Source organism: Podarcis tiliguerta, assembly GCF_965153285.1.
Source record: "Podarcis tiliguerta genome assembly, chromosome: 10".
Classification (NCBI taxonomy): Eukaryota; Metazoa; Chordata; class Lepidosauria; order Squamata; family Lacertidae; genus Podarcis; species Podarcis tiliguerta.
The window spans coordinates 15611702-15900059 of NC_139543.1; the positions used below are offsets into that span (position 1 = coordinate 15611702).

The 288358-nt window shown below is 44.3% G+C and overlaps 6 protein-coding genes and 1 long non-coding RNA gene across 18 annotated transcripts in view; 1 reads left to right on the forward strand and 6 right to left on the reverse strand.

Moving 5' to 3' along the window:
- The first annotated feature begins 12222 nt into the window (after positions 1 to 12222).
- LOC310658258 lies at positions 12223 to 22598 on the forward strand. The gene is made up of 3 exons (XR_014502141.1): positions 12223 to 12344; positions 21469 to 21592; positions 22562 to 22598. It is a non-coding gene; the product is annotated as an uncharacterized lncRNA (long non-coding RNA).
- On the reverse strand, positions 17572 to 41229 carry HDAC10 (histone deacetylase 10). Of its 8 annotated transcripts, XM_083399714.1 has the most exons (22): positions 41075 to 41208; positions 38558 to 38600; positions 37646 to 37718; positions 36903 to 37037; positions 35530 to 35626; positions 35223 to 35320; positions 33755 to 33859; positions 33595 to 33663; positions 32229 to 32355; positions 31393 to 31458; positions 29524 to 29583; positions 29288 to 29377; positions 28232 to 28338; positions 26303 to 26370; positions 24448 to 24694; positions 23631 to 23721; positions 22548 to 22633; positions 21752 to 21805; positions 21014 to 21095; positions 19794 to 19979; positions 18525 to 18684; positions 17572 to 17933 (listed from the first exon to the last, which is right to left on the reverse strand). In XM_083399714.1, the coding sequence occupies exons 3-22, from the start codon at positions 37708 to 37710 to the stop codon at positions 17908 to 17910; spliced, it is 2019 nt and encodes a 672-aa protein (XP_083255840.1). In that variant the 5' UTR covers positions 37711 to 37718; positions 38558 to 38600; positions 41075 to 41208; the 3' UTR covers positions 17572 to 17907. The 8 variants fall into 8 exon arrangements, with proteins under 8 accessions (XP_083255840.1, XP_083255843.1, XP_083255842.1 ...); XM_083399717.1 differs by lacking the exon at positions 38558 to 38600 and having other exon boundaries at positions 18513 to 18684; positions 41075 to 41229; XM_083399716.1 differs by lacking the exon at positions 38558 to 38600 and having other exon boundaries at positions 17572 to 17858.
- A 2227-nt stretch (positions 41230 to 43456) lies between these two features.
- LOC310658216 (phospholipase A2 inhibitor and Ly6/PLAUR domain-containing protein-like) lies at positions 43457 to 55232 on the reverse strand. The gene is made up of 5 exons (XM_083400088.1): positions 55102 to 55232; positions 51371 to 51493; positions 50217 to 50372; positions 46066 to 46206; positions 43457 to 44181 (listed from the first exon to the last, which is right to left on the reverse strand). Exons 1-5 carry the CDS (start codon positions 55148 to 55150, stop codon positions 43964 to 43966), a joined length of 687 nt encoding a protein of 228 aa, XP_083256214.1. The 5' UTR covers positions 55151 to 55232; the 3' UTR covers positions 43457 to 43963.
- A 9917-nt stretch (positions 55233 to 65149) lies between these two features.
- On the reverse strand, positions 65150 to 68981 carry LOC310658198 (secreted frizzled-related protein 2-like). Its single transcript, XM_083400058.1, has 4 exons — positions 68683 to 68981; positions 68256 to 68425; positions 65739 to 65831; positions 65150 to 65583 (listed from the first exon to the last, which is right to left on the reverse strand). The coding sequence occupies exons 1-4, from the start codon at positions 68955 to 68957 to the stop codon at positions 65273 to 65275; spliced, it is 849 nt and encodes a 282-aa protein (XP_083256184.1). The 5' UTR covers positions 68958 to 68981; the 3' UTR covers positions 65150 to 65272.
- A 16789-nt stretch (positions 68982 to 85770) lies between these two features.
- On the reverse strand, positions 85771 to 131674 carry MAPK12 (mitogen-activated protein kinase 12). The gene is made up of 12 exons (XM_083400014.1): positions 131375 to 131674; positions 124175 to 124304; positions 118888 to 118946; positions 114561 to 114672; positions 103449 to 103478; positions 101610 to 101657; positions 94010 to 94124; positions 90170 to 90241; positions 89014 to 89093; positions 88670 to 88748; positions 87390 to 87563; positions 85771 to 85961 (listed from the first exon to the last, which is right to left on the reverse strand). Exons 1-12 carry the CDS (start codon positions 131488 to 131490, stop codon positions 85891 to 85893), a joined length of 1086 nt encoding a protein of 361 aa, XP_083256140.1. The 5' UTR covers positions 131491 to 131674; the 3' UTR covers positions 85771 to 85890.
- Positions 131675 to 135871: 4197 nt separating this feature from the next.
- MAPK11 (mitogen-activated protein kinase 11) lies at positions 135872 to 192614 on the reverse strand. 2 transcript variants are annotated; one of them, XM_083400013.1, is made up of 12 exons: positions 192586 to 192614; positions 159635 to 159764; positions 159341 to 159399; positions 157498 to 157609; positions 156778 to 156807; positions 156591 to 156638; positions 150864 to 150978; positions 150647 to 150718; positions 148713 to 148792; positions 142786 to 142864; positions 140705 to 140878; positions 135872 to 136769 (listed from the first exon to the last, which is right to left on the reverse strand). In XM_083400013.1, the coding sequence occupies exons 1-12, from the start codon at positions 192597 to 192599 to the stop codon at positions 136696 to 136698; spliced, it is 987 nt and encodes a 328-aa protein (XP_083256139.1). In that variant the 5' UTR covers positions 192600 to 192614; the 3' UTR covers positions 135872 to 136695. The 2 variants fall into 2 exon arrangements, with proteins under 2 accessions (XP_083256139.1, XP_083256138.1); XM_083400012.1 differs by lacking the exon at positions 192586 to 192614 and adding an exon at positions 184142 to 184387.
- A 59656-nt stretch (positions 192615 to 252270) lies between these two features.
- PLXNB2 (plexin B2) overlaps positions 252271 to 288358 on the reverse strand; it is a 337649-nt gene continuing 301561 nt past the window's right edge. For all 4 annotated transcript variants that reach the window (XM_083399241.1, XM_083399243.1, XM_083399242.1 and 1 more), the window contains 15 exons: positions 288189 to 288289; positions 282830 to 283059; positions 281620 to 281801; positions 280195 to 280261; positions 278621 to 278767; positions 274108 to 274264; positions 273243 to 273343; positions 271591 to 271675; positions 266920 to 267074; positions 265175 to 265335; positions 263346 to 263493; positions 261644 to 261708; positions 259763 to 259838; positions 258463 to 258537; positions 252271 to 254727 (listed from right to left, as the gene is read on the reverse strand). In XM_083399241.1, the coding sequence (XP_083255367.1) occupies positions 254623 to 254727; positions 258463 to 258537; positions 259763 to 259838; positions 261644 to 261708; positions 263346 to 263493; positions 265175 to 265335; positions 266920 to 267074; positions 271591 to 271675; positions 273243 to 273343; positions 274108 to 274264; positions 278621 to 278767; positions 280195 to 280261; positions 281620 to 281801; positions 282830 to 283059; positions 288189 to 288289 (1855 nt within the window). In that variant the 3' untranslated portion in view covers positions 252271 to 254622. The remainder of the gene's footprint in view (positions 254728 to 258462; positions 258538 to 259762; positions 259839 to 261643; positions 261709 to 263345; positions 263494 to 265174; positions 265336 to 266919; positions 267075 to 271590; positions 271676 to 273242; positions 273344 to 274107; positions 274265 to 278620; positions 278768 to 280194; positions 280262 to 281619; positions 281802 to 282829; positions 283060 to 288188; positions 288290 to 288358) is intronic.

Below are 288358 nucleotides of genomic sequence, written 5' to 3' on the forward strand. Positions count from 1 at the left end.
ATTTGCAAGCGTTTGGCACCATTTTGAGTAAATTGGAGAACGTCAGATATTTCATGTTATTGTGACCCTGGGGCTTAGGGATTCTTTCAAAAAAATCTTTTTCTGCCGGTTAAGTTGTCGAGGGCTGATTTCTTGTCCTGTGATAAAAAGCCTTCTGTTTCGACCGCCAAACCTCTCAGGGGAGCATTTCCAACCGTTTGGCACCATTTTTGAATGTATTGCCGAAAGTCAGATTTTTATTGAAATTGTGACCCCGGGGCTTAGGGATTTTTTCAAAAAAATCTTTTTCTGCCGGTTAAGTTGTCGAGGGCAGATTTCTTGTCCCATGATAGAAAGCCTTCTGTTTCGGCCTCCAAACCTCTCAGGGGAGCATTTGCAAGAGTTTCGCACCATTTTTGAGTGAATTGGAGAACGTCAGACTTTTGATGAAATTGTGACCCCGGGGCTTAGGGATTTTTTCAAAAAAATCTTTTTCTGCCGGTTAATTTGTCGAGGGCTGATTTCTTGTCCTGTGATAAAAAGCCTTCTGTTTCGACCGCCAAACCTCTCAGGGGAGCATTTGCAACCATTTGGCACCATTTTTGAGTGAATTGGAAAACATCAGACTTTTGATGAAACTGTGACCCCGGGGCTTAGGGATTTTTTCAAAAAAATCTTTTTCTGCCGGTTAAGTTGTCGAGGGCTGATTTCTTGTCCTTTGATAAAAAGCCTTCTTTTACGACCGCCAAATCTCTCAGGGGAGCATTTGCAACTGTTTGGCACAATTTTTGAGTGAATTGCCGAAAGTCACACTTTTGATGAAATTGTGACCCCGGGGCTTAGGGATTTTTTCAAAAAAATCTTTTTCTGCCGGTTAAGTTGTCGAGGGCTGATTTCTTGTCCTGTGATAAAAAGCCTTCTGTTTCGACCGCCAAACCTCTCAGGGGAGCATTTCCAACCGTTTGGCACCATTTTTTACTGAATTGGAGAACTTCAGACTTTTGATGAAATTGTGACCCCGGGGCTTAGGGATTTTTTCCAAAAAATATTTTTCTGCCTGTTAAGTTGTTGAAGGCTGATTTCTTGTCCTTTGATAAAAAGCCTTCTTTTACGACCGCCAAATCTCTCAGGGGAGCATTTGCAACTGTTTGGCACCATTTTTGAGTGAATTGCTGAAAGTCACACTTTTGATGAAATTGTGACCCCGGGGCTTAGGGATTTTTTCAAAAAAATCTTTTTCTGCCGGTTAAGTTGTCGAGGGCTGATTTCTTGTCCTGTGATAAAAAGCCTTCTGTTTCGACCGCCAAACCTCTCAGGGGAGCATTTGCAACCGTTTGGCACCATTTTTGAGTGAATTGGAGAACTTCAGACTTTTGATGAAATTGTGACCCCGGGGCTTAGGGATTTTTTCAAAAAAATATTTTTCTGCCGGTTAAGTTATTGAAGGCTGAGTTCTTGTCCTGTGATAAAAAGCCTTCTGTTTCGGCCTCCAAACCTCTCAGGGGAGCATTTGCAAGAGTTTGGCACCATTTTTTTTACTGAATTGGAGAACGTCAGACTTTTGATGAAATTGTGACCCCGGGGCTTAGGGATTTTTTCAAAAAAATATTTTTCTGCCGGTTAAGTTATTGAAGGCTGAGTTCTTGTCCTGTGATAAAAAGCCTTCTGTTTCGGCCTCCAAACCTCTCAGGGGAGCATTTGTAACCGTTTGGCACCATTTTTGAGTAAATTGGAGAACGTCAGATTTTTGATGTTATTGTGAGCCCGGGGCTTAGGGATTTTTTCAAAAAAATCTTTTTCTGCCGGTTAAGTTGTCGAGGGCTGATTTCTTGTCCTGTGATAAAAAGCCTTCTGTTTCGACCGCCAAACCTTTCAGGGGAGCATTTGCAACTGTTTGGCACCATTTTTGAGTGAATTGCCGAAAGTCAGGTTATTGAAGAAATTGTGACCCCGGGGCTTAGGGATTTTTTCAAAAAAATCTTTTTCTCCCGGTTAAGTTGTCGAGGGCAGATTTCTTGTCCTGTGATAAAAAGCCTTCTGTTTTGGCCTCCAAACCTCTCAGGTAAGCATTTGCAAGAGTTTGGCACCATTTTTTTTACTGAATTGGAGAACGTCAGACTTTTGATGAAATTGTGACCCCGGGGCTTAGGGATTTTTTCAAAAAAATATTTTTCTGTCGGTAAAGTTGTCGAGGGCAGATTTCTTGTCCCATGATAGAAAGCCTTCTGTTTCGGCCTCCAAACCTCTCAGGGGAGCATTTGCAAGAGTTTGGCACCATTTTTGAGTGAATGGGAGAACGTCAGACTTTTGATGAAATTGTGACCCCGGGGCTTAGGGATTTTTTCAAAAAAACATTTTTCTCCCGGTTAATTTGTCGAGGGCTGATTTCTTGTCCTGTGATAAAAAGCCTTCTGTTTCGACGGCCAAACCTCTCAGGGGAGCATTTGCATCCATTTGGCACCATTTTTGAGTGAATTGGAAAACGTCAGACTTTTGATGAAATTGTGACCCCGGGGCTTAGGGATTTTTTCAAAAAAATCTTTTTCTGCCGGTTAAGTTGTCGAGGGCTGATTTATTGTCCTGTGATAAAAAGCCTTCTTTTTCGACCGCCAAATCTCTCAGGGAAGCATTTGCAACCGTTTGGCACCATTTTGAGTGAATTGCCGAAAGTCACACTTTTGATGAAATTGTGACCCCGGGGCTTAGGGATTTTTTCAAAAAAATCTTTTTCTGCCGGTTAAGTTGTCGAGGGCTGATTTCTTTTCCTGTGATAAAAAGCATTCTGTTTCGACCGCCAAACCTCTCAGGGGAGCATTTCCAACCGTTTGGCACCATTTTTGAATGTATTGCCGAAAGTCAGATTTTTATTGAAATTGTGACCCCGGGGCTTAGGGATTTTTTCAAAAAAATCTTTTTCTGCCGGTTAAGTTGTCGAGGGCAGATTTCTTGTCCCATGATAGAAAGCCTTCTGTTTCGGCCTCCAAACCTCTCAGGGGAGCATTTGCAAGAGTTTGGCACCATTTTTGAGTGAATGGGAGAACGTCAGACTTTTGATGAAATTGTGACCCCGGGGCTTAGGGATTTTTTCAAAAAAACATTTTTCTCCCGGTTAATTTGTCGAGGGCTGATTTCTTGTCCTGTGATAAAAAGCCTTCTGTTTCGACCGCCAAACCTCTCAGGGGAGCATTTGCATCCATTTGGCACCATTTTTGAGTGAATTGGAAAACGTCAGACTTTTGATGAAATTGTGACCCCGGGGCTTAGGGTTTTTTTCAAAAAAATCTTTTTCTGCCGGTTAAGTTGTCGAGGGCTGATTTCTTGTCCTTTGATAAAAAGCCTTCTTTTACGACCGCCAAATCTCTCAGGGGAGCATTTGCAACTGTTTGGCACCATTTTTGAGTGAATTGCCGAAAGTCACACTTTTGATGAAATTGTGACCCCGGAGCTTAGGGATTTTTTCAAAAAAATCTTTTTCTGCCGGTTAAGTTGTCGAGGGCTGATTTCTTGTCCTGTGATAAAAAGCCTTCTGTTTCGACGGCCAAACCTCTCAGGGGAGCATTTGCAACCGTTTGGCACCATTTTTTACTGAATTGGAGAACGTCAGACTTTTGATGAAATTGTGACCCCGGGGCTTAAGGATTTTTTCAAAAAAATATTTTTCTGCCGGTTAAGTTGTTGAGGGCTGAGTTCTTGTCCTGTGATAAAAAGCCTTCTGTTTCGACGGCCAAACCTCTCAGGGGAGCATTTGCAACCGTTTGGCACCATTTTTTACTGAATTGGAGAACGTCAGACTTTTGACGAAATTGTGACCCCGGGGCTTAGGGATTTTTTCAAAAAAATCTTTTTCTGCCGGTTAATTTGTCGAGGGCTGATTTCTTGTCCTGTGATAAAAAGCCTTCTGTTTCGACCGCCAAACCTCTCAGGGGAGCATTTGCAACCGTTTGGCCCCATTTTTTACTGAATTGGAGAACGTCAGACTTTTAATGAAATTGTGACCCCGGGGCTTAGGGATTTTTTCAAAAAAATATTTTTCTGCCGGTTACGTTGTTGAAGGCTGAGTTCTTGTCCTGTGATAAAAAGCCTTCTGTTTCGACCGCCAAACCTCTCAGGGGAGCATTTCCAACCGTTTGGCACAATTTTTGAGTGAATTGCCGAAAGTCAAATTTTTGATGAAATTGTGACCCCGGGGCTTAGGGATTTTTTCAAAAAAAATATTTTTCTGCCGGTAAAGTTGTTGAAGGCTGAGTTGTTTTCCCATGATAAAAAGCCTTCTGTTTCGACCGCCAAATCTCTCAGGGAAGCATTTGCAACCGTTTGGCACCATTTTGAGTGAATTGCCGAAAGTCACACTTTTGATGAAATTGTGACCCCGGGGCTTAGGGATTTTTTCAAAAAAATCTTTTTCTGCCGGTTAAGTTGTCGAGGGCTGATTTCTTTTCCTGTGATAAAAAGCATTCTGTTTCGACCGCCAAACCTCTCAGGGGAGCATTTCCAACCGTTTGGCACCATTTTTGAATGTATTGCCGAAAGTCAGATTTTTATTGAAATTGTGACCCCGGGGCTTAGGGATTTTTTCAAAAAAATCTTTTTCTGCCGGTTAAGTTGTCGAGGGCAGATTTCTTGTCCCATGATAGAAAGCCTTCTGTTTCGGCCTCCAAACCTCTCAGGGGAGCATTTGCAAGAGTTTGGCACCATTTTTGAGTGAATGGGAGAACGTCAGACTTTTGATGAAATTGTGACCCCGTGGCTTAGGGATTTTTTCAAAAAAACATTTTTCTCCCGGTTAATTTGTCGAGGGCTGATTTCTTGTCCTGTGATAAAAAGCCTTCTGTTTCGACCGCCAAACCTCTCAGGGGAGCATTTGCATCCATTTGGCACCATTTTTGAGTGAATTGGAAAACGTCAGACTTTTGATGAAATTGTGACCCCGGGGCTTAGGGTTTTTTTCAAAAAAATCTTTTTCTGCCGGTTAAGTTGTCGAGGGCTGATTTCTTGTCCTTTGATAAAAAGCCTTCTTTTACGACCGCCAAATCTCTCAGGGGAGCATTTGCAACTGTTTGGCACCATTTTTGAGTGAATTGCCGAAAGTCACACTTTTGATGAAATTGTGACCCCGGGGCTTAAGGATTTTTTCAAAAAAATATTTTTCTGCCGGTTAAGTTGTTGAGGGCTGAGTTCTTGTCCTGTGATAAAAAGCCTTCTGTTTCAACCGCCAAACCTCTCAGGGGAGCATTTGCAAGAGTTTGGCACCATTTTTGAGTGAATTGGAGAACGTCAGACTTTTGATGAAATTCTGACCCCGGGGCTTAGGGATTTTTTCAAAAAAATCTTTTTCTGCCGGTTAAGTTGTCGAGGGCTGATTTCTTGTCCTGTGATAAAAAGCCTTCTGTTTCGACCGCCAAACCTCTCAGGGGAGCATTTGCAACCGTTTGGCACCATTTTTGAGTGAATTGCCGAAAGTCAGATTTTTGATGAAATTGTGACCCCGGGGCTTTGGGATTTTTTCAAAAAAATCTTTTTCTGCCGGTTAAGTGTCGAGGGCTGATTTATTGTCCTGTGATAAAAAGCCTTCTTTTTCGACCGCCAAATCTCTCAGGGGCGCATTTGCAACCGTTTGGCACCATTTTTGAGTGAATTGCCAAAAGTCACACTTTTGATGAAATTCTGACCCCGGGGCTTAGGGATTTTTTAAAAAAAATATTTTTCTGCCGGTTAAGTTGTCGAGGGCTGATTTCTTGTCCTGTGATAAAAAGCCTTCTGTTTCAACCGCCAAACCTCTCAGGGGAGCATTTGCAACCGTTTGGCACCATTTTTTAATGAATTGGAGAACGTCAGACTTTTGATGAAATTGTGACCCCGGGGCTTAAGGATTTTTTCAAAAAAATATTTTTCTGCCGGTTAAGTTGTTGAGGGCTGAGTTCTTGTCCTGTGACAAAAAGCCTTCTGTTTCAACCGCCAAACCTCTCAGGGGAGCATTTGCAACCGTTTGGCACCATTTTTTACTGAATTGGAGAACGTCAGACTTTTGATGAAATTCTGACCCCGGGGCTTAGGGATTTTTTCAAAAAAATATTTTTCTGCCGGTTAAGTTGTCGAGGGCTGATTTCTTGTCCTGTGATAAAAAGCCTTCTGTTTCGACCGCCAAACCTCTCAGGGGAGCATTTGCAACCGTTTGGCACCATTTTTGAGTGAATTGCCGAAAGTCAGATTTTTGATGTTATTGTGACTCCGGGGCTTAGGGATTTTTTCAAAAAAATATTTGTCTGCCGGTTAAGTTGTCGAGGGCTAATTTCTTGTCCTGTGATAAAAAGCCTTCTGTTTCGACCGCGAAACCTCTCAGGGGAGCATTTGCAACCGTTTGGCACCATTTTTGAGTGAATTGCCGAAAGTCAGATTTTTGATGAAATTGTGACCCCGGGGCTTAGGGATTTTTTCAAAAAAATCTTTTTCTGCTGGTTAAGTTGTTGAGGGCTGATTTATTGTCCTGTGATAAAAAGCCTTCTGTTTCGACCGCCAAAACTCTCAGGGGAGCATTTGCAACCGTTTGGCACCATTTTTGAGTGAATTGGAGAACGTCAGACTTTTGATGAAATTGTGACCCTGGGGCTTAGGGATTTTTTCAAAAAAATCTTTTTCTGCCGGTTAAGTTGTCGAGGGCTGATTTCTTGTCCTGTGATAAAAAGCCTTCTGTTTCGACCGCCAAACCTCTCAGGGGAGCATTTGCAACTTTTTGGCACCATTTTTGAGTGAATTGGAGAACGTCAGACTTTTGATGAAATTGTGACCCCGGGGCTTAGGGATTTTTTCAAAAAAATCTTTTTCTGCCGGTTAAGTTGTCGAGGGCTGATTTCTTGTCCTGTGATAAAAAGCCTTCTGTTTCGACCGCCAAACCTCTCAGGGGAGCATTTGCAACTTTTTGGCACCATTTTTGAGTGAATTGGAGAACGTCAGACTTTTGATGAAATTGTGACCCCGGGGCTTAGGGATTTTTTCAAAAAAATCTTTTTCTGCCGGTTAAGTTGTTGAGGGCTGATTTATTGTCCTGTGATAAAAAGCCTTCTGTTTCGACCGCCAAAACTCTCAGGGGAGCATTTGCAACCGTTTGGCACCATTTTTGAGTGAATTGGAGAACGTCAGACTTTTGATGAAATTGTGACCCTGGGGCTTAGGGATTTTTTCAAAAAAATCTTTTTCTGCCGGTTAAGTTGTCGAGGGCTGATTTCTGTTCCTGTGATAAAAAGCCTTCTGTTTCGACCGCCAAACCTCTCAGGGGAGCATTTGCAACCGTTTGGCCCCATTTTTGAGTGAATTGCCAAAAGTCAGATTTTTCATGAAATTGTGACCCTGGGGCTTAGGGATTTTTTCAAAAAAATCTTTCTCTGCCGGTTCAGTTTTTGAGGGCTGATTTCTTGTCCTATGATAAAAGGCCTTCTGTTTCGACCGCCAAATCTCTCAGGGGAGCTTTTGCAACCGTTTGGCACCATTTTTGAGTGAATTGGAGAACTTCAGACTTTTGATGAAATTGTGACCCCGGGGCTTAGGGATTTTTTCAAAAAAATCTTTTTCTGCCGGTGAAGTTTTCGAGGGCTGATTTCTTGTCCTGTGATAAAAAGCCTGTTTCGGCCGCCAAACGTCTCAGGGGAGCATTTTCAACCATTTGGCACCATTTTTGAGTGAACTGGAGAACGTCAGACTTTTGATGAAATTGTGACCCCGGGGCTTAGGGATTTTTTCAAAAAAATCTTTTTCTGCCGGTTCAGTTGTTGAGGGCTGATTTCTTGTCCAGTGATAAAAAGCCTTCTGTTTCGAACCGCCTAACCTCTCAGGGGAACATTTGCAACCATTTGGCCCCATTTTTGAATGAATTGGAGAACGTCAGACTTTTGATGAAATTGTGACCCCGGGGCTTAGGGATTTCTTCAAAAAAATCTTTTTCTGGTGGTTAAGTTGTCGAGGGCTGATTTCTGTTCCTGTGATAAAAAGCCTTCTGTTTCGACCGCGTAACCTCTTAGGTGAGCATTTGCAACAGTTTGGCCCCATTTTTGAGGGAATGGCCGAAAGTCAGATTTTTCATGAAATTGTGACCCCGGGGCTTAGGGATTTTTCCAAAAAAATCTTTTTCTGCCGGTTAAGTTGCTGAGGTCTGATTTCATGTCCCGTGATAAAAAGCCTTCTGTTCCGACCGCCAAACCTCTCAGGGCATCATTTGCAACCGTTTGGCACCACTTTTGAATGAATTGGAGAACGGCAGACTTTTCATGAAATTGTGACCCCGGGGCTTAGGGATTTTTTCAAAAAATCTTTTTCTGCCGGTTAAGTTGTCAAGGGCTGATTTATTGTCCTATGATAAAAAGCCTTCTTTTTCGACCGCCAAACCTTTCAGCGGAGCATTTGCAACCGTTTGGCACCATTTTTGAGTGAATTGCCAAAAGTCAGATGCCGGGGCATCGGGATTTTCCCAAAAAATCTTTTTCTGCCGGTAAAGTTGTCGAGGATTGATTTCTTGTCCTGTGATAAAAAGCCTTCTGTTTCGAACGCCAAACCTCTCAGGGGAACATTTGCAACCGTTTGGCCCCATTTTTGAGTGAATTGCCGAAAGTCAGATTTTCCATGAAATTGTGACCCCGGGGCTTAGGGATTTTTTCAAAAAAATCTTTTTCTGCCTGTTAAGTTGTCGAAGGCTGATTTCTTGTCCTGCGATAAAAAGCCTTCTGTTTCGACCACGAAACCTTTCAGGGGAGAATTTGCAACTGTTTCACACCAGTTTAGAGTGAATTGCCGAAAGTCAGATTTTTTATGAAATTGTGATTTTTTTAAAAAAATCATTTTCTGCCGGTTAAGTTGTCGAGGACTGATTTCTTTTCCTCTGATAAAAAGCCTTCTGTTTCGACTGCCAAACCTTTCAGCGAAGCATTTGCAACCGTCTGGCACCATTTTTGAGCGAATTGCCAAAAGTCAGATTTTTGATGTTATTGTGACCCCGGGGCTTAGGGATTTTTTCAAAAAAATCTTTTTCTGCCGGTTAAGTTGTTGAGGTCTGATTTCTTGTCCCGTGATAAAAAGCCTTCTGTTTCGACCGCCAAACATCTCAGGGCATCATTTGCAACCGTTTTGCACCATTTTTGAATGAATTGGAGAACGGCAGACTTTTCATGAAATTGTGACCCCAGGGCTTAGGGATTTTTTCAAAAAAATCTTTTTCTGCCGGTTAAGTTGTCAAGGGCAGATTTCTTGTCCTGTGATAAAATGCCCGGGGCTTAGGGTTTTTTTTAAAAAAAATCGGAACAATGAAATTGAACAACTACCTAAAACTACTTGAAAACTACATGAAACTACCACAAAACTACATAAGACTACATAAAAACTACATAAAACTACATAAAAACTACATAAAACATTTTAAAACCCCTAAAAACTCTTAAACCCCATTTTAAAATACACTATACTTTAGAGACCCCTTATGCTGCGTTTAGAACCAGAATTGCATTTGCATAGAAACTGTTTCTCCGCCATGAGCAGCATTTCTCAGGGGTTCTGGGAATTGTAGATCTGTGAGAGGGAAGCTACAATGCCCAGGATCATTTGGGCAACGTCGTGTGCTTTAAATGCTCATTGGATGCACTTTAAATCGTAGGATCATAGAATTGCAGAGTTGGGCGGGATCCCCTGCAATGCAGGAATCTCAGCTAAAGCATCCATGGCAGATAGCCACCCAAGGAAAACCCTCCAAGGAAGGAGAGTCTACCGCCTTCTGAGGGATTTCCTCCCACTGTCAAACAGCTCTTGCTGTCAGAACCTTCTTCCTGAAGTTGAGTCTGAATCTCCTTTCTTGTAGTTTGAAGCCATGGCTTCAGGTCCTGAGGGCCTCTGGAGCGGGAGAAAACAAGCTTCCTCTCTCCTCCCTGTGACGGAGGACAGGGCTGCATGTCGTGGCTCTCATATCAATGTCCTGAGGGACAGAGAGCAAAACGTTTCTCTCTCCCCTTTCTCCACCCCCATGCAGAATTGCAAGGGGTCAGTGCATCTGGCTGGTAAGAAGATGGTTGGAGTTTGGAACCCAGCCAAGGCTGGCTATGGGCAGGATCCTGGCATTGTCGGGCGTTGAACTAGACAACCCTTGGGTTGCACTCTACCATGCTATGATTCTATCGAGCAGCTAAAGGAACAGGCGGGGGAGCAAGATGCAGAACAAGGGGGGCACAACCACACACCCCAACAGCACCCTTTGGGCTGACCCACAGTGGCCTCATCCCAGCACACTGTGAAACCCCACCCCCCTTTGATTTTCTTTCTATTAATTCAGCTGCCTGGCAACCCAGCAGCCTGGCCCCTGTTTGTGATGTCACAAAGTGCTGCTTTGCAAGCAAGCCTTATAGTGCCCAGCAAGAGGGATGCCTGTCAGATGATGGTGAGATACTTGCTGGACAAGCGATGACAAGAATGAATTCTGAAGGTAGGATGCCCAGAGGAGATGAGTGGTATTATTATTATTATTATTATTATTATTATTAGCGTCACCCATCAAGAGGGATGCCTGCGGCTTGGCTCCTTGGCTTGTCTTGTCCACAGATGTTGTCAGCTTGGCAAGTCCTCAGCTGTGGTCCCCAGATTATATTTTCTGTTGTGAATATTTGGTTGCTTACAAGGTTGAACCATATGCCTTTCCATGCCTCTATTTTCTTAACTCTAAGGCTTGAAGTCACTGGGTATTTCCATTGAAATGTCAACCTACAGACTCATCCTTCCTAAATAAGTCGCAGATCATTTTAAAGAGAATTTCCCAAAGTTTCATGATCTTGTCACTGTGTGGGATGGGTTTTAACAGGAAGGAGAGTATATATTAATTGAAATTTATCCCTCCAGATACCCACAAATGTGAGTTGAACAGAGTTTTAAAATCCCCTCCTTGACAGCAAAACTAAAAGCTTAGGAGCAGCCACGGGACCTAAAGGATCTACGATGGCTTCTAGTACGTTTGCGAGCACCATTCAAAGTGTGGGTCCTGTATACCTGAAGTAGGGTTGCCACCTGGTTCTTAAAAAAGAGTTTTAAAATCCCATCTTTGACAGAAAACGTAAAATGATAGGAATTAGGCTGTGGAACCTTGTTTGGAGTAGGTCGAGCTATGAAGTCAGCTGCCCACTTCAGAAAGAATCAGGCCGCAAGCTGAGAAGTTTAAAAATAAGCCTTCCTTCCTTTATTCTCATGCATTGGTTCATAGCAACAGTAGCAGTAAAAGGTATGCAGGCAAAAACGGTTATGCATTTGCAGGGGACACCCCTAAACCCTAGAGATTAATAAATGGTAGATTTGGAGTACAGTGGTACCACTGGTTACGGACTTAATTCATTCTGGAGGTCCGTTCTTAAGCTGAAACTGTTCTTATCCTTTCGCTAATGGGGTCTCCAGCTGCGCACGCACCAGAGGTGCGCAATTTCCGTTTGCATCCTGGGGCAAAGTTTGCAACAAGGAGCAGTTACTTCTGGGTTATTTGAGCTCGTAACCTGAAGTGTTTGTAACCAGAGGTACTGAAGGAAGAGCCAAATAGAATTTATTCTGAACCACCAAATTGAGTAGAAAAATAACCAAGTTTGCAAACGATCGGCTAGCCTGTAAAACAAAAGGATGTAAAAAGAGAAACTTCCCCTCAGCAGTTCTGCAGTTCACCGGGAAGTAAAAAGTCCACGCTAACCCAGGTTAGAAACTTGTAAGGAATGAACAGTGAGCGACTGAATCCATATGAGCTAGGTCAGAGTTAGGTAAGCATAATGCGGGTGGGTGCTGTGGTCTAAACCACAGAGCCTAGGGCTTGCCGATCGGACAGGGTGAGCTCCCATTGCTCGGTCCCAGCTCCTGCCAACCCAACCTAGCAGTTTGAAAGCACATCAAAGTGCAAGTAGATAAATAGGTATCGCTCCAGTGGGAAGGTAAACAGCGTTTCCGCACGCTGCTCTGGTTCACCAGAAGCGGCTTAGTCATGCTGGCCACATGACCCAGAAGCTGTACGCCGGCTCCCTTGGCCAATAAAGCGAGATGAGTGCTGCAATCCCAGAGTTGGCCACAACTGGACCTAATGGTCAGGGGCCCCTTTACCTTTACCTTATTAGAATTCCCAAGTGAATGTCAAGCAGGGAGGGAGGGTGGAAGAGAGAGTGGAATTCTGATAGAGACGGAAGGTTGCAGGAGGCTTGGAAAGGGAGCGTGAATGTTGGGGGAGGCAGTTGAGAGTCAGTTGAGAGTGGTGGATTCTAGAAGGGGGGCACTTGGTGGGGGACCTGAAGCTGGGCTGGGAAGCTCTTCGGGATCAGTAGTCCAGTAATAGGATCAAGTGTGTCCATCAGTGCCCATGAGAAGGAACTCTGAAGGTAGGAGGAGCTCCAAGGCCCAGAGGAGATGAGTGGCATAGAAATACTGTTGTCGTTAATAATAATAATAATAATAATAATAATAATAATAATAATGTTGTTTAGTTGTTTAGACGTGTCCGACTCTTCGTGAGCCCATGGATCAGAGCATGCCAGGCACTCCCCTGTCCTAATAATAATAATAATAATAATAATAATAATAATAATAATAGCATCACCTGTCACTGGTGCATGTGGCTTGGCTCCCTGTCTTGACTTGTCCATAGATGTTGATAGCTTGGCAGGTCCTCAGCTGTGGTCCCCAGAGTATATTTAGTGTTGTGAATAACTGGTTGGTTACAAGTATCCCCCACCCTACTGCCCCAGACTGGTGCTGTGGCGCCTGGACTGAGAGAAGGAGAAGGTGCCGGACATAAAAATGAAACCTTGGAAGTTGTGGTATGTTAATTCCATGGGGAACCCATTCCCCACATGTGCAGGGAGGTTGTGGCGCCGACCTGAGTGAAACGGGGCTGGGTTGGGGGGGAGCAGGCCCATCTTGTCCCAGCCCCTCGCCCTTCCTCCTTCCAAGCCAGGGGTCGGGGCGTCATGTGCCCAGGCAGGAGCAGAGATTGTTGGCAGTCAGTGGTGATGTGGGCATGGGCAGCATGGCAGGAGTGGGAAGGCTGCCTCTGTTGGCTTGCCTTTCCCTGCGCTGCTGCTGAGCTGCTCTGTGCCACGCAGGAGATGGAGGGATGTTGGCTGTGGGGAGGCAGCAGGCTCAGAAAAAGAGCTGAGAAGGCTGTTGGGGTGGGGGGAGATATTGAGGGCGATCTGCCCCAGAAGAAAATCGTTGAGGAGGGCCCATGGGACCCCTGTCCCCGAGAGTGGATGCCTATGTCAGGAGCATACAATGTCCTTCTTCCTTCGCAGGGCCGTGGTTTAGGAAAGGCTCTGGCCAAGCAGCAGCACAGCGGTGCCATGATACAAACCAAAATGTGCAGGTATGCTGTGACTTTCTGTGGTGGGGAAGTGTTTTCCTGTCATCTTGCCAGCTGGAGGAGAAAGGCCTGATTTAGATATTCCTATAGTTTTATAGAGGGACGCGGGTGGCGCCGTGGGTTAAACCACCGAGCCTAGGACTTGCCGATCAGAAGGTCAGCGGTTCGAATCCCCACTACGGGGTGAGCTCCCGTTGCTCGGTCCCTGCTCCTGCCAACCTAGCAGTTCAAAAGCACATCAAAGTGCAAGTAGATAAAGAGGTAATGCTCCGGTGGGAAGGTAAACAGTGTTTCCATGTGCTGCTCTGGTTCGCCAGAAGCGGCTTAGTCATGCTGGCCACATGACCCGGAAGCTGTACACTGGCTCCCTTAGCCAGTAAAGCGAGATGAGCACCGCAACCCCAGAGTCGGCCACAACTGGACCTAATGGTCAGGGTTCCCTTTACCTTTATAGTTTTATGGAGGTTTCTCTGCAGTCCACCTGGCCAGGACAGGGGGTGTGATTTTTTCCCATGCCAACACCGCATCCCAAGGCTGGGCTGGGGCAGTTTAAGGATGGCACGACTGGTGCACTCACACCGGGCACCACGTTGCAGAGGGGGCTAAAACAATGCAGGTGAACAAGAGGGAAGGCTGCCAAATTGTAGGGTCATACAGGGCTCTGTTGACATTTGAGAGCCCAAAGTTGGCCCTTGGTTGGGCACAGTTCCAGATTAAAACCTGTGAGGGCCCCAGGCAGTCAAATTCTCATTGGGTTCCTCTCAAATGATCTCCTGATACGTTTTTTATTTTGCCAACCAACAATATTAATAAACCAATTTTATTACACAAAACAACAGAATTTAATTTGATCTGTTGTCGCAGAGCCCAATGGCTGGTGTCTGCTCTGCCCATTGGGTAATCCAGCTTTGGTTGGGAATGCTTCTGTGGAGATGAACCCCAGAATTCTCTCCCCCCCCCGGTCATTCCTTCCTTCAGACTGAAGCAGAAATGGTGTGTGGAACGGACCAGGGGAAGAAGTGGCTCTCCTTGCCTTCTTAGCCCATAAGAAAGGTAAAGGACCCCTGACAGTTAAGTCCAGTCGTGAATGACTCTGGGGTTGCGGCGCTCATCTCGCTTTACTGGCTGAGGGAGCCAACGTTTGTCCACAGACAGCTTTTCCGGGTAATATGGCCAGCATGACTAAGTCACTTCTGGCGAAACCAGAGCAGCACACGGAAGCGCCGTTTACCTTCCCGCCAGAGCGGTACCTATTTATCTACTTGCACTTTGGGGTGAGCTTTCGAACTGCTAGGTTGGCAGGAGCTAGGACCGAGCAACGGGAGCTCACCCCATCGCGGGGATTCGAACCACCAACGTTCCGATCAGCAAGCCCTAGGCTCAGTGCTTTAGACCACAGTGCCACCTGCGCCCCATATTTTTCTCTAATTTCTGTATCCCATGAAATGTCCTTCCTGAGATTCTAGCCAACCTCAACCGGTGGCCTCAATTACCATAATGAACCTAGGAATAAAATAGATACATATTATTATCTATCTATTTATCTGGAACTCCTCCAACCAATCAGACTAACTGAGCTTCTTTCTTCCTTGGGAGAAAGGCAGGCCAGAAGAAGGGGGGAAAGGCTTAAACTTCAGGCAAGTGGAAATGCCAATTGAGTGCCCTATATTATAGCAATGCTTCCTTCCCGTGTCTCCCACCCTCATGCGCCAGATTGCTGCTAACATGGCTGGGAGCCAGGCACTTGCGGATTCCTCCGTTTGCTTTGCAGGGAGGCAGCCTTTCCCCAAAGTATACCTTGTTCTGGTCAAATCCCTGGAGAGACGCGATGACCCTCAGGTACTGGGGCAGAGGGAACGAAGGGGTCCTTGTGAAACCTGTTTTGGGAGTCCTAGCAACACTCTTGCCACCTGTGGCTTCCAGGAAGTGCTTTTCAGGAGCATTACTCCCTCCAGCCGGGTTGCCTTGCATAACCCTCTCCACCCTCACCTTCTTTGAAAGTCACCTCATCCAAGATGCTCTTGTGGGGCATCCGATTCTCCTTGGCGTCCTTATTCCCGCAAGGAGGCGGCTCCTGCGAGATTGGCAGGGTGATCTTGTTCACTCACCAAGAACCAAGTTTCCCCTGGTTCACAATTGCATGTGTCCATCATTCCTTGACGTTTACAGAAGGCCTGCAACTTTGGCACATCTAACTTGCGTGCATTTAGCTTTATGTTCTTGGCCCAAAAATCTAAAGAATCAAAAAGGGGACAGAAAACAGGCAGGTGTCCAGGAAAAGAGTCATTGGCAATCCCACCCAGTCCTGATCCCCATGTGTTTTGACCCTATGAGATTCTGGTTTGAGGTGCGATCCCCAGAACCTAACCGCCACAAAAGTGGCAGGCTTCCTGTTGAGAGCATCCACCACACGGGGCATTCATAGGCCTCTTCTACCACTTTCACGGTTTTGGCTTCCAACAAGAAATCATGGGAACAGTCCTTTGTCAAGGACCTACCATTCCCGACAGCTCCCATTCCCAGCACCCTGAACACACTACAGGATTTCCAGGATTTTCCATGACAGTGAAAATGGAGAGAGAAGCCTTTCAATATTTGGTGTGGCCAAGACAGCTGAATGTGCGTCTGAGCTGACGTTCTGTCAGTAGTTTTTTCCAGTCACAGCCCATTCTCATACGATGTCCTGCTTCCTCCAGAGGGCGAAGCCTCCAGAGATGAGACTCCAGCTCCAGCTCCCAGGGTGAAGAACCAGAGGACATCCCAGCGGTTCATAGCTGTCATCCCTCGCACCGCTTCCACGCTGCCCCTTCTCCATGCGGGCATGGCTCCTTCCTGGCCCTATTTGGTGCAGAAGCAGCAGCCAAAGTTTCCTCCAATTAAAACAGCATCTCAACTTTTTTCAGAGAGAGAGGAGACTTTAGCTGCTGCTTCTGAGCTAGGCCGACCGGGACGGAGCCGAGACACCCGTACGGAGGCCAAGTGGGGAAAGCTTGTAAGATCAGGTGAGAGGAAATGCCCCCTTCCCAGGTCTCCCACCCTCCTGCCCCAGACTGGTGTTAGCGTGGCTGGGAGCCAGGCGCCTGCTGTCTCTGTTTGTTTTGCAGCAAGGGAAAGACTCAGCTTAGGAGCCGCGCATCCCGGGAGGGACTGGAGCCCAGACTAAGGACTCTTCCCTCACCTCTGAGGGAAGGGGGAAGGAGAGTGGCCTTAGGAAACACACAAGAAAGGCCTGCAGGATCAGGCCAAGGGCTCACCTCATCCAGCCTCCTCTTCTCCCAGAGGCCACCTAGATGCCAGTAGGAAAGCCACAAACAGGATTTGAGCCCAAGAGCCCTCTGTCCACTTGGGACCTCCTGCAATGGCTTTTCTGAAGCACCGTTGTCTCCATCAGGACTTGTAGCCTTTGCCGGCCTTTTCTTCCATTCAGTCACCTATTCTTTTTTTAAAGCCATGCAGTCAGAGATGCTCTTCTGCTGCATCTCCTGGTCATCTGTTGGTTCCTGCCAAAAGGCGGCTCTTGTGAGCTCAGCAGTGGGATCTGCTTTAAGTCCCTGGGGTGGATGTCACAGCTGGATGGGCGGCCGAGGGGACGTTCTGCCCCCTGTGTTAGGTCTGTGACAGTCCTTCCACATCTTCAGCGATTCTTCCCTCGAAGCAGGGCATAGCGTCGAGTTCTCCCCTGCTTCAAAGATACCTTCTTTCTTGAAGGATCTCCTTTGTGCGCCGCTGGGGCTGCTGCCAAAGTCACCATATAAATAGAACAGGTAAGAGGAAGGATTTGATATCCCGCTTTATCACTACCCGAAGGAGTCTCAAAGCAGCTAACATTCTCCTTTCCCTTCCTCCCCCACAACAAACACTCTGTGAGGTGAGTGAGGCTGAGAGACTTCAGAGAAATGCGACTGGCCCAAGGGCACCCAGCAGCTGCATGTGGAGGAGTGGGGAATCGAACCCGGTTCCCCAGATTACGAATCTACAGCTCTTAACCACTACACCACACTGGCTCTCTCCCTGGACAGAGCAGATAGTGTGGCCACAGCAAGCCATGCTCTAGCAACCTCCAAGTTAGATTACTGCAATGCACTCTGTGTGGAATTGTTCGTGAACATAGTTCAACAGCTGCAACTGTTGCAAATGTTAAATCAAACTATGGTTTGGTTCTGGGTAGTGTGGCAGAACTGAGAGAAGCAGTTATGATTTTTTGCTCCAGGAACATCCTTACTCATTCACATTAAGCCATACAGCAGTTTTGTTTAGTGTTACACGCAAACCAAGCCAGTGTGTTTATTGGCATCCTTAGTGTTGGCAAATTTATTTCTTACAACCTGAAGTTAACACAGTCTTGTTTAATTATAGTTTAATTTAAAAAAAGATAGAAAAGTATTTTGTGAAATACATAAATTCCATTTGGAAAAGATAGAAAAGTAAAATGTGAAATGATTCTTGCAGTATCATTCCTGATGCGTAGCTCACTCGTCATTCTTTTTCTCTGCTGATTTTCTAAATAATCTTCATTTCCCCTTTTATTTTGATTCTGGATATGCAGACCAAAAGGGAGAGCCAAAATGATAGCCAAGTAAATTTCATCTTTCAGCCATGGAAACGTTTGCTATATAAGGGAGTGGAAGGAAGGAATCCATCAGATTTTACAGCATAAAGCAACATGAGCTTTTGTAATGGCAGTTGATTCAGGGCCTTGAAAAAGGACAGAGTAGTTAGAAAAACAGTACTAACAACTCAATCCTATGCACTCAGAAGCAAGCCCCATACAGTAGTGCCCCGCAAGACGAATGCCTTGGAAGACGAAAAACTCGCAAGACGAAAGAGTTTTCCGTTTTCTGAGGTGCTTCGCAAGACGGATTTCCCTATGGGCTTGCTTCGCAAGATGAAACGTCTTGCGCCTTTTTTTTTAAAACCGCCAATGCATTCCTATGGGAAACCGTCAATACGCATTGGTGCTTTGCAATACGAAAAAACTCGTAGAACGAAAAAACTCGCAGAACGAATTAATTTTGTCTTGCGGGGCACCACTGTAGTTAGAAAAACAGTACTAACAACTCAATCCTATGCACTCAGAAGCAAGCCCCATATGTTCAACTTGGTTCCCTTCTAGATAAACATGTTTAGGACTGCAGTCTAAATTCAACGTCCATTTTAATTTTACTTTCCTTCTATACTTGATACATACCTTATTACTTGCCTGAACACTGAAGCAATTTCCATTCTTTTTGAAGTTGCTCTCTTAATTCTATTACCCTTTGCACATTCTCCTTCAGATCTGGTGCATACGTTCCAAAGGAAGGTGTAAACTCACTCGTCAGGGGTTTGATTATATCTTGCAAGAGTGTTACCTCAGTTTCCTTTTTTTAAAAAAAAGCCAATAAAACATATTATTCCAATGAATCCATACTGATTTATGGATTACATCCAGGAACTATAACTGGTTCTTTCATTTTTAAGAACATCTTTTGTTCTGCTTGGTTGTTTGATGATTTTATGCTGGCTTCCATGTTTTAATTGCTTCTATTTTGTTGATTTATTGATCTTGTTTTAATGAGGAAGGGATGTCACTCAGTGGTAGGGCACCTGAGTGTACACAGAAGGTTCCAGAATCAATTCTCAGCATGTTCAGACAGGGCTGGGAATGTTCTCTGTCTGATACCCTGAAAAGTTTCTACCAAGCCAGGGATTTCAAAAGATGTGATTGATAAATCAGCATCAGGGGTCATGTGCCTCAAATACAAGTTTAATAGGAGGGTTATGAGAACCACTCTTGATCACTGGTATGGGGATAATGAAAGCTAGATTGTAATTGCTATGCATATGCACATTTTCCAGGGGACCAGAGAATGTAGAAATGTGGAACAAATACAATAGGTAAAAAAAAAAGAAAAAAGGTAAAGGACCCCTGGATGGTTAAGTCCAGTCGAAGGCAACTATGGAGTTGCAGCGCTCATCTCACTTTCAGGCTGAGAGAGCCGGCGTTTGTCCACAGACTGCTTTCCGGGTCATGAGGCCAGCAGGACTAAACTGCTTCTGGCGCAATGGACCACTGTGACGGAAACCAGAGTGCACGGAAACGCCGTTTACCTCCCGGCCACAGCGGTACCTATTTGTCTACTTGCACTGGTGTGCTTTCAAACTGCTAGGCTGTTGTTTCTGGGACAGAGCAAGAGGAGCTCACCCTGTTGTGGGGATTTGAACCGCTGACCTTCTGATCAGCAAGCCCAAAAGGCTCAGAGCATAGTCCTGAAGGATATCACATGCTGGGGGAATTCTTTGATATGAAAATGTAATTTTGCACTGGAATTAGGCTACAAGACTGTGCAACACTTTACAGAATACATGGATGACACAAAATTTAAATGTGGGGAGGCAGAAAATGCAATGTGTTCTCTCCGGTTCTTTCCTCCTAAAAACCCAATATGATATACTTATTTTGTCATTAAGATTAAGAACAACTTTTTACCTGAATCAGAGCAAGAATGTGAGACTGTGCCAAGCCTTGCAGTAAGCGAATAAGCAAGGAAATCCCATTTTGCCCAACATTCTGGTTTGGTCCAAGAATTATAATGGTTAGGTCAGGCTGATAGCTGTATGCAACCGGAAGAATGAGTCCAAGGGCAGGAGAGAAAAAGTTGTTTGTTTCAACACCCTTCAGTTAAAAAATAAAACAAAATTAATACAGTCGTATAGTCACAAACCCAAAGTCGTTCAGTTGGTTTTTGTTTCAAAAAATCAACATTTCCTAACCACTAGGTGCAGGTTTGCATAGTAAGCTCAGTGCAACACATTTGCAAAGTAGGGTTTTTAAGCAATTTATGCTGGAGTTCATCCACCTTCACACAACAAATGTGTTTACAGGACACATATCGATATTTCCTGCAGTCAACAAGTAAAGTGCAGGCTTCATACATGCGTAAACACACAGCCTTAAGAACATATACCGTATTTTTCGCTCTATAAGACACACCCGACCATAAGACGCACCTAGTTTTTAGAGGAGGAAAACAAGAAAAAAATATCTGAATCTTTTATTTCTGTAGAGCCTCTTTTCAAATGCTTCATTTTGCAAGTGAACAGGAGAAGCATTTTAACAGGCATAAGTGCTTGGATTTCATTCTCTCACAGAAACCCCCAGAAGAAAAAATGGGATCATCTGGAGACACAGAGGCACATGGTTTGGGCAGTGATGGAATCCAAGACTGACTGAAGAGGGAAAACAAGAATAATGTTCTCCTGTCTGTTTGTCAAGTTGCTCAGGGGGCTAAACAAGGGCTATCACACAACAACCTCACAACAACCCAGTGAGGTTAAGGTGGCCTTCTCTGCGCAGCGCCTCTCCAGCGAAGCGGGAGGAGAAATGGAGCCCCTTCCGTTTCTCCTCCCACTTTGCTGAAGAGGCGCTGCGCAGAGAGGGAGAGCTGTGCAGCGCCATTTGCTCCATAAGACGCACACACATTTCCCCTTACCTTTTAGGAGGAAAAAAGTGCGTCTTATGGAGCGAAAAATACGGTACACATATTTGCAATCCCTAACTGGCTCGGGGTTCCCAAACACTTGGGTGTCATCAGCCCTTGAAATCAGGGGATATTGCTCAATGTTTAGCTCAGCTTCAAGCTCAGACTCTTGCACCCTCTATAAATCATACTTAGGGAAGAAAAAGAATCTGAAAAATGTTAAGCCTACCTTTTCCCAGTTCACAGTTATATTGTATTTGGTGTCAGATTTCTTCGGCGGCTTAGCACCGATATTAATCAGGAGAACTTTTCTGTGGAACAAAAAGGAGGAGGTAGATTCTACCAGAGTGATGGGAAACCTGTGACACACACACACATTGGCTGTTGTTGGATTCCCAAGCTATGTCAACTCCAGCCAGAATGGTCAGTGCTAAGGGAGGATGGAAGTTACAGTCCAGCAAAACTTGAAGGGCCACAATTTCCCCATTTGTGTCCTACTAGATGCTAAATAGGAATACTTTATGAATTAAAGCAATAAGTAACTGGGCTCTTGTAGGGCTGGTTGAAATCCACATAACAATCCTCACATTTTAGGAAGGGGTCATCTAGAGTCATAGAAAACATGGGAGAAACTGTCTGTAAATAATCATGATAGCCAACTTGTTTGTTCTTTTTCCATTTTAGCAGATATGTTTTCAAAAGATGCTCTAGAAGCCAGTCTAGCAACAGGAGAACCAATTTACAGTTCAACCATAGGCAAGAACACTAAGGAGGAAGTCCTACTGATTCTCATTAGACTTGCTCCCAGGTAAGAATGTGCAGAACAGTAGACCAAGGAAGGAGTCTCTCTCCATCTCTTCAATGTCATTTTTAAAACTTGCCCAAATTGTCATCAGCAATGTAATAGTATTGTCTGTAGTTTGGGCATTTAAACCCACTTAGCAGGGAGTGGGTTTGAAATCCTTACCCATCATCAAAATCAGTTTTCACATCCACGTCACCAACAGACACACACAGGACTCTGCAGAATGACATTAAAGCATTGGAACACACATTAAAATATATGTGGCATTCAAATTAAATTAAATAGATATCATGCACAAAAATACCATGCCAATAAGCTGTACGTAAAAAGAGTGGCATGGCGAGCAGTGCAAGTAAATTTACAAAATATAGCCAGGTAAGTCACTAACAAACAAACAAGCAGGCAGGCAGAAATGATGACTAAAGACCTAGGGAATAAATTGCAAATGGATGATAAAAGGGAGAAAGAAAGAAATTGTGCCTTGTATTCTACATGCATGTGTCCAAGCTCTCTAGTTTACAAAAGAACCATTTTAGGATTGCAGAATCTGGAACTAAAAATATATGCATACATGGAGTGTCACTCAGAATAGTTAATACTTTGCACCTGCATGTGAGAAGCGATAAACATATTTGCACCAGAGCAACGTAACAAGTGTCTCTTCACTCCCTGTGCAGGAGCAAATATGTGTTTTTCGTCACGTCTAATCCTGGGTCCTTCTACCCAATTACACAAACAAACTGAAAATATGCACACAAAATATATTAAGATTTGTTTTCCTAACTGTCAGGAATTATCCCAGTCCCGAAAAAAGGTAGACATTATTGCTCTGTAGCATTGCTGCACTCATTAACAAGAGGTAGCACTAAGCAGTTATATAACTAAAGCGTCTTAAACGTTTTGTAACAACAACTGAACTGCACAGAAAAGCACAGGATGCAAAAGGCTTCTTACTCACTTTTGTACCTTCAGGTTACGGCAGTGTTTTAGAGCGATGGCGGAAGAAAGGGATACTTCAGATGAGACTGCGAGACCATTGGTCACCTAAAGAACAAGGATACAGTGGTCACCTTGGGTTAAGTACTTAATTCGTTCCGAAGGTCTGTCCTTAACCTGAAACTGTTCTTAACCTGAAGCACCACTTTAGCTAATGGGGCCTCCTGCTGTTGCGCCGTAGGAGCATGATTTCTGTTCTCATCCCGAAGCAAAGTTCTTAACCTGAAGCACTATTTCTGGGTTAGCGGAGTCTGTAACCTGAAGCGTATGTAACCCGAGATACCACTGTACTTTTATTTCTATTCTGAAATGCAATCAAGATGTGTTTAAAAGCACAACTAATAAAAAGGTTCCCCTTAAAACAGTCTGTTGAGTATATCTTTGTGCTGCAAAGTAAATGAGACCACGTTCACCATTCGTAGGAGCCAACTCTTAGGGACAGAGGCCCCTTCACCCCACCCCCATACAATATTTGAGGGGGCCCGGCTCCTCCAAAGTTGATGGCATTGCCATTCAAATGGCATGTGTGCGCCATGTTTTGTGATCAATTACGCAAGGCGGGCTTACCTGGCCTCCCAATATTTTATTCAAATTGGCACCCCTGTCACCATTACTAATTGAATTGGTAGTCGTGAACCCAATTTTCTCTGGATTTTCCCCAATGATCAAAATAAGCAAGAAGCTGGAAAACAAATGTAGCTATTGCCTCCTAATAAACAGGATGCTGCAATTTAATGGGGAATGTCTTTCAACAATGCAGATGTTGTAATCTTTATATCATAGCAAGGGGTGATACCCACCTAAGTCTGAGTCTGAGTAATGTTAGCTATCGCCCAAGGTGTATTGAAACATATATGTCATACCAAGATTCAGATTTGTATGCATAAGCTACATATCCCTGTAAAAGCAACACAAGTTAATATACATAATACCTAAAGAACACATCGGGCTCTAGAGGCTTTTAAGCAAAGCCTGGATAGCAACCACTCCAGACTAAAGAAGAATCAGGAACTACAACATGCACAATTGTAACTGTTGATATTACCTCCTTTTTAATGATTTTGTCAAGGACAGCCAACATGTTCAAAAATGAGTTTAAGTCCTTTCCTTCTTTCACAAGATCAGCATCAAGTCCGCTGCAAAAGACGTGTTTTTTGAAAGAGGTCGCAATCTGGGAAAGCTGGAATAACTGTACAATCTGAATAACATGTGAAATTTTTAAATGTGTATCAAGGTGTATAACATGGGTAGGCAAACTAAGGCCCGGGGGCCAGATCTGGCCCAATCGCCTTCTAAATCCAGTCCGCAGATGGTCAGCGTGTTTTTACATGAGTAGAATGTGTCCTTTTATTAAAAATGTATCTCTGGGTTATTTGTGGGGCATAGGAATTCGTTCATTTCCCCCTCCCCCCCCCCACAAGGTCTGAGGGACAGCGGCCAAGACCCCGCTGAAAAAGTCTGCTGACTCCTGGTGTATAATTAACCATCAAAGGTTATGCTGTTGTTCTTCAACAAGGAGCCGTCTTTTACTAAGCATTAGCATCATTTGGCGCATTTTACAAAAACAGAAAATGAAGGCAGAGAGACATGAGGGTAAATGGGAGAAATCCAATCATTTTGTTAGTGCATGGTCTATAATTGTACATTGTTCCTGTTCTCCTAACTCAGTATTAACTGTTTTGACACACTGCATGCCAATATCAGAGAAACTGATAATGAAGTTAGCTGCAGGTGACGCCCCAAAAAAGGATTAGAAATATTCCAAGTGTAGAAAAAAAATTGCTTTGGAATTTGCGTTAACAGGCTGGTATGTGCACCTCAATCTCTCATAAACATACTCTATTCCTGAGAGTATGTCTAACCTGAGAAGGGCCTTGAGTTCTTTCGTATCCTTTTCCTTCTCAATTTGAACAGATGGCGAAAGCAAGCGTGCATTGCTTTCATCAACGGCGACGGTTGTTTTAACATGAGGTCTTGGAAATGAAATATTTTCCATGTGGAGCTCCAGAAACTTGTCTGTTTTGATGGCCTCTTCACTATTTGGTCTTCCAGCTTCTAGTGGGTTTAGGAGTTGTGCCCTGGTACTGAGGTCTTGCAATGGAGCTATATCTGAAAACAACAGAAGACATCTTTGGGCAACACACTATGAAAAGCTTAACTCTTAACAGAAGACAATTCTATGCCAGTGTTTCTCAACCTGTGGGTCCCCAGATGTTGTTGGACTACAACTCCCATCATTCCTAGCCAGCATGACCAGTGGTCAGGGATGATGGGAGCTGTAGTCCAACAACATCTGGGGACTCACAGGCTGAGAACCACTGATCTATGCTGATAACACTGCATATGTTCCCAACTTCTCCATGACTTCCAGAGGTCTTCAAGAATGAACAAGGTTCTGAAATCCAGCCCACAAATGAGGGATAGCCAAGGTGGTACTTTCCAGATGTTGCTGAACTCATATCCTCCTAGATCATTGGCCACACTCGCTGAGGCTGATGGGAATTGGAGTCCAAAAACATCTGGAAAATGCCACCTTTGCCACAGCTCATACTGTGTGTATGACTCTAAATAAATGGAACGGCTCAGCAGAAATCAACAGAGCATTTTTCTAGGAAGGCAATGTTAAAAGTTAGGTATATTTTATTCAGAATCCTGCTCTAGCCTTACCTTTTGTAAACACCGTATAATGTTTAATCATTCAGGAGGGAAAACCTGGAACCACGTGCTACGCTCTACAAGCCAGATGAATTGTTTCTCCTAAACTTAAACATGTTTAGCCCCAATGACTTCAACCCAAGTATACTGGCCAAACATCCCCCTCATTAGACTATCCAGTGTAAACTTGCCATCATTTCATTTGAGTGTTGGGTTGGAAAGTGAGGGGGGGGGACAGACTAAAAATTATCCATGTTCATTCAATCAGTTATATTCCCCCACATACCGTATTTTTCACCCTATAGGACGCACTTTTCCTCCTCCAAAAATGAAGGGGAGATCTGTGTGCTTCCTATGGGGTGAATGCAGGCTTCAGGAAGCTATCCGCAAGCTTTGGGAGCCCGGCACGACTTCCTGCCGTGCTCCCAAGGCTTGCGGACAGCAGCCTGCAGCCCGAAACCCGGGGAGCGCAGAGGAGCGCACCCCGGGCTTCGGGCAGCTCTCAGCAAGCCTTGGGAGCCCGGCGTGACTTCCCGCTGGGCTCCCAAGGCTTGCGGATGGCAGCCTGCGGGCTTTTCAGGGAGGTGGGGGAATTCCCCCATCTCCTAGAAAAGCCAATAGAAGCCACGCAGCCCCTTTAAAGAGCGCGCGGCTTCTGTGGGCTTTTGCGGGAGGTGGGGGAATTCCACCGCCCACAAAATAGCAGCCTGTTCTGGGGGCTGGGGTCGGGGGGAGCTCGGGCTTCCCCTGCCCCAGCCCCATGCCTGGGGGGGGGGAAATAATTTTTTTCTTTATTTCCCTCCCAAAAAAAACCTAGGTGCGCCCTATGGGCCGGTGCGCCCTATAGGGCAAAAAAATTGGTACACAAAATCCCTATCCAGCTATATCAAAGTCTAGCCAAAGTTCCCCCTAAACTGACAGACTAGAGAACTTAGTTGAACTAGAGGCCTAACTGGAGGATTATCTGAACCTGAAAATATGTGTTGCTTTAATACATTCACCGCGTTCATTTTATCAATTTTTCTGCACTTTAGAACAAATTTTAGACAAGTGTGCCATTACCTTCATGCATCAAACACTTCCAGTATGGTTTGTGTACAGCTCTTACATTGTGGATTGATTCTAATGCACTAACAAAGAGACAAAAGAGTGTAGGAAATGCTATCTACAAAATACACACAAAAATGAGTATCAACCCAGTCCCCATATTATTTAAAAGTAAGAATCTGTAAAGATGTTGCATTAGCAAGTTGCAATGACACAGGACAGAAAACAACTTAAAAATTATCGCAGGTTTTGTGGCATGCTAAGGACTAAAAAATATATTTTTGGCATAGCAGAGTCTGGTCCTTCAACTATATTAGTACTCAATAGACCAGGCATAGGCAAACTTGGCCCTCCAGATGTTTTAGGACTACAACTCCTATCATTCCTAGCTAACAGGACCAGTGCTTAGGGATGATGGGAACTGTAGTCTCAAAATATCTGGAGGGCCGAGTTTGCCTATGCCTGCAATAGACTTTATGTGCTTCTTCAACAAACTGACCAAGCAAAATGTTGTCCAGTCACAAAAATAACAGATTTGAATTTCTCACACCAAAAAGCATATTTTTAAGACCCTTCCCTGAAGAAATTTGTAAAAATTAAGTTCAACCCCTAAAAAGGCATGCCTTATTACATTAACTAAAGGGCCTAGAAACTCCAGTCAGTGAAGTGGAGCCCAGTATACCTGAAGGAGCGTCTCCACCCCCATCGTTCTGCCCGGACATTGAGGTCCAGTTCTGAGGGCTTTCTGGCAGTTCCCTCACTCTGAGAAGTGAGGTTACCGGGAATCATGTAGAGGGCTTTCTTGGTAGTGGCGCCTGCCCTGTGGAACGCCCTCCCATCAGATGTCAATGACCTGACTTTTAGAAGACATCTGAAGGCAGCCCTGTTTAGGAAAGTTTTTAATGTTTGATGTTTTATCGTGTTCTTAATAGTCTGTGGTTTATATTGCAAAACTCTCCGTTGTACAGAGCTGGGGGAATCCTGACCATGGACTAGCAAACAAACAAAAAGAAACTATGTAAGTCAGTCGGTAATCAACACATTTTTACATCATGTGTTAAAGGATGGCAGGCATATCCTTCCTTGCCATGCAAGTGTTTTATTATGGCGCATGGAGCCCAGCCCAGATTCCAACACAGTGACAATATACCCAGCTCAGCGACCAACCTCTCCTCTGTAGGTTTGCTAGTTTTCCGCTGTTGACAATTAGGTTTCACTTTTAAAAGTCTCATTAAGTTTAGCTTCTTCATTAAATAAATAGTAAAAGTAAAGGTAAAGGGACCCCTGACCATTAGGTCCAGTCGTGGCCGACTCTGGGGTTGCGTCACTCATCTCGCTTTATTGGCCGAAGGAGCCGGCGTACAGCTTCCGGGTCATGTGGCCAGCATGACTAAGCCGCTTCTAGCGAACCAGAGCAGCGCACGGAAACACCGTTTACCTTCCCGCCGGAGCGGTACCTATTTATCTACTTGCACTTTGACATGCTTTCGAACTGCTAGGTTGGCAGGAGCAGGGACCAAGGAACGGGAGCTCACCCCGTTGCGGGGATTCGAACTGCCAACCTTCTGATCGGCAAGCCCTAGGCTCTGTGGTTTAACCCACAGCGCCACCTGCGTCCCAAATAAATAGTACATACTTCCAAATATACTACCAATGTCTTCCAAAAACAGCAACCTCATGCATGAAGATGGGATACAAGACTTGCTTATTTCAACAGGGAATGACTGAGCAGGGGATTAAAACTTCCTCAGTTAAATGAACTTAAAATGTGCTCCCCGTTTGGCTGAATTCTGCCCACATATGGAGATAATGTTTACACTGGAGTTCTTTTCATGGGTGACCCCATGTTCAGCAACCCCACCCCACATGTGAGTAACTCCTGAGGGGAGTGGTAGTCTTTGATTCCAGGCATGCAGACACATGTGCACAAACCTATACAAATACCTCAAGCATGGCGCCATTTCTCCGGACAAACGTGGCAATGGATCTCCAAGCAAAGTTTTTAGTGTCATACAAACAGATTCAGACAGCGACCTCAGATGATATCCGCCCTAAAATACATTTGAAAATATATACTGAATTTGCCATAGCTCACCATCGCCATCTTGTGTCACATTCTCATATTGCACTTTACAACACACTTGAAACGTTTCATTTGCAGCTGTATAGCTGAGTTCCAGGTGGGGAAAAGCCAGCAAGGCAGGGAGCAGGTCTTCCAGGACTCATGGCCAATATGGGCACAGCCAAAATACAGAAACAGCCTCCCCTCAGAAGGACGTATCCATAGGTCAAAGTATGTTAAAAAACAAACTTGATCACCCAGGAGTTTCTTGACTGTTAATTTTAATTTGGCATATTCCTGGCTCCTTCATTACACATTTTTAGGCACCAGGCAAAATTGTTTCTCTTCAACCAGGTGTTTGGCTGCTTAACAGCCAAACAGTCTATAATCTTTTATATGTCTCTGTGAGAAGGGGTTATTGGTTTGGTTTGGTTTGGTTTGATTATGTATTTTGTCTTTTCATTTTGTATTTTTATGATGTGAACCACCCTGTGATCTTTGGATGAAGGGCAGTATAATTAATTAATAATAAATTCCTGTACAGTGGAACCTCGGGTTAAGTACTTAATTCGTTCTGGAAGTCTGTTCTTAACCTGAAACTGTACTTAACCTGAAGCACCACTTTAGCTAATGGGGCCTCCCACTGCTGCCGTACCGTTGGAGCACGATTTCTGTTCTCATTCTGAAGCAAAGTTCTTAACCTGAAGCACTATTTTTGGGTTAGCGGAGTCTGTAACCTGAAGCGTATGTCATCTGAAGCATATGTAACCCGAGGTACCACTGTATATTGGTTCATTATTGGTTTATTATTGTTTTCTAATGTGTTTTATTACTTTTGTACAACACTTTGCTTATGATTTGTTTGTTCTTGGTACAGAGTGGCAAGTAAGTGCTTTAAACAAATCACACAAAAAAAGCTTGCCGCATTTAAAGTTTACCTCCAGAACCACACACAATTTTCCTTTCGCCAACTGCATTAGGAGATGAGTGAGATGGGCAAAACATTCCGGCGTAGCGCTCATCTGACCCTAAAAAATGAAAAAGAAAGATACAAGCAGCTCATCAAACCAGAAAACCACTTCTGGGAAATTTGCCTGTTCTCGCTCTTATATGAAAAGAGATTTTAACTCTAAAGTCAGGGGGGTGGAAAATATATACGTAGAAGATTACTTACCTCTGGGTCACCAATTCCGGAATCGTAACCAGCAGAGACCAAAACAAGTTCTGGATCAAACTAAGATTTTTTTTTTTAAAAAAAAAACAAAACTGTCAATACATTATAGTGCACTCTGAATGAAGCTATAGAAATCTGCCAGGAATTCATCAATTCAAGCAGATACATTGGCATGCGAGTATCAATGGTCTACTTAAATGGACTGCAAATACTGCTTTCTCATTCTCTATAAATGGTACACATTAACCTGCCTTACACCAAGTTAGACAGTCGTCCATCTCACCCACTCTTCCCGGACCTGATGACCTCCAGATTTTTTGAACTAAAACTCTCATTTTCTGTAGCCAGCATAGCCAAAGGTCAGAGATGAAGAGAGCTGTAGCCCAGGAACATTTGGAGAGTGGTACCATGTTGAACGGGGGACACGGGTGGTGCTGTGGATTAAACCACAGAGCCTAGGACTTGCCGATCAGAAGGTCGGCGGTTCAAATCCCCATGACGGGGTGAGCTCCCATTGCTCGGTCCCTGCTCCTGCCAACCTAGCAGTTCAAAAGCACGTCAATGTGCAAGTAGATAAATAGGTACCGCTCCGGTAAATGGCATTTCTGTGCGCTTCTCTGGTTCACCAGAAGCGGCTTAGTCATACTGGCCACATGACCCGGAAGCTGTCTGTGGACAAACACCGGCTCCCTCGGCCAGTAAAGCGAGATGAGCGTCGCAACTCCAGAGTCGGCCACGACTGGACCTAATGGTCAGGGGTCCCTTTACCTTTACCTTTACCATGTTGAAGAAGGCTGTTCCGCTTGGGCTCGTAGCCTCTGGAGACCCTAGGGACTGAATCTAGACCCTTAAGCATGCAAAGAATTTACCACATACAAATGGCATCTCCACTAAAAGAACGATCATTGTACTCCAAGATGGGTCGCCAGTGGCCGCATTTGGTATTTTGAGAGTGTGTTGTGGGGTGCCAGTCACAAAACAGCTGCTGGGGTGGGGTACAGCATAAAACAAAATGGCTGCCACGTGGAGTGTAGCATAGCCCAAAATGAGAGAGGCCGACCCTCCCTTACGCTTACCAATTGGAAATCAGATATGTCATGCCGGTCCTGATTGTGTAAAATCAATACTGCGTGATCTCCACATACACAGAGGTGCTGTTGTTATCAAACAGGGAGCATTCCTCAGTACCAGGGTGAAAATACAAGATGGCCACCACACAACCACCCTCATTTCACAGAAATCGCTTAGAAGATACCTGCACGTTTTACCTCATAATTTTTTTTCTAGGAGGGCTGGGGACTTTTTTTAAAAATGAAAGCTCAGAGTCTAGGGCATCTGTCCAGGGGCACTGGTGAAAGCCTTCACGGGCATCACGGTGCCCATGGGTACCAGGTTGGCAACCCTTGCTCTAAGCTTCTCTAAAACCATCACCATCTCAAGGCTTCTATTTACTTTCCTAAAAATAGCTGTATATTTCTTTAATCACTCCCTAGTCAATGCAGTTCTATCTGATAACTGCCTTCACCCCTGCGGACCATTTTTCTAGAAGCAACAACATAAAATACCGTATTTTTCCATGTATAAGACTAGAGGTTTTTCCCCTAAAAAATAATGTCAAAAATTAGGGGGCATCTCATACACGGATACATTTCCCCCCATTTTCTTAAATCTGGGTCTCCAAAAATAGGGGGCGTCTTATACACGAGGGCGTCTTATAGACGGAAAAATACGGCAATCACTATTTCCCTATAGCAAAAGATCATTTCTCAAGATGCCACTACCAAGGAATATGTTGAAATGGCTTTTAGATACAATTTCTAATTCATGCAAACGAGATTTACAACATTCAGAATGGGGGAGGAAAGTTACCTCAAAAGCCAATGGAAGCAAGACGTGAAAAAATACGGCTACGTAATCTGCATTGCCCATTCCAATCTGCAAAGGCATTAAAACAGAATGAACAAATCACTTTTAAAACTGTCAAGGCAGTCTAAGATTTCATTAAGATCTCAGGGAACTGATCCAAGGCTTCAAAGAATGAGGCAGAGCTGTGGCTCCTGCCATTCTCAGAAGGATCAATTCCTAAAATTGTACGCTGAGAGGGAAGAATCTTACGTGCCTGTTTAATGCTGGATTGAGTCACAACTGACAACATGTAAATAGAATACAGATGTGAAATTCAGTTACAGGGTTTGGCTGTGTTTGTTACCACTATGATGGAAGCCATGCCAGTACAAAATCAATTAGCATACCTGGGAAATGCTTTTCTCTGCTAATTAGAGATTTCCGCTAACCAAGGGATGTGTACATGGGAAATGAATCTTTTCCTTATTTGTTAAAAAGTTATCAGAACACATGCAACACAGAAAGATTATCTGTGAAACAGTATCATGCAGATCCAGTTATCTGTACAAACTTTGCTATGTTACATATCAGGTTATAAATCCCCTTTCTAATCTGTTATTCATATAATCATTACAAACTCTTATCACCAGTTCCACAACCTTCAGCTTCGAATCACTTTTAACAAACTGGGTTCTACCCATTTTACACCTCTCTTGATACCTTACTATTGCAGTATAAAACATTTTTAAAAACAAATAATCAAGGTAACAATTGAAAAACATTTTTAAACAGAAATTGCACCAGGTGCATGACTTCTAGAGCTTATCGCAGTTGCATTCTTAAGCTATTTTGTGATTTACCTTATTCCAAGGCACATTTATATTGAATCCTTTCCCTTTCCCCTGACCAACTGCATCATAATCAGACTCTCTAAGTGTAGGCCAGTACTGCTGGTGTTCATACCGATGCCAGGAAAAATAGAGGACACTGGAAGCAAGAACAAAACAAGGTTAATTATGCCATTAATGCTCACCTGAAGGTTTTTTCCAGCATGTGCAATCACCAAATTTTTACCTCAAGAGTGAACGTGAAACATGACAACATTACACATTGGCCTAGTCCACATGTCCACTAAGCCAAAGCATGGCTTGGCAGGAATATGTGATTTACAGGAGAGGAGATAGTGAGCATTTTGCCCCTATTCTAGTCATTCTGCTGCCTGACATGTCATCCAAACCTGGCCTCATTGCTTAGCTCTCTCTCCTGACTAGCCATGAGCTGTAACCAGGGTTTGTCCTGTGGTATACAGTTCATGGTTTGTCCAGGAAACCTAAACCACAAATCTGGATTCAGATGACATGAGAAGCCAAACCATTATTATTACAGCAAACAGCCACACCACTCTCTCTCAACTTTGGAAGTTCACCCAGAAAGCTAACAGGTAAATTGGGTTTTGAAGCCGTTGTCCTGAACACAGGCAAACCTGGAAAAGCTCTGAATTATAATTTTTTAATACTCTCTATGGTGCTGTGGGTTAAACCTAGGACTTGCTGATCAGAAGGTCAGCGGTTCGAATCCCCACAACGGGGTGAGCTTCCGTTGCTCGGTCCCTGCTCCTGCCCACCTAGCGGTTCGAAAGCACCTCAAAGTGTAAGTAGATAAATAGGTACCGCTCCAGCGGGAAGGTAAACGGTGTTTCTGTGCACTGCTCTGGTTTGCCAGAAGCAGCTTAGTCATGCTGGCCACATGACCCGGAAGCTGTACGCCGGCTCCCTCGACCAGTAAAGCAAGATGAGCACCTCAACCCCAGAGTCGGCCACAATTGGACCTAATGGTCAGGGTCCCTTTACCTTTACCTTTATGGCCCAATGCAGCTATCCCCAGAAGAATTACAGGATAAACTGGAAGAATGAACTGACATAATAAAAGATGAGCATGAATAATAAAAAATATAGAACATGATGCAAGACACATAGTGATAAAATAGTTATGTTACAACTGAACATCGTTCTAAGTGTGTGTGTGTGTGTGTGTGTGTGTGTAGATTTTACAATGATCAGTTTTAATGATTTATGCATCTTACGGATATCAAAAAGTGCCAAAATAGGTCAGGAACTAACATGTTCTATTAAATATGCTTGATACCCACTTCCAGACTAATTGCAAGAATTTTGAAAGGCATATACAATGTTGTTCCAAATCAGTAAAGACAAGTAAACAACAAACCTTGGATCTTCATTAAATATATATTGAATTCCTTGTCCATGATGCACGTCCCAGTCAACAATGAGAACTCTGCATGAACCAACAATGACAATATTCACTAGAGAAGCTAGAAAACTCTAGGCCAGAAACTAATAAATGTAGAGACCAATATATACTTAACCTCTGCAGACCATATTTCCTTTGGGCATATTTTGCTGCTATAGCAACATTGTTGAATATACAAAACCCATTGGCTGCATCTCTCTGGCTGTGGTGGCCTGGAGGCCTGCAAGCAAGCAAAGCAGTAAATTAAGCATTAATTAATAGAACCACAGGAACCTAGATTTGGAAGTGGGGCCCATAGGTCACCTAATCCTCTGGTCAACGTAGGAAATCCAGAGCTAGAACACCCTCAGTAGATGGCCATTGAGGTTGAATCCTGACAAGATAGAAGTACTGTTTTGGGGGGACAGGGAAAGGGCAGGTGTGGAGGACTCCCTAGTCCTGAATGGGGTAACTGTGCCCCTGAAGGACCAGGTGTGCAGCCTGGGAGTCATTTTGGACTCATAGCTGTCCATGGAAGCGCAGGTTAATTCTGTGTCCAGGGGGGCTGTCTACCAGCTCCATCTAGTACGCAGGCTGAGACCCTACCTGCCTGCGGACTGTCTCACCAGAGTGGTGCATGCTCTGGTTATCTCTCGCTTGGACTACTGTAATGCGCTCTATGCGGGGCTCCCTTTGAAGGTGACTCGGAAATTGCACCTAATCCAGAATGGTGACTGGGAGTGACCACTGAGACCACATAACACCGGTCCTGAAAGACGTACATTGGCTCCCAGTATGTTTCCAAGCACAATTCAAAGTGTTGGTGCTGACCTCTAAAGCCCTAAATGGCCACAGCCCAGTATACCTGAAGAAGCATCTCCACCCCCATTGTTCAACCTGGACACTGTGGTCCAGCTCCAAGGGCCTTTTGGTGGTTCCCTCCCTGCAAGAAGTGAGGTTACAGGGAACCAGGCAGAGGGCCTTCTCAGTAGTGGCGCCCACCTTGTGGAATGCCCTCCCACCAGATGTCAAGGAAATAAACAACTATCTGACTTTTAGAAGACACCTGAAGTCAGTCCTGTGTAGGGAAGTTTTTAATGTTTAATGCTGTATTGTATTTTTAATATTCGATTGGAAGCAGCCCAGAGTGGCTGGGGAAACCCAGCCAGATGGACTGGGTATAAATAATAAATTATTATTATTATTATTATTATTATTATTATTATTATTATTATTATTATTATATCTAGAGCTAGAACATCCTCAGTGGATGGCTGTCCAGCCTCTGCTTGAAGACCTCTACCAAGGGACCAGCCCTCTAGGCCTAATTTCTTACTGATGATGAGGAAGGAGAAAACCTGGGGAGAAAGTGGGTGGCAGGAGAAAAAGAGGGTGCCCTGCCCCTTTTTGACTGTGGACCCACCTACCACTTCTTCATGCCTTGGCCCACCACCAACATGCCGTATCAACAGATAAGCTTCTGAGGAAGCACGGCCCACAATGGGGAAAAGCTCCCCATCCCTGCTCTAGGTTACTGGTCCCATTGGCAAATAGAACTGAAAAACACACAGGGTTTCCGATAAGAAGAATTATCACCTTGTTACCTTATCAGAGCCATCCCATTCCGTGTTTTCCCTGACATCACAGCATCCACCATGTCCAGAGTTCCTCCCACAGCCAATTTGGCACAGCGATACGTGGTCTGAAGAACAGCAGATGTTGCAATTCAAGTCTTTCACCACAACCTCTGAGAAAGAGCATTTTGGAGTTGTTTTTGGACTACAGCTTCCATCATCCCTAGCTGGCAAGTGGTCAAGGTTGATGGGAATTGTAGTCCACAAACAGCTGGAAACCCAAGTTTGGGAAACCCTGTTCCATATAGAAAGTGATCATTATTGTGTCGGCACATACCGGGTGAAAGAAAACAGCATCGTAACCAGCTGAGGTTTTTCGGAGCTCCTCTTCTGTCATTTTCGGAGTTCTCTTCACAGTTTCCAAATAATCCGAGCTGGGGAAGAAAAAATGCCTCAGACCGATAAGGCGGCGAATTTGCAGCCCTCCAGACATTGTTGGACTACAACTCCCATCATCCATGTCCACTGACCAAGCTGACTGGCACTGATGGGAACTGGAGTGTAGCAACAGCTGGAGGGCCACAGGTTTTCCATGGCTAACCTAGAAGGACAAACAATTCTACCTTTTCTTTTAGGCAAATGGGGCCTAAGAGATTGGGAACAGGCCACAAACTTGTATTCAGGCTTGGAATTGCTTGGCCAGAAGTGCAGGATATATAAATTTAATACATATATATTATATGTATGGGATGCGGGTGGTGCTGTGGGTTAAACCACAGAGTCTAGGACTTCCCAGTCAGAAGGCTGGCAGTTCGAATCCCCGTGACGGGGTGAGCTCCCATTGCTCGGTCCGGTCCCTGCTCCTGCCAACCTAGAAGTTCAAAAGCACGTCAAAGTGCAAGTAGATAAATAGGTACCGCTCCGGCGGGAAGGTAAACGGCATTTCCGTGCGCTGCTCTGGTTTGCCAGAAGTGGCTTAGTCATGTTGGCCACATGACCCGGAGGCTGTACGCCGGCTTCCTCGGCCAATGAAGTGAGATGAGTGCCGCAACCCCAGAGTCGGCCACGATTGGACCTAATGGTCAGGGGTCCCTTTACCTTTTATACATAAATAAATACTCACCCCACTTTCTCCTCACCCCTCCTTTCCCTTTTTTGAGCTAACCATGGTGCGCTGTTATGCCTACACCAATGCTAGGGCTAATCCTGGTTCGCTTTAAGTAGCCTTTGCCACCAGAGTTTTCAAACTCTCATTTTTGACTAAGTATAGTTAGTCAGCAGAGACACAATGCTTCACCATGATTAGGTCCAAAAAAGGGGGGGAGCCATGAGCAGAAAGGAAGACAAGAAGCAAGTATGCTCACAGCTTGCCCTCTTAACCATGGTTAAGGGGAAAAGGAGTATTACATCTCCAATTAAAGAATTTCAAGTTCGGATTTAGACTAACTTGTATTGAGCTTCAGCTACTTCCAATATCTTTCCTATCAACCTGAACAGTACGAAGTATTTCCTGTCTTTCAACCTAGGCCTCATCGACTTTTTGCAAAAGGCCGGGATTTCATTTCCCATTTTACATACAGGTCTTAGGGTTAGGCTATTTCATTATAAGAACAAATTGTGTGAGGAAAGTTTGAGGAAAATATCAAGGGGCGAATGCCTTTTCTATTTCTCGAACATAGCGATGGAAACGCATCATGACAGACGTCGGACCTGTGAACCAACAGGACCTCTTCCTCAGTTCCTTCTCTGACAGGTACAGAGACGCATCTTTCAACCAGGTTATAGCATTTAAGGCGCTCATAGCAGGAAGAAAGCCGCTCAGGGACTTCAATGTCACAGACTGGGCTGAAAAACAAGCAAATGTTTTATTTTTGTACTAAAATCACAAAGGAAGCATTCATACTACTATTGAGAGGAAACAATTTTCATTTGGCAAGAGAAATTAAAAGTGGATATTTTTTTTCCTTTAAACCACAACTTTAACCCCTGAATCTGAAGTCCTAAAGAATGATGATTAACTTTTGAAAAATGTTTTAAAATCATCCATAGGCTAGAACAACAACAAAAAGGAGAACTTTAGAATAGCCTTGTTCACATGTTTCACTGAACACAGGTACAAGCTGTCAGTACACATGTACAAGTGTTTGTGTGAAAGAGCGTACAATTGTTGATCTGCAGTTGTGGGTTGCTTAGCAGAAAACAGGATCGCACATGTTCTCAAGCCACATTTGTAGTTGTTTGTTGTTGTTTTTAAAAATCTAAGATTTAACTTATTCTTAGTAGTAGTAGTAATAGTATTAAATTTATATACCGCCCTATACCCAGGGGTCTCAGGGCGGTTCACGGAATAAAATCAAGATATAAAAACACAAAATACAAAATAAAAATAAAAACAGCAACTCAATAGTGCCCACCCCCAAAAAAAACACATTTTAAAAGGGCATAGAACTTACTCATCCCAAAGGAGCTTATGGCTGGTCATTTCATCATCATAAACCAATGCTGTTCCAGAACCCATGCCTCTAACTGAAACAAACCAAACACAGAACATTTGTACACGTTTTAGGCAGAAACATGAACACAAGTGTTCCCAAAACGGAAGTGACCGGATCCACGATGATGTCCTTCAGTGTTGTGTTTAGCGCACTTTCTAGATGACTTCTAAGCACACTTAAGTGCCAGGAGAATTTCAGAGGCATCTTCACATAGCAGATATGGCCCCTACGTGAATATGTACTAACATGCATTTGGTACAATGGTCAGAGCAGTGGTTTTCAACCAGTGTGCCGTGACATCCTGGGGTGCCTTGAATGATGGTTAGGGGTGCTGCGGGCAACTCTGGCCTTGTCCCTCTATCTTCCCTTCCCTCCCTCCTCTGGTGCCCTCTTGCATTTCTGCCTCCCAAAGACGTACTGTATTTTTTGCCCCATAGGGCGCACCTAGTTTTTTTTTGGGGGGGGGAAAAAGGGGGGAAATTTATTTCCCCCCCCCAGGCATGGGGCTGGGGCAGGGGAAGCCCGAGGCTTCCCCCGACCCCAGCCCCCAGAACAGGCTGCTATCCGCAAGCCTAGGGAGCCCGGCGGGAAGTCGCGCCGGTCTCCCCAGGCTTGTGGATATCTGCCTGAAGCCTGCACTCGCCCCATAGGACGCACAAACATTTCCCCTTCATTTTTGGAGGGGGGAAAGTGCGTCCTATAGGGCGAAAAATACAATATGTGGCTGTTTGTTGTAGCAGCCCTGGCTACAAGCTCCACAGGCGAATGGTGCCTCTGGGAATGGCCAGGGGGTGCTGGATGTTGGGAAATTCCATTCCACCTTTAGTTGCAGACATGGAACTGTTGCATGTCACATGTCTGTTTACATACCAGCACAGCTTGCTGGGAACTTTCATTGTGTGTATAGCTTTTGCTTTTCTCTGTCTCTCTGAGAAGACAAAGAGAGAGATGACATGTTTCTTTGTCCTGATTTATGATGAATAAATCCGTAGTTGTAGTACGCTTCCGCAAGCCTCACGCCTATTCTGTGTGTGCAGTTTGCTTGGCTGATATAGTGTGCCCTAGCTTTGAAGCCTGGGTAGCTGATTTACGTCGGAGCAGAGGCCGATGGGTCTTTGCAGCGGGATGGCTGGAAGGAGATGACCCAACTGAGGCTAGCCAGCTGGCCTTGTGACCCTCTGCATGCCAGGAGCAGAGGTGGCCTCGGAAGAAGCAAGCAAGCGGGCGAGGGAGCCCAGCTAGCCAGTCTGCCAGACCTTGCTGTTGGGAATGGACAGAAAAGTGGGAAGCTGGGCAGGCAGGTGCCGTGCTGGCCTTTCTTGTGCTCGCTGTGTGAAAGGCCTGCCTGGGAGCTGAGTGCCCAGCACTGAAGGGCACACCATGCAGGCCCAGCAAAGCCCACTGCTGCCTCCCAAGGTGAGGAAGGTGCTGGCCTCATGCTCACCTTTGTTCGGTCTCCAGTGGGCTACTAAGGCTGGGGGCATCCTCTTCCCAAGCCCCTCTGTGAAACAGCTCAGAGACCAGGGGCTGCTGCCCGGAGGACTCTCAAGAAGAGGGGAGAAGAGGCTGTGGGAACACTCCACAAGGGAGAGTCAGGGCCAGATTTAGGTTTGATGAGGCCCTAAGCTACTGAAGGTAATGGGGCGCATTATATGTCAACAACAAATTGTCGCTGTTTTTTGTGTTGAATATATGCTATATGGTAATTTATGGACCTAATAGGTATCTAAAGCCATTTGCACATAACAAAATGTTTTTTATATTATATTTTGGAAATGTACATCCAGTGTTTTTCTCCTTTAAATTTTTTGGGGGTCCCCCAAGAGAGTGGGGCCCTAAGCTATAGCTTGTTTAGCTTATGCATAAACCCAGCACTGGGGAGGGTGGTCAAAAAGGGGTGATGGTCTGCCGCCTCTGCAGGTAAGGGATGATATAACTGGGCTCCTGAGGCTCTGAGTGTGTTTCCACACAGGGGAGCTGCAGAAATAATGTTGTTGGCCAAGGGAGCCATGGACTCCGAAAGGTTGAAAACCTCTGGGTTAGAGTGTTCACTTCATCAAATCTGGCCCTCTTTGAAAAAGGTTTGGGCACCCCTAGCCCTGGTGCTGAATTGAGAAAGAATTATTTTATTAAATCTTAAATTGTAAAGTTGGGTCATCTAGTCCAACCCACTGCAATGCCTGGAACCTGGCACTGGGCTGCAAGAATGTACTGTAAACTAACACATTTTCAAAATGTCTGATAGCCAAGTTCCACTACTTTTCACAGGCTGGGAGTAGTGGCTCCCTCATATTGTAACCATTATGGAATTAAGACTTGAAAAGAAAGTACAGTGGTACCTCAGGTTAAGTACTTAATTCGTTCTGGAGGTCTGTTCTTAACCTGAAACTGTTCTTAACCTGAAGCACCACTTTAGCTAATGGGGCCTCCCGCTGCCGCCGCACCGCCGGAGCCCGATTTCTGTTCTTATCCTGAAGCAAAGTTCTTAACCTGAAGCACTATTTCTGGGTAAGTGGAGTCTGTAACCTGAAGCGTATGGAACCTGAAGCGTATGTAACCCGAGGTACCACTGTACTAGCACAGTTTGTCTTGTGGATATGCTACTTCCATAGTTTACTTCACATGGTTCAGACTGACCAATGCATTGCTTTCAGTGACAGTCTGTGGCAGCTGAAGCTGTGAAATGTGCTAGGGGCAAGCATTTTTGTTGTTGTGAATTCTACTCATGTTAACAACGTTATCTGACCAATAGTAAGCAAAACCTCTTAATCTGAGGAAAAAGTATACCATACAATGTACTGTATCAAACTATTTTACACAAATAACGCAGGCATTCTGAAATTAGAAAGAAAGCAACATTGTTAAAAACATGGTGTTACATAATAAGATAATTTGTGTTAAAACTGCCAAAAACAGTGTGGTAATGTCATATGTATAAGTCCATTGTTAACAAACAAGCAACTAAAAAAGTTTGTTTTTGTTCCCTGTCCCGTCCCCCCCAAGCAGAGATAATGTGTAAGCGTGGCGTCAGCTCCCTTTAAAAAAGGTCGAAAACTCTGGGAAAGGGGTGGGGGGGGGCGCCGGAGGGATCTTTGCACCACGGCGCCGGATATGCATAAGACGGCCCTGCAGCTCCCCTTGCAAAAAAAGAAATGCAAAACATTTCATGCGTCTCTTGGGGCACCACTGAGCAGATCCTTGTTGACGGCTTGAAGCTCAAGCAAGGAACCCTTAATGCCCGACGGTTAGCAAAAGGAAGGAGTGCCTCTGAGCATGTGCAGAGTGCAGTTTCTGCCCCTCTCGCCCGCAACTTCGACCAACTGCATCAGGAACGGCAAAGGATCAATGCAGATCCCTGGTTTGATTTAAGACTTACTTTTGACCTACCTAAGGTAAGAAGGGTCGCTGCGTCTGTCTGCTGCACCCAGCATGGAAAACAAAAAAGGTTAAGCAAAGGGTTAATAGTGGAGATCTTCCCTCCTGCTAAACCTCAGGGACTCTCCGTTGTGTGTAGAGGGGAAGACGGATCAAAGGGCTTGAAGGGCGGGGCGAAAATCTGCCGCTCCTGATTAGCCAGGGGAGAAGGCGAAGAATTCTTCGTCGGCCCAATGAGGATCCGCGATGCAAAGGACAGGCGCAGATTTAGGAGCGTCAATCTGCATCGCCGCCTCTCACTGGGCTATCGGGACTACTAGCTAATCCATTCATGCTCTGAGTGGCGCGCGAAAGGCGAGGCGGGCAAAGCATTTGGGGCCGCGCAGTCACGGATAAAACAAGGTTGTGGATGGGAAAGTATCCATTCTTTAGTTACAACGTGTCGGCTGTTTAAAATGACTTTTAGGTGTAAAAAAAGCATTATGAGTTTTCACTGAACTGGCGTTTTCCTCTGGTTTTGTAAATAATAATAATAACAATATTAATATTATAAATAGTACTATTAGCATTATTAATATTAATTAATAATATTAATATTATTAATACCCCGCCCATCTGGCTGGGTTTCCCCAGCCACTCTGGGCGGCTCCCAAGAGAATATAAAAAGCACGATAAAACATCAAACATTAAAAACTTCCCTAAGCAGGGCTGCCTTCAGATGTCTTCTAAAATGTAACACTAATGTCTCAACAAATGAAACTTATCTATAGAAAACACAACTTGAAAAAAGAGAAAATGCATGTATTTTTGTAAACAAAAAAAATCTAAGTGTACAGATGTCTTCTAAAAGTCAGATAGTTGTTTCTTTCCTTGACATCTGATGGGAGGGTGTTTAGTATGGCATACCCTCCAACATTTCTCCAATGAAAATAAGGAGGTCCTTATCAATCAATCAATACCCTGCCCATCTGCCTGGATTGCTCCAGCCATTCTGGGTGGCTTCCAATGTATATAAAAACATAAAACATTTTTTAAAAAACATTCCCTATACAGGGCTGCTTTCAGATTGTCTTCTAAAGGTTGTATAGTTACTTATCTCCTTGGCTCAAGGGGTCGCATAACTCCAGACCCTCCAACATTTCTCCGATGAAAATAGGGACGTCCTAAGGAAAAGCGGGACATTCTGGGATCAAGTCAGAAACCAGGATAGCTTCTCTAAATCCAGAACCATCCCTGGAAAATAGGGACACTTGGAGGGTCTGTAAGATCCAGAAATTTCAAGCCACTAATCAACAAAAGGTTTTGAGTGGTGCTAATAATACAGACGCATACACAAAACCAGTGTGCGGGCGCTTCATACGTAAGTGTACAGACTAAGGGAGCCGCTTCTGGCTTCAGGTTTTAGCTGAGAAGGCTGAGAAACCACAGGTGTAAATCAAATTCAGATGCCAGAAACATCCCTCCCTGTTATCTGCTGTCTTGTGATGTGGTCCAGCTTCCAGGCTACAGGGCAGAAGTTGCTGTACTCTTGCAATACCACCCAAATCTGGCATGTAGCAAAAAGTATAACATAGAGATACAGTGGTACCTCAGGTTACATACGCTTCAGGTTACAGACTCCGCTAACCCAGAAATAGTGCTTCAGGTTAAGAACTTTGCTTCAGGATGAGAACAGAAATCATGCTCCGGAGGCGCGGCAGTAGCAGGAGGCCCCATTTTAGCTAAAGTGGTGCTTCAAGTTAAGAACAATTTCAGGTTAAGTACGGATCTCCCGAATGAATTAAGTACTTAACCCGAGGTACCACTGTATAAAAACAGGGCTGGTTCTGACATGGTCCCAGGCTGCTATCCTGTTGAACCTTTTGGGAACTCAGTGCTGCTTCCTGTGGTCTCCCATCTAAACATCAGTGAGGTTCAAACACAGATATTTTTAACAAGGCTATAGCATCAGACACCACATGAACGGGCCATACCTATTTACTCAGGTGAGCCTAGTTTCATCCTAAACATTTTATACATGGTCCAGGGATGAACCAGGCTGAAGTTTGATTCTGAGAACCCACAACATGTGGAATGATCCAATTTGGGGCCATGAGCAAATAGAAATGGACATGAATTTCATGCCAAGTCCGAACTTACGGGCTCCGTAAAAATACTTTAAAGCAATTGGATCAATTAAGAGCATTTTCCAGCTATTTTACAAGCCCCTTTAGTTAACACAAATCTCTTTCCCTGTGTTTCAGCATGAAGTAACTAAAATGTGAAGTACAACTGATAATTGTTGCAACCTATCAAACAATCATATTGATTGGAAATCCAAAAAGGAGGCTGTAAAACACAGAGAGAAGGTTCATAACCTCCCCAAAGCTTAAACAAACAAGAAACGAATCGATATTCCCGGGTTTCGTTTTTTATTTTACTATTGATTTTGCTATTTAACAGATCGGTCAGACAGAAGAATGGGTAAGGAGCCAAATTGTTAATCAATCAAATGTTTAATCAGTTTGCCATTGTTGTTAAATGTCAATTAGGTGTTGGCACATATTCCTTTAGAACATGCAGGTGAAAGCTGATGTAGACTGAGGACGGACTTGCATTGGCTTTAGTGCTTGGTGTTGATGACATGAATGTTACCTGCTTAGTTCATCTGGCGAAAGTCCAAAGTCTGGGAAACAGGAGAGGAAAGCACTCTACTCAGTCTTTAGTACACCTGCGGCTGCAATTCTCACTTTCATTGATAGGTTGATCGATTAACTGGAATCAACGGTTGCCCCTTAGTCCTGAACATGCAAAAGAGCAAATGCTCAGGTAATCCAGTTATGCTAAGAGAGAGTTGTCAAGCTTTTAACACAAGCCTCAGCTTAGCACCTCCATCCATTTGTTAATGCAACAGATCCTAAGTTAAGAACAGAGCTTCATGAGAAAAAAGCCAACAACGGCGGAAAGGAGGAATCCAGATGGTCCAAGAGGCATATTGGCTGTGCTGCTGGAGGCTGCTCTGCATTCCAGGTTTGTGATGGCCGAACTTATCCCGGTAAATGTTGCTGCCCCTCCCAAAATAGGAGCGCACACGGCAGGTGTAGCACAACCCTTCATAGCAACTTTCCCGGTAGCTTCACCTGGTATTGGAAAGAGAGAATATACGTAATAAGGTGGTTGTCTTTGCAGAACTTGATAGAGTGACAGGAAAGATTCGAAATCGACAAGATCAGAGATTTACAGAAGATTGGGAAAAGTTTACAGAGTATATGCGTAATTTAAGTGAAAAACAAATAACGCTTGTAAGCTTTAGTGAAGCTCTGTAAAAAAGAAATGTTTGAATTTGAGTGAAATAAGATTTAATATACAAATAATGGATGAGACTTCAGAAATGTGTAAGAAATTAAGAAGGGAGGGAGTACCAGTCAAGTTGAGGGAAGTCAAAAAAAGAGAGATTGGATGTAAAAAAGATGTATGAATTGTATTAATTTGTTTTATTTGTAAATTGAATAAAAATATATTTTAAAAAATAAAAAATAAGGTGGTTGTCAGCCACAAGAGGGCGGCAGTTGATCATCTAAAGATCCACCCCCTCACTCTTATATTTCAAGAGCAGAACGCAGATTTTCTGGGAATTTTTATTTTGTTCGGATAGACTGATATCCTGCCTCTTTCCTAAAAGTTGCAAGGCAGCTCACAATCAAATGCAATACTACAACAATGTAGAACAGAATAATATTTATTGTGTTGGTTTATACACGGGTGGCGCTGTGGTGTAAACCACTGAGCCTTGGGCTTGCCGGTTGGAAGGTCGGCCGTTTGAAACCCCACAACAGGGTGAGTTCCCATTGCTCTGCCCCAGCTTCTGCCAACCTAGCAGTTCAAAAGTGCAAGTAGATAAATAGGTACCACTCCAGCAGGAAGGTAAACGGCGTTTCCGTGCGCTGCTCTGATTTCACCAGAAGCGGCTTAGTCATGCTGGCCACATGACCTGGAAAAACTGTCTGCAGACAAATGTCAGCTCCCTTGGCCTGTAAAGCGAGATGAGCGCCACAACCCCAGAGTTGTTTGTGACTGGACTTAACTGTCTGGGGTCCTTTACAGGTAGGTAGCCGTGTTGGTCTGCCATAGTTGAAACAAAATTAAAAAATTCCTTCCAGTAGCACCTTAGAGACCAACTAAGTTAGTTATTGGTATGAGCTTTTGTGTGCAGTACCTTTACCTTTACCTTTTTTATAGTAGGGTTGCCATATTTGAAGAAGTAAAAATCTGGACACAAGTTGCTTTAAAAACAACAGTACAGCAAACAAAAACAACAATGCAGTAGACATCAGAATCAACAGAACAGAACAGCCCATAATCAAAGGAACAACCTTGGTGCCTTGGCTAATTCAGCTGATATCTCATGCTTAATTGGAAGTTAAATAAATTCAGTCCTTTCCCCACTGCTAAGCAAGTGATGAGTCTGGGTAGAGCTTACATGTTTTGGAAGGAAGGTGGGATATAAATGTAATAATTTTAAAAAATAAAATAAAATTAGAATTTCATTTGCAGCGAAACCAAAAGAGAATTTGTTCCCGTGGGCATAAATTGACATGGGAAGCTGACAGCCATCTGTTTCATTCAGCCGCACAGTAAAGAGAATTTACCACTGTTTTGCTCCCCCATATTTCTGATCTGATGAGGTAGGACTAATACAAAAGTTTGAGGGGGCCCTGGCAAGTGCCTGCTGGCACTATTCTTTGTTGGTGGACCCATACTTGGTGAGGTGGTGGTAGAAGGTGGCAGCAGCAATATTCCAAAAAGAATCAGGCAATTGGGTCCAACTGCCATTTTCGTTTCCAACAGCGCTCCCACTATGGCATTGTTCCAAGGCATCGAGGGAAATGTAAAGAGTCTGAACTTCTTGAAGTGCCATGCCAGATATTTTTTTAAGGCATCTGAACTGAGTTTATGATATGAAGATAATGAGCGATGTCCAAAAGAAACCAAACCAGATGCATGCATGGGAATGAATAAATTACCTGTATGTATGAATCCAGCTAAGTCAATGCAATGAGATTCAGATCCAACACAGTCCACTGTTTCATCACTGCATGAATCAGAAAAGGAAGCATAGCAGGCTGGGCAGCGAAGGCCGTTGAGTTTGGTCTCCAAACGCTTCACTGAACCAACAGAGAAAAAGTCAACTTCCTGAGAACATTACTGGGTGCTGCAAATATAACTGTGTTGCGCAGTAGCGTGAGAAAAAGAGTTGTAAAGTACGACTAATAATAATTTAATAATTTATAATAATTTTATTATTCATACCCCGCCCATCTGGCTGGGTTTCCCCAGCCACTTTGAATCATAGAATCATAGAATCATAGAATCATAGAGTTGGAAGAGACCACAAGGGTCATCGAGTCCAACCCCCTGCCAAGCAGGAAACACCATTAGAGCACTCCTGACATATGGTTGTCAAGCCTCTGCTTAAAGACCTCCAAAGAAGGAGACTCCACCACACTCCTTGGCAGCAAATTCCACTGTCGAACAGCTCTTACTGTCAGGAAGTTCTTCCTAAGGTTTAGGTGGAATCTTCTTTCTTGTAGTTTGGATCCATTGCTCCGTGTCCGCTTCTCTGGAGCAGCAGAAAACAACCTTTCTCCCTCCTCTATGTGACATCCTTTTATATATTTGAACATGGCTATCATATCACCCCTTAACCTCCTCTTCTCCAGGCTAAACATGCCCAGCTCCCTTAGCCGTTCCTCATAAGGCATCGTTTCCAGGCCTTTGACCATTTTGGTTGCCCTCCTCTGTACACGTTCCAACCCAATATTAAAAACAATACAGCGTCAGACATTAAAAACTTCCCAAAACAGGGCCACCTTCAGTTGTCTTTTAAAAGTAAAATAGTTGTTTATTGCCTTGATATCTGCTGGGACATGGGTGGCGCTGTGGGTTAAACCACAGAGCCTAGGACTTGCTGATCAGAAGGTTGGCGGTTCGAATCCCTGCAACGGGGTGAGCTCCTGTGGCTTGGTCCCTGCTCCTGCCAACCTAGCAGTTTGAAAGCACGTCAAAGTGCAAGTAGATAAATAGGTACCGCTCAAGCGGAAAGGTAAACAGCGTTTCCGTGCACTGCTCTGCTTCTCCAGAAGCGGCTTAGTCATGCTGGCCACATGACCCGAAAGCTGTACGCCGGCTCCCTCGGCCAATAAAGCGAGATGAGCACAGCAACCCCAGAGTCGGCCACAACTGGACCTAACGGTCAGGGGTCCCTTTACCTTTACCTAATAATTCTGGGCAGCTTCCAACCGAATATTAAAAACAATACAGCATCAGACATTAAAAACTTCCTGAAACAGGGCTGCCTTCAGTTGTCTTTTAAAAGTAAAATAGTTGTTTATTGCCTTGACATCTGCCGGGAGGGCATTCCACAGGGCAGGCACCACTAATAATAATTTCTAGCTTACATTAAGCTAGAAATTCCAAGGAGGAGGAAACTGGCCAAGGGGACCCCATTTTCTGCCACTTCCCCATTGTTATAAGAAAAAACTGCTCCTTTTCCCTTATGGGGTACCCAAGAGCCAGTACAGAGTCCTTATGTAGGTTCTCTATCAGTAGGAGAAAATAACAGAGGCCAACCAGAGAATATTGAGAAGCAAGGTAGCTAGTAAGCCTGATCTTTATTAAACTGTTGCAGCAGGGTGCTCACACACACACACACACACCCCGCCACGCAGGAGGGAGGAGGAACCCAGAACATTGGTGTGCAAGCTCTTATACAGACTTTCGAAATTGCCACCCTGTAGCTCAAGACCACCCCAAAAACATCATACATACATCACTGAAGGGGCGGCCTACAGAATAAAACCTGTCTGCCAGGATACCTGATAATGGTCACTGTTTGCTTTTACCTGGGCATTCTGGCCATTCTTTTGTGATGGTAAATACCCGGTTCGTGAATCCAGGTCACAGGCTCACCCTATTCATACACAGATATGCCCTTAAGACAGGATTTGTGAGCAAAGAGACAATGGGGTGGTTTTCCCATTTCCTTCCTCCTTGCAGAGGTCAATTTGGGAGAGTCAAAATGGATTCAGGATTGTTCTCCTGTACTATTTCAGACACGTGGTTTATATACTTGTGTATGTGTTTGCCTTGTACATTTATGAACATTTACTTTATATATATATATATATATATATATGCTTTCGTAGATTTTCACGGGTACAGGAATGCAGGTTTTGGTGTCCTCGGGTGTCTTCCCGTGTAAAAGTTGGGGTGTCTAGGCGACGTTTCGACGAGGTCTCACTCGTCATCTTCAGGCTGGTGCTTTTCCAGTAACAAGAAGCCGAAAGCACCAGCCTGAAGATGACGAGTGAGACCTCGTCGAAACGTCGCCTAGACACCCCAACTTTTACACGGGAAGACACCCGAGGACACCAAAACCTGCATATATATATATATATATATATATATATATATGACCTCAGAATTCCTATAACACCATGTTGTGCGTAAAATGCACACTGGATACCAAGGCACATGCAGTACAAAGCAATCTCTTGGGATAGCAATGTTTTAGCCTAGCCAATGGAGCAGTGAGTGAACAGTGAGCTCCAGAAAGCCCTTGAGATGTTGTCTGAGGGTTATATATCTGATAAATACTAATAAAGGGAGAGGGGAAATGCCTCAGGCCAGCTTGTCCTGGCAACCGGACTTTAAACAAATTGGGTCCTCCCTTAAAGAGGGTACGTGTTGCAGTGAGACCTGGCAACCAAACCCTGTGTTGTGGGTGGGTATGATTGGATAGCCACAACACCCAATTGGTAGGTCCCTTGATGCTGGGTTTAATCAGGCCAATGGGACGCAAGCTAAACGGATCAAGGGACCTATATATACCCATGCACGTGACCCAGAGCTTCCTCTTTTGGTGCATGCATCAGAACACCTGCCCACCTCTACCTATATTTAGGGCTGCGTGCTTGACCTTGCTATGCCGTCGTGTGTCGTCTGTTGTTGGGACAGGGGCACGGCAGGAATTTCCCCCACTTGGCTGATTGGCTGGTGCCATTTGGGTTTCGCCTGCCGCATAGCAAATCATCACAACTTGTAAGGTTGCGGATAGGATCTGGTTCCGGTGATAGGGATGGAGGAACGCTCTCGCCATCCCTATGTGAAGGGTTTTCCATTAAAGGAATCCAGGGACTCAATGGTTTGGTCAACCCTGTGAGGAGGTTGTGCCCATGCCTGAGTCCAGGGGGATATCTGGGTGGTGGACATATCCTGTTCCCGGCTTTCCACTTATCCAGGTGTTCACCCTAGGCTGACCTATGCTGCTGCCCTGGGTCAGCTCTACCTGCAATGGTGCAGGGAGCTAGTCGAACCAGAGCCTATGCAACCACCCACTTGCTGTAATCAATAAACTTGTGACCAAAATTCTGCCAAAAACCAAACCAAAATTTCAGTCATGTCTGAATTTATTTAAGGGGGAGGTTTAAAGGTCTGAACATGCAAAAGCTCCAAAGGCATGTATACAGTTGGGTGTGCAAAATAATAATTAATTATTATTATTATTATTATTATTATTATTATTATTATTATTATTATTAATTTATTTGTACCCCGCCCATCTGGCTGGGTTTCCCCAGCCACTCTGGGCGGCTTCCATAGAAACCAAAAATACACTAAAATATTACAGATTAAAAACTTCCCTGAACAGGGCTGCCTTAAGATGTCTTCTAAATGTCAGGTAGTTATTTATCACTTTGACATCTGATAGGAGGGCGTTCCACAAGGCGGGCGCCACTACCGAGAAGGCCCTCTGCCTGGTTCCCTGTAGCTTTGCTTCTCGCAATGAGGGAACCGCCAGAAGGCCCTCGGCGCTGGACCTCAGTGTCCCGGCAGAACGAAGGAGGTGGAGATGCTCCTTCAGGTATACTGGGCCGAGGCCGTTTAGGGCTTTAAAGGTCAACACCAGCACTTTGAATTGTGCTCGGAAACGTACTGGGAGCCAATGTAGGTCTTTCAAGACCGGTGTTATGTGGTCTCAGCGTTCGCCCCCAGTCACCAGTCTAGCTGCTGCATTCTGGATTAGTTGTAGTTTCTGGGTCCTCTTCAAAGGTAGAGCGCATTGCAGTAGGGAACAGAAAAGGAACAGAAAAGGAAAATACAAAGTGATACCTACATTTAGCAGGAAAGACTGTATTGCAAGCATCCGTCTTACAGCAGGAAACACTGGTCCTCGATCTTCTCTTTTTACCCAAGTTAATATCAGCGGAACCGACTTCGCAGTAATTGGATGGAACACAGTTCTTAATAATGCCATTAACCTTTACATTTTCTGCAAGATAGTATGGGGAGAAAGATGTGAGACTTTCTATCAGATGATGAGGATAATGCACATAGCACAGAGGCTCAAAAGCCAATCATTTCTATAAAACCATATATTACTGAGAACTGGGAAAACTAAAGACCCCTGCTGTCAGCCCCCTCGCACAATGATACTATGTTTTTACAGATCTTAAAAAATAATTTTATTCTTATGTATTTCTTTACCACAATTACCTCCCAGCTTTTAAAAAAGGAGTTAGAAGCAGCACACATAATTAATCCCCTTTCTATTTCAACTTCACAAGGTAGATTAAGCTGAGAGTTAGCCCAACTCTCTAACCTCTGCGTCATACCGACTCCACCATCCCCTTCCCTGCCAATATTGCACTCTGAAACGCTTAACAAAATTAACCGTGGTGCAATAAAATAGAATGCAGCACAACAAAATACCAAAGTCTAAAACCACAGTCATTCTGCTGCTGTACCAAGCTGAGCTGAGCATGCCTTGGTTTAGTGTGTCGCCAGAGCCTGGACTCATGGTTTAGTTGTCTCCAGGCTAACCATGGTTTGTTGTAACCATGAGCTGTAACCATGGTTTGTCCTTTGTAAAAGTCCATGAGCTGATGGTCACCTAACAGTTCACTCCTCATCCCCAGTTACACCGGTTAGGATGGGATCTATCCCCCTGCCCCAGTGTAAATGGCTTACACTGGTGTAAACCTGGTGAATATTTTCCAGCCATATTTTCCTAGTTAGTATTGCTCTACCCAGTGTGAGTGCTTTTAAGAAGGAAAGTATTACACCCCTAGTTGACTGGTTCTGCTAAGGCAGAGAATTACCATGGAGAGAGGGGGCCACCACAGATGAGGCCCTTTAAAGAGTCATCTGCAGGCCTTCCAGTGGCAGAGGCACCAATAGTAAACCCTCACCAATACGCAGCAACAAATCATGGATGCATCCCACCGCTGACACACCAAAAAAAATCATCAAAAAAAAAATCATGAATACCTTCAAAAAGTTCACTTTCAAACAAAGTGATGCCACAGAAATTGTGGTCTTGGGGGCAAGTCACCACTTCACCAGTGCAGTTTTGGCCTAGGCCTGTGCAAGCTTCACATTGTAAAGCAGTCGCTGGAAAAGGAAAAGGAAAAAGAAAGGAAATATATTATGTCAGCTGGTTTTACTAGTTTCCTATGATTTCTTTGTACCTCCCTCTGTTTTTCCAGGGAAGGAAATGTCCGGACCTAAATAGCTTTAAAGGATGAAGTTTCCTCTCAGACCAGATGCACTTGTCTGACAGGATCAAAACCAGTCCCCATACTTAAGTTATGGGTGTGTGTACACAGTTTCACATGCTTTTGAGAAGGGGGGGGGGGTGGAATGTAGACTGGGTATAATTAATTCCTAGGATTTGCATAAACTTAAAGCTATACAAGCCAAGATACAGAGGACATCTACTAAGCTCACATATATTAGGAAAACACCTTGAGGTGCTTCTTTTGATTTTCATCAGTTTCAGAGACAGGGGATGAGTTCCACCACCGTCTGTCTCTTAAGTTGACTTGACCACATCGCCAATAGCCAAAACCTGCTCACCTGGTTCACATACCTGTTCAGCAACAGCTAAGAAACATTTTTGCTGGCTTTGGGTGAGTCATTGTTTCTAAATTTAGGCTAATCCGCCGGGTTGCTGACAGAACTGTGTATAACTCTTAAGCTTCAAAACAAAGCAAATTACCTTAAGTCTTGCAGGGGGAAAGTCGCATCCTGAGACCGGCGACGTTTTGTAAATAAGGTATGTTTGCATGAATTTGCATAATTTATTCTGCACAGGGCCAGCCCAGAACATGTTTGTGGCCTGAGGCAATGGTGCCTCCACCATTCTATGCGTGGAGGACAATTGGAATGGTAGTTAATTCAATGCTAACCATGGGCCAGTGTTTCCTAATGTGCCTGAAGGCAATAGGTTTTTCCTAGGGGGGTGAAGGTCGGGCTGTATGGCATACACAGCTCTACAAAGCAGTTTAAGAAGCAACAAAGTGATAAACCATTGACTTCAAAACAGATGCAGAGATAACCATGTGGCTGTTCACTCCATGTTTCTTGCTGAAACACACACATATACACATGATGCAATATATAATAACTGGAATGTATTGTCTTTTAGAAAATTAGGAACATAACAACATATGAAGACTGGATTGCACCAGAAGTCTACCTAGTCCCATATACTGCTTCTCAAAGTGCCTGACCAGCACCTGGCTAACTCCACAAACAGAGTGTGAAGGCTATAACCCCACTCCGTAGTACAGTGGTACCTCGGATTACAGACACTTCAGGTTACAGATGCTTCAGGTTACAGACTCCGCTAACCCAGAAACAGTACTGGTTTAAGAACTTTGCTTCAGGATGAGAATAGAAATCACGTGGCGGCAGTGGGAGGCCCCATTAGCTAAAGTGGTACGGTAAAGGTAAAGGGACCCCTGACCATTAGGTCCAGTTGTGGCTGACTCTGGGGTTGCGGCACTCATCTCGCTTTATTGGCCGAGGGAGCCGGCGTACAGCTTCCGGGTCATGTGGCCAGCATGACTAAGCCGCTTCTGGTGAACCAGAGCAGCGCACGGAAATGCAATTTACCTTCCCGCCGGAGTGGTACCTATTTATCTACTTGCACTTTGATGTGCTTTCGAACTGCTAGGTTGGCAGGAGCAGGGACCAAGCAACAGGAGCTCAGCCCGTCGCGGGGATTTGAACCGCCGACCTTCTGATCGGCAAGTCCTAGGCTCTGTGGTTTAACCCACAGTGTCACCTGCGTCCCCAGCTAAAGTGGTACCTCAGGTTAAGAACTGTTTCAGGTTAAGAACGGACCTCCAGAACGAATTAAGTACTTAACCCGAGGTACCACTGTATTCAGCGGCATCCTATTGCAGAATCTGGAAGTTATATTTAGCCAGTAAAATAACAGCGCAATCCTAAGGAGGCGGTGGCAGAGGAACTGCACCAGCAAGGACAGAAGGTAGAGGGATGAATTTTCCATTTTCTCTACCATTTAAACCAGGGGTCAGCAAACGTTTTCAGCAGGGGGCCGGACTATAAGCCGCTCCCCCACGACTCTCCCCTCCCTTCTCCACAGCACCGGACGAGCCCTGGTGGCTGCTTACCTGTGTCTTGTGAGTGGCAGGGGCTGGTGGCGACGGGACGATGAGGAGTGCACGAAAGGGCTCTGGAGAGGGGCTGCTTAAAATGGCGGCCGCTCAAGCGCTGCTGCTACTGGCACCAACAAAGCCCAGCCCCCTTCCTCCTCTAGGCAGGGCAGGGAGCGATTCCCGGACCGTCCGAAGGCCAGATCCAGAAGGCAATTGGACCTGATCCGACCCGAGGGCCTTAGTTTGCCGACCCATGAGTTAAAGTAATGAGAAGCAAAATACACCGGCTCCAAAGCCTCAGGTCCTTTTTTTGACATTTCCAGGGGCATATCAGGGAACTGAGAGGTCTCTCCTGACTGCCCTCCATAAAGCTCATTTTCAGGACCATCACCACCAGTGATACAGTAATGACCCACCATTCTCCGCTGCTAAACTGGGGAGGTCTCCCTCTCTGCCCATTTGACCCCCACCCCTCCGCCCCCCGCCAGTGGAGAGGCAGGTTCCCAACATCCAACAGCTCATTGGTTGCTCCGTTTGGAAGCTTAGAATTAATTTCTAACTGAGTTTGTATACTTTAGGTAAAATTAAGGTATAGAAAAGCTCACAACATGGTGAGTTGCACTGGATATTGGGGGAAGGAACGGGCAGAAGGAAGAGATGGGTCCACTTTCCTTCTATTCACCATTTTTGAAATAAAACATTGTTTCTTATGAGTGATCTTGTCCTGGAGCTGTTCATAATTTCCAGAGTTGGTTTTTTTTTTTTTTTAAACATTAATGAAATAAAACTTAATGGAAGCTGGGGCATAAAATATTCCAGACATTCAGGGGAGGAGGGGAATGTTCTTTGCGACACAATATGTTTCCAATAGGTAGAAATTACACTCACACAAGTATATTATATTATATTATTATATTATATTATATTTATTATATTATATTATATTATATTATAAAATTAGCATTAAATTAGCAGGGGAGGCAGTCAGGTTATCATATCTTCCCAGCTACGATTTTTATGTTGGAAAGCCCTCAAAATAAGTTCAGTTCTCGGAAAAGATTGTGGCAGGGATTTAGGGAGAACAATTGGTTTAGTTCAGCAGTGAAACTGCTGCTGTCTATATCTCACATATCTCTGTCAATGGCTGCATTGTTGGCATAAAAGCCACACAGGACTCGGGAGCTAGCTACATTCCAGGAAAGAGATACATCCAGATTCAGAAATGAGAAACATACAATTATCTCCTGTAAAGCTATAATATTCTAAAGCAAACAGCATTAAGTACGTACAGGGGATATTTAAAGAAAAGGGTGTCAGAAAATCCTTGCTTCTAAAGCAGACACATGCAAACATACATATACATAAGCACAATCGGACGCCCCAGCTGCAACAAAACATGTCTATCCCATATTGTGATACAGCCACATCGAGCGCTGTAGCTCTCAACTGGCTTGACTTTACCACAAAAGGTCCACACTTCCATTGTCTTCCAGAGAGATGGATGCTGCCAATAATATTATGCCCACACCCAGATATAGATATAGATGCTCCAGCTAGAGATGTAACTCTACCCGCATTGGATGGGATACTCACCTCTGGCTATGAGTGCTGAGAGGAAGCAAAGGCCAAGGAAGATCTGCATTGCTGCTGGGTGAGAAGTGGGTTGAGTCTCTGATGAAGCCAACTCTTCAGATGGGAGTTATAGTCATGTCAACAATTACTGCCTAGGAGGGAGGAGCATTTAAAAGCATCCCTCCTCAAGGCCACATTGGAGAGGAAGTTGAGCAAGGAAGGCTCATCAGTTACATTTTTTCTCTCTCTTTCTGTCACCCTCATCCTTCCTCCACGGAGCCCGAGTGGGGTGTGCATTTGCGCCATGTTATCCTGACAACAAGGGACGCGGGTGGCGCTGTGGGTTAAACCACAGAGCCTAGGACTTGCTGATCAGAAGGTTGGCGGTTCGAATCTCCGCAACGGGGTGAGCTCCCGTTGCTCGGTCCCAGCTCCTGCCAAACTAGCAGTTCGAAAGCACATCAAAGTGCAAGTAGATAAATAGGTACCGCTCTAGCGGGAAGGTAAACGGTGTTTCCGTGCGCTGCTCTGGTTCGCCAGAAGCGGCTTAGTCATGCTGGCCACATGACCCAGAAGCTGTACGCCGGCTCCCTCGGCCAATAAAGCGAGATGAGCGCCGCAACCACAGAGTCGGCCATGACATTTTTGTTTAGGCATGTCCAGTGCTTTTTTCGGGGTGGGGGGACAGGGGACGCATACCCCTAAACATTTTGTGCATCTAAATTTGGCCTCATTGAGGGGCAGTATTTCAATATGAGTAGGAAAATGAGAGTACCCCTAAACTTTTTTTTAGGGGGGGGGAAGCACTGGGCATGTCTCTCCAGACACATAGCTGTAGGTGTGTTTTAATTTATTTTACTGTTCATTTTAATTATCTTTAATTGTTTTTAATTGTTTTTATTGATCATTTTAATATTTCTTATAAACTACCGGTACTTTGTGATTTTACTGCAATCAAGCAGTATATCCATTTAGATGATAAAGGTAAAGGTACCCCTGCCCGTACGGGCCAGTCTTGACAGACTCTAGGGTTGTGCGCCCATCTCACTCAAAGAGGCCAAGGGCCAGCGCTGTCCGAAGACACTTCCGGGTCACGTGGCCAGCGTGACATCGCTGCTCTGGCGAGCCAGAGCTGCACACGGAAACGCCGTTTACCTTCCCGCTAGTAAGCGGTCCCTATTTATCTACTTGCACCCGGGGGTGCTTTCGAACTGCTAGGTTGGCAGGTGCTGGGACCAAACAGCGGGAGCGCACCCCGCCGCGGGGATTCGAACCGCCGACCTTTCGATCGGCAAGCCCTAGGCACTGAGGCTTTAACCCACAGCGCCACCCGCGTCCCTGTATTTAGATGATAGCTAGATAGAATTCTTCCTGAGGATTCCAGCTTCCCCCCTACAGCCCTGATGTGTTTGCCATCTGAACGGTGCAAAAAGTGATGGAACAGTGTAACGCTATTACTGAGTTATTCCCATTAAGGCAATAACTGCCCAGAGTCTTCAGCTTGAAAAAATGAATGCGGATAGCCAGAGATCTTCAGGTGATGTCTCTTAATGGGATCCAAGAGTCAGGCAGGCTTGGCTATACTTTTCTTTTGTTAGGGAGATTAGATGCTCTCTCAGTAGCTAGGAAATAGCTGGAGGGTTTTGCATTCTTTTGTTTCATATTTTTTTTATAAATAATTTTTATTAATTTACAACAAAAACAAATCACACAATAATTTCACATCCAATTTTCACAAGATCTTTCTTTTCTGGACTTCCTTCAGCTTTTCCGTAAATCATTCGTAGTCATTATTAATTTACGCATTTCTTAAGCTTGTATTGTCATTATTTAAACCTTTCTTTTTCTATTCCCTTTTAACAATACTTCTTGCGTTTCACAGGGCTTTTTAAAATCCCTCTAGCGTTATTTGACCCTCACTTATATTCTCTAGATATTCCACAATTTTTCCCCAGTCTTCTGTGAACTTTTGGTCTCTTAAGTATCTGATCTTCCCAGTCAATTTATCCAACTCAGCATAGTCTAACAGCTTCCTTCTCCATTCTTCCATTGTCGGTATTTCCTGTTGTTTCAATTTCTGAGCTAGTAACATACTTGCAGCTGCATTCTTTTGTTTCAAACTGGGGCATACTTTTTGCGTGCTGAGATCCCCCAAACACCCATAGCCCAATAACTCACACATCACACATTAATTTTTGTTTAAGGTTTTTGGCATAATTTTGGCCACAACTTTATTCAACATACAAATTGTGAGTGGTTGCTTAGTTAAGACTAGCTGTCCCCCCCGCCTTTGGGGACAGCACTGACTTCCGGATTCCAGCGGAAGACAGTGTGGAGGAACAAGATCAGGGATAACTGGAGCTGCGACACAGACCCTCAGCTTCTCCCCGCATGCTCCTAGGGGCAATACGCAGCCCAAACCCGATTCCAGGGGTTTGGACGAAAGGATGGTAAGCCCCTGAATTCCTTTAACGGAATTCCCGTGCAGCAGCAGCTCTGGAGGGGCAGGCACAGCCAATCCATACCCCTCCACCAACCAATTTAAACCAATGCCTAACCGCCAACCTTACAAGTTGTGACGATTTGCTACGCAGTAGGCGAAAACCAGATGGCACACACTAATCAGCCAAATGGAAAAATTCCTACCAGGCCCTCGCATCAAAGCGAACGACCCCTAGACAGGCATAGCAAGGTCAAGGCGCAAGCCCAAACAAGGGAGGGCGGGCGGGCGATCCGATGCCCACAGCGAAAGAGAAAGCAGCTTGCTGTGGGCCAGACTTAAATATCCTCTGATCCCACCCCCAAATTGGCAACATGCAATTTGCCCCAGCAACAACACAACCAATCCACGCCAGGCCCCTTGCTTCAATTCTGCCTGGCAATTACAGGGTGCTTGTCTGGTCCCAGCCGCAACACGTGCTCTCCCTTAGTGAGAACACGCTTTCTCCCCAATCCCACCAACCCAGCTAAGGGTTAATGCTGTATATACAGGGGGGAAAGGCACTGCAGTTTTTTTAGACATGGGAAAGGACTGACCTGAGTTCTGGATCTCTATAATGGAAGAGTTGACCTGGGAGCAGTGGAATTCGCTGGTTGTATGTGTTAAGTTGTGCTTCTGCCTAGGCCCAACTCCTCTGGAAGCTGTCCTCAGTTTGTACATTTGTGGATAAATTCAAATATTATAGAACTGTTCCCCCCGCTCCCAAAGGAAACAAAATCCAGGTAGGTGTTGTTCCCCTAGAGCCTGGAAGCACATAGAACAAGACTACAGACCATTCACTACCCAATGTTAAGATCAGAATCCTGTTTGCTGTCTTAAAGGCGAGCACATTTAAATTCTCATGGCCGCCAGTCCATTTTGGAAGATGCAATTGCACATTTAATGGACTGCGGTCCATGGAAGCTTGTGTCATAATGAAGTGGTTATCCCTGATGGTTTCACAAGGCCCATTTGTGGTTTTACTGCAACCCCTCCAGACATTGAATTATACTGCTAAGAGGATGGCAACTGGATCCTAGTTAATAATAATAATATGCCACCCATCTGACTGGGTTGCCCCAGCCACTTGAGGCGGCTTCCAGAAACTTACATGACACACAGTTGTGTGTTCCTTTCATAGAATTATAGAGCTGGAAGGGATCATTCCAGCAGGAGATGATAGATTAATAGATGATAGATAGATAGATAGATAGATAGATAGATAGATAGATAGATAGATAGATATAGATAGATCCAGTTTAGGCTGGAAGAGCAACAGCAGGAGAGACTGCTTATCTCTTTACCTTTTCCCAAAACAATCGTTCCCATGCTGATTTTCTCCCCAAGGCAGAAAGATATGGGGACCAGGAGCATCCATCTTAACAATGGTCAAATAGATGTCTCCAATAACTCCATGTGCAAGATATGAGGGCAATAGCGGCCCCCACTCCTTCCTCTGAATTGTGAAACACATTGGCCAGGACAGCAAGCTACGAACCACAAGCCTCCAGGGCATGTGCGTAGCCAGGATTTATGTTGGGTGTTTGTATGTCAGAATTTATATTATGTGGGGGGCACAACCGAGCTATCTGTGACCCAATTGGTCAGTCGGCTAGGTATTTTTATTTATTTACTTGATGGGGGGCAGCTGGCGCCCTTGGCCCCCCCGGGTGGCGCTATGGTCTAAACCACTGAGCCTCTTGTGCTTGTCGATCGGAAGGTCGGTGGTTTGAATCCCCGTGATGGGGTAAGCTCCCGTTGCTCGGTCCCAACTCCTGCCAACCTAGCAGTTTGAAAGTACGCCAGTGCAAGTAGATAAATAGGTACCACTGTGGCGGGAAGCTAAATGGTTTCTGTCACGGTGTTCTGTTGCACCAGAAGCGGTTTACTCGTGCTGGCCGCATGACCCAGAAAGCTGTCTGTGGACAAACGTTGGCTCCCTCGGCATGAAACCGAGATGAGCGCTGCAACCTCATAGTTGCCTTTGACTGGACTTAATCGTCCAGGGGTCCTTTACCTTTACCAGCTACACCCATGCTCCAGGGCTGAATTCACAAGATGGCCTTAGGCCTGAACAAGATGAGATGCCAGAGACCTAGGATCAGATCTTTCATTTTCTTTGTGGAGGGACCTTAGATCAGGGGTGGAGAGCATGCTTTGCCTGCCCAAAGTCTGAGGTGCAGTCCTGGGTTCATTTGAAAGGGTTAGGCAGAGATAATAATAATAATAATAATAATAATAATAATAATAATAATAATACAAAATTATTTATACCCCGCCCATCTGGCTGGGTTTTCCCAGCCACTCTGGGCGGCTTCCAACAAAAGATTAAAAATACATTAAAACATCAGTCATTAAAAACTTCCCTAAACTGTATAAGGCAGCCTTACTGGGGTCCTGGATTTTTGTCCCTAATCGATTCCCTCCAGATGATGTTGATCTTCAATTCCCATCTGCCACAGGTAATGGGAGCTGAATTAAGCAACGTTTGGAGGGCACCAGAGCTGGCAAAGGCTGGACTAGCAAACCTCTCACTTCTTCTCGCTCTGTCTTCCACTACAGTGTTAGGCCAACTAAGTTACACTGGCACTGCTTCAAACCTGTAGTTAAGACGTTCCAGTGTAGCTATTAAGACCTAGGTGTAAAGAGCAATGAGTCACACACAGACTTCCTCTGCAACCAACAAACACAAGTAAACAAACTTCCCAACACAACATACAGCTACCTGCCTGTCTGCCTCCCACATAGAAAATTTGTCCCTGCGTTGAACAGGACCTTGTCATAAACATCTGGAAGGCCACACGTTCCCATCCCTGATTTTGAGCAATACTTTTTTATTGTTTATGTTAATCTTTCCCTTTTCTTTTCCCACCTGGCTTTCCTCCTTTCTCTTACGAAAGCCATTAAAGGGGGGGGGGGATAAATTAAATTAAAAATTGGCATTACATTGGCTACTTTCCAGTCCTCTGGTATGGAAGATGATCTGAGGGAAAAGTTAGAGGACATCAGCAACGTCATATTTGAGCTCTTGGGTGGATGCCATCAAGACCCAAAAATTTCTCTCGTTTTTATTTTATCTATTCTGAGGCCCCCGGTTGTAGGGCAGTCTATAAATTCAATAAAGAAAAACAAGCAAATAAATATTAGGCCTAGAACGTAGTCTCTCGTCATTTATTTATTTTATATATTCCAACCTATACCTGAGGGGGTATCAGGACAGTTCATGGAATAAAACCAAGATATAAAACCACAAAATTCATAATAAAAACTGTCTGCCTTAGTTCCACCAAACTCGTCTCTTTGTTGGGATGTTGGGATCTGTTGTGAAGACAGACACAAATAATTAATCTTGCTTCTTCACAATCTCCATATCCGAAATAAAGAAATAAATACCGACAAACTAAGCTTGCAAAAAAAGAGAGAGAACAGTTTTTGACATGACAGCCCTCTTCTGCTTTAGGCAGCAAAATCCCTTTTGTAAGCAGGAACACCCTTTGCTTGTTTCCAGATGCACGTAGAAGATGTTTGCAGCAGAGAGTCATTGCCTATCTACGGCTATTTCTCGTTTCCGGGGTTAATTTGGACTGTAATTGGAGCTGTGGTAAATTCCAAAGACAAATTCCACAAGGAAAAACTTCCGTTGTTGATATCTCCATGGATTCTTAACTAGCAAATATTTCATACATGCACAGGCAATTATTTGCCTGTCATAGATGTTGAATCTAGGAGTGTCAGGTGGGGCCTGGCTATAACAAAATATTGCAGTGTGAAATACGCTATAGACTGTTCAGGTTTCCAGTCAAGCCCTCTTCTAGAATATTCCATTTCTCAGTTCCAAGTTAGTTGGCATTCTGTGGTCAGAGAGACATTGCACACTTTTGTAAACCAACAAAATCTTATACACACACACACACACACACACACACACAATGTGCCCATTCTTCACTGGGATTAGTTTTTTTGTGGTACCTCTGAAGACTGTTTAACATTCTAAATATTTGCATACTTCTGCAAACCTTGGGGTCCCCTCAAGCTGGCTGGTATCTCCCTCTTGTATGTGGATTGTACTGTTTTGGCTACATAAAAACTGGCAACTGGAGAATGGAGTTTGGTATTATGTCTATTTATGCAAGTGGTGTCCGAACTGTTTCGTTGCGTTCCTAGTTGAAATGTGTTACCTGAAAACTTTGACTGAGGGGAGTGGGCCTCACAAATAAGAATCATTGCTTGATGTGCGTTAAAAAAAATAAAAATCCTACAGTAACTAATAGCTTTTGGGTCATTCTATCATTCTACAGAGCCTAGGGCTTGCCGATCAGAAGGTTGGCGGTTCGAATCCCCGTGACGGGGTGAGCTCCCGTTGCTCGGTCCCTGCTCCTGCCAACCTAGCAGTTCAAAAGCACATCAAGGTACAAATAGATAAATAGGTACCACTCTGGCAGGAAGGTAAACAGCGTTTCTGTGTGCTGCTCTAGTTCGCCAGAAGTGCCTTAGTCATGCTGGCCACATGACCCGGAAGCTGTTCGCCAGCTCCCTTGGCCAGTAAAGCGAGATGAGCACCGCAATCCCAGAGTCCTCCACGACTGGACCTAATGGTCAGGGGTCCCTTTACCTTTACTTTTACCATTCTGTAAATACAGAATCTACTTTTAATGTGGTAGTATGTGGTACAGTGGTACCTTGATTCTCAAATGCCTTGGTACTCAAACGCTTTGGTTCTCAAACACCAAAAACCTGGAAGTAAGTGTTCCGGTTTTGGAACGTTTTTCGGAAGCCGAACGTCTGATGTGGCTGCCGGCTATTGTTTACAGGGTGCCTGCACCAATCAGAAGCTGTGCCTTGGTTTTTGAACATTTTGGAAGTCAAATGGACTTCTGGAACAGATTTAAGTTTGGTGCTTTTGTTTTTGCTATTTATTTTGCGTTTTTGTTTTTGAGGCTTTTTCAGTTAATTAGTTTTTGTGACAAATTGTGTGACTGCAGAAATTGATAAAAGCCCCCCATCCAAAAAAGGACTATCATCAGTGCATGTAAGTTTTTTTAAAAAATTATTAAAAAATCATCTGCAGTACTGTCTTATTTATTTTATAGTACAGTATATTGATTATTATATTGATTATTTTGGGACGTGGGTGGCGCTGTGGGTTAAAGCCTCAGCGCCTAGGGCTTGCCGTTCGAAAGGTCGGCGGTTCAAATCCCCGCGGCGGGGTGCGCTCCCGTTGTTCGGTCCCAGCGCCTGCCAACCTAGCAGTTCGAAAGCACTCTTGGGTGCAAGTAGATAAATAGGGACCGCTTATTAGCGGGAAAGTAAACGGCGTTTCCGTGTGCGGCTCTGGCTTGCCAGAGCAGTGTTGTCACGCTGGCCACGTGACCCGGAAGTGTCTTCGGACAGCGCTGGCCCCTGGCCTCTTTGAGTGAGATGGGCGCACAACCCTAGAGTCTGTCAAGACTGGCCTGTACGGGCAGGGGTACCTTTACCTTTTATATTGATTATTGCTTTCATTTTATGGATCAATGGTCTCATTAGATACTAAAATTCAAGTTAAATTGCTGTTTTAGGGGTTGTTAAGTCTGGAACGGATTAGTCCATTTTGCTTTACTTTCTATGGGAAAGCGCACCTTGGTTTTAGAACGCTTTGGTTTTGGAACGGACTTCCAGAACGGATTAAGTTTGAGAACCAAGGTACCACTGTATATAGTTTTAAAGTCCAGCCCTGTACATCACTTTTATACTTGTGGAACGATATTGCTATTTCCTTTCCCCTCAAACTTCATATAAGCAGACGTAGTCAACATGGTTGACTTTGTGGCCAAGGACCACATACCTCAGAGGAAGGGTTTGCATAAAAATAGTGCGCTGGGCCCAGAAGACCTGAGCATTGCTCCTAAAAGCAGCAGAGCATTAATGCCATAAATGCCAACCACAAAGCAATGTAAGGGATGGCATTCTGAATCCCTTCCAGCCCCTGAACCCTTTTCATCCATATGATCCTCCCTCCCCCACCCCCCAAAAGGGGGAAAGGTTTAGGGAGACACATGTTGCATTAAGCCGATGGTAAAGGTATGCATAAATTGTAAATGCCAGCAAAACCACACATGTGATTAAACCCAAAGAAATCTAAATGCAGACACCTAAATCTAAAGAAGACCTCTTTAGGCTTGATGCATTTTATTAGCAATTTTATTATAGTTTTCTAAATATTATACAATATGATACAACCAAATGTTCTGAAGGCTTGCCGGCTTACCACAAGCAACTGCAACTAAAGTCACACCAGATACTTGTAGCACTTTAAGCATCACAGCTTCCCCCCACCCCCCAAAAAAGAATCCCGAGAACCATAGCTGAACCCCAGCAGAGCTAAAATTCCCAGCACCCTTAGGAAACTACAGTTCCCAGAATCCTTTGGCGGAAGTGTTGTGCTTTAAATATATAACGTGGATGTGATCCCACGGAAAATATTCAGAGTCCACAGCACAAGTAGACATTTATAACTGTTCTATCGCACTTCAGAAAGAGGTAAGGCTTGATGTTTGGTTTATGATACACTTGGATTTTACAAGACACCTTTTGACCTGACCCATTGCATCTATTATTCTGGGAATGGGAGCTCCAAATATGTGCACAGCCTAAGTCGTCCCAATGCAACTTCTCCATACATTTCAAAAAGGAACATACCTCAGTTACCTCAGGTTACATACGCTTCAGGTTACAGACTCCGCTAACCCAGAAATAGTACCTCGGGTTAAGAACTTTGCTTCAGGATGAGAACAGAAATCACGCGGTGGCGATGTGGCAGCAGCAGGAGGCCCCATTAGCTAAAGTGGTGCTTCAGGTTAAGAACAGTTTCAGGTTAAGAACGTACCTCTAGAGCAATTTAAGTTCTTAACCCAAGGTACCACTGTATTCATATGCCTTCCGTTCTATATTAGCTCCAGTGCCGGATTTACGTATAAGCTAAACAAGCTATAGCTTAGGGCTCCACTCTCTTGGGGGCGCCCAAAAAAATTAAAGGGGAAAAAAACTGGATGTGCATTTCCAAAATATAAGATAAAAATAAATAAAAATAAAACCTACATACAGCAACAGTGTTTTGTGTTGTGTAGGCTCCTATGATGTAAGTAATGGGCCCCGCCTGCTAGCCTGCTCCCTAAAATATCACTGGTTTGCTCATTTCTATATACAGTGGTACCTCGAGTTAAGTACTTAATTCATTCCGGAGATCCGTACTTAACCTGAAACTGTTCTTAACCTGAAGCACCACTTTAGCTAATGGGGCCTCCTGCTGCTGCCGCGCTGCCGGAGCCCAATTTCTGTTCTCATCCTGAAGCAAAGTTCTTAACCCAAGGTACTATTTCTGGATTAGCGGAGTCTGTAACCTGAAGCGTATGTAACCCGAGGTACCACTGTATAGGGTGCCTACATTCTGCATGGACTGGTTGCATGGCAACACATGCAAATGGCTTTAGATACCTATTAGGTCCATAAACTACCATATAGCATATATTCAACACAAAAAACAGCGACCATTTGTTGTTGACAAAGGACAGCTGGACATAGAAAGGGCCCCATTACCTTCTGTAGCTTATCAAACCTAAATCTGGCGCTGATTAGCTCCCTCCATTGAAGTGAATGGGCCTACTGAGAATATGCTGGGCCTTTGCTTGTGCTCTTGGATCAGCGGAGAATTCACGAATGCTGGAAAATGAAGAGTTACGCACATTTGCGATGCTTCAGTTTCTGCGTTGCCAGGGTCAGCCTGTAATCCCACTTCTGCCAGTGATACACTTGGTTGACAACAATGTTCATTTCCTCGGTGGTCCCCACAATGAGATACACCTTGGGACGGTGGGCATGGACCAGCTGCCGAGTACAGTTTTCGTTGATCAGAAACCACTGCTTAATCACACTGCGAGCATCGAAAGGCAAGAGCGAACCCTGGTTAATGAATTCCACCTGGCAGTCAAGGTCATATTCTTGAGCGCCGAAGGCCGGTCGTTTCCTGGACAGTTTCACCTTTGCGGCTGCAGAGAGAGAGAAAGAAAAATAATGTGTGTGTGTGTGTTGTGTGTGCAGCTTCTCTTGTATTAATATAGAAATTAAGAGAGAAGATGTTGTAGAATCTAGCAAGCCCCATCGCAGGGATGCCTCGATCCCAACTGTGCCAATAATAACTTACCAAAATTGCCGATACAAAAAATGTCCAGCACTTTCCTGCGCGTCAAGAGCTCATCAATGGCCGGGCAAGTCTGGCAGATAGGCTTTGGAAAGGCTGGCGGTAAGAGGAGAAAAATCCAATTTGTCACGGGGGCATGCACTTGATTCCCACAGAAAATAAACCTGTCATGTCTGGAGATCTCCTGAAGAATTCTCAGACATTTTTTGACAACTTGGAAGATAAAGCTGAGCTCGGGGCTCTGTATATTATAGGATAAGCCCTTAGAATCATAGAATTGTAGAGTTGGAAGGGACCAGGAGGGTCAGACTAGTCCGACCCCTTGCAGTGCAGGAATTTTTGGTCCAACGTGGGGCTCGAATCCATTGCCCTGAGATTAAGAAGCTCATGTTCTGCAGACAAAGCTATTCCAGTCAAATAGAACGCTTCAGCAGGACTCCATATGTGCCGATTGTTATATCTTAGGAATTATATCCAACAGCACAATATTTTTTTTTTAGATTAAAAGGCATTTTATTTATTTTTATTATTTCGAAAAAGTAACAATCATAAATAAATAAGAATAAAAAATGTGCACCCCACTACCAAGACCATTCCATTGTAACTATCCAACCTCCCAAAATTTCAACACCTCCTGCAATGGTTTGATCCCTTTTCGTTTTAACAGTACAGTGGTACCTCGGGTTAAGTACTTAATTCGTTCCGGAGGTCCATACTTAACCTGAAACTGTTCTTAACCTGAAGCACCACTTTAGCTAATGGGGCCTCCTGCTGCTGCCACGCGATTTCTGTTCTCATCCTGAAGCAAAGTTCTTAACCTGAAGCACTATTTCTGGGTTAGCGGAGTCTATAACCTGAAGCGTATGTATCCTGAAGTGTATGTAACCCGAGCTACCACTGGCAGCTAGACTGGTGACTGGGAGCAGCCGCCGAGACCATATAACACCAGTCTTGAAAGACCTTCATTGGCTCCCAGTACGTTTCCGAGCACAATTCGAAGTGTTGGTGCTGACCTTTAAAGCCCTAAACGGCCTCGGTCCAGTATATCTGAAGGAGCGTCTCCACCCCCATCATTCAGCCCGGACACTGAGGTCCAGCTCTGAGGGCCTTCTGGTGGTTCCCTCACTGCGAGAAGTGAGGTTACAGGGAACCAGGCAGAGGGCATTCTCGGTGGTGGCGCCAGCCCTGTGGAACGCCCTCCCAGCCGATGTCAAGGCAATAAGCAACTATTTTACTTTGAAAACACAACTGAAGGCGGCCGTGTTTAGCGAAGTTTTTAATGTTTGATGCCAGATGGGCAGGGTATAAATAATAAATTTATTATTATTATTATTATTATTATTATTGGAATTAGGGTTTGGTAGAGGAATTAGCTCAGAGGTAGAGCATCTGCTTTCCTGCTGCCAGTTCAGAGCAGACAATATTGAACTAGATGGTTCAATGGTCTGCAGCTTCTTTTGTTCTTTGTGATGGATTTAAGGCAGCCATTGCATTTAGGTTCATGGACTTAACTTAAATTCTTCACAATTCAATGTGTGATCCAAAATCAAGGTTTCCAGAGATAAATGGCAGTTTTCCGGTAAGCTCAGACATAGGCAAACTCTGGCCCTCCAGCTGTTTGGGACTACAATTCCCATGATCCCTAGCTAACAGGACTATTAGCAGGGATGATGGCAGTTGTAGTCCAGCAACATCTGGGGACCCAAGGTTGAGAAACCCTTAAACCCTTAAGCAAAATTCAAACACCAACAATATGGCAAAGGATATGATAAGCAATTGTGTCATTGTGCCACACACATGAGCAATCTGCCTACTGGGCAGCAAATTTTGCCCAGGAATTAGTGTTTGCTGGGCTGGTAATGAAATTTCAGGTCCTCACTGACAGAGGCACCAAAGGCACATTCAGAAAGACTCGCAAGAAAACAAACCACCCACAAGAGAGAAACCTTGCTGGGCAGTTGGGAGCGGGGGAAATAGTGAGCAAGGGAATCCCTTTCCAGCCATTTTCTCTCCATCACACCTTCCCAAAGCTTCTTTTCTAGAGCGGGAAAACATGCTTTCAGGGATGTAAAATATTAGCCCCTGAGAACTAAGCAGCACATTCAGCAAAGTCACTTCGAAGCAACCTTCCTGGGGGATGACAAGTGGGAGAGCACATTAAATATATATATATATAAAAATAAAATTTAAAAACGCAACAGAAAGCTAGCAAGCAAGAACAGAGAGGATGAGATTAGACCCAGCACAGGTGATGCTGCCAGCCTGCTGTGGGTCTGGGAACCTCAAGAGGAGAATGGTAGGATAGGAATGTACCAGTGTGTGAAACAATGGTATCTGGTGCCCAATAAAACTGGCAGCACAGAAGGCAGGGAGGCCATCAGTAAGCAGAGCCAGAGCAAGAGAAAACCAATTCTACTTTTGATCCCCTTATGAGTTCTGCAAGACAACAATGAGGAGAAGCATCACCCCACTAGACCCGTCGCAAGGACACGCAACCCAAACCCCCATATAAAGCTGTACCTCCGAGACCACGCTTAGCATCTTTGCCGAGGGATGCAAGACACGTGTCCTCATCTGCGGGGAACCGATCGCAGTCCAAACTGCCGGGCCAGGGGCGTCCTTGGCATTGCAAGACGGGAGCGCAGCTGTCGCGGACCGCAACGCACATGCTTCTGCAAGGCTGGATGAAGCTGTCGGGGAAGCAGGGCAGCTCTTAGGAGCAAAACACGCAGGCACGCCGCGCACGTCTGAAAGGGCACCGAGGGAGGCCGCCCGCCGGAGAGAAGGCTTCGAGGAAGAAGACGAGGCCTTCCTTCCCCATTTCCTCCCCAAGTCGAGGGCAGCCACCAGCTGTGCTGTCGGCGCCCTTCTCTCCCCCCCCCCCCGACTCGCATCTCCCGAGTTGAACGTGTGAACAGCCCACGCGGGTCCGGCCGCGGGTACTCACGTGTCCAAGCACACGGGTGCGAAGAGCGAGCAGAGGAAGATCCCCGCGTGCGGGTGGCAGCCGGTGCTGACGAGGCGCTGCCACGCGGCGGCTTTCCCCACGACCTCGGGCAAACCGACGTGACCCAGCAGGTTGGGCAGCCTCATCTCCGAGTAGCCGATGTCGTGGCACATGGCCATGTCCGTGGGGATGGCGACGCACTTGGTGGATAAGCCCAGGTCCAGCCCCGCCGCCCGGCGCAGGGCCAAGGCCAGCAGGACGGCCGCGGGGAGCATCGCTGGCGCCTCCGTAACGTGAGGATGCCTCGTAGAGTCAAAGGTCTCTTTGCAGATCTGAGCAAAGGTCAGGGTGTGGGGCGCTTTATATCTGCACGACCCCCACCCGCCAACCCCCAGGGCTCTGCTCCTTTTATCTGATGGAAACCCCCAAGGAAAAAAACAAACGTGTTTGCTTATAGCCCATTTAAATGATTTGATGGGATTAAGCCCGTGGTTCCCAAAGGGTGTGAATGGCAAAGAAACATTTAAACATTTCAGTGCGTCAAGAACAGAAAAGAGAAGCTGCTCAACCTCTCAACCTGAAGACCTCTTGGCCAAAGCGCCTTTATAATTCTTGATTCTTTTACAGTGAGATGTTTCCAATGACTGACCTGAATGTCTTATGTATTCTAAAGAGGAAAGCCTCCAAATTTTAAAAAATGGTGGAATAAACCTGCATTGTTTTTTATTGGATACTTTGGTTTTTAAATGAACTGATGGAGTACGAAGGCCACCCAAAAACAACAGACGTTTGCTTGGATTGCTGCTAAGGAGGGTGAGATTTGAAGAGGGGGTGGGAAGGAAAAAAAGGGGTTCTGTCTTCTGCACTTCTGGGGTCTCTGGTTCTAGCTAGCTGTGAATGGCAAGCTGCTTCTCAGACCTTCCTAGTTTGCAACCTGGTCCATTTTTAACAAAACACTTTGTATAAATGCTCTTACATGTCTTTATTTTTAAATAAATTGCTGTCAGCTGCAGGGGGAAAAGGAGAGAGAAAGGCTTCTTTGTGTTGAAGAGAGTTTGTCTCAAATTAGACCAAATCTTCTTCTTTGGCAATTACTCATAACTGTGCAAGATTGTCTTCCATAAACATGGTTTTAACAGTGGGTCCATAAGTGAGGCCAATTCTGGATTCACACGTCCTCCACAGTGGGGACATAGCTTTCCGGGTGGGAGTTGATCGTGGTGAGGGTTTGCCAAGCATGCCTTCCTCTTAGCACATTTCTCCCTTGCGTCCTGAGTTCGAGTATCTTCAAAGCCCACGACACTTTTGGTAAAGGCTGTTCTCCAATTGGAGTGTTCGCAGGCCAGATCCGGTGAGGACATAGGTTTCCTGGTGGAAGTTGATCACGGTGAGGGTTTGCCAAGCGTGCCTTCCTTTTTATTAGACCTAATACAAATGAAGAAGACAGGAGGGCCTGGCGAGCTCTGGTCCATGGGGTCACGAATAGTCGAACATGACTAAATGACTAAACAACAACAATACAAATGAGATCACACAGCAAAAGCAAGCTCATACCTCTCACTGAGTTTATATACATGCTTAAGCTACAAATGTAAGAGGCTCGTTTATCAATATATTTCGGGCAGGGCACGTCAAAGTGCAAGTAGATAAATAGGTACTGCTCTGGCGGGAAGGTAAACGGTGTTTCCGTGTGCTGCTCTGGTTTGCCACATGATGCGGAAAAACTGTCTACGGGCAAACGCCGGCTCCCTCGGCCAGTAAAGCGAGATAAGTGCTGTAAAGCCAGAGTTGTTCATGAGTGGACTTAACTGTCAGGGGTCCTTTACCTTTACCTTTAAGCTAGTGAAGCTATTGGGGCCCTTTATATGTCCAGCTGTCCTTTGTCAACAACAAATTGTCACTGTTTTTTGTGTTGATTCTATTTTATATGGTAATTATGGACCTAATAGGTATCTAAAGCCATTTGCACATGTTACCATGTAACCAGTCCATGCAGAATGTAGGCACCCTATATATAGAAATGAGCAAAGCAGTCATATTTTAGGGAGCAGGCTAGCAGGCAGGGCCCATTACTTACATCATAGGAGCCTACACAACACAAAACACTGTTGCTGTATGTAGGTTATATTTTGTTTGTTTTTTATCTTATGTTTTGGAAATGTACATTCAGTTTTTTTCCTTTAATTTTTTTTGGGGCCCCCAAGAGAGCGGGGCCCTAAGCTATAGCTTGTTTGGCTTATACATAAATCTGGCACTGATTTTGGGAATAATTCATGTTCTTATATGGCTGCATAGTTTTGTTTTGTTTTTTAGTTTCTGGATTTCCCATGATCATATTATAAAGCAGTTGTGTCCTATGTTATAAATTAAGCACTGCTAGGAGTTGTTCCTTTTTGTTTTCCAATGCATTTCTTAACAATAAAAAATGGGTGTGGCGCCAGCAAATTTCTATTCCGAAAAAAGTTTGAGAGCCACCGGATTGTGTCCATGTGGTGGACACAAGGTGCCTGGGTGGGTGTTTAATGAACATTTTGGGGGTTTTTTTGCAGGTTAGACTTGCAAAGGTGTGAGGAGGGGATTCTGCCAGCGGATTCTGCAAATGAAGTGTGAAGCTGAGTTAAGACAGACTCTTGGAAAAAGGGTGTGAGGAGCAGACAGCTTGTCTCCTTGGAGCCTGGGTTTGTCGGCTTGGCTTCAGACATGGCTGGTGTAGCCGAAAAGACAGACGAGATGGATCCCCAAGAGAAAATGTTTTGCTTTTGTCAATTGCCTCCTGGTGCTTGCTGGCCTCAGAAGTGTGTAGGAAGACTTTTCTCAGTGAGATAAAGTGCTAGAAATCAGATTAGCTTGTCTGTCAAAAGGGCTGCCTAATTTCTAAAGAAATTGGGCCCCAGAAGCCACCTAGAATCGTAGGATTTTATTGATAATTGAAATGTGTCAACTCTGCAGAAGTTGGAGTGGATGAAAGCAGACAGGTTCATTTTCCTCATTTCCCATATGCGAGTTCGGATGTTTAACCTGAATTCAGGACCGTAAGCATCACATCAAAGCCCACTTTGCACCAGGCGGAAAAACAGGCAGTTATCAAGTCCTTCTGTACAGACTGACAGTTCTGTAAATTAGAATTTTAAAAGGGCAAGTTAAAATTACAAGACTTTTACTGCACAAGGAGTTACAAGGTTTTAATGATGCCACACTCGAAAAAAGTGGCATTTGAATTGTGGTTAAATCTATAGAAACACGGATGTATATTCAGCTAGTCAGGAAACATAAAACATATACAGTACTTCTCCAGTCATGTAACCATTAAATGGAGTAGCCTTACTCGGATTAGGCGTTGGCGATGCTATACAAGGTAGATATCTGATCTGGCTTGGGGTGCCTGCTATTTCAGTTGCAATTCACAGCAATTTCTTTCTTTTATTACAAAGGTGTGCTTTTGATGGGCAATAAATGAGAAAGCCTAAAGAATACACATATAACTCAGAGTTAGGTTTAAAAAAGGGGGGGAAAAGCACCTTTCATCGATCGTTTCTTTCCATCATATAAATAATGTAACTCAAATGATGGACTTTTTTTTTGTGTGTGAAACATTCAATAATTTCTACTGCAGTATTTGGTGTGAAAATTGATCCGCAGCAGTGATCTCATCAGTTTCGTGATCCAGAGGACAAAAGTTTGGTGCTGCGAAAAGAGCTGAAATTGGATTTAGGAGCGCCTTCCCCTGCAAAGCATTGATCAGCAATCTTCACATCAGCTTGTGATAAGGCCACGAGACAAGGCGACGTGTGCTCTGGGCAAAGACTAAAACTTCACATTCTTCATCAAGGTACACTCATTACAAAATGGCTCAGAATTTAAATAAATATAGAAAGATAGAACATTTCCCATTACAAGTCTTCAGACAACCATGCTAGTGATGTTAATGGCTTACAATAATCATTCAGATATCGTATAAATTTACTCCAGTCCTTTTGGAATACTTGATCATGCTAGTTTCAGATTTTTCCTGTCAGCTTCGCCAGTTCTGCAAAGTCCATCATCTTCGTCTACCATTCTTCTTTCGTTGGTACTTCGTCTTGTTTCCATTTTTTGGGCTAAGAGAATTCTTGCCACAGTTGTTGCTTACATAAACAGTCTTTTATCTTCCATTGGTATCTCTACACCCACAATACTAATTAAAAAGGCTTCTGGGGTTTTTAACAAAAGTATTTTTAAACATTTTCTTTAACTCATTATATACCATTTCCCAGAAAGCCTTTACAAGGAAAGTATTTAGATTCAGGTACGTAGCCGTGTTGGTCTGATGCAGTCGAAATAAATAAATAAAATTGTCCAGGAGGTTTACCCTACCCATTGAGTCAATCACCCATCTCCTACTACCCTTCTGAGACAAACCACACCCCACCCTCCCACTATATATAAGGGCCTGGTGATTTCTGTTTCAGTGTATCTGAAGAAGTGTGCATGCACACGAAAGCTTATACCCAGAACAAACTTAGTTGGTCTCTAAGGTGCAACTCTAAGGGACGCAGGTGGCGCTGTGGGTTAAACCACAGAGCCTAGGACTTGCCGATCAGAAGGTCGGCGGTTCGAATCCCCGTGACGGGGTGAGCTCCCGTTGCTCGGTCCCTGCTCCTGCCAACCTAGCAGTTCGAAAGCACGTCAAAGTGCAAGTAGATAAATAGGTACCAATCCAGCGGGAAGGTAAACAGCGTTTCCGTGCGCTGCTCTGGTTCGCCAGAAGCGGCTTAGTCATGCTGGCCACATGACCTGGAAGCTGTACACCGGCTCCCTCGGCCAGTAAAGCGAGATGAGAGCCACAACCCCAGAGTCAGTCACGACTGGACTTAATGGTCAGGAGTCCCTTTACCTTTACCTTTAAGGTGCAACTTAACAATTATTTATTTATTTATTTTAAGGTAAGTATTTCTATGTGTGGAAAGCTCATGCAAATGACTCAAATTAAATCAAATGTAATGGTTTCTCTTAATTGGCAAGTGTCGATTCTACAGGTGTTTTCAATTTCCTACCCCAAAGTTTTTGATCAGAGCGATGGGGTTGTGGGGGAATTGCGTGCCCTCTGCCCCACGACTTAAATCTTTCCCTGTCATTAGCCTACAGGTAGGATTCAATTGTTGTCCTTTAGAAATACTTGAATGATTGTATCTCAGAAGGAAGTCCAGCTTGCTCCATTAGTCCATGGCTCTATTTTTATTGCTCATAAATATGAGAGCCAGTTGCCTGCTAGATGCAGATAACTTGATTAGATCTTGGGGCCTAGTCTTTCCTTATCCACACCCCCCCCCCTTCCTTTGACTGCTGTTTAAGAGACTGGCAGAGATTAACCAGGAGCCACAAATTACCATCTCATTGTAACCAAGGGACTGGGATTTTCTTCAAAGAAATTCAGGAATTTGCTTCAGCAATGGAACCTTACAATGCCTTACATTTTAAATAGAATGTTAGACAGCTGGGTTTATTTATTGGACAACGAAAAAACCATTTAGGCAATTCTTAAAACAGGTGTAGGAAGGTAGCTCCTTCAACGTGTGTCTGCCTGTAAAAACCCTATGGAGAAAAGTAAGGGAATTCAAATCAGATATACTATATAACCCCTTTCCCTGCAATTCCTGAAATCCAAGCAGAAGTGAATATAACAATATATTCCAGGCCAATCAATCAAGTTCATTATAGAAAATTATAATACAAATGAAGAAAATAACATAGCAATTTCAATTGTCAATTCAACAATTTGTTATGCTAAATTCAGTTAAGAGATCAGTAGAGAAAATGTTTTCCAATACTTCTAGCAAAACAAGCAGTTTCTTCAGTGCTTCTCATTCTTGACCAGATCATTAGCAAGCTTTTTTCTTGCCTAGCAACTGAAATCAAGGAAACCTGGAGTGCTTTTTAAAGGTTGGATAGTGCCCCTAAGCGTGATCATCTTAATTAATATTACTATCATTGCATCCTCGCACATTTCATTATCTGTCATAAATAAATCTTTGAGTATTTGGAGCACGCCAAAAAATACGTAGGAACTGTTTTCCGAGTAAACAAGATAGGATCCTGCTACCTGTCAGGTGAGCAGGTGAGCACAAGTATTGAGTACAGATCAACAACCAGTATGTACGTGAAAAAACAGGCACTAAAATGGGCTGCCCTGGACTCCTTTAGGAATATAAATCTAAATAAAATTGGTGTCTGTTCAATAAAGGGGATTCACTCTCGTAACCAGATTGCGAAAAATACTGGACAGGAATTAAGAGATGTGACTTTATCGGATAGCAAACGTTTCTAAAGTTTGATATTTGTATAGAATTGGATTCCGTGATATTTTTGCTATCATAAACAAATGGTGTGAGCTGTTCAACCACGTAGCAGGTTGCCTTGGAAAGTGGTACTCTCTCCTTTATTGGACGTTGTTTAAGATGGATTGGTGGTTAGATGGCCATCATTGATGCTGTAGTAGTACACTTCTTGCGTGGGCTAGGTGATATTTAGGGATACTTCCGACATTGGAGTAATATCCAATATGAGGCAGACTCATTGAAATCAATAGACACGAGTCCCTTGACTTCAGTGGTCTACTCTGAGTACAACTTAGCTGGATATCACTGAGATTGCACTGAATACTTGCTTTGTTCATATGTACAGCATATATAAGCTATAAGTTATGGGGCAGCATACAGATACTGAAAATAAATACAAAATACTGCACTGAAGAAGAGAGGCTATCCCTACCATGAGAGGACGGTGGGAAACAAGGCTGCTATTTCTGTTAAATTGACTAATTACAGATGGATGATAACTTTTTACCTCCTTTTTTGTTAGTCCTAATATCTAATGACATAAAAGAAATGTATTCCTCTACGCAACTGCAGCGGCCAGAATATTGATCGCAAAGAACTGGAAGGGGGAGAAAATCCTATCATTATTAGAATGGCAAAACAAACTGCGAATTGGTAGAAATGGCAAAAATGACGGCAATTATTAGAGGCCACTCAAATCAGAGATTAATCAAAGAGTGGGATGGAGTGAAGGAATACATGAAAAAATATCGTTCCGTAATTGAAATATTAATAGATAATGCGAAAAACGTTCAGGGGTAAGCAAGAAAATAACAATAGAAACAACTGAATAATTATTAAATTATAACAACACAACAAGATGGAAGAAATAAAATATTGAGATCACATATGGGTGAAGGGGAGTGGGGGGGGGCATGTGGGAATCTATAATATTATTTATAATAGAAATTTCCTAACTGCGATGTAATTACATACAGCAAAGGGAAGCCTAGAGTAATCATGTATATTTTAATTCAGGTAATCTATGTAAAAGGCTTATGTTAGAAAATGAATATGGATTTTGAATTTGATGCTTGTACTTTGTTTCTTTTTGGTTTTGAAATAAAATTTTAAAAAGCAAAAACTTTTGACCTCCCTTACAGAAAACAAGAGTCCCTTGTGCCTGTGTTTGCTTGTGTTTGTCATATCTTTGATGTGCTTTGAAAAATAATGCAAACAGTGCGTAGTTTGCGCAGAACAATAACAGCAATTAAAAGTGAAAACCTGTATATTCACAGCTGGAGTGTTATCCTCTCTAAGGCACCTTCTGTAGTCAGCCAGATGATTCGGAGAGATGTCAATTAGGGTTGAAGGGAGAAGTGGCTGGGCCTGCCAGAATACAGTCTGTGTTCACTGGGGAGTTTGACTTTCATACTGATTGAGTTTGCTCTCATATCAGCCGGAGGCCAGACAGGATTGTCAGCTCTTGATGTGTGCTGTGCCCTTCCTTATCGCAATCATCAGAAGCTGGCCTCAAACGGGCAGACAAAGAAAGCGCTGGGAGGCAGACAAGATGACCCTGTTGACTTTCTCAATGGACCACAAAGAGCCTGCATGCCTTTCTTGTTTACTTTCATCCAAATAAGTTGTTCCTTGGCCTTGGCACTTGTGAAGCAACTCAAGGCATTTGTAATTCGCCACGGACTTCACAAAGCACACAAATTCAGTACGATGGGACTGTCTGGTTCTCAGCCAGATTATGGTTCAGCAAGACCCTAGGAACGTGCAGATTCCCCGAAAGGGGCTTGCAAACACTTTGCTCCTTTCCCAGTTCTTTTTCACTTTTCACTATGTTCACAAGGGGGCATGTTTGTTGTTGTTGTTTAGACGTTTAGTCGTGTCCGACTCTTCGTGCCCCCATGGACCAGAGCACGCCAGGCACTCCTGTCTTCCATTGCCTCCCGCAATTTTGTCAAACTCATGCTAGTAGCTTCGAGAACACTGTCCAACCATCTCATCCTCTGTCGCCCCCTTCTCCTTGTGCCCTCCATCTTTCCCAACATCAGGGGCTTTTCCAGGGAGTCTTCTCTTCTCATGAGGTGGCCAAAGAATTGGAGCCTCAGTTTCACGATCTGTCCTTCCAGTGAGCACTCAGGGCTGATTTCCTTCAGAATGGAGAGGTTTGATTTTCTTGCAGTCCATGGGACTCTCAAGAGTCTCCTCCAGCACCATAATTAAAAAACAAGGGGGCATAGGACTTGTATTTCTAAACACGCCCCCCCCCCCCGCGCGCAATGCAGTGTGACAGATCACTTTTGAAACTGAGAAGAATCTCCAAAGTGGTTTGCAATAGCCTGAGGTGGGGGCTTGGGAGGGCAAATGGAAATTCAAAGGAAGAAGTCAAAAGTCCCATTAGTTGTGCAGGATTTTTGTTAGGGGAGGCAGGCCTTTTGTTAAGGGAGGAGAAGAACCGCCGTTAGCTATGTATTTTTTATTGATTTTTTTTTGGGGGGGGGGAGCTGCCCTTCCCTGCGCCCCCTGGCTACGCCCATGACCACTGGATGTATTTAAAACAGACAAAAAGCGGACACTCACTGTCTAATTTGAATTATAATCATAACTTTGCCACCTCTTTCCTTTTCTACTGTTCTTAAGTCTCCCATTTCGCTGCCCCTGGGGACTCAGGCCAAGCGGGCAATTTTCTCTTGTTTGTTCTTCCTTTGGTTGAAGAATACAAGATGGAAGACTTTTATTCCAGTCTTCTGGAGGTTGGCTCTGTGAGAAAGCAGAGGTTCTCCCCCAAGGAGTCTAACACAATCAGGTCATAGAGGAGATTTTATTAGCGGCACAGCATTCCACGGGTTATTGTATGGCGATAACCTGGAAAGGGGCATTTTCCGCTTCCGCCTTCCCATTTTGGAACCCTGTTCCGCCTGCCTTTATCAAGAGAATTACAGTGGTACCTTGGGTTACATACGCTTCAGGTTACGTATGCTTCAGGATACAGACTCCGCTAACCCAGAAATAGTACCTCGGGTTAAGAACTTTACCTCAGGATGAGAACAGAAATTGTGTGGCGGCGGCGCGGCAGCAGCGGGAGACCCCATTAGCTAAAGTGGTGCTTCAGGTTAAGAACAGTTTCAGGTTAAGAACAGACCTCTGGAACAAATTAAGTACGTAACCAGAGGTACCACTGTAATATCAAGTTTATGCAGGATAAAATAGGGGAGGAGTGTTGGTAAACAATAAAAGATGTTCTAGTTGTGAGTATCAACAGAAAGAGACTGGCATAGAAGCAGTATAGTTCAAAAATATGTCCTAAATTTCCAAAATACGACTTTCTTCAGGTAGCACTCACTAATTTGCATCTACACAAAACTGTGCACGGTCACACACTCTTTACATATGGAGAGAGACAGATGAGAGCATTGCATGAGTTAATTCTTCCAAAGCAGTCTAATTTCAGAAATCTGTGGTAGAAAATCCCCCCAGACCCAACCAGAAATAAAGGACTTGAGTTGAGCACTGCCAGTCTAAACCAGAGGTTTGCAACCTTTTTTTGAGTCCATGACTCCCTTGACCAACTGCGTTCTTTCTGCGGCACCCCTGTGGGGCTCAGGAGCCCAGTTATGTCACCCCTTGCTTGTAGAGCTGGCAGCCTCTCACCCTTTTACAAACACCCTCCCTTGTGGAGTGTTCCCTCAGCCTCCTCTCTCCTCTCTTTGGGAGTCCTCTGGGCTGCTGCCCTGGTCTCTGAGCTGCCCCCTCTGCCCCAAAGAGAGGTGCCTCCTCACACTGCCCCACAGGGGCCTGGGACTTGTCTGTCCATTCCCAACAGCAAGGGCTGGTGGACTGGCTGGCTGGGCTCCCTTGCCCGCTCTCTTGCGTACTCCGAGGCCGCCTTGTCTCCTGGTAACCAGCACCCCCTGGCCAGCCCCAGAGGCACCATTTGCCTGGCGAGCTTGCAACAAACAGCCATGTAAGCCTTTGAGAGGCAGAGACACGAGAGGGCATCAGAGGAGGGAGAGAAGGAAAGAAAGAGGGATGAAGGACCGTGTTGTCCGTGGCACCCCTGACCATCATTCAAGGCACCCCAGGGTGCCATGGCACACTGGTTGAAAACCACCAGCCTAAACAAATGTATTTGGCATATTTACTTAATTTTTAAAACTGGACAAGAATACATAGGTTACATACAGGTTACATACGCTTCAGGTTACAGACTCCGCTAACCCAGAAATATTACCTCGGGTTAAGAACTTTGCTTCAGGATGAGAACAGAAATCATGTTGTGACGGTGGGAGGCCCCATTAGCCAAAGTGGTGGTTCAGGTTAAGAACAGTTTCAGGTTAACAACAGACCTCCAGAACGAATTAAGTTCTTAACCTGAGGTACCACTGTATTATTATTATATCACAATACAATACTATATTATACAGTGGAACCTCGGTTGTCGAACGTCATGGCCGTTTGACTTCCGAAACATTTGACAACCGAGGCGCAATTTTGCCGGTCGGCAAATTTCTTTTTTAAAAATGGAGAAACATGCCTCGGAAGCCGTTCGACTTCCAAAAAACGTTCAAAAATGGAAGGTTGTAGGCGCTTGGGTTTCGAATTGTTCAGCTTCTGAAGCGTTTGACAACCAAGGTTCTACTGTATATGCTACATGACTACTATGGTTATTATTACCATGGCTATTATTACTATTCCTGCCATGGCTGCAAATATTTAACATTCATCAGCCATGAATGAAGTACTATACAGAAGATAGCAGGCACTGCAATTTACAATAGAGGGACAAGAAAATGATAGGGGACAGTCCAAGAATTGATACAGGAAGAATATATATTCGGTAGGGTAATTATCAGGTGCCAGCAGAGGTATAGAGAAGATGAGGCATCAGTGATTCAGGAAATACTTTAATAACTAGCTACATTCCTCCTTTTTTTTTGCTTTCTTTAACGACGAGTCTTCACGACTTGAAAGCTGACTCATGTAATTTGTGTTTGCTCCCATTAAACCTATGATGATGTCGTTCCTGTTTGGGTTTTAAGGAGCGACTTAGAAGATATTAAATTTATCTCTATAATTAGATAAGATAGATAAATACAGATTTCTAACACTGACACATTGATCAGGATGTCTTAGAACACTTAACATATTATCAGCCGAAAATGCAGGCGCAGTAGGTAAAAACATTGGGTTGTATTCAATTAACTTTTATTCAGAGCAGGCCAGCTGAAATCAATATTTATAGCAAATATTATGGGCAGTATGGAGAGATACAAAATATGGATTATGAAATAATATGCAGTTGAGAAGGTGGAAAATAGGAAGAATGGAGGGGAAGGTGGGAAGTCCAGAGATTCGGGAAAATCTCTAAATCTGGATATGTAATTTGTATTGTTATAATCCTATATTTGTAAAATCAAATAAAAATTATTTCAAAAAACCCCCAAAATGCACAAAAATGGTACTTTTACGGAGATCCTTTTTTACATCAGCCCTGCCCTGCTGACCTCAGTTTCCACTTTGATAGATTAAAGTCAATGGGCATTCCTCCCTCTTCTCAAGAAACGAAAATAACTATATACAGTATATATAAAGTATTTTTGGTTTTACGTTAATGATGTTCATCTCCGAAGATTAGTCTTATTTTCTCTAACCACTAGATGGCACCTGTCACCCAGTGTTTCTCAACCTTGGGTCCCCAGATGTTGTTGGACTACAACTCCCATAATCCCTGAGCTCTGGCCCTGCTAGCTAGGGATGATGGGAGTTGTAGTTCAACAACATCTGGGGACCCAAGGTTGAGAAAGGCTGCGAGGTTTTATTCATTGGAATAGTATAAGCACAAAGGCAGCTGTTGCTACATCCCTTGCTTGAGTTGAAACTCTTCCGCCTCAGTCATCCTAATCCATTGGTAGGCAAACTAAGGCCCGGGGACCGGATCCGGCCCAATCGCTTTCTCAATCCGGCCCGTGGACAGTCCGGGAATCAGCATGTTTTTACATGAGGAGAATGTGTACTTTTATTTCAAATGCATCTCTGGGTTATTTGTGGGGCATAGGAATTCATTCATCCGCACCCCCCCAAAAAAATATAGTTTGGCCCACTACATGGTCTGAGGGACAGTGGACCGGCCCCCTGCTGAAAAAGTTTGCTGACCCCTGTCTCATCCGACTAACCAAACAACTCGGTTGTTTCTTACAATTGTGCATGGATACAGGCAAGTTATAGCTGGTGATACCTAAACGTCAATAAAAGACCTTCCACAATTTTTCTTTTCTTTTATGAAGCTGATGGAATTATCCCAGTTTATTAAACACAATCCATGCTTTCCAAATCCTAAGAGGAGGAACTGCTTGCAAGCAGAATGAGCTTTGCTCTCAAATCAGAAAAATGCAGAATGGTAACAGAGTATTCGGAATAAAGTGTAAGTTAAATGGATCTCTGTACAGTGTTGCGTAACTATTATCAGAATTTCTAACTCAGTGGTGGTGGTGGAGAGCGGACCATGTCTAATACAAAGATGGTCTTCAATTAGGAAACTGCAAAGAGCTGTATTTAAATTGAATTTGGGTGAGGGGAGCAAATCATGAGGAAGAGTAAACAGGAATCCATAACGACAGCGGTTTTGGAGAAGCTGCAAAATGTCCTGTTTAAAAACAAGCTATTTATGTCACAGATTTGATGGCGCATTTGGCAATTAAAAAGAGAAATCCAAGTCAAGGGGAAATGGTTGTTTTAGTTATCAATGAATTTAGGCGAGAATAAAGCTCAGAGGCTGAAAGGAGCCAGTGTCAACATTGTTTCCTGGTTTAAGAGATTAGGAACTGTCTGTCTCTAGGTGGAAATGCTAGCTTTATGTGCTGATATAACAACAGCCATAGGTAGAGAACAGGAAAATCAGGTTTGTGTGCATGAAAGTGTCTTTCATGGAGGGTCCTTCATATCTAATCATACAGCTTATTCAATAAGTATGTCACAGCTCTAAGGAAACTTTCCGAGAGAAAACCAACAAATTAATAATAATAATAATAATAATAATAATAATAATAATAATAATAATTTATTATTTCTACCCCGCCCATCTGGCTGAGTTTCCCCAGCCACGCTGGGAGACTTCCAATCAAGTGTTAAAAACAATACAGCATTAAATATTAAAAACTTCCCTAAACAGGGCTGCCTTCAGATGTCTTTTAAAGAGAAGATAGCTGCTTATTTCCTTCACATCTGAAGGGAGGGTGTTCCACAGGGTGGGCGCCACTACCGAGAAGGCCCTCTGTCTGGTTCCCTGTAACCTCACTTCTCGCAATGAGGGAACCACCAGAAGGCCCTTGGTGCTGGATCTCAGTGACCAGGCTGAACGATGGGGGTGGAGATGCTCCTTCAGGGATACAGGACCGAGGCCGTTTAGGGCTTTAAAGGTCAGCACCAACACTTTGAATTGTGCTCAGAAACGTACTGGGAGCCAATGCAGATCTCTCAGGACGGGTGTTATGTGGTCCCGGCGGCCACTCCCAGTCACCAGTCTAGCTGCTGCATTCTGGATTAATTGCAGTTTCTGGGTCACCTTCAAAGGGAGCCCCACGTAGAACGCATTGTAGTAGTCCAAGCGGGAGATAATTAGAACATGCACCACTCTGGCAAAACAGTCCGCAGGCAGGTAGGGTCTCAGCCTGTGTACCAGATGGAGCTGATAGACAGCCGCCCTAGACACAGAATTAACCTGCGCCTCCGTGGACAGCTGTGCGTCCAAAATGACTCCCAGGCTGCGCGCCTGGTCCTTCAGGGGCACAGTTACCCCATTCAGGACCAGGGAGTCCCCCACACCCGCCCGCCCCATCCCCCAAAACAGTACTTCTGTCTTGTCAGGATTCAACCTCAATCTGTTAGCTGCCATCCATCCTCCAACCGCCTCCAGGCACTCACACAGGACCTTCACTGCCTTCACTGGTTCTGATTTAAAATACTTTGAAATACTTGCCAGAGTACAGTGGAATGTTGGTTCTCGTATGGCTTAGCTGACGAACAAATGGGATCCCAAATACCGAAAACCAGAAGTGAGTGTTCCGGTTTTCAAAAGTTTTTTGGAAGTCGAACATCCGATGCGGCTGTTGGCTATTGTTTCCGGGTCGCCAGCACCAATCGAAAGTCGCGCCATGGTTTTCGAACGTTCTGGGAATCGAACGGACTTCCGGAACGAATTAAGTTCAAGAACCAAGGTTTCACTGTATGGCGAAACATGAGCAGGTTGCGTCTGAGCCAATGGAACTGGCAGGTTTCCCTGCAAAACCCTTCACACCACCTCTCACACTTTCGAGAACTCTGTAGGAACAATAGTGCTGTTAACACGCAGCTGCCAATTTTACAAGGCAGTATAACGTACTGTATTTTTCGCTCTATAGGGCGCACCGGACCATAGGGCGCACCTAGGTTTTTTTTGGGGGGGGGGAATAAAGAAACGGGATCCATCCCGCTGGCTGTCTTGGCTTCCTTTTTAGCCACATACAACCTCTCCAGCCAGGAGAGGCTATGCGTGGCTTTGGCTGTGCGTTGCTTTTGGCTTCCTTTTTAGCCACGGGGCTGGGGCGGAGGAAGCCAGAGCTCCCGGAGCTTGCTGCTATCCACAAGCATTGGGAACTCCCGCCGGGCTCCAAAGGCTTGCGGATAGCTGCCCAAAGCCCGGGGTGCGCAGCGCAGGGTGCAGATAGCTTCCTGAAGCCTGGAGAGCGAGAGGGGTCAGTGCGCACCGACCCCTCTCGCTCTCCAGGCTTCAGCAAAAGCCTGCATTCACTCCATAGGATGCACACACATTTCCCCTTCATTTTTGGAGGGGGGAAAGTGCATCCTATAGAGTGAAAAATACGGTAGCTTTCTGTCTTTCAGTCGGGATGCTTGAGGATTTCATTTGCTCCAGAGTTTAGCACAAACATAGGTGATTCATGCCTGCCAGAAAACGTCCAGATCAGAATGTAGATCTGTGGATTAATTCACAGTTATATGAAGCTTTCCTCTGCATGGCCCAGTTAACTTAAGTTTTATGATGTGGTCCCAAGCGCTGCCTTTAAAAAAGAAAGAAATTTGTGTGAAGATGTTTGAGGAAGCATCCATGCTGTCACGTCCTGAGTAATTGTGCAGAAAAACAAGATGACTGCTTCTATGTACCAGTGGGGGCGATTATTGCCTTTCCTGTACAATGTCCTTGCTAGGCTTGAAATTGAGGAGAGGAGAGAAGAAATAGGGCAGCCTTCAAGCTTCCTAGTAAAGAGTTACTTTAAAAAACCCTAAGATTTTTATTTAAAGTGAGTTTTTAAAAGGATTTCCCCATAAAATCCACCGAAATGGGATGGACTTCATGCACAACAGACATGAACCAACTTAGGTCCATCCTTACCCCTCAACCCTCCAGAGTAGGTTTTAGGGGCAGACATGAGGACACAAAAGTAGAGACATCACCTTGCCAACAAAGGTCCGTATAGTTAAAGCTATGGTTTTCCCAGTTGTGATATATGGAAGTGAGAGGTGGACCATAAAGAAGGCTGATCGCTGAAGAATTGATGCTTTTGAATTATGGTGCTGGAGGAGACTCTTGAGAGTCCCATGGACTGCAAGAAGATCAAACCTATCCATTCTTAAGGAAATCAGCCCTGAGTGCTCACTGGAAGGACAGATCCTGAAGCTGAGGCCTCAATACTTTGGCCACCTCATGAGAAGAGAAGACTCCCTGGAAAAGACCCTGATGTTGGGAAAGATGGAGGGCACAAGGAGAAGGGGACGACAGAGGACAAGATGGTTGGACAGTGCTCTCGAAGCTACCAGCATGAGTCTGACCAAACTGCGGGAGGCAGTGGAGGACAGGGGTGCCTGGCATGCTCTGGTCCATGGGGTCACGAAGAGTCGGACATGACTAAACGACTAAACAACATGAGGACACAGTGGGGGAATATTGGTGAAAATGGATCTCCCTCCTCTGCCAGAGGCCTCCATGGGATCCAACAGATCTGTGCGAGGGACACCACTGGATACAAGGCCCAGATTTATTCCATGGCATAATCTCTTATCAGCTGCAGGGCTAGGAAGTATCTTGATCGAAGTATTTGGAGAGCTGCTTCTGGCTAGGGCAGGATTAGAGAGGCTGGTGAATTTGACCTGGCACAAGTCGACCTATTGGGAGTTTTAAGAGCGCATATTCTGCTATAGCAAATTGCTCCCCTGATCTTTCAAAACGAGAATATTGATTATGTTTCTGTGACTTTCTTTCCCTCTCCCAAAGAACTGTTTGTCAAGCAAACTGATGCCCTGCATTGGCCTCTCTCTCTTCGAAACAAACCTCTCTGCGAATGCTTAAAGTAGGCTGTTTGGCAATGAGAACATAACATACTTTCTTTTTTTTACACCATCTAAGTTTGAAAAGTGGTTGAGGAACTTCATTTCACACAATTCATTTCTTGTCCATGCCAGCAAGTCCTGGTCTTGCTGCTACGGCATGAATTGACGTAAACCGCTTAACGGTAGAAAAAGGGTTCGGGTATCCATGTGAACACATTCCAGCAATGTTTCCTAAATGAAAAACGTAGCGTGTGGAGCAGCCCACCAGAAATGGTAGCAATACAGAGAACCTGTAACATGTTGTGAGAGCTTTGGGGTTGTGAGAGAAGGAAATACATACTCTAAGGTATAAGCAATGTGCGGCAGAAACAAAATATTCACCCAGTCGTGGTGTGTTGCTTATGATGGCATTAGGTTCCTAGCAGAAGTCCGGAATGCAAATATTCCCTCAGAACACAGGTTAGACAGATTACATCCAGTTTATTTATAAAAAGGTTTGTACAATTAAATTATATATATATTTAAAATTTTACACCCTCCTTCCTTCATTTGATTTCTAAGGAAATTGGTCCCTGTGGTTTTACACTGCTGTCTCTTTTGACTCGGGCAACTGCGGAGGCTTAAAGTCCGTCACTTCTTTGAATGTGATGCCTGGGGAAACAAGAAAGAAAAAGAATTGCTTTCGCATTCAGGGAAATAATGACTCACATCCCTATTTCTTATTGTGAAGTACCACCAGACAGGGAAAATATCCCACCCCCATCATTGACAGTGTGAGGGCCTCTGATTTAGCTATAATTAATTATATGTTAATAACATCTATATCAGGCATAGGCAAACTCGGCCTTCCAGATGTTTTGAGACTAGAATTCCCATCATCCCCGACCACTGGGCCTGTTAGCTAGGGACCATGGGAGTTGTAGTCCCAAACATCTGGAGGGCTGAGTTTGCCTATGCCTGATCTATATCTTCATTATTAGCTATAATATTATATATATTATAATACCTATTATAGGTGTTATGTACTGAAGTTCTCACCCTGGGCCAGCAGGGGGATACTGTAGATAGTTATGCAAATAAGGGATAGAAAGTGACGTTCAGTGATTGGATAGTTTTAGAAAATTGTTACAGTTAGATTGTACTGGAGCTCTATATAAGCAGGCTGACTGAACTCTTCAGTTCAGTTCTGTCCTGGCCTGTGAATAAACAAGAGCTGTTTGAAGAATCGCTGTGTCGTCTGATATGTTCACCCACAACTTAACAATAGGTATTACAACAGGTCAGACTGGCTTGATGAATCAACAGCAGCAAAACCAAAACCATGAAAGAGGAAACATGACAATTGAGTGGAGAGCCATAACTCAAGCTGTCAAGCACAGACTTTGCAAACAGAAGATGCCAGATCCTATCTCAGGCATATCTTCCTAAAATTGCAGGAATTAGGGCTCAGAATGTCCTCTGCTTAAAACAGGAAGCTGTCCTAATGGAAACTGTCTACAATGGTTTTCTACATTACGTCTGCCATTCTTAGACCAGCGATGGAGAACCTGTGTCTCTCCAGATGTTACTGGATATAGCTGCCATCATCCTAACAATTGGTCATGCTGGCTAGGGCTGATGGGGGTCAGAGTCCAATTGCACCTGATGTCCATAGATTCCCCATCCCTGGCCTAAGACCTGTTTCCCAAACGTGAGTCTCCAGCTGTTTTTGGACTACAGTTCCCATCATCCCTGACCACTGGTCCTGATAGCTAGGGATGATGGGAATTGTAGTCCAAAAAAACGGCTGGAGCCCCAAGTTTGGGAAACAGTGAAGTAGGCAATATGTGGATTAGTAGTCTGATTTGTTGCACAATACAAATGTTGCTAAATACGTGATAAACATGGGGGAACGGGAGTAGAATGGAAAGGAAAACTATACAGAACCAATGAGGGCTGGAGGGAGGACACATATAGAAATTCACTGCATCGGATTTCTAAATTCACCTGAAGTATATTTTAATTATAAGACTATTTGCACAAGAGCCCATAGATGTTTTCTGTCCTAGCCTGGAAATTGCCAAAATGTACCAAACATACATTTCCACTCATCCAGGGGCAGATCCATGTTGTCAAAACTGTCGTCGTATTTCTCTGCTTCGGTTTCCTCTTCTGGATCGTGAATGGCTTCAAAGTAAGGATGCGCTAAAGCTTCTGCAGCCGTCACTCTCTTCTCTGCGTCTAACACCAGCATTTTCTCCAAAAGGTTCACAGCTGGATCAACAAAGGAGAGGGCAAGCACTAAGACCCAGCATGAAACGTAATGATTTTAATTTTCCAGCAGCAAGTCAGGTTTAAGGAAATAAGACTGAGCTTAACTATGCTAACGGACGATCATATAGATCAGCAGTGGCTTTTGCATTTTCAGAGGCTACTCAGTTCCTTGGGATAGAAGCAAATTCATCCAGTGCTATACCAGCTGCACTGGTTCCTGGTGGAGTACAGGGTCAGGTTTAAGGTGCTGGTTTTAACCTTTAAAGCCCTATATGGTCTAGGACCCTCATATTTACAGTACCACCTCTCCTGGTTCGCCCTACGGAGGACCTTACGGTCCACAAACAATCATACTTTTGAGGTCCTGTGCCTCAAGGAGCTTAGACTGGCCTCGACCAGGGCCAGAGCCTTTTTCTGGTGCAATATTACAATAAAACCAGATGAAGTATGGGAACTGTCACACAGCTTTTGAGAATATTTATTTCTGCCTTACTAATGAAACCGGGACACGGGTGGCGCTGTGGTCTAAACCACTGAGCCTAGGGCTTGCTGGAAGGTCGCGGTTCGAATTCCTGCGAGGGGTGAGCTCCCGTTCTTCGGTCCCAGCTCCTGCCAACATAGCAGTTTGAAAGCACGTCAAAGTGCAAGAAGATAAATAGGGACCACTCCGGCGGGAAGATAAACAGCGTTTCCGCGTGCTGCTCTGCTTTGCCAGAAGTGGCTTAGTCATGCTGGCCACATGACCCAGAAAAACTGTCTGCGGACAAACATCAGCTCCCTTGGCCAGTAAAGTGAGATGAGCGCCGCAACCCCAGAGTCATTTGCGACTGGACTTAACTGTCGGGGTCCTTTAACTTTTAATGAAACAGTAACTTTCTCTTACACCACACCTTGTTTAAATTTGGCCGTTCTAATGGGAGATCGATTAATTCAGATGGGGATAAATATCCTGCACAGAGCAATGTTCAGATAGCAGCAAAATTCTTGGAAAAGCTTGTTAGAAAAGGACAGAAAGTATCTGCCCAACTTCAATTACACTTAATTGTTCACTGCCATGTTATACCGCACAGCTTCATTATTCGTTACGTGCATCTATATTTACTTACCTAAAGGATTTGCATACTTCAAGATAGCAGCAAAGTCTTTTTTCTGCACTTTTGGAAGGCTTTTGATATAGTTTTTTGCCTTGAAAGAAGCCAAAACAGGATGTTAACATTTACAATAAAGAAATGACATTGAATTTAGTCTCAGTGCTATCCATGGAGTACAAATTTAGTTGTGTCTCAAACTACTACATAATAATAAAAACGATCCCGCAAAACAAAGGTAAAATGAAAATTACTATGAAAAAGCATATACGCCATCTCTCACCTGAACTGGTGCAATGCACATGGCGTTTCTGAATTTGCACTTTGTCCTTAAGAAATCAGAGAAAGCAAGAGCTACTTACATCTTGACTTTGCAGTTTCTGAACAAAATCTTGAGTTGGCGTGCCTGTTACTTTCATTATTTCTGTGAGCTGGTCCAGGTCTGAATGCCAAAGTCAAGAGTCAAATCTTCAGTATGTATGTCAAAATAAAAAGCATGTTGTAACAGATCCGGTTTTTCTTGCTATTAATACTGGAACATACAACACGTGTAAAAAGGAGAGGTGTTTTAGATGGTCTTGGCTTCTACATGCCAAAGTCTACTGGTCTTTTATACCTTCTCAAAACCACAGCTGGCTAAGGATGACTTCTGAATACCATTCAGAGATAGCAATGGGGAGGACACTTCATAGTTCAGATTTGGACCTGACAGTATCACAGAAAAACATGTTTGCACAAAGACTTGAATGAGATGATCACCCCTCTTTTATTGTCCATTCCAGGTCGTCTAACCACTGCCCCAGTGTCCTTTCTCTTGACAGATCAAGATGAGCAGGTGACAGCAAAGGTTGAAAGGTTTTTAGCTGGGGCAATCAGAATAAGCTCCACTATTTGACTATTAATTCAAAACCCTAAAATGTATTTTATAGAATTGACTTTTTATTTCTATTCTTTGTATATCGTATTGCTGTTTTATTGCTATGGCCAATGGCTGATGCAAATAAAGATTCATTCATTCATTCATTCATGTTTCCACAAGCTTTTATAAGCCACATTAGAGCTCAGATAGTTTTATACTTCTCTTTCAAAACTGGTTATAAGGACTTTCTGCAAGCTTTTGAGGGCAGCCTTCCTTAGCTTTAGCTGTCCCTGACTTTCAGTAATACTTGCTGAGCTTCTATGTAGTCCCACAGCAGGGAAGGAAGGGACAGATACGAAGTTGTAAAGCATAGCTGGCAACCAAGTATATATGATTAACTAAAAAACCAGCCCTGTGTGCCAGGGAGTCTTACAAATGTGAATTTCTACTTGCAATTAGTAATGCAAAGCAGCCGTGATATACTATTAAGTTTCCCTCTTTGCAAATTTTGGCCAAAACACAAACGTAAAAACATTTGGAAGCAAGAAGCTAAAGGGATAATTATTTGTTTAAAGTGTTTCTGAACTCGCACACTTTTGACACCCAGATTCTTACATACTTCTACATCTTAATGCCAAGTGTTCGCCGTGAAAGGATACGATCGTTGCCTTTGAAGAGAGGCCTTCCCGTGATCATCTCAGCCATGATGCAGCCCACTGACCAGATGTCAACTGAAATACAGAAAATGGTTACGTTGAATTGCTGTGCGAGACCTTTTAAGTTCAGCTTATACCTGTGCTTTATGCAGAAAAACAAATCCTTTACGAGGCAAGTAACATAAAGTATTTTGGTTTGCAATTGCAAAATGTGCATTTGGTTTCTGCAAGAGGAGTAGCGCCTTGACGCAACCCAATGTGTGCTTTTGGGGGAGCTGTGGAGGACTGGATTACAAATGTTCCTTTTCTACTTTCAAGAGTGAGCAACTATGGACAAACGCAGCAAGTTGTGATTCTCAGTTGGGGCCTGTGGCGTTTGCCTCCTAGGTGGGTCATAAGGAAAGGGTTAAATGAGTGTGATGTAATTGGCCAGTGGGAACCCAAGGGGAGGAGTTAGAGTTGGAGTTGTGCGGAAGTCAGTTGAGAGTTGGGAATTGGAGAAGGAAGAGGGAGGTTAAGTCTGTGGGTTAGTCGAGTTGTGTTGTGAGAGAGTGAGAGGAACTGTTAGGTGGAGTCAGATAGATAGTTGGGATAATCAGTTTGAAGTTGTTAGGAACGTATAGGTCAGTAAAGAAACTAAGATTAAGAAACTGACAAGAAAAATTAACTGAAACCTTAAACTTGTTCATGCTTATAAAAATAAACTTGATTATTTGTTAATGTTAACAACTGTCTGGACTCCGTGTGTACCCGAGAGAAACGGGTTGGTGGCAGCGAAGAGGCAATCACAGTGGTGGCACAGGGATCAATAGACCGTCAAATGTCCGGGGACCCTGTGTGATCGCCACAGGGCCATCCACTGTTGTCATTAGCTTTTCATTTATTTAATACACCTCATCATTTCTCTATGGAGCTCAAGGTCAGGGGTCAGCAAACTTTTTCAGAGGGGGCCGGTCCACTGTCCCTCAGACCTTGTGGGGGGCCGGACTATATTTTGAAAAAAATATATGAATTCCTATGCATCACAAATAACCCAGAGATGCATTTTAAATAAAAGGTCACATTCTACTCATGTAAAAACACGCTGATTCCCGGACTGTCCCCGGGCCGGATTTAGAAGCCGATTAGGCCAGATCCAGTCCCCGGACCTTAGTTTGCCTACCCTTGCTCTAGGTCAGCGGTTCTCAACCTGTGGGTTCCCAGATGTTGTTGGACTACAACTCCCATCATCCCTGAGCTCTGGACTTACTAGCTAGGGGTGATGGGAGTTGTAGTTCAATAACATCTGGGGAGCCACAGGTTGAGAAAGACTGCTCTAGGTGGTGTGGTTAGTTCTCTCCCTGCCCCATTTTACCCAAGGGATCCTGTGAGGTGTGCTAGGTTGAGAGATGGTGACTGCCCAGGTCACCCAGTGAGCTTCATGGCTGAATGACTACTTGAGAACTCAGTTCCCCAGATTACGAGACTACCACACTTAACTACTACACCACACTAGCTCTCTGGGTAGAGACAATGTTGAGTTAAGACGTTCAAGCAATCTGACTTGGTATAAGTTCTTAACTGTTCTGATAAATAGTGCTTTAGGCAGTTCTGCACATGATGAAGTGCAGTTCTGCAGTGATGTCCAAACTTTTTTCAAAGAGGGCCAGATTTGATGAAGTGAACATGCATGAGGGCCGGTCAAAGTTGTTGAACTTACATTTACCTTACGTTAGGCCATGCCCCCTGGCCAACCAGATTGGTTGACCCAAGGAGAGACACAGGGGGGAGCTCCGTGATGAGCCCGCAACACCATTTCCCTGGTGAAGAGAAATGGCTTTGGCAGAGCGTTGGCTCCTGGGCAGCGCAAGCCAAGCAGCAGGCGCTCAGGGGCCGTAACAGATTCATTTCTCAGAACTGCTTGTGGGGGGTGAATTAAATTGACCAGTGGGCCACATTTGGCCCCTGGGCCGGACTTTGGGCATGCCTGCTGTAGAGGGACTCGTCAACCTGGGAAGCTAGCCCATCTAGGAGAAGGACAACACTGATCGTAAACCTCTGTTGCCTTGTGGGATATCTTCAGGAGAAGAAAAGGCTAACAAGTAAATCCTACACAAATCTGGAGTGCCGGCCCTAAAACGGTTGGATGGTGCCTTTGTACGCCTCTTTCCGGCAGCTCCTGCAGCCAGGTAGAGGTAAAGGTAAAGGGACCCCTGACCATTAGGTCCAGTCATGGCCAACTCTGGGGTTGCGGCGCTCATCTCGCTTTATTGGCCAAGGGAGCCGACGTACAGCTTCCGGGTCATGTGGCCAGCATGACTAAGCCGCTTCTGGCGAACAAGAGCAGCGCACGGAAATGCCGTTTACCTTCCCTCTTGAGTGGTACCTATTTATCTACTTGCACTTTGACGTGCTTTCTATCTGCTAGGTGCGCAGGAGCAGGGACTGAGCAACGGGAACTCACCCCGTCGCAGGGATTCGAACCGCCGACCTTTTGATCACTGTGTTTCTCTGCTCTCCTTTGGACCACATCAGCGAGGCCAAGAAGGGGCCTTGTTGTTTAGGCAGCCCAGGACCTCCATACAAACTGCCCGGGCTTGCGCCCGGGGAAGTAACTTCAGTGTTGCTTTCGCAGTGGTTTGACTTCACCCCTGGAGGCACACTCCATTGTTTCTCAACACAAATCATAGAACTGTACAGTTGGAAGGGACCATTTGGGGAGGGGTCATCTAGCTTAACCCTCTGCAATGCAGGAATCTTTTGCCCATGACCTTGAGATGAAGAGTCTCATGGTCTATTGATTGAGCTATCCCAGATGCAGATGCCAACGGCTGATTTATTGTGGAACGAGCATTCAAAGGCATCAACTGACTTCAACAGAAGTGCGGTTGAGTAGGCAACCAATGGTTAGCACTCAAGAGAAAGGAAAAGGACTACAGCAGCAGTTCTCAACCTGTGGGTCCCCAGATGTTGTTGGACTACAACTCCCATCATCCCTAGCTAGCAAGGCCAGAGCTCAGGGATGATGGGAGTTGTAGTCCAACAACATCTGGGGACCCACAGGTTGAGAACCGCTGGACTACAGGAAAGGGTGGACCAGTACTGGAGGCAGGACAGCTTAATAATACAGTGGTATCTTGGGTTACATACCCTTCAGGTTACATACACTTCAGGTTACAGACTCTGCCAACCCAGAAATAATACTTTGGGTTAAGAACTTTGCTTCAGGATGAGAACAGAAATCGTGCTCTGGCGGCGTGGCGGCAGCAGGAGGCCCCATTAGCTAAAGTGGTGCTTCAGGTTAAGAACAGTTTCAGGTTAAGAACGGACCTCCGGAACGAATTAAATACTTAACCCGAGGTACCACTGTAATAACAATGATGATGATGTTGATGGTTTGGTCAAGCAGATGGATATAGGAACAGGAGTATCTGCCAGTATTTGCAAGACTATCTATTGCCTGGGACTGAAGTTGTTCTAGGAAGTTAATAAGGACACTGAGACAATGAGAAGGCAGGCTGAAAGCCAGGCATACCCTGAGGTAGCTAGATTGCCATATGGCAATACCTTGGAACCCATGAATGGTAGAAAACGTTCCTTGATTTCCCGAGGGGAAGCTGGAATTGTTTCTCAAGACACCTGGAAGGCCTCCGCGGAAGTTAACAGCTGCCCTCATTTTTGTTCCAGATATAAACAGACTGAGAATTGCAATTAGCACAACAGAGATCAGGGAATTATGTACAAAGCAATACCCCTTGGTTGGTATTCCGAGAGACAAATATAAGCACAGGGTAGCTTTGTGTAATGATGCCACTAGAAGAGCTCAAGTTACAGTGTTAATCTGAGCACAAACACAACAATTACCTGTTTGTGTATAATGCATCCAGTTAAGTATAACTTCTGGGGCTCTGTACCATCTGGTAACCACGTAGCCAGTCATCTCGCTATCTGTATGCCTTGCTAGCCCAAAATCCAGAATCTGTTACAGAGGAACCAAAGACGCATTCAATTTGCAGTTCCAAATTAGTCATAAACACATCGAAAACAGGGGTGGCAGAGAAGCAGAACGCGTTAAACCGATGTTCTACCACTGCAATTGAAAAAATCACATTGGTAATAAACATGCAAAATTACACTCCTGATTGCCATTATAATGCTGGGGAGGAAACGGTGCTGTTGCGCTCTGTTAAGCGAGAAGAAAAATACTTTTCTTCTTCGCTAAGAGGTCTGGATTGAGGGCTCTGTCCCAGCATCTGTTTTCAAAGCTAGAATATATGAAGCGAAAGGAAAATTAATCACTTTGAATGATGGTTTAAAGACCTATGGGGCTAAGATTCATGCTATGATAATTAGGTTGAGAAATAAGGGGCAAAATTTCACCCTTTTCCTGCTGCAGCCCTAGTACCACCATTTCAGAGGGGAGAAAACAGCAAAGACCTGATGAAGAGAGCACAGCAGAGGTTATATTTTCTGAGAATCCTCCGGAAAAAAAATCTCTCAAAGGACCTGTTGATGGCATTTTACCATTGTACTGTTGAGAGTGTATTAACTTATGGTCTGCGTGTGTGGTTTGGGAGCTGCACGGTCAGGGGAAAAACAATGCTGTCCAAGGTTGTAAAGACTGCAGAGAGAATAACTGGGTGCACTCTTCCCACCTTGGATCAAATCTACGCTTCCAGATGTCATAAGAAAGCTGCAGAGATAGCGCAGGATAGTGCACACCCCGGAAATGATCTCTTTCAGCTTCTGCCTTCTGGAAGAAGGTACAGGGTTATAAAGACTAGCCGCCTGAGAAACAGTTTCTATCCAAATGTGATTTTGGTTTTAAACGCAGTGTAAGGAGTCTCAATGGGAGTGTATTGTATTTTTAAAATGGGGTATCAGAGTTTTTAGGGGGCTAACCAGGTTGGGATAGCAGGCTTGTTGGTTTTGAATGTCTTATGTAGATCCCCCCCCCCCAATTTCGTTGTTCTGTATGGGACAATGACAATAAAGAGTATCGTATCGTATTGTGGGATCCTGTGGAAAAGCCAGAATGTGGAAGGAAGGTGGTGCAGGCAGAATTAGTGGAGATCACCTCTCTTCCTCTCGCATTAAAAGATGTTGCCGATAGATCGCCATTGCTTACTTAGCACCAACTAGGCAAAGAAATGTTAGTCATGGGTCCCAGAAGTGGTGGCAAGGTGCATTCTATACTTCTACTCTTAAGTCTCTTATTTTAAAAACACCATACTCTGGGTGATGGGAACCATACGTATCCACCAATATCTATGAGGTTGTGTGTAGGGATGATCGCGGAGTGGGGAGTGGGGTCTGGAGGGAGCACACTCCCCACCCGCAGGCAGCCTCAGTCTGCCTGCACGCGTGACCTTGGGGTGCGGAGCACACACACCCCTCACAGGCAAAGCCATGCCTGTCTGAACACTGTTGCCTCTGTCTAACCTTTTGTGGTCTCAGTAGTCTGCGGTGCCCTGTCTGTAACCTTTGTCTCTGAGACCTTTTGTCTCCTTTGTCATACACTGTGCAAGGGGAAAATGACGCAGTGGAAACAGGTGCCAAAATAATTTTGTACCACCCCACGATCTCGGGACCGGAAGATGTGTAAAGGTCACAGCCCAAAATGTATCTGCCTGGTTTGCATATTTGTCTCAATAAAAGGAGACTCCACAGGGCTGGCCGGCAGCTTGCATGCAGCTCACCTGTGCGCAGCTCACCTGCATTATCAACTCCTGCCTCATGTCCATCACTTCAGTTGTGTGTACATGCTTTCCCACTGCACGCAGTTCAATACTTATTTATGGAGGTTTGTGCTCACAGACACTATGGGATGGTCACCAGTGGTTGACAGCATCAGGCCATTAAGCATGCAAAGGAATCTTAAACACTGTTGTGCTCTCTGTTGCAAGAAGTCCCAGGGCAGGATCCTTTCATAACTTGCAGAGGCTACTTTAAAATAAAAGGATAGCAGTCTGAGGCTGTATATGCAATAAGCATCATTTTGCCTGGTGCACAGGCTGCAGTTAGTTGCAAGGATTTAAAACGCAGTTACACCAGGTCTGTGTAATATGATTACAAAGGCTGGCTGCAGTCACAAGGCCTTCAACCCTTCAGTTAAGAGACGGTAATTTTTCCACAGGGCTTACGCTTCACTCTTAAAATGTTTCAGGGTTAATAAGGTCTGCTTGTTTTGACAGCGGTGTTTTACACTACAATTCTGTCACAGATAATAGGTCTGTGGAGCATTGCTGATTTCTTAGAAGATGGATGTGTGACAAAGCAAAGTCTCCTCTTGGGAACTGAACAGTGTTTTTAAAGCATGAACCGTCAATTACTCAAACTTCCTTGCATTAAAAAAATAAAATAAATCAATTTTGTAAATCTTAAGTTTCCTATCTGTCTGTCAGCTGTAGTCTATTTTTAGGTCAAAATCTGATGTTTTAACCTTGGGTGTCAAGCAGGAAGGTTCCTGCTGAAACAATTAATTTCATTATTTATTATTTTATTTCATATTTTGCTAAGGTCTGATTTCATAGGATGGGGAACCACTTAACTGCTAAATCTACATAATGTCTTCTTCTTCTTTGGTGATCACTCATAGCTGAGTAAGATTGTCTTCCATAAACACAGTTTTAACAGTGGTTCCACAAGTGACTGTGGAGGTCAATTCTGGATCCACAAATCCTTCCATAGTGGGGACATTGGTTTCCGGGTGGGAGTTGATCATGGTGAGGGTTTGCCAAGCATGCCTTCCTCTTAGCACGTTTCTCCCTTTCATCCTGAGTTCGAGTGTCTTCAAAACCCATGACACCTTTGGTAAAGGCTGTTCTCCAATTGGAGCGTTTGCAGGCCAGTATTTCCCAGTTGTTTATACCACATTTATTTTAGATTTGCCTTGGGAGAGTGTTTGAACCTCTTTCGTTCACCACCAGCATTACGCTTTCCATTTTTAAGTTCGGAAGAGAATAGTTGCTTTGGAAGACGATAATCGGGCATCCACACAACATGACCAGTCCAATGACGTTGAAGTTGAAGAATCACTGCTTCGCCACTTGGGATCTCTGCTTCTTCCAGTACACTGGCATTAGTTCGCCTGTCTTCCCAAGTTTACAGGCAACTCCCCAATGACACAGGTATATGTTCTGGTTCCCCCACTTGCTAAGTGAAAACCACCTAAGTGGAGAGCACCCGCTAAACACTCTTTAAATGCCATTCCTGCCAGTCTCTCTCCAATCCAAAAATAAATACAGTGGTACCTCGGGTTACATACGCTTCAGGTTACAGACTCCACTAACCCAGAAATAGTCCTTCAGGTTAAGAACTTTGCTTCAGGATGAGAACAGAAATTGTGCTCCGGCAGCGCAGCAACAGCAGGAGGCCCCATTAGCTAAAGTGGTGCTTCAGGTTAAGAACAGTTTCAGGTTAAGTACGGACCTCCACAACGAATTAAGTACTTAACCCGAGGTACCACTGTAAATACTTGTTCTTTTGCAGAGGAATGAGCTGCATTGGCCACGGCCACGCAAGTCGCCAGGGTCAAACTGCCTCAGCTCCCTCAGCAGGAGTCGCGACAATTTCACCCCGATGCCTGAGCAGGGCTGGGGCTGATGCATTTTGTTCTTCTCTCCATTTGCCGGGTACTGGTGGCGGAGGGACTCAAGAGCGGCAGTGATTTCATTCGCGATATACAGCTGGGTGAAGGCGACATTGTGGTCTGGCCGTCAAACCGGTCCCGGGCGATGTATCGATATGTCACCCAGGTCTACTTATTTCCATCAAGAAACAGCAACCACAGACTTAAGCACACATTCTTCGACGACAAATGCAAATTGAAAACAATCTCTCCCTCGCTGAATCTGACATCATTGCTAACCCTTCCCAAGTTTCGGTGCTGGCGACAGAGCCACTTGCAGTGAAACAACTGCTTTGTTTCAGAGAAATGCAGATGTCTACTTGGTTTTGATATCCTTGTTCACACTGAAAAGCACTTTCCCAAGGAATGGCATTTATCTAAAAGAGACTATTCATTATATGAAGGGGACCAGGGACGTTGTCTCTGCATATTAGATTTTTTTTCTGGCAACAGTAAGTGGTAATTCTAGTTCACAGAAGTGGTTTTGTGGTTGTTGTTTTTTTGAACTGCACAATTTAATAATAAGAGGCAGCCATACTTAACACATCAGTCGGATCAAATCACTCTTTTCCCACTTCCCTTTTAACTTAAACCTATTATTTTATCGAGAAAGTTGCAATTACATAGTCAATGCCATTCTATTAATGCCACAACTCAGCAGTGTGCTTGGAAGGGTTTGATCGTCTTCAGGTTATGGGCTTGGTTTTTTTGCTGCTGCTGCAGCTTCCCAGCGTTCAAATGCAAATATTTTTATACCCAACACTCCCTTTAGCTCTAATAGAATATAAAATGTAGCTTGGCAGTTCAAAGATCCAGGAACCAAGTGACTGCTGTTTGGGGCAAGGAGACAAGCAGGAGAGAGTAAGAGGAGAGACTTCCAATCCCATCACCATCTACAGCAGGAGTCGGCAACGTGCAGCCCGTGGGCCGGATGCGGCACACAAGCACACAAAAACCATTTTACCAGCCCCCGAGCCGCCCACATGGCAAGTCCCCCGAGCACTGCGCTAAACCGGCGCAGTGCAGTGTGGGGACTCGTCAAGCGGTGCCGAAAATTGTACCTGCGCATATACCAGAAATTGTGTCTGCGCATGTCCAGATGCTGAAAATCACTTCTGCGCAGGTGTGATTTTTGGTGTCACGCTGCGCCAGTCCGGCCCATGGATGATCTCTGTGGGAGTGATTCGGCCCATGGCCGGTAAACCTTGCCGATCCCTGATCTACAGCTACCCACTCCCTGCTAGTCTTGCACCAGCTGAGCTTTTCACCGTTAGGCAAGCCAGTGCTAGCAGCTGAGAGCAGCTTTGACCTCTTTGACCTCTGCACCTGCAGCCAGTCTACATCTCCTGGCTGCAGCATCAGCTACAAAGCAGAGACAGGGCCAATGCTACAATTGTTTTAACTGTTTTAAATTTACATGGGGTTTGCATGTGTCCGGGAGGAGCTGGGGAGAGCAGTGGGGGCCCCAGTTGCAGTGATTCAGGAAGATTTGGTGTGAGAGGTGAGGCAGGCCGGGTAAGGGGCACATGGGACAAGCTGTTAGTGATTGTGCTGTGTGCCAGACCCTCTTCCAACCTGGGGAACTGCGCCTGTCCTATCAGCCAGCCCTCAGGGGTGCGGGTGGCGCTGTGGTCTAAACCACTGAGCCTCTTGGGCTTGTCGATTAGAAGGTCAGCGGTTTGAATCCCCACGACAGGGTGAGCTCCCATTGCTCTGTCCCAGCTCCTGCCAACCTAGCAGTTCGAAAGCACGCCAGTGCAAGTAGATAAATAGGTACCGCTGCGGCAGGAAGGTAAACAGCGTTTCTGAACACTCTGTTTTCCATCACGTGTTCCGTTGCACCAGAAACGGTTTAGTCATGCTGGCCACATGACCCAGAAAGTTGTCTGAGGACAAAACCAGCTCCCTCAGCCTGAAAGCGAGATGAGCGCTGCAACCCCATAGTTGCCTTTGACTGGACTTAACTGTCTAGGAGTCCTTTACCGTTTATCAACCAGCCCTCAGGTCTGTGGCTGCCGTAGCTGAATGCCAAGTTGGCTCTGAGTAAGACTTGCCTTATCCATTATCTGATTATGATTGAGGAAGCCAGTCTGGTCTGCATCACTGAGACCTGGGTAGGTGAGCAGGAGGAAGTTGGTCTCACCCAGCTGTGCCCACTCAGTGCAGCATCAACATAGGAAGTGAAGTTGCTTTGGTCTCTCTTTCTCTCCCTCCAGGCTCTCTGTCCAGTTGGGAACATGTGTTCCTGGCCCTGGGCAACTGGGATGGATTAGCGATTCTGTTGGTTTACCGCCCATCTTGCTGCCCAGAAGTCTTCCTGCCTGAGCTGACACAGCCAGTCTCAGAGGCGATATTGAGGACTCCCCGACTGCTGGTTTTGGGAGGGCTTCAACAGCCACGCTGAGGTGATTGGCTCAAGAGCTTTTATTGCAGGGGAAATAACCCTACTGCATGCATAGAACGAGCAATTTTAGTTTTGGAAAGACAGTAAGAATGTTGAAGTAAGAGCGTTTCCAGTTGGTTCAAAAAAATATAGATTTTCTTCTTGGCACTTTAATGACACTACCTCAACCCAGTAGCAATGCAATTCCTGCTTATTATTTCATGCAGCTTAGTAAAGTACCTCTGGCAAAGTTTATTCCACGCAAGCAAATGCTCAGCTCTGCATTCCTCTTATAAACAATGAACCTCGCAGCATCTTGGGTGAAGTCCAATAATTACCAATGAAACCCGTCGTGCATGGCCCTCTAAAAAAATGCAGCTAATTGCCTATGGTGCAAGCAACCTTACCTTAGCCAGTAATTATGAATTATGTTATTTCAGGCTTCAAGACACACTGGGCTAGTTTGGACAATCGTATCTCGATTTAATAAGCCAAGATATGAACAGGCCTTGTGGGCGCACACAGAGCCCTTCATGTGAGGAGGCAAAGCTGTAAAGTTCTCAGTTAATTATAATTTCTGATCTGGGAAGCTATGGTTAATAGCTTCGGAACACACCATGGTACAGTGGGACCTTTGTTTTTGAGCGTCTCAGAAGCTGAATGCTTTGGAACTCGGACACTGAAAACCTGGAAGTAATTGCTTCCGTTTTTGAACGTGCCTCAGAAGTTGAACGGCTTCCAAGGCATGTTTCTCAATTTTCGCCATTGAAATTGCTTACAGCCCTTTGCGCCTTGGTTGTCCAACGTTTTGGAAGTCAAATAGTCTTCCGGAACTGATTACGTTCAACAACCGAGGTTCCGCTGTATTAAACTTCAAACGGTGGCTCAATACACTGGCTATATCAAACCTGTCAACTAGTTTCCTGGATGGGATGAAATGGGTAACCAGAGTTAAGCAACCTGTTTCCTGGCTTGCTTAACTCATTTCTGCCAACCCTTGTGAACTTATGACCCAAACACTGCCATTATTCTATAACTTCAGAAGAGATTCAAAGGAACTACCACAAAATAATTATATACAGTGGTACCTCGGGTTACAGACGCTTCAGGTTACCGACGCTTCGGGCTTCAGACTCCACTAACCCAGAAATAGTGCTTCAGGTTAAGAACTTTGCTTCAGGATGAGAACAGAAATTGTGCTCCGGCAGCGCGGCAGCAGCAGGAGGCCCCATTAGCTAAAGTGGTGCTTCAGGTTAAGAACAGTTTCAGGTTAAGAGCGTACCTCTAGAGCAATTTAAGTTCTTAACCCGAGGTACCACTGTACTACCCTGCACCACCCTCCTTTTGAAAGGCTCCTATCACATTAGTTCCGAGGTCCTACTACCAAATCCCCCCACATCTATTTCTATATCTTCAAACTTCTGTAAGCCCAAAGTGTTCAAATTTCTTACCTTCAGTTCACAGTCTTCGTTTACTGCTAGATTTCCAGGTTTTAAGTCCTACAAATATATTTAAAAACAAAGAAATCTGAGATGAAATTCTCTTCAGGAAGAACGCATTTAAAATAAAAATAAAAACCAGTACTTCTTTCAAGGGAGGGCATTGTTTAGGGCAGGGTGGGGAATGGGTGATTGACCCGATAGGTGTGGTAGACCTGTTGACGACTGTTAACGACTGCAGTTGGTCTTACAGGAAAAAGCAAGGGATGAGATGGCCAAAGATAGCTTTATCATGTATAATGAGATAAGAATCCAATGTCTCTATTCAGTTGCTGAATTACAACTTATTACCAAACTTAAAACCATGGAGATCTGGTCTGAATCACCCACTCCCACCACCCTTCTGAGTACCGTATTTTTCACCCTATAGGACGCACCGTCCCATAAGGCACACCTAGTTTTTTGGGGGGGAAATAAAGGGGAAAAAATTATTCCCCCCCCCAGCCCCCAACAGGCAGCTCTCTGCAAGCCGTGGGAGCCCAGCGCTGGCTCCCGCTGCTTGCTGAGAGGTCCGCGAAGCCTGGACGCGCTGAGCTCAGTGCGCGCAGGCTTCAGCATGCAGGCAACTCTCCGCAAGCAGCGGGAGCCCAGCGCTGGGCTCCTGCTGCTTGCGGAGAGGTGCGCGAAGCCTGCATTCGCCCCATAGGACGCACACACATTTCCCCTTCATTTTTGGAGGGGGAAAAGTGTGTCCTATAGGACGAAAAATGCGGTAATACCCCTCCCCACCCTCTCACTATATATAAGGTTCTGGTGACTTCTGTTTCAGTGTATCTGAAGAAGTTTGCATGCACAAGAAAGCTCATAGCGAAAACAAACTTAGTTGGTCTCTAAGGTGCTACAGGACATTATTTATTTTTATTGATTTCTTGATTTCTGATAGTGTCAGAACTTGAAGTGGAAATTGTCACATATCCGGAAAACAGCCTTATCCTGTATCTAAGGTCAGGGCACATCAAACCTAGATCTAATCTAGGACTAATGCTATTCTAGGCCTGAAATGCCTAGGTTAATGACACAGGTTCAACTTAGGCACCTTTTATTTTATAATACAAGGCTGCACACTTATAATTTATTACAACACTTCCACCGAGCAAACAGTGAGCTTTCCTGGTACTTAACAACAGGAATATCACTCCCCACATTGTGATACTTACTCTAAAATGGCAATAATTTCTGATTTAGCTACAAAAGCTTGGCATTTTAAATAGTATTTTAAGAACATACAGAAGAAGCCAAAACATATCAGATATCTACGGAACAAGCAATGCGTATTTTCCTAGTCATAGCAGATACCTGTTCCTAGGTCCTAATTATTAAAACCACGTAATAAAACAGTTACTCTTCTTTGTAGTTCTTTTTCTTCTTACCATCGATAGGATGAAAAATAGCATGTGAATATGTGTGAACCTTCCCCCCTCTAATGGATGTAACTGTCAAGGGGTTGGTTCTGGAATTAGCCATGCTTAGAGTAGACCCACTGAAAGCAGTGGAACTTAAGTTGCTCATGATTAGCTTAAGTCCCATGGATTTCAGTGGCTGTACTCTAAAGGCTGACTTGGGATGCAACCCATTAATTGTATTTTGTTCATCGGAAACAATCCTTTCATTTTAGCAGCTGCGGAACAGATTTTGTAATCAGGATCAAGGCAAACGTTGTTAATATTGCGCTGACCCACTAGGTGTTTGTTTCTTAAATCATTCTCATGCCTTTGGCTTGCTTCTGTGAGAGAGCCATCTAAAACTACAGGACAGAAAAACAGCAACCCAGAAATGAGATTCTTTACTTACCCGATGAATTATGCCTGACGAGTGGATATACTGCAAAAAACAAAATTGCACTTTATTTATCGGACATTGATAAACATAGATCACACGGAAAAGGTTTGTGAAGCTATATGACTTTAAATTCTGATCAACAGAAACCAGAAACTACGACTGATTTCGCCTGCCAGTAAAGTTGACTTTATTAACCACATTTATATTTCATGACTCCTACAAGGAGCTCCAACATGATCTCTGCCCCTGCCAACCACGGTCTTCTCAAAGCTGTGAGTTGTTCAGTTTTACAAATACATAAAAAAGTGTGAGTGAGCTACTTTATATAAACATGTTAAGTCATTTTATGAAACTGTAAGAATGTCATTGGCTGAGTTCACATGTAACACTCAGCCAAACCATGGCTTAGCATGAATGTGTGGTCTCCCGGGAAGAGACTCCAACTGCTCTGGTCCTGCTACACTAAACCAAGTTTGACTTACCATGCTGTCCAAATAGAACAAGGACTATCATAAGAGAAAATGTTTTCAACATATATAATTGTTATTGTGACTTTTTATATTGGATCAAATTGTTACTATTAATGTTTGGTGTTTTATTATTATTTTTATATGTGTTGGAAGCTGCCCAGAGTGGCTGGGGCAACCCAGCCAGATGTGTGAGTATAAATATATTATTATTATTATTAATCTCAAAGATCAATCTGAAGGTGCATATAGTGCATCAACCTAAGTATGCCTGCATCTGTTCAGTGGCTAAACTTGCTGGAGGACGTGATGTCATTGCCCTGAACTTTACAGAAAAAAAGCAGGATTTGCTAATTTATTGCATAAATTTAAGCCGTGTCAAGATCTAAGAAAAAGAGAGGGCTCAGGTTGATTTCTTCGTTTAATTATGTTTTCTTTTTCTACTTTTAATCACCCAAGGTTGCACAGCCTAATGCTACAAAATCACCCTTCCTACTTAATTACTATATAAATAATCTCATCCCTGATATGGCACCCCCCTCCTTTTTCGCCCCCACCCCTGGGAATCATCAATTCTGCTCTGCGCTGATGATTTAGTTTTGTTATCTCAGAATAAAATCTCAGGAGGATACAGGTTAAATTTTGCCAACTGTGTAAAAAAAAAAAGCATCTAAAAAATAAAAATTAACTACGATAAAACCAAGGTCATTGTTTTTGGCAAGAGGACTACCAAGTCCAGTTGAACTCTAGACAGTCACACCCTAGAGCAAGTACCCAGATTTAAATATCTAGGATTATTTATTGATGGGAAGTCATTGTGGAAACCCCACCTGGAAGCAATTCAGCTAATATCTGGCCGTTCTACTGGACAGTTATATAGGTTCTTCCATTCAAATAATGGGCAGCTAATCAACCCAGCTATTAAGAGCTTTGCCTCTAAAATCATCATCCAAGTGCCCTATGGGGCTGAGATATGGGGAACTGGTGTTAAATCTGAAATAGAGGTCCCACAAAATAAATTTATGAGGCAGATTTGGGGACTTCCCTGTGGGACACTGGAAGAGTGGAGTTGGACCTCCCCTTGCTTGCAGCCAGAATTGATCAAGCCCAGGGGTGCCCAAACTTTTTTCAAAGAGGGCTAAATTTGATGAAGTGAACGTGCGTGAGGGCCAACCAAAGTTGTGGAGCTTTCTTTAGGATTTGACACCAATAAATAAACTGCCACAGGGGCTGGGTAAAACCGGCCAGGGGGACAAATTAGGCCCCTAAAATGGACTTTGGGCATGCCTGATTCTGATCTAGCCTATCTGAGATACTAGCGCAGGCTATATGCCTTCAATCATCATGCTCTTACTGAGCTCTGCTGGTTAGAGCAACTAAGACTGGGCACAAAAATGCCAAGAGAAGTTTAGGGCTTATAATCTTCAAATGGAGAACTACTTGTATAGTCAGTGTGCTGTAGTGGTCAAGAGCAGTAGACTCATAATCTGGTGAACTGGGTTCGCGTCTCCGCTCCTCCACATGCAGCTGCTGGGTGACCTTGGGCTAGTCACACTTCTCTGAAGTCTCTCAGCCTCACTCACCTCACAGAGTGTTTGTTGTGGGGGAGGAAGGGAAAGGAGATTGTTAGCTGCTTTGAGACTCCTTCAGGTAGTGATAAAGCCGGATATCAAATCCAAAACTCTTCTTCTTAGCCCTTAGCCCATGTGACCTTAGAAACTGGATTTTTGACCAGGATGCCAACCAAGCCAGAGCATCCATCATTGCCACCCATTACTCTACTTGGTACCCCCAAATTAAGACCAATCACTCAAGGCCCCGTTGCCTTGAGACTCTGACCTTCCCACAGCTACACAGGGCCGTTGTAGAACTAAGCTTCCAACAGGATGCCCTCAGCATATTTAGAAGGGAGATAGCAGGGATTCCCCCATATGGATCGTATATATGGATGCAATCAGGTAGGAGACATTATATACTGTCTGCTGATTTGCCCCCTGTATACAACGCCCAGAGGGGTTTTTTGTATCGCCAATTCTTAATTGGCTTCCAAGTCGATCCACACAGGAAGTGACAGTCGAACCCCTAGCAGATAAACATCTATATATTACACACCCGGGAGCCAAATTTCGCTGGCAGCCAAGAAGTTCCGTTCCAGCCATGTGAATGCACTCCAATCTCAATTTTTAATGCTGTAAATTTCTTTTTATGTTGTAAACTGATACAGGTTACGTTGTATGATTGTAGAGGAAAGCTTTCCTTTTATTCTCTGTCGCCTTCGGCTATATACAATAAAACTGATGGATGACTGAATGCTACAAAATCCGTCATCCTAGCTGTATGAAGCTCTAGAGAATACCTTTTGCGTGTCTTCTTTACTTTTTCTCAGGCTGCCAGATTTACCATAGAGCAGAGCTTTTGTGGCTAAGACAGATGCTCCGAAGACAGAATTGAAGGAAGGGCCAGTCTTCCACTCCCAGTGCTGTGAGAACACATGCCTTGCCCTCCACAAAGCCTTGCACAGCTAACTCCAAGTATGATATCTATTTGCCACAAACAGACGCTCTTCTTCTATATCAACACAGACAGGAAACCACAGCCTTCCAAATTAGCACTGTTTAAGAAGCCAATGGCTTCCTGGGACTATGCAAATAGGTTTGCTCCAAGAGAGGAGCTCAAACCAGCTTTGGTCCTCTCTTGGCTTTTTAAGCTCAAGCGTGTCATCCAAATTCTGGATCACGGTTAAGGTCTCTCCTCCTTCAGCACAAGCGTTCATCACAGGACAAACCACGGCTACAAACCATGGCTGAGGAGATACCTTAACAAAGATCCCAAGTTCAGGTAACATGCTAAGCCAAACTTTACAAGTGAAGGCAACCACTGTTTCTCTCTCAGTGTAAAACTAGGGTTGGGGACTGAATCTGGCTGGTGGATTTTACTCCTGTAAAATTGGCAAAGCTATATCATAATAGTGATGATTTATGTTGGAAATGTAAAGAAAAAGAAGGTACTTTTTATCATATGTGGTGGACCTGCCCCAAGGTGGGAGAAGATTTATAATGAATTGGAAAAAAATGTTGAAATATACATTTATTAAGAAACCAGAGGCCTTTCTTCTTGGAATAACAGGTTTGGAATTGCCCAAGAAAGATGTTAGACTGTTTTTGTATGCCACAACTGCAGCTAGAATTTCGTTAGCTAAGAACTGGAAAACACAAAAAGTCCTAACAGTGGAGGAATGGCAGATGAAGATGATGGACTTTTCAGAGGTAACCAACCTGACTGGAAGAGTCCATGACCAGAAAGAGGAGGACTACCAGGAGGAATAGATGAAATTCAAAGATTATTTAGTTAAATATGTTAAGATAATTTAACTGGAAAATTTTGCAAATACCAGATAGGCTTAGGATTTAAATATGTACTGTTAGAGAATAACATGTTTAAAGTTAAAATGAAAAGAAAGAAAGATGTTAAGTGATTAAGTTAATTTTATGAGAAAACTGGTTTTGGAAAACTGTTACAATGATATACACTGATATTCAGCCAGGGGGATTTGAGGAAGTCACTTAATAATGTTACTAAGATTGGATTAAGTACAATTAAGATGTATGTTTGTTTGTTTGTTTAAATTTTAGAAAATCAATAAAAAAATTTGAAAAAGAAAAAGAAAGAATCTGGCTGGCGGACTGGTGCTTTACCATCCCCACCCCCATGGGCCAAGTTTTGCAGGTGGTGGTGGGGAAACGGGCCTTTTTTGCAGTGGCTCCCCGATTGTGGAATACTCTCCCCAAAGAGGCTCGCCTGGCACCATCATTACATGTCTTTGGGTGCCAGGCAAAAACATTCCTCTTTAGCTAGCCCTATGGCTATTAAATAATCTATGGCCTCAGAAAGTGTGGGAGAAGAGGACTGTTATTGTAATGACTATTTTATTATTAGGCTGTCTGTCAGTATGCTTTTTATTATGTTTGTATCATTGATGTTCTGTAATGTGTTTTTAATGTTGTACACCGCCCTGGGATCTCTTGATAAAGGGTGGGATATTAATTGAAATAATAGTAATAATAATAATAGTTATTATTATTATTATTATTATTATTATTATTATTATTATTATTTATACCCCACCCATCTGGCTGGGTTTCCCCAGCCACTCTGGGTGGCTCCCAACTGAATATTAACAAGGATAATAAAAAAGTGATAAAACATCAAACATTAAAAACTTCCCTAAAGAGGGCTGCCTTCAGATGGCTTCTAAAAGTCAGATAGCTGCTTATTTCCTTAACATCTGATGGGAGGGCATTCCACAGGGCAGGTGCCACTACCGAGAAGGCCCTCTGCCTGGTTCCCTGTAACCTCACTTTTTGCAGTGAGGGAACCACCAGAAGCCCTCGGAGCTGGACGTCAGTATACTGGCTGAACGATGGGGGTGGAGACGCTCCTTCAGGTATACTTCAGGTAAATAACAACAGCAACAACAAACAACAGCAATAACAATAACAATAGTGCAGGCAATGACACAGGTCTTTGCAGGTGATGTTGATCAGCTGGTTGTCAAGTACTAGCAAAGCCCTTTGCCTTTGTAAATCCTACAGTGATTGTCAGCACAAGCACACCATATATCACCTGAAAAGTGGCACCTGCATCTTTACCTGCGCCATACCTGACCTCATATACAATGGAAAGACTAAGCAGACCAGAGAAAAATACAATAAATGAGAGAGACTATCAGTGAGATTTTCTGTAACATACTTCTCTACCTGGATTATTTTTCTGGTTTTGCCTTACAGGTGGCTGTCGATGCAGCTTGCAATTACTGCTCAGTCTCCCCCCCCCCCCCCACATTCAGCCATGTCTATCTTAATCTTTATTTCTTCGAGGCTCTTGTCCGGGGCCTAGGCAAACCTCTAAGGTTCTATTAAGGGTGTATGTCCCTAACATATCAAAGAGACCTTTTGTAGTGACAGCAGCAGAAGAAAAATCTTATCACGGGCTCATGGAGTCATATAGCAGGAGAGAGTTGCAAAGGAAATACTTCCAAGTAATTGGAGAATCCTAATGGCCTAAGAAGAAACAGGAAAAAATAAGAATTTCCTGCCAGCAGCCAACTCCCTCTTCTGAGAAACAAATGCATTCCAATTAGGGTACGCTTTCTCCTAAATATCTCTGTTATGCAGAACTAATAAAACACATCTGCACTCAGTGAATATACCCAGAGAAAGTTCTGTCTATAATCCTAAATGCATTTATTTGCAAGGAAGTTAATTCTACCTAAGCCCAGAAGCACTTATTTTTGAATAAACGTTTAGCTTGGACTTTTAAGCATTAGACCTCGAAATCAAAAAAATGCAAGCCAACTTGAAACGAGTGAGGACTGCTTAGGCACCAATCCACAACTCTCTCATTGATTTGAACGTGAATATTCTTAAGGAATCCAAGCTCTGTTTGCTTTACAGCCATGTTCAAACCAAGAACGGCACTTCGGAGCGAGAGTTGCGGGTTACTGCCGAAGCAAGCCTCACTCATTTCATTTCAAAGTACAGTGGTGCCCCGCAAGACGAATGCCTTGCAAGACGGAAAACCCACAAGACGAAAGGGTTTTCCGTTTGCAGAGGCGCTTCGCAGGACAAATTTCCTTATGGGCTTGCTTCGCAAGACGAAAAATGACGAAAAAAAATTGAATTTTTTTTTTGCTCCAAAACCCCTTATTTTGAATCGCTAAGCTGCTAAAAGCATTTTAGCAGCAAAACCGCTAATCCCCCACCCCTTAAAAAGCCGTTTTTAGCCCTTAAATCGCCAATAGCACTAATAGCGCTACTCCGTCAATGGGCTTGCTTCGCAAGACGAAAAAACCGCAAGACGAAAAGACCCACGGAACGGATTCTTTTCGTCTTGCGAGGCACCACTGTAGTAGAGTCTCCTCAACTTCCCCAGAATTTTGCACAGTTAAGAAAGTTCACGTGAGAAAAAGATTCCTATTCCTCCCTTCCTCATTGACACCAAAACCTGAACAACATGGTACAGTGGTACCTCGGGTTAAGTACTTAATTCGTTCCGGAGGTCCGTTCTTAACCTGAAACTGTTCTTAACCTGAAGCACCACTTTAGCTAATGGGGCCTCCTGCTGCCGCTGCGCCGCCGCCACACGATTTCTGTTCTCATCCTGAAGCAAAGTTCTTAACCCGAGGTACTATTTCTGGGTTAGCGGAGTCTGTAACCTGAAGCTTATATAACCTGAAGCGTATGCAACCCGAGGTACCACTGTATGCGGCGTATTAATGAGGACTGCTGGGGAAGGGGGAAATTGTTCAAAAATGGGCTTGGATCCTAAGGTAACTTAAATTGAAGGATGTACATGGAAGGAAAGTTTCTTGGGGGTTCCTCCCCACTGCAAACCATTCCACATTGTTCAGGCAAGGTCCCCAGCATCTCCAGGCCTTGTAGAAGGATTCACTGGTAAAAACAAAAAGGTAAAGGACCCCTGGACGGTTAAGTCCAGTCAAAGGTGACTATGGGGTTGCGGTGCTCATCTTGCTTTCAGGCCGAGAGAGACAGCGTTTGTCCACAGACAGCTTTCCAGGTCCTGTGGCCAGCAGGACTAAACCGTTTCTGGCACAACGTGACAGAAACCAGAGCGCACGGAAACGCTGCTTACCTTCCTGTCGCAGTGGTACCTATTTATCTACTTGCACTGGTGTGCTTTCAAACTGCTAGGTTGGCAAGAGCTGGGACAGAGCAACAGGAGCTCACCCTGTCACGGGGATTTGAACTGCCAACTTTGTGATTGGCAAGCCCAAGAGGCTCAGTGGCTTAGACCACAGCGCCACCTGCAAATGGGAAGGAGGCAATAGGGAACTTTCCTTCCATGCGCTTCCTTATCATAGGCTACAAGCCAATATGCATGAGATAAAAGTGCAGAGGAAACAATTCGACAGAGAGAGGCTATATTGCTTTGCTATTCTTACCAAAAACACAGGACCCACATTTGGGACTCATTCACACAGAGAAGCAGCGATGTAAATTGCCGCTTTAAATGCTCTTGTTTTGTGCATGGTGGTTTGGACTGTTTCCAGGAGGGGTATGCAAACTAGGCCTGAGATAAGAAGCAACTGCACGCAATCAAAAGCAGCATGCGAGTTGATAAGCCTCCCGCAAAATCATGTCAAAACCGAAATGCACACACAGCATTTTGAGCTAAACAATAGCTCAAAGGTGAATCAAGGACAGTGTTAAGTGGGCTTTGTGTGATTGCTGCTCAGGCACAGAAATGTCCCTCAAGGTAGATAATCTCCTTACTGATTTCCCCCCAAGATAACTATGTTTGTTTAGGTTGAACACAAAACCAGACAACAGTTTGGACATTTAATGATGTGTGTGGAAAGCAAGGAACCAATGGCTACATTATAAGCTCACTGTGCCTCCATGTGAAGTGGATTTAATAAGTCACTGACATGTAAGTCTATACAGAAAACATCTGGATCAGCAAGAGTGGAATTGGAAGTAGTGTTTGTACAGGTCACGTTCACTGCTCTGATGTGGTGCAAATATTCCCAATAAAACTAAACGCAGTACAAAAGTGTTTAAAGCTAGATGTTAAGAGTTAACGTCTCTTAGTTGGGAATTGCGTCCTGAGGACTTTTGTCTATTCTGTTAGTCACGAAAAGTAGAGGACCTTTCTTTTCCTTTTCATTTGCAAGGTTGTTTGACATGTTTTGCACAACTGCACAATTATGTGCTTCTTCTACTCAATTTAGCACATTCTGCATAGATCCAAGATACATTTAGAATTCAAATGGAGATAGCAACTAGACTTGTACTCGTAATCTACACCAAACAAGGAAACAAATATTTTGGTAAGAGACAGGCCACTATAGGGTTTTCATCAGAGGATGAATAACTTGCCCTATGAACAATGAAGGCAATCATTTCTATTGCAGGTAACTGAAGACGTGTGCATGCACATGAAAGGTCATACCAATAACAAACTTAGTTGGTCTCTAAGGTGCTACTGGAAGGAATTTTTTTCGAGTACGGCAGACCAACACGGCTACCTACCTGTAACTATTTCTATTGCAGGGTATAGAAGAATTGTGGCAACCAGACAAACTATTTATTTCCCCCTTCCTTATAGTGATTCCTTCGTCTCTGATGCCTCACTGAAACTGAAATGCTTAAAAAATATATATTATAGGCTGCCTGAATAACTTTATCTTCTTGCTATGTGCTGCTTTTCTGCCTTCATTTCTTGCTGAGATGATGGGCCAGTTCAGACAAACGTGAGAGACTCTGTGAGCCAGGGAAGCTCTCTGTCCAGTTGGGAACATGTGTTCCTGGCCCTGGGCAACTGGGATGGGCAGCAAGATGGTTTACCACCCATCTTGCTGCCCAGCAGTCTTCCTGCCTGAGCTGACACAGCCGGTCTCAGAGGCAGTATTGAGGACTCCCCGACTGCTGGTTTTGGGAGGGCTTCAACAGTCACGCTGAGGTCTGAAAGCGAGATGAGCGCCACAACCCCATAGTCTCCTTTGACTGGACTTAACCATCGAGGGGCCCTTTACCCTTTTAAATTAAATACAGGACTGCAGCCTAAATCTGGACTCAGAAGTACTAAGTTGGATTCAAGGTATTGAATATGCCAACAGTCCAACAAAACTAAGGGGTATATCTGTTCACAAGACACACTTTATTCTTAATCCCTCACTCTTGTCATTTCCTGCTAGCATTTCTCTTTGTTGTCTTTTTTACATGGTTTTTTTTTTTTTTTAAAAAAGGAATCCATTTGCCATTAATATTAACATCCCATTTCCTCTCTTTTGGCATGTCCTTTTCACTCAATTGTTCAAACTTTGTAGGCCAGCTCTCATGCTCTCAGGATGGATACAAATACAGCAGTAAGAACCCTGGGTTTTAGCCAATAAATCTAGGTCAAGATGCAGTCTGCAATCACATTTCACTTATGACGAGACCTTTTTTTTCTGAAGCATGAAATGGTAATAAGATCAGACAGCATGCATTTTAAAGTGGGCCCTGCCCTTTCACAATGGAATCAAAAGTCAGTAATAATATAATGTTTCTGTCAAGCGGGGAGGAGCAAGCCAAGTGATCCAATAGTGCCCATGACCAACCTCTAAAAGAAACAGTTGAGGAAGAATAAAGACTAAATTCAGAGACGTGGGTGGTGCTGTGGGTTAAACCACAGAGCCTAGGACTTGCCGATCAGAAGGTTGGTGGTTCGAATCCCCGCGATGGGGTGAGCTCCCGTTGCTCGGTCGCTGCTCCTGCCAACCTAGCAGTTCGAAAGCACGAAGTGCAAGTAGATAAATAGGTACCACTCCGGTGGGAAGGTAAACGGCGTTGCCGTGCGCTGCTCTGGTTTGCCAGAAACGGCTTAGTCATGCTGGCCACATGACCCAGAAGCTGTACGCTGGCTCCCTCAGGCAATAAAGCGAGATGAGCGTCGCAAACCCCAGAGTCATCCACGACTGGACCTAATGGTCAGGGGTCCCTTTACCTTTAAGGACTAAATTCATTCCTGTCCTATGTCTTCCAAACAGCTGGTGGGTGAACATGGAATTTATTTTATGGGGCTACACTCATACAGCTCTAGGTACCCATCTGTTAGGGGTCCATATTCAGAAGCCTGTCTCCACAGCCGAGCTGCAGTAACTGTAATTCTAAGGAAAGAAGTACAGTTTAAATTTGATGCTCCAAACCTGCATGTCAAATCAGTAGGTTGGCATGAGAGACAGGGTCCCTTCTGTGGTGCCCCTCCAGATTGTGGAACTCTTTCCCTATTGGGCTGTGAAAGGCCCAACATTATAAGCCTTTAAAAAAAATGCATTTGTTTCAGGTTGCCTTAAGATCTTATAGCGATGCTGGCTTAAGTTACTGAGCCATTTAAAAAATGTTTTTAGTGCTATGTCTTAATTACTGGAGTGTAAGCTGCTGTTTTAGTCATGTTGCTGTTTTAAAATGGCCTGCTTTTAAGAGCATTTCATGCCTTACTACCGTTCTGTCAGCTGGGAAGACTACGCTCTAAAAGAGGACCTATAAATATGTCTAGAAATAAATATGAGGGAAACTTGCTCACCAATTCAAATGTAACGCTATCCCATGAACATTAGGCAGATTCCCGCTCAACTAGGGCTTGCAGACCACTTCAAACCTTGAATTTCCCCCCAATTTGCAATCCTGGCTAGTTAGTACCAGTTCAGATGTGACACTATACCAGCCTCTCCTCGCCTCCTGACCAGAGTCCCATCAGCTAGTCAACATAGCCGATGCTCACAGCTGATGGTAGCTATTAGTCTAGTGCAGGCATCTCCAAACTCAGCCCTCCAGCTGTTTTGGGACTACAATTCCCATCATCCCTGACCACTGGTCCTGTTAGCTAGGGATGATGGGAGTTGTAGTCCCAAAACAGTTGGAGGGCTGAGTTTCGGGATGCCTGGTCTAGTGATTTCTGAAGGGAAATAGATTGGGAAGAATGCGCTACACCATAGCTAAAGAGAAAGGCATTGGAAATTTGTGTGTGAAGGAGCTTGCAGCACAATCCCAATTTCCTAACCACAAGATCTTAGGAAAAGTCTAGTGAATAAAACAAACAAAAACGGAGAGGGAGAGAGAGAGAGAGAGGGATGGGGGGGGGCGAGAGATCTTACCTTTAGGCCCTTTAACATTTGATAGACCAGGAACTGAATTCTGTCTTCAGTTAGTTTCTCATGCTTCATTATTTTACTCAAGTCTGTTCCCATAAACGGCATGACAAGGTAGCTAAAAAAAAAGAAATCATTTTACTTGACAAAACAACACACCAATTCAAATAAAAACATTAATATTACAAAACAATCATTTCTGAGAATTACTGTAGGCACTATTTTGCAAGCTTGTGTTTAAGGCAAGATTTATTTACCAAACACCGCAATCAGTTTATGCTTTCAAAAAACGACTGTAAACATGCCACTTGCAGTCAAGCAAGAAATACTGACTGGTAGTTAATGCCATTAGTTGCCAGACACAATTTTATATTAGACATTAAATGATAAAATTGGATTGGTTCAATACAATTATAAGGGCTTCCATAATGCTTTGGATCAAAATCTCTCTTAGCTTTAGATCTCACACTGACTTGCGACCCACTACTATAGCTGTTTACTAAATTTCACTGAATTTAATGGCACTTACTCAATAATAAACATGTATAAAATGATGCGATGGCAGTGCCTTAGGCCGTGATGGAAATTCCACCCTATACTCTTCAATTATTCAAGTTTCAAAGTGGGAGCAATGCAATTCATACGAAGTGACTAAATAGGCAGAATGGGAGGTGGAGAAGCCGGAACATTTCGTCTATATTTAGTGCAAAGGAAGCAAACAGAGCTCCCTCATCAATAACTCGGATATGCAAGGAACCAAGGGTAATAATCTTCAGAGTGTGTGGGTAATCTTGAATAATGAAAACATAGATGTGTGCTCACCCCGCGATTTTATTATAGCTAATTTGCTGAAAGCTCATGAATATTTCAAAGCCAATTGGAGATAGCTCGCTAATTGCTCCTAGAACATACAGGTAGTTAATGAGAGTAGCTTGCTGGAGTTGCATTCTGTGTGCAGGCTTTTAAATAAAAGCTTGCGGTTTGCACTGCTGTGTACACATTAAGAAGAAAATGGGAGAAACCTGTAGACCAGCTCATCTATGTATACCAAAAGACGAACCAGGTGTAGCCCCCACGCCACCCTGTTCTCTCTATCTGCATTATACGTAGGGCTGCCTCTGAAAATGGTTCGGAAACTTCAGCTGGCAAAGAATTCAGCGGCCAGGTTGCTCACCAGAGCAAAACGGTTTGAGCATATTATACGGATCCTGGTCCGACTGCGCTGGCTACCAATTAGTTTCCGGGCCCAATTCAAAGTGCTGGTTTTGACCTATATAATGGTACCTCGGGTTACATACACTTCAGGTTACAGACTCCGCTAACCCAGAAATAATACCTCAGATTAAAAACTTTGCTTCAGGATGAGAACAGAAATCACGCGGTGGCGGCGCGGCAGCAGCGGGAGGCCCCATTACCTAAAGTCCTCGTACCTACGGGACCACCTCTCCCGGTGTGCCCCACGGAGGACCTTAAGGTCCATAAATAGCAACACCCTAGAGGTCCCGGACCCTAAGGAAGTTAGATTAGCCTCAACCAGAGTCAGGGCCTTTTCAACTCTGGCTCCGGCCTGGTGGAACGCTCTGTCTCATGAGACCAGGGCCCTGCGGGATCTGAATTCTTTCCGCAGGGCCTGCAAGACAAGAGTTGTTCCACCTGGCCTTTGGCTTAGAATCAGTTTAATTCCCTCCCCCTCTTTCTTTTTCCTTTCTCCTCCTGTGAAGAGCCTGCATCCTAATGTTTTAATGTTGTATTTTAATCTTGTTTTTTAAATTGTATTTTAATCAACTTGTTTTTATTATTGGTTGTTAGCTGCTCTGAGCCCGGTCTTGGCTGGGGAGGGCGGGGTATAAATAAAATTATTTATTATTAAAGTGGAGCTTCAGGTTAAGAACAGTTTCAGGTTAAGAACGGACCTCTGGAACAAATTAAGTACGTAACCAGAGGTACCACTGTAAAGCCTTAAATGGCTCAGTATCGCAAGACCTCAAGGACCATCTCTTTCCATATGAACCTACCTGGACCCTGAGATGACCTTCTACGGCCCTCCTACGTGTGCCTCCTCCTCAAGAGGTCTGGAGGGTGGCAACATGAGAACGGGGCCTTCTCTGCAGTGGCTCCCCGTCTGTGGAATGCTCTCCCCAGGGATGTTCGCCTGGTGCCTTCATTGTACACCTTTAGGTGCCAGGCAAAAATGTTCCTTTTTAACCAGGTCTTTGTTTGATTTGTTTGACATCCTATACCCCTTTAAAATGTTTTTTTTTGGGGGGGGCTACAGGGTTGGTGTTTTTATTTTTATTATGACTTTTGTGGTTTTATATCTTGATTTTAGTGGGATGCGGGTGGCGCTGTGGGTTAAACCACAGAGCCTAGGACTTGCCGATCAGAAGGTCAGCAGTTCGAATCCCCGCGATGGGGTGAGCTCCTGTTGCTTGGTCCCTGCTCCTGCCAACCTAGCCGTTCGAAAGCACGTCAAAGTGCAAGTAGATAAATAGGTACTGCTCCGTTGGGAAGGTAAATGGTATTTCTGTGCGCTGCTCTGGTTTGCCAGAAGCAGCTTAGTCATGCTGGCCACATGACCCGGAAGCTGTAAGCCGGCTCCCTCGGCCAATAAAGGGAGATGAGCACCGCAACCCCAGAGTCGGTCACGACTGGACTTAATGATCAGGGGTCCCTTTACCTTTACCTTATCTTGATTTTATTCTGTGAACCGCCCTGAGACTTCTGGGTATAGGGCGGTATGTAAATTCAATCAATCAAATTTGGCTCTTAGGACTCTTCCCCAGGCAACACCCTTCATTCGCCCAGTTTTCTGCCCGGCTGCAATATATCTTGAAGTGCAATAAGGCATTTTGCTTGCGGGGATGTTAGGATGCATATGCCTGCTGCACAAAGGTACGAGTTGTATCTCTTGCTCTGGCTTCTTTTGGCCTCTGCCCCTCCATTGGCATGTAACCCCTCTGAAAGGTCATCTGTGATGTAAAGGTTCGATGCTAATTTGCAGTTGGGAGAAAACCAAAAGCAAAGCCTGAGTCTGGAGGGAACTGTTATCAAAACAGTGAGATAAGCAGTGCTTTTTTCTTTAAAAAAATGTTTAGGGGTACTCTCATTTTGACTCAAGAAAATCACCCTTTTATAGTTCAAATTGGGAAAAATAACTATAGTAAATGGACAAAAGTACAAAGATTCACAAAATGTTTAGGGGTATGCCTATCCCTGCATCCCCCCAGAAAAAATGCAATGGAGATAAGAAAGTAAATTGTATAGTTAAGGAGCACAGGGAGGAAATATATACTAAGCTACGATGGTCAGCAATAATTTGCTATGTCACTCCCCTTTTTTATTTCAGGGTATCTTTATTTGTAGGGATGCGGGTGGCGCTGTGGGTTAAACCACAGAGCCTAGGACTTGCCGATCAGAAGGTCGGTGGTTCGAATCCCCATGACGGGGTGAGCTCCCGTTGCTCGGTCCCTGCTCCTGCCAACCTAGCAGTTCAAAGCACGTCAAAGTGCATGTAGATAAATAGGAACCGCTCCGGCGGGAAGGTAAACGGCGTTTCCGTGCACTGCTCTGGTTCACCAGAAGCGGCTTAGTCATGCTGACCACATGACCCGGAAGCTGTACACCGGGTCCCTCGGCCAGTAAAGTGATATGAGCACCGCAACCCCAGAGTCGTCTGCGACTGGACCTAATGGTCAGAGGTCCCTTTACCTCTATCTCTATTTGAAAGGTCATTTTCTCTAATACAGTCGTACCTGCACTTACATAACCCTCTGGTTACGTAAACTTCGGGATACGTAAGCAACAAACCCAGAAGTATTTTACTGGGTTTTGGTGCGCGCGCATGCGTAGAAGTAGTCCTCCGGTTGCGAAAACCTCGGGATCCGGCCGGAACTCCGGAATGGATCCCGTCTGCAACCGGAGGCACCGCTGTAATGCAGTGGACCTGAAATTCCTCTACCAGCTGGAATAGCAGACAGAAGTAACATACTTCCACTTATTCAAAGTAAGCTTTACTCTTGACTCGTGAGAAACACCAATATACTTTTTAATGTAAAAATTAGGTCAGCTAACACACCTTACGAGTCCTTAACATGACAAATGTTAGTACAAACTTGCGTGGAAAGGTAGTTGCCATGGTGCTCCTGCTAATGCATAAATCAGGCCTAGCTGTTTTTACAGTAATTCTACAGATACACTTTAATGCAAATTAAATATGAATGTAGCTTTTATATCACAGTGACTGCCAAAGGGCCACAAAGCAACCAGTCCTCTTGGAACCTAAATACAAATATTTATACATCATTCAAACTTTTCAAGAGAATTGTAAACTTACAAGTCATTAAATTTATCCAGTGACACATCTGGTGTGAAGACATCTAGTAGTCCAATTACCTATGAAAGGGGGAGGGAAGTCATTAAAAACCCTGGAATTTAACAGCCACAAAAAGGGATGGATGAGAAGGTACAACAACAACAACAATATAACCTATGCAAGTTATTATTCGCAAGAGAAACGCTGAAATAAATGGTGGCACAGTGGTACCTTGGTTCTCAAACACCTTGGTACTCAAACAACTTGGAACCCAAACACTGCAAACCCAGAATTACGTTTTCCAGTTTGCGAGCTCTTTTCGGAAGCCGAACGTGCTCCGTTTTGAGTGTTACACTTCCAATTTGAGAGCCACACTTTCGTTTTGAGTGTTATGCTTCCGATTTGAGTGTGACACTTCCAATTTGAGTGCGACACTTCCAATTTGAGTGTTACACTGAGGTCTGTCTGTTTTTGCTATTTATTTTGTGTTCTTGTTTTTGCAGCTCTTTTTTGTGTGTGGCTATGTGGAACCCAGTTCAGCGACTGACTGATTGATTGTGTGACTGCAGTACATTTTTTTTTTTTTTTTTGGCTTTCATTTTATGGATCAGTGGTCTCGTTAGATAGTAAAAATCATGTTAAATTGCAGTTTTAGGGGTTGTTTTTAAAAGTCTGGAACGGATTAATCCACTTTACATTGCTTTCTATGGGAAAGTGCACCTTGGTTTTGGAACGCTTTGGTTTTGGAACGGACTTCCAGAACGGATTAAGTTTGAGAACCAAGGTACCACTGCATACCAGTAATTCTATATGTAACAGATATAGAGGGCTGGATCCCAACAACCCAGAACAAGTTGTGATTGCAGAATGGAGGTTTCTACCTCCTTACCGTAGTTCCCCAACAACCTGTGGTTTGGGGGCTCTCAAGACTAGTGTGGTAGAAGCATAGGATGTGTTTGGTTTAGTATTATGTGAGCAAGTCTCATTCTTTTCAGTTGCTGCTTCCCTTCTCCTCTCTGATGTAGTTATGAGACTGATAGGAGACTTTCAATTTGTTCCAACGCAGATAAGCCGCAGTTATTGTTAACTATAGTTTACTGAAACAAATAAACTTCAAATTGTGATTTATGAAGCTGGCTTGTTTCAAGAAACTGTAATTAAGATGAACCACAATTCAGGGTTTGAGTATAACACTAAAATTGTGGTTAATTGAAAACTAAAGCAAAAACCGCCAGTCTCCCCCTTGCAGAATCACTGCTGGAGGAGATGGGAACGAACAACTGCAAGGCTCATTCATGTAGTACTAAATGGTTTGGCACTTTAGCCAAACCAGGACACTATAACCCACGATCTCTGATTATTTTGATCCATTACATAGCTGGTGAAGGTGGGAAAAGAAAGAAGACCGCACTTCACTGAAGAGGCAAAGTAAAAACACCCGCTTTTCCTAAAATGAAACTGCTGCATTTGAGAGCTATATATATATGTTGTTTACTATTGCTTGACAAGCTTATCTGAAAACCAACGCACTATATTTTTATACAGCAAATGTATTTTGAAGCAAGATGTGCTATGTCAACTGCACTCTCAGATTCTGAATGAACTGAAACATAATGAGGGCATCTCTCTGGTGTTTTACAGATCTCATCTTTTGATGTTATGCATCAAAAACCACAGATCAGTGAAGCCAAGTTGCCTTGGCAGACATGGAATATCATCAATAGTTTTTGCCTTACCAAAACCACTCCAACATTTTAAATTTCACAACATGTTGCATTTCTACAGTGCTGCTTACAAAAACATTTAGAGACGGGCATACACAAAATGTTATCTGTATTGCCTTCAATTGTATGGCACAGTATGCATCACTACAACCACTTATTTCAAATTATCTTGACCTCAGCAATCCAATTATAGTCACTCCCAAATAGCTCTTTCATTGGCTGCAATTTTCATTCCGTTAGTCAGCAGAATGATCATAAATTTTCTTGCCACGTCCCCATTTCCTGTTGACTCTGTCTACAGGAATCCTAGAAAACCTATTGCATGTTGATATCAAGAGCAAATAGGATTATAATGATGGGTCTCAGTATCCCCATTCATGTGGTTCAGCCTGCTCAATCACAGACACTGTTTGCTAGCAACAATCCCTAAGGGTCATTATTTTTGCTGTGGTTCTTTTCCCCCCTCAGCTAGTATCTCTTTTTTCCTAGATCTGCCCAGGTTGCTACTTTTCCAGTGCATAATCCTGACAAGATACAATTCATTTCTTTACAGGAAACAGTGTCTTGATTATTGATTATTAACATTTTTAACAGAGTTTGGGGTTTTTTTTTGTAACAATGTGGTATTCTCATTGTTGTTTTGAGCACAAACATTTCCATTATACATTTAAATAATCCTGGGAAATGTAGCTTCTAAAAGTTGTTAGGAGACCCTTATTTCCCTCACAGAGCTCCGATTTCCAAATTCATTTGACAATCAATTCCTCTTCCCAGGAAACTCCAATAATAATAATAATAATAATAATAATAATAATAATAATAATAATAATATTTTCTTGTGCCCTGCCCATCTGACTGGGTTGCCCCAGACACTCTGGGTGGCTTCCAACGAACATAAAAGCATAATAAAACTAACATTTTTTTAAAAAAAAACCTTCCCTATGTAGAGATGCCTTCAGATGTCTTCTAAAAACTGTATTTATCTCCTTGAAATCTGGTGGGAGGGTGCTCTACAGGGCGGGCGCCACTACCGAGAAGGCCTTCTGCCTGGTTCCCTGTAACTCAGGCATAGGCAAACTCGGTCCTCCAGATGTTTTGGGACTACAACTCCCATCATCCTTAGCTAACAGGACCAGTGGTCAGGGATGATGGGAATGGTAGTCCCAAAACATCTGGAGGGCCGAGTTTGCCCATGCCTACTGTAACCTCACTTGTCGCAGTGAGGGAACCGCCAGAAGGCCCTCGGAGCTGGACCTCAGTGTCTGGACTGAATGATGGGGTGGAGACGCTGCTTCAGGTATACTGGGCCGAGGCCGTTTAGGGAGAATTCCCTCAGGAGAATTGTAGCTCCGTGAGGGGAATAGGAGTCACCTAACAACTCTCAACACCCTTTACAATTTACACTTTCCAGGACAGTTTGGGGGGAAACCATGCATGTTTAAAGTGGCATGAAACTGCTTTAAATGCAGATGGGGTCATTCTCCCCGTTGTACAATGCTGTACTCCACAGAGTAATCTACTTGTTAATCAGTACCTGATGAGATCCCAAACCTAAACAACTTGAAGATACAGTATTTATCAGTAACATGATCAATCAAAAGCCCCGTTAAACATTATATGACAGAAAGTTAATTGAATAACTTTCAAATAAAAGTTGAAACAAAGTTGACCTAAGTATGTTTAAAGCCTAGATGGGAAGTCCTACTGAAATGTGGACATAATTTCCTAGTAAACGTCCAAAGCTCTTGACGGTAATACTTCTGACTTTTAATTATATCAACCCTTTTCCAATATTTAGGATAAGAAATCAGGTACCAATCCTATGCATGCTTAGCTTGGGATAAGTCCCTTTGCGTATCCCAAGCAAATCTGCCAAGAAATGAGCTGCAAAGGCACAGAATTTTAGTGATACAGAAGTATATTCAGTATACTTCTGGACTGAGACCACTGTTTTAACTGAGTTTGTATTTTAAATCCTAACAAAAATTGTGGCATTAATTTACTTTACTCCATTCTCTCTTTACATTAATTCTATGTTATCTTTAACATTTCATCTCTATCCCTTTCAAAACACAGTGTCTGTTCACATATGATATTTCCCCCACCTAAACGTAATCTCCAGATGGGGCAAAAAAACATGTGCGTAGACTAATATACTCATACATCTTCTGTCAGCATTTGCGCTGACCTCCTCCTCCTAATGTGCTCTTACGATACCACTTATCTCTCTTGAGATTTCAAGACTGTCGAAATATCAACTTAAATTTAACTCACAATCCTTCTGCTAAAGCTCTTACCTTCTTCTTTTGCTCTCGAAGGTGGACCACAAATTACATTTTTATCCTTATCTTGACGCTTCCACGCATGCTCTCACATTGATAAATATAAAGAGCACCATGGTCACAGGCTGCCAGTCCCATGCGTAAGATTTCAGCCTTTAGGAAGTTCAAGAAAGAAATGTTTCCCATCTCGCCCTCCACCTCCGGCATCCATCCTGCCCATATTTTTAGGTGGCCCCCACTCAACTTCCCAGAGAGGATCTTCAGGGAGTGCTTTGGGGTCCAGGGGTGAGGAGGAGATTGGACACATTACTATTGTGAACTTTTTGGATTGAACTTATCAGGGCTACATGGGAGTAAGCTTGACTGAACTCAATGGGCCTTCCTAGGTAAACTTGTTTAGGATCACACTTTCACAGACATCTGAAGGCTTAGAAGACATCTGAAGGCAGCCCTGTTTAGGGAAGCTTTTAATGGTTAATAGACTATTGTATATTAATATTTTGTTGGAAGCTGCCCAGAGTGGCTGGGGAAACCCAGCCAGATGGGCGGGGTATAAATAAATAAATTATCATTATCATCATCATCATCATCATCATCATCCTCATCATCCAAGCTACTGCATATAGAAAGCAATTTATTGTGTGAACTGCCCTTAATATTACTGTGATGATATATTCACATATATTACACTCACTTGTAACAGTTAAGTATATTTTGCATTATGATAATTGCACAACATGGAAGACTGTTGCAAACAGCTGCTAATAAGAGTTTAATTAAAGTTGCAAACAATAACAATAGTCAAGACTGAAACGAAACAGAGAACACATTCACTGATATAATGGCAGGATTATATGAAGAAACATTATGCATATGCGCTCATATGCATAAACTAAGAGGCATGAGGATGGCAGGGATAGGAACAGCAATTTCTGGACATATAATATTGGCATCTTGGCATTATTATTATTATTACTTGCATACTTGCAAATGTGTTTTAATCCTTTGTTTACCATGGATTTTAATTATCTTTTGAATGTTTTAACTTCAATGTTCTTTTTGTTTTTTTGAAAGCCACTCATAGGTTTTATTACAATCATGCGGCAGGCCGAGAAATAAAATTACAAACATACATCAGATTTCATATGACAGCCATTCGGGTTTTTCCTTATAGAAAAATCCAGGTGCGTATGAACACATTTGAAATAATTTGAATTTAAAGCCATGCAACTCTGTCACAGTGCGCAACAGCTAACTTCCTAAAATGTGGGAAGAGAGGTTTGTTAGTGCCTCTATACTCACATTTTCATGCTTCATGTGTTTCAGGAGGCGCAATTCCCGATAGGCTCGCTTGGCAAAAAGTTCCGATTGAAATGGACGGTACAACTTCTTAATAGCCACTTTTGTTCCATTTTTCCTGTCAATAGCTGAGCTTAAAGGAAACGAGAACAGAAATTCCATGAATCAGAAGCTAGGCGAAAGGGTATAGCTGCATCCTGGGAAAGAGACAAAGCGCGTTTATTGACGCAGATAAGGAATATGCCGTATAACAGCACCCAAGCAAGGGCGACAAAATTCAGTTTCTGTGTGTCCCCAATGCCTGCCATGCCGTGTGTGCATTTCAACAGGAGGGTGGGTATGTGAGAGTGGAAAAGGATGGATATGTGTGCATGTGGCTCCCTTCAAACTTGCTTTCAGAACTCAGCAAATTTAACTGAGAGCCAGTGTGGTGTAGTGGTTAAGAGTGGTAGTCTCGTAATCTGGGGAACTGGGTTCGCGTCTCCGCTCCTCCACATGCAGCTGCTGGGTGACCTTGGGCTAGTCATACTTCTTTGAAGTCTCTCAGCCCCACTCACCTCACAGAGTGTTTGTTGTGGGGGAGGAAGGGAAAGGAGAATGTTAGCCGCTTTGAGACTCCTTAAAGGGAGTGATAAAGTGGGATATCAAATCCAAATCCAAACTGTGGCATGGTAGTTAGCTTGGCATGGTAGTTAGCTTGTTCATAAGTTAAGAGCATGGGCAGGCAGTTTCAGAAATGTATTGTAATACTGAAAACTGCCTCATTCCTGGACATAATATTTTTTATATCTAGCCAAGTATCATGTCTGGCTCGTGGGGTTTGTTTTCTTTTGCCAAATAATATTTATTAGTTTTCCAAATTTTACACAAATCAATGCCAAGTTACATAAAATTTAATACAATTTCCCCCCAAAGTTGACTTCCTGTTCTTTGTCCTAGATGCATCCCTACGTTCCCCCGATGCTGCTTGATATTACATATTTATTTGTACAGTGGTACCTTGGGTTACATATGCTTCAGGTTACAGACTCCGCTAACCCAGAAATAGTACCTCGGGTTAAGAACTTTGCTTCAGGATGAGAACAGAAATCTCGCGGCAGCAGCAGGAGGCCCCATTAGATAAAGTGGTGCTTCAGGTTAAGAACAGTTTCAGGTTAAGAATAGACCTCCAGAACGAATTAAGTTCTTAACCCGAGGTACCACTGTAATTCATATTTCATTCCTTATATACAATTAACAATTAATATTATTATTTAATTATTACTTTTCCCTTTTTCATTATCCATCAGCTGCCAATTTATAAATTCCTGCTCGTATATTTACATAATAACAACCCATTCCCTTAAAGAACAGAGGTTATACATCCCCTTGTGGGCTTTCCATAGGTGGCGCTGTGGTCTGAACCACTGAGCCTCTTGGGCTTGCCTGATCAGAAGGTCGGCAGTTCGAATCCTCGCAACAGAGTGAGCTCCTGTTGCTCGGTCCCTGCTCCTGCCAACCTAGCAGTTTGAAAGCATGCCAGTGCAAATAGATAAATAGTCACCGCTGCTGCGGGAAGGTAAATGGAGTTTTTGCGTGCTCTGTTTCCATCATGGTGCTCTGTTGTGTCAGAAGCAGTCTAGTCATGCTGGCCACATGACCCGGACCCACATGTGGACAAATGCCGGCTCCCTCGGCCTGAAAGCAGGATGAGCTCCGCAAGCCCATACAGTGGTACCTCGGGTTACAGACACTTCAGTTACAGACTCCGCTAACCCAGAATTAGTACCTCGGGGTAAATAACTTTGCTTCAGGATGAGAACAGAAATCGTGCTCCGGCGGCGTGGCAGCAGCGGGAGGCCCCATTAGCTAAAGTGGTGCTTCAGGTTAAGAACAGTTTCAGGTTAAGAACGGACCTCCGGAACGAAGTTCTTAATCCGAGGTACCACTGTAGTTGCCTTTGACTGGACTCAACTGTCCAGGGGTCCTTTACCTTTACCTTAGGTAGTTGGGAGAGGAGAATTCTGAATAGACAGGACTTGTCTGTTCCAGTAGAACTCTTTCTGTGTTCTTATTACTACTCTCATGGGAACAGGCTCTCTGGATCTCCAACAGAAATATTCCCCAATACCTGCCACCTGAATCTTTTCAACTGGAAAACCTGGGACCTGCTGCACACAAAGGATGAATTCCATTGCTATGTGTTCTACCCAGAAAGGCACAGCAGTTTGATCTCCCTGCCCCCAGTCAAGGTTGGGGAACATGTGGCCATCCAGCTGTTGTTGGATTCCAACTCCCATCACCTCTAGCAAGCATAGCCAATGGTCAGGGATGATGGGAGTTGTAGTCTGCAGGTCCTTGGGTTCTTCACTCTTGCACCAGGCTAAATCGCAGTTGAATTACAGTTGTGAGGATAAGGCAGGAACAGCTTAAATCACTATGGCAGTTTTACTATGATGTTTCAGATGATAAAACACATGAGGCTAGATGTAAGTTTATATCCCTCTAAGAACCACATTTCCCACCTCAGGACTGCTGTGTTGCGGGGCCAGAAGATGAGAAAAACAGCTGTGGTGGTAGGCAGGAGACAACATTGTCACTGAAGGTCATCCCAGCTTGTAAATTAAGGTGCGACACAAAACAGACATAAAAATAGCGAACAACGTTAACACCCGGTATGTGAAAAATTGACCCAGGGGCACTCCTAGAAAATGTCAACATATGGAAAGTACTACCTCAGGTTACAGATGCTTCAGGTTACAGACTCCGCTAATCCAGAAATAGTACCTCGGGTTAAGCACTTTGCTTCAGGATGAGAACAGAAATCGTGCTCCAGGGGTGTGGCAGCAGCGGGAGGCCCCATTAGCTAAAGTGGTACCTCAGGTTAAGAACAGTTTCAGGTTAAGAACGGACCTCCAGAACGAATTAAGTTCTTAACCTGAGGTACCACAGTAGTACATATTCAAGACAGGTAAAGCTTAACTCAGGGGTCAGCAAACTTACCGCACCTCGGGCCTGTGTCTCCAGCGCTGATCACGCAGCGGGCTGGAGGCGGGGGAGCGCGTGCCCATATGCGTGCAAACACGTTATTTCTAGTGCACTTCCGGGTCGGAGGAGCACCGGAAATAGCTTGTGCAAATGTGCACGGGCCTCCTCCAACCCGGATGTGCACCGGAAATAACGCATGCACATGCGCACAAGGTATTTCCGGTGCTCCTCTGACCTGGAAGTGCGTTGCGGCAGCAGCGGGCGGTGGGGGTTGCCGCTGGCCGGATAAACGAGTTCCCTTGGGTCTTATCCGGCCTGCGGGCCTTAGTTTGGGGACCCCTGGCTTAAATGAACATTTTTTTAAAGGACTAATTCAGATGCCTGTTTTGAACACAGGAAGTTGTCTTTTACGGAGTCAGATCTTTGGTGCATTAAACCCAATATATAGTGGTTGGTGGCAGTCCTACCAACTGGTGCCAGGGACTAAACTTGGGAGCTTCTGACTTAGAGACAGAACCAATAACCAAAACGGTCCTGCAAATACATCAATGTAAAAATATTACACTGCAACAGAAAACCCCATTGTTATTTAGGACCCTGATGACGGATTTGTCTCTGGGAATGTTATATGCAATAATAATAATAATAACAACAACAACAATAATAATAATAATAATAATAACAACAACAACAACAAAAACAAATCATAGATCATCAAATTGAGGAATTGGAAGGGTCATCTAGTCCAACCCCCTGCAATGCCAGAATCTTTTTCCCAACTTGCGGCTTGAACCAAAGACCCTGAGAATATAAACGCCTCCTTCTCTACAGAGTGAGATAGCCCAGAATAATAATAATATGCATAAATAGATGCTTATAGTCTTATTGTTGTTAGCCGCTCTGAGCCCGGCTTCAGCTGGGGAGGGCGGGATATAAATATTATTATTATTATTATTATTATTATTATTATTATTATTATTATTATTATTATTATATTAATGCTTCCGTAATACTGACTCAACTGCTCACGAGTGTCCTTCAAAAGTGATCCTGCGAGTGCCAAGCACCGTCATCAAACAGACCTCGAAACACAACCAGAGGTACAGTGGTGCCCCGCAAGACGAAATTAATTCGTTCTGCGAGTTTTTTCGTTCTACGAGTTTTTTCGTCTTGCGAAGCACCAATGCGTACTGACGGTTTCCCATAGGAATGCATTGGCGGTTTAAAAAAAAAAAGCGCAAGACGTTTTGTCTTGCGAAGCAAGCCCATAGGGAAATCGGTCTTGCGAAGCACCTCAGAAAACGGAAAACTCTTTCGTCTTGCGAGTTTTTCGTCTTCCGAGGCATTCGTCTTGCGGGGCATCACTGTATTCTGTTCCTTACCATTAGTTTCTCTGTTCCTATTCCTTGCCCCACCCCCAAGTGCAGGCTTAGGCAAACTCGGCCCTCCAGATATTTTGGAACTACAATTCCCAACACCCCTGACCACTGGTCCTGTGAGCTAGGGATGGTGGGAGTTGTAGTCCCAAAACTTCTGGAGGGCCGAGTTTGCCTATGCCTGCCCAAGTGGATATATCTGGCAGACTGAAAATAGTCTTGGCTCCACTCGTTTCTCCCATTCTTCCTCCTCTCCACAAAATGGAAATGGCAAGAGCAGAGTGAAAAGGAAGAGTGTGAGCATTGGCAATACAGTGCCCAAGACCCAAAGGAGGTGCATCATTCACATGCAACTGCGTAATTCTCCTGGACCCCCATGCAGTTGCTATGGGGTTCGTGGGGATTGCCATATAAACCACATAAAGGAAGGGTTGCAGCTCAGAGGCGGAGCCCATGCAGAGAGTCCCAGGTTATAATAACCTGGGTTATAATAACCCTAATAATAACCCTAATAATAACCCTAATAATAATAATAATAACCCTAATAATAATAATAATAATAATAATAATAATAATAATTTATTTATACCCCGCCCATCTGGCTGGGCTTCCCCAGCCACTCTGGGTGGCTTTCAACAGGATATTAAAATACAATAGTCTATTAAACATTAAAAGCTTTCCTAAACAGGGCTGCCTTCAGATGTCTTCTTAAAGTCTGGTAGTTGTTTTTTTCTTTGACATCTGGTGGGAGGGCGTTCCACAGGACGGGGGCCACTACCGAGAAGGCCCTCTGCCTGGTTCCCTGTAACTTGGCTTCTCGCAGCGAGGGAACCACCAGAAGGCTGTCGGCACTGGACCTCAGACCAATGGGGGTGGAGAAAACGCTCCCATCTCCAAATCTGCAGACAGTACTGAGTTGGGTGGGCCTGACTCAGAAATATGGCACTTTCCTGTGCTCCTGACATTCTGGGGGTGGCTTAAATCTGCATTATTTAAGATATTTATGTTGTTTCTGGGAGAACTTTCTGACAGGAAGAGCTGTTCGGCAGTGGAAGCGTTTCCCTCAGGAGGTTGTGGACTCTCCTTACTTGGAGAATTTTTAAGCAGAGATTGGATGGCCATCTGCCATGGATGCTTCAGTTGAGATTCCTTCATTCCAACCCTACACTTCTATTCCACATTTTGGGGCAAGTCCGCACAAGGATTCTAACAACAGGAGAGAGGAAAAACGCCTGTCTTACATGTTAAATACCCTCTACCTCACCACAGATTACTTCACCGCTGTTTCTGTAGGGATGGCCAAGCCTGACAGCCGTTCTCAGCGGAATATGAGGAACAGAAGGAGCCGCAAAGACCAGACGCTTGAATAGCACTCAACAAAAGGGCGCTTATCTGTGTCAAACAGTTCTTCCCTGTGCGCATCGTTCTGTATCTGACAGCTGTCAGCCTCCTCTATTTTACTCTCAACACCTTCCTGTGTCAGAAACACAACTGATGCTAGAGGTGGTTTCTTTGCACTCGTAGGGAGATCAGCCCTCACACAGCCTGTTGCAGGCAAAAAAATACCAGCCTCCTTCCCTGTCCGCCTGAGGTTATTGGCATTTTAACACCAGCAGAGAATCGGCTGGTGAAGCCTAGAAAGGCAAATGGGGCAGAAAGTCCACAAATTCTGTCATGCAGTCTTTTAAACGAAAGAATCCTGTGAGGGTACCCATATCAATGTCTGGGAACCCATTTGCCAAGAGTAAAATTTTGCTTCCTATCGCCCCCCCCTTCAAACAGGAAGTTTCTAACACCACAGGAAGCAAGGCAATAAAAGTGAAAAAAAGAAGGCGGAGGAGAAGAAACATTTCTCCACACACATTTCCACATTGCATAGACGTGGGCTTCAAGATGTGCAGGGAACCAGGCAAGAGGGGCTTTTCGGTAGTTGCGCCCACAGCAGATGTCAATCAGGTAAACAGCTTGGTCGTTTTTCAAAAACATCTGAAGGCAGCCCTGTCCAGGGAGGTTTTTAGTGTGTGATGTTGTACTGTGCTTTTACTAGTCAGATGGGTGGCAAATAAAATTATTATTATCATTATTATTATTATTGGGGTTCCATCAATCACATGACACGGCACATGCACACCATTTGAATGGCAATGCCCTTGCACTTCCCCCCTCAAATATTTTAGGGGGAGAGGGCGGCAAAGGGACCTCGGCCCCCTAGGATTATGCTTTTATATGTGTTTATTATTATTATTATTATTATTATTATTATTATTGTTTTTATATGTTTGGAAGCTGCCCAGAGTGGCTGGGGCAGCCCAGTCAGATGGACAGGGTATTAAATAAGCATATTATGATTATGATTAAACAGGACGTCCCTATTTTCATTTGTGAAATATTGGAGGGTAGTAGATGTGCATTTTCCCCCCAAACAAGCTTATCTGACCACAGACCCCTGCACCTTCCCAGCCCTTAACCTCGGGCAGGGTGTCCTTCAGACGGGCGAGCAGAAGAAGTACGGAGCTCTGGGTTCGAATTCGGCGCCCGCTCGCCTCCGCCGAACCGGGTGCGCGGCGAATTGGCGAGGCGCAGCTGAGAGCGCAGACGGGAAGGCTGTGTGTGGAGCGCGCAAGCAGCACCAGCAGCGCGCAAGCAGCACCAGCCCCCTTTTTCCAGAGTCTGCGGGGATGCAGAAGTTGCGAGGCGCCCATTGTTCCCCCTCCGGCGACTCCGGGATCGCTGGGGAACTTGGATAGAGTCTCTCCCCACCCCCTCGCCCCGCTTTCCTCCGGGGCTGCTTCGCCTGCTCCTCGCCCTCGCCCTGCACCCCGGGGTCCTCCTTCCTCCCCTCGCCCCGCTCCAGACTCACCAGACGGCGCCGTAGGCTCCGGATCCCACCGCTTGCAGCTCCCGGTAGCGCTCCCTCACCTCCCACGCGGTCTTGGTGATCTCCTGCCGGTAGAAGCCTTTCTTGGGGGAGGACATGGCAGCTTCCCGCCTCCCCCGCGCCGCCAGCTCCCGGCGACAGAGAGCAGCAACCGCGGCGGGAGGCGGAACCGTGCGCGGAGAGGGCGCGCCTCGCCTTTGCGCGCGCCCGTCCGCCTTCTGTCTCTCTCTCTCTCTCTCCGCCTGGGCGTGCGTTTCTCTTTCTCTTTCCCAGCCTCTGTGGAGGAGGGCGGCTCTCGCTCCTTCTCTCCCCCTTTCTTTTCCACCATTCACCCCCTTTGGTGGGAGGGGACCGCGCTGCAGGCAGCGTGGATGGATGGATGAAGGTCTCGCAACATGCGCCCTCTTCCTCCAGGCCGTTTCCTTTCCCATTTTTTATTTTGGAGAGGTCGATTGACAACGCCGCTGGCTAGCTGGGAAAGAAATCTCTCTCCCCCCCTCCCCCCGCACCCGAGGTTATATTTTATTACATTTCAAAAGTTTCACCTTGCCGGATTTGGGTATAAACTAAGCAAACTATTAGCTTAGGGTCCCACTCTCTTGGGGGCCCCCCAAAAAAAAAAATTAAAGGGAAAACAAAAACTGGATGTACATTTCCAAAATATAACCTACTTCTTCTTAATTGTATTTCAGTTCAACAATTACTTTGATACATATTTTGTTATGTGCAAATGGATTAGATCCATAAATTACCATATAGCATATATTTGACACAAAAAACACATAGCTGTCAACTTTTCCCTTTTCTTGCAAGGAATCCTATTCGGAATAAGGGAATTTCCCTTAAAAAGGGGGAAATGTTGACAGCTATGAAAAAACAGCGACAATTTGTTGTTGACAAAGGACAGCTGGACATATAAAGGGCTCCATTACCTTTAGTAGCTGAGGGCCTCATCAAACCTAAATCTGGCCCTGTATATACACTCCAACACATAAATGTCTCTTTTGTTTTGTCAACTTCCCAACCCGTTTCCCATGGTGGTATTTTATACCATAACAATAATCTCTAATTCCTTCTGTTGCTCATAGTTCAAATCCTGCTCGTGAATTCGTCATACTATAGCATTTCTTTCAGTAATCCGAATAAGGCTTCCATTCTTCCACAAAACGATCACCATTAAGTTCTCTTATTTTGGCTGTTAACTTTGCTGATTCCACATAGTCCATCACCTTACTTACCCTTTCTTCTTTGGAGGGAACTTCTTCCTTCCGTTTTTGTACATAAAGAATGGAAATGGCGGGAAAGAGAAATCGTTTTTTATCTCCTCCTAAATAAGCACTGTGGTTTCCACGTTGTTGTTTGGGTGTGAGGGTTGCACTTTTGATTATCAGGTGTCACCTTTGAGATGGTTGGCTAGAAAGTGGATTTTGTAATTGAACTCCCTGGTGATTCAAACTAAATACACATCTTGCAGTTTTAAGAGTCTCTTCCACAGTGCTCAGTCAAGGCATGAAAGCAACATCTGGTATACAGACATAATGCATCTGGACTTGGAAGCTCTACTCAGTCACGAACTTCCAAACCCAGTAGCAATGTACCATATTTGTCTTTATACTGTTGTTATTTTTCATTCATGCACAGCACACACCCATTAGTGAATCTGGCAATTCTTCTCCAGATACATTTTATCCATGGTATCTTTTCATGTGCCTGATTTTTCATCCCCATCTATGTCAACAAACAATGAAGTTCCTGAGTGAAAATAGTGGATTAGGTACAAGAGACTGACTTGTGGAACCTTGAATACGAATAAATTTAATTAGGGTATATAATTCAAATTATTTACAGTTTGCCAATTCTGGAACAGTCCAGTAAATTACACCACACTATTTTTCTATAAGCATCAAGAACCATGAATGTAAGTAGCTGCTGCGACTTGCAAAATTAATTCAATTGCAACCCTTTCATCTCTTTCATAAGCAGGGCAGCTAAAAAATGGGAAAGGGTGCATTCCCCACATTTTTCCTTATATGTGTTTGTGATTGGAGTCTGCAGCTGGTTTACTTGCAATTGCAGGATTTGTGGCAGACTCGTTACTTCCTTCGCAGAACTGTATGACTCATTCACCTCTAGCAATAACTGTCTGTTTTGCATATCATGGTTAATCCACCTTAACCTTGCCTGTAAGTGGGAGGTAAAAATTGTGGCCATCACAAATAACTCACCAAAAGGGACATTTGCCACAGGCTGAACTAAAGAGTGTCTGCGGTGACCCAGTATTTACAAGATTTGGCATTGTTTCCAAATGGTTCCAGGAGAGAACCTGTTTTTAGGGTTGACTGAGACCGTCTCTTTCGACATTATGCTTTGGGCAGAGAGGCAGTCATGAAAAACATGACAAACATGCCTTGTTTTCTGTCACACCTCTGGGCTTATAGGCCAGAACAATTTTTGAAGTGGAAGCATCATAGGAAATGAGCTTTGGTACCATGATTGTCTCTCTGCATGGTAGCAAACAGCACACAGTGGAAGGAATCCATTTCAGTGGAATTGGACCTTGGTTCCTAAAAGCAGGGCCACCAAACCTAACAATAGCAAATTGGAAAATAAATGGTTTGTTATGAGCTATCCTTGCCAGCAGCTTCATCAAACAGATTTTTAAAAAACTGCGTTACCGTAGGATCAATCAGGTTAACAAGGTGAGAAGGAACGATAACAGAAATACAAAATCAGTCCTGTGTGTAGGAGTATATTCCAGCTGGTGGTCTGTATTTATTTGGGCACGCTAGTGTCGTTTTGGAACAAGAATATATTCTATAACCTGCACATTTGCTGGAACATTACACACAAATAACCAACAGTTGTTGGGAGCACAAAATACAAAAGGGTTGCATAATCAACATGCGAGACAGTTCCCTTCTGCATTTGGGAAGACTGCCAATATTCATAGCTTGGACTCTTGAAGAAGCCAAACATTTTTTTTTTAATGACTTCCCGTTTTTGCAGCTCCTTGCTTCCAGCTGGCTTTTGACAGAAGTTGTAGCAGTGGGATTTCCTGCTTCGGCACGGAGGGTGGACGAGATGGACTTTGGAGGCCCTTTGCATACTCTTGAGTGTGTGACCAACTGTTTACATTTCACTGCTCTATGCTAGTGTGAACAGATCTGCCATGGCAGGCACATCATACTTCTGGTGATGGGCTCTAGTCTACAAAAGCTTACGCCACAGTACACCTGTTAAGTCTTTTAGGGTGCCACAAAACTGTTGTGTATGAGGGTAACCCCAGGATCAAAGATGGTACACTGAGAGATTCTGAAATATTAAACCTTGCCAAATTTTCCATGTTAAGATTTTAATATACAATTTTATCAGCCATTCACTCCCTTTCTGAGGACGTTCAAAACAGCAAGTACCTAGAAGGTCGAACTGCCACTACATATTGGTGTGGAAGTGGTTTTCTCTGTATTAGCTGGCTTCCAGTATTTCAGGGAACTTGCAGCCTTCCAAATATTGGACTCCCAACTTCCATCAGAAGACACCTGAAGGCAGCGCTGTTTAGGGAGGTGTTTAATGTTTAACAGACTATTGTATTTTAATATTTTGTTGGAAGCCACCCAGAGTTGCTGGGGAAACCCAGCCAGATGGGCGGGGTATAAATAAATCATCATCATCATCATCATCCTTAGCTATGCTGACTTGAGATGATGGAAGTTGGAATCCAACAACATCTGGAGGACCACAGGTTCACCACTCCCGTATTATACCAACAATATTCAGGTGGCTCTTGCATGGGATAGTTCAAACTGGCTCACTTGTGTGGACAACTTCTTTACAAAAACAGTTTCCATATGGTTCCCTGTTCCAAGTAGCTACTGTGTCATTATCTATTAGTTTATCCCAAGAGATGCTCAAGACGCTGCTCCCCAATTTTGGAACCTTCCAGCAATGAGACCAAGTGTATCTATCTCCCTAGGGAAGGGGTCACCACTGAGAAAGCCCTGTCCCAGATACCTCCAGCAAGATGGCTCTTGGCTGGAGGACTAGAGAACAGGGCCTCAGAAACTACTCTTAATGGCTAGCCCGGCTTACATAGCAGAACGGAGCCTCAGGGGTGTGTGTGTGTGCACAAACATACAAAGACTCTCTAACTCCAAGGCTACTTTTTCCAGAGGAAGTTCCTAAGTGACAGTATGAAAGAGGAAGTGTCCCATTTATGAGTCTGCCTTTTAGAGGCAAGCAGAGACCTACCAGTCTCAGATCTGAACTAGATGTATTTAATGGAGATATTGATATACACATTACCATACGCCGGCCAGAGTTGTCCACCCACTTCTTTATACGTTCTATAGTATGCTGAAGATTTTATTTTATTTTTAATCCAAAGACATTCTAGTTTCAGCTCATGCACAGCACATACATTTTTACCCAGATTAAAATTAATTGCCATCATAAAAAATTTTAAAGCACAGGAAACATGTATTGTTTTCAAAACAGTTTATTGACAGGGGAGGAACAGGCACTCCAAAATTACAGAGAAAGTGCTCTAGTGGGGAGCTAGATCTTCAAAGAACTCAAATGTGTGCGATAAATTCCACTCATTAGAACTTGACACAGTGGACCATTTTAGGGCTAGATCACTAGTAAAACTGTGCTCTGCAGTTTTCTACAACTATAGGAAAAATGACGGCAAACTCTAATGACAAAACAATGATCTGACTCTCTGACTTCCAACTGTCGGTCAATCACTCCAGAAACTCTTAGCATGGTCATGAAAACCACTACAGGTATCTATTATGACTAACTTACTACAGTGGCCCCTTCTCCTAAAGGCACTATCTATAAATTAAAAAATAAAGTAAACATAACACAACATAGAATTAAGGTAACTCTTAAAAATAATAAATTGCTTGTATGGGCTTCTATTTTTGTTTCAACATACATTCATGCTTTAACTGTACAACCTCAAAATAATATTAAAATCACCGTTTTTGGCATCACAACCAATAGAATGAGACATGCAGAGAAGACACAGTTTTTTTTTGTAAAAAAACAAACCCTCAGTGCATCATTTGTCATAATGAAGCAGTTCTTAATGTTCTGTAATTATTACATTCGTAGTACAAGGCAAAACACACCCCGGATACATTTTCCTTCAGTGCTATTTATCTGCTTTCCCATAGCTTTTCCAAGATCTTTGGATAGTAAAATCTACGCTTGTGGTATATGAAATTAAATTGCAATGCAATCCGTTTAATAGTCTTCATAGTACAGCATGGCAAAAAAAAAGAGATAAGGTTCTGGATTTATTGTTCAATTTCAAGGCTATCCATCTTTAAATCGGGTGGTTTGAAGCTGATCACTTCTTCATATGTAAGTTCTTGAATGAGATAGAGAGAAAAAAACAAAGTGAATATGAAATATTAGTAATTTAGATATGCATCAGGGCATTGAAGGCAGAAGGAACACACATATTCCAGGAAATGTCTGTGGTTGTTCGCTTTCTCAACACACACACACACACACACACACACACACACACACATTTAATATACCAAGAACCTGAACCTCAGATTTGCTGTGCCAGTAACTATATACTGAAGGATAGGCTGTGCTGACTACTGTACTGTAACAAACCATGGCTATAAAATCCCTAAAAAGACATTTTTCTCTAGCACTGAGGATGAATGACCCAACTCTGCAGGAAAACAATCAGCTCCAGTAGACAGATTTCTGGATGTCTTGCCGATGACCGTTTAAATACATTTCCCCATCTGTGTAAGGATCCTAACTCCTAATGAACTGAAGTCACACTTTTTAAAATAAAGAAATTGGAATGCACAGTCCATATCAGGAACACACAGTGTCATCTGACTAGTTTGCCCAGGATACAAAACAACACAATTTCCCCACACTGACATGGACATATCAACTACAGAAACTTTCCTTAAATTTGAATGAAAGTACCTACCTGTCTGGCTATTTAGTTTGAATGATCTCATGGATGCAAAACTTTAACGTTCTGCTTGCACACAGACTGACACTGCTTAAATTAAAATAGAACAGCCGAGCGTAGAAAAATGGTCTCTCTCACACTCAGACATGGTGGAGGTGATGGAGCTGAGATGTAGTATTAAAAGAACAACAACTGGTTTCTGGGTCAAAATCAAGGTACTTGCAGTAGTGTTTAAAGTCCTAAATAATGTAGCCCCACCCCACAAAACTGAGCAATAATCTCTCCCCCCCCTCACCCACTTAGGTGTTAAGATCAGTAGATCTTATGTTAGTGACATTACTATACTTACAAATTAAATTAAAAGCCCACCCAGTTCTTCTGAAAGAACCAGATAAGGCAGCTCTAGGGGGAAATCTTAGCATCTGGATGCTGATGAGAACTAATGCTAACATAGTTTGAAACACTTTAAATTTCAAAACATTGCTACTACAACTTTAAGATGGTTTTTGGTGGAATACAGTACAAAACCTCTAAAACATGGAGGGGAAACTTTTATGAAACTAAAACAGACATTTTTAAAACCAAAACTTAAGAGAGAAAGAATCAAAAAGGGTTATGATTAATGATGGTTGGCCACATCGCAGCAACAATCTCTGGGAAAACAACGTATCTTTCTAAAATCGAAAGCCCAGTGTATGTAAGGATTTCACTTCTGCTTTTCTTTGTGAGTTTTGCTAGAAGGCATTTCACTGAAACATTCCTTATATAATACCCGTCTTTGGGTGAAGTGCATGCGAATAATAATAAAACCAGCTTGCCTCAACATTTCAAGTGGTAGGGGGGGAAATACAACTGTGTCCTCTGCCTCTTTAAACCAAGGGTTGTCTATTATTTAAAGAAAGGGAGGTTACTGCATTTTACAGAAATAAATGTTGATAGGCAGTATGTGTGTGGGGGGGTGAATTAGTGTGTAACAAAGAACTTCTTTCTCACGGTGTGAATACACATTCCCACCCCCCACCCCCACCCAGTGAATGGTAATTTGTTATGAGATTATTTTGTAAAGACTAGCATAGGCCCTCCAGATGTTTTTGGCCTACAACTCCCATGATGCCTAGCTAGAAGGACCAGTGGTCAGGGATGATGGGAATTGTAGTCTCAAAACATCTGGAGGGCCGAGGTTGAGGAAGTCTGGTCTAGCAGAAGGTGGACTCCCTAGCTATGCAAATGGGCAGGCTATCTTATCCCAGATTGGTGGATAAGGACCACCATCACCATCAAGTTGTGGAAAATACGCCACAAAAATCTCTCAGCTAAAGTATTTCCATAGCAGACATGTGTGCATTGACTTAGAATCATAGAATCATAGAGTTGGAAGAGACCACAAGGGCCATCGAGTCCAACCCCCTGCCAAGCAGGAAACACCATCAGAGCACTCCTGACATATGGCTGTCAAGCCTCTGCTTAAAGACCTCCAAAGAAGGAGACTCCACCACACTCCTTGGCAGCAAATTCCACTGTCGAACAGCTCTTACTGTCAGGAAGTTCTTCCTAATGTTTAGGTGGAATCTTCTTTCTTGTAGTTTGGATCCATTGCTCCGTGTCCGCTTCTCTGGAGCAGCAGAAAACAACCTTTCTCCCTCCTCTATGTGACATCCTTTTATATATTTGAACATGGCTATCATATCACCCCTTAACCTCCTCTTCTCCAGGCTATACATGCCCAGCTCCCTTAGCCGTTCCTCATAAGGCATCGTTTCCAGGCCTTTGACCATTTTGGTTGCCCTCTTCTGGACACGTTCCAGTTTGTCAGTGTCCTTCTTGAACTGTGGTGCCCAGAACTGGACACAGTACTCCAGGTGAGGTCTGACCAGAGCAGAATACAGTGGCACTATTACTTCCCTTGATCTAGATGCTATACTCCTATTGATGCAGCCCAGAATTGCATTGGCTTTTTTAGCTGACTTAAAATTCTTTTAATTGGGCCACAGGGTACATTGAGAGATTTGTTATGCACACTTACTTGGGAGCAAGCAGTATTGAACTCAGTGGGACTCACTTCCAAATAAACATGCATAAGTTCAGGCTGCTAAATGAAAGGGTGTAAGTGTTTAAACTCCACCAAGTAAGAAGAAAGTGTCTGAATACACTGGTAGCAAGCAGCAAGTCAACGTTCAGATCCCTACACCTAACTAGAGTGCAGGTGGAATTGTCTCTTGACTCAGCAGTCAAAAGAGGAAAAATCAAATTGGAATGTGTGTGTATCAGTGTTTCCCAGACTTGGGTCACCAGCTGTTTTTGGACTACAACTCCCATCATCCCTAGCTGGAAAGACCAGTGGTCAAGGATGATGGGAACTGTAGTCCAAAAGCAGCTGGAGACCCAAGTTTGGGAAACACTGGGGGAGATGAAGGTGATGCCCTATGTGTTGAGCACGCAACACAATAAAAGAACACAGGCTAGAACCCGAACGTAAGGCGGAAGTTCATGGAAAGAAATTTTACTGCATCCCCTGAAAATGCTCTCTGGAGATAGGGTGCGGAAGGCTCATCAGAAAGGAACAAAGGTGGAACAGGAAGCTTATGTGAACTTGAATGTTGTATTAGGGCTCATGTCAAATTTCAGACAATAAATCCTGTCCTCCATTTTCCGACTCACCATCCCACATTGTTGAGGGGTTCTTTCAACCCTTCAGAGAGGCTTCTGAATGCTGTTAGCATAGGATCCAAGCCATAGGATATTTTGCACAAAGCGAGTTGTGTGTTTATGTAATTTTCAGGTGCCCATCTTCATTCACTTCTTAAACCTGAAATAATATCCCTTGTTAGCAAAAGAAATGTTGCCCGTGGCATTATTTAAAACTTCAAGGTGCCATTGAAAGCCTTACTCTGTTTAAATAATGTCACAGGCAACATGTTTTGCTAGCAAGGGATATTCTTTGTCACCTTAGCCTTGAGCAGAAATGAGACTATATATCTTAAGATGCTGTTAACATCCAGCGGCTGAGGTTAAAGCAAACATCTGAAGTAATTCTAGCAAGAAGCTACAGGTCCCATAGTTCACAATGTACATGCCGGGGCCAGTTCCTATCAAATGTTTGCAAGTTCTGAACAAATGGCTTTTCCTTCTTTACATTTCAAAATAAAGCTTAACCAAAATAAACAAAAAAATAGAAATCCCCTCAAGTCACTGATAACTGAGCAAAACCAGGCAAAGAGATTTCATTTCCTCATGCAGTCCTAAAAATGGAATCAAAGAGTTCTGTAAAAACTGTCTAAAAACCCAATTTTCTTTGGTCTTCTAGAATTTGGGGTGGGGGTTCCTCTGCATGTCAACTGCAGAACGACAGACTTCTTTACCTTTCCATTCATCTATAATCCGTTCTTTATTCTCTATTGATTCATCATACAGTTCTGCCTCAGGTTCGTCATCAGGATCGTGGTATTGTACAAAATAAGGATGTGCAAGTGCTTCTGATGCTGTTATTCTTTTATCGCTATCCAGTATAAGCATTTTCTCAAGAAGATCTACAGCTAGGATTAAAAGAAAATAAAATCCAAAATTCACTTAACCACCATCATCAGGAAAACTGAAATATCTTGAGTAAAATGCTGCATGCCTTCCACAACCTAATCTCAAGGTTGCAAAATATTTATTTTAAAAAAAATTAACCAAAGGAAAATATAGCATTATAAACATGTTTATTTGGTACCACTTTGCACAAAGCATTTTGTATCTGGGAATCAGTTCCCAGGCACAAAATGCAAACAGTCAAGCATGAAATTACAGATGAACCATGATGAAAAGAAAATAACAGATCCCTGTTTGTGTATATTTTAAAGAAAGAAAATAACGATATATTTACACAGGCATGCTAGATAATTGATGCTTAGCTGAGTTAAGTTTCTACATACAAAACGTATAAAACATCATTTAATTACCAGCACGCTCACAGCTTATTAATTACTAATTAATAACTAGCATGATCACAGCCAATATTAAGTGCTGTCTAGTGGCAAGCACCTTATTTGCTGTGGTAATCTCAGGTGGCTTGTGACATCTGGTTGCCATTAGCTTAGCAATTCTGAATGCTACAGGATTTGAGAGAGCCTTGAACCAGACTGCTATGTGCTAAGGGTAAACAGGGAGACCTTAGACTTTGAATTAAGAGATCCATGAGTAACCTTGGGCAACGATTCTGCTGAAAAGCAGGAAGTCAGACCGACAGCTTATGCAATACACAATCTGATCCCCAAACCAAGGCTGCATTTAAGTCCCGCACGATCAATTCTGCTCCCTTCGCAACTGCTGATCTGTGCAAGTGCTGTAAAGGCAAGGAAGGGTGTTGGGCAAGAGGGTGGAGATACTCAAGGAGGGGGTGGAATATGTAGCACAACTTACTACTATAGTAAGTACACACACATTCACCATCCAGGGCTTTTGTGCTGGTGTATGTTGAAAAAGAGAGGGGCTAGGGGAGGAGGAGGGGGGAAAGATTTGCTAACCCAGTCCACTCTACAAGGCCTTCAGGCAAACAAAAAACAATAAATATTGAACCATAGACTGATGATATCTATACTGCCATTCTGGTAACAAGCAGAAGGATAGAGTCAGATAACCAGGAGCTACATAGTAGTTGCTTACAAGCTAACTTACAGTTCCTGAAAATGCATTTTTAGGTAGTTACATGCAGTTAAGCTTCCGGGCAACCACAGAAAGGCTGTGATGTTGTGTTAAAAAGGCAGGCATTGGATGGAAAATTCATTTTTTAAAAAAGAATTATTCAGTGCCTTGTGCAGTACTTCTGTTTCTAGTCCTAGTAGTCATACCTCATGTTGCGTCCGCTTCAGGTTGAGTTTTTTCGGGTTGCGGACTGCCGAAACCCAGAATTACTGGAATGGGTTCCGGGTTTCGGCAGTCGCACATGCGCAGACGTGCTGAATCGCAACCCGTGCGTGCACAGACTTGGGGTGCGAACGCTGTGGGTTGAGAATGTGCATCCCACATGGATCACATTCACAACCCGAGTGTCCACTGTATTAGACTAGGGATACGGTCCAAGGATCCTTCATGGAGAACCTTCCGGAGGCAGGTGAGGCAAGAGGCAAAAGGGGACAGAACAAGGGAGGCATGTATTACCTTTGTACAGCAGGCTACATTTCAGCCATGCAAAACTCAGGTGTCACCATTCTGGTAAGCAAAAGGCATTATCACATTCACATTCTAGCCAGGCAAAAGCTCTCAAGAAGGATGCAGGGCAGAGCACGGCTTAGAAGAGACACGATGGCTAGTTAAGAGATAGCCTCTTGGGTTGAGGTTCTCCACCCTTATACGAGACTGAAGACGTTTGAAAAATTGACAACACCATACATTTTCTACTTGAGCGGACTGTACCTGTGCAAAACAAGAATAGTAAATACCAAAACCTTCAAGTTCATACCTAATGGGTTGGCTCCACGAAATACTGCTTTCAGATCTTGTTGAGGCATGTGTGGTAGAGATTCTATGTACTTTCTGGCCTGCAATAAAGGAAGGTGGATGCATGTATTTAGGTTTTTGGTAAAAAAATATATATATTCACCCTTGGGGAATCAATACACACAACTCCTTTGGTGCCTAGGCATAAAAAACAATGGCATTTCAACACAACCAGCCATCCCTGAATATTTGCAAGGTTTATAGATATCAATCTGTAAGATAGAGAGTTAATAAAATGCAACTCGAAGATGAGAGGCAAAGCCCTTTTTTTGGTTAGCTCTCTTCATCCATCTCACCTCTGCTAAACATGGGTGTAAATCAGATGCTATTGAAGCCCTGGTCTAACCCTGTGACAGAAGAATTAAGTGGAAGGATGGTTGTTATTAGGGGGTAACTGGTAGTGTTGCTGAGAAATGATAGTGTATCTGGGTGTGTGTGGGGAGGGGAATAAGATGAGAGAGATAATGAAAGCATATGTCGAAGTATCAGACCCCTGTTATGAAACTTAAACTAGTGAGTTAGGAAATTAGAACTCTGCCTATAATGACTACTTGTTTTGAATGTTACCTTAATTACATATATGTTTGCGTTCTCACATATATTCTGAAGTTCTAACTGTCTGTGTTCTGGCCTGGGTGGGCTCACACCTGAGCCCACATACCTAATGTAAATGCACAAATATAAAGGTATAGTCCTAATGCTCTCTATAAGACAGCAGGTGGACACGGCAGGTATTTTGAGTGAAGTTTGGACTCAGCAGTGTACCTGAGGGACTGCCCTGAGTGACCCTCAAGGAATATAAAAAAACCACTTTGTTAAATACATGACTGCAGAATCTCCACAGGTCTATAAGGTGAACTAGAAAAGCAGCGATCAGCAAAGAGGTGTCATATCCTCTATTCCCAGTGGCAACCATATGAATCATGCAGTCATCATCGCTTTAACAGGCATCAGAAATGTCAAAATGTACTGTCACAGCAATAAAAAGGGCAGAAGTGACATTCTTGCTCATACACACTTTGAAACCTAAACTGTATTTTTTGGCCAATTATATTCATTATCGTCTATTCCATGTTTTCCTGCTCACTTCCGTTTTTCATATGAAAAATCATTCAGGTCAGACATTACCACACCCATGCCACTCTCATGAGCTGAAAATTACAGCCTCCTGAAGCTGCTTTCATTAAAAGCAAATAACTACATTCGTTAGGTGCATTTGAAAAGAGAGTTTGCCTTGTAATAGGACTTTGGGATTTACTACACAGCAAGTGTTTGACGTGGGTGGAACTGTGGTCTAAACCGCAGAGCTTAGGGCTTGCGGTTCGAATCCTGGCGACGGGGTGAGCTCCCGTTGCTCGGTCCCAGCCTCTGCCCACCTAGCACTTTGAAAGCACATCAAAGTGCAAATAGATAAATAGGTACCGCTCCTGCGGGAAAGTAAACGGCGTTTCCGTGCGCTGCTCTGGTTTGCCAGAAGTGGCTTAGTCATGCTGGCCACACGACCCGGAAAAACTGTCTGCGGACAAATGCTGGCTCCCTCAGCTAGTAAAGCGAGATGAGCGCTGTGACCCCAGAGTTGTCTGCGACTGGACTTAACGGTCAGGGATCCCTTTACCTTAAGTGTTTGACTAACTTACTTGCAAGTCTCCACATGCACCCTTCTTCAGAACCCAGAACACTTATAACTGGCATTCTGGGAACATCACCAGAAACACCTCAGGAAATGGTCAGAGACTGCTATGATTGGGGAAGGATAAGGCCAAGCAACCAAGAGCAGCTCAGAGTACAACAGAGAAACAGGAAGAACAGAAAACCTAAAGTAATAACTTTTGTAATTCCCTATCGAGGAATAGGGAAATCTGGGCGGCTCCCAACAGAATATTAAAAACACGATAAAAGAACAAATATTAAAAGCTTCTCTAAACAGGGCTGCTTTCAGATGTCTTCTAAAAGCCAGATAGTTGTGTATTTCCTGGACATCTGATGGGAGGGTGTTCCACAGGGTGGGCCCCACTACTGAGAAGGTCCTCTGCCTGGTTCCCTGTAACCTCACTTCTTGCAGTGAGGGAACCACCAGAAGGCCCTCAGAACTAGACTTCAGTGTTTGGGCAAAACGATGGGGGTGGAGACACACTCCTTCAGGTATACTGAGCCGAGGCCGTTTAGGGTTTTAAAGGTCAGCGCCAAAACTTTGAATTGTGCTCGGAAACGTACTGGGAGCCAATGAAGGTCTTTCAGGACCGGTGTTATATGGTCTCGGCAGCTACTCCCAGTCACCAGTCTAGTTGCCACATTCTGGATTAGTTGTAGTTTCCAGGTCACCGTCAAAGGTAGCCCCACATAGAGCACATTGCAGTGGTCCAAGCGAGAGATAACTAGAGCATGCACCACTCTGGCGAGACAGTCTGTGGGCAGGTAGGATCTCAGCCCGTGTACCAGATGGAGCTGGTAGACAGCTGCCCTGGACACAGAATTGACCTGTGCCTCCATGGACAGCTGTGAGTCCAGAATGACTCCCAGGCTGTGCACCTGGTCCTTCAGGGGCACATTTATCCCATTCAGGACCAGGGAGTTCCCCACACTCGCCCGTCCCCTGTCCCCCCAAAACAGTACTTCTGTCTTGTCAGGATTCAACCTGAAGATGGGGGTAGTTCTTCATCAGGAATTAATGACATACATTTGAGTTAAAAACATGCAAGCAGACAACAATACTCTCATGTTATTGGCTTGGGCATTTTTCTAAGTACCTGCAAGTTTTAATTTCTCTCCTTAACGTTTTTTATGCTTTTTATAACAAAGCCACTATCACGGCATCCTAATTAACAGCCATACTTTTCATTGCTTGCCATCATTATTTGTTCACAAAATGGGTAGATAATGAATCCCTCAACTGCCCCCTTTAATCTCACTACTATTATAATCTTTCAATTATCCATTTAATCTCACCCAATATGTTTAATGGCATTTAAGTGTGTAATTTGCAAAACAGGCATTTATTCCAAAAATGCTACCGGCAAGTCTTTAACTAAACACAGAGACATATTTGACTTAGACTGTTCTCGTGTGCCCTCTTGTAATTCTGCTGAATATTTCAAAGATGCCATTTCCAGTTGCTGTGTATTAAATAGATTCAGCTTTGTAGAGGCATGGAGTGGGATGAGAATCATCCAAAAGTATCGTTTGATCAATCACCCAGGGAGCAGTAGTTGGGGAAGGAGAGTGAATTCAACGCCCCCGCGTTCTGTGTCAAAACAGAGTACGGTATTTTCCCGTCTGTAAGACACCCCCATCTATAAGACACCCGCAAATTTTTGACATTATTTTAAAGGAAAAAACCCTAGTCTTATACACGGAAAAATACGGTATATTAAATAGCACAAGTTCCCCAGGATTCCCATTGAAAACACATAGAACAGAGACAGTGATAAAGTTAGTGGCTTGCTTTGCATGTCATAGAATCATAGAATAGAATCATAGAATCATAGAGTTGGAATAGACTACAAGGGCCATCGAGTCCAACCCCCTGCCAAGCAGGAAACACCATCAGAGCACTCCTGACATATGGTTGTCAAGCCTCTGCTTAAAGATCTCCAAAGAAGGAGACTCCACCACACTCCTTGGCAGCAAATTCCACTGTTGAACAGCTCTTACTGTCAGGAAGTTCTTCCTAATGTTTAGGTGGAATCTTCTTTCTTGTAGTTTGGATCCATTGCTCCATGTCCGCTTCTCTGGAGCAGCAGAAAACAACCTTTCTCCCTCCTCTATGTGACATCCTTTTATATATTTGAACATGGCTATCATATCACCCCTTAACCTCCTCTTCTCCAGGCTAAACATGCCCAGCTCCCTTAGCCATTCCTCATAAGGCATCGTTTCCACATTAAGTCAAACCTTGGTTACAACTAGAAGGCGCTATATGATGATTCCAGGTTTCAGCCATAGTTTAGATCAATGCATGGTGTCAACAGCAAAAATGCCTGTGACAATGCGACCATAACCTCTTGTGGGAGCCTGCATGTGGTTGCACTAACTAAACCATGGTTTGGCTTAGTGTGACGTGCAAACCAGTGTTTCTACAGTTGTGGCATAAATTACTAAAATAATCTACAGCTAATTGTGGACAATGATCCTTTTTTCTGAGAGTGTGCTGTGGTCTAAACCACTGAGCCTCTTGGGCTTGCCGATCAGAAGGTCAGTGGTTTGAATCCCTACGACGGGGTGAACTCCCGTTGCTCTGTCCCAGCTCCTGCCAACCTAGCAGTTTGAAAGCATGCCAAAAAGTGCTAGTAGATAAATAGGTACCACTCCAGTAGGAAGGTAAACAGCATTTCCGTGTGCTGCTCTGGTTTTGACGTTCTATTGCGCCAGAAGCGGCTTAGTCATGCTGGCCACATGACCCGGAAAAACTGTGGACAAACACCAGCTCTCTCGGCTTGTAAAGTGAGATGAGCGCCACAACTCCAGAGTCGTCTGCGAGTGGACTTAACTATCAGGGGTCCTTTACCTTTACCTTGTCTGATAGGTCTGTTGTCATTTAGAGACTCACAACCAACAATGGACCACCCAACAATGATACAAACCAGGGTCATGCCTGCAGCAAGCCACACTTTCCTGACAATCTGCTCCTAACAAAACTACCTGTAGGACCCAAAAACATTAACCATACCACCAGGGATTCATTACACATACATTCTCCAACATTATATACGCTACACCTTTCAGCCTCATATCAATTTCTATGCAAGAGAATAAATGGACACAGCTATGGCATCAATAATATCCCACTAATTTCTGAATGTTGCCAATGTTTCAATCTCCTGGGACATGCTAACCTCAAAATCACCATACTTCACCATAAAAGGCTTCAAAAGGAGACTATAGCATAACATTTATAAACTAGAATTTATCAGCAAATTCAGTCTTATTCGAATTGGACTTCATCAGGACTGTGTGCTTCTTTCCCACTACAGGTGTTAAATTAACACAGCATAGCAAGAAAGTATTATCTCCGGCGACTGCATTTGTCAGTGGTTTACGTTGTATGTAATCTGCCTATTGAATGCAATGTCATGGGTTCAAGTCCACAAAGTCTTATGCCATGATAATATTTTTAGTTCTTAAAAATATGCTTTTCTCTCTGTTTTTTTGCCCCTAATCTAGATACCCCCCTGGAATAAGCAACCATGCATACATTCTAACCATGCTTAGAAAATGGCATCTATATTATGTGTTTGCTATGGCTTCCCCATTTACGTGTCTTTCATAGGTTGCTTAGATTACGTTGCCTACAAACCAAAAGCTGTGGATCTCCTTTTCTTCACAAACCCACAATAAAAGGTAAAGGGGACCCCTGACCATTAGGTCCAGTCGTGGCCGACTGGGGTTGCGGCGCTCATCTCGCTTTATTGGCCGAGGGAGCTGGCGTTTGTCTGCAGACAGCTTCTGGGTCATATGGCCAGCATGACTAAGATGCTTCTGGCGAACCAGAGCAGTGAACGGAAACACCGTTTACCTTCCCGCTGGAGCGGTACCTATTTATCTACTTGCACTTTGACGTGCTTTCGAACTGCTAGGTTGGCAGGAGCAGGGACCAAGCAATGGGAGCTCAGTCCGTCGTGGGGATTTGAACCGCCGACCTTCTTATCGGCAAGTCCTAGGCTCTGTGGTTTAACCCACAGCGCCACCCGCATCCCAAATCCACAATGGGATTGTATTAAAAGCACCTAGCATCTTTTAACATTCTAAAATTCACCGCTCACACATGATTACCATTAACTGCTTTAAAAAGCTTCGTAAATTGAAAACATTTTGTTCCTGAACAACTCAGGAAGCCAACATGAGACAGCAAATAGATCTCAAAGATTATTCTTGGTGAAACATTGCACTTACATGCTCTGATGAGATTTTCTTGAGAAGTTCAGAACTGGGTGTACCAACCACTTCCATTATTCGTTTCAGCTGGTCAATATCTGTACAAATTTAAGAAAGCTACAGGAAACGTGGGGAAATAGCAGATGAGCCACTTGCTTACATAAATTGCCAAACCCGTGTCCAACCTCTGCTTAATCTACTCCGTTATCTAACGGTGGAAGTTTAGAGAAGTAGACTTTCCTTATGCCATAAAGCTCTTTGCAGACAAAGTGCAGTCTTATTCTTCACCAGACAATGGAAACTGAAACAGAGTTATACAGTATATGTCTTTAAGTCCTCGGCTATATTAGCTGAATGATCCATTGGTCTTTTTAGGAAATGATAAAAGAGTTTAGTAGAAATCTCAGATTTGGTTGTTATGAGAGTGTGATCCATCATCAAATACCAAACAAAGCTTATCATTGTATGGGTAGGCCGTAATTGATATATTTCAGCATATATCACAGCCTACCCATACAGTTGTACCTTGGCTCCCAAACGCCCTGGAACTCGGAACGCCGCAAACCTGGAAGTGATTGTTCTGGTTTCCAAACACTCTTTTGGAATCTGAATGTCCGACAGGGCTTTCGCGACTTCTGATTGGTTGCAGGAGCTTCCTGCAGCCAACAAAAGCCATGATTTGGTTTTCGAATGTTTTGGAAGTCGAACAGATTTCCGGAACGGATTCCGTTTGACTTCCAAGGTACAACTCTCCTTCTCTCTCTCTCTCTCTCTCTGTTATATATATTAGAAACTCTCTAGAACAGCGGTTCTCAACTACAACTCCCATCACCCCTGAGCTCTGGCCTTGCTAGCTAGGGGTGATGGGAGTTGTAGTTCAACAACATCTGGGGACCCACAGGTTGAGAAAGGCAGCTCTAGAAGATAAAAGGAATCACCCAACTATCCATTCTGCCAAAGCTGAAAGCCCTCACACTGCTAAGCCTACAGAGCGTGGTTTATTATGACAGTAGTCCAAGCACTAGGAGTGTGCACAGTTCCTAGTGTTGGCTTTGAAAGGCAAAGCCCTTGTTTTCAGTGAGTACATACTGTCCCTTTCCTCTTCACAAATGAATAAGGAGCGCCCTTATCCACCCATGGTCTTTGGGAAACAAAGCCATCATCTCTTGTATCACTCCTTCTCTAACAGTGCCATTAATAATTGCAGTGGGGAAGGTTTCCCCAGGGTCTTGTTGTTTGCAAATCCATCTCCTTATAAAGGTACCTGCCTGTCCAGTTCCTATGGTTACCTTGCTGGAACTCATGCTTCCAACATGAGTCATCAAACAATGATGGACACAGAATGTAAGCCTATGGGATCTGTATTCAAAAGTGAACTCAGCACCTGGGATGCATCATCCCACCTATGTTGGTTGGTACCAGTGTTGAAATCCCCAAACGGGTTGCTTTCAATATGCTCCAAAACGGGAAAAGAACAGATCGTCTTCAGATAGTCCTGGGTGCTGCTAAATTAGAGAGGGATAATAATTTATATATATATAAAATTGTATTATTTCCCCCAGCCATTCTGGGCCGATACCCTGTGTTTTCCAAGGGAGCTATGAATCTTTTCAGCATCTCTGTTCTCCAGCCCAGCAACCACCGTCTTTTTCAAGCTGTTTTTGTATCTGGGTCATTATTTAAATGAAGCGTAGAAAAGCAAAGATTTTAGGCAGCCTACTGTGGCTTAAGGACACAATGTTTGTTACTCTTTATGACCATTATCGCGTCCAGCTGTGGGGGGGGGGAAAACAGTCACTTTAATGATTACTAATATGTTTGTTGTACCATTTTGTGTGTGTGTGTGTGTGTGTGTGTGTGTGTTAAACGGCTAACACTGCTTTAAAAGCATATCCGTGGAACCAGCAGTGCGAGACCCGGAGTATATTTGCACTTGTAGGGAGAAAGGATACAGTCGTTTCCAGGGAAAAGGGCCTTCCCTTTTAGCAGCTCTGCCATGATGCATCCAACTGACCAAATGTCAACTGCCAAAACACAAAGCAACCAATCAGAAGGGGCTCTTTTGCCGGGTTGCGGAGAATCTGCATGACAAAGGTATTCCCATCCAAGCCCTTAAGGTACATATTTCATAGCACAACACAAGGAGATTCCCTCCCCGCTCCATCTTACCTGTTTGATTATAATGCATCCAATTCAACATGATTTCCGGGGCTCTGTACCACCGTGTTGCTACATAACCTGTCATTTCATCATCCGTTTGCCGGGCTAAGCCAAAGTCTAAAATCTACAGAATAATAATAATAATGAAATTCCCATTATTTTTATTATATAAATGGTCAAACCTATCTTTATTCTGGCTCTCATGACTCATCTAAGCCAACAACAGAAACATCGGGTCCATAGCTAACCCACAGTTCCAACAATCAGAGATTTCCTGCTTTCTCTCTACTACCCAAACAGATTCTCCTACAACCAACTTGAGGTGTATCATAGAAAACAGCAGGATCATTTGGAGGGAAAAAAATAATGTGTGATGTTGCTAGATATAATCATGCAACCCTGCCACTTCTTACTGGAACCCAGATGTGAGGAGGAACACCTAGGCTCTTTCTAGGTTGTTGACTCCTTTGGCTAGTTTCTCTTTCCTTCGCTGGTCAGAAGAGGCCTAAAGTCAGTATGAACCAACTACGAGGTCACCTAGAAAACTGAGGATTTATATTGACACACGGAGCTTGGCAGATCAGTGACAGTGGTGAAGGGGAATTTTTGGTATATTTTGGGAAGGTGCTAGAGGCAGCAGCTGGTTCAGGATTCACACATCAGTCAATCAAAACTGCAGAGTCCATAGGGAAACACCGCCCCCCCCCAGATGATTTGGAATTACAATTCCCATCATCCCTGACCACTGGTCCTGTTAGCTAGGGATGATGGGAGTTGTAGTCCCAAAACATCTGGAGGGCCGGAGTTTGCCTATGCCTGTGCTAACCTAAAGCATAAAGGGAGGTGTCCCAGGATTTAGGTATATAGGAAATTGCCTCATATCTGCTCAGACTATTGATCCATCTATCTCAGTCTAGTCTACTCTGATGGGCAGTAGCTCTCTGGGTCCCCTTTACATACAGAGCATGTACCGTACTCAGTCACTGAGCTATGGTCCGTCCTGAGGGCAACCTTTTTCTCCCAGGGTGTGACGGCCAGTGACACAAAGCATGCACATAAAATCAGGCAGCACAAACCAGAAGGTGATGCTCTCTATCCATTATTTTGATTATAATTTCTCATAAACTGCTATTTCTCAGACTAACCCAGTATTAGTAAGGTGTGCCGGTCTCTACCCATTATTAACTTTTAGGAGGAATCTGAAAACATTCCTGTTCACCCAGGCATTTGGTGGCTGAAGAATGCTGCTCCTGGCAGCCCCAAGATCACAGAATGGAAGAATGTTTTTAACTGTAACTAGAGGCTTTTAATTGTAACTGCTTTTACAATGCTTTAGAATGCTTCCCCCCCACCCCTTCCTAAATTGTGTATCTGTTTGCCGCCCTGGGCTTCTTGGGGAGGAAGGGCAGGATATAAAATCAATGATCAATAAAATCTTTGTAAGATTTCTCTTTTCCTACTGTTTGTCTATTATATATAGCCACTCTGGGCGGCTTCCAGCAAAATATTAAAATACAATAGTCCTTCAGATATTAAAAGCTTCTCTAAAACCGGGCTGCCTTCAAATGTCTCCTAAAAGTCAGATAGTTGTTTATTTCCTTGACATCTGGTGGGAGGGCGTTCTACAGGGCGGGTGCCACTACTGAGAAGGCCCTCTGCCTTGTTCCCTGTAACTTCGCTTCTCAGAGTGAGGGAACTGCCAGAAGGCCCTCGGAGCTGGACCTCAGTGTCCGGGCTGAATGATGGGGGTGGAGACGCTCCTTCAGGTATACTGGACTGAGGCTGTTTAGGGCTTTAAAGGTCATTACTAGGGTCATTCATGGATTATTTCCTTTCTTTGACTATGAAACGAGGACAAAAGTGCACCAGGTAAAAACATCTGTTTTGTATGTCTTAGTTATAGATGCAGAGGCCTGAATCATTGTTTCTTTGACTCAGAATCTTTTGAGCATACTTGATCCAGAAAGCTAATCAGTAATGAATTCACTGTGCCAGGCTTCATTTAGCTTTTTATCTGCCTCATTAAAATATTCCATGAATATTAAGGGGATAATTCAGAAGCCCTGTGACTTAAGCGTGTCGTGACTTAGAGACCGACGTCTTTAAGACAATGGCTTGATGTAAAAAATTTTCATCCTAAATATCTTCCTGCCACAGCGATTTACATTCACTGGAAAACTGTGTTGTCCAAGGTATAGGTATCAACCTAATCATTTTAATGCATTGCAGCAGCAAGATCAGATCGTAAGGCCCTCCCTCATATTATAGTATAGTCCCATCAAGCCTTATGCTCACGGAAGGTCATAATTCTCTGGACTGCTGTTGCAGATCTGGGATGAAAATAAAAGCATTTTCTATTAATTCAAAGCTTCTTCTATTTTTTTTTTTAACCCACACACAATACAAAATTAACCATTACACGGAGAGATTGGGTCATACTTTCAAGAGCACTTGGATAATCCACAAAGTCAATTACCATTCAATTAGACTTCAGCGTTCAGGAAGTGTACTCTGACTGAAAGGATTCGGGAACATCTAAATACTTTGAAAAGTGCATCCCATAAACCAACTGATGCCAATTCAAATGTTTTCAAGTAGGTTCCCAGCTGACGTCATGACTCATGATGGTTGAGCTCCACTGGACTCCGGGGCAGTGCAGCTGTTTGGGCAGGGGAAAGCCAGGATGTATCAGGTAAAATTCCTGGAAATGCCCCTTAGGTGGTTCTGGGGAGTTCACTGCATCCCACGGTGTCGCTTAAACCCATATCTGCCAACTTGAAAGGCAGATCTGGTGTGACCTGGGAAGTATGTGCCTGCCACGGACGAACCTCCGTCTCCAGAATGATTTGTGAGCAGTTCCTCACTAATTTGGAATATTGGCGTTAATTATGAGGCGCTCCTGAAACGGCATATGATAAAGGGCTGCAATCCATCAGCTGACGAAAGGACTGGATTTGGATCTCTGAAGGTATTTGAGTGATTTTTAAGAAGTGTGGAAACCCTTACAACAGCCAGGAAAGAAGGGGGAGGACAAGATGCTGCCTGCTTTCATACAGTTTCCAAATGGTTTCTTTCCTTCATGACCTCCCCTGCAAAATGAGTGAGCCATGTGTAGCCGTAGCTATTTTCAAGCCACAGAATTCAATAGGATCACTCCCATTCATATGTTTCTAGAAAAAGAGGTGCTGGAACTCACAATGGAACTCTTGTTCAATGGCACCCACCTGAGAGGTGCCGGAACTGAGATCCAGCTGAAAAAAAGGCCTGGTTACGCCCATGTTTATAAACTGCCTGAGGCAGTGCTCATCTGCACAGGGTTGAGCAGCAGGCACAATCCATCCCATTCATCACAAGATGGCCTTATACATATTCTCTGTGCTCTGATTATTGGTGGAAAAATTGGGCGTCAGAAGCAGAACATATGAAGACGGGGTTTTTTGGGGGGTGTAGGCAACAGGCATATAAAGATATACTGAGCTTACCTCACAAATAAGAATAAGGGATACAGCAGAACAATTACTAATTAGGTAAAATTTTGTCTGCATCTCTAAAACAGATCGGCATGCTTTCATTCCCCCTCCCCATGAGCTAATAATTTATTTTTGAGATAAAATAAATTTACATTTTATACACACAAATGAATAGCCAGCAAATGAAATGAAATTTGGGCCAAATGAGACTCAACTGGCTCGTATGTTAGAAAACATCACCTTTTCTTATATCTCACTGATATCCCAAAGATTCATAAAAAGCAATTATTACCAAGTAAGGATGTGTTTGGTAGATGCTCCACAGTTAAGAGAGCTTTCTTCCGAAGTCACTAAATCCAGAACTTTAATATTTGTATTTCTTTGGACATTTATATCCCGCCCTTCAACAAATCAGGATGAATTATTAAGAACAGCTTCTGAAAACAGTATAGCAGAGGTTTTTTTTAAAAAAAATTTTGCTGGTGTTTCCTTTGGCTTTGTCAGGGGGAGTTTTTGTATATTTCAGTTTAATTGGAAGGGGATTCATCTATTGTTTTGATCATTGTGATTTCTCAGCAGTGGTCTGCAGGTTGCTTCATAATATACAGTGGTGCCCCGCAAGACGAATGCCTCGCAAGACGGAAAACCCGCTAGACGAAAGGGTTTTCTGTTTTGGAGGTGCTTCGCAGAACGAATTTCCTATGGGCTTGCTTCGCAAGACGAAAATGTCTTGCGAGATCCTGAGATTTTTTTCCGCTCCAAACCCCCTTTTTCTAAGGCACTAAGCTGCTAATAGCCTTTTAGCAGCTAATCCGCTAATCCCTTAAGCCTTTAATAGCCGCTAATAGCCGCTAAACCGCTAATAGCACTAATCCGCTAATGGGGTTGCTTCGCAAGACGGAAAAACCGCTAGACGAAGAGACTCGCGGAACGGATTCTTTTCGTCTTGCGAGGCACCACTGTAGATTCGATCCAGGATAAGGTCCCCATAGCAGGAGGGTATTGCAAGGATAGCATCCCTTGCCACAGGCTCTGCATGCAATTCTGGTGGCTGTGAGACCATTTCTCATGTTGCGTTGTAACAGTAGGTGGAGTAACAACCACTCAATGGGCATTGTCAGCTGCTGCTTTGAATACTACATGAACAATTTTGTGTTTGCATTTCTTCTTAAAACTGATTGGGATAGAGCAAGTTACAAAAATCTACAATGTATAAATAAGTAGAAGATGTCTTCTCTTGCTTTACAGAACGAAAAGTAGGATATAAATATAATTAACCAGGATTTCTCAATGTAGGATGATATGTTAACTTGAAAAAAATCAGAAATAGGAGCATCTAAAAAGGTAAAAGGTAAAGGACCCCTGGATGGTTCAGTCCAGTCAAAGGCGACAATGGGGTTGCGGCACTCATCTCGCTTACAGGCCAAGGGAGCCGGCGTTTGTCCACAGACAGCTTTCCGGGTCATGTGGCCAGCATGACTAAACCATTTCTGGCACAACGGAACACTGTGACAGAAACCAGAGCGCACAGGAATGCTCTTTACCTTCCCGCCACAGCGGTACCTATTTATCTACTTGCACTGGTGTGCTTTCGAACTGCTAGGCTGGCAGGAGCTGGGATAGAGAAACGGGAGCTCACCCCGTTGTGCAGGTTCGAACCGCCAACCTTCTGATCAGCAAGCCCAAGAGGCTCAGTGGTTTAGACCACAGCGCCACCTGCAGCCCTAATAGGGCAACACCAGTACAAACAATAAGGTCTTATAAACTGTCAAGTGAGACTCAGAGATGGCTCCACTCTGTTGGTGTGTCCATTACTATGTAACAGTCTAGCCTGTAATCCTAAATTCAAATTATCTGGGAGTAAACCCCATTGAACAGGACTTATTTCAGAGCAGAATAAGGATTGCACTGTTAGCTAATACACATCTTCCTTTTTAAAAGGCTAGTTCCGAACTCCAAGTAGTTCCTTGATATCTGCAGCACCTACTATTTCATCTAGTTATCCAGGGCCTGAAATGGACACAACACTTCTTGTGAGTAGTTACTGTAGAATTATTGCCCTAAAGACAGGACCAAAACTTCCATAGTTGCTCATTTATTCAGAGAGCTTCCTGATCAGTTTTGAATCGGTCGGGTTTACAATTTAGTTTTTTACTCGGTACCAGAACAACCATTAATAACAGATGCTGGCATGACAACAGGCACCACTCTTGTTTCAGTCTTGGTTCAAAACGTACCGAAATAATCAAAATAGCATGAATCCTACCCTTAATTCACAGTCTTCATTGACAGCTAGGTTACTAGGCTTCAGGTCCTGCATCAGAACAAAAAAGTTAAGAGCATTAAAAGGGGGCTAAAATGAAATGAGGTAAAAACAGTCTTGCAACTATATCAGAGCAGCAAGCCCAACCAATGACATGCTCACAGTGCATTATATTCCCAGTGCAACGTACCCGGTGAATGATTCCAGCCGAATGAATATACTGTTAAATAAAAAGAAAAGAGGTGAGGTCAGACAACAAAGTCAAACGCAAGTGATTAATGACAGCTATTAGCTGTCATCCACTCAGACAGGTGTTTTTATTCTACAGTACAAAGAGATAAAGGTTAGCCTGTGTTCCCACCTATGTGGCAATTGTTCAGTGATGTACGTAAGGAGCAAACACACCAATAAGAAAGGCTGCTGATGTTTTGCAATTCAATCTGTAATTTTTGTGAGTTTAAAGGCCCTTCCAGACACACTGTTTGTAACATAGTTCGCCTCTGACACCAGGGCTCCTCTACTATCATTTCTCCTGTCGCTAAAGCAGCAAAACTTAAACATATGTGCCAATTATAGAGGAACTTACAAATCCCATTAATCCACGAATTATGATTTCAGCACTGCTGACATCTGTGTGGCACACTGAGCGGCAATGTTTAACCAATATTTTGAATAACTGAACAGGTTGATCAAATCAATTAACTAGGGGTTAAAATGTTGTTTGAAACACAAGCAGTTATGGGAAAACCTATGAGTGCTTACCCAATAAGTATTTTCTGTTGGGCAAGGCTTTTGTAGAATACGTAATAAGAACATACAAATAACATGAGCAGCAGGCATTATCTTAAGAGATGCTTCATCCTGGGTTTCAGCTCAAGTATGCTTCCCCCCCTTCCTCCATAGGTTTTACCTTAAGCCCTCGAAGTAACTGATATATAAGAAACTGTATATGGTCGTCTGTCAGTTTCTGGCACTTCACAATGTTATTCAGGTCAGCACCCATTAAATTTGTGACAAGGTACCTGTAAATACAAAGCATTCAGATGACATCCAATTGCTTCTAAAGTCTTTTTTTTACTGTATCAGTGCTTTTCTTTGAACCCTGGCACACAGGGTTTCCTGGTGAGGCTCTACAAGCCGTGCTTCCAGACACAAGTAAGAATGTGACTTCCATGCATTATACACGGTCACAAAACTGAGGAATGGGAAAAATATGAAGACTCGGTTGTCACAAACCATGGCTAAGGGAAACTGAACTCAGCGTAAGGTTTCTGGAATCGCAGGAGCGCACCCAACATTTCCTTCCACTGACACTTCCCATGGGAGGAAGCAAAACTTTGGCTCCTACCAACAGAGTCCAGTGCAGGATTAAGCCAAGTGTACAAAAGTTGAGCAACGAAGGCCAAGGAGGTTACAGATACTGTGAGTACAGTAGCATGGGGGAACATACTCCCCCAAAATAAACAAAATAAATACACAAGCACTAGATAACGTACAGGCAAGAGATCAATATCCTATGTTTATTCACTTAAAGCAGTTACACTCCATGCTTTAGAGGAGGCGGCATCTTACAAAGATCAATAGTCCTTGCCCCCTCAGGCTTACAATCTAAAAGATACAACACAAAAAGAAAAAGACTGGGAGGGAGCTCAGGCGCCAGTTCTTAGTCACCATTGTTATGACACAGTAAATAGTTCTGTCTATATGGAGTATGGGAAGCCTGATGCCCTGAAGATGCTGTTGAAAAACAACTGCCATCATCCCTGGCAACTGGCCACGCTGAATGGACTGGTGGGACTTGAGGTCCCAAGATCCGAAGGTTCCCCATTCTTGTCCCATACAAAGCACACACACACACCACACACTGCAGGTACTTGCTGTACATTTTAAACAGCAGCTTCTCCAGCCCTGGTTCAGATGAAGTGAACGACAGCTGCATCAGAGCGGCTGTGTTGCTCACCTGACTTCCCACAGGCCAGGTTCCTGAAGAATCATGGGATGGGAAGAGGTGAGGTGACGGCAAGGTTGGTGCTGTGCAAATGCCTTAGCGGCAGCATCCCAGCTACACTGCACTGACCTCGCTGCCACCTCGCCCTTCCCCTTTCCATCCCGTATACAGTCATACTTCGGGTTAAATATGCTTCAGGTTGAGCGTTTTCAGGTTACGCTCCGCGACGACCTGGAAGTAACGGAACGCGTTACTTCTGGGTTTTGCCGCTCATGCAGACGCTCAAACTGACGTCACGCGCATGCGCAGAAGCGCCGAATCACGATCTGCGTACACGCAGGTTGCGTTCTACTCAGGATGTGAACGGGGCTCTGGAACGGATCCTGTTCGCATCCAGAGGTACCACTGTACAGTTATACCTTCGCTTACATAGCCCTCTGGATACGTAAACTTCAGGATATGAATGCAGCAAACCCGGAAGTATTTTTCCGGGTTTCGCCGTGCGCGCATGTGAAGAACCTCTTGTTGCAAATTCCTCGGGATGCGGCCGGACCTCCGGAACAGATCCTTTTCGCAACCGGAGGTACCACTGTACTGAAACAATCCGGCTGCGGGAAGGTTGGGCGAACAACGCAGCCCCACAATGCCAACACTGCCCGCTACTGCTTTCAGGGTCTATAGATGTCAGCGGAACACAGGTGAGCGCATACTTTCTATAGAAATAAACAAGACTTAGGCATGCATAACTTGGGCTGGCCGTTTATCTTAGCAGCTTGCCAACAAGTTTAGGTCAAACTTTACTTACACTTCATTAAAATTTTCTATTGACGCCGCAGGTGTGAAAACATCTAGTAATCCTATAACCTGAAACAGAAGAAGAGGGGTTTTTATTTTACCTGGAGAAATGCGTGTGGCACCGCTATCTCTACTTACCAGTTTCGAATCTAAAATGAAGGATAATGGCAGCCTGGCACGGGATAAGGTATGCCAAAACCTAATGAAGTTAGTTGTGTTTAACCGATGAACATTTTAATAAAACTAAATGATTAGATGGATTACAAGCTCGTTATTCACAATTCGCACAGCCTTTTCCACTCACGTTTTCGTGTTTCATGTGCTTCAGTAATCTAAGCTCCCGGTAGGTTCTTCTGGCGTGAATAAGGGACTGAAAAGGTCTCGAAAGCTTCTTGACTGCCACCTTCTGCCTTGTTTTGGTATCATATGCTGAACTGAAACAAATGCAAATGCAAAAGAAAAGAAAAGGAATTTTACTATATTTTATTTCATAAAATTTATACATTGTTTGATTGTAAACAAACAAACAAACCCTCAAAGCGGCTTGCAAAAGAGAGTAAAATCAAGAAGAAAAAAAACCACTACTTTAAAACATTCAAAAGATCAAAGTTACCTCAATTTTCTAAGCACCGGCTTGTCTAAACAGGAATGTTTTAGCGGGTGCCAAAAAGAGTAGAGTTAAGGCATCTGCTTAAGCTCAAAGGCAAGGAGTTCCAAAGTGCAGGTGCTGCCACACTAAATGATCAAGTTCCTACAAATGCCGTATAGGTATGATGTGGCACCTGTAAAGGTAAAGGGACCCCTGACCATTAAGTCCAGTCGTGGCTGACTCTGGGGTTGCGCCGCTCATCTTGCTTTACTGGCTGAGCGTACAGCTTCCGGGTCACGTGGCCAGCATGACTAAGCCGCTTCTAGCAAAACCAGAGCAGTGCATGGAAATGCCGTTTACCTTCCCGCCGGAGCGGTACCTATTTATCTACTTGCACTTTGTGCTTTTGAACTGCTAGGTTGGCAGGAGCAGGGACCGAGCAACGGGAGCTCACCCCGTTGCGGGGATTCAAACTGACGACCTTCTGATCGGCAAGTCCTAGGCTCTGTGGTTTAACCCACAGCGCCACCCGCGTCCCTTATGATGTGGCACCTGAGGTAATGCCAATTCCACCAATCAAAGTGGTTGAGTGGGCATCTGTAGGGTAAGGTGATATCGTAGGTAACTGGCCCCAAGTTGTTAAGAGCTTTATATACTAATAGGAACACCTTGAACCTGGGTGGTAGCAAATCAGCAAGTTGTCCATACTTTAGTCCAGTGCTTTTTTTTTTCAAAAAAAATATATGTTTAGGTACTCTCATTTTGACTCATTTTATAGTTCAAATCGCGGAAAATAAATACAGTAAATGGAGAAAAGAAAAAGATTCACAAAATGCTTAGGGGTATTTCTTTTTGAACTTAACTGTTATTATAATCCTTCATTCCTTTCATATGGGGGAAAACAAATCTCAAATATTATTCAGGGTTCCCCACACTGTACACACATTTATCATTAAAGATCCATTAACAAATATGCTGCTGAAGTAAAAGCAAACATTCAAACAACAAACTATTTTGAACTCCTTTTAATCGGCTGCTGCTAAGGTAAATAAAGCAAGTGAACTGGGTGCTTGCTCCAGTTCAGTGTTTGTTATGGCATCACACCAAAACGATGGCCTGGAGAATCGACCCAGACCTGCACATCTGTACCCAAGTCTTGCATTGGGTCAAGTAAAAACTGAGACGAGAATGCTGCGACAGAAACAGGGAACGACATTGCTAAATATAACCCTACTGGCATCAACAGGACCAAGGACACTTCTGTACTTCTAAAACAGAAAACAGCAATAATAAACTTAACCAAACTGAGTAACAGACTTCAACATCAATAACCTCACCACACCAGTGGATAAAAACCCGGAAACAAGCAGCTGTTATTAGGACAATAGCAGGCCTTTGCAGATGCTGACAGGATCAACCTTGGAGAAACAGAACAGATAAAGAGATAGCTACCAATTCTACTAAGGTCTGCTGAGCAGCTTACAGTTTCTCTTTCATTCACCGGACCCGAATATCTTGTTTGATGGCTATATATTTCCAAAATAAGCAAATGTCATTTGTGGGGGGAAGGTTCTTACTTACTTATTTCTTTCATTATCTTAACATAGCAACCTTTTACAGAAAACTCCTCAAATAAGTATTTATTGTGATGACCTACCACAAGCATTCTCTCTAGGTGATATCTGTCGCTCCCATCTGCCATGACAAATACCCAGAGAATTAGCATCATTAATTTGGCTTCCTATCTCCCAGGTCCCCAAATCAAGACTCCATAGGGAGCACTTAGATCTGGCTTCTGGGCCCCTGGTGAACAGACAGGAGCCTCTATTAATTACGGAGTCTGCCACCCTGTCTAGGTGTATCGAGTGTTAATTACGCCTGCCAAACATTGGCATGCTGCATGTAGCCTTCTCATGTGCATTGTTAATTAAAGCCAACCAGCTTACAAGGCTATAAAAGGTTGCCTTAGGCGCCACTGACAATAAACAAACCTTCAATATAAATGCTCGAGGCTTTGATAATGTAGGCCTTGATGATTCAAAACCTTAACATTTTCTTGTCAACCCCTTCTCCTATCAGCAGGTAGCTGCACAACTCCTCTCCTTATGATGCAGATGTTGTGTTTGCTGTAATGATTCCCACAGCCTTACCTACGCAAAAGACAAATAATAATAATAATAATAATAATACCTTTACAGTGGTACCTCGGGTTACATATGCTTCAGGTTACATACGCTTCAGGTTACAGAATCCGCTAACCCAGAAATAGTACCTCAGGTTAAGAACTTTGCTTCAGGGTGAGAACGGAAATCGTGCTTTGGCGGTGCAGCAGCAGGAGGAGACCCCATTAGCTAAAGTGGTGCTTCAGGTTAAGAACAGTTTCAGGTTAAGAACGGACCTCCGGAACGAATTAAGTACTTAACCCGAGGTACAACTATACTGAGTACCCTGTATTGTCAATGTACAACCTATGCACAATGAAATTAACCGAGCCTCCCTCTCCCCACACAAACACTCAATCTCATTGCACTCTGTGTGCTTGTTGCACAACACACCAACCCAGAAAGTCATTTGCACTATACAGTCATACCTCGGGTTACGGACGCTTCAGGTTGCATTTTTTTTGGGTTACGGACCCGCCGAAACCTGGAAGTACAGGAATGGGTTACTTCCGGGTTTCAGGAGTTGCACATGCACGGAAGCGCTAAATCGCGCTTTTCGCATGTGCAGAAGACCAAATCACAACCCGCGCTTGCGCAGAAGCGCTGCTGCGGGTTGCAAATGTGCATCCCACACAGATCACATTTGCAACCCGAGCATCCACTGTATTATTTTCTGTTCAGCAGCCTAACAGCCCACAGCCTAAATACCAAAAGGTTTTTGTCCTATTGTGGTGGTGACCTAAAATCCACAATAAATAGGATAATGTGAACCCCTATAAATCCTTGAGTGTGCTTCTAACAGAGATGTTATGGTAACCCGTTGCTTTATGAAACTGATGATTTTCGCAAGTTGCCTCCCCCATTGGGGCAGAAGTACAGCTAATATATGAATCACAAAGATACTGCTCATAAGCTAGAACATAAGTTGATACATGGTGCAAATGGATACACGTAACACAGGTTCCCAACATGCATACTAACACAATGTAACAGAAGTTAGTATTTTAACAGAGAGCGCTGGGAATCAAAGCTGAATCAACAGAAATTGCTAACGCTTATTGCGCATGTGTATTAAACATGAAATGAGGTAATGATGTACATGATTGGTGAAAATTGAAATCCTTTTTTTGAAATGTTATAAATACCACCGCCCCGACCCTTGCGAAACAATTCGACTGTAACCAATTGCCTAGCAATAAACAATGAACTCCTAACTCCTCTTGTCTCTGAGTCTTATTGGCGTAAACTCAGAAGATAAGCCATTTTTGGCCCACAACACTATGTATCTAGCTGACTCTATCTAGCTGGCCTATTGTGTGCACAGAATGCCTTCAAATTAAGGTTACCCGTTTCCCAGGGACAGTCCCCAGATTTAGAAATCAGTCCCCTGACAAAATCCATCTATTTAGTAGGAAGTTAAAAAAGTCCCCGGATTCATTGAAAAAAATCTGGTAACCTTAACCTAATAGGTATCTAAAGCCATTTGCACATGCAGAATGTAGGCACCCTATACATAGAAATGAGTAAACCAGTGATATTTTAGGGAGCAGTCTAGCAGGCGGGGCCCATTACTTACATCATAGGAGCCTACACAACACAAAACACTGTTGCTGTATGCAGGGTTTATTTTATTTGCTTTTTAACTTATATTTTGGAAATGTATATCCAGCGTTTTTTTTCTTTTAGTTTTTTGGGGCCCCCAAGAGAGTGGGGCCCTAAGCTATAGCTTGTTTAGCTTATACGTAAACCTGGCACTGCTTCCTTCCAAAGAAGCCCAGGGTGGCATCCGCATAAGTGATAAAACAGCTAAACACAGTTCCAACGCAGATACACACTGGATAGACAAAGCCTGCCTAATACTTAAGGAGAGGGAATTCCAAAGTGTAGGTGCCAGAACATGAAAAGGTTCTGTGCAGAACAGAACTCCTGATAAAGTGAGTAATCTGCGGGAGGCCCTCACCTGCAGAGAGGAGTGATTGACTGGGCATATAAGGGATAAGATGATCTTAAATGAAATGTGAATGCATAAATGGCTTTTCTGGCTAGAGAGCACAAAAGAGAACAAAGGCCTAGCGTGGAGCTTAAACTCTGCCAATCTATCTGTACTGCAAGATTTCCCCCTTGGCTTGCCTTAACCATGTTAATTTTGACCATGTAATGGCGGCATCTGAATGCATGCTAAGCCATAAATCATAGTTAAGCAAATATGCATATCAGCTGCATGCTGGTGTGCACAAAGGCAGAGCACTCCTACTCTGCTCCTTTATTAGTTGAGCAAGGAAATGAGCCACGGAGCAGCCGGCGTTGGCATTACACCTCCAGCCTGTGCTTGTGGTTCCTCTCTCGCCAAACAAACCACAACAGGGTAACCAGAAACAAGAGTATTTCATCCATGGTCCATTGTATGTCGAGGTCCCCAAGCCACCCCAAATAACTCACACATCACACAGAAATTTTGTTTAAGGTTTTTGGCATAATTTTTGGCCACAGCTTTATTAAAATACAAAAATGTGAGTGGTTGCTTAGGCATTGGTTGCGACTATCTGCCCCCCAGTGGGGGACAGACTGACATTTCGCAAGCCTGCGAAAGTCAGAAAAGGGGAATACATTTGGGGGTAGCGACGGAGCAGGGAACCTGCCCTCAGCCCTCCCCAAATGCAACCAGGGGCTCTTGTATGGCCCTTGCCCCTTGACAGGGTTCGGACAAAAGCATAGGTGAGCCCCTGTATTCCTTTAATGGAATCCCTTGCAGCAGCAGCATTGGAGGGGCAGGCACAGCCAACCCATGCCCCTCAACCAACCAAACCCTAAACCAATGCCTAACCGCAACCTTACAAGTTGTGACGATTTGCTACACAGTAGGCAAAAACCAAATGGCACCAGCCAATCAGCCAGATGGACAAAATTCCTACTGGGCCCCTGCCCCAAAAGCAGGCGACTCCATGACAGGCATAGCAAGGTCAATGCGAACAACCCTAAATATAGGGATGGGGGATGGGCAATCCGATGCACGGAGCGAAAAGAGGAAGCTCTACGCTTCGTGCAGGGAGTTTTAACATTTCTGGCTGTCAATCACAGAATGGCAACATTAACTTCATCCCAACAACAAGGGAAGCTCAATCACAACAGTGGCCAAGGATCAATTAGCCCGCCCCACAACTTTGGAGTGTCTTGTCAGCCCCCACCGCAACAAGTGCTCTCCATGAAGGAGAACACGCTTTGGTGATGGGAAGTCAGGCAAGCACTGCTGCCATACTAACCACTACTGTCTTGAAGGAATCCCACTCATTTCCCTCCTCCAGCCCACTAGGTGCCAGGGGGAATCATTCTGCACCCATCCCACTGCCACAGAGGTAACCTGGAGTTGAAAAATAATTGTTTTGTCCCATTCCGCTTCCTCTCCCTCATAGTTGGGTCAAACAACATTATCCTTAGTCATATTTACTTGGAAGTAATGGGACACGGGTGGCGCTGTGGTCTAAACCACTGAGACTCTTGGGCCTGCCGATTGGAAGGTCGGCGGTTCGAATTCCCATGAAGGGTTAAGCGCCCGTTGTTCGGTCCCTGCTCCTGCCAACCTAGCAGTTTGAAAGCATGCCAAAAAGTGCAAGTAGATAAGTAGGTACCACTCTGGTGGGAAGGTAAACGGCGTTTCCGTGCATGCTCTGGTTTCACCAGAAGTGGCTTAGTCATGCTGGCCACATGACTCGGAAAAACTGTCTGTGGACAAACACCGGCTCCCTCGGCCTGAAAAGCAAGATGAGTGCCGCAACCCCAGAGTCGTCTGTGACTGGACTTTACTGTCAGGGGTCCTTTACCTTTTTAAAATGGGAATTAATTTCAGGCAGGGTGCCCACTTATACGTAACTAAAAGTGAATAAATACCGGTACCTCATCACCCATTACCCGAAGAAGAAGAATAAGAATTGAAGGCAAAACATGCAGAGTTGCATAGGTTTGTGTATGCTAATTGATATGTACAGAGGAAAATTGAGAAATACAGTTAAGAACTTAATTCGTTCTGGACCTGAAACTGTTCTTAACCTGAGGTACCACTTTAGCTAATGGGGCCTTCCGCTGCCGCAGCGCCATGATTTCTGTTCTCATCCTGAAACAAAGTTCTTAACCCAATGTACTATTTCTGGGTTAGCGGAGTCTGTAACCTGAAGCGTTTGTAACCTGAAGCGTCTGTAACCCGAGGTACCAGTGTAGAATGGGAAGACTAATGTGTATTGTCCTGCGTGCCTGTCCTGATACTAAATGTTGGCCAATTTCAAGGTTCCTGAGGTTGCCTTCAAACTGAGGTTGCCTTCAAACTGAGGTTGCCTTCAAAGAGAGGACTGTCCTTTGACAGCTTTTCTAGTAGAAGGCTGCCCTCTGTTACGTAGGACACATAGCCACTCTGGTTGCAAGTAAATCTGCACTGGACTGCAGGTGGAGCACTAAGCAGTACATCCTGGGTTTTTTAAGGGCTGGAAATAGAGAAAAGGGTTGGGTGTTTTACCTGCTCATGCCGTCTTGCAATGTCATTGTTGATACTTGTATGGTAGCTCCTAGCAACAGCAACCCGCATAAATACAAGAACCCTTTCATTTTTTGCAATGAATTTCACAAAGATCAGGACACACTTAATGAGAAGCAAATGAAAGCTCTCACACGCAGCCTGATCATATGCATATTTACATGCAGACAAATCCTACTGAGTGTAATAGGGGTTACTCCAATTAAAGTAGTTCTAATGTGCATGAGATTGCAGCTTTAAATATTCCGCTCCTTACTATGGCCGTCATTGTAGCTGTTTCTGATGCCTTGCTGTCTAAATAAGTAGCTACGGCAATGCACAGTTGAAGGAAGATCCATAAAATAAAGAAGGAAGAAAATCGAATTTAAACATCTCATTTAAGTTTCAAGAAGAGTGATGAGCAACACTGAACGGCAGACCTAAAACACTTATTTGTCCCTGGAGTATATAGTATGGGACTATTAATTGACTGGTTCAAGTGTTAAAAGTCAGATAAAAATGGTAAAGGTAAAGGTACCCCGGACCGTTAGGTCCAGTCGTGGACGACTCTGGGGTTGCGCGCTCATCTCGCTCTATAGGCCGAGGGAGCCGGCGTTTGTCTGCAGACAGCTTCCAGATCATGTGGCCAGCATGACTAAGCCACTTCTGGCAAACCAGAGCAGTGCACAGAAACACTGTTTACCTTCCTACCAGAGCGTTCCTATTTATCTACTTGCACTTTGACGTGCTTTTGAACTGCTAGGTGGGCAGGAGCTGGGACCGAACAATGGGAGCTCACCTTGTCACGGGGATGCGAACCGCCAGCCTTCTGATCAGCAAGCCCTAGGCTCTGTGGTTTAGACCACAGCACCACCCACGTCCCTAAAAGTCAGATAATCAGATTTAAAACATCCTTAATGGTTTGGCAGTCCTAGTAACAAAGCCAATTGTTTGTGCAGAGTCTCAAACTTGTAATATTTGCAGATGTTTTAGTCCACAGTGATCCACTGCAGGCAAATCGTCTCTTTCTACTCAGAGAGGAAAGCGGAAGTCAGCAAATAAAGAATGCAAACTCATCTAAAAAAACAGTTTTGAAGGCAGACGTTCTGGTCAGAATAAGACCATTAACTCTGGCTTTTCTCCTAGAAATTGCAAAGGCTTATTTCTAAAGAGCCTAAGGGTTAAAAGCTGGTATTGCTATTTCTTTTAACATTAATTATCCCTTTCACAACTGCTTCTTTATCTGATGTGACACAAAGAGGAAGTGGTATTTGCCTACTATATCATGCAACACACCAGCTACACTCAGAGAAATGTGAAACGGATACTGAATATGTGCAATTTCATATTGTTTTACTGGTTTCAGTATACAGCACTCTGGTCTCCTTAGAGAGGAAGAGAAGAATAAATATTTATTAATTCCTGTGTTGGGTGGTGGTGGAATGAAGCAACTTACAAAGTTACTACACTTTTCATCATTGCTTTAAGGGATGTTGACGCAAATGCTAAAACGACAAACAGATTGTCAGCATAAGACAGTTTATGAAACTAATGTTGCACTGAACCCAATGCATAGGATTGCTTGCGATGCTTTTATCAGTAAGGTAACGGCAATGGGCTCAAATAGCCAAAGAAACCCAAAGCTAAGATAATGTGGTAGTCCAGGAAAAGGGAACCTGTGGTCCTCCAGAGATACTTTTGGACTCCCATCAGTCCCAGCCAGCAGGTTGTTTCCAACTAAATTTTGGATTGAACCCATTAAAATTAATGGACCAAAATTAGCCAAATTTCAGCAGATCTTCAAGTCTTCTCCAAGCAGAATTGGCTACAACCCAGTATGGCCAAGGTTCAGGGATTATGGGTATTGTAATCCAGTAACCTTTGGAGAGCCACAGGTTCCCCATCCTTGAAGTATCCAAACAAGATTGAGATAGAACAAGACCACTGTCATGGTAACACACTATTCCCCCCCTTCCCAGCTCGAAACCTCCCAACTCTGTAAATTTGCATTATGTAACTGAGCAAAGTGTAATGCAAGCATCTAACTGGGGTTATCTGGTAAGTTTTGTCCTGAAGGAAAACTAGGCAGTTGCAAACAATACGGAAAATGTGACACAAACCCTCATGGCAGTAACCTTCCTAATCAAAAAGAAGACAAGGAAAGGGAGCCAAAGAACACCACAGCCTTCACACACCAAAGTTATGCATATAATCCTGGACACAATGTGTTCCTCAAGCAGAAAAGAAGCTGCTCTTAGCTTCTCCAAAGCAGTCATGTGAACATGACTGCTTGTTATTGTTGTTGTTTATTAGATTTCTTATCCACCCTTCACTATAAGGTCCCAGGATGGGTTGCAACCATTTAAAAACCACAGCATTAAAAACAATTAAAACAGATCACAATGAAGAGAACTGAGTGGGTGCTAAAATAGCTCTCTCAGGTGTCAAAGGCAAAGTACAGAGGTGTGCATCATTAGCACACAGTGAAAACCTCACAATGAAGGTCCCAGACACACTGCTGTGGGGAGCGAATCCCAGAGCTTAGGGGCTACCACAGAGAAGCCCCCTCTCTCAGGCAGTTGCACACACCCCAAACCTCTGAGGGCAGTGGGACTACCGAGAAATGACCTCATTGCCAATCTTAACAGCCAAGGAAATATGCAGGGAAGGAAGAAATCTTTCTGATGTTTGGGGCCAAACATTTGATACGTCTTTAATCAAAGCCAGAGCGTTGGTCCATTTAGCTCAGTGCTGAATACTCTGATGGAGAGCATCTGTCTGGGTTCTCAGACAGAAGCCTTCCTCAGCCCTCTTGCTCAAGCTCAATCTTGAGATAACTCAAAATACCTCAGTGATTCAAAGCTGGGGCTTTCAACACACAGAGCATGTGAGCTACCACCAAGCCATAGTTCCCCTGCCTTCCAAAAGTGCCCACAGGCCCCAAAAGGTGGCCAACCCCTGATGTAAAGCAAACTGCCCCTTAAGGTAAAGGTAAAGGGACCCCTGACCATTAGGTCCAGTCGTGACCAACTCTGGGGTTGCGGCGCTCATCTCGCTTTATTGGCCGAGGGAGCCGGCGTACAGTTTCCGGGTCATGTGGCCAGCATGACTAAGCCGCTTCTGGCGAACCAGAGCAGCGCACGAAAACGCCGTTTACCTTCCCACCAGAGCAGTACCTATTTATCTACTTGCACTTTGACATGCTTTCAAACTGCTAGGTTGAAACTGCCCCTTAGCTGCCTTTAAAGTGACAGTGCAAGCTCCCGGTTTAATTGTTGCTGATCTGTTACACCCGTATCAGACAATTCCTCCAAATAACACAAATAAACAGAGAGTAGGTTGTTTTTCAGTTAGCTAATGGTGAGGCCAAAATCACAGAGGCTCAAACATCTGTTTCCCAGATATTCCAAGCTCTGAGAGCATGTAACAACAACAACACCACAATCAAATTGTTTTACAAGGAAATGCTATTATCAGAGCCGGCCCACCCATGAGGCAGGGTGATGCACTCGCCTCAGGCGGCAGAAGTACAAGATATGGCCCGATCGCTTCTGCCGCTAGCAGCGACAGGGAGGTGTTCTGGCAATGCTTTACAGAACACCCTGGGTCTTGCTGCAAATTCTCACATGCCACATTGCCACTCAAGTTTACCTTGCCCTCAGGGGGCGAAGCTGAACAACAACACTTTGAAGCACACCCCAGCTCCCCCAGGGTTTGGCAAGAGCCAGGGCATTCCTGCGGTGTGTTGGAGGGCGGGCATGGTGGCGGTGGAAGGGGAGACTGGGACATGGCTGTGAAGGCGGCAGAAGGAAGCAATTCCCATTTTGCCTCAGGTGGAGGGGGGGGGCTGCCCCTGTCTATTATACAAGCTGGCTGCTGTGGCAGTCATAATGCTGGGTAACATAAGCCCCCTTTGCCTGTTTTCCATGTGAAGATTTTCAAACAATCATAATAATTATTAATAATAATTTGATTATTTGTATGCTGCCCATCTGACTGGGTGGCCCCAGCCACTCTGGGAAGCTCCCAACAGAATACTAAAAACACAATAAAGCATCAAATGTTAACATCCTTCTACAGGGCTGCCTTCAGATGTCTCCTAAATGTCAGATAGTGGTTTATTTCCAGATATATTTCCTTACTGGCCCTGCCCCCAATGTAGGACACAGTATATTTGAAGGAGCGTCTCCACCCCATCGTTCTACCCGGACACTGAGGTCCAGTGCTGAGGGCCTTCTGGCGGTTCCCTCACTGCGAGAAGCCAAGTTACAGGGAACCAGGCAGAGGGCCTTCTCGGTAGTGGCACCCGCCCTGTGGAACACCCTCGCACCCAATGTCAAAGAGAACAACAACCACCAGACTTTTAGAAGGCATCTGAAGGCAGCCCTATTTAGGGAAGCTTTTAATGTATTACTGTATTTTAATATTTTGTTGGAAGCCACCCAGAGTGGCTGGAGAAGCCCAGCCAGATGAGCGAGGTATAAATAATAAATTATTATTATTATTATTATTATTATTAGCCCCACTCCCTGCATATCCATGCCAGTGTGGCAGGGCCAGTGATAGGGACCAACACATGAAACTCCCTTCACATGATTAGCTATCGTCATGATTTTACACACCGCAAGCAGTTTTGGAAAGACAAGCATTATGTTTCTGACATTTATTTATCTGTTGGCTCTGGAGATTGAATTTTTGTTGTATGCAAGCTTTGCGCAAGATGCTCCACCATGCGCTCCTAGATTTCTAGACTTGGAGTCAAGAGTGAGGGACCCATTGATAGAAGAGACCTGCATTTCCTAGGGGAAGCCTGTATATTCCGGGTTGTGCGTCATGACTGGCTGCACACTTAGTTGGGACCCTATGTGTCTTCAGGCAACACCAGTGTGTTTAGGATCAATGACAGCCAGCGGGCACAAACCGAAGAAATTGCAACCCTATTATAGATCGTAGGCAAAATCAATCAAGTTTATAGAGCAAGCAATTCTAAGGCTCCCAACACCGTCTTGTTTGCCTATTATTTTCCTCCACGCCATTGCCTTCTTGCAGTGAATTCTGAATGCCACACACCTCTGTATAACGAAGATAATGAACAAGTTATTGAGTGGATATGAAAAAGGTGCAACTCCAAAGTCTTCCATTATTGAGCAGCTCTTTGCTTTCTTTTCAGTTCACTCCTACCTTGGAAGCAAGTAACTGATTACAAAAAGAAGACACAAAAATATATAAATTTGAAGCACCACCCTTTTTCAAAATAATCTGCCCCTTAATGTTCTCTCTTTCCCCCCTCGCATTAGGCACAAGAATTCCTTTATACATAAAGCAATGGGACACCTGCAAACCTGCTGAGCAGTGTGTGTGAGGCACCGCACATTTTCTACTTCCATCATTATGCTCAGAAAAAAATAATTGGCACTCTCACTACACAAATGGTTTTCATAGCTACATGGGCATTAGAAAACAACAACCAGGTGCAATTAGGAAAACACAAATCCTTAATGGGTAACAAGGGATAAATCTCAGTCTCACAGACTGAGAATTATTTGAAAGAGGAAGATTTATGAAAAAGAAGATAAGCTTCAGATAACAAGAGTAGAATAAATACCCCCCCCCCCAGAATGTTAAATTGGAGGCTGAATGATAAATTGGGAGGTTGACCAACTGAGATTTACACACACGTGCACCCCACAGCTACAAGACACAAACTTGATATAAGGGCAAAGGCGGCTAATTTGTGCTCCATGAAATGTTGCAACTCCCATTTGTCTGACTGCTGGACATGGTGCTGATGGGAGCTGGGAGCCCAAAAACATTTTGAAGGCCAGAAGTCCCTCACCCACACCTGCTGAAAGAACAAGAAACAGTCTATGCAAGCAAAACATTGCAACAAATATAAGGCAGAGCACCAAGTAAGCCAAAGTTAAACTATGCTGGGCACAGAGTCTTCCCTTTTCCCCAGCCACTCTACTGGGGAAAAGGGAAGACTGTGTGCCCAGCATAGATTAACTTTGGCTTACTTGGTGTTCAACCAAAGACACAAGCAAAGAAAAAGCCTTGGCCTCATATGTCTTCGGCTGACCTACATAGCGGAAACATGTCATTATGTTGTTGTGCAACTGAGCCCAATGCCTCAGCCCTAAACTTGCCACTTAGGGCCACTTAAAAGCATACCAGATTTCCAAGTAGGATAACATTTCCACACAGCATAGTGGGATAGCCATGTGCGGAACATCATGAGTGGCAAATGAGCACACATCTGCGTGACTGCGGAGAGTATTCTGAGCTACGTGCATCTTGAGTTTCAGTAGTTTGAGTAGATGCGTGGCAAATCTATGATCTTTTTGACACATAGATGCAGAACTGCTATTGACGTAGGTAGGACATATCTGAAGGTATTTTTAGAAGCAATTCAATAGCTTCTTGGATACCGGCTTGGATCATAAGCTATTCCTCCTTTCAGAAAGTGGGAGATGGCCACCAAGCCCCCACCCAACATTGAAGCCCATGTCCCACACTGTTCCCAAGAGTCCTCCAGACACAGATTTTCAGGTGAGCACAGGCTACAGAAGGGAGGGGCAGATGGGAGAGCCCCACTCTGCGAATGTAAACTGTTGTATTCATGGAAGGAAACGACAGCTGTTGGGTTGCATCCAATACAGCACCAGCAGTGTTCCCTCTCCCTCTCCCTACACACTCCAATAGCTGCTCTGGAGCCCCCCAAATCTCTGGAAAACATTTTGAGGAGCACAGGGGCCTGCACAGAAGAGGAGAAGAAATGGAAGTTCTGTTGCACCAGTGGAAGTCCATTAGCAATAAGAGCAGCATTTGGTAACAACCCTTAGAATTCTGCAGCAAGGATTTATTTTATTTTATTACATCAGTGTAAAAAATGCTTTCCCAACCTAACCATTTCATTTGCAATGAAATTTCATTCACCTTAAAGAAACAGAATCCCGTGAAAGTGGACATAGGGTTGCATCATTAGTTATTTCATAAAATGATTCAAATCACTTGGGGGGTGGCAGGAATAGAGCCGGGTTAAGTCCCAGACAAAAAGAGAGTTCGACTAGTACAAATGCTGTAAATCTGTTTTTTTATGTACTTCTAACGTCACACAGTGTGTCTTAATTTAAACTTTGGTTATAGCAGTGAGCAATATGTATCTGACACAGTGCTTCTGACATCAGACGGCAGCTACTTAACTGAGACTGCTCTTTCAAAGGTTGCATGAATTCGTTTTAAAAAATGATGATGACGCAAAAACAACTTGTCACTCACGGGCAAACATTTCTACCAGAAAAGCCAGTCCCTCCATGATGTGTCCTAAAATTAAACTTTTAAGAGATGTGACACAGTTTATGACGTTACTAATTGCAAAACAGGAAGTTTGGTTTATTTATTTATTTATTTATTTATTGTTTCATTACCTTTTCACCCTGCCTCTCTCCCAAACAGCTAGGGACTTCATATCAATTTTGTCCTTTCAACGAAACGAAGCTGAGAGACAGCCCAGTGAGCTTCATGGCACAGGGAGGATTTGAACCCAGGTCTTAATGGTCCAGTCCAACACTCACCAGGAAGGAAATAATTCTCAGCCGAAAGGCTGCATTCACTTTCAGGGTCTGCATGCCAAGGTGGGCCAGAGCAAATGTGGGTGACAACTGAGCAAGTTGGAGTTATAACAACAACAACAACAATTTATTATTTGTACCCCACCCATCTGGCTGGGTTTCCCCAGCCACTCTAGGCAGCTTCCACAAAGACCAAAAATAAACTAAGATGCCGCACATTAAAAACTTCAGGTAGTTGTTTATCTCTTTAACATCTGAAGGGAGGGCGTTCCACAGGGCAGGCGCCACTACCGAGAAGGCCCTCTGCCTGGTTCCTTGTAGCTTTGCTTCTTGCACTGAGGGAACCGCCAGAAGGCCCTCGGCACTGGACCTCAGTGTCTGGGCAGAACAATGGGGGTGGAGATGCTCCTTCAGGTTTACTGGGCCAAGGCCGTTTAGGGCTTTAAAGGTCAGCACCAACATTTGGAATTGTGCTCGGAAATGTACTGGGAGCAAATGTAGGTCTTTCAAGACCGGTGTTATGTGGTCTCAGCGTTCGCCCCCAGTCACCAGTCTAGCTGCTGCATTCTGGATTAGTTGTAGTTTCTGGGTCCCCTTCAAAGGTAGCCCCACGTAGAGCGCATTGCAGTAGTCCAAGCGGGAGATAACTAGAGCATGCACCACTCTGGCGAGACAGTCCGTGGGCAGGTAGGGTCTCAGCCTGCGTACCAGATGTAGCTGGTAGACAGCCGCCCTGGACACAGAATTGACCTGCGCCTCCATGGACAGCTGTGAGTCCAAAATGACTCTCAGGCTGTGCATCTGGTCCTTCAGGGGCACAGTTACCCCATTCAGGACCAGGGAGTCCCCCACACCAGCCTGCCCCCTGTCCCCCAAAAACAGTACTTCTGTCTTGTCAGGATTCAACCTCAATCCATTAGCTGCCATCCATCCTCCAACCGCCTCCAGGCACTCACTCTTTATATATATAGCAAAAACAGGATCTGCACCGGAGTGTCAGGCCTAATGAGCACAGCATCTCTTCTCTGGCAGGTCTTGCCAGTAGCGTAGCGTGGGGGGGTGCAGGGGGGCCGGCTGCACCGGGCGCAACATCTGGGGGCGCGCGCTCGCACTCGCAGCTCTCTGCCCCTACCTGGCTCACTCACTCTCTCTCACTGCAGTGCTGGCTGTGCGAATCCAATCCGAGCCGCCGGGTGGCCGCCCACTGTGGAGGGTAGGGTGCCAGGCGTGCGGTGCGGTGCGGAGAGAGAGCGAGGGACTATCTGGGGGAGGGACAGTGCAGCGGGGGGGGGGCGCAAATTACTTGCCTTGCCCCGGGTTAGGGGGCGCAAATTACTTGCCTTGCCCCGGGTGCTGACAACCCACGCTACGCCACTGGGTCTTGCTCCCATGAAGCAGTTGCCGAGAATGAAGGCCGAAGTCCCTTCCTCTCCAAGGTTTTCCCCAAACAATCTGAGACTGCACCTGTGTGATGCCAACTTCTCCTCTGCCCTTTCTATGCCTCTTCTGGTTCTGGGGATGAGTTTGTCACAGCAGGAAGGGGAAGACACCCATGCCTCTTCACCAGCCTGAATCATCCCTGCCTCTTGGTCTCCTCCCCTTCCTTCTTTAGCTTCTTCCTCTGATTCTTGACTTCTGCCACAGACTCACCCACTCACTAAGCCTCTTCAGCTTCCTACACCTCCTTTCCCCAGTCTTCTCCCTCTGACCACTCCTTGTTGTCCCACCACCACTCCCCTGGTTCTGAGTCTTCTTCCTTGGGGGGGGGGGGGGGTTCCCAACTGGTTCCTTGCACCATTCTACTGCATCCAACCAGTCCATGATATGACAGTAAGTAATATTTGGCAAAAGTCAGTGGCTTCTACTCACATTTCTCAATCCAGGAAAGCAAGAGGAATTAGCCCATTTCAAAGATCCATTCCAGGCAGAGAGAAGCACTCAAAGGAGGACACAGAGAAGGGCCAGTGAGGAGGGTGGTCTGGAAAGTCCCACAGGCTGGTTCCCAACACAGAAATCATAGAATTGTATAGCTGGAATGAACTCTGAGGATCATCTAGTCCAGCCTTTCTCAGCCTGTGGGTCCCCAGATGTTGTTTAACTACAAACCCCATCACCTCTAGCTAGCAAGGCCAGAGCTCAGGGATGATGGGAGTTGTAGTCCAACAACATCTGGGGACCCACAGGTTGAGAACTGCTGATCTAGTCCAACCTGCAATTCTGGTGTTATCAGCTACCCAAGAACCATAGATAGATAGATAGATAGATGATAGATAGATAGATAGATAGATGATAGATAGACAGACAGACAGATGATAGATAGACATTTACAAGAGTCTTCTTCTATTATTATTATTATTATTATTATTATTATTATTATTATTATTAAAATTTTGAAGTTTTACTTTCCACTTAGTATTCTAAGCAATATGTACCATGCATAACATAATAAAATAATCACGATAATAAGAAGAACCCAACAATAAGGCAACAATCTAGAAAAAAATACGAAGCACCTATTTATTGCCTCTCCAAACAAAAACCTGCGAAGCTGAACCTTGGCTGAATGATACCTGACTCAAATGATTTTTCACCCCTGAGCTACTTTTCTGTTATGCCCAATTAAGAGTTACCTGTAAGCTGAAAGTCTGGATGTTCTTTTATTAGCATATATCCGTCCAATTAATTGATAGCCCTGTGCCAACATTTACGGAAGCAGTGGGAAATCTCTGGCCCATTGGGCACAAATTAAACCTGCCGCAGGGCCAAAGTTGGTCCATGAACCAGTTTGCCCCACACCACACCCACAAGCCCCACACCTGACATCAGGAAAAGATGGAGTTTAAAGTTGGCTGCCAATTGTTCCTTGTTGCCTGTCAAAGGTCTTTAGAATTGAACATTTCTCTTTCAGGCAACGGTAACAATTCTGGAAAACTCAATCAACACAGGGCTAAAATAATAATCGAGCCAAGATTTATCATTCATTTCTGTAGTTTTGTATGGCAGAATATAACTCAGAGGCTGGTAGCAGGGGTAAGTATTGCTATGAAAAAGGATGGTGAGCCCCCTGAGAATCACAGACTGTTTCTCACCCCCAAATCAGCATTGTTTCCAATGAGATCATTGTTCTCCTGCCTTAAGTCAACACTCGCGTTACCCTGTTTGCCAACAGCCTTACACAAACACAAAGGGGAAATCATGGGAGCAAGTGAGAGGGAAGCAAGCCAGGGAACCAAATAACCTGCAGCAGACAGCGAGCAGCAGATTTCTGCAGCTTTTCTCAGAAAGATGTTATCAATAAGCTCTTAAAACAGTCCTGCAAATAATTCGCAGTATCGACACAAGGCTACATTGGCTTCTCAGAAACTAAATTTCATTTCTGATTCACACAATGACTCTGCAAAATCACTGGCATTGCTACAGGGAAGAAGTCAGTGTGTTGACAAGAGAGGCCGGCTGTAAACACACACACACACACACACACACACACAGAGGGAGGGAGTTCTTTCCCATTACTAAGTGTGCAAACCACTTCTCCCATGGTATTGTCCAACTGATGTATCCCTGTGACTTATCAAATATTGCAAATCATGCAAGCTTTTACCTCCACAATAATCTTGAGGCTAAGCAGATATGATAAGGAAATTCTGTGGTCACCATGAGATCACTTTTTCTTCTAAGGAATTGGCATGTAAGCAATGTAAGGGGTCAGGCTGCAGAGCTTTGCATGCAGAAGGTCTCAGGTTCAGCCCCCATAATTCCTAGAGCTGGGGAACGCTCCTGTCTGAAACCCTAGTGAGCCACAGCCAGTGCACAGACAGACATTACCAAGGAAGACGAGCCAATGGACCGACTCAGCATAAGGCAGCTATTCTTAACATGTGGTCAGGAGGAACATGAGGCCACCAAGTCTGTTGGAAGCTAAGCAGGTCTGTGTCCAGTCAGTGCCTGGATGGGAGACCTCCTGAGACCCACATGTTGGGTTCCATGGCAATACTTCAAGGAATGCTGCTCCCGACCAAGACCCTTCAACCATCATATGAGGCCCTTCTTCCTCCTCCACGAGAGTCCAGAGGGCAGCAACATGAGATCAGGCCTTTTCTGTGGTGGCTCCCTGTCTGTGGAATGCTCTCCCCAGGGAAGCTCGCCTGGTGCCTTCATTACATATCTTTAGGCTCCAGGCAAAACTATTTCTCTATAAAACCAGGCCTTTGGCTGATTAACCTTCTGTGGCATATGGGAGCGGGGACGTATTGGTTTGTTCCTGTTTTATTACGCATTTTGTGTTCTCATTTTGTATTTTTTGTTGTTGTGAGGCTCCCTGTGAGGGATGGAGGGCAATATACAAATTTAATAAATAAAATAAGTAAATAAGCAAATAAGTAAATAATGAAGACAAGTATGAGATAGAAGATATATAAATAAACAAATAGATGGCCACTTCCTTCAAGCATACAAAACTGCCTTATCAGTATATCCTACCTTTTTTTCATTATTTACTTATTTTATACAGTAGTACCTCGGGTTAAGTACTTAATTCGTTCCGGAGGTCCATACTTAACCTGAAACTGTTCTTAACCTGAAGCACCACTTTAGCTAATGGGGCCTCCTGCTGCTGCCACGCCGCCGGAGCACGATTTCTGTTCTCATCCTGAAGCAAAGTTCTTAACCCGAGGTACTATTTCTGGGTTAGCGGAGTCTGTAACCTGAAGCGTATGTAACCTGAAGCGTATGTAACCCGAGGTACCACTGTAGTCGGTCTGTCGGTTCCTAGTCTAGACCAGTCTATTCCCTTCATTAACAGGATGTTGCACAAAAGTCTTTTCCCCAAATGCAGCTATGTGGCGTTCCCTTTTTATTTGGGGATGCTCAGGGCTGAACCGGGAAGCTTCTGAGGCATGTATATGAAAAGACACCCAACATTTCTAGGCCAGGCCTTCTCAAGTGCAAGATTATTATTAGCCTTCTTTGGTCACCATCATGAGCTTTCATGGTTCCAACCATCTGAAGAAACATCTCTCTGGTCCTATCAGCAGTCACTGTTTAGACAGCTGAGGCACAATATGTTCCCTGCCGTAGCACTGACACACCAAGCGTGTGAAAACAGAGACACCAAAATACTGCTTTTGTCTGCAACACACAAGAAACTGAATGCATGCACATGCCAACACAATGAATTCTGGGCTTTTCCACCACGTCATATCTCACAGCCAGGGCTTTCAGCCTCCTGCACCCTCTAAACCACATGACCAAATTATACCTTTGCTTGAAGCACGCTGAGTGGATTCAGATGGTCTTGTTTTTACCCATCACACAGCAGCAATCTCATGCAAATGAGTTCTGTAACACGTCCTGGACACCTGTGGCACCATAGTTTGAGGAAGCCTCGTGCTTCAAGGCAGACAAAAGAGGCTAACTGAGACCTTCTCAGTTCCACCAGCATCACACCATGAGGTCCCAGCAAAAATCGCCACTCAATGACTGTGTTCACTCGAGTAGCAGCCCCAGTCATCGAAAACATTTGGCATTTACATAATACATTTTGAGTACTCAAATCACTGCTCGGTAATCCTTACAAAAGCCAAATAAGAACTTAAGAACATAAGAAGAGGCCTGTTCGATCAGACCATCTGGTTCATCTAGCTTGCACCTTACTTTCAGCAGGGACTAGCAAATGCCTCAGGGAAACTCGCAAGCAGGGCTTGAAGGCAACACTTGTCCTCCTTGTGAGCCCAGCTTCTAGTATACGGCCATGGACATTCCCAATTAGCTATTCAGGACACAAAACTGCTGATAGAACTATCCTCTTGAATTTCTCTGTTCTCCTTTCAAAGCCGTTTTAGCTAGCAGCCAGTACCATCCTGTGGCACCCTGAGTTCCATAAATTGATACTGCATTTTCTGAAACAGCACTTCATTTTTGGCTGTTCTGAGCCTATTGCTGCTCAACGTGTAAGAGGGAAAAGTTAGTCTTTAACCACTTTCTCCATATTGTCCTTAATAGTTATAAAAAAAATCCTGTATTTTGTAGACTAAAAAGCTTCAGATCCTTTCAACTCTCCTCACAGGGAAAAGATCTCCAAACTCCAGACAGAAGCATTTGTTCTTTCCTGTAGGTTTCCCATTGCTGCAAGATGCTGCACTGTTCCTCACCAGGGGAGCCATCTCACCCTCAGGTAACATGGTACCCACCCGCTGTAACATGGAGATGTGATGTCACATGCACACTCCTGTAGGTGTGTGTGTGTGATGTCGCACATCCAAGTTGCGGCGATGGCTCCTCTTCCTCCTCCTTTCCACATCCAGTGAGACACCCTTCTATTCTTTGTTTATTATTTTTACTTTTCAAATGTATACATTTTCGCTAGTTTTACAATCAATTTAACATTTAAAAATTTGACTTCCTTCCCCCTCATTATTTTTTACTATCTTCTGCATATCCAAATTCATTCAGCTTGCTCATTTAATTATCTCTTGTAAATATATATTCTTGTTAAACTGCAGGTTGTTACAAGAATCCTGCTAAATGTTTTTTATCTGTTTGCAATTTATCTGTAAATATCCAATAAACCAGTTCCATTCTTTTATAAAAAGTTTGTTATCTTGATTTCTTATTCTTCCAGCAAGTTTTGCCATTTCTGCATATTCCATATGGTTTTGTATCCATTCTTCTTTGCTGGGCTTCTGCTTCTTTCCACTTTTGGGGCAGGGAGGGGCTTAAACTCTGAGGCAGAGAGACCCTGTTTCCTGCCTGCCTTTCTTTGACTTTGTGTGTGCCCCCCCCCCCAATGATATTATTGTGGGTGCCCAAGCACCTACGCCCCCTGGAGTTGTCTCCTACGCAGAGCCGTCTTTCCCATTGGGTTTAGTGGTGTGTTGCGCCAGGGCGCCGGCCTCTTGGGGTGCCCCAGTGAATGGGGGAGCTGTGTGGCTTCGCTGACGGCCTCCCCTTTCCGTGCAGGCCTCCCAGCTGCGCCCCGTCAACCATATGGCTGGCGGGCATGCAGCTTGCCTCCCAAGCCTCCGCGGGAGGAGAGTGATCCCCTCAGAGGCTTGGGAAAAGGTTGACAACTCTGGGAAACAGGGTGTGTGTGTGTGTGTGGTGGAGGGATCTTTGCACCATGGCGCCAGATATGCTTAAGATGGCCCTGCTCCTACGCTGCTCACATATTCCTAATGTGGCCGCAGCAAAGACTTACATAAAAGCATTATGAGGCCGGCACTTAACTTTCAGTGCCTTTCCAAGAAATTTGAAACGCAAGAGTATTTCCTATCACTGCACGCTGAGTTGATGCCTCCGGCAAGGTGTTTACCACGACCTCAAGGCACATTTCCTGTACACTCACAGGACCCCGTCAGGGTGCACAGGTAACGCTGCAAATTGTTTATGACTCAGTGTTTTGGGCCCTTTGTTACCTGACTATCCTCTTTGCCGTTTTTGCTGTCAAACCGCAAAGTTTGGACAGATCCTTTGGCCGTTTCCCCCATAGACAGCTTCGGGTTTCACCCTTATGAATGAACTGGCATCATCCACACACTTCCCTGCTCCAAATGGTTCATGAAGAAGCAAAACAGCAGCAGTCCCAATGCATCTTTGGGGAAACACCAGTGCTTATTTCCCTCCATTATGGAAACGGTCAATTCACTCCCATTCTCTGCTTTCTACTGACCACACAAAAGCAGGAGCTTGCGATGAAAACCTTACAGTATTTAAAGAGGTTTAAAGACTGTCTCAAGGGAAATCCAAAAAAATGTAGTATAAACACTGACAACTGGGAAACACTGGCCTGCGAGTGCTCCAGTTGGAGAACAGCCTTCACCAAAGGTATCATGGGCTTTGAAGACACTTGAACTCAGGACGCAAGGAAGAAACATGCTAGGAGGAAGACACGCTTGGCAAATCCACACCGTGATCAACTCCCGCCCGGAAACCAATGTCCCCACTGTGGAAGGATGTGTGGATCCAGAATTGGCCTCCACAGTCACTTATGGACTCATTGATAAAACCGTGTTTATGGAAGACAATCTTACTCGGCTACGAGTGATTGCTAAGGAAGACAGTATTTATATATTCTTGTCCTCCGCATTTCTGTCCTCCACACATCCTTTTCCTCCGTGGACTATACATAGGATTCTTTTTTTAGGGAAGGGCCATAGCTTAGTGGTAGAGCTTGGCTGCAGAAGTTCACAGCTTCAATTCCCAGCATCTCCACATAAAATTGGGAGAGAACCGTGCCTGAAACCTGGATAACTGTTGCCAGTCAGTGAAGACAATACTGAGATAGATGGACTCATGGTGAGTACCGATCACTTACCCAGGCACTCACCAGGCCCAGAGATGCTGCCTAGTTTCCACAACTTTGGTTGCTTCCGACCATGCCCTAAACAAGTGACAGCTAACATGATAACTATTGCTAAATCAATGCTTCTGGCTTGCACAACAGAGCCAACACAAGGCCAGCCCCCACCCCCAATGTTGCATGCAATGTCATGAGTGACTGAAAAAAGGATAAAAATATTTCAGAGTTTCTCAAACTGTTTTCAGACTACAACACCCATCATCCATAGCTAGCAGGGCCAGTACTCAGGGATGATGGGAACTGTTGTCTGAAAGCAGCTTGAGACTCAAGTTTGGGAAACACCGTTTCAGAGGAAGGTTATCTTAAGCTGCCATGCAATGCTTTTAAAGCTACTCAAAGGTGGTGGCAGAGAACCGGGTCTAATATTTCGCTCATCCGGAGGGGAAATCAGTCTGTATTTTCATGAGCTGCTCCTAGTTCCTAAAAGCACACTTAGGACTTGACCACAATGGCTGTGAGAATAAAAGCACTGCCCTGCCACAGTCCCATTCAGCAGTGCAGTTCGGTGGTGAGGAGGTGGAGGAGGAGGTCTTAAAAATAGTCTGGGGAAACCTCTTTCAATGGCTGGCATGGCCCAGGGTTACCCTTAGCAACCCTCGAGGAATTCCAGGCTGAATGGCATTGTGAGAGCGCAGCTCAGCTTTGCTTCTCTCTGTGTGTTCTCCGAACTCCCGGTGGGGGCAGGGAAAAGGCAGGAAAATGAGCACAGCCCACCCCCACCCGTGACACACAGCACAGGGCTATAGGTCAATGCACACATGCACTCCATGGGGAGGGGTCCTACCTATTGTTATACTATGCACCTTGCACGCAGCTGACCGCAAATACACACTCAGGCTCTGCACACACAAAACGCAAGACAAAAAAGAAGCATTTTCTTACTATTCTTTATAGGTGTTTGTGTTTGTGTGTGTGTGTGTGTGTACACCTATGGACGCGCTCCTGTTCAGAGCACCTAACCCACCTTGAATCTCTTGTTCTCTACCCCAAAATTATTATCCTGGGTGAAATATGATCGGTTTGTACATTGCATATGCACATTTCCCTGTATGCACACCCAACGTCCACCCCCTTCGCCTGGCCTACTAAGGCACACATGTCAATCCATCACCTGTGCACCTGCTTTCGAACCAAGCAGCTACCAGGGGCGGGATCGCACCTGCCTCCCAGCGTACCTTCCCGTACGTGTACCTAACATCCCAGGTGGTCTCTGCACCCACCTACCCGGTGGGTATACAAGCCTAGGGTGGCTGGCTTTCGCCCATACATCCGGGGGGGGGGGCTTAACTAGGGCAGCTGCGTAGAACCTGCCTGTGCGTACAATCCGCGCAGGTGTCGCCCCCCCCGCAAAAAAAGCAAAACACAAAACCCTGGACGCATGCAGATCCCGGGGACGCCTTGTCTATGGGCGCACCCATTGTGCGCGCTGGCTCTCCATGCACCAGGCAGGCCTAGCGGCTCCAGCGCCCAGCTGCTCGCTGGCATTGTTTGCTTCCCGCAGCTCCGGCGAGGGAAAAAACCTTTTGCACGGCTGGAGCGGAGCCTTTTTGCCCGGGGCTCACCGCACACCTTCTGCTGCTGCTGCTTATGCGCAGCAAAGCAGCCCCCCTTTCCGGAGCAGCCTCCACCTACCATACGGAGCCGTACGCCCCCGAGCCCACCGGGGTCAGGTGCTGGTAGCGCTGGGGCACCTCCCACACCGTCTTGTTCAGCTCCTGCTTGTAGAAGCCGCCTCGCTCGGACATTTTCCCCCCAGCCGGCAGTAGCGCCGGCAGCAGCGGCAGAGGCAGAGGCGGAGACCCAGCCAGGCAGCTCCAGCTGGAAGTTGCAGAGCCAGCTAGCCAGCCAGCCAGGAAGCCACCGCCGGCAGGGAGGAGGCGGTTAGGGGGAGGGGAAAAGGGAGGAGGAGGAGGGACAGGATGAATGAAGTCGAGGGAAAGGGAGAACGAGCCGAGGGGCGGGATCTCCCCTCGAAAAGGGGGCTCCCGGCTGATCAGAACGAGCTGCGGCCCCTAGCATTGTAACTAAAGGTTGGTGGAAGGGAACTCCGGCCATTAAAGTAGATGTGCTGGCGCGCCTTAGGCCAGGAAGCCCCAGGTGGACCGCCAGGTAGTGCTGCGACTGGAACCTCTTGGAAGGGACCCCAGGGTCATATACAGTGCCGAATTTACGCGTAAGCTAAACAAGCTATAGCTTAGGGACCCACTCTCTTGGCCCCCCCCCCCAAAAAAAAATTAAAGGGAAAAAAATGGATGTACATTTCCAAAATAGAAGATGAAAAGCAAATAAAATAAAACCTACATACAGCAACAGTGTTTTGTGTTGCGTAGGCTCCTATGAGGCAAGTAATGGGCCCCGCTTGCTAGCCTGCTCCCTAAAATACCACTGGTTTGCTTATTTTTATATACAGTGGTACCTCAGGTTAAGTACTTAATTCATTCCGGAGGTCCGTTCTTAACCTGAAACTGTTCTTAACCTGAAGACCACTTTAGCTAATGGAGCCTCCTAATGCCGCCGCGCCGCCGGAGCCTGATTTCTGTTCTTAACCTGAAGCCAAATTCTTAATCTGAAGCACTATTTCTGGGTTAGCGGAATCTGTAAACTGAAGCGTATGTAACCTGAGGTACTACTGTATAGGGTGCCTACATTCTGCATGGACTTTGCATTCTGCATGGACTTTTCAACAATTACTTTGATAAAATACATATTTTGTTATGTGCAAATGGCTTTAGATACCTATTAGGTCCATAAGTTACCACATAACATATATTCAACACAAAAAACAGCAACAATTTGTTGTTGACAAAGGCATAGCTGTCAACATTTCCCTTTTTTAAGGGAAATTCCCTTATTTTGAATAGGATTCTTTGCAAGAAAAGGGAAAAGTTGACAGCTATGGACAAAGGACAGCTGGACATATAAAGGGCCCATTACCTTCAGTAGCTTAGGGCCTCATCAAACCTAAATCTGGCCCTGCAGCCAGGTCATATAGTTCCTTCTTCTTCTTTGGTGATCCCTCGTAGCCAAGTAAGATTGTCTTCCATAAACACTGTTTTAACAGTGAGTCTGTAAGTGACTGTGGAGGCCAGTTCTGGATCCACACGTCCTTCCACAGTGGGGACATTGGTTTCCGGGAGTTGATCACGGTGAGGATTTGCCAAGCGTGCCTTCCTCTTAGCGCATTTCTCTCTTTTGTCCTGAGTTCGAGCGTCTTCAAAGCCCATGGCACCTTTGGTGAAGGCTGTTCTCCAATTGGAGCACTTGCAGGTCAGTGTTTCCCAGTACATTTTTTTTAAGATTTGCCTTGAGAGAGTCTTTAAACCTCTTTTGTTGACCACCAGCATTACACTTTCCATTTTTAAGTTTGGAATAGAGTAGTTGCTTTGGAAGATGATAATCAGGGATCTGAACAACATGACCAGTTCAACTAAGTTGATGTTGAAGAATCATTGCTTCTACACTGATGATCTTTGCTTTTTCTAGAACACTGGCATTAGTTCGCCTGTCTTCCCAAGTGAGTGTAAAATTTTCCGGAGACACCGTGGATGGAATCTTTCGAGGAGTTGGAGATGCCATTTATAAGTGGTCCATGTTTCATAAGCATACAGTAAGGTTGGTAGTACAATAGCTTTGTAAACAAGCATTTTGGTTTCCCTGCGGTGCAGGAATCTTTGCCCAACGTAGCGCTCAAACTCACAATGCTGAGAGTTTCATACTATCCTGTAACACCCATCATCTGTTACCATTGGCCCCACTGGCTGGGGCTGATGGGAGCTGGAGTCTTTGACAACATCTGGAGGTCCCCCAGCCCTGTTCTGCAAATTGAATTGTCCTTCAGGAAAATCGGGATGGGGATGATGACACACATAGCACCAGCCCCCTAACCTGTTCTTAATTCCATAATCATGAAGACATATAGTCTATGAGCTAGCACCCATCATTGCCTTTGGCTAATTAATTAAATCTATGGCCTTTAACTGGGAGAGGGTAATGTTTTTGTTTCTTACTATGTCATGCATTTTTATGTTTTTTATTGTAAACCGCCCTGTGATCCTTGGATGAAGGGAGGTATAGAAATTTAAATAATAATACTAGAATTAAATAATATACCAGGAAAAAAAAGCACCCCCTAGCTGTTCGGATTGTCAATGCCACGTAAAAGCAGAGTTGAGGCCCATCAATTCTGGTTTCCTAGTGACTTCCCTAAAGTCATAACCTTTTTTGCAGGCACCTTGGTTTTCAGCAGCAACTATTGCTGTTTACATATTTTCCTCTAGAGGGGATTAAAATGGCTTGGAATACTAATGAACACAACACCCCAGAGAACATTTCCAAATTAATTATGCCAATATTTTCCACTGTCTTGTTTTATGGTGCCTTGCCATAATTGTGGATAACAAAGCCAGTGCTGTCAATGCGAGGTTCAAAGTTTCTCCCCCAGGTAGAACTGTGTTTTGTCTAGAATAGCTTCAAGCAAAACCTGAACAGCCACCTTTAATTTATGCGAGTCTGAGGTCAAATTGTAGTCTGTAGAAACAAATGAATTATAAATATGGGAGACCAAAGGCCACCAGTGTTTCCTCCTTGGCAGTGATTGAGTGGAGAAGGACACATCATATTGCTATGCCCCTCTTCTGAACATTCTGAATTTACCCAGCTGGGTGGTTTTCGTCTCCATGTTCTGTGCATCAAATAGCCAAATATTTTGAATCTGATAATGCCTGTGTGAACAAAGTTTCTGCTGAAAGAGTATTGGATAGTAGTTTTCCAGGGAAGCCAATGAATCCTCAGTGACTTATTTGAATGAGTGTGTGCAGTCCCAATTATAGAAGATCAGCACGACTGCGTCAACAATATACCTATAAAGTGCATTCTGTCATTCTAAGAATTCTGGGCAATGTAGTTACAATTCCCAGAAACCCTTAACAAACTAGTGCCCACAATTCTGTTCCTTATGATTAGTCGGAATCTCCTTGCAACTTGAATCCATTGGTTCTGGTCCTAGTTTCTGGAGCTGGAGAAAACAAGGCTCCTCCATCTTCCATTGGACAGCCTTTCAGATGTTAGAAGATGGCCATCACATTTTCTTTCAGTCTACCAGGCTAAACTTACCCAGCTCCTTCAACCATTCTTCATAAGGCTTGATTTCCAGACCCTCCTCTACACATGTTTCAACTTGTCTATATACTCCTCATTGTGGTGCCCAGGACTGGACACAGTACTCTAGGTGTGGTCATACCAAGGCAGAATAGAACAGGATTATTACTTCTCTTGATCCGGAAACTATACTTGTCACTTTTTTCCAGGGTGATGAGGAACCATTGGTGAACAGACAGTTGATATTCATGTTGAAGGCAGCTGAAGTGAAGATGTACCCAGGGTTTGTATCCCTTGCTTAACAGCCAAAGGTTAGCTGCTTCTAACTCGTCTTCTACAAAGGAAGATGCATATGAATCTAAGAAGCTAGTTGTGCTCTCTCCCCAGCCCTTGTAAGTAGCAATTTTCAGTGTTGCTTGGTGCATGGTGAAGACAAATGCTTTTGGAACTGAAAGAAGCAAGCAAATCGTAACCCGGGTACTTGAAAGATTGTTTGCAAGCACATGTGTTGCACATTTGGTGGTTTCCTGTTTTAGGAGGCGACCCATTTCGCTTTCGTGAAGAAAGTTGTGCATTGTTATACACCACAAGATAGTCTTTTCCTGGGAAACAAATTCACAGTACTGCAGTTCATGTGTTTATTGCATCAACGTATTATATCCGTTCCAGATACAGAGTTTTTCAGCCTTGCTTCTGTACGTGGATGGTTTCCACTGGATAATTTTTCAGGTGTCAAGTGCACAGACTTGTTGCACTGAGACCTGAACTTAACCTTGGCTGGATGGTGCTCAGACAAAACAGTTGGCCATCTTGCAGGACTATGTTACGTGAATGTAGTTTGCATGTTGAGGAAATGCTGTAACGTGCACAGATGTTCTTTGATTAATCATTCTCTTTAACGTGGCAAGTCATTGTAGTCCCCATTTAACAGATCATTAAGTTGTAGTGTTCTGATGAGAACAGTGTTCCTTTGCATTTATTTAGTTATCAACCTAATTTATGTTCACACACGACAGATACTGTTGGTAGGTAATGGTGGCGTTCCATCTGTTCCGGATATAACTGCACTTTCTTCTAATGCATCAAGATTGTAGCCTGGGGATTCTGTTATAGATTTGGCCATTATTGTTGAGGCCCAAGCGGCTTCCATGGCACAAAGTGCCGTTCAACAGCTTAGCTTGGTGTGCCAGATGCAACTTCTCCTAAGCAAAGACAGACGTGCAAAAGTTATGCATGTCTTGGTAAAAGCCGGTCTTGATTGCTGTGATCCATTACATATAACACCAGTCCTGAAATACCTACATTGGCTCCCAACACGTTTCTGAGCACAATTCAAAATGTTGGTTCTGACCTTTAAAGCCCTAAACGGCCTTGGCCCAGTATACCTGAAGGAGCGTCTCCACCCCCATTGTTCAGCCCCGACACTGAGGTCCAGCTCCGAGGGCTTTCTGGCAGTTCCCTCACTGTGAGAAGTGATGGTTACAGGGAACCAGGCAGAGGGCCTTCTCAGTAGTGGTGCCCACCCTGTGGAAAGCCCTCCCATCAGATGTCAAGGAAATAAACAACTATCTGACCCTTAGAAGACATCTGAAATATTTAAATATTCTGTCAGGAGCCACCCAGAGTGGTTGGGGAAACCCAGCCAGATGGGCGGGTGTAAATCATAAATTATTATTATTATTATTTGCTACCCCTGTTTCAGAACCGTCTTGCTTCCGAGGTGAGGTAAATGGCAACCAGGTGGAGGAGGTGATGATATGGGGTGTCTGCCAGGGACTATCAGTGGGTGCACATTCTTCTAAATATTAGGTGGCAGATTAAAAGTATATTCTCCACAGTATTTAATTAGATGCCATTGCCTCCACTCCGGAACTCCCGGCCCATTGACATTAGGTAGACACCTTCGCTGTGCTGTTTTCAATAACTGCTTAAAACCTTCATGTTTAGGCAAGCATACCCAGATATGTAAAGCTGACATGCATTTTAATATTCTTTTATATAATGTATATTTTTAATTGCTGATACTATTTATATTTTGATGTATTTTTTTTTTTTAGGTCTACTTGTTTTTCATGTCTGACTTTTTACGGATAATTTTAATGCATGTTTTATATTTTTTCTGTAAACCGCTTAAGCCATTTTCCCCCTTTTAAACAATTAAGTGGTATTCAAATTATGCTAAATAAATGTTAAAAAGAGGATGCTGGTGGCACTGTGGTCTAAACCACTGAGCCTCTTGGGCTTGCCGATCGGAAGGTTGGCAGTTCAAAGCCCCGCAATGGAGTGAGCTCCCGTTGCTCTGTTCCAGCCCCTGCCAACCTAGCAGTTCAAAAGCATACCAGTGCAAGTAGATAAATAGGTACGGCTCCGGTGGGAAGGTAAACGGTGTTTCCGTGGGCTGCTCTGGTTTTGCCAGAAGCGGCTTAGTCATGCTGCCACATGACCCGGAAAAACTGTCTGCAGACAAACATCTGCTCCCTCGGCCAGTAAAGCGAGATGAGCGCCGCAACCCCAGAGTCATTCGCGACTGGACTTAACTGTCAGGGGTCCTTTACCTTTACAAATGTTAAAAATATATATCACACCTTCTTCTCTTCCACCATCCAAACAGACAATGAACCTTGTTGGCTCTAATAGCACTCATCACCTTCCTAAGTAATGCTCAGGTGGTGCAGAGAGACCCTACTGCTCATGCCCAGTGCTGGATGACTGTAGGTAACACATAACCATCCCAAGCATTAGCCATTTGCATTGGCAGTAGAGTTCTCTTGATCAGAGCTATGGGCTTGTTGAGGCATCACAGACCCTAAACTAAGGTTACCAGATTTTTTTCAAAGAATCCGGGGAAACTTCTTTTTTTTTGAAAAGAGAAAAAAAGTTACTAAAAAATGTTATTTTTTCTTTCTTTAAAGGAGTAATATCTTCTCTTCTGTGGTCTCCTCTGTCACGCAGCCTTCCTCTGGGCCCTGGCCTGCTCTCTTGGAACACTAGCCACCATGGAGTAGGCTTGGGTTGGGCCTGGGCTCGGCCACATGTCCTTGCCCGCCCGATGCTCTCCTACCTCTCCTCCTCAGTGGCGGCAGTGGCACGGCCAGGGCTCCCCTCTTTTTTCTCCTTCCTCTTTCTCTCTCTTCCTTCTCCTTCTCCTCTCTTCCTTCTCCCTGTGTTGGCTCCGGGGTTTTCCTGGCCCCGGAGCGCCGATGGGCAGTTGGCCGGCTGGTCCCCATATGATGTGTCTTGTGCCGTTGAACCAATCATGCAACATTCAACCCCTACTAATAAATCTACAACACTTAAAATATAAATCTGGGGACATTAAATGAAATCCGGGGACATTCCAGGGACGGATTTTGTCAGGGGACAGATTTGTAAATCCGGGGTCTGTCCCCAGGAAACGGGGACATCTGGTAACCATACCCTAAACCGGTTTAAGAGGACCTGTGCTTTCGTAATCAATGACCTACTGCGCAAGGCACAAAGTGATCTGAGATCATTCAACTGATAAAGCAAAACAGGTCTGCGCAAAAGCATCATCATCGCCCTTATTGCAGACACACTTTCCAATACACTGTCTTGCGTCATTATGACATTTCAATATACTTCTGACGTGTGCCCTCAGATTTGTTTACATAGCCGGTCGGTATTTTGATTCCAACAGCACCATGCTGACCTCGCCTTTCCTTACAGATGTCTACTTGGAAACCTCAACGCCGCCCCAAGGTCCACTTGTATTGTTCTCATATGAAAATTAGCTCAATTATTACAAGGTTGTCACTTCTTAGATACATAAGGAATGTTTTAAACATGGATTCCAGAGATGCACTCTGTATCTGACCTGAAAGTTTTATCAGGCAGTGAATGATACCGCACAGTTTTACTGCATCATCCTCAACAGATTTCCTCAGAATTAAGTCCCACTATGTTCAATGGCTCTCCCTCCTTCACGTATTTAGGTTTCGTGCCCCATTCATGTTTTGGAGGATTCAAAACATCAACGTCACAGGGCAGAGGAGAAGAAATGAGAAACTGATAATGAATATACCACGTCATAAATGAGAAGGTGAATTGTCTCCAGCCATGAGGATGGCTGAGGATATCTTTCAGGCATTTGGTTTTAGCTAATTCTTTGTTAAATTATTCAGCAGCGGCCAACTTGTCTGAAAATACACTCAGCTATAAATACCATTGGCAGGTTTCTGTAAGGAAATTGAATTGGCATGTTTGTCAATGCTTTGGAATAGCTGGGGAAATGTTGGAGCCATTCTAGCAAACGTTGCTTTGGGAATCAAATACGTACACCCAGACACGAGGAGAGTTTGGCCAACATTAATGACATACTTGGCAAACCATGACATTAACCGACGGATAACTTTTTCCATTTTATCTACCTGCTTTTACAAAATTAGCAATATGAAGAGAACATAAAGCAAAGAGCACGCAATGATATCCTTCAAATTATTTCCTCGATGTATTTGCCAACTGGCACACAGAGAAACTTACTGACTGCAGAATGCTGCCCATCAGCAGATTTGCTATGTCTATTAGATGCTGACTATTTGGTTTTCCCCAAATATCCACCCTCAATTTATGCCAGAGCTCATTAAGTCTGAGTACCAGAATGTATCTTTAGTAAATGCCTTGAGTGGGCTTTGAAGGTAATGGCATTTGCAGGTGAAGGAAGAACATCTCCAGAAGTTGTCTCCATTTTACAGGGCTATCTTGGAAATATAGATTAAATTGGATAATAATAATAATAATAATAATAATGGACGACAGTGGAAGACAGTAGTGCCTGGCGTGCTCTGGTCCATGGGGTCACAAGGAGTCAGACACGAGTAAACGACTAAACAACAACAGCAAAATAATAATAATAATAATTTGTACCCAACCCGTCTGACTGTGTTGCCTCAGCCACTCTGGGTGGCTTCCAACATAATATACAGAAACACAATAACAACAACAATAACAACACATCATACATTAAAATCTGCATCAACTGATAGCCAGCAGTTCACAAAGTGGCTAAGAGAAGTTCCTGGTTTGAACCTTGCTTCTACCATGAAACCAGGCAAGAGAAAACAATGAAGATTCTTGTGGCACCGCAAATGCTACCAAATTTATTAACCATTTTCTCTCAGCCTCAGCCTCCACATCTGCAAAATGGAGAACAGAAATTCTGAACTTATATTACGGAGTTGATGTAACGGTTACAAGTACATAATGCATATGATCTTTTGAACGCTCGAAATCACTATGCAAATGTTTAGGATTAAGATAGGATCACCATATTATGCGTTTGCTGGGCCTCTTTTTCCTCTGACTGAAGGAGCATATGCAAAAGGCCTACTGTTTTCAAAAGACAGCAGCCCAAGCCACACCCTCGCTGGATAAAGAATGGTGCTCTGGCGTGTACTGTATCTCGTATTGTTTTGTGGGTGTGTTAGCCTAGGAGCCATTTCCTATCTACACACCTGGATTTGGAATCCATGGCTTCTAGTACAGTTGTGTTTACAGATCAAGCAATAGCAGAAGCCCAGAGTTTGGGGGGGACATACACACACTACATTCTCTCTTGCACTTACAGACATTGTGGGTTTGCTACAATGAACTTTGAACTAATCCGCCTGCTTATTTTTGCAAAAGAACCGTTGATTTGCTTTTAATGAGCTCCCGTAAACTGGTATATACTTATCAATGGTGGGCATGGAGAGACCTGTCCCCTCCACTTTTGGTGAATATAATATTCACATCCAAGGTCCAAAAAGCAACAACCAAATAGCTTCCCATCTGTCTCAGTTTCCTTTTTTGTTCTTAAAAAATACGTACAACATAGGCATAGATTGTGCAGTCTCGAGCCAGCTCCAGCCTGTTTCCAAAGCAGCAGCAACACCCACCCACTTTTCTGGGAAACATTAGCAGTGCCAGGGACTCTGTGGAGGAATGCCAAGTCAGACTTCCTTTCCACAGATGGGAAAGCAAATGGGCCCCTTTTGATTCGCCCTCCTCCTCTAGGAACGGGACACTCCTCCAGGAGGAGAACATATCCCCAGCCCTCCAACGAGAAGGGAGAGTTCCTCAAGTCACAATTTCCTGAACTCACAAGTCCCATGGCCGTTTTGGATCTATAATCTAATCTCAAAGGGAAAGCTTTTTACAACCCAGACATCAATGGGAAGGAAGAAAACAAAACAGATAAAAGAGCTGACAGGCCGAGGGAGTGAAAAGGAATGCTGGGGGAAAATACAAGACTACTGTTCCGCCATCTCTCCGCTATGGCTTCTTGAGGCGCTAACCAGATTTCCACAGAGATAAATATATTTTGCCTTGTGATCCCACATCAGCCATTAGCCTAGCTGCACAATAAAGAGATGAAAAACGTATACAGAGAGTATCTATGATGCTATAGATTTGAAATGAATAAATGGTAGGATTTTGATTATTTGGGACGTGAAGGGAGAAATTCAAGCTGCAGAGGAATTCCTGAAGAGGAATGACCTGGCCAAGCTAGGGCCATTAAGAGACAATACAGAGCCACTGAGAGCCATTGGCAATGCAAGAGAACTATCACCCCCTTTGCCCTCGGGTGTGAACAGAAACTAGGGGTTTGGAAGGTTGCCAGGGTAACTAGGTGTGTGGTGACAGGAAGAGAGTGTTTTTAACAGGGTGTTCTGGGAAGGAGGGGGAAGAAGAAAGATTGGGCTCCATCTTGGGCAGGCTGGCTGCAGGCTGGCTGGGAGACTCCAGGGCTGCACTACTGTGGGGTACAAGCCCCTCTTGAAATGATTATGCTGTAAGATCTGGGCTCCCTCCATGCAGACTGAAGGTATAAATAGGTGAATAAACTGTTATGGAAAAATCTAGGTGTGAGGCTGCTAAGTCACCCAACTCGTCGGGCAGAGCCCGCGGGTCCCTTTGGAATAAATAAGGAGTCCAGCCACCAACCGGAGCAAATAGCTGTAGACCAAAGTTTATTGCACAACAGGTTCAAAGAAAAATTTTGAACCCAGAGGATGGGGTGACAAAAACTTTTAAAACTTTCCCACCATATCCCAGAATACAGTTTGTACAGCATCATTGCTACATCATTGCTACATCACTGACATGTCACAAAAGGGGAGGGGTAGACAGGGGTTACACTAGTTTACACTAGTACAAGATTAGCATAAGCAGACATGGCAGGGCAAGACTCAGGTATGAGATTAACATAGCCAAACACCTCTGAAGTCCCACCACCCAAAGTACAATAGAACTTCCTTTGCATGTCTGGCCCCTTGGCAAGTTTGGTGATGGGATTAGGCTTTCCTTGGCCAACAATCAGCTCGGCAATTGTCAGCTCTGGGAACTTCCTGGAGTCCCTTGCAAGGGGAAAATAGCTTTGGAATGGAGGAAACTGGCAAAGGAGTTGATTTTATATTGTTTTTAAAGCTAGGTAACTTCCCTGAGCTGTCAAGTTGAAAGGATACATTCAGGCCTAATATTTGTAACATTTAACTTTAAAGATGTGCCCCCTCCGTAATTTCCATAACAAAACCATATTTCTTAAAGCTATGACAGTCTCCGCTGCGTCTCAATTCTCCAAAGGAAATGAGACCTTGTGTGAGTATGTGGAACCCCACTGGAAGTTGGTGGCACCCAACTTTTGTAACAATACAGTGGTGCCTCGCAAGACGAAAAGAATCCGTTCCGCGAGTCTCTTCGTCTTGCGGTTTTTTTCGTCTTGCAAAGCAAGCCCATTAGCGGATTAGCGCTATTAGCGGTTTAGCGGCTATTAGCGGCTATTAAAGGCTTAAGGGATTAGCGGATTAGCTGCTAAAAGGCTATTAGCGGCTATTAAAGGCTTAAGGGATTAGCGGATTAGCTGCTAAAAGGCTATTAGCGGCTTAGATCAGCTGATAAACAGCTTAGATCAGCTGTTAAGCGGCTTAGCGATCAGCTGTTAAGCGGCTTAGCGAACAGCTGTTAAGCAGTTTAGGGGCTTGGGAAAAAGGGGGGGAGGGGGAAAAAAACCCAGGAATCGCAAGACATTTTCGTCTTGCGAAGCAAGCCCATAGCAAATTCGTTTTGCGAAGCACCTCCAAAACGGAAAACCCTTTCGTCTAGCGGGTTTTCCATCTTGCGAGGCATTCGTATTGCGGGGCACCACTGTATTATCCTCGCATAAAAGATCAACAACACGACTGTTTTTTAAACACATACAAAATCCCAGTACTAATATGATGCACCATTTACAGATCAGCGGTAAAAAGTCTGTTTCAACTGTCAAGTTCATGTAACTCTGTTCTGATATTTCAAAATTCTAATGTTGTTGTCTGTCTCAAGAGACAATGGAGTGCACTTGCAGGGATGAAATCAAACTACATAGTGATCTCTCCGGGGCGCAAGCCTGGGCAGTGTATATGGAGGTCCTGGGCTGCCCACATGACAAGACCCCCCTCTCATTATATAGCATATTATCAGGGTGAGAATTATATTTTTGTAAGGAAACAGTTTATTATAAATAATAATACAGCAAGTTTGAAGAATCGCACCTATTTGGGGGAGGCATCATCGTCTTACTGATGTGAACTGGAATCTGATAAAGAACTTTCTCGAAGTACAGTGTTTTTCTTTTTTTATATAATATTTATTATTATTAATTTTTTAAAATATTTTTTATTACATACACTGTTTTTCTTATCCCTCATTTTGCTGGACCCTGTCTTTCCTCTTTTTTAACATTGTCATAATGCAATCATCTTTAGTTCTTTCTGATTCTCATAGTGTGAAACCTGCTCATGGATTCTTCATGCTATTGTATTTCTTAAAATAAACAAAAAAGGCTTCCATTCCTCAAAAACAAAAAAACAAAAAAATCCCCAGTGCTTTTCTTCTAGAAAAAAGGTGCTGGTACGGCATACGCCTGAGTACCCCCAGAAAAAAGCACTGGTTAAAATGTATACTAAAAGCAAATAAAAATTATATGTACTTAATATATACTAATTGCATCCATAAAATTAACATCTTGCCCTGTTCGGCCCTTGGTGCCTCATCTAGATCATTCCCCAGCACTATAATAATAAAATTTAAGGTCTTGTATATAATAAATGTTCGTAAATGTACCAACCAAGCACGTACATAGATCAGCACAGGAAGACCGACCTGAAACCATTTTGACTCCCAAACTGACCAAATGTTTTCTCTGCAAGGAGGGAGGGGGTGAGGGAGCCTTCCCATTGTCTCAGGAATTGGAAAATCACCACCTCAAAGGAATGGCCAGACTACCAGGAAAGGCAATCAGATAAGGCATTATCAGATAACCTGGCAGACAGGGGGAAAACAACATTCAAATTTCTGTTGTAGACCACCTTTTCTGTGATGTAGGTATGATGTTTATGGGGGGTGGTCTTGGGTTACACTTCTTCTGTGATGTATGTATGATGTATGGAGGGGTGGTCATGAGCTCCAGGGCAGTGAATTTAAAATGTCTATATAAGGGTAGGTGAACCTTTGCTCTGGGTCCTCCTCTTCTGTGTGAGAGGGGAGCACCCTGTTGCGACAGCTTTAATAAAGATCAGGCTTACTAGCTGCTTTGCTTCTCAATATTCTCTGGTTGGCCTCTGCTATTTTCTCCTACCAATAGGGAACCCAAGTAAAGACTCTATACGGGCTCTTGGATACCCCAAAAGGGGGGGGAAAGGGCAGACTTTGTTTACAACATCACCACTCTTCCCCAATAAGTAAGTACTGCTTGTTTTCAGGACTGCAGTCGGAGATTGAATTTTAAGGACAAGCTTAATTGTATTATTGGCATCTAGAAGAGAAATCTTCAGCTCTATGGGATTGCTTGTGTGGTCAGGAGTTGACCAGCTTATCTAGACCAGCTTTACCACCAGTCATGCCTTCATGACACACTGACTCTTCCCGCCATGCTTGTTCCAGTAAACAGTGCAAAGTCAACAAAGGGATTAACTGTATCCAACCAGCTTCTGTCGGTGGATGTGCATACACAGTCTTTCAAGCTGCATAAACTCTAAATCAAGCCGCTAATTGTTAAGAGGACAAGAGGCTTTGCTAATGCACATGCTTTGGCTATCACACACAAGGGACCTGCTTGTAAAGTTGTTTGTCTTCCCGGTCAGTTGCCAGAACAGGAAACTGAAAAGTTGGGGGGGGGGGGAGTTGCATGTGCTGTTTTCGTTTTGTTTTGACTTGCTTTAGGTTGTACCCACTGCTCATGCTCGGATACACTCTGTCTTTACATTAAACCGATTGTGCAAAGAAGTTGCTTGCCCGTCAGAGTGGAGGAACCTTCCACACATGAAGGGAGAAGATATCCCATGTACCGAAATGATGCCCCTGAAGAACTGGGGCGGGAGAGGCAAAGAAGAGAAGACCCATTGGAGAAAAGTTAATAATAAGCAGCTTTCTAGTTAAAAATCAACTCGTTATTATGGAGGGAGGATTGATTATTGATCTCTGTCCACTTCCTTCATGTTTGCATTGGCAGAGCTCGATACCTTACACTGGGCGGCTGGTGGAGCATGGTAGAATTAATTCATTAATTAATACCCCCACCCTTCCTCCCAAAGGAGCCCAGTGTGGCCAACATCAAAGTGATAAAACAAGAATAGAATAAAAGCATTTTAAAAAACAATTTTAAACATCTAAAATCATATTTAAAACAAAAGTTCAAACATCTTTCAAACAACTTAAAATATCTTTCAAACACAGATCCTCACAGCTAATAATTTCAAGGTTACCAGGAACAGTATCTTTCCACCATTCAATGCCTGGGCAAACAATATCCCCCCCCCCCCAATTCTTCCTGCAAGTTTATAATGAGAGAGAGGGGCAGATGCAAGTCACCAGATAAGAGTTTTGGACTTGGATCAGAGAGAGCTGGATTCACATCTCCACTCAGGGTCAAACTACATGTTACATCGCATCTGTCTACTCTTACTAAAAAAGTAGCTTAACCCCTTCCTCCCTGTGCCATTTTTTGGGGGAAATGAAGGGTACTCAGTATAGTTGTACCTCAGGTTAAGTACTTAATTCGTTCCGGAGGTCCGTTCTTAACCTGAAACTGTTCTTAACCTGAAGCACCACTTTAGCTAATGGGGACTCCTGCTGCTGCCGCACCGCCAGAGCACGATTTCTGTTCTCATCCTGAAGCAAAGTTCTTAACCTGAAGTACTGTTTCTGGATTAGCGGAGTCTGTAACCTGAAGCGTATGTAATCTGAAGCGTATGTAACCCGAGGTACCACTGTATACGGAGTGGGTGGTTGTGTGTGTGTGTGATTACAAGCGTGGCACTTGCTGTAACAATTTCATGGTGAGTGCTGGCACCCTTTTTCTCAAAGAAAAGCACTGGTTTTGACATCAAAAATAGCCATGGGGGATGAATCAGTAATGCAAAGCTGTGATCCCAATCAAAATCATTCCTTGCTCATCATTCTAGAAGGGAAGCTTCCATGTGCATTAGGATGATCACCCACACATTACCAAAAAAAGAGGACACCGATTTGTATAAAGTTTGCATAATGATTTATGTGCGGATTTAGAAATAATTACTTTATAATTTGAATAGAAATACAATACATCTCAGTATAGTGGGGAAGACTGTGTTGCAGTGAACCTATCTGCTGTTCAGGTGCTGAATGTTGACGGGCAACTTCAAGGCCTCTGCTCTCTGTTATTATGGTACTTGAAGAGCCCTTCAAACAGAGGGTTGTTGTTCATGAAACAGCGTACATGACCACTCAATAAGTGGCAGCCAAGCTTTCATGGAACCTTGGTCAGTCTCCACACCCTGCCCTGCTCTCTAAACGTTAAAAACTGTGCACATCAATTGCATTTACACAATTCATGTTTCGTCTAGGTTAGCTCTTGGTCTTATATATGCAGTTGTAGGTGGCAGAGCTAAACACAGTTTGGCTGTTTATTTGATAAAACTAATACACTATTTAAATCCAATTGGAATCAATGGAGTCTGTGTGCAAGATGCCAGCCTTATGTCTCAGACGAAGTAAGATCTTCCTTACACATATGTCTGGATCAGTGGTAGCCAACACAGTTCTCTCTAGATGGTACATTCCAGTGCCCATTATCCCTTGATAATTAGCCATACCGGCTGGAGCTGACAGAAGTTGGAGTCCAACAGCATTTGAAGGGCATTGATGGTGTGTTGACTACCCCTGGGCCTAGATGGACGAGGAATTGTGCATGCCAAAAAGGTGCTACGCATACAGTTTCTGACACTGCCTGGAGTTTGGCCCTGAAGAAGCGTTGCCACCTCCATCGCTCAACCCAGACACTGAGTTCCAGCTCCGAGGGCCTTCTGGTCGTTCCCTCACTACGAGAAGTGAAGTTACAGGGAACCAGGCAGAGGGGCCTTCTCGGTAGTGGCAACCACTCTGTGGAACACCCTCCCATCACATGTCAAAGAGATGAGTAACTATATAACCTTTAGAAGACATCTGAAGGCAGCCCTGTATATGGAAGTTTTTAATGTTTGGTGTCTTACTGTGTTTTGATTTGCTGGAAGCCACCCAGAGTGGATTCACCACGAACATCTCCCTTGTTATATTATAATGGCAATGGCACCTACCTGAGAGGTGCTGGAACTGAGTTTCAGTGAGTTCTGGCTGAAAAAAAGCTATTATTATTGTTGTTGTTGTTGTTGTTGTTGTTGTTAGGCATAGTGGTGAGGAGAATAGGAAGACTGGCTGAGGCCTTCATGCTTATCCAGCCATTATGGCGCTCCAGCATCGAATAAAGACCAACATATTTCTTGACTGCTATCAGTATATTTTCTTGCTACTTGATGTTACCACAACATCAAGCAATCCCCTTATTCAGGCTTCTGCTTTTGCTCCTGTGTGCAACACTGAAACAAATCTTTGGAATTGTCAAAGATTTCTTCTTTGTAACATCTACCATGACAATTAAGACTTCTGTATGCTCATGGCTCATCTTTAACAAAGTAGCGCATCAGGATCAGTATGAGATTTGAGTGTACCCAATTAAATACAAAATGAGATGATTGTGCAGAATATGGTTTAGAAGCATAGTTTGCCAAATTCAGTACAGTAAACTATATGGCGGGGAAAACATCCGTTAGCAAAGGTTTGCAGCAGTTAAAGTCACAGAAATCATGCCAGGAAAAATAATAATTGGTTCCCTTAAGGCAAAATGGCATACTGCTAACTTGAACAGAAGAACATGTTACAGTACAAGCCAAAAGAACTCATGAGACCAAATTAGTGGCTGGGCAGGTTGGCTGGAGTGGATCATAAATCTGAGGGTTTTTCAAACTGATCTGATCACGTGTTGTTGATTACCATGAAGTTTGACTGGGAAAGACCACGATGATTGTTCAACAAGTCTAGAAGTTAACCTGAACTAGCTTCTAATGAAGGTCAATGCAGATTGCAATCAACTTCAATGCTGCCGGGTAAAATAGCAACATGCTTATATTCTTCCTCTACTCATTAAGTGCATGTTGAATGTGGGGATCTGCCACAGTGTAATGTAGGCCGCATTCAGATATCATAATAATCCATGGTTTAGTGTGACATAAACAGGCCTAAAGGAGCTTGGAGTTTCATAGCTTCAAGTTGGGCTTCTTTCGAAGAAACCACAATTTAGATCCCCCCTTTGTATATTCTTTTATTTATTTCCCCTATTATTATTATTATTATTATTTTATTTTGACAAAGTAATAATAATAAATAAATAAGAATAAAAACATGCACCCCACCACCGAGACCATTCCACTGTAACTATACAAAATTCCCAAAATTAAACACCTCCTGCGATGGTTTGACCCCTTTCCATTTTGACAGTACAAATTCTACAAACACCCTCCATAGCTCCTCAAAATAATTTCTCCTGTGTATTCCCTGTCTTACCTCGCTATATCCCACACCTCTTTATACCATGCTTCCATTTCATATTCTGCTTGCCCCTTCCACTTCCTTGCTATTATAATTCATGCAGCTGTCAATAAATTTGTGAGCAAGTCCTTCATAGCCTGAGAACTTTCCACCCCACTGTAAATGGATAATAACGCTGCCTCAGGATTTCCGGTCAGCTTTAACTCAGTGATTTCTGTTATCTCCTTAGACACACCTTGCCCCAAAAGATTGTACACATTTACACCTCCACCACGTGTGAACACGATTCCCTGTTTCCTGGCATCCCCTCCAACATAACACCAAATACTCATTGTTTAGAAACCACAATTTAGATTTTACATGGTTGTTTAGTTCAGGTGAGGGACGCGGGTGGCGCTGTGGGTTAAAGCCTCAGCGCCTAGGACTTGCCGATCGCATGGTCGGCGGTTCGAATCCCCGCAGTGGGGTGCGCTCCTGTCGTTCGGTCCCAGCACCTGCCAACCTAGCAGTTCGAAAGCACCTCCGGGGGCAAGTAGATAAATAGGGACCGCTTACCAGTGGGAAGGTAAACGGCGTTCCGTGTGCTGCGCTGGCTCGCCAGATGCAGCTTGTCACGCTGGCCACGTGACCCAGAAGTGTCTGCGGACAGCGCTGGCTCCCGGCCTATAGAGTGAGATGAGCGCACAACCCTAGAGTCTGGCAAGACTGGCCCGAACGGGCAGGGGTACCTTTACCTTTACTTTAGTTCAGGTGACATGACACAAGAAGATGCAGCTAAGTAAGGGATGAGATGGGGGCATGAGAGCATGAAGCTCACCAAGGCTTGCTTGTTTGTTACATTTCTATACCACCTTTATCTTCCAATGATTTCAAAGTGGTGTCTATGGTTCTCCTCCTCCACATTTTATGCCTACAACAACCCTGTCAGATAGGTTAGGCTGAGAAGTAGTGACTGGGCCAAGGTCACCCAGGGAGCTGCATGGCTGAGTGGGGATTTGAACCCTGGTCTCCTAGGTCCTAGTCCAACGCTCTAACCATTACGCCACACTAGTTGAGTGTTAATCATGGTTTAGTGCAGAAGTGTGCCCAAACAGCCTTTCAGATTCTCCGTCTTATTTGTGGGCAGAGGAAACTGAGGAACCGTTTAACAAACTTCATTCAGAGAAAGGAGAAATTCTCCATTTGCTTCTCAAATGTTGTTGTTGTTGTTGTTGTTGTTGTTTAGTTGTTCAGTCGTGTCCGACTCTTCGTGACCCCATCGACCAGAGCACGCCAGGCACTCCTGTCTCAAATGTTGGGACACACTATTAGCAGCAGCAGTAACACAGTTTTTTCCACATGCTGCAAGTAGCAGCAGCATCAAGAGTGTTGGTAGTCTGGCCCTCATTTTGCATTTCCCCCTCGAATTAGCACTGTTCCCAGAGCGTTGTGAGGGGAAAATGTCAGCTACCGCACAACCAAGTAACAACAACAACAGAGACATTTCTGAGAGAATTCTGCAAATGGGGAGTGAGGGAGAAAAAGAAACACCTCATACATTTTCTCCAAATAATGTCTTCTGAAAAAATGTCAGCTAACTAATTCCGTATGACCAAACATGTTTCTCACACACTTCTGTATGGTCCAAACATGACCAAACATGTTTCTCAGACACTTTACTTCCTTGCAATCTGCTCCCAACATTAACCCCTCTGAAGGGCTCTCATACCAACGAGTCTTATGGTTTGAAAAACAACCATCACATTTAGGGATAGTGTTCCAGGGAGGAGAAGGAAGTCTTCAGGAGAGGATTCCACCTAACTCAGGAATGAAAAAAACAAAACAAAACTGGGGCCCGCCAAGCATTGCTGAATTGCAACTCCCATCATGCCTGATCATTGGCCGTGGTGTCTGGGGTTGATGGGAGCTGGAGTCTGGGGGGCCAATATCTGGAGGGGCCAAAGTTCCCACATTTCTGATTTTCTGTATGTATCTCCCTATATCACACCTTGAATATGTCCCACACTGAACTTGCATATATCCCACAATGCCTCAAATTCAACGCCAATGGAAATCTGTCCATGTATTCAAGAGAATCCCTAAGTTGCAATACTAAGAAAGTAGGTGCTGTACATGTATGTGTGACTTGGCCTTGTATATGTCATAACATTTTTTTTAATCCTTCACCATGACTCAACGATGTTGGCATAAACCTAATTGGCCTTCTACTTAGGAGGGTGTAGGAATGCTCCTTTTGCCTCGTGCAGGATGTTGCTTTAATGCTTTATCTGTACTGGGAGAACGTGACACACACAAAGCCAATGCATATTTTTAGGCTGCAGTTGGCAGGGAGCTAACAAGCTGACCGATTAAATGTATTGTGAAATGTATCATTGATAGTTTCTGTGTTGTTTGGAAAACGATTTGCTGAAGTGAGATTACAATCCCAGACTTCCTCCTTGGCATCTCATCTTCAGGTTTCACCTGACAACTTTTCACATGATGAGACTGAGCGTATTATTATGAAGTCCACATGAAAGAGACCTTGGACTAAAGCCGTTGGATGTGGCTCATGGAGGCTTACCACGAAGCAGAATCTAGGTTGCATCATCCATTAGCCAAAAGTGATTTCATTGACGTCCTCCCATGCTTCTTTCTTTATTGAGAGAACATGACTGGTCATAATATCTTTTGGCTTTTGCTATGACAAGCTAGATGTCACAAGGCGAAACATTGGACCACATTGGACTAGTCACACTAAACTACATTTGCAGACACATTGTTGACATTAAGTTGACATTTTAGTGGCTTACTGGCGAGTAGGCTAGCAGAGAGCAAGGGAAACGAATCATCTATCTATATTCATAGAAGGGCAGCCGGACAGGTAGGATTCAAACTGGTGTTGTGACTAGGGATGGATGAACCTGTTAAGTTTGGCCCATCCCAGTTCTTAGAGGGCACAGCACTAAGTTTATCCTATTCCATTTCCAGGCATATTTTTAGTGGGAAACCCTTTAAAATCCACAAACACACATTTAAAAATACTTAGAAGTTACAAGGTGGTTGGAGGGTTGTGTGTTGCCTCTCCCCCGTTCCATCCTCCCCACTACAAAACTTCAGAAACTATATATCCAGACACTCAAAGTTTGTGACTTCTCCTGCCCAGGAGTGCTCTAAACCAATTATGTTCCATTGCTCACAGTGGGAACTGTACAGAGAGGCAGCCATCTTTTGGCAAGAAGCCCTGCAGGCTAGTTGCTTAGGCTGGATGAAACTTACTTCAGTATCACAAATCCACAAATATTCCCTGTCTTACCTTAATGGCACATGTCAATTTATCATTAATAGCTATATCACACACCTCTTTATACCATGATTCCATTTTATATTTTGCTTGCCCCTTCCACTTCCTTGCTATTATAATTTGTGCAGCTGTCAATAAATTTGTGAGCAAGTCCTTCCTAGCCTGCAAACTTCCCACCCCAGAACAGATCTGGACCCCCCAGAACAGATTTGGAGAGACCATGAGGGACTGCAGGGGGAAGAGAGAAAGGGGAAGCTCCATCATCTTATATTGGCTCTGTGGTAACGTAACCCTCCACCTGCCCTCTGCCACTCGGCCACGCTACCCTGTTCTGCTCTCCGGCCAGACAGGATCCCTGAGTGACTCAGGCAAGCGGGGGCCACTTCTTTGCAAGACAGGACAAAATATGCTGGTAGCTGCCACCACCCCTTTAACCTGCGGAACTCCAAGCCACAGCCTCAAGGGGAAGGCTGCGCCTCAATTAGTCCGGTTCCCCTTAACCCTGCAGTTGGTATCTGCAGGCAGAAATACACACGGTAGGCGTAACCCAGCGGAAGGCAAGGATTAGCTAATTCCCAGAAAGGCACACAACTAAAACAGTTTCTTTGCTTAAAAAATTTATTAAAGAAAAAGAAGAACATAAGAACACATGCAAACTTGCAGGCACATCACTTGAAGATTACAGAAGCAAAAAATAAAAAACATTGTAAAGTATAACTAACTCTCTACTTACATCACCCTACTGGCAGGTTAGGATAGAGAAGTCTTTAAGTCCGTGAAAGAAACAAGCAGCAATTCTCCAGAACAATAGGCGGTGATTGTCGGCTAATTAGATGTAGCTTCCAGCCGGGCTCAATGCGGAATTGCAAAGCGCGCTTGACCATTCATTTCTCAAGTCTCTTATCCCCAATACACACGTGGGAACGGAACCCCAAGACCAATCATGACTTTAGATTATTTTCAAATTCACCAATGACTGACTAGCTAATTAATCCATCTAACACTTGGCAGCTGGAGCAATTAAGAACCCAGAGCCAGATCAAGGGGTGTCCTCCCTTCCTTGATGGTATGCAGTTGTAACCACTTAGGGAGATAACATCAGTGAGAAAATGGGAACAGCATAGGACCCAGGTGTTAGGTCCTTCAGTAAATCAGTTTATTCCTCTCCCCCATAAACTGCTCATCCTGGAGCCTGTTAGTCTCGGGTTAAAGCAACAGAATTCCTTTCCCAGGGTCCTTGTGGCTTGTTGGTTTCCCACAAGGCTTCACTCCCTCCTTTAACCAAGGAATGGCTTTCAGAAATATACTAACTTTACTACAGGCTCAATGATCCATTCTGTTTCAGAGAGTTTGCAACACAAGGACATCACTACATGTCTTTAGGCACCAGATGAAAACCTTCCTCTTTACCCAGGCCTTTGGCCATATGGCCTGCTATTCTTATGTTGTGTGTTCTTATGCTGTGTATTATGTTATTATTATTATGCTGCATAATTCTTAATGTTGTACACAGCCCTTGGATCTTTGGATAATGGGTGGTATATAAATTGAATGAATCAATCAATCAATCAATCAATCAATATCAATTAGTACCTGACATTCATAATTTTAGTATTCCTGTTAGGGAAACTTGTGAAAGGAATGTCAGTTTCAATGTCACACAGCATCACTTCATACCTAGAAAGGGTGGTAGCAGCAGCAAAGTGTGATACCACACACTACAGTTTCTGACAAGGTGTGTGTATTCTGACACTACTCTTGAGTAAGTTTTTTCCTACCCACACCCATTCCTCTTCAGTCACAGCAGTGTCACAGATGACTCATTCTTTTTTTGCGCAGAACAATTCCAACTACGTAATTTTGGAATTCACATAATTGCATCCAAGGGAGGATCCTGTAAACAGAATTCCCTACGGAGTTCCTCTGAATCAAAGATGGGGATTATCTGTGGATGAGAATATTGCTTCACATCTGGAGCTTGGAAGAAAGAAATCATAGGAAGCATTACACTGTGATAGTCCAAAGCCTTTTCCACCAGAGAACGACAGTATATTCTGTTTCTATGGAAAATATATCTGGGCTTAGTGTAAACCAAGTAAATCCACAGTTGACTGAAGCAATATGCTTACCTTGGACCGCTATTATTCCCTAACCTGTCCCCAGAATCCCAAACAAAATGGTCATCCAGGTTTTTCATGCTTTTAGGTAATTTCCAATTAAAACACCTTGGGCTGAGGTAGGTAGTCTAAGACCACAACCCTAGTCATGCTTGCTCAGTAGTAAGTCCTATTGAATTCTGTGGAGCTTACTCTCAGGTAACTGGTGTCACCTGATTGGAACCTAAGTTTGTGGATTAACCCCGTGCGATCTGCCTTTTCTAATGAGAGTTCTGGTGGTACAGCTTAAAAAAAAAGAAAACCTTAGAGAAATCAAAATTATCTTAAGATATTTGCACTGTGGTTAAGATAATATACTATGATAAAATGTCCTTCCTTGAACCAATATTAATGGTTGATTCTTCTTGCACTGTATTGTTTTTAACTTTTATTGTAAGCCACCCAGACACCTTTAACTATTGGGTGTCATATGACACTAAATAAATAAGTATTAACATTTAACATCTGTACAGTGCTTTCAAGTGTTCAAGGTGCATTATCTAGTTGCAATCCTTATAACAAGCCCTGTAATTTGGGTCAGTATTATTCTCCGCTATATTTCATATTGCTGGGGGGGGGGGGGACACCTGAATTCAAGGATGAAACTGGAACCAGAGACCTGCTAATGCAGACCTCAGCTGATCCACTGTGTCCATAACTTGTTTCCATGCAACCAGGTTCCAAGTTCACAATAAGATCTGGGCATGAAGAATAAATTTTTATCTGCAGAATGCCCATTTGTCCATGAAACTTGCTGAGTAACCATGGAACAGTCTCTTGTGTTTCAGCTAACTGAACTCAAAGGGTTCTTGAGAGGGCAAAACCTTTGTAACAGCTTTTGGCAGGTTGTCATTTATGCATTATGGTGTGCAGAATCTCGGTTTTAGACAGAGATTTGGTCAAGGTTTAATCTAGAAATCTGTTATATAGTTTTCACAAATGTGAGAGACCATAATTGCACAGTCCAAAACTAGTTCTTGCTTTTTTTGTCTTAATCTACACAGACTTCCCAAAAAGGAAAAAAAGGCCCCTTCTTTTTTATCTTATTGTGCCTTATTACATCATCATCAGCCTTTTGTCAGGGCTGCCAGCTTTTGATCTAGGCAATTTTCCTTTACAGATATTTCCACACTGTATCCAGCTCCACCCTGGAAGCCCTTGTCCAAACACGTCCATAATAGTTAAGGAAAACTGGATTTTATTTTTCATTAAAAATGTACTGTAGAGCCTGACATCATGCAGAAACATGTGGAAATTATTCTGATTCCCCCCCTCTAATCTACACTTCCTAGTACTGTGGAAGGGCAGAAAGAGGCATTATGCTATGTTCTAAAAAAGCAGTCTATGGGAATCTGTCTTTTCGTGTGGCTGTCAGTGATCACACACACACACACCAAGCCTCAGTTGCACTGCATATGTATTTTAATTATTTTTGTATTTTCATTTTATGAAGACCACCCGTTAAGGGTGGTATAGAAATTTATATAAACATAAAATATATATTATAACAATAAATAGAATAAATAGGCATGTTAATACAGTGGTACCTCGGGTTATAGATGCTTCAGGTTACAGACGCTTCAGGTTACAGACTCCGCTAACCCAGAAATAGTGCCTCAGGTTAAGATCTTTGCTTCAGGATGAGAACAGAAATTGTTCTCCGGCGGCATGGTGGCAGTGGGAGGCCCCATTAGCTAAAGTGGTACCTCGGGTTAAGAACAGTTTCAGGCTCAGAATGGACCTCCAGAACAAATTAAGTTCTTAACCCGAGGTATCACTGTATGTAAATTCATGAATACTACCAAGAGCTGTGGTTTGGGTTTCTTCTTCTGCTTTAAACCAAACAAATACATTCTTGTAATAAGGCTATCCTATCTGAATCCCAGTTTAACATAAGCTTTTAGAGTGACGTTTGTCTGTTCTGGAATCAGCACAATAGTCGCAAATGCCTCATTTAGGCTGCCTAAAAGCTTCACCAAGTGGTCATCAGTACTGGCATCACAGCTGACCACAGCATGCCACACGTCCACACCTCAAATGACAGTCATCTCTTCCAACAAAAACCCATCAGCCTATGACAGGCGCCTCCACTGCTCACCAAACATAAAGCTGCATCATCACCATCCCATACAAAAGCTGAAGTCAAAGAGTTAAACAACGATAGAAAAGGTGAATTGCTGGCTCACTGACCCAGCATCTTCTCCCCAGAAAGGATGCAAGCAAGAGGAAGGAGTGCTCACTGATGCTCTACCTAGCTATGTCATTCTGGCTGTGAAGACCATAGAGCAGGGTTAATGGGATACAGCCTGGAAGAGGAGATGAGGTCCAAAAGCCAGAGAGAAAAGCATGGAGGGTTGCATTTTGCTTCAGACCTGAGGCTCCACACCACTGAACTAAACACTTAATAAATGCTGCTGCCAACAATGTGTGTTCGTGTGTGGGGTTCACAGGATTCTTGTGGGTTCTGCTTTAAAGGTTTACACAAGCCTCAGAAACCACAAATCGGGTTTGACTCCCAATTAGGGAGTCAAGGAAAACCCTCCTCTTGCTCTCCCTTCAGCTGTTCAGCATGATGAACTGATCTGGGTCTCATCCACACCAGACATTTAAAGCCCTCTTATACCACTTTAACAGTCATGGCTTTCCCCCAAAGAATCATGGGAACTGCAGTTTCTTAAAAATGCTCAGCAATGTTAGAGGTTTCCCGAATTCTTGTGTGTGAGGGGGAGAGTCGTGACTTTGAAACTCGCATAAGAGTGCTTTGAATGGATGGTGCGATTCTGCACCAGAATGAGGATAAAGTGCTGTGCCAAACATATAAAGCGCTGGAAACCATCTGCGATGGGTGAAGTGCTACGAGGGCGTGAGTGATGGAAGCACCAGAAATTATGGCCAAAACATGGCCTTGGAATGGCCTGCCATTTTAATGGCCTCCCATCCCTCACAGCCTCTTTTGTCACCCTGTGATCATGCCAATTGATCCGGAATGGCTGGCTGCTTTTAACACGCCAACACTTGTAACTCATTTTCTAAAGCGCTTTCTGGAGGTTGGCAGGCATACTAAGGAGTTTGTGCTTCCTGATTTACTGATTATAATTCCGCTGAACGTACAGATATATTTGTGGCATTTCCTCTGTGGGCCCTGGAGAAATGAGGAACACACAACGCCCAAGTTGCTTACTAAGGGAACCGAAAGCTGAAAAATCCACTAATGAAAACATTCTAAAGAATAAATCTTACTTGTTTTGTACTCCATCAAGCGACTGAAATTAGGCTGTGCGAAGAGAGACCAAGGACTGTGCTACATACAGGCTTTGGACGACTGATTGTCAATAGAGAGAACTCTGGGACAAATACTGCCTTCAAATACATTATTGTTTCTTCAGCCCCTCGCAGTGCAAAACCAACGTGTCTTGTATAGATGAACAAATCTGTCAATTTGGATTTCTCTTAGGTTGTAATTTTTTTCAGTCTTAGGTTTGGTTCAACCAATTTCCAAGTAAGTTTTCATTATTGTAAAAAGTAAAAGAAAATAGTTTGCATGAAATCCATACACGTTTTCAATATACACATTTACTCCCAATAGACATATTTTTGTACACAATTTTGCCTAGCATTTTGCAAGTGATTTTCCTTAGATTCTTGTAATGGTTCTAGGGGTTGCTCGTGCGTAAGTTGCCGCCAATCCTGGCTAGGTTACCTGGTTGAACCCTTTCTGTCTGGACAGCCTCCAGCTTCGTGGCTGCCTCAGTCGCTGGCAGAATCCGTCAGTGGGCGTTTCTTGAACCTTTTCCAGCATAAAAGCTGTTTGACACCCAGTCTTCTCCTACTCTCCCTGCGCGGAAGTCTTCTGCGCAGGGAGGGTGTGGGCAGCGGAGTACCCGTACTCTCTCCGCTGGTCTCCGGCGAGGAGTCCTGGAGCCACCTCTCCGATTCCCCCATCTGCCCCCCTTCTCCACTGGTGTTACGCTGATTTTCTTCCCCAGCAGATGGGCTGCCTCTCTCCCTACTGGGACCCTCTCCGGCATCCCTCTGGAGCCTTCTCTCTGCCTCCAGCTCCGATGGCAGTTCCCTGACAATTCTGCTGGAACATAAAGCCTGAACTCACTTGTGGGAAAAGTCCTCTCCAGCATGGGACCTACTCCATTGAGGATGGGAAAAATGAAGCACCAGCTCTTTAAACTAGGCTGGGAAACAAATTGGGCTGTTTTTGGACTACAACTCCCATCATCCCTAGCTAGCAGGACCAGTTGTCAGGAAAACCCTGCTCTAGGATATAAGTGGGAAACCTATGGCCTGCCAGATGTTGTTGGCCTACAGCTCCCATCATCTCTGACTATTGGATTTGCTGGATGGTACTGATGGTGGGACACGGGTGGCGCTGTGGGTTAAACCTCAGTGCCTAGGACGTGCCGATCATATGGTCGGCGGTTCAAATCCCCACGACGGGGTGAGCTCCCGTCGTTCGGTCCCAGCTCCTGCCCACCTAGCAGTTCAAAAGCACTCTTAAGTGCAAGTAGATAAATAGGGACCGCTTTATAGCGGGAAGGTAAACGGCATTTCCGTGTGCTGCGCTGGTGCTGGCTTGCCAGCTGCAGCTTTGTCATGCTGGCCACATGACCCGGAAGTGTCTTCGGACGGCGCCGGCTCACGGCCTCTAGAGAGAGATGAGTGTGCAACCCCAGAGTCGGACACGACTGGCTCATATGGGCAGAGGTACCTTTACCTTTACTGATGGAAGTTGGAGTCCAACAACATCTGGAATCACAGGTTTTCTACCCCTTATCTAGGAAAAGTGCCAAGTCCAAGAGCACCACCCAAAGTAGTTGAATGATGGCACTTTGCAAATGGTAAACCTAGATCAATCGGCTCACCTGTACACCAACAGTACACCTACCACATCTGGATTAAGCCTCACTTTGTGTGCCCACATCTGGCCTTTCACTGGCCCCAATCATCATCATGGAACCTTTACTGCCTACTTTGGATTGGATAATAAGGAGATAAAGTGTTGAGAGTACCCAAAATATATGCATAGTCTTAATAATATCTTAATATGTAGATATTAAGTAATGTGGGAAATAAGACTGAAACTTGTGGATTCCAATAAATAATTAATAATAATAATAATAATAATAATAATAATAATAATAATAAATACCCCACCCATCTGGCTGGGTTTCCCCAGCCACTCTGGGCGGCTCCCAACAGAATACTAAAAACACGATAAAACATCAAACATTAAAAACTTCCCTAAACTGGGCTGCCTTCAGATGTCTTCTAAAAGTCAGGTAGTTGTTTATTTCCTTGACATCTGGTGGGAGGGCATTCCACAGGGCGGGCGCCACTACTGAGAAGAACCTCTGCCTGGTTCCCTATAACCTCACTTCTCAGAGTGAGGGAACCGCCAGAAGGCCCTCGGAGCTGGACCTCAGTGTCCGGGCTGAATGATTGGGGTGGAGGCGCTCCTTCAGGTATACTGGACCGAGGCCGTTTAGGGCTTTAAAGGTCAGCGCCAACACTTTGAATTGTGCTCGGAAATGTACTGGGAGCCAATGTAGGTCTTTCAGGACTGGTGTTATATGGTCTCGGCGGCTGCCCCCAGTCACCAGTCTAGCTGCTGTATTCTGAATTAGTTGTAGTTTCCGGGTCACCTTTAAAAGTAGCCTTGTGTAATGCACATTGCAGTAATCCAAGCGGGAGATAAATAGAGCATGCACCACTCTGGCGAGACAGTCTGCAGGCAGGTAGGGTCTCAGCCTGCCTACCAGATGGAGCTCATAGACAGCTGCCCTGGACACAGAATATTTGCCACTGATGCTATCAAAATTTGCTGATAGATACAGGATGATGCATTCCCCTATCTTTCTCCTTGTGTAAGCATTGACCAGGGTTGACCAAGGCTGTTTCAGCTGCAAGGCTAGGCTGCAACCAGATGAGAAAGGATTCAGATAATCAATTTTGTCAAGAAATATGGATGTAGTAGTGCATCAGGAGGAAAATACTTGAAAGGTGAAGGAAGGCATGGGCCTTAAGGTGGTGCTAGAAATCATTCATTTATTTAATGCAGAATACCCAGTTTTCCATTCTTTATATGAAGGTCAGGTTTTTTATTATTACTATTCATTTTTAAATGGAATTTTAATATGTAATTTGTTTTAGTGCCCTGCTGTCAAAGCACCTTGGATGTTTTTCATAAAATTAATTGCTGCCTTTGAGCACCAATTTGAGGTCCAAGTTTTCCTTAGCTGTTCTGCATTAATAGAATACAGATACGGCTTCTGCTTCAGAGCATTATAGCCATTGCACTATTGGTTTATTCAGCCAATGGTCCAGCCTGAGACGATCAAACAACAACCACCATCAAGGATGGACCAAGGTTACAACTCAGCCACTCATAGCTCAGCTCTTGCTGTTCACTTTCCACAGTGCTGCTGCTAGAGGAGGACTTCAGGGCAGATGTCCTGAGACCCACTCAGCAGAAGGAGCAGGAGGACCCCCGAAATGCAGCCAGGCTGACCTACCACATTTTATGAGTTACATGTTTCTGTAGCCACTGCAGGTGCTGTGATTCTCCAGCGGTTTGACCCCCAATGACACACTCCATTGTCTTTTGAGACAACATGGATACCAACAGAATACCCTTCATTGGCTAATGATCCCAGGTCAGGTCACAGCATAAAATGATAAAACAATACAACCATAGTCCAACAAACAACACTAGCAACAACAGCAAAAAGTCACAATTGAAACCAGTATAAAGCACCTCTTGACTGGTTGGTTTTTGTGGGTGTCAATATGTCACTGACACAATAATAGTGCCTAGGACCCTGGCCTTTGGCCAGGGCACAGCCTGACTCCCTCCCTTGGCAATCTTCGCGGAGCTCTGGCCCAATGGTTGCCAGTGGCTTGATTTGAATTAATTTTATAATGAATGATTTTAGAGTGTTGTGTTGTGTTGTACTGTTTTATTGTTGTTAGCCGCCCTGAGCCCGGCTTCAGCTGGGGAGGGCGGGATATAAATAAAATTTATTATTATTTATTATTATTATTATTACCTACGGGACCGCCTCTCCTGGTGTGTCCCACGGAGGACCTTACGGTCTTCAAACAAAAACATCTTGGAGGTCCCTAGCCACAGGGAGGTTAGGCTGGCCTCAACCAGAGCCAGGGCTTTTTCGGCTGTGGTCCCGATCTGGTGGAACGGTCTGTCACAAGAGACTAGGGCCCTGCAGGACTTGACATCTTTCCACAGGGCCTGCAAGACAGAGCTGTTCCACCAGGCCTTTGGCTAAGGCACAGTCTGACCCCCTCCTTTGGTAATCCTCACAGAACTCTAGCCCAATGGCTGCCATTAATTCGATTTTGAATTGATTTTAAAATGAATTGATTTTAGAATGCTGTGTTATGTTTACTGTTGTTAGCCACTCTAAGCCCGGCTTTGGCTGGGGAGGGCGGGATATAAATAAAATTTTATTTTTTAAATTATTATTAGTGTGGTTTTTATTAAGTAGTGGGCAGACATAACAGACAACACAGAGATTTCTCCAAGTAGTTCTTTATAAGTAAGCTGGAACTGAACTGCAAACAGCTCAGCCGGCCTGCTTTTATAGGTAGCTGGCTGTCTGTAACAACAACAACAACCCAGGGTTTCCCACCTAAATTAATTTACAGTGGTACCTCGCAAGACGAATGCCTCGCAAGACGAAAAACTCGCAAGACGAAAGAGTTTTTTTTTTTTAAGTTGCTTCGCAAGACGGATTTCCCTATGGGCTTGCTTCGCAAGATGAAAACGTCTTGCGCCTTTTTCTTAAAACCGTCAATGCATTCTTATGGGAAACCGTCAATGCATTTCCTATGGGAAACCGTGCTTCACAAGACGAAAAATTCACAAGCTGAAAAAACTCACAGAACGAATTAATTTCGTCTTGCGAGGCACCACTGTACATGGACCTGAGTGAAAACTATATACACAATACCCCTGGTGGCCAGGGTGAGAACTTCAATACATAACAGTTTTATACTGGAATGTACAGTGGTACCTCAGGTTAAGTACTTAATTCATTCTGGAGGTCTGTTCTTAACCTGAAACTGTTCTTAACCTGAAGCACCACTTTAGCTAATGGGGCTTCCCGCTGCCGCTGCACGATTTCTGTTCTCATCCTGAAGCAAAGTTCTTAACCTGAAGCACTATTTCTGGGTTAGCAGAGTCTGTAACCTGAAGCGTATGTAACCTGAGGTACCACTGTATACACAACATTTGTTGCTTTATTGCTTAGAAATGCTTCCCCAATGGTTATGTCCCCAGGAGCTAGGAGTACAGACAGCTGCAGAGCAGCCTGGGTAGCGTGTTTACCTCCTCCTCCTGATGTTCTCAAGATGTTGCCTCAGATAGAACGTACCAAGTTTCCAGTGTTACCTCATTATTGCTGTCTGGAGGGGCACCCAACAGAGGCAGAAGCACTTTCTCGCTCCCTAAACATCTGAGGTATGAAAAGTTATGGTGTTTCGGCAGGAAGCTACAGGACATTCACAGTTTGGAAATGAAGCAGTGTGTCCGAGCTGAAACGTTTGTAGGCAGAAGCAGCATTGCAAGAGGGGCTCTGTATAACTGTCCTGATACCATATTGAGCACAAACCACCATGAATGCAGAATAAAAAGGACACAAACAAATCCCATTATTTAACAATCAGACTCAATTCCACCTAACTCCCACAAAGGTCTGAGTGAAAAAGTTTTTTTTTTTTAACATGGCACAAAAAGGTCCCAAGACTGAAATGTAATGAGAGACAATAAAGCTGTAATGCGCATTGGTGCCTTTGAACGAAGAGGCTAACACTGGATGGAAAAAATATAGCAAGTTCCTACCCCCTTTAAAAATGATCAAGAATGGAAGACTGCCACTAGAGGGCTCTCAGTACTAGCCAAATAATAAAAAAGACGTTTTTGTGCAATGGGAATCTGTGTTTTGCTGTGGGGGGAAAATGTTGCAAAAAGTTCAGCAAGCTGCAGGTTCAAGCTGGAGATGCACTAAATTATATATTGCACGCTACATAATGAATGCGCTGTGTGTGCCATCAGCCCTGTTTACACCCTCAAAAGACATGTAGGGTTAATACACGGAAAAGGTGTTACCAGAAAAATCTGAGGGCTCCCTTGGACAAAAACAAAGACACCAACCAGGATAACTTGGCGCAAAACAGCAGCCTGTAGGCTTGGCCTTTATTGAACTGTTGCAACAGGGTGTTCCCCTCACTTGCAGGAGAGAGGAAACACACAGAAAAATGGTGTGCAAGACCTTATAAAAACTTTTGAAATTCCCATCGTCTAGGTCAAGCCCACCCCCAGAAACATCATGCATACATTACGGAAAGGAGGGGTTGAGGGAGGAGTTGTGGTGGTAACCTGAGTGTCCTGTCACCTGGCTGGTTCCCTTCTCCCCCTCCCCATGAGTCATTTTCTGAGGGCAAAAGGTAGTCGCAGTTTCCTGCCCCCTGAGGGAAGATCTGATCATTGTCCTTTGTTCCAGTCCATGCTGAATCCACTCCCATATGCAAGTTCTTTGTGATCTTGATTGTCTTCTGTCTAGGACCATCAGGGTTGGCATAGCAACTGGGCAGGGCTCCTGTGGATGTGCTGGGCTGGCCTGTATCAAACCTTCCCCATTTTGTAGTCCTTCCTTCATGGAGTAAAATAAAAGTGGAACAGTGCAAATCCGATGTATGGTTGATTTTCTATGAATTTATAACAGAAGTGTAGCGTAGGTAGTGTGTGAGTGAAGTTTGTACAAACTGAATGATGGGGGGGAGGGTTCCTGCTACAAGGGAAACAGGATCGCGTCCACTATCTCCACCTTTAATCCAAATGATATACGAAAAGAGCATAAGCACTGGCAACCTAGCAAGCTATTAAGAGGCACCCTGAAAAATATAGGATACTTCAGCATGCATACATGTAAAACTACACAATACGAGCTGAAGGCAGAGCAATTTTGCCCTGCAGTGCAAACTGAGCTGGCATGCTTTCGGAAGATCTGAAGAAGGCTGCTACGTTGGACCATCCAGCACTGTCTGACCTGCCTTCTAAACACTGGAAAAGGTCAAGGCAGAACAAATAATAAACAAAAGATGCCAGAAGAGCTCTTTAAAAAGCCCTGAAACTCTTGGAATGTTAAGTAGAGAAGAGGAATGTGTTAACTTCGGCTCCACTCTCTTATTTGAAGACCCTTGAGAAGTATGGGATTGGGGGAGATGGACTGAGTTTGATTTTTTAATCCTTCGGCGTCTAACTCGTTTCTTCATGCGGAGAGAAAGCAAAGTTGCAGCACGACGCCGAATGAAACCAGTCTAACAGAAACCAGTCTAACAGTTCTTGTTGGCCGGTCACATCAAATAATGAATGAATTTACTAGGATATATGCATTCGTCAGAAACAGTTATACATGGCCTATGTGTTTGTGTGTGTGGCAACTAGCATTGCTGGGCATCTACTGAGGCCCTTACTCTGGTGTAGGAATGGGAGATAAATCCAATTCAGTTTGTATTTAAACGAAAACTTGCCTGATTCACACTTTCAGAAACAATACACGAAGCCAAACACAGATATCCTTCGAAACCTCCATGTCTCTAAACTCTGCAGTGTTGTTCTCCAGTCAAGTAATAGGTACAAAATGCATATACTAAGGTAAAGCATGCATTGAAATGCATATATGAATGAAAACAATATGCAAAAATGCTTTGCAGAAATGTATATATCAGGGGAAATGGCACAGAAACAGGTGTAATTTTTATTTCAGATCTCATTCTCAACATCCTCTCCAGAAAGTGGAGGCATTATTCTTAAACATTTGTGACAACCTTAAAGGTATCAGATACCATTTTTGAATAAATTTGAGGGAAGTCTCCCTGAGCTTTGCTGACATAGCCATATATGGACATTTATCCCATATACATTCCCACTGATTCTTTTTATACCCCAATCTTTTTCTCATATGCTTTTCAATCCATTTGTGTCCCCCTTGTCCTCTTTTGTTAAATGCTTATACAGCCTAGATAGTCATCCTTTTTCATTTTCTTCTCAGTCTAATAATAAAATATATATTTCAAAATCTTGTTGGGTTTCTAGTTGTTTATTCCTTAATATGTTTTGCCTTACAAAGTTCCCAATCTGATACTGAAATATCCATGTGATACCACACAGGGAGAAATTAAAATGCTGGTGAATATTCCTGAGGATGTTTTAAAATAATATCTCAAACTGAAGTGAGAACTGAATTTAAGACTGGAAATGGATAGATTGGCCCATTTGCTCGTCTAGTGAAGGCCCTGTTGAATAGTGGGTAGACATGGCAGACGACACAGCGATTTCTTCAAAGCAGCTCTTTATTTTGTAAGCTGGAACAGAACTGAACAGCAAACAGCTCAGCCAGCCTGCTTTTATAGGCAGCCGGCTGTCAACATTGTAGCAACAACAACCCAGGGTTTCCCGCCTAAAATAACTGACGTGGACCTGAGTGAAAACTATCTACAGTATCCCCCTGCTGGGCCAGGGTGAGAACTTCAGTACATAACAGGCCCCACCACCAATCTCTGGGGATCCTCCTTATACATTGGCTTTTTTTTCTTGCCGCTGCTGCTTGTTAACCAACCTGGTGCGAGCGAATGAGCAGTGAGGAAAATGAGCAGCAACCCCAGTACATGTTGACTTTGATGTCTGAGAGGTGGCGCATTGGTTCCTACTTAATAGAGCCAAGAGAGAGAAGCAAGTGAATGGGTGGTGGAAAGATTGAGGGAGATGGACCATTCAATGGAGAGGGGGACACCGAGAACATCACACCAAGGGCTCTCCAACACCTGGAGCCAACACTGTGTAGGGCAGGGATAGTGCCCTCCAAATATTAGTAGACTACAACTCTTATCAGCAGTGAGCCATGTGGCCTTGGACTCATGGGGGTGGTAGTCCAATAACATGCTTTAGTTATCTCCAGCTTGGACTACTGCAATGCGCTCTACGTGGGGCTACCTTTGAAGGTGACTCAGAAACTACAACTAATCCAGAATGCGGCAGCTAGACTGGTGACTGGGAGTGGCTGCTGGGACCATATAACACCGGTCCTGAAAGACCTACATTGGCTCCCAGTATGTTTCTGTGCACAATTCAAAGTGTTGGCGCTGACCTTTGAAGCCCTTCAGCCCAGGATACCTGAAGGAGCATCTCCATTCCCATCATTCAGCCCAGACACTGAGGTCCAGCTCCAAGGACTTTCTGCGAGAAGTGAGCTTATAGGGAACCAGGCAGAGGGCCTTCTCGGTAGTGGTGCCCTCACTGTGGAATGCCCTCCCATCAGATGTCAAGGAAGTAAACAACAATCCGACTTTTAGAAGACATCTGAAGGCAGCTCTGTTTAAGGAAGTTTTTAATGTTTGATATTTTACCATGTTTTTAATATTCTGCTGGGAGCCTCCCAGAGTGGTTGGGGAAACCCAGCCAGATGGGCAGAGTATAAATAATAAATAATCATTATTATATTATTAGCTGAGATCATCACTGTACATGTTAGAGGCTGGAGTTAGACTTTTTACCTAGCTCCTCTGAAGAAATTGGTTCAGGTGCCCCCGAGGAAGAGTCTCCTAGCTCCAAACATGTTGGGTCTTAATAAGCTACCCGATTCCTATGTTCCTCCAAGGTTCCTTTCCTCTTTTTCTCTTCATTTCCTTCTGGCGAATGAGTGCTCTTTGGAGAAAGCAAGAATCTTTGCAGGAAATGAGCAAGGCCGCCCTGTAACCCTGCGAGTGGATGGTTTCTCCATTACTGAAACTGTCAAAAAAGCTTGAAATCTCCCCTCAGGCAGTTTTAAATATTAACTCGCTGGCAAGAGTCCAGTTTGAAAATTTCAAGCTATGGATAGCTTGCACCGTGAGGGAAACCTCAGCTAAGGTAGACGGGAGCATTCTGGAATGAAATTGCATATTTTGTCCTTGGGTAAACAGTCCTTTCCTCTCCTCTTTAACTGTCAAAAACTTTCCCTGTGAAAACCACCGATTCTTTAAATAAACATACTCGGAAACGAGACATGGGAAAGATTATTCCCCTCAACTTCCCTGTAGGGACTTCAGGCCTCGCTAACAAGGTGAATTAACTAACTGGCACAAGCAGATACCATGTGATACAGTTACAGCTGCTAATATGCACATGGAAATTGCTGCTGTAGGCCCTTTAATGCCAATTTGAATGTTGAGTTTGCAACAGAGTAAAGCTATCTCAACTAAAGATGCATGCATTTTCACCCTTTAGCCACTAGCAGGTGCTGTGGCACAGCTGTAAGCTAACCAATGTTTTGTTGTTGTGGGTTGCTTCATACAAGCATTTTATTGAGAATTCATACTGATTTATTTGCACAAAGTTGGCAGGGAATTACACAACCTCTGCCGTTTACGAAGCATTTGTTCTGATGTGTTCGCAGGGAGGTTCTATGATGTCATGTCAAGTGACTGTTAATTTCCCAATGCATTTTCCCATCACTTTTTTTTAAAGTAACACGCCCCAAAGCACAATAACTCCAAATCCAGCCTAACCTAACCAGAATTTGCCGACTTGTGGTTTGTTCAGGAGAGCTAAACCACAAGCGGATGACATGCTAAGCCAAACCAGAGCTTAACGCAGTACAGCACAGCAGCAGAACTACCAGTGGGAAGCAAAGTAGCCATGGAAAATGTCTACTGCTATAGGCAAAAAGGATGGCTGGCTACCTGCAGCTTGCATGTAGATGGCAAAGTCTTGCTTAAGTCTTTTCCAGGATTTGACACAGAGCTGCAACTTCCTCGGGGCCTGATTCATCTTTCGATCTCCATTTCTTCTGCTAGGCCATTTCTTCTGCAGCGTCAAGGCACTGTGCTGGCTGGTGCTGGCTCACGCAACATTATGCCGGGCCCCCTCAATATAGGGTTGGGGGGCTGGGCCCCCTTTAAACAAATATTGAAGGGCCAGGAGATGCCTCCGCTCCCTAGATTTGGCATGCCAGATCCTGCTTTTCTTCTGCCATTGACCCCAACAGCATTATAAATTTAAAGCAGTGTCATGCTGCTTTAAACAATCGTGGCTCCCCGCCCTCAAATCCTGGAAACTGTAGCTCATTAAAAGGTGCCGAAGTAAGGTTACCAGATTTTTTTCAATGAATCTGGGGGCACTTTACAACTTCAATTGATTTTGTATGGGGAGTGATTTGTAAATCTGGGGACTGTCCCCGGGAAACGGGGACGTTTGGTAACCTTATGCTGAAGCCCTCTTCCCATGAAATGCTTCCAAGTGAGAGACGGGAGGGAGGGTGTATCCTGGATAAATAATTAGGATATATATCAGTGAGAGAGGCTTCTTTTAGCTCTTTTCTCTCTTCCTCTCTTTCAAAAATAATTCTTTGTCCAGATTAGATTTATTTAATTTATTATTATTTTTTATTATTATTATTATTATTATTATTATTATTATTATTATTATTACATTGTGAAAAGTCTGAATAAAACTTCTCCTTCATGGAGCTACAGTTCCCAGAGTCAATCCCTATTCAAATGGAGCTCTAGGAATTGCAGCTCCATGAGGAGAATAGGGGTCTCCTATCAACTCTCAGCACCCTTAATAAACTACAGATCACAGATTCTTTGGGGGAAGCCATGACAATTTAAAGTGGTATGATACTGCTTTAAATGCATAGTGTAGATGGTGGCATGGAACCCTAAGCAGTATCCAGTGGTACCTCGGGTTATAGACGCTTCAGGTTACAGACACTTCAGGTTAGAGACTACACTAACTCAGAAATAGTACCTCGGGTTAAGAACTTTGCTTCAGGATGAGAACAGAAATTGTGCGGCAGCAATGCAGCAGCAGGCCCCATTAGCTAAAGTGGTGTTTCAGGTTAAGAACGGACCTCCAGAACGAATTAAGTTCTTAACCCGAGGTACCACTGTACATGTGGTTTTCCCCTGTCAGCCACCCATGCAGATATGGTTTAGCTTCAGGAAGGTAGCAACCTCATGAGCTTACAGGCCAGATCTATGCCCTGGGAGTTAAGCCTTCATAAGGATGCTTAGGATTGAATGAGGGAGAGAGGCTGGGAATATAGAATTTCTCTCTTTCCATCAGTTAACTGGAGCCCCTTTATCATTGTTATGTACTAAGCTTGGATCCTAGAACAATAGGCAAGTAGGATCCTAGAATGCAACAACTGATTGGCTTGCAGGAAAAGACCAATCAGGCCCCAGGAGGGCAAAATCAGCCAATCAGACGGGACTCATTGTGTAAATAATGTATATAAAAGCCTGAGGTTTGAGGGGCAATTCAATCACTGTTTTACAAGCTGCAATATAGAGCATGAAATTACTACAGGACTCTGAGTATATTTCAATCATCTATGGAAATGGACAGCTTGCTTTATAAACTATACTAGTAGCAGTAGTTATTTATAAAGTGCTTAAAATTTCCAGGTACCAATCTAGGCCTCACCTATACGTTTATAATCTAATGGGCATGCATGGGCAAAAGGAAAAAAGAACAGGACAGGAAGAGGAAAACCAGAAAATTTAAGTACTAGTTCTGACTATATATATTTATTCTGACCAAAAGAAAAAATCATTGTTTTGATGACCATGTAGAAAGTGGGGACACTTGTGGGAGGGCAAGAGCCAAATTGCAGTTGAGACAGATGTAGCCAAGAAGTATGGCTGTTAACAGAGACAGTAAAGGTAAAGGTAACCCTGCCCGTACGGGCCAGTCTTGACAGACTCTAGGGTTGTGCGCCCATCTCACTCAAGAGGCCGGGGGCCAGCGCTGTCCGGAGACACTTCCGGGCCACGTGGCCAGCGTGACATCGCTGCTCTGGCGAGCCAGAGCCGCACACAGAAACGCCGTTTACCTTCCCGCTAGTAAGCAGTCCCTATTTATCTACTTGCACCCGGGAGTGCTTTCGAACTGCTAGGTTGGCAGGCGCTGGGACCGAGCAACGGGAGCGCACCCCGCCGCAGGGATTCGAACCGTCGACCTTTCGATCGGCAAGCCCTAGGCGCTGAGGCTTTTACCCACAGTGCCACCCGCGCCCCAACAGACAGTACTGGGAGCTAAATAACAGGGCCATTGTCACGCTGATACCCATTATCAAGTACAACTTTCCATTTCCCTCAGACTCCTGGCAGAAGATTGAGAGAGCATTTCAGAACGAAATTGGGCATCCTACTCAGACCAGAATGGTTTGCATGTGCTTCAAGTTGTGCGACACATTTAGGTCTCCATTAAGACACATTTAGCAGGGCGGGAGTCATTTTCATTTGAAAACCAAGCCCTAAAGCTTTTTAGCACAGTTTCCATCTATATTATGCTGGAAGAGAACGATTCTCCTTGTCTTCCCTCCCTCCCTTTCTTCTCCCACATAATCCAGAACCCTTCTTCATCCCTTCTGTTTCCAAAGCTCTTTCCCACAAGAGAGAGACGTCAGGAAACTCTGAGGAAGTCCATGATCTACTGAAGTAGAAAGAAATGTTTTTCTTAGGAGGGGGCAAAAAACCCCTATGTGTGGGGAGAACTCTGAAATAGCCCACTGAGGAACTCGGCACTCTCAGTAGCCGTGGACTGTTAAGAAAAGCTGGAATGGAAAACAGGTGGGAGGGAGACCGCAATGGAGTGTCATGGAAGAGGGCACCATGCTGCAAAATTTTGTGGCGGGTTCCACCTGCTTCCTTACCCCTCTGAAATGCCTATCAAAGAAATGGAACTGACAGTAAAGCAGCTTCTATTGATTTTGCTATGGCAACACTCGGATAACACACAGAAAGTTTAAAGCTTCTGCTTGGCTAACCTAGGCAGCTATTTTCTGATGTGCTTCTCACAGGCAATAGAGCCGTTTTCATAACCTCATGGAAAATGACAGCTCGCTAAGACAATATATATCCTTAGGATTGACTGCACTGGATTCAAGAGAACGGTATTGAGCCCAGGCAGGAACGGTTGGGATTGAAATGCAAATTAGCTTAGAAAGATAACCTCCGGGTGAGTTGTGATGCCCTCACAGGCAATGATGACCACCAATCCTACACAATTACCTAAGAGTAATTGCTATTGAACTCAGTGGGACTTACTTCTGAGGAGACATACATAGGTTTGTGCTCTACGTGGACATTGCACATGTTGTACAGCGAAACATCTTCGTGGATTTAGGTCTTTTAATATTCTTTTGGAAGCCGCCCAGAGTGGCTGGGGAAACCCAGCCAGATGGGTGGGGTATAAATAATAAATTATTATTATTATTATTATTATTATTATTATTATTATTATTATTAATTTCATAGAATCAGAGGCATAGAACTGTAGAGTTGGAAGGGAGCCCGATGATCATCTAGCCCAACCCCCTGCAATCTGAAGTAGGTCACTGTTTATTTTATTAGCTTTAAAAATAAATAAATGTATTATAATTATTTATTTCCCACTTTTCAGAATATAGTTCCTTTGAAGGAAGGTTACAAGTACCATTAAACATAGCTCAATGAGTAAAGCATGAGACTCTAAATCTGAGGGTTGTGGGTTCGAGTCCTATGTTGGGCAACAGGGTCTTGTATTGCAGGGGGTTGGGCTAGATAATCCTTGCAGTCCCTTCCAACTCTACAGTTCTATGACTCTATGATATACTAACTAAACAATATCATAATAATTACGAACCTTTCCACAAGGCACATTTGTAATGTTGAAAACACGCTAAGGGCATTGGTCACAAAATGGCTGCCAGGGAGCGGTGTAGCACAAAATGGCTGCCACAGCAGAAAGGCATGGCCACAAAATGGTGAGGGCATGCCATCCACTATAAACTGCTTCAGCAGTGAGGTGGGGAAAGCAGCGACTGCCACACACTCTCACAGAAAGAAGCTCTTTGCACCCTTCTCTTTTGACTGGAAAGGAGGATGGGAGTCTCATCCTGTGGAAATATGGACCTGCACAAAAAGTGCAAACGGTTGTTATAAGGAAAAACCCCTGCTCCTTTCCCCTTATCCAAGAGCCCATATAGAGTTCTCAAGGGGGTACCCTATCAGTAGGAGAAAATAACAGAGGCCAACCAGAGAATATTGAGGAAGCAAAGCGGCTAGTAAACCTGATCTTTATTAAACTTATTATGTAGTGGGTGGACATAGCAGACGACACAGAGATTTCTCCAAGTAGTTCTTTATAAGTAAGCTGGAACTGAACTGAACGGAACAGCTCAGCCGGCCTGCTTTTATAGGCAGCCAGCTGTCAACATTGTAACAACAACCACCCAGGGTTTCCCGCCTAAATTAACTGACGTGGACCTGAGTGAAAACTATATACACAATACTCCTGGTGGCCAGAGTGAGTACTTCAATACATAACAAAACCGTTGCAACAGGGTGCTCACTGCCACACGCAGGAGGGACCCAGAACAATGGGGTGCAAGCCCTTATATAGATTTTTGAAATTGCCCATCCTATAGCCCAAGACCACCTCCCAAAACATCATGCATGCATCACACAAGGGGTGCGGTCTACAGCAGAAATCCTGATTGCCAGGATACCTATTAACGGTCACTGATTGCTTTGCCTGGGCAGCCTGGCCATTCTTTTGTGATGGTAAATACTTTGAAACCAGGTCAAAGGCTTACCCTATTCATACACAAATATGCCCTTAAGGCAAAAGGCTTTCCCATTCCCTCCCTTCTTGCAGAGAAATATTTGAGATCAATTTGGGAGTCAAAATGGCCTCAGGGTTGCTCTCCTGTATTATTTCAGACATGTGGATTATATACATATGTGTTTGCCTTGTACATTTATGAAAATTTACAGTCATACCTTGGGTTGAAGTAGCTTTGGGTTAAGCATTTTCGGGTTGTGCTCTGCGGCGACCCGGAAGTAACAGATCCCGTTACTTCCGGGTTTCGCCACCTGCGCATGTGCAGACGCTCAAAATGACGCCACGCACATGTGCTGAAATGGCGAATTGCGACCCGCGCAGACGTGGGTTGCGTTCGCTTCAGGATGTGAACGGGGCTCTGGAACAGATCCCGTTCGCATTCAGAGGTACCACTGTATTTTATATTTGAGACCTTAGAATTCTTACAACACCATCTATCTTGCGAATTTTCAAGAGGATATTTTCCTGAGGCTTTTTGCAGGTGCTGTAGGAAATAGTGGCAGGCACAGTATCACCACAGCGACCCCTGCAAGTCTCACTGGGCATCCTGAACTCCTGGCCTACTGGGGAGCCCCCAGTCCAGGGCCAATGCACATGTTTAAAGTCCAAACTAAAGCCCAGTCCCACTGAGATCCTGGTGCATCGACATGGGCAGCTGAGCAGACCCAGCTACCCCAGCTCTGCTGCCCTTTTACACTTTGCATGCTGATTGCAGCACCTGGACTTGACGAGGCAGGTGAGCCTCAACTGCTGCAAGCTGAGGAGTCACACCTTTCCTCTCAGAGATAGCAAGCTCCATCTGGCAAACTTGGGAGCTGGGCTAAGGGCCCTTGACTGCTTCTGCCTCTTTGAACACCACTCCCAAATGCCTCTGAAATATACTCAGAGTCGCAAGGTGATTTCATGCTCTTTATTCAGCTCATAGTGGTGAGGAGGAATGAATGAAAGTCCCCTCAAAGTATCTGCTTTATATACATTATTTACACAATGGGCTGCACATGATTGGCTAATTCTGGAATTCTACTGTAAGCCAATCAGGTTGTGGATTCACTTATATCTGGAGCATGATTGGGTGGTTCCTGCCAACCAATCAGACTGCTGCATTGTTCTACGACCAATCAGACTGATACATTCTGAATCCTATTGTTCTAGGACCAATCAGACTGCTGCGATTTGGATCCTATTGTTCTAGGACCAATCAGACTGCTGCAGTTTGGATCCTATTCAACTCAGTACATAACACCCCTCCCCTCTAAGTTCCAGTCCTGCCCGGGAGGTCACATTCATAGTCCTCGAGGTACGCCGGTGGCCTACGTGTGCGTTGCGGCCTGTGGTGTTCCCTGGTCCGGGGTTCAGGTTCTGGCTCGTGTTCCAAGGATGCTGGCTGTGATGGGCCTGTTTGGTCTGGCGCAACCGGCTCGCTCAGTCGTGGTTCTGGTTCCGGTGTCCTTTCGGCCTCGCGGGTCCTCTCTGTATTTACTGATTCTGCCTCTCCTGCTGGCCCCTCCTGCTCTATGGGCCTCACTGCCGCTCTGTTCCCTTGGGACTCCTCTGACCTTTCCTCCTCCTGGTTTTCTCCCGGGAATCGTCGCCGTATCTGGTCGCAGTGGCGGCGCCAGCATTGCCCCCCATCCGTTAGCACCTCGTATGACACGGGGCCAGTGACCCTGGTGACTGTGGCGGGTACCCATGCTGGGCCTGCCCCAAAATTCTTTGCGTACACTGGGTCCTGGGCCTCAAAGGTCCGGGGTTTCCTGCCTTCCCCCACCACTACCTCATCCTGAGCTCTATCGGGGTGAAGGCGGTCCAATCTGATTGCAAGGCGCCGGCCCATTAGTAGTTCAGCGGGGCTCCGGCCAGTCGTTGAGCTGGGGGTGCTGTGCTGTGCTAGGAGGAATGTGGCAAGGCGGTACTCCCAATCCCCTTGCGTCATGCGGCGAAGGGTGTCCTTGGTGGTCCGCACCATGCGTTCTGCTTGGCCATTGGTGGCAGGGTGGAATGGCGCCGAACGGATGTGGCGGATGGCGTTCTGCGCTGTGAAGGTTTGGAATTCTCCTGACGTGAATGCAGTCCCGTTGTCTGAGACGAGAGTGTCAGGGAGCCCGTGGGTTGCAAACAGCCTGCGTAGTACCCGGATGGCTGCGGATGTAGAAGTGGACGGTACCAGTGCGACTTCCAGCCATTTGGTGTAGGAGTCCACCACTATGAAGAATGTTTTCCCCTGAAAGGGGCCAGCGAAGTCCACATGCAGGCGTGACCATGGTGCTCGGGCGGACTCCCAGGACTGGACTGGGGCCCTTGGGGGATCTGGGCGGGATTCTTGGCAGGCCTGGCAGTGTTTGACCCAGGCCTCTATCTCTCCGTCGATCCCTGGCCACCACACATAACTCCTGGCCAGGGCCTTCATTCTTACTACCCCTGGGTGTGTCTCGTGTAGGGCTGTGAGGACCCTTTTGCGGAGGGGCTGGGGAACAACGACCCTGCTTCCCCATAACAGGCACCCCTTGTGGGCCGACAGTTCATGTTTGCGGGTTGTGTAGCCAGCGAATTCTGGCCCAGGGCTGTTGCTGGGCCATCCCCTCCACACCCAGTCCAGGACCCGGGAGATGACTCTGTCTTTCTTGGAATGGTGTGCAACTTCTTGTGCCTGAATGGGGCGGTCGGGAAGCAGCTCCAGGCTCATAACCTCTTGTGCAGGTGCTGGGTCGGGGCCTGTTTCTGGTAGTGGTAGCCTGCTGAGGGCGTCCGCATGGCCCATTGCCTTCCCAGGTCGGTGAATCAGTGCATACTGGTAGCTGGCAAGGAAAATTGACCACCTGAGGACGCGAGGAGACAGCACTTGGGGGGTCTGCTTTTCGGGGGCAAACAAGCCAAGCAACGGCTTGTGGTCAGTCACCACGGTGAAGGGCCGCCCGTACAAGAAATCATGGAATTTTTTTACTCCCTTCACAATTGCCAGCCCCTCCTTGTCTATTTGTGAGTAGTTCCGTTCGGTTGCGCTGAGTGTCTGGGAAAAGTATGCTACTGGTACCTCTCTTCCATCCGGGAGTTGGTGTCCCAGGACAGCGCCAATGCCATAGGGTGAGGCGTCGCATGCTAGCACCACCGGCAGCCTCTCGTCGAAGTGTGCCAAGACCGAGTTTGAGACAAGCAAGTCCTTGACTGCCTGGAATGCAGCCTCCTGGCGCTGGCCCCACACCCAAGGGGCTCGCTTGTCCAGAAGTCTGTGTAGGGGCTCTGCTACCGCCGCTTTGTGGGGCAGGAAGGAATGGTAAAAGTTCAATAGTCCCAAGAAGGCCTGAAGTTCAGTCTTGTTCTTGGGCGCTGGGGCATCACAAATGGCCCGTACCTTGTCCCCAGTCGGGTGGACCCCTTCTGCGTCCACCATAAATCCCAGAAAGTCCACCTGAGGCACTCCTAGTAGACATTTTTCCCGCTTCACCTTGAGACCCGCCGTCTGGAAACGGTGCAGAACGGTGCGGAGGCGGTCCTCAAACTCCTCTGGTGTGGGCCCGGCAATCAACACATCATCGAAGAAGGGGGTGACGCCAGGAATTCCTTTAAGAAGAGAGTCCATTAGGTTCTGGAATATGCCTGGTGCCACGCTGACGCCGAATTGCAGCCGCTTTACCCTGAACGCTCCTCTGTGCGTCACAATCGTCTGTGCCTCTGCTGTGGCCTCATCTACTGGTAGCTGTTGATATGCTTGGGCCAAGTCCAGCTTGCCAAAAATTTTCGACCCAGCCAGGGTGGCAAGGACATGGCTGACCACTGGCACTGGGTATGCATGGGCCGTGAGGGCCTTGTTTATGGTACATTTGTAGTCTGCGCAGATGCGGACCGAACCATTAGGCTTGACGGGTGTGACGATTGGGGTTTCCCAGGGGGCATTAGGCACCGGCTCCAGCACTCCTTGCTCCACAAGCCGGTCCAATTCCTCGTCTATACGGGGTTTCAGGGCGAACGGGACCCGGCGGGCCTTGAGCCTGACTGGTCGTACTGCGGGGTCAAGCTGTAGAGCAATGGGGGGGCCCGTATACTGTCCCAATTTCCCATCAAAAACCCCCGGAAATTCCTTGCATATGGCGTCCACGTCCATTTGTAAGCTAGTGTTGTTCACCCCGGTGACGGCTAGCCCCAGTGGTCCAAACCATGCCAATCCCAGTAAGCTAATGTAGGGGCCCTTGACCACAAGCAAGTCCAGTTGCCGCGTCCGCCCTCGGTATTGCACCCTGAAGGTCCCCACCCCCATTGTGGGGACCTTACGTTTCTGGAAGTCCCGGAGGGTGAATGGGGCCGGCCTGAGTTTGGGACCCCCAGTAGGACACAGTTTCCTTAAGGTCCTTGCCGAGATTATGGATAGATTTGAACCCGTGTCAAGCTCCATGCGGCATGGGGCCCCCTCTATCTGTACCTCTACATAAATTTTCTCTACGTTGGGGTGGGGCAACTGGTATACCTGGAAGTCCGTGAGCTCCGTTGAGTTGCCTTGGTGCGTTGGGCCCCGGGACCTGGGGCTCTTGGATTGGTCATCTGATGCCTGGCGTCGGGTGGGCCGAGCCCGACACACCCGGGCGATGTGTCCCGATTTTCTGCACTGCCTGCACTCTGCGTTGCGGAAACGGCAGGTCCTCCTCTCGTGACTTTCTCCACAGCTTGCGCAGTTCCCTCCTTCTCGTCGAGGCAGCTGTGGTATGTGGGCTGCTTGAGTGCGCTGCTGTACTCGGTGCACTTCCTCCCTGTTGGATCCTGAGTCGTCGGTGAGGTCTTCGTGGTGGACCCTCAGTTGGGACGGCTGGCTCGGCCGTGCCTCTTGCGTCGACTTCTCAGCAGCTTCCGTTGCCAGGGCCTCCTCCAGAGCGACCTGGAACGTTAGGTTCTTCTTAGCGTAGAGGCGTCGTTGCAGCTTCTCATCCCTCAGGCCACCGACGAGGCGGTCCCGAAGCATGTTCTCCAGCTCTGAGAAGTTGCAGAACCGGGCGGCTTGGCGGAGAGAGGTCACAAACCCAGTTATGGTTTCCCCAGGGGCTTGCCGCTTTGCGTAGAAGGCATTTCGACGAGCCACCACTGAGGGCTGTGGCGAAAAGTGCCCCTTCAGCTGTTCCATTATTGTTTTGTATGGAACTGTAGCGACGTCTTCAGGCGCAAGGAGAGCCCGGGCGATTTCAAACGTCTCCTCTCCGCAGACGCTGAAGAATATTGCCCTCTTCTTGGCGTCTTCTTCATCGGTGACCCCTTTGGCTTCTAGGAGGAAGGTGAAACGGGAGGTGTACGCTTCCCAGTCTCCAGATGCTGGGTTGAACGGCGAGAAGCTGCTGTTGGTTGCCATTCTGAGTTCCTTGTGTCCCGGAGCTGAAGCCTGGATACACGGTGCGAGGCAGCGGTGCGGCAGATGGCGGTGCTGCGGTGCGGTGTGTGGCAGTCAGCTCAGCGGGATCCCATCCTCGTCGCCAGTGAAATATACTCAGAGTCGCAAGGTGATTTCATGCTCTTTATTCAGCTCATAGTGGTGAGGAGGAATGAATGAAAGTCCCCTCAAAGTATCTGCTTTATATACATTATTTACACAATGGGCTGCACATGATTGGCTAATTCTGGAATTCTACTGTAAGCCAATCAGGTTGTGGATTCACTTATATCTGGAGCATGATTGGGTGGTTCCTGCCAACCAATCATACTGCTGCATTGTTCTACGACCAATCAGACTGATGCATTCTGAATCCTATTGTTCTAGGACCAATCAGACTGCTGCGATTTGGATCCTATTGTTCTAGGACCAATCAGACTGCTGCAGTTTGGATCCTATTCAACTCAGTACATAACAGCCTCAGAGCCCACTGTGTTTGTGGAGACAGAGGTCCTGCTGCTCTGGTTCCTGTGCAGAGACCCCCATTCCCTCGTCATCCTCTGTGGCCCCGTGAGTATTTTCCACACCAACCTCTCCTTCCCCAAGTGTGTCCCAGTGCTGACACTGGGATTTCCCCCCGCAGAATAGCAGGAAAACCCTGTGGGGTGGGGTGAGGGAATAATATTCCAGGCTCTGAAGAACTGTATTTGTGATCATAAAGTGGGGATATTAGGCGATGCTAAAAAGATAAATGCAGGAGAGAGAGAGATGGAGAAATATTTTGCTTTTTTATATTCCATACCCCCAAAGATCATATATCATAACAAATGAGGTGAGTTCAATCTCCTGCGGGGTCGCTCAAGCTCTTTCCATGTGAGCACATTTTAGGGTGAAATTGGCTGTGTTTGGAATTGGCTCCTAACACAAACAAACAAACAAAAACCCTTTTTGTTGGGATGTTTATTCAATTTATCTTCTGAAAACTCTTCTTGCATGACTAGCAGCACGTGATTAAAAAGTGATATAAGGCAGGAAACTGCATTTTCAGGGTGCGTGTATGTTTGAGCTGCTTTGCCAGTCGTTCCCTTTGCCAGAAAAGGCTAGGAATTTCACCTTTGTAACTTAGAATTGCCAGCACCCTTATCAAACTACAATTCCCAGGATTCTTGGGGTTGTTGAGCTATGTTTGTTGAGATTGTGGGTGCCTTCAGACTGTTACTATTTTGCAAGAAGGGTTTGAATGCATATTGGAGCTTCATGTTGAGACAACTGAAGTGCTCTGTTAACCTGCTCAACAAAATTACATTTGTAAGTAAAAAAATCTATTACTTTTAATGGTTTGGAAAGTGACAAGGAACTACATTTATGGGAAGGCAGGTAAAATACCCTGCAAATGAACTAGGATGAATGAAGAACAAATGTTCATTGTCATCTAACTGCCCCATAAATAAACCAGAATGAATGTTCAATAAAGACCAGCCATAGTCTAACCACCTTGTAAATTTTGTGCAACGAAATCAGAATAAATGCTAAATAAACAAGTTGTCTGGAGAAGCCCTATAACCTGTGGTGGTGTAAAACCAATATATGTTTGCATTATCAGACATTATTGCTTATCAGACAGACACCCCCGGGCTTATGTGAAGATCTATATGCAGGGCTGGAATAGACAAGCAGATGTAGTACCCATTACTATCCTTTCCCCTCCTGTTCTTCCCTTCTTATGAATAATGCAGTATTAAATATACAGTACAAAACAGTAAGAGCAGCACAGAAATGTGTTCCTTCTGGAAAAGAAGGGGCGAAACTAGGCCTTCTGTCACCTGCAGTGCTGGATTTACGTATAAGCTAAACAAGCTATAGCTTCGGGCTCCACTCTTTGTTGTTGTTGTTGTTTAGTCCATTAGTCATGTCAGACTTTTTGTGACCCCACGGACCAGAGCACTCCTGTCTTCCACTGCCTCCCGCAGTTTCGTCAAATTCATGTTGATCGCTTCTATAACACTGTCCAACCATCTCGTCCTCTGTCATCCCCTTCTCCTTGTGCCCTCAATCTTTCCCAACATCAGAGTTTCTTCCAGAGAGTCTTCTCTTCTCATGAGGTGGCCAAAATATTGGAGCCTCAGCTTCAGGATCTGTCCTTCCAGTGAGCACTCAGGGAATGACTCGGAACTAAGCCCCACTGAGTTTAATAGGATTTACTCTCTCATATGTTCCTGATCATTTTCACAGTTTCTATTATTGCCACCATCACTTGCCTTTTTCCTTGACAGGGACTCAAGGCAGCTTCCCTCTAAACTCTTATTTCATTCCATTTATCTGTGGAAGGTGTTGTACACAATCCCTCCCCTCGCACCTTTTTTCCCTTTACAACAGTCCTGCAAGGTAGGTTCGACAGAGAGTGAAATGTAGCAAAATAAACGTCTGGGCTGAAAGGAAAAACTCCAGGAGCTTAAACTTCCCCCAATCTAAAGTTACAACGCAATACTAATCACACCATGTATGGTCTTTGCTTCATTACCTATTCAGTAGGCAAGGAAACAAAGGACTCTCTCTTGTCAAATGTAGACACTTAAGAATGTTGTTTACAACCTTCTTAAGATGCTCCTAGCACAAGATAAGGCATAAGGCCTCTAGCCTGGCTACTTAGCTGAGCTTATAGGTCTCTATGTGTATCAAGGTTATAGTTGACTCAAGGTGATGGATGTAGAATATGACATCCATGTGTGCAGCGAGATCAAACACGGGAGAATCTTCTTGATGTAGAAAGCGTGTTCTCCTTCATGGAGAGCATGTGTTGCCGTGGGGTCTAACAGGACCCCCCCCCTCCCTTGGTTACTGGGCTGGACCATTTGGATGGCCATGACTGTGATTGGGCCAATTTGGGTTGTTGGGGAGATTTTGATGTTACCATTTAGAGGGTTGGCCCGAAGGTTATATATTCTTGGCACACAGCTTTTATCAGTCTCTTTTGCTGCACACATCGGATCGCCCGCCCACCCTCCCTAATTTAGGGCTGTTGTGCTTGACCTTGCTGTGCCTGTCATGGGGTCGTCTGCTCTTGGGGCAGGGGCCTGGTAGGAATTTTGTCCATTTGGCAGATTGGCTGGTGCCATTTGGCTTTTGCCTACTGCGTAGCAAATCATCACAACTTGTAAGGTTGTGGTTAGGCATTGGTTAAAATTTGGTTGGTGGAGGGGTAAGGGTTGGCTGTGCCTGCCCCTCCAATGCTGCTGCTGCAAGGGAATTCCGTTAAAGGAATCCAGGGGTTTGCCATGCTTTTGTCCGTATCCCCGGCAAGGGGCTAGGGCTGTGCAAACCCCTGGGAGCATGCGGGGAGGGGTGACGGTATGGTGCCCAGCCCCATTCTTTCCCCAATATTGTTTTCCCATACTGGCTTTCGCTGGAATCCGGAAGTCAGTTCTGTCCCGGGGCGGGGACAGATAGCCGTAACCAATGCCTAAGCATTATAAAATACATTAGGTATTTTAATAAAGTTGTGGTCAAAATTATGCCAAAAACCTTAAACAAAAATTTCTGTGTGAATTGTGATTTATTTAGGGGGTGGCTTGGGGATCTCGTCATGCAATAGGTTGTCCCTACTTTCATCTGAGAGTAGGCATGTTTAAAGCACATTTAAAGCGCATTGCCCCCCCCCAATGAATCCTAAGAATTTTAGTTCATTAAGGGTGCTTGGAATTAGAGCTCTGCGAGGTGTAAACGACATTTCCCAGGCAGCATTCGAAACTCCCATTGTTCTAGGCGCGTTTTGCAACAAGGAATTTCAGTAGCGTGAGCAGTTTCTGGGTTCTGGGCGCAGTCCTGCACCTACAATTTCAGATTAAAACTGCAAAGTGGAAGGAAAGGAGGACCTTTTTCTGCCTCCCCGCTTCCAGCCACTCTCTGAAGACTAGAGAATAGACCCTCTTAAGAATATTAGGGGGGCAGGCAGCGGAAGCATGGCTTTGGTGTTGTTGCTGTTTTTGCAGTCTTCAGATGAGGACTAGACCATGCAAAAAATGAATATAAGATTTTAGCTGCAGTTCATTCATTTTCAGCTTTGTATTCTTGTTATGCAAAAAGTGTGCCTAGACATTCCATTGTTGCGCCCGTAACCTAGGTTAAAGGTACCATTTAGCTCCTAGCTTTCGTATCTCAGCTTCTAACCCAGTTCCCAGGTTATTTGAGGAAGCAATGTGCTTTAAATGCATGTTATTTATGCAGAGCAAGGTTTCCTTTTTTTCAAATGAGTCAAGTAAGGCTCACATGAATTTGGTAAAAAGCAGCTTTGCTGCTGAAAAGTGTTTTGCTGCTGCCTGTATGAAATATACCGGATGCCTCCCCCAGCCCACCCTTGAAATGGGTGCCATTTTCAGAGAACATAAAGGAGCTTCATGGGATATATCCAAAATAGTAAGAATGTCTATCAAGGAAAATGGAAGGAATGAGGATATCAACCCTATTTAGGCAGCATCTGTTTTCAAACACATATTCATTATATTACTCCATGGGTAAAGCACTGTGGCTACATTCCTGGGTACTTCCTTACACCGGCAATTCATATGTCGCCTGCTAAGTTAATGTAATAACTGGCTAAAGCTGTTTGTTTCAGGTCCTAGAGTGGATTGAATTCATTTAAGTTCCACAGAAATCTAATTCCCTCCCTCCCATAATAAAATCCATCTATGGCACTTAGGCGGTTTTGGAAATCTCTAGCAGGTGACTGCCGACTTAATATGGTTACTTCGCATTTTGCGCGTGAATTTAATGCTCAGCAAAAGCACCAGACTGATGGCTTGGAAAGCATTTTCACTTTTATTAAAATAAATGGGGCTGAAAGAGCAGCTGTAACCAGCTCCGGCGTGTTTCAGGCTCGCAAATCCGTCAGCTCGGCGGATAAGACAACCGCCCAACAGCCCAACACAACAATTTGGAGCTTTCAGCGATGATTGTCCAAAATGCCAATGGTGATATTTGGAAATGATCCACTTTGGGGTTTTTACATGCGGCCGGCTTAAACTGGCCTATAATGCAAATGTAAAGTGCACACCGGTGAAAACGCAACATCAGATTCTCTTCAGACTTGTGGCCAGAAACTTATTTCGATTTCTATTTATTGCATTTATATATCACCCTTTTTCTTCCGAAGAACTCAGGGTGGTGTACAGTGGTACCTCAGGTTAAGTGCTTAATTCGTTCCGGAGGTCCGTACTTAACCTGAAACTGTTCTTAACCTGAAGCACCACTTTAGCTAATGGGGTCTCCTGCTGCTGCCGCGCCGCCGGAGCCCGATTTCTGTTCTCATCCTGAAGCAAAGTTCTTAACTATTTCTGGGTTAATGGAGTCTGTAACCTGAAGCGTATGTAACCTGAGGTACCACTGTACGTGGTTCTGCTCCCCTTCCTCATTTCATCCTCACGAAAACCCTATGAGGCATGGACATAGCCAGGATTTAGGCAGGATTTAGGACCAAACTACCTGTAATGTGATAGGTCAGTTTGCGGAAGCCACGCCTATCGCTCAGTCAGGTTGTGTTGCTAGAATGCGCCACGTCATCCAAGTGACCTCAGCAAGCATTTAAATTCCAAATATTCTGATTATTTACTTGATTTGGGGGGTGGCAGCTGCCCTCCTGCCCCCTCCCCCAGCTATGTGGTAGGTTAGGCTGAGAGGCAATGACTGGCCCAAGCTCACCCAATGAGCTTCACGGCAGGGAAAGCATTCGAACCAGCTCGATTTCCCAGGAAATTCTGCATTGCAAGATGCCCTGTGCTGCTGAAATATACTCAGAGTCGCAAAGTGATTTCATGCTCTTTATTCAGCTCATAGTGGTGAGGAGGAATGAATGAAAGTCCCCTCAAAGTATCTGCTTTATATACATTATTTACACAATGGGCTGCACATGATTGGCTAATTCCGGAATTCTACTGTAAGCCAATCAGGTTGTGGATTCACTTCTATCTGGAGCATGATTGGGTGATTCCTGCCAACCAATCATACTGCTGCATTGTTCTAGGACCAATCAGACTGCTGCATTCTGAATCCTATTGTTCTAGGACCAATCAGACTGCTGCATTTTGGATCCTATTGTTCTAGGACCAATCAGACTGCTGCAGTTTGGATCCTATTCAACTCAGTACACAACAGCTGCAAATTAACAGAGCACTGAAAAAAAACTAAATACAGGCAGTCTTTTAAAAGTGATTCTTTTATATGCACAGGATCAGAAAGGGGAAGGAGGTACTGGAACCTCAGCAGAAAGAACAGCTTCCTGGAAGAGGAGGAAGAACAGCTGTAGTGGCAGGCACAGCTGGAAGAGCTGTTGTGTAACATCTTCTTGCTATGGGTCATCCTTCTGCCACAGACAAGGAGCTGGCCAGAAAACATACCATCATCCAGGAGGTTGCTTCACAAGGCAAGTCAATTTGCTGCTTGCAGTATTACTTCTGGGTTTGCATAACGCCTGGGAGGTTTCCACAATTAGTGGGAAAAATACATAGACATTCTGCTACAGTGGTACCTCGGGTTACATACGCTTCAGGTTACATACGCTTCAGGTTACAGACTCAGCTAACCCAGAAATAGTGCTTCAGGTTAAGAACTTTGCTTCAGGATGAGAACAGAAATTGTGCTTTGGCAGTGCGGCAGCAGCGGGAGGCCCCATTAGCTAAAGTGGTGCTTCAGGTTAAGAACAGTCTCAGGTTAAGAATGGACCTCCGGAACAAATTAAGTACTTAACCCGAGGTACCACTGTAGTAGGAAGGAAGCTAAAGCCCTTTTACGTAACATCATCCCATCATGCTTCCTGTTGCCACTATGGGTGAAGAGCCAGCGAGAAACACACTCTCTCCAACACTTCTCTGATAAAAATAGGGACATCCTATTCCATATTATTATTAATAATAATTTTGTTATTTGTACCCTGCCCATCTGACTGGGCACTCGGCTGCATTAGTAAAGAAACAACTATTTGAATGCACTATGAACATGCAACACCAGAGGGCGCCAGAGAGCAGGAAAATTTTATATGCTTTTGTTGTTGGTGATCTAATTCAGCCTTCATCAACTCTCCAGTTGTTTTTGGCCTACAACTCCCATGATCCCTAGCTAGCAGGGCCAGTGGTCAGGGATGATGGGAATTGTAGTCTCAAAACATCTGGAGGGCTGAGATTGAGGAAACCTGATCTAATTTCTGTCATATTTATAGTGTTTCCCCCCCTGTGTGTAGATCCACCCTAGGCTGCCATTCCGGGCTGCTTTCAGCACATACACAAACATAATAAAACATTAGGCACTGATGTATTCTAAAGGTTGAATAGTTACAGTGGTGCCCCGCAAGACGAATGCCTCGCAAGACGGAAAACCCGCTAGACGAAAGGGTTTTCCGTTTTTCAATGCGCTTCGCAGGACGAATTTCTCTATGGGCTTGCTTCGCAAGACGAAAATGTCTTGCGATTCTTGAGATTTTTTTTCGCTCCCCACCCCCTTTTTCTAAGGCGCTAAACTGCTAATAGCCTTTTAGCAGCTAATCCGCTAATCCCTTAAGACTTTAATATCCGCTAATAGCCTCTAAACCGCTAATAGCGCTAATCCGCTAATAGGGTTGCTTCGCAAGACGAAAAAACCGCTGGATGAAGAGACTCGCGGAACGGATTAATTTCGTCTTGCGAGGCACCACTGTACTTATCTCCTTGGCTCGGGTGTCACATAACTTCATACCTCCCAACATTTCCTAACCACACCATCCAATATCTCTCCAATGAAAATAGGGACACCCTGAGGAAAAGTGGGATGTTGTAGGATCCAGTAAAAAACCAGGACAGCTTCTGTAATTCTAGGACTGTTCCTGGAAAACAGGGACAATTGGAGGGTCTGGAACACCACGGCACACCACTCACCCCGAGTGTCACTGGAAGGAAGTCCATCCATAGGTTGAAATGCTATTTCCAGGGTTGGGGTGCTTTGGGGGGGTTGACTGGTGCAGGCAGTGAACACGAAAAGGGCCACGGATTCCTTTGAGGTTCTCACTTCAGCAAGGGCCAGATTCATTTTTGTTGGGAGGTTCTCTGGTAGGATAGGAGGAATAGTTGGATTCTTGACCCTTCGTATACAGTTCAGCAGCTCTTGAATATTAGAAGCGTTAGAACTTGAGATTCCCTCACCCCCAATGTACTTTTTAAAATTAGTTATTTTTTTTTATACAAAATTGTGCTACAAAACAATCAGATAAATGGGGGGAAAGTACCTTTCTCCACTTTCAATTCATAGAGTCTTCTTCACAGTTTGTTTACATGTAGCTTGAGACACTTTTGTCACTGACATCTTGTGATTCAGGGAAAAGAGAGGGGAGAGAGATGCAGGGTGTTATTATTTTGTTCTGTTGCATAGTGTTAGTGTAGGGATTTGTGTCAGCATCATGTAGATAAGTCCTTTGTGTACACAGTCATACCTCTTGTTACGTTTGCTTCATGATACGTTTTTTTAGGTTGTGTCCTGTGGCGACCCGGAAGTACCGGAAAAGGTTACTTCCTGGTTTCATCACTCGTGCATGTGCAGACGTGCAAAATGAAGTCACGTGCATGCGCAGAAGTGGCGAATTGTGACTCGCACATGCGCAGAAGCGGGTTGTGTTCCTTTCAGGTTGTGAACAGGGCTCCGGAAAAGATCCCGTTTGCAACCAGAGGTACCACTGTACACACACACACACACACACACACACACACACACTGTGAGAGGTTAGGGGATTCAGAGCTTGGTTGGTTGCGTTCAGCTGGTTGCAATGTGGCTTGTTTGTATGGGTGTACAGCAGGGTCAGGTTAGCCATATTGATTTGTATGCTGTTGGGGCTCACCCCCAGTCTTTTGTGTTGGTTGTGCAGCTGAAGCTGAGGATGTGGGCAAGATGGCTTGCTCCTTAGATTCCTGCCCTTCCTGGTTATTGAAGTAAGCTGGTACTGCCTTCCAGCAAGACAATTTCTTCTACCACTGACCCATGACTTGGATTAAGCCACAGGGTTACATTATCACAATACTTCTGGTATTAAAATAGTCACTTCTAAATTAGATTCTGTCAAATAATATTTCAAATTAAAACCCGTGTCCCACATTTCCGTATATCAACATTTCATTAGGAAGCAGATTAAAGCCCTGCCAGAAATGATTTTGTACTTAATAGAACATTCCTACATTTCAATCATCATATTGTAGATTCCTTACAGCTGTACTGCAATAAATACTGTTTGCGGCAAAGAGATCCTAATCACGAGCACTTCAGCTAACATTTGTTGAGAAACCCAGCCGTACCGCTAATTTTTAAAGATTAGCATGTTTCATCTAAGATTAATCTTCTGCAGCTGAAAACAAAAAGAAAACTAAACCGCTTATGGGAAATGATAATGAAAGAGTCCTATATTATTATACACATCGTGAATTGCATTACATAATATGGTCCACTTTCAAACACACAATTTAAGCTCACAGAATTAGGCTAACAAATCACTGATAGGGATTGGTGGACCCGACTTACATATGCAAAGACTACGTAAGAGGAAGGCCTTAACCCAGCTACTTCTAAGTGTGATGCCTCGAGTTCAAACTGGTGCTTTACCATCTTATAGCGCTTCCCCCACTGATTTCATGTCCATCTGTGTCTGTATTCATTGGCTCACAAAGTTCAGTTTCTTCCACTGAAATTAATGGGAACTGTCATGCATGCAATAGAGTCACATTAATACCAGGCGTCCACAGAATATCAAACAGGTAGGGGGCACCACATAAAACGGGATAATTACTCAATTAATCCATATAAGACAGAGATACCGTTAGCTGGCTCGGCTGTTGATGCTGGGAGAGGTGTCAAACCTGTTTTTGATAGGGCTGTGCTCCCCGAAAGCAGGTTTGCAGCTTGGGTGCCCCAGGTGAGCACGTTCTTAGGTTGCAAGCTGGGGATGTTGATAAGGAACACTTTTGATCAACTCCATCTGGAACCATCCTTATCTGGAGAAACTGGGCCTAGTTCATCATCATCATCATCATCATCATCATCATCGTCATCATTTATTATTTGTACCCCAGGCACTCTGGGAGGCTTCCACAAAGACCAAAAATACACTAAGATGTCACACATTAAAAACTTTCCAGAAGATGTCTTTTGAATGTCAGGTAGTTGTTTCTCTTTGACATCTGATGGGAGGGCGTTCCACAGGGCGGGTGCCACGACTGAGAAGGCCCTCTGCCTGGTTCCCTGTAGCTTTGCTTCTTGCAATGAGGGAACCGCCAGAAGGCCCTCGGCGCTGGACCTCAGCATCCGGGCAGAACGATGGGGGTGGAGATGCTCCTTCAGGTATACTGGGCCGAGGTCGTTTAGGGCTTTAAAGGTCAACACCAACACTTTGAATTGTGCTCGGAAACGTACTGGGAGCCAATGTAGGTCTTTCAAGACTGGTGTTATGTGGTCTCGGCGGCCGCCCCCAGTCACCAGTCTAGCTGCCGCATTCTGGATTAGCTGTAGTTTCCGGGTCGCCTTCAAAGGTAGCCCCACGTAGAGCCCATTGCAGTAGTCCAAGCAGGCATATGTGGCTGAGTCATCTTCAGTTTGGGTTACTGTGACACACTCTGTACAGTCATCCCTCATGTTATGTCCACTTCATGTTATGTTCTTTCAGGTTATGTCCCGTGGCGACCCGGAAGTACCGGAAAGAGTTACTTCCAGGTTTTGCCGCTTGCACACGCACAGAAGCGCAAAATGATGTCATGCGCAGAAGCGGCGAATTGCAACCTTAGCGTGCGCAGATGCAGGTTGCATTCTTTTCATGTTGAGAACGGCAGCCATGGGGTTTTCCTGGGAAATATTCTAGAAACTTCAGCCCCACTGGATCACAGCAAAGGCCCACAAGCAGTACTTGAACTGAATGGCACTCTTCTCACTTGTGATCTGCAGCAACTGGTACTCAGAGGCATATTGCCTTTGACAGTGGAAGAATAACAGTCAGGGGAGGAGGAATATAGAAAAGTAGCTACTGATAGCTTTATCCTCAGTGAACTTGTCCGATCTTCTCTTAAACCCAACCAAAGTTGGTAACCATCACCAGTGCTTTTTTCCACCCTAAAAAAAATGTTTAGGGGTACTCTCATTTTGACTCAGGAAAATCACCATTTTATAGTTTGAATCAGGGAAAATAAATAAATACTGACCAATCATCGTGCTCGATTCCAACTCCTACTTCACACATTAAACGCTCGCTTCCATCTGAGATTCAAGAAACACGGTGACAGGAAATGAGGCTGCCATCAGGGCTGACAATGGAACTGACGATTCACTGTGCTAGAGAAGAAACTTAAAAAAATAATAATAGTTTCTTCTCTCATTAGATTCACAAAATGTTTAGGGGTATGCGTACTCCTGTGTACCCCCAGAAAAAAAGTACTGGTCGTCGCTGCTACTTGTGGGAGTGAATTCTGTAGTTTATGCATCATATGACTTCCCCCTTTTTTTTCTGACCTGAATCTTTCCAACATGCGGTGTCACTAAATGCCCCTGAGTTTTCCTATTAGGAGAAAGGGATGAAAACGTGGCTTCAAAAGTGGCTTCTAGAGTTGGTCCAGGATGTGTTTTCTGGAGTTTTCTGACAGTGGCCTGGAGATCAGAGCACATTATTCCAATCTTTTGCTAGCATTATTGGTTACCAGTTTATTTCTGGACTCTATTCAAGGTACTGGCTTTGATCCTAAATGACCTGGGGCCGGCATATCCTCAGAATTGCCTGTCCCTCAATAAACCCAAGAGAGCTCTGTTCTTCTATGGAACTCTGTCTATGTTCCCTTGCTATCTGAGGTGTGATGGGTGGGAGCGAGAGAGAAAGCGGGGCCTTCTCAGGGGTGGCACCTAGCACTGGGTGGCATTTGATGCTGTATGATCACAGAGGTAATGAGGTTTATGTGGGCAGACATTTCACATAACTGGGGCTGTGGTCACCCCGCTCCCCTGAATTTAGCAACAGAAAATATTCCAAGAACTAGCCATGTATTTTTCTATAGAAAAGCAAAGCAGCAGCATTTGCAAACTTCACTGTCATGGTGCAGTCAGTCCTTGGCCTCCCCCCCCCCCCCAGTTTGATGTTAAGGTCAGTAGGTTACAAAGAGCAAATGGCAGAAAATGTTCAGGTCAAGGAGTGCAGCAGCTAGGTAGGTTCCTAAACAAAGGAAATACTGTTGGTGGATTCTCCAGGGAAGAAAGCTGGGAACCACCTAATTATCCTTAGTAGACAAAACAGAAATGTACATGTGGTGACCAGGTCTGATTGAAAACGATTTAAAGTGCTCTGCCGGCAGATTCTAGGCGATTCTAATCTCAGAAGGACCATTTTAAAAATACTTGTGCTTTTTCCTGTCACTCCCTGCACACACAGATATATCACTCTGTTCAATTATTGTGGCTTTTGTATTCCCCCTGTCCAGACACCGAGGTCGTTTTTAATTAAAACCTCTCCTCTTTCATTTATCTGATGTTGCTTAACAAGAATTCCTTTAGATTCCCTTAAATAACTTTCCCCTCATAGCCCTCGTTTGCTTTTGCGGTTGGCCGGCCGGCTGTACTTGTCATTCAGTCGAATGGAAATGTTGATGACAGACATCAAATGATATTGCAGGAAGCGTGCACTTTGGGACAGGGTGAGGGTGTTTCAAGGCATGTCTGAACCAGTTGCCGCCTGAAGCTTCACTTGGCAGGGCAGAGTGGGAAGTTTAAAATGCTGAGAACGTGGAGAGCAGTGCCACAATTTCCCAGGAATATGCAGGGTTCAGCAGAATCCACCGTTTCATAGCTGCATAGTTTAAGTTGTAGAATTTGAGGCAAAGTGCTGTTATGATGACTTTCACCCCAAGCAAACTGGGTTTCTTGACTTGTTCAAGTTGAGACATTTTTTGACTAGTCAGTCAATCCAAGTCTGAGGTGGCTTGTCACAGGATAAAAGGTGTAATTCTGCTAAAAGCAGTTGCTTCAGAAATACTTACACTGGCCCATCTTTGCCCTTGTTGTTGCTTAGTCGTTTAGTCCTGTCCAACTCTTTGTGACCCCATGGACCAGAGCATGTCAGGCACTTCTGTCTTCCACTGCCTCCCACAGTTTGGTCAAACTCATGTTTGTAGCTTCGAGAACACTGTCCAACCATCTCGTCCTCTGTCGTCCCCTTCTCCTTGTGCCCTCCATTTTTCCCAACATCAGGGTCTTTTCCAGAGGGTCTTCTCTTCTCACGAGGTGGCCAAAGTACTGGAGCCTCAGCTTCAGGATCTGTCCTTCCAGTGAGCACTCAGGGCTGATTTCCTTCAGAATGGACAGGTTTGATCTTCTTGCAGTCCATGGGACTCTCAAGGGTCTCCTCCAACACCATAATTCAAAAGCATCAATTCTTCGGCAACCAGCCTTCTTTATGGTCCAGCTCTCCCTTCCATACATCACTACTGGGAAAACCATAGCTTTAACTATACGGACCTTTGTTGGCAAGGTGATGTCTCTGCTTTTTAAGATGCTGTCTAGGTTTGTCACTGCTTTTCTCCCAAGAAGCAGGCGTCTTTTAATTTCATGGCTGCTGTCACCATCTGCAGTGATCATGGAGCCCCAGAAAGTAAAATCTCACTGCCTCCATTTCTTCCCCTTCTGTTTGTCAGGAGGTGATGGGACCAGTGGCCATGATCTTAGTTCTTAGATCTTTGTCCTTACCCCTTCTCAATCTCTTGGACTTCTCAGCCAGTCTGCATGATGGTGATTCCATTAAGATTTGTGTGTGTGTGTGTTTTAAATTGAGGATATTTGAAAGCTGCAAGGAGGCAGCAGTTGTCAGCCTGATGGCATCTACACAGGGATGCTATGTATGGAGGCTCTCAAATCCCATAACTTAACAAACCTTACTTTTTCTGACTCCACTATTAATAATAGAAGGGTCCTCTGCACCATTGCGTCTGGTAATTGTACAGCTGAATCAATCAATATTTGAACTGGTGCTTAACTCTGAGTCTGACACAAACTCTGCTAATTGGCATCTAACTTTACATTTCTGAATCTGGTCCATAACAAAATGTCTTGCAGTGGCTAATTCAAAAAGTGCACAGGCTGCCCATACTTCTTTATGAACTTACTTTTTGAGACAGAGCATGTGAGAGCATGCCAAATCTAAATATTGAAAGTTGAATCCATATGATAGGTACCGGTATATAGGAAGTTGCCTTATATTGCATCAGGCATTGGCTTGTCTAGCTTGGCACTGACTGGGAGTGGCAATATGGTGTTGGAGGCAGGAATATTTCCTATCTGTGCCCAGAGATGCTGAAGGTTTAACTAGTAACCTTTTGCGTACAAAGCTCTGCCATTGAGCTTTGGCCTTTTATAAAACCTGATAGTTAAAGGAAGTAATTGAAGCAGGCATAATCAAAGCACCTTTCTGTCTGCCAGTGATGAGACAAATAGAAACAGAGCAATAAACAGGAGGCATTTGGATTCTGCATCACCACCCTAATTTAATTTATAGAGCAGAAGGTCGAAAAGGCAAACTGTTGCAAGCTTTCTAATCATAACATGCTTGCCTCCCTTTTTAAGAGGCCCTTCTAAAATATGGCACATTCCACGTACAGATCAGAGTCTTTGTGAATCTGTCTCCCACTTAAATGAATAGGCACATGCATACCCTACTATGCCCCATTCACTTCACTGGGACTTGAAAATGAGAAATGCTCATCATGTTCAGTGCACAGCCTTACAAAGGTACTGTTGTTTTGCATCCATAAAGCCACAACCTTGGTTAAAGGCTGCAGTGTCACTTACATAATTACTGGATGCTGCTGCAGCTAATCTGCTTGATAGAACAAAGCGGAGGCTTCATGAGAGACAGAGAAAAATCACAGGCTAATGCACTTCTCTGTTAAATGCAGAAAAGAGGGCAAGCACACAGTCACTTGTCACTATTAAGCAGTCATTTCTGTAGCACTGAGATAAAAGCCCTGGAAAGAATGAGGGATTCAGCCACAGCCCGCAATTTGCCAAGTATAACAAAGCAGGATTGCTGACCTTTATAAATGCAAGCCAAAAGGCTGGTGATGAAAATCAGGATTCCAAGAAAAGGGGAAAACAAGCACAATCCCAAAGAATCAGACCTACTCCTTTTTTTTCCACCCTAAAACCAAGCAGAATTTTAAGGGACAACCTATGGTATCGATGTCCAAGAACCTCATAACCTAGCGGTTAGTTGCCTGCAGGAGATAACAATGAAATAAAAGCAGGGGCAAAAGAAAAATCAAGGCTCAAATCTCTTTGTTATAGTTCCTTGTTTTGCAAGTTCATTGCTGTAAGCCCTGCTCACTAGTGGTGGATAAATGTGTACTGAAAACCCTTGTTTGTGTAGTGGCTTGCTAGACTGAAGCCTAGCATAGATTATGGTGTCCTGATGGATAGTAAAGGTAAAGGGACTCCTGACCATTAGGTCCAGTCGTGGCCGACTCTGGGATTGTGGCGCTCATCTCGCTTTATTGGCTGAGGGAGCTGGCGTACAGCTTCCAGGTCATGTGGCCAGCATGACTAAGCCACTTCTGGCGAACCAGAGCAGTGCACGGAAACACCGTTTACCTTCCCACCGGAGTGGTACCTATTTATCTACTTGCATTTTGACGTGCTTTCGAACTGCTAGGTTGGCAGGAGCAGGGACCGAGCAACGGGAGCTCACCCCATTGTGGGGATTTGAACCGCCGACCTTCTGATCGGCAAGTCCTAGGCTCTGTGGTTTAACCCACAGCGCATCCCTCCTGATGGATAGTGCTTTGCACTAACTCTGCCTACACTGACATTGTGCTTTCACATTATTGCCTTCGCTTAAAAAGGTAAAGGTAAAGGACTGGACATTTAAGTCCAGTTAAAAGCGGCTATGGGGTTGCAGCGCTCATCTTGCTTTCAGGCCGAGAGAGCTGGTGTTTGTCCACAGACAGCTTTCAGGGTCATCTGGCCAGCAGGACTAAACCGCTTCTGGCACAACAGGACACCGTGATGTAAACCAGAGTGCATGGAAACCAGAGTGCACGGAAATGCCGTTTAACTTCCCGCCACAGCAGTAGCTATTTATCTACTTGCACTGGCGTGCTTTCAAACTGCTAGGTTGGCAGGAGCTGAGACAGAGCAACAGGAGCTCACCCCGTCGTGGGGATTCAAACTGCTGACCTTCCAGCTGGCAAGCCCAAGAGGCTCAGTGGTTTAGACCACAGCACCACCCCTATCCCTTTGCTTAAGCACATTTAGACAGACTCTTGGGAAAACAATAGGATCTTCAGGATAGGGACAAGGTTGCTTTTGGCTACATAAATTGCTTATGTTTCCTGAAAACATTCATTTCTAGAGCCTTCAGAATACTGCAGCAATGACAGCAGGAGTGGGCAGCATTTTTTCCACCAACAGTTGAATTCTTATGGAAGTATTCTGGCAGCAGTGGGTGTGGGACTAGAGGAACTAGACTGAAGGAAAAAAACCAAAACAACAGATCTTCATCTGATGCTCCACACTTTCTTCCTGTTGCTCAGCTGGTTGGTATGTTGTTAGTCATGTAAGATTAGGCAGGGAGCCAAAAGCAACCTAGGAGGAAGACAGATTATACCTACTTTTGAATTTGTGGAAGAAGAAAAAAAGCAGGTTTCTTGGAGATTATCAAAGAATGGGGATGTATAAAATACATGTACAAAATGCAGTTGAAATATGCACCCCCCAAAGCCCACTGGGGATTGTGCATAATGGCTGGAGAATGTACAACATTTCCCTGAAATATGCACATTCCCCAAGACCTGCTGCAGATTGTGCATAATGTAATGCAGTTGAACTATGCACAAATCCCAAATCATGATGGGAATTATGCATTATGGCAGGAGAACACACAAAAGTTCAATCAAGATATGCACATTCTCCAGGAAACATGCAATTCCCTCTTCATGTATGTGTGCATTCTCCATGAAGCCTGGGGAATGTGCACAATGACCAATTGCAATGCACTTATGCACTTTAACCGCTCAGTTTCCATTCCCTTTAACACTCACCTAATTGCTGCCCGTCTGCCCTGGCACCAAGGCTACTTCCCCCCTTCTGGGTTGTGTGAGGATAGGCTATTGCACCGCCGACATATATTTCTGCTAGTGCTGCTTTACTAACACCCTCCCCTCCAGCCCCGGTATATTATTATTATTGCCCATAAAGGTCAAAATTGCCAATCTCTGGCACCAGGGTACACACATCAGCTTTGATTCAGGAAGAGAATGTTTCTTTGTACAGCAGGTGCTCCAGATTCATAAAGGTGCAAATCAGAGCACAATCTAACAGCAGGAGAGGAGCAAGAGAACCGGCCAAGACCTATTTACAATGAGATTCCAAGAAAGACCCTCGAGGCAGCTTTGCAACTGGCAATGCCGCCGCGGCCACCACAAGCCTAGACGCAGCTGCAGGGAAACACATATTTTTTAATATCCCAGGGACTGGCACTCAGGCCACATAACCGCCGCAAGTGTGATCTTGTGCTGAATAAGGCCAAGCCACAGGAGAGAAAAGATTAAGAGTATCAAAGGAACACTTTTCTCCCTCTTTCACTTCTTTCTTGTTACACACTAGATTTAAAAAGAAGAAGGAGGGGGGAGGAAAAGGGAGGTGGGGGGAGAACCATTTTGCTCAACATTCAATTTCGAGAAGAATTAAATTAGACCAAAACATTGTTCGGAATTAGAAGAGCGAAAAGGGGATTTTGGAAACGCAGCGTGTGGCTTGGAGGTATTGCCCTCCCCTCATCAAAACCAAGCTATAGAAAGCTTTTTAGAAAAGGAACTATTACCGTACTCTTGCCTCACCAACGATTCAAGTCTCTCCTTCTTCCGATAAGTACTTTTGAGGTTTATTTTCTTTAAAGAAAAACTTCTGATTCAAAAAGCAATTTCTCCCACAGATTGTATAGAAAGATGTTAGCTGAGCCATTTAATTCTGTTAAGCGCTACTGGGCTTTCCACTCCACCCCCCTCTTTCCCCTTTAAGATTGGCCATTTTGGAGTCAGCAGTGGCTGGGTATGAGTAAGCAGGACAGAAACTGACACACATTCCTTTCATTTTGGAATATATTTGCCCTCTCATTCAAGATCACTGTACAGTTCAAACTTAGCAGCATCCTTATTTCAGAGGATTGCAGCTTCCAATTGCTCTTATTTTTGAATTATTGATTCTCATTTACCTTTAGGAGGGACAGACGGAAATTAAGGGCACCAAAAACCAAGCAAATGCTGTTATTTATTCCTGTTTCTTTTTAAAAATTGGTAAAGACAGTAAACTTGAGGCAGTGTACTGAATGCATTGTTCATATAAATAAATTCCAACTCACATTCATATAAAAACCTACCTAGTTTCTCAGTCTTCTCCCACCCTTCCTCATTTGCCACCTACCAACACCCCGTCCTTACTTTGTTTTGATTTAGGGATGTGGGTGGCGCTGTGGTCTAAACCACTGAGCCTCTTGGGCTTGCCGATTAGAAGGTCAGCGGTTCGAATCTACACATATGGGTGAGCTCCCATTGCTTGGTCCCAGCTCCTGCCAACCTAGTAGTTTGGAAGCACACCAGTGCAAGTAGATAAATAGGTACCACTGCGGCAGGAAGGTAAACGGCATTTCTGTGTGCTCTAGTTTCCATCATGGTGTTTCCGTTGTGCCAGAAGCAGTTTAGTCATGCTGCCCGCATGACCCGGAAAGCTGTCTGTGGACAAATGCCGGCTCCCTCAGCCTGATAGCGAGCGCTGCAACCCCATAGTCACCTTTGACTGGACTTAACCATCCAGGGGTCCTTTTTTTACCTTTACTATCTGATTTAAGAGTTCTGAAGAACTCAAAAGCTTGCACACTATTTGGGGGCATTTCAGCTGGCCTAATATAGGCAGGGTCCTAATATGAATTTTCAGCTATTTGTACTAAAGCCCCAAATCTAGAACTGGGATTTGAGACAGACTAAGAAAGATTCTCCTTTCTACTGGACTTTTGGGATCCTTTCTTGTTGCTACCTCTGTGATGCTGAGCTCTCCCCCCCCCCCCATGCTAATCTCACAGCTGCATCAGTTACCGGTAACTGGTTTTCAGGATCTAATGTGAGGTTACCAGATTTTTTTCAATGAATCTGGGGACACTTTAATCAATCAATTAATTACTGCCCATTCGGGACGTTGATGCTTCAGCAATGGCAGAGGGGTGGCAGCTGCCTTGACCTCAACCGCCACGTTTCCCCTTCTTTCGAGGCTTCTATCTCCTTTCTCCATGAGCCTGAGCAGCCCCTGAGTTGTTGGTTCTTTGGTGGTGGTGGTGGGGAAGCGGTGTGCGGTGGGTCAGGCATGGAAGGCGGAGAAGAAGGGCCAAGAGCGGAGGCAGCGGTGAGGCTTGGGCAGCCCGATGCCTCCCTTCCCATTGCAGCAACCCCAATTCCATTCCTACTTGTGTGCAAGCAGGAGGGGGCAGGGATCCCTCAGCTGGGAAGAGAGGCTCCCCGTTGCCTAACTCAGAGATCCCTGCCCCCTCCTGCTTGCACACAAGTTCTGATAGGCAGCACGAAGCCTCCCTTTACAGCTTTGCTGTGGGGTTAGGGAAGGTGGAGGCAGCCCAGAAGCTGCATCTTAGAGCCCCTGCACCACCATCATATGGGGACTTCAGAGAAGCTCCTGAAGCCAGCCAGAGCCAACTTCTCTGGGCTGCTGTGTTTCCTGGGGACATTAGATGAAATCCGGGGACATTCCAGGGATGGAATTTGTCCGGGGACTTATTCGCAACTCCGGGGACTGTCCCCGGGAAACAGGGACATCTGGTAACCCTAATCTAATGTACACATAAGGAGCATCAGGATTATAAGATTCATGTTACTTCTGGGATGTGCTTGAGCATGATCGGGCCGTTGCTTGCTTCTGTCAGGCTGTTTGTCCTTCACTGGTCTCCTGCTATTATTGCAAAGGGGGCTTGCAATCAATAAATACACTGTTTTTCTCTGTGGAGCAGCAATGATTTGTGTATAAGAAAGGGGTTCCATTCTAATCTATTCAGATCTTCTGCAGCTTCTGAACTGTGAGGGTATGTGGAGCTTGAAGGAGGACTAGCTATTTTGACCTTCCCAGGCAAGAGATTGGGAAGTGATTGAGATAGGAGACCCTGGTGAAAGCTGGGAGATCAGGCCACCATAGGAAAGTTAATTGTGATGAGCTTCCTTTGGGAATACAGTCGTACTGTGGATCCTGAATGCCTTGGTACTCGGACGTTTTGGCTCCCGAATGCTGTAAACTTGGAAGTTGAGTGTTGGGGTTTGCGAATGTTCTTTGGAACCCGAACATCCGACGGGACTTCCGCAATTTCTGATTGGCTACAGGAGCTTCCTGCAGCCAACCAGAAGCCGCACCTTGGTTTCTGAATGTTTTGGAAGTCAAACAGACTTCCGGAACAGATTCCGTTCGACTTCCAAGGTACAACTGTAGTGACAATCCCCAAATGTTGTATGTTGCCATTTTATTTCCTCGTTTGGCTACTGTTCTCTCTCCTGTTTATTTTTAAGCTGTTAAGGCAGGTTAGCTTACAGTGGTACCTTGGGTTATATATGCTTCAGGTTACATATGCTTCAGGTTACAGACTCCACTAACCCAGAAATGGTACCTCGGGTTAAGAACTTTGATTCAGGATGAGAACAGAAATTGTGCTCTGGCGGTGTGGCAGCAGCAGGAGGCCCCATTAGCTAAAGTGGTGCTTCAGGTTAAGAACAGTTTCAGGTTAAGAAGGGACCTCCGGAATGAATTAAGTACTTAACCCGAGGTACCACTGTATTTGCATTGTTTTTATATGGGTTTATTTATTTATTGACATTCTGATTATCTGTCATTACTACTCTTTTTTTTTAATTGTTGCATTTATTGTTGTTCATTTGATATGCTGTGAACTGCTTTGAGCACCATTGTGGAGTAGTGGCAAATAGACAAAATGATGGTGGTGACTGTTTGGGAAATCACTCTTATTCATTTGTAAAGCAAAGAATTGGCCAGATGTTACCTGTCATGGGCAGTCCCCTAAGTTTACTTATTTCTTTACAATTTTATTCTGCTTTTTTAAAGGAACTAATGTCCTCAAAGCAGGTAAGAGTGCACAGCAATATGATAACTGGACCCAAGTAGAATAAAAGTTAAAGGGTAAGCTATATGTTTGAACAAAAGGGGAAGACTTCTGGAAAAAAACCAAACCCACAATATACTCCCAGGTCCACTCAGTTCAGTCTTAAAATGTCTGAAGAAGATACTTAGACAATTCAGATATTACACTTTGTGGAAAAAAGATTGTATTTGATTTACAATTCACAGGATTTACAAATAATGACAAGATAAAACAGATTAGCAAGTTTGGATACCTTTGCTGATCAGACAGAAGGCAAGTATAGAGGCATAATTTGACACAGAATTCTTAGGTAAAACTGATTCAAACTATTCAGAGTTCCTTACATTCCAGGTGTGCTGAGGAAGCGCATACAGACGAAAGCAAATGTTTAACATGAAAGGAAAGATACGAAAAGTGACACCCTGTTACTGCCTCCCTTTTTTTTTTTTACTTCTATCGGAATTCACGGCTGACTTCCACAGTAGCTATGAGAATCACATTGCTAGTGACTTGCTCCAAAGAGACTTACCAACACATCTGACGATGAACATGAAGGCAACAAATTTGGATAACTCCAGTACAGGGAGAGAGGTAGCAAACTGAAAGTCTGTTACTGTGTTAGGAGCCAAGCAGGTTTAAGGTGTCACAGGACAGAAAACACCAGAGCAACACCAAAAGATAATGAGGGTTTTGATGGCAGTGCTACATGAACTGCCCCAGAAGTATGGTGAAAAATGAATCTAACAAAGATTGCTTTTTTGTTTTGTTTTGTGCAACATAGCAATTTAAGATAACGTACCAAGCTTTATCAAATGGCCTGGAAGCTGACTAATATTGTAAACATACAATACATCTTTGACGAGTTACTTTAATTTCCATAGCTAAGTTAATGATGATTATTCCATCCATTGCAGCATTCCAAGGCTCGAGTGGTGTTTAGATTAGACGGGGCACAGGATTTCCTTACAATGAGTATTTTACATTAACAACACAGATTCCAACCTCCCCCCTTTTAAAAACACACACAGACAAAAACCAAATAACAATCTCCCTTGGATAGTGTGAAGATTTGTTTTTTAAAAATCCTATGAACCATTCCAACAAAAGATATACATATTTGAATCATGTCAAACAGCACACTATTGGCAATAAGCTAATTACAGGCATTCTGCTGGTCAATTTTCTCACAAAAAAGTCATCAAACCACACATAAATATTTTTGATACGATTCTCTTTACAAAACCATTCAGATCCATATAATTAGTACAAGTAAGGCACATTAGCATATGTAATAAAACTATCATTTAAAAAAGAAAAGAAAAAAAGGCCAATTTTATTTGCCACGATTTCTGAATCAAATTAGAATTTGCCACCGGTACTTTCCATCAGGGATGATAAGAGATAGTCTTGCAACTCTGTAGGGAAGTCTACAAACTTGCCAGATCCAGATGTTTCTGGGTCTTGGGTAATCGTGATATGCTACCGTTCCCTTGCTTCCCCCACAACAAAAGCATCAAATTGCACTTTTATGCTCTTCCCAGGATATTTTCCCTCAGTGTGCGATTCAGAATTCATGTGGCAGCAACAGTGTCAACAAGTGCGAACAATCACTTTGCTGAAACCTAGACAAAACCACTGTTCATTCCCAGCTGTTGCTTTGCCAGTGGTGCACTAGTTATTTGGAAGTACCTGGTAATCTTGGCGTACTGAGGACGTTAGGTACCTTGCATGCTCTGCACACTGAATACCATGCAAAAGTACTCATACATCATGGTTAAGATTTTATGCTCTTAGGGGGACATACATGCACCTTCCTAGTTAAAGGATCAGTCCATCCCAAATAATCTACAGTATGGTCCACTTTGACCCTGGCAAAGTGAGTAGGAGGGAAACAGTCACAACCACTGTTTTTAGCACTTGGTTTTCAGATATGTAAAGATGTATAGTACCAAACCCACTGCAATGTCTTAAACAGAAAAAAGTCATAGCAAATGTGTCTTTCGTTCTACTCATTATGAGTAGAACACAGGACAACTGGATTTATTTATTTTTAAAAAAAGAATAAGAAGAAAATCTATTTCCAATTACTGAAATTAAAAGAGGGATATTGCATTTATTTTTCCAATATGCTATTACTTTTCTAGTACACATATTGCTTAAAAAGTATAAAGAATGCTATAGGTAGTGAATTTAACTAGCGTAATGAATTCTAAAAATGCTGATGCTTCAAGATTGTACTATTTGATTAAATGAGCTATAACTTTACCCTCCCCCACCCCAGAGGACTTCCCTCATTTCCCACTGAAAATTCATTTACACACAACACAGGATTTTAATTAGAAGCATAATTTACAGTAAAAACTCTTTACATTACAGCTTTGCTATAAAAAAACCAAAATCTTTTGTTTTTCATTTAAAGTTGTAATTACACATTAAAAAATAGAACACTATTTCCTTATTAGGAAGAATGAATTTACACATCCAGATCAGTCTTCTTTATTGCAGCTTTCAAATCAAAGGTCAGTTACTTTATTCTCTAAAGCAGCTGCTATCTGTTGTAATCGAAAAGCAAGCTGCATTTTTTGTGCAGCTGGGTCCTCTTCCAGTGCATTTATGATCTAGGAGAAGAAGGAGGAGGAAAAATCAGGATTCAGGCAAGACACACAGATTCAGTTTTAGTTTTCACAGCCCTAGGCCTGTTCAGCTATATATTACGTGGAAGAATATCTCATGGATTTTAAAGGGTATTATTTCGAAGTGTAGATCAGAAGCCACGTTGCTTTATTAAGACAGAATAGTGGAGAGATTAAAGAGGCAAAAATCACTAGAGAGGGGGAAGGCCTGCCATTGCCGAGTCATCTCCTCTGTGGGTGGTGGGGTACTTTGCCTGGCAGCCAGAATAACCCTCAAATGCGTCCCACTGCCAGGAGAGCTCTGTCCTGGCTGCCTGAAGCTGCCATTTAAATGCAAGCAACTGTTGAGTTGCAAGGGTAGATTGTGTGTGTGTGTGTGTGTGTGTGTGTGTGTGTGTGTGTTTCATTCAGATTGGTTGGGAAGTGAGCCAAGCCATTTCCTTTTTTTTTTTGAGAATGCCTTGTGTAATGCCTTGTCCACCTCTAATTACCTACAGTCATACCTCTTGTTACGTTTGCTTCAGGTTAAATATTTTCAGGTTGCGTCCCACGGTGACCAGGAAATACAGGAAAGGGTTACTTCTGGGTTTCGCCGCTCGCGCATGCGCTCAAAATGATGTCATGCACAGAAGCGGCGAATTGCAACCCGCGCACGCGCAGACGCGGGTTGCGTTCTGCTCATGTTGAGAACGGGGCTCCGGAACGGATCCCGTTCGCAACCAGAGGTACCACTGTATTCAAAGATGAGCACCATTACTAGCCAATAATTTTTTAAAAAGTGTGGCAGAAATAGGGAATGCTCCTTCATAGCTTGTGGATACTGAACTTTTGTTGTCTGATGGTAGCTAGTTTGTCTTACTGACGATTGCTTTCGTTGTTTCACTGATAGGTGTGCCCCTGCCTATATTTTCTTGGCAGAAGAGGAAGCGACAACTATCGTGAAAGCAGAAAAGCTCTTTAAAGAGGCTCTGAAGGCTGCTACAGGCGTAGCCAACGGTTGCAACATCATGGCGCCCAATATGAAGCTCAGCACAGTAAGTCAGCCTCTCTCTTTGACTAATAGTCCCGAGATCAGGGGTAGGCAACCCAAAGCCCGGAAGCGGCCCAATTGCCTTCTCAATCCAGCCCACAGATGGTCCAGGAATCAGTGTGTTTTTACATGAGTAGAATGTGTCCTTTTATTTACAATGCATTTCTGGGTTATTTGTGGGGCATGGGAATTTGTTCATTTCCCCCCCTTCAAAATATAGTCTGGCCCACCACATGGTCTGAGGGACGGTGGAGTGGCCCACAGCTGAAAAAGGTTGCTGACCCATGCGCGAGATCTTTCAGGAGATACATACTGTATTTTTCGCTCTATAATCAAGACGCACCTAGTTTTAGAGGAGGAGAACAAGAAAAAAAATATTCTCTTCCTCTCTGTGCAGCGCCTCTCCAGCAAAGTGGGAGGAGAAATGGAAGGGGCTCCGTTTCTCCTCCCGCTTCGCTGAAGGGGCGCTGCGCAGAGAGGGAAAGCTGCGCAGCACCTCTCCAATGAAGCGAAGTCGGAACAGCAAGAGGGATCGCTGCACAGTGATCCCTCTTGCTGTTCTGGCTTCTGGGATAGCTGCGCAGCCTGCATTCGCTCCATAAGACGCACACACATTTCCCCTTACCTTTTAGGGGGGGGGGAGTGTGTCTTATAGAGTGAAAAATACGGTAGTTGCTAGTAGTGTGGGTAGGCCTGGGTGATTTATCAATATATTGCCCAGGGGCAGGCAGCGATGACAGCTTCACTCAGTGGTATATCACTGGTGAAACCGCGGCCACTCCTGAGTCCCTCTGCCTCCAGTGCCCAGCACGCTGAGGGAGAAACAAACTGCAGCCGGGAGCTGGAGGCAGAGAGAGTGGCTGCGGTTTCACCAGCGATACACCACTGGTGAAACCACGCTCTGCCCCATACCACTGTGGAGGGAGAAGGAAACTGCATAGCCAAGGCGTGATACAGCTTGTTCCTCCCTCCCGCTTCTTTAAACTGCTTGGCTGAGGAGAGTGCCGCGGCCCTTGCCTCAGCCAAGCAGTTTTGCAAAGCCCCTGACCCCACGGCGGGGTGGGGGCTCCGTTAAACTGCTCCCACTCCCCAGCTGAAAGAGCCCCAGCCTCGCTCCTGCTCTGACACACTTTTCCACCGAGGTGGGTGTGGCTGCATGCCCCTCAATGGAGAAGTTTAAAGGAGCCTCTGGCTCATACAAGCTGGAAGCGAGGTGTGGGCGGAGGCAGCCTTACTTGGCTGCCTGTTTCCTCCTGGGGTGGTTGTTCACCCCAGGAGGAAATAGGAAGCGGGCTCCATGCATTTGGCTACCACAGTGTGGTCTGTCTTCAAGGGGGTGGGGAGGAGAATAAGCTCGCTCACCCCCCATGCCAACAGTGGTGGAGGGAGCCTCGCAAAGGACCCCCAAGGTCCCTGTCGCTTGTGCGCAACCAGCAGGGACCTCGGGGCTGGCTCAGCTGAGGCAGAGCAGCCCTCCTGCCCCCCAGAAGGAGCCCCAGGTCACTGTTACTCACACACGAGCTGCACGGACATTGGCTTGCTAAGTTGGGGGGCAGGAGCCTTTCCGCCCCCCCCCCCCAGCTGAGCTACAGGCCGATGCAGCTTCTTTCAACATCACAGTTTATCACCAAACTGTGATGTTTGGCTGGTGGTAAAACTCGGCGATGTTGGGTTTTCAACATCGCTGAGCCTTACTACTGGGGTAGGAGACCTGAAAATGCCAATAAATTTCACATCTGGCAACCAATGGGCCCCTCTGGTTTCAGATGGGTAGAAGAGTCTAAAAAGCCTGGGATACTAAGTTTCATGGGCCTCTTGCAACTATGGTGGCTCATTTACCCGAAGTAATGTATTGAGTATTCTCTCCGGAAGTGTATACTCAATTCTGACCAAACTAAGCCTTCTATGTATATTTTGCTCTAGGAGGCCTAGTTTGGTTAGAATTGCGTATAGCCTTCCAGAGATAATGCCAAGTATATTACTTCTGGTAAATGAGCCACCAGAGAGCTGTGAAAAATTGTGCCCCGGGCTTTTTAGACTCATCTACCCAAGTACTGAAAGGGACGCGGGTGGCGCTGTGGTCTAAACCACAGAACCTAGGGCTTGCCAATCAGAAGGTTGGCGGTGAGCTCCCGTTGCTCGGTCCCTGCTCCTGCCAACCTAGCAGTTCGAAAGCACATCAAAATGCAAGTAGATAAATAGGGACCACTCCGGCGGGAAGGTAAACAGTGTTTCCGTGTGCTGCTCTAGTTCGCCAGAAGTGGCTTAGTCATGACCCAGAAGCTGTCTGTGGACAAACGCCGGCTCCCTTCGCCTATACAGCAAGATGAGCACTGCAACCCCAGAGTCGTCTGTGACTGGACCTAATGGCCAGGGGTACCTTTACCTTTACCCAAGTACTATTGGTTGCCAGATGTGATTTCCCACCCAGCTCTCCTACCTCACTAATTTGGCTAACCTTTGTTATCAGCACCACCAGTATTTTGGATTCTTCTAAGCAAACTCCGAAGATGTCAGCACCAACCTGCCCCTCCAACCCCCACGTATCAGAAATACAGCGCCTGTAAAAGCCAAGCACCAGGTAAGCTAGGAAATCATGAGCCCAAAGTCTATTAGCCTGTTGGCTCTTTTTCCTTGCTGTGGTGGCCCTTTTACAGCATAATAAAGCCATTCTGACAGTGGAAACTTACCTCATCATAGTATTTGTTAGTATACTGGTAGAGCTGGTGTAAAGCCACAAGGGTATTTAATGAGTCTGTGTGTGCCTATTAAACAAAACAAGAAGAAAAAGGAATGTGTCAGGGCACCGTCCTGGCTGCATACGAACTCCAATGAAATATATATAGGAGCACCAGACACGGTGTAAATCCCTTTTCCATATCCCAGCACTGGTACGCAAATCTTTTAATAGCTGTCTGGCTTGGTGAGGAAGTGAAACTGACAATTTTCAAGAACACCCCCTCACGCCCCCCCATGTCAAGGTCTCCTGCTGGATTTGTTACAGCTAACCATGCTGCTTTCCTCATCATAGAAAGGGGTAAGCGGTAGTCTTAGTCTGGAGCAGGTTGACTCCAGATGTGTATAGAGGGCATGCGTGCAAATGATCCAAAGAACACAAACTTCATCCTGTTAAGAACATAAGAGTGCTGTAGAATCAAATCCATCAGCATCTAGTGGCCAACATCTGGGAAGCCCACAAGCAAGTGGAGAGGACAATAGCCTTCTCCCTGCTGATAGTCACCAGCAACTGGAGTTTAGAGGCATAGTGCCATCATGGTGAATAGCCCTACCCTCTGTAAATATGGCTGATGCCCTGTTAAGGCCATCTAAACCAATAAAAAACACAAGAAGACATTTAGACAAGTTCCTTGTGAGTTCCATCCACATGAACTGAATTTTAAATTAATCTTGAGGACGTGCCACATGTAAATTCCCTGAATGAAGCCAATTTGAAACTATGGTTGTGGCTTCTTTCCCCACGAGCCTTTTTTCCTCTGTGCCGTTTTATTCAACTAAGCTATTAGAAATCCCATTGCTTTTGTTAACATTGGGGGGGGGGGGGAGAATCACCCTAAAAGAATGTTTGAACATCCTTTAAAATCAATAATTCACAAGCAACGCAATATATCATAATTGTATGGTGGAAAATAATTCAAAAGATTCCACTGGACAGGCAGAAGTTCTAATTGGACGTGAGCACAAAATGACAAATGCCAGAGCTTCATGCCTCTACAGTAATACCTCATGTTGCGTCTGTTTCAGGTTACGTGTTTTCGAGTTGCATCCCACAGCAACCTGGAAGTACCAGAATGGGTTACTTCCGGGTCTCGCCGCTTGCGCAGAAGAACTAAATCAAGCCGTGCCTGTGCGTAGACGCGACGCTTTGGCTTGCGTCAGTTCTGTGTTACGGACGGGCCTCCGGAACGGATCCCGTCCATAACACAAGGTTCCACTGTATTCCCAAAGTAAGATTTCCAATTTGATACTTACCCTAGAAATCTCTGCTAAATGTGTATTCATGTCCTGGTCACTCACTTGTACCATTTGGCGAATACCTTTGTAATAACTAGAAAAAAACCAACCAAAACGACAATTTTTAGTTGATGCAGTTCATCATTTTAAAAATGCATTTATGCTTCATAGCAGTTTTATTTTTCTAATAACTACAACATCACCAGAGGTGCTCATGAAATTGCAAATTTCCTTATGAAATGATCTGATCTGCATCTCTTGTTTCTTCTTTGCTTATACACACAATTGGCTTAATCCATCAAAGCGCTGCTACCATTGATTTCAACAACCCATGAGCGAAAGGAAGAACACACTGCACAACTTAGCACAAACCAGCAAAACTTTCTGTGGGCATTTGAACATAGTGCCTCAATAAACATGGTTGCTTCTGCACTGCTGCCCAAATTCTGTCATGTTCAACAAGTATACTGAACTATGGGGATTACCCGCCTCATTATTGAGAACTGCCAAGGCTGGCAAAAGAGGCTTAGCCAAGCAAATGCTCAGTGTTTCTTACAGTCTGATCCCACAAATGCTTCTACTGAGTTAAATGGAATTTAGTCCTGTGTAGCTGTGCATAACATTGCAGTGTTAGACGTATTGGGTGAGGAATTAAAACTTTATAGTCAGAAATAGTTGGAAGTTAGGAAGTGTTACAACTGGAATCGAGTGTATATTTTCATCTTCCTTTTTAACAGACTTCTAAATGAAGGATCTAGCAAACACCCATCCCCCAAATCTGCTTTCATCATTAATACTGAATTTTAAAATACACCTAAGTATATAGCTTTTGCAAGCCGAAGTATAACAGAGAGCTTCAATGATCAAGCTTGAAAAATGTCACCAGAGACCTATACTCTAGCCTTTGAAAACTCATGCCACAAAAAAAGTTGTTAAGCCTTTAAGGTGCTACAGGACACTTAGCACTTGTGAAATACTTCTCAACATTCTTTCTTCAACTTCTGTAATGCAGTTCACTGGATAGGACATTATAAAAACCACATTTGGAAAGGGAGGGGGGGGGGAAGACTAGTCTGAAAAATTAAAGATCAAAAGCCACGAAATTAACCCCAGATTCAAAACCATTAAAAACCATTTAACATGTTCATTAACTTGGAGAAAGCCTGACACACTTATGCCTAATTTCGTTCAGTCTGATTAAACAGATACCTGTTTTGAAACGACATATAAAGCTGCTGCAATATTTGATTTCACATCTGGATAGCAGGCAATAATGGGTGGTTATCAAGCCCAATAAGTGTGTGTGGAGCCATTTGATTAATCTAGGGTGAACTGGATTTTGTGCAACATTTCACAGATGTGTCTTGAAAAATTCAAGCAGATTTTTATTTCCAGTGTACCATTTTCTATGTACATTCTTAACATTGCTGGGGGGAAATGCAGGGAATGTGTGAATTATATGTCTGTCTTTGCCCTTAGACTTATAGCAATCTTCCCTCCAGATGTTTTGGACTGCAAGTCTCATCTGTTCCAACCAGCATGGCTGATGAGAGTTGTAGTCACACAGAATCAGGTTGGAAGGGACCCTGAGGATCATCTAGTCCAACTCCCTGCGTTGCAGGAATATGTAGCTGGTCCCGTACGGGGATCAAACCTGCAATAGTCCATAGGAACCAGGCTGGAAAAGGCCATTGTGAAGGATAACATTATTATTGACAGAACCTGCATCCTCCTTTGTCCAATGAGATGTTACCACTATGTTTACCACTTCATTTTCCACCCTGTCGGTTTAATACATGGAATATTTTCTAATGAACATGTTCTGAAATAATGATGACATGGAATTGTTTTCCCGGTGACAAAAGCCCAGGTACAATAACACCCCTCCTCTTTACTTACTCTTCCACCATCTTCTTATACGTCGAGATCTCTTTTGCATAGAGCAACTTATTACTCGGAGAATCCTGGGGAAAGATGATATACACAGAGCTGAGTGTTCAAGTGCAACTGGTGTGTTAGAGATTAATTTGTAGAAAATGCACTCATGTAAATAAAGTGTGTGTGCTACCGTAACATTTGGAAAGCAGACTGTGGGTATATGTCGGTTTTGTTATATGCGAAGCTAAAAGGCCAGAGGAACCAGAGTCATTGGGCTGCATCCCAATCTCAGGCCACAGCATGAATGTTGGTAGGAAGGCCTATATTATTTCCCTCTCCCCCTGAGATCTCATCAGTGGCGTAGCGTGGGGGGTGCAGGGGGGCCCGGCCGCACCGGGCGCAACATCTGGGGGTTAGGGTTAGGGGGCGCAAATCCACAGGTTAGGGGGCGCAAATCCACGGGTTAGGGGGCGCAAATTACTTGCCTTGCCCCGGGTGCTGACAACCCACGCTACGCCACTGGATCTCATAGCTCCAGGCCAATGAAGCTGTTTAGCTTCAAGGGCAGCCTCTATCCCTAGAGCCCAGAGAGTAAGCCTTCGGGTCAGTCCAGGACCCTGAAACATGACCAAAGGAGGGTGGGTCTCCAGGCTGAAATACAACTATTCTACTTCCTGCACCTACGTGGCCAAAATAATTGAACTAAAGACCAGATGAATCTAGTTAAAAACACAGCAGGCCATCTAGTGCCAAGCTATTCAGTGCAGAGTAGGTGAAAAAACAACCCACAAAGTTGAACAGCAAAAAAATCCTACACAGGCCTGAAGTGACCAGTAAGTCACAAGTTGGGGATGGGACGCGGGTGGTGCTCTGGTCTAAACCACAGAGCCTAGGACTTGCCGATCAGAAGGTTGGCAGTTCGAATCCCCGCAAAGGGGTGAGCTCCCGTTGCTCGGTCTCTGCTCCTGCCAACCTAGCAGTTCGAAAGCACGTCAAAGTGCAAGTAGATAACTAGGTACCGCTCCAGAGGGAAGGTAAACAGCGTTTCCGTGCACTGCTCTGGTTTGCCAGAAGTGGCTTAGTCATGCTAGCCACATGACCCAGAAGCTGTACGCCGGCTCCCTCAGCCAATAAAGTGAGATGAGCACCGCAACCCCAGAGTCGGCCACGACTGAACCAAATGGTCAGGGGTCCCTTTACCTTTACCATAGGTTGGGAGGGCAGGGACTGCAAAGAGAATAAGAGGGTGTGGGGAGAAGGCCAACTAGCCTTGAAATAGGGCTCTGACATTGCCTCATCCCCACACCCCGGATGCAAAGCACCTCAAGGGTCTGCCTCATTGGCCGAACAGGCCACAATGTGCCCCTCTGGCCGGTACCAAGGCGGGCCAGCCTTGTGGATATAGTGCTGTGAACAGGATGATAGGAGAGACACCCATTAAGTTTCAAAAACCAACTTGCACCTTTAATAGATAAAAAATAAGTTGCAAACAGTAATCAGCTGTTATTCTAAAAGCAATAGAAAACAACTCTTTTGAATGTGTCACTAGAGATTAAACATTGAACTTTCGCTGAAGCTTCAAAACAATATAATCATCCTTACAAGCAAAGGCAAAATGAACTGATCTATGTGCTATCTTCTATGATTACTGCTTTGTCTATCATAATGTACTTAAAACGTTCTCTCTCGCGCGCAGACACAGAGCAGAATGTAAAACACTTACCCTGCTTAATTTGTGCTCTGTTCTTGTGCAAGCATCCATGAAAGTCTGTGCAATGACTGACAAGGAAGCATCCACTACTTCGTGAACATGAACATCGAAGATGAAGTGGGGGTTTTTCAGTATGTTTACCCAGAACCTAAGCGGCAAGCTGTGAAGCAAGCAAAGAAATAATGCAGGCCCTTATTAAGGAGTGAAGTTAAAGTGTAGAAAATGAGGGCCTGGCAAGCAAAATAGATTGCTCTGCTTAAAATTGCTGCAACATTATTTTCAGTTTGATTATATGCTTAAGCCACTAAGTGAATCAGTATCCACAGTGTGCTTCTGCATGCTATATTAGAAAACAGAAAAACTACCCAAAAACAATTTGAGAGGTTTAGTCTAAAAGACACAGACAGCAGTCCCATTGCTACGTGCCCCAGAACCCCAAGAATGAGTATTTAGCAAAGCTGTATTCCTTTGTGGCAAGTCCTATGCAACAATAAGGCTGGCATTACTTAGTTGAAGGGGAGAATCCTTTAACCTTCATGCTGTTGGGGTATCATTTCAAATAGGAAAGCTCAGATTCGGGAAGAACAGGGAAGCCATCCTTGTAAACATCAAAAAGTAAGGCTGCCACATATATCTCTGTATGTTTCCTACATATTCTGTCCTCCCACCTATCTTTTCCAGGGCTGGGAACACTTTGCAACTGGCTCTGTTTTAAAGCTTTCATCTTTCTCCCTCAGCAGCTTTGTTAAGGCATTTTGGCGTTTCCCTTCATTTTAAGGGTTGGTTGCTGCCCCAGTTTTAGAGGGCTGTGGTTGGGCAATATAGGCAGAAAAAACAGCTGCTTGAAACAGTGGTTATGATCCAGGAACCATCTATTATAGACAGATACAGACAGACAGACAGACAGACAGACAGGCAAAGTGTCCCATTTTCCAGGGACAGTCTCATATTTACAGAAGCTGTCCTGGTTTCTGATCTGATCCCAGAATGTCCCACTTTTCCTTAGGACGTTCCTATTTTCATTGGAGAAATGTTGGAGGGTATGGAGTTATGTGCTACAGCCTTTAGAAGACACCTAGGCAGCCTTGTATAGGGAAGGTTTTTTTTTACTGTTTACTGTTTTATTATGTTTCTATATATGTTGGTTAGGGACGTGGGTGGTGCTGTGGGTTAAACCACAGAGCCTAGGACTTGCCGATTAGAAGGTCGGCGGTTCGGATCCACACGATGGTGTGAGCTCCCATTGCTCAGTCCCTGCTCCTGCCAACCTAGCAGTTTGAAAGCACGTTAAAGTGCAAGTAGATAAATAGGTACCACTCCGGCGGGAAGGTAAATGGCCTTTCCGTGCGCTGCTCTGGTTCGCCAGAAGCGGCTTAGTCATGCTGGCCACATGACCCGGAAGCTGTACGCCGGCTCCCTCGGCCAATAAAGCGAGAGGAGTGCCGCAACCCCAGAGTCGGTCATGACTGGACCTAATGGTCAGGGGCCCCTTTACCTTTACCATTACATATGTTGGAAACCACACAGAGTGGCTGGGGCAACCCAGTAAGATGGACAGGGTATTATTATTATTATTATTGTTGTTGTTGTTGTTGTTGTTGTTATTATTATTATAATAAATAATAGAATAGGAGGTTCCTATTTTCAGCAGAGAAATGTTGGCGGGTATGCACACACACACACAGCTTCTGCTGAGAGCTCTGAGTGAAATGCCACACTTTTCCCTTCCACATCTGGTAAAGAGAAAGCCCTGGCTTACAGCAATAAAAAGCAATGTTGCTAGTGAATGAATGTTTCGCCTTCTTCAGCCACTTCTCCCCATGAACCCTGAAAGTTCATACCTGTTCGTTTTCCAGATGTGGATAGTATCGTCATCTTTGATATCATGCTTTTCCGCTTGCTCATCAAGAAAATCAAAGAAATATTTCACAGCTGGTGGCACAACATGCTTTGAGTCAAGTACGCTGTGAAAAAAGTTATCTACAAACTGCTGAAGTGTACCCTGAAGAAGAATTAAGGGGGGGGGGGAGAGAAAACATACATACATGCATTAAAAATTCAGGTTATAGTGCAAGTGTAGCATTTTCAAGGATATTATTTCAAATTTACAAGAATGCTTTCTAAACTGATTTATAGTCAACTGTACAGGCCTCCGTCCCAAGTGGCCAAGGAATCACAATAGCTTGAAGTGCAGCATTTTTCATCTCTAAATGGGTAGTAAATGCTCTTATGAACATCATGAAATGAACAGCCATAAGAAATGGTACAGGGAGCTCCGGAAACACAATTCTCTACTCTGTTTTAAAGAGGTGGGGATTTCAGTATTGTTGCTCGGGGAATGCAAAAAGCCCAACTCTGAAATAGATGGACAAGTATAGGAGGGAACTGATGGCGGAGTAATGCACTTATAATTATGCTTCCCAGATACATTCTGGTAATTACTGGCATGGACTTTTGTGATTTAGTAACCTAATTATAATAAAGCCTTGCGTTTATAGTCTCTCGTTCGTGGCTTAACATGAGGAAACTACTTTTGGATTTTAACCTTATGCAGAACATGCAAGATCCCAGCCTGCTTGCCACAGGATATAAATGTGTTTATGGGAAGGGGTGGGTTATGGGTTTGTTTTGTTCTTGTTTTTAATTATGCATTTCGTTTTTTATTTTATATTTTTATGCTGTGAACTGCCCTGAGGTCTTCAAATGAAGGCAGTATGCAAATAATAATAATAATAATAATAATAATAATAATAATAATAATAGGGATCTGGCTGGCCTCCCTAAGAACAGGTTGCTGGACTAGAGAAAAGTCTGCTCTAATCGATCAGGGCTCTTGTGTTTTTAGGTTTCATTAACTCCACACAACTTTGCTTTAAGGAAGTTCACGCAACCTGCAGAATACATTTCCCCACCAGCCAGATGTTTTCAGATGGTGGCAACAGTGGAAGTCAATATGGACAGCTCACATTTAAGGCTACTAGAGGCAGAAATGCAAATTAAATGTCAAGTTGGCTTTGTTATGCTTTGAGTTTAACACAGAACAGCACTGAGCTCACCGCACACTTGTATTGCGTTTAACTTCTCTAAGCTCACAAGCTAGCAGGCCACTTAGTGTTAGAAGAAGGAGAAGCACAGCCACTGACAGGGGCATGAAAGGGGAGAGGTGTAGTGTCAGTGCAGCAGATAGAACAGTGGCTGATACGTGTTATGCAAATATTTATACATCACAGAAACTATTTGGGAAATATCATGACTTCCTCATTCTGTGAAAAATCAAAGCACAATAGGCTATCTAGCTCTGAGGTGCCTCAGGAACTGTCACGATTCAACAGTTGTATGTGCTGACCAATTTGTGAAGACAATCCTGGGTTTCCACCTCTAATGTCTTCGACAATAAACACAACATGTATTATTTATGTAACTAAAAATACAGACTCATAAACACAAGAGAAAGCTATTGTTTATAAATTAAATCTGAGCCCTAAAGAAGGATTCCACACAGTAAGTTACTATTTACACTTAACAACCTGAATTACGAGTACCCCCTAGAGATGATGGCAATTTTAACTTGATGTCTCCATCTTACCTTCACAGAGAGGAGTCTCGTCAGGTAGATTTCTGTAATAGCTTTGGTTCTCTCCTTCTCTTTCATGCTTCCTCTTTTTGATTTGCCTTCATCAACTTCATCTGCCGGCCGAACTAGATGCCAGATCTTATTTTCCTCTTCCAACAATGCACGCCCTGAAAATAGCAAAAGTGACAAATTTCAAAACAATCACATTAAAATTAAATCCACTGGCTGTGCGCCGATTGCCGTGCCATGAATCATGTGCCAGAGGACTGTGACTAATCTGCATATTTAGTTGCCTGTAATTATTATTGTTTGCATTTCATAAACATGAAGGTGCTGAACTAAAAGTGCAGATGCTTTTCTTCAACGCACTTGCTCAGGTCTTATTTGCCAAAGCGAAGAAGCCGAGTTAACCTTATAAAAAACAATGCTTTAAAACACAAGTGCAGTCTACTACAGCTCCGGGGCAGAACTGCAAATTCTGTGCAGGCTTCTAAATGAGTAGGAGCTTCCTATTCCCAGCAACAATAAGGAATTGTCCATTTATCTAATGGGATTTGGAGTGTGGCACATTCAGCAATATCTATGTACAGTGGTACCTTGGGTTACATAGGCTTCAGGTTAAAGACTCCGCTAACCCAGAAATAGTACCTCAGGTTAAGAACTTTGCTTCAGGATAAGAACAGAAATCGTGCTCCGGCGGCGTGGCAGCAGTGGGAGGCCCCATTAGCTAAAGTGGTGCTTCAGGTTAAGAACAGTTTCAGGTTAAGTAAGAACGGACCTCCAGAACGAATTAAGTACTTAACCCGATGTACCTCTGTATATGATGTCGAAACTGTCTCTACTTGCTTGTCCCATGCGTGCATCAGAATGCTACGTAACTCTAAATTCTATTTTAGCGTGTCAGAACTTTCCCTTCCTGGGCGTGTTTTCCCTCCCTCTCTTTTCCCTACGAGGCATGCTTTCAAATTTTAACCATTTCCAGGGAGGTTGAGATGTTGGCCTGTTGTGGAGAAGCATGGGGAGGGCAGCGCTGTGCGGCATGTGGTGGTAGAGGCAGTCCAACACTCCTGCAGTGACACACCACACTGAGCTGCTCACTGTAGTGATGTACGGAAGCCCCACATGAAGCACTTGGGAGTCAAGCTGTATTTTAAGTAGGGCTTTATTCCAGTTGCAGTCTTGCAACATCATAAAGCAGTCTTCTTAAGTCAACTGTACCTCTTTATATGAGCTGGCTATAGACCAATGAGGCAGCTCCCCAAATTTCATGACGCTGACTCATCACGTAGGGCCGTGGCACATGTCCTGGGGGCATGGCGCCCAGCACAGGCAGGGGGGCAGCCGCGATGGTGCCCCACCAGGATCACACTGCTAGGGGCTCCCCCCGCACTCTTCTTCCTCCGCCAGTGGCTCTTCCCCAGACTCAACTCTCAGGCCCTGGACTCTTGGCCTGGTGCCCCTGAGAGCCCAGTGCCCGGGTGCCCCACACCCCTAGCGCCTATGGGTAAGATGGCCCTGTACCCACAACACTCCAACGGTAAACACAATGACCCATCTGGGCCACCTCACTGACTGCTACTGGATTACGGGGAGCTGGTGTGATGGAGATGCCAGCTAAGTTTCCTCTTCAAATCTCATATCAGACGGCATTAGAAAAGCTGCTTTCTCTCACATGGTGATAATACCAAAGATATATACAAAGATATAGGCTACCAACGTAATGTAGATTCTGAGCACCCTAAAGCGCTACACAAAATACTTGCTTATTACTGCCAATGTAATAAAGATCATTGGCAGGAGAAGGAATTCGAAGAAAGTCCAGACTAACCAATCTTTATTTGTGAACTGAGATGAAAAATCAAAATAAAAAATTGGGATAAATCAAACTAATTTCTTTCCAAGTCCCACTGAAAAGAACAGGAATGCCATGGGAGTTGCACATTTGTGAAACTCCCATTCATTCCATCATGTCATTTGGCAATGCGAAATTTTACTGCACTTAATTCTCTAGACTTTATAATCAACTAACACATCACTGCCTAGAAAAAGAAAGAAAGAAAGAACTATTTCTAAAGGATTTGGACAACGTTCCACATTTTTTTGGAAAGAGATGTAAACCCATTCTCTTTGTATATTATTAGTGGAAACCAACTTTAAAAAGTCTAGGTTCATATGAAATGACTTCAATAAAAACAGCCAAACCTAAGCATACAAAAGTCTTTTTCAAGTCATTTTTTTTTTTTTTTTGTAAAATTGGCAGAGGTGGGCTCTGTATTCAGGCCTCATAACAGCATGTTGCTTCTTTTTCTGGGGTGGGGGAACATTTCTTTTCCTTTTACGCAACAAAGAACTCCACAAATCATTGTCGGTTCAAGCTCTAGCTCTCCACTGGCTCTCTAACATTTTATAGCTTTCCAAATAAACAAGCTGGCATTGGATAATTCTAAGAGACCTAAGCACTAATGAAAAGAAACATTAGCCAGGAATGAAATATCACCTTTCCAGAATTCCCCTGAAAGCTATTTCCTGTGCAAAAAAAGGGCACTGAGTGGTTGGAAGCCTTCATCTTTGAAACTCAATAGATCATTTTTGCTACCTGATACAGCTCTCAGCATACATGTTATCAGAATTTCCTGCTTTTAGTCTATCGCTAAGTAGATCCTGGTTCAAACGGCCTCTTGGTTTCAAGATATATTTTCATCTGTGCATCTATACACAAACCCGAGAAACCTACTTTTTCCTTTTTCAATTTTATTTATGTAACCCCAAAAGAATAAAAACTTTAAAAAATGGATTGACAAACTCTGGAAAGCTTTTATCATCAATTTGCATTTAAGCAACCACATTTAGAAAACAGTAACACATAAAAAAAACCAGGCAACTGCTTTCCTCAAAAAGAACTGAAATGCTATTGACACACCAGCTCCAAAGAACCTTTAGAGAGAGTGCCCTCTATCAAACTTGTTCCCTGTCATGGTAGGAGCCAGAGGACAAAAAGCCTCATCATATTGGGTCCCAAATAAGGAACGAATGCTAATATCCAATATTCCAGGCTCTGCCCACACAGAAAAAAAACACAGATGTTGAAAATGCAGATGATTTCTCTGACCAACAGGCTTAAAACTCAGCCTGCCTCCCACTGACAGACACCAGGACAAGGAACCTGCTGGGATGTATCACAAAACACACTGCCTATTTCTGCACAGGTTGTGCATTTAAATTCCATACCACCAGAGGGAATCATGTAGTCTCTGGTCTAAAGAATGATGCATGTGTCAAAGGCATGACTTATTACAGCCCAAATCAGGACCGGCCCTATCATTATGTGGGCATTGAATCTAAGGAGATGCCTTGACTCCGGTTCCACATAAATGTCTTTCCTTTACTTTCATAGGTACAGGTAAAGGGTCCATTAGGTCCAGTCGTGACCGACTCTGGGGTTGCGGTGCTCATGTCGCTTTATTGGCCAAGGGAGCCAGTGTACAGCTTCTGGGTCATGTGGCCAGCATGATTAAGCCGCTTCTGGCGAACCAGAGCAGCACACGGAAACGCCGTTTACCTTCCCGCCAGAGCAGTACCTATTTATCTACTTGCATTTTGACATGCTTTCGAACTGCGAGGTTGGCAGGAGCAGGGATCGAGCAATGGGAGCTCACCCCGTCGCTGGGATTCAAACCGCCAACCTTCTGATCGGCAAGTCCTAGGCTCTGTGGTTTAACCCACATCGCCACCCGCGCCCCTTTTATTACTTTCATAGGAAGTAATAAAAGTAGTGCCCTTGGGGAATGCATGTAGTTAGAAGCTACACTTATTTCCTGCCCCTCAGCCTAGGTTGGCACAACTTTCACTAGTGTGGGTGTGCTTATAACGTCCATCAACACAAGTCTTCATAACGCTGAATATTTCAGTGATATTTTAATAGCTTCAAAAACCAACTGGGCAAAACCAGACTGCCTGTACATAGGCACAAATTTCTAGCCCATTCTATTGTGGGCCTAATGAATGCTAGAAGCATCTGATGCTGAGCACGGACGATGCTAAACTGGAACGACTCTAATTAGTTCCATGAATGAATATCCCTCGAAGAATGTGATATGAAATAGTAATACAGTGGTACCTCGGGTTAAGAACTTAATTCGTTCTGGAGGTCTGTTCTTAACCTGAAATTGTTCTTAACCTGAGGTACCACTTTAGCTAATGGGGCCTACCCCTGCCACCACTGCGCAATTTCTGTTCTCATCCTGAAGCAAAGTTCTTAACCTGAGGTACTATTTCTGGGTTAGCGGAGTCTGTAACCTGAAGCGCCTGTAACCCAAGGTACCACTGTAATGGCAAATGTTTAAAAAACTCCCACAAGGGCAGGACCATTGAGCAACATGCAAATATCTGAATGCTGCAGCCGACGTGTTTAGGAAGCACATGGTAAAAAATGGCCACAACTGGTGGAAAGAGAAAATTTAACTAACTAAAAACAAACTCAATATCCTTAAAACTTATGTTAAGTAATAGAATGATCTCTTAACAAGGTACTATTGGCAATCACGAAACCACTCTGTTCCTGCATAGCAAAATACAGCTTTAGCCACGAGGGCCAAATCAGAACAGGGCAACATTAGCATTACCCACTGGTAATATGTTGAGTGCTCTTCTGACGCCTTTAGAGGAGTAACAGATCATACTTACTTTCCTCTGGCATGTCTTGCTGATGGTCCTCTGGCTGTTGGGAGACCCCCATTTTTGACAAGATGAGAGTAGCACCGTCCCGTACCTTTAACAAAATGCACAGGAGGGAATTGCTAAGAACATCCAAAGTAAATCTTACTTCTGCAAAACATCTACCGTATTTTTCGCTCCATAAGACGTACTTTTTTCCTCTTAAAATCTAAGGGGAAATGTCTGTATGTCTTATGGAGCGAATGTGTGGTCCCTGGGGCTGGCGGTGGGGGAAGCCCGGCTTTCCGCCACCACCAGTTCCAAAGAGCAGGCAGGTCGGGGAGCAGCAGAAAGGCTGCTCCAGAAGCCAGAACAGCTAGAGAGAGAGAGCACTGCGCAGCGCTCCGTCTAGCTGTTTTAGCTTCTGCAAAGCCTCCGCAGGGCAGTGGGGAGCCTTCATCCCACTGTCCTGGGGAGGCTTCACGCGGCTATCCCTGGCTTTTCTGGGAGTTGGGGGAAGGGACAGAGCGAGGCTCCCTCATTTCCCCCACCTCCGGCAAATGCCCCCAAGAGCTGCATATTTTTTTTCTTGAATTCCCCCCCCCAAAGTAGGTGCACCCTATGGTCAGGTGCGCCTTATGGAGTGAAAAATATGGTACAGTGGTGCCTCGCAAGATGAAATTAATTCGTTCTGCGAGTTTTTTCGTCTTGTGAATTTTTCGTCTTGCGAAGCACGGTTTCCCATAGGAAATGCATTGACTGTTTCCCATAGGAATGCATTGACGGTTTTAAGAAAAAGGCGCAAGACGTTTTCGTCTTGCGAAGCAAGCCCATAGGGAAATTCGTCTTGCGAAGCAACTCAAAAAACAAAAAACTCTTTCGTCTTGCGAGTTTTTCGTCTTGCGAGGCATTCGTCTTGCGAGGTACCACTGTACTTCCTATTCAAGCAGTGCATACAATGTGTGTGTAGGGAATCAATTCACTATCCATCACAAACTCATTCCTTTCCTTACATCGTTTCAAATTGTTCATTAAGATGTCCACATGGAGCACTTGCAGACAAAAATATTTATTCCTTCATCTCATAATGGAAGGGGCACTCCAGATATACATTCATTTGTGTACATAAAGCTGTGTCTAGTTTTGAAGTGAGCTGGGAAAGATGCTGTGTCGGAGAATCAAGAGTTATAACCTAGTGACTATTTTTTAAAATAATAAGAAAAATCCATCGCGCAACTCAAAATTCAGTCTTTCAGATTCTCTGAACTACGGGAAGCTGAAACTCACTAAAGAGCAGAGAAGATGCATTGCATTTGTGAAGTATGAAAGTGTTACGGGAAGCGCGTCTCGCCTTGGGCATAATTGACAGTGAGTCTTGAGTACTGGCAATATACAAAGCTGACTTTTATCCCGAGCAAAGAATATGCCTTGGTTTCAAAAGAGGCTGCATCTTGTCCTCCTAACTGATGAGGCACTCCATAATCGCCCAGTTGCAGCAAATGCCAACGTATTTTTGGAACCTTTTGGGATTTATAGTCTGGCCTTTACAAAGGCAACAGAAAAGATCTACTCATAGATTTGATAGGAGGAGGAGTACACGTTGTCTCAGCCAGTTTTTTTTTAAAAAAAGAAAAGCTGTGTGTTACCGAAAAGCAATCAACAGATACTAACAACTTCCTTACATTATAGTGCATCAGGGTATTGATGCGTTTCCACCTGCCGTCTCTTTGGGACGTTAAATCCAAGTCGGAGAGTATCTGTGCAGTAGAGCCGGGACGCCACTCTGAGGAGCAATTACGAGAAAACAACAACACATTGTATATTGTCTCGGTGTGCAACTAAACATAATTCACATCCGAAATGAGTTTTCCATTTAGTAAACCGCTGAAGCGCTGCAAAGGTTCCCAATATCTGCTCTCTACCCTACCCCCAAATTAGCCCTGCTTTAAAAGAAAAACAAATCGTCTTCGTCTCCTGAACAAAATATGAAAAATGCGAAACTAGTTTGCATCCACTGATTTACCCCAAAACACATCTCCTAAAAAACGGTGCTGTAAAAATAGTCAAAATCTTGAACAGTGACTCATAACACAAGTGAACAGCTTATTTATGGGTCCAGCTTTTCAGAATATATGTACAGAATTACCGAGACTAAGTTCCTTTAAGACATTTGTGTTTGTTAGTCATGATGAGTAAGCTTACTTTTGATCACTTAACTGCTTTGAGGTATTGTTGTTGTTTTACAAACAAGCAGTATATAATTTGTATGAAACAAAGAAACAAACCTGTTAACAGGCCTTTGTTCCGTTGACAACTAAGCCGAATTATAGACTATTACGTTGGATTACTTCTTTGTGAATAGGTCCAAAATATTCTAAACCAAAGGTTTTCCATATAGGTTAATATTTAAAATAATTTATTAATACAAATATAAAAGAACAAGAGTCCAAGAGCTTGCTAAATCTAGGTCCCTCCTGTTAGTATCCTCTTTGGACACCAATGAATTTATTAAATGGCATTAATAAAAGAAGCAGAACTGAAACATACCAAGAACGACATTATCAGGCTTTGGCCAGTGCGAATGAGGCAGATTTCGATAGACTTGGTCAATGATCTTTTCTTTCACTTGCGAAATAGTATCACAGTTGAGCACTTTTACGGGTACGGATTCTGTGCCTTCATCTTGTACAATCACATTCACAGTCTGAAGGGTAGGAAATAACATGGTTATACAAATTAGACAAGGGAAAAAAATCAATGCTTGAACCTACTTATTAATTCCAAAAGATCAAAAATTTAGACACCTGTACAAAACCTTGTATGCCCTCATCTCCATAAAAAAAAAGACAAGGTGAGGGGGAAAAAAAAATACCGTATTTTTCGCCCTATAGGACGCACTTTTCACCCTCCAAAAATGAAGGGGAAATGTGTGTGCGTCCTATGGGGCGAATGCAGGCTTTCGCTGAAGCCTGGAGAGCGAGAGGGGTCGGTGCACAACAACCCCTCTCGCTCTCCAGGCTTCAGGAAGCTATCCGCAGGCCTGCGGAGCCCGGCGGGAGTTCCTGCGGGGCTCCGCAGGCTTGCAGATAGGTGCTTGCAGCCCGAAGTCCGGGGAGCGCAGCACTGCGCACACTGGGCTTAGGGCAGCTATCCGCAAGCCTGCGGAGCCCTGCGGGAGTTCCTGCCGGGCGCCGCAGGCTTGCGGATAGCTGCCCTAAGCCCGGGGTGCGCAGCGGGCTACAGCGCCGCCCTCCCTGGGCTTCGGATAGCAGCAAGCTCTGGGAGCGATGGTGAGGTTGAGCGTAACCTCGCCGTTGCTCCCGGACCGTTCTGGCGGCTGGGGTTGGGGGAAGCTCGGGCTTCCCCCGCCCCCAGGCCGGCAAGCTCAGGGGGGGGGAATAATTCCCCCCCCTTTATTCCCCCCCCAAAATAAGTGCACCCTATGGGCCGGTGCGCCCTATAGGGCGAAAAATACGGTAGTCAATGAGCCATTTCAGTCTCCACACCATTTTCCCTATTCCAAGTATACAGAAAAGAGCCTTCAGTGAATGTTCTTCAATACAGTGTATTTCTATAACACTGGTACTGGATCTTGGGGACTTCTTAAAAGCAGGTTTCAAACAGATACAAGTTATTAGAACTATCTACCATCTGTGGCTGCTTAAATAATGAATTTTTTAAACAGAAGAAATTCACATTTTTAAAATTTATTGCACTTTCAAAACAAAAGAGAAAATGCTTGTCAGGCTAGTGAAGTTGCTGGAAATATTTTTTTTTCTGGTTCCAGAGACATCCCTGTTCTTATAGGACTACAGAATCTTCAAGCATGTAGCATCTATCAATTTTAAATAATAGGTATTTAAGCCTGTAATTACAGGTGGCACATTTAGTCTACAGAGTCATATATTGGGTGGTTATGTGTTGGCCTTTTGATTATATTTTTTTAACATCTTACTGCAGCTATAATTGTATTTTGTTTTTATGTGCTGTAACCTGCCCTGATACCTCATAGTGAGGGGCAGGCAAGAAAACTGGCAAGAAAACTGTCTTGATCAACCCTTTTCTGCTCCCATATGTATCAGTATGAGCTTCATTCCAAATTACATCTTTGGATTAACCAAGCTGTATTTCCTATATTTCCCTATCCCTATACAGTACAGTGGTGCCCCGCAAGACGAATGCCTCGCAAGACGGAAAACCCGCTAGACGAAAGGGTTTTCCGTTTTGGAGGTGCTTCGCAAAACGAATTTCCTATGAGCTTGCTTCGCAAGACGAAAATGTCTTGCGAGTTCCTGCGATTTCCCCCCGCTCCCCACCCCCTTTTTCTAAGGCACTAAGCTGCTAATAGCCTTTTAGCAGCTAATCCGCTAATCCCTTAAGCCTTTAATAGCCGCTAATGGCCGCTAAACCGCTAATAGCGCTAATCCGCTAATAGGGTTGCTTCGCAAGACGAAAAAACCGCTAGACGAAGAGACTCGCGGAATGGATTCTTTTTGTCTTGCGAGGCACCACTGTATTTAAGGGTTCTGTCTGTGCTGAACTAGCATAGGGAAATGTTCCCAAATACTGACCTTGGGTCCACAAAACTGCCACTTATCATATTGGCAAGAAAGGGAGCATTTACACATACCTGATTAAATGGTATGGCAGATTAATGTTGGTAATTAACTTTGCTAGCAATTACTTTTCCTGCTATTAGGGTCCTCTGGTTTTCAGACCGAAAGGACTGGGAAAGCACGCAATTCTAATAACCAAGAAAATAGACGTGGCAATATATTTATTTTCTGTCTCCCACCCATAGACACAATGCTGAATGGTTATTCAGCACCAGCAGAACAGAACTGGGGTGGTAGAAGAAAAGATTGAGGCAATAGAGGGAGTCATTTAAAAATAAAAGAGAGGGAGAGACCCCAAGAGGGTTCTTGATGGGTCCCTAAGTAAACTTTCGGAGTTAGACAGTATTTGGGCCAACCCACAAATATTAGTAACCAATCAAATAGTAAAACAAAAAACCCAGCCTCTTTATTTTTATTCATTTATAAAAGTATTAATATACTACCAGTTCATGAAAAATATCAAGGGGGTATACAATATATCCAATAAAATACTGTTAAAAAATTCCAAATAATCCAAATAATCATTAACACGTCTAATCAAGAAAATGTAAACAGCTTCAAGTGATGCCTGGAAGTCATTCGTGGGTTTTCCTACTAAATCTTGGCTAGGAAAGTATTCTATGGCATAGGATGGTGACATTAAACGCCCAACTTCTAGTTGAGGTCAGCTGGGCTTCTGAAACATGGTGGACAGCTAACAGAGTTCTTTCTGGATGTTCTCAGCAATCAAGCTGGGATAGAAGGGCTCAGGGGAGTCCTTAAGGCATTCTGGACCCAAGATGTTCAGGGCTCCGTATATATATTAATACATGCCATATATTTATAACAGCATAAAGAGACTGAGGAATAGGGTGAGTTTTGCTTACACTCTTCTGTTCACTCAAAACAGCAGTGCTGGCTGTTTTCCCATGCTGTTTTATTTTTCTTTTATTAAAATATATCCCTCCCCTTTCCCCTTGATTTGAACTGTCAAGATTTGAAAAGTTATATACTATGTCTAAAAGTCTTACAAACTCCTTGCTCTTCCCATGCTCCCCCTCAACATTCTCTTTCCTGAAAAATATATTAAATGTGCTTTCAAACAGCACTTTGTGAGTGTTTTTTATTAAGTTTCTTCTGATGCCACAGTTGTGCCATTGCACAAGTCGCTGTCAAACAAAATGAAATCATTTCTAGTAATGCCAATAAACTTGGGAGAATTTCCCCAGCAGTGTGATTTTTCTAGATGAAGAATATGGCAGCACACTTCTGCAAAGCCCAGTCCCATGGTCTGTTCATATCCACTACGTTTTTAAATCTTTCATAAGCAAGTCAGAGCCGAACAAGATGCGATGTAGCATGTGCCTTTGTACAGAATCACAGAATTGGGACCCCAAGGGTCATCCAATCCAACCCCCTGGAGTGCAGGGATCTCAGCTAAATCAGGCATGGTGGGGGGGAAATTTAACCCTTTCCTCCCCTGCTTCGGGCCTAAGGAATTTTAATCCCTCCTCTGAAGCGAATACTTGAATCCAGAGGAAATTCCCCATTGCAGCCAATAGGGGATTTCTCCCCAAAACCAACTTCTCAAGAGGGATTTTTTAAACAAACAAACAAACAAACAAACCTGCATATTTGATGCAGAGATACTTGGTTCTCAGATTCCTCCCATATGGCGGGTCACGTACAAACCTAACCATGCCAGTATGAACAGCACAACTCCCCGCCGTGCCATCTGGCCTAGTGGGCCTTCTGCTCGATGGATGGCAGAGGGGAAGGCAGCAAAGGACTTGAGCAGAACATGCTGGCTACTGATGGAATGTGGGTTAGAAGAGTCTGGGCGGGAATGCAATTTATAATGGGTGAAGAGAGACCGCAAATTCACAGCAGATTAAGGAGCAGCTTAAACACAACTCTCCTGGATCAGATCAACTGGTCCATCTGTGATCGGTACTCCCCAGAATTTCACAGCTCCAAAATAAAGGCATCAACCCTTTTGTTCCACCCAGTGGCATACTGTATCTGAACATGGAGATTCAATTCAATCAGGCCATTATGGCTAACAGCCATTGAGGGACCTACTATGTTTCATTTATCTAGTCCCCTTTTTAAAAAACTGTCTATGTCATCTGAGTTGTTAATTTGTGTTTATTCTTTTGGAAGAGAGACTTCACATTTGAAAATGCCATTACCTTTTCTTCTTTGGGTTAATCCACTAAAATACCAAAGGCTTCATGTCAAATTATTGTGTTCAAGTCAGGGCAAGAAAATTAATTACTTAATCGTTATTTTTTGGCCCTATGGCACTTCTCCATTATCTATGTTTTACAAAAACAAAACAAAACAAAAGCAACCTCACCCCCCCCAAAAAAACCCCACACCAGCTGGGTAATAGGGAATGATGCATTTCAGAAAGATTCCATTTTACCAATTTCCTGAAAGAAATGTCTATAAACGTTACGCACCAGTTGTGAATACTCCACATCGTCTCCCAGCAAACCGGTGTCATTCAGTGTGTATTTGGCCTTCATTTGCACAGCATCCACAGGGCCTTTTTCCACTTGATGTTTGATAGCCTTGAATAACTTATAAAGAGGTTCTCCTGCGTTGTCCTGTAAAAATTGGCGAGGGAAGACAACGTCAATATTAGCTATGTTTTGACAGATGAACAGTGGCAGTGTTTGAGCAAACACAGAACCCTAACCTGACATTATGAGAACAAACTTTCCGTCCTTCCTCTTGCAGACGGGGATTAGCAACTTCTGATCCCATTTTGCTGCAGACCACAAGCCATATTCATGCAGTTGGAGGCATGTGGGATGAAAGTGAGGAGCAGGCAGATCAGGCATGCAACTCAACTTACATTTATGCATGCCCTGGCTGCTACTGACCTTCACGGGTTGAGTACAATGGTCTGAAGGCACATTAATCTGAATGCACTTAGAAGCCTCCCCACAATTGGGAACTTTGCATTATCTGGGTTTTGGATTGTAGGGAGGCTTCTAAGCCTGTTCCCCTAAACACACTTTGGTTTGTCCTTTAGATCTTTATACTGCAGGAAGGCTGGAAGCGGACCTGTAATGTAGTGGGATGTTGTGGACAGGGATTGGTAGCCTGCCACTTCCCGACTTGAAGTTCACATATGGTCACCTGGAAGCTACAGTGGTACCTCAGGTTACAGACGCTTCAGGTTACATATGCTTCAGGTTACAGACTCTGCTAACCCAGAAATAGTACCTCGGGTTAAGAACTTTGCTTCAGGATGAGAACAGAAATTATGTTGCAGCGGCGTGGCAGCAGCGGGAGGCCCCATTAGCTGAAGTGGTGCTTCAGGTTAAGAACAGTTTCAGGTTAAGAAGGGACCTCGGGAACGAATTAAGTAAGTAACCAGAGATACCACTGTATAGTTTTCAGTTTTATCTAAATAAGTAAGCTATGGTTTGCACTTGCCTGAAAACAACTGATGACCTGTGCCACAAACTAGATTTCATGAACACTCACATCAGAGTGCTCTCTAAATTGATAGTTATAGTCTTTTATATACTAACCTTTTATGCTCTCCCACATCCGTTTAATGCTTCGAATCCTTCTAGTTTCTTTTATATTCTTATAGTCCTTTAGATATACCTTACGTTTTAATACTTTTCAGATTTCCAAAATGTTTTACAGATTCTAAATCAGGCATAGGCAAACTCGGCCCTCCAGATGTTTTGAGACTACAATTCCCACCATCCCTGACCATTGGTCCTGTTAGCTAGGGATGATGGGAGTTATAGTCCCAAAACATCTGGAGGGCCCAGTTTGCCTATGCCTGTTCTAAATGATTGTACCCCACCCTACTTATTGCTGGTCTATGACCACAATAAAGATTTGATGATGATGATGATGATGATGATGATGATGATGCCTGGAACTCATCCTTGCCCAGGAGGGAGGTGGAAGTACATGAGTCTGAGGCTTATTTGTAACACCAAACTGTGGTTTGGTTATTATGCCAAAACACAGCAAGTGTAAAGTGTGCATGCATTTCAGATTTTACCTTGAGGTACTGATATAAACATATTGACATCCAATTAGAAAGCATCCTCTCCACCACAGTTTCTGATCTGAAACAAATGAACAAATAAATGTTGAACTACATGGCTAGTGCAGCCTGAATTCATGCATTTGTCAAGAGCTAAAATCCAGAATCTTTCCTATATTCCTTACCCAGCACATACAATCTCATGTAGATTCATTATAGGCATGTTTTGTAATGCGCATTCCCACTTACTTGTGAGCAAACATGGTATAGTACTTAGAATGTTGTATTCTTTCCCCCTTAGCCATTTAAGTGTTAATTTGTAGGTGTCTTCCTGGCGCATCGCAAAATCTGTAGATTAAGACATGCAGTCCTCAATGCGCAGTTCTACTTTCTAATATAAGGTTGAAAATAGATGGTGTTGTGCGGATGGCCTGATTATTGTCTTCCAAAGGAACTACTGTATTCCGAACTTAAAAATGGAAAGCGTGATGCTGGTGATCAGCAAAAGAGGTTTAAAGACTCTCTCAAGGCAAATCTAAAAAAATGTAGTATAGATACTGATAATTGGGAAACACTGGCCTGTGAGTGCTCCAGCTGGAGAACAGCCTTTACCAAAGGTGTCATGGGCTTTGAAGACACCCGATCTCAGGACAAAAGGGAGAAACGTGCTAAGAGGAAGGCATGCTTGGCAAATCCACACCGTGATCAACTCCCGCCCGGGAACCAATGTCCTCACTGTGGAAGGACGTGTGGGTCCAGAATTGGCCTCCACAGTCATTTACGGACTCATTGTTAAAATCATGTTTATGGAAGACAATCTTACTCGGCTACGAGTGATCGCCAAAGAAGAAGAAGTATTTTGATACCGGTAGCAATAGGGAAGTACCATAAGAATATTGTTCAACCAGTACTAAGTTAACTGCTATAACAAATATGCCACAGAAGAATCGCTGGGGTCTTCATTGTAACGTATCTATCTGAGAGAAACGTCTGGAGGAGGATGCTTTTCCTGCTGGAGAAACCACAGCTCACAACTCTGGTTGTCTCTCTATCATATGACAGGAGAACATGCATCACATTCCTCACTGAAAGCATGTTTTATATCCTCTGTTACTACAGGGCAGGATAAAATGTGTATGGTTCTTCTCTTCCCAATGTATTCTCAGAACTGCACTGTAAGGTAGATTAGGCAGACACGTAATGATTGGCCCCAAGGTCACCCAATGAGCTTCATAGCTGAGTAGGGATTTGAACCTAGACCTTCCCAGCCCTACTCTTGCACTCTCAAACATGGACTAAAGTTCTTAGAATCCTAGTGCACAAATAGTAATGGATATATTTGAGAAAGGAGGCAACAGGCACAATAAGGTGCTCTGTTAAAAATCATGGGAGTTTTATTTACTTCAATGGAAACTGGGTAACTGAAGGAACCTTCCCTACCTTCTGAGCATCAGTTTGGGATTTTTGGCCACAACGTACTGCTCCATCAGCTCCAAAAACAATGTCCTCATGATGTCCGTATAGTATTCTAGCTTGCCATGCAAAGCCACAGTCAAGAGAGATGCAAAATACACTTTTGCACGGGCAGAGAATTCTCTTTGGTTTTCTAATGTGTGAATGAACTAAACAAACAAAACAGAAAAACATCAGGTATGTGATTCAGCAACTCCTTTCATTCATTCTGTAACCAATTCCAAAAAGACGATTCACATGGGTTCCTCATGTACACTTCTGGCCATACCCCCCCCCCCAACGTAGTGTCCCTATGCTGCACCATCCTCAACCTTTGCAGGGTGAACATGGATGTGCAAAAAGGGAATCCTTTGCATGAGCAGTTGCTTCCATAGAGGGGCTTCCACTGAGCAGGAAATCCACCATATTGGGTTTCCCCCTTGTGTGAAGGTTCCCCTCTCAGTTTTAACCAATGAAGATTTGAGGCGGCACAGTAGTGGGATGCAAAGAATTACAGTCAGAAGTGTGGCTCTGATCCTGTTGCCACAAGTAAGTAACTTACATGTGAGTAAATGTAGGAATAGGGCTTTGGGCAAAATATACCACAACAGTACTAACTACAGCTTGGCATTTTTTATTGCCAAATGAAGTGATGCCTTTGTTTAACTACACCATTCAGCATTGTGTTTGTCATTTGCAATACGATAAACTTCACCTAACAATGAACTGTCACGCTGCCATTTGGTGCATTATGTTTGGGACACCATTTGTTAAAGGAAAAAGGCAGAAATGGGGATTTCTAAAGCATTTCTCGGTTAAGTCTCAAAGAGGATACAAATGATCTATATAAGATATACAACCTTTTACTCTTTCTCAGATTGAAATTTTCTTTTAAATAACTTTTAGATCTAGGCATTTTAAAACACTCCTTTTATTTATTGTCACACCGAATGGCTAGTGCAGTGATCAAAATGGATATGAATAGTTCATGGAAGGAGCTAATAATATTTCAGCTCAATATCACAGAGGGAATGACAGGAGCAGTGTCAAACTACTTGAGATATTATTTACATTGTTCACACAGCCTTTTGCAAAATATACATGGCAAAAATATGCAGACTAATTTTGTTGCTGTAAATATATATCAGGCAAAAATGCATTTCAAGGACACAAAAGGGACCTTTCACTTTTTACTTACATTAATGAGAAATGATTTACTATTGAGCAGATTGGAGAATTGATTCAGTGCCTGTTCTACTGTTTGCCGTCGAGCTTCAGGAATATCCAGCCTCCCAGTGATCATGACATCTTTTTCTCCGTCTTTGGATGGCAGGAAGAAGACTCTGTCTGTATATGTTTTGTAGTCCAGCACAGGAATTCCTACTTCGTTAACATCGTTTGTCTGATCTTCCATTTCTATCATCAAATCTACAAGAGGCAACATTTTAAAGATTTCAGTGGAAAATAAACTATTGATTCAGCCTTTGCTACTTTGAAGGGGGAAACATCAATATCCTGATTTTTTAACTGAAGCACCCTTTCAACTTTACTTCCATTTCCATTTCGGTCTCATTTAGCAAGATTTGCACCTTACAGTAAAACTTGTTTTCCCAGTGGAAGCTCGCTTAACAGAATTAGTTGCATGAAGAAATAATCTTGACAGGAGTTTCAATTTAGAACACAGTTGTGAGAAAATTACTTTATTTACTGGAGAGTAAATGCATTCTGCATTCTAGTTTGAGATATAAACTATCTGGAGCCAATGGTCTTGTTAACTGGGACAACATAAGAATGCTGCATGGTACTTATCCTATCTAGATTTCAAAGTATAATATGGATTGCTGTAGCCTTCCATACAAAACCTACTGAGACGAAGAGACTGCCATGTTGTAAGGGCTTTGAACCAAGGTCTCACTCCTATGTTAAACTCTATATCCATTAGACCTCACTGGCCCAATGTCCAGGCCGGACACTGAGGGCCTTCTGGTGGTTCCCTCACTGCAAAAAGTGAAGCTACAGGGAACCAGGCAGAGGGCCTTCTTGGCAGTGGTTGTCCTCCCATCAGATGTCAAGGGGATAAGGAACCACACCACTTTCAGAAGACATATGAAGGCAGCTCTGTATCAGGAAGTTTTTAATGCCTGATGTTTTATTACGTTTCTATCTGTGTTGGAAGCCACCCAGCCAGATGGGAGGCATATAATAGCAAAAATTATTATTATTATTATTATTATTATTATTATTATTATTATTAATCCACCACCAAGGGCCTGTCAAGTTTGTATACTTATTTTGGAAGACAATTACTATAAGAGCAAGGCATGGGGACTAGTCCAGTTTTTCACACTCTGTCCCTGCCCTGTTACCTCAAACCTAAACCTCAAGGCCTATAGGAAATGCTTCCCCCTCTGGACACAAGAGGAGCACCACATCCTCCTCATCCCAAATCATATTTTGGAAAATGGGGGAGAGGAATGAAGCCCAGTACACAGCAAAGCTGAACTGTTTCCAGAAGGGAAATTTGCTCAGTACCACCCACTACCCGCTCCAGTGGATGTGAAACCATCTTCTGTCAGGAGATCTTGTCCCCCCATGATTATGTCTCATTGTAGCAGTGACCCCCAGCCACTAAATATCAAGCTTCCCTGTCTCTTATTTCCACTTCGAGCTAGACTGTGACAGGATGCTGGAAACTGGGATGAGTGGAAATGAATTGGTTGAGTTGCTTCTGATCACCTCTGATCACCTCAGAGAAAGCCATCTTTGGGGGATTTGGCTCTTGAAGAATTTAGCAACCTCCAATGGGATCGCTACAGGGAGCTTTACCTTTGAAGTTGGTTTGGAAGCCGCAACTAATGCAGAATCCACAGATTGCCTCTTTATGGGGGAAAGCCACTAGAAGAACATAAGTAATATCTCAACTCACTTAGACCGACTGCTTCCGAGCCCAGTTCAAATCACTTGTGATGACTACTGAAGATCCAAATAGTCTTGGCCCTGTGTATCTTAAGGAGCTTATGTCCTTAGAACTATGGACAAAAGCCATGTTCTACATCCTGTTCTATGCAGGGAACCTCAGGCCTGGGGGCCCAATATGGCCCCTTCAAGCCTCTTGGACATTTTCTGAGGCCTCAACTCTCACTGGTGTTGCTCTGCACCCCAAGGGTTGTTGCTCGGTTAGAATGTGTCCTTGCACTCGGATGATGCCTCTTGTGTGTCAGGACAGAGGGCAGAGAGGAGTTTGTGAGAATGTGTAGACTCTAGCCCACTGTACAAAGACAACATTTACATTTGTTGCTCTACCCATTTTGCCTCTGGCCCCACCCATCACTGCCATGTGGCTCTCAGAAGGTTGTCCAGAAGGAAATGTGGCCCCCAACTTTACAGAGTTGATAGCAGTAAGTGAGATCATCTTTAGAATGGTCCTGGTTGTGGGCACGCCCTCAGCCTGGTTCCTCCCCCCACCCTGGCGTGGGGGGAGTGATGTTTTCATGCCAGGGTGGCATCATGATCACCCCAGGCCTATTGGCCAATCATTTTGAGCGGGGGGATTGGGGGGGGGGTTTAAAAGCGGCAGCGCGACGTGGGCTGTGCACCTGCTTCGCGCTGCTGAACACCCGCCCACTCTCCCTGTAATTGATGTGTTCTCTGGCCTGTTGGATGTTGGTTGGTCGCCTGTCTTGGGACAGGGGCCAGATAGGAATTTTTCCACTTGGCAAACTGGCACGGGCCACTTGGTTTTCGCCTACCTCTTAGCAATCGTCACAACTTTGTAAGGTTTGGCGGTTAGGCATTGGCTCATTGATTTGTGGGGGAAGGGAGGTCGGCCATCGCCTGCCCCTCCATTGACCAAGGGTATTCTGTTAAAGGAATCCGGGGCCTGGTTCCTGTCTGAAGTCCACTTGAGGAGCTAGGGCCATGCCAGGCCTCTGGGAACACCGAAGAAAACTACAGGCGGGTTCCCCCGATGTGGCTTTCTCTTGGGGTGGTTTACCCTTATTGACCACCTGCAAAGTGGGCAGGAGTCCGATATAGTCTATGCCAATGCCTAAGCCAATACTGCTCACATTTCTGTAATTCAATAAAGTTGTGGCCTAAAATTTTGCCAATAACCTTAAACTAAATATTCTGTGTCCGTGTGAATTTATTTTAACAAGGGGCTGGTCTTGGGGCCTTCATATTGTCATACATAGTATGAAATGACCTTGATACAGGGATGCAACCGGTTCCCTCACTGGATAGATAAACACTGCACTTTCACAAAGCTATTCCCGCAGGCTGTTCTGTGTTGTTTTTAACTATTGCATCATTTTAAACTGTGGAATTTCTAGCAGGCTGAAAATTCATTCCAGGACTGTTACAATTTTACTTTTATTTCAAACTACATTACCAAGTGCTACATGAATATCGGCGAATCAAGTACAAGGATATGTAAAGAAACAGAACTATGACAATTTATAACCACAAAACATATTTTATCGGGAATTCGTGGGTCGGCATTCCATGAATTTGTTACTGTGCACACACAGGAATATCATGCACACCAAGGTAAACTGCTTCATGGGATTTTTAGTGTCCAACACTGAGCAGAAGTTAAAAAGAGAAGATTAAAGGTGTCTTAGCATGAACAGCAATGTTAACGGGTTTTGTAAGATTACAAAAGATGGTTTCACCCACTTCACATATGAAGATATGGCAGGAATGCATAATGCTCAGAAATGAGAGGAAAATAAAAAGCTCTCATTTTTCTTTCACTATGAAGGTCTAATAATGAACAGTGGATTTTTGTGCAGCTGCTGTGATTTTTTAAACCAAGGTTCTCTCTTCTAAGAACTGTAGCATTTGAGCCAAATTGCATCTCTGTCAAATGTTAGTTAAGGGAAGCAAATGTGAAAAAGAGTCAGATTCTAAGGCTTGAAATTCATTTAAAAATCTGTCCCTAATAAAGCAACTGAGAGAACAGATCAGAGGCTCGTCCGTTTATTTGGGGTTGGGACATAGCTGCTATGCCAGTTAAGTCTGAAGTTTCTCTTTTTATCATTTTAAAATATAAATGGCAGATAGAACAGTGCATGAAGGAGCAAAGATCAATATGCAAGTACAACTAGGCTATTGGCAGGAAGGAAGGAGGTTAAATAGTTCATCCGTTATCACTGACAACACATCTGGTTGATCAAAGAGCCTTTAAGTTTTGACACAGGAGAGGATGAATCGCTTTGTCACCTTACAAAGGGACAAAACAGAGGGCTTCTGGTTTCTTGACTGACCAGTACTCAGAGTCAATCAACTTGTTGTCTCAGCAATATTTTTCATTTACCCACATTTTCTTTGTTTTGTAAACATTCCCTATGGTCAGAGAGCAGGCTGTCACATAACCAGTGAGCACTGGTACTTTTTGGCAAGTCCTCACTAAGCTACAAGTCAAACTCAGTCTGGTGAAACAGTCAGAACTGAAGGAAAAGGACAGAGCTGGAGAAACAGGGTCAATTTTTAGGGCAGGGAGAAGCCCAAAAACTAGATAGGAGCTGGCAGAAGATGCAAAAGCAGAGTTAGCTGTACTGGTCCGTAAGGGTGGGGGGGAACCCTCCAAAATTCAGAGTTGGGCAATACCTTTACTGGGACTAACCAAAATGTCTCAAAAGTTTGACATCTGGTAAGTTGTTATACAAAGGAGGGGTGGGAGGAGGAAAAAACAAAGTAGAAAAGCTAGGCTGCTGTTAGCTACCAGTTGATGGGGTTGGAAAGGCATTTTACTCATATCTGTGTGCCTTATCTGAGCAATACAGGATTTCTGCCTTCCTCGCAGCAATCTTCTTAAGTCTATGGCTTAACTACATTGGTCCGTATTTCTGGCATAACTTCTCGCTCAGGGCAATTGGAGGCCTCCTGCAGGAGTAAACAGAGATGGACTCCCTTGCTCCCCACTGGTATAAGGGTGACAATTCAGGGCCCAATCCCAGTTTGACAGCTGGCACATCTGCCGCACCCCCAAATTACAGGACGGGACCATGGTATCTGTTTGTGAAGTGGCGAGCCCAAGATGCCTACTACTCCCAACAATGTTTTTCTAGTGTGTTAGCGTGGTTGTGCCAGTTCAGTAGTTATAGATTGCCTGAGGACTGGAACCTTGTCTAATGCCTAGGCAAACGCTGTGACCAGCAGCCAATAAAATGTTGTGGCCATTTGTACCCCGTTTCAGCATGTTGCTCCTTCACCTGCCACCCCACTCCACACTGCTGCCACAAACTGCGTTATAGTAGGAACATCTTCAGGGCAAAAGAGGCCTGACTCCCTGTTGCCAATTTAGTTCCAGGTACTTCTTTTCCTTTTACATTAAAAAACAAACCCCGTCGGTTCCTTTTATGTATTCTCTTTTTGACGGCCTTTGCATTTAATTGCCACATGACTATGCAATGCGCATGTCAACACGCTGTAATCTAGAACGGTTGCGCCTCCTGCATATCCTCAGAAGGCAGTTTAAGGCAGACAGTGGCAGCATTTCGACACATCTTGTGATTTCTCCGGAGGCCCCACAAGAAATTAGGTATAAGTCATACCTGTAAATTCCTTTTTGCACCGGTCTCTGACGCTTTCCTCCAAGCCTTCAAGTTGTGATTTAATTTTTTCGTATTCTCGTTCTGCTTGTTCGCTTTGCCGTCTATAAGGAATAGAAACAGAGAGTACAGAAAAGTTACAGGCGGTAAAAATAAATCATTTTACAACACAG

Coding starts and splice junctions, on each gene's coding strand:
- HDAC10 (XM_083399713.1), bottom strand. CDS start 37,710: ATGGGTTCTGGAACAGCATTGGTTTATGATGATGAAATGACCAGCCAT. Junction 37,038..37,645: donor CATAAGCTCCTTTGGGATGA/GTAAGTTCTATG, acceptor CTTGTTTTTCAG/CCCAGTCTGTGACATTGAAG. Junction 28,339..29,287: donor AATTGTGTGTGGTTCTGGAG/GTAAACTTTAAA, acceptor AATGTATTTTAG/GGCGGATATCATCTGAGGTC.
- LOC310658216 (XM_083400088.1), bottom strand. CDS start 55,150: ATGCAGATCTTCCTTGGCCTTTGCTTCCTCTCAGCACTCATAGCCAGA. Junction 50,373..51,370: donor TGAAAGTGAACTTTTTGAAG/GTATTCATGATT, acceptor ACTATCTTGCAG/AAAATGTAAAGGTTAATGGC. Junction 44,182..46,065: donor AGCTGGATTCATACATACAG/GTAATTTATTCA, acceptor TTCCAATACCAG/GTGAAGCTACCGGGAAAGTT.
- LOC310658198 (XM_083400058.1), bottom strand. CDS start 68,957: ATGCTCCCCGCGGCCGTCCTGCTGGCCTTGGCCCTGCGCCGGGCGGCG. Junction 68,426..68,682: donor GCACCCGTGTGCTTGGACAC/GTGAGTACCCGC, acceptor CTTCCCCGACAG/CTTCATCCAGCCTTGCAGAA. Junction 65,584..65,738: donor TTTTTGTATCGGCAATTTTG/GTAAGTTATTAT, acceptor CTCTCTCTGCAG/CCGCAAAGGTGAAACTGTCC.
- MAPK12 (XM_083400014.1), bottom strand. CDS start 131,490: ATGTCCTCCCCCAAGAAAGGCTTCTACCGGCAGGAGATCACCAAGACC. Junction 114,673..118,887: donor CTGGATAAATTTAATGACTT/GTAAGTTTACAA, acceptor CTTTTTTTTTAG/CTACCTTGTCATGCCGTTTA. Junction 94,125..101,609: donor ACGAAGACTGTGAACTGAAG/GTAAGAAATTTG, acceptor CCTCTGTAACAG/ATTCTGGATTTTGGGCTAGC.
- MAPK11 (XM_083400012.1), bottom strand. CDS start 184,254: ATGTCCGAGCGAGGCGGCTTCTACAAGCAGGAGCTGAACAAGACGGTG. Junction 157,610..159,340: donor ATAGAAAATTTTAATGAAGT/GTAAGTAAAGTT, acceptor TTGTATTTACAG/GTACCTTGTCACAAATTTAA. Junction 140,879..142,785: donor TCGTGGAGCCAACCCATTAG/GTATGAACTTGA, acceptor TTTTAATCCTAG/CTGTAGATCTTCTTGAGAAA.